The following is a 288,358-nucleotide window of genomic DNA, read 5'->3' on the forward strand; positions in this document are numbered from 1 at the left end:
GTGCACTCATGGGCATGATGAGGGCAGGTGATGGTGCACACATGGGCATGATGAGGGCAGGTGATGGTGCACTCATGGGCATGATGAGGACAGGTGATGGTACATGCATGGGCTTGATGAGGGCAGGTGATGGTGCACACACGGGCATGATGAGGGCAGGTGATGGTGCACACATGGGCATGATGAGGGCAGGTGATGGTGCACTCATGGGCATGATGAGGGAAGGTGACGGTGCACACATGGGCATGATGAGGGCAGGTGATGGTGCACTCATGGGCATGATGAGGGCAGGTGATGGTGCACACATGGGCATGATGAGGGAAGGTGACATTGCACACATGGGCATGATGAGGGCAGGTGATGGTGCACACATGGGCATGATGAGGGCAGGTGATGGTGCACACATGGGCATGATGAGGGCAGGTGACTTTCACACATGGGCATGAGGGCAGGTGATGGTGCACACATGGGCATGATGAGGGCAGGTGATGGTACACACATGGGCATGATGAGGGCAGTTGATGGTGCACCGGCATGATGAGGGCAGGTGACGGTGCACACATGGGCATGATGAGGGCAGGTTATGCTGCACACATGGGCATGATGAGGGCAGGTGATGGTGCACACAAGCATGATGAGGGCAGGTAACGGTGTACACATGGGCATGATGAGGGCAGGTGATGTTGCACACATGGGCATGATGAGTGCAGGTGACGTGCACACATGGGAATGATGAGGGCAGGTGACGGTGCACACATGGGCATGATGAGGGCAGGTGATGGTGCACACATGGGCATGATGAGGGCAGGTGACGGTGCACACATGGGCATGATGAGGGCAGGTGATGGTGTACACATGGGCTTGAAGAGAGCAGGTGATGGTACACACATGGGCATGATGAGGGCAGGTGATGGTCCAAACATGGGCATGATGAGGGCAGGTGATGGTGCACACATGGGCAAGATGAGGGCAGGTGATGGTGCACACATGGGCATGATGAGGGCAGGTGATGGTCCAAACATGGGCATGATGAGGGCAGGTGATGGTGCACACATGGGCATGATGAGGGCAGGTGATGGTCCAAACATGGGCATGATGAGGGCAGGTGATGGTGCACACATGGGCAAGATGAGGGAAGGTGATGGTGCACACATGGGCATGATGAGGGAAGGTGATGGTGCACACATGTGCATGATGAGGGAAGGTGATGGTGCACACAGGCATGATGAGGGCAGGTGACGGTGCACACATGGGCATGATGAGGGCAGGTGATGGTGCAAACATGGGCATGATGAGGGCAGGTGATGGTGCACACATGGGCATGATGAGGGCAGGTGTCGATGCACACCGGCATGATGAGGGCAGGTGATGGTGCACACATGGGCATGATGAGGGCAGGTTATGGTGCACACATGGGCATGATGAGGGCAGGTGATGGTGCACACATGGGAATGATGAGGGCAGGTGATGGTGCACACATGGGCATGATGAGGTCAGGTGATGGTGCACACATGGGCATGATGAGGGCAGGTGATGGTGCACACATGGGCATGAAGAGAGCAGGTGATGGTACACACATGGGCGTGATGAGGGCAGGTAATAGAGCACACATGTGGTCAGGATGAGGGCAGGTGATGGTGCACACATGGGCATGATGAGGGCATGTGATGATCAACACATGGGCATGATGAGGGCAGGTGATGGTGCACACATGGGAATGATGAGGGCAGGTGATGTTGCGTACATGGGAATGATGAGGGCAGGTGATGGTCCACACATGGGCATGATGAGGGCAGGTGATGATCCACACATGGGCATGATGAGGTCAGGTGATGGTGCACACATGGGCATGATGAGGGCAGGTGATTTTTTTTTTACACATGGGCATGATGAGGGCAGGTGATGGTGCACACATGGGCATGATGATGGCAGGTGATGGTGCACACAGGCATGAGGGCAGGTGACGGTGCACACATGGGCATGATGAGGGCAGGTGATGGTGCACACATGGGCATGATGAGGGCAGGTGATGGTGCACACATGGGCATGATGAGGGCAGCTGATGGTGCACACATGGGAATGATGAGGGCAGGTGATGGTGCACTCACGGGCATGATGAGGGCATGTGATGGTCCACACATGGGCATGCTGAGGGCAGGTGATGGTCCACACATGGGCATGATGAGGGTAGGAGACGGTGCACTCATGGGCATGATGAGGTCAGGTGATGGTGCACACATGGGCATGCTGAGGGCAGGTGATGGTGCACACATGAACATGATGAGGGCAGGTAATGGTGCACACATGGGAATGATGAGGGCAGGTGATGGTCCACACATGGGCATGATGAGGGCTGGTGACTGTGCACATACAGGCATGATGAGGTCAGGTGATGGTCCACACATGGGCATGATGAGGTCAGGTGATGGTGCACACATGGGCATGATGAGGTCAGGTGATGGTCCACACATGGGCATGATGAGGGCAGGTGATGGTCCACACATGGGAATGAGGGCAGGTGATGGTCCACACATGGGAATGAGGGAAGGTGATGGTCCACACATGGGCATGATGAGGGAAGGTGATGGTGCACACATGGGCATGATGAGGGAAGGTGATGGTGCACACATGGGCATGATGAGGGCAGGTGATGGTGCACACATGGGAATGATGAGGGCAGGTGATGGTGCACACATGGGCATGATGAGGGCAGGTGACGGTGCACACATGGGCATGATGAGGTCAGGTGACGGTGCACACATGGGCATGATGAGGGCAGGTGATGGTGCACACATGGGCATGATGAGGGCAGGTGATGGTCCACACATGGGCATGATGAGGGCAGGTGACAGTGCACACACATGGGAATGTTGAGGGCAGGTGATGATCCACACATGGGCATGATGAGGTCAGGTGATGGTGCACACCTGGGCATGATGAGGGCAGGTGATGGTTTACACATGGGCATGATGAGGGCAGGTGATGGTGCACTCATGGGCATGATGAGGGCAGGTGATGGTGCACTCATGGGCATGATGAGGGAAGGTGATGGTGCACACATGGGCATGATGAGGGAAGGTGACGGTGCACACATGGGCATGATGAGGGCATTTGATGGTGCACACATGGGCATGATGAGGGCAGGTGATGGTACACACATGGGTGTGATGAGGGCAGGTAATAGAGAACACATGTGGTCAGGATGAGGGCATGTAATGTTGCACACATGGTCATAATGGGCGTGTGTGTAGAGTGGATGGTGTAAAGTGTGGGTAGATGAGTGGGGAGAGATCAGTTGCATAGCGTAGTTTGGGCAGCAGTAAAATTGGTTTGTTGGGCCAGAATGAGGTCAAGTAGCGTGGTGTAAGGGTAGAGTGGGGTGTTGAAGGTTGTGTAGGAGTTGACTGGAATGAAGTAAAGGTAGATCGATAAGTGGTAGAGTGGAGTGTGGAGAGGTTTCTGCATAGAGTAGGGTAGGGTATAGTGTGGTTTGGATAGCAGTGGAGAGAGTGGAGGTGGGTGCAGAGTGAGGTGGGTGGGAATAGAGCAGATTGTATAAGGGTAGAGTGGTGGTAAAGAATGGTGGGTGAGGGTAGAGTGTGGTGAGGTATGTGTGTGTGAGTAGAGTGGAGAGAAAGGAGTAGAGTTGGGTGGATCTGGGTAGAGTGGGGAAGGTGTAGCAACAGAGTCCATGGAATGTTTTGCATTTGAGGAGGATAAAGGTTGTATATTATTTCTCTATTTATTTTGCATGTGTTGCAGTGCACTGAACACTTGGGAATCTAGGCGCTACTCACATTGTGAGACAAAAAGTACAGAGAACGCAGGAAGCAGGAACGAAACACAATCAGGAGGGAGGGGTGTCCTGGTGTCTTTAAGTCTTGGATCGAGGAGCAGGGGGGGGGAGCGTATGTATATGATTGTCTCAGTCTGTTAGCTCAGCGAGCGTTTAGGTGAAAAGCCAGGTTTTTCATTTTTCTGAAGGTCCAGCAGGGGAGCTCCTTTCTCAGGGTGATTGGGATATTGTTCCAGAACTTGGCGGCTATGACTGGAAATCTCAGTCCTCTGTGATCTTTCTGGAGAACGTTGGCACTCTGAGGAGATGTGAGACACCTGAAGGTGTCTTCCTAGGTAGTCCCCGGGGATCTGTCATCCAGGTGGCCAGGACACGGTCATTGCTATTGGATCTAGTTCCTGGGGGTAGACCAGTGAGGAAGGATCACCTGGATGGGGGGTCCTTGGGGAGTGGGACACCGATGGGCGAGACATGGTATCCCCTTCTGTCAACACCTTTTACCCATCCTACCACATAGGATATTCCAAAACACCCCCCCCTTTCCAACAGAAACACACAACACAAAAGACAACAGACTAACACCAGAGCTGATTACCTGACATGTCTCAATACTAGGGTCAGGCAAAGTTAGGCAATTGACCAGAATTACGCACACCTGACAGTCCGTTCCCTTCTCCACAGGGACAAAAGGTGGAGCTCTAGTGCTCCAGTGTATAAGATGAGCAAGTCAGACCGCACGACGTGAGAACTAGCTCAGCATGGCTTTTCAAGAGGAGGCGAAAGACGGCAAATACCGAGAGGGTGACAGTAGTAACCTTGCCCTTTCTTATCAAGGCCCGTGAAACCTCTGCAGATGGAAACATAAGACTGCAAAAAATAGCCAGCATGTGTTGCAGCAGATATCTACTGTATGCAAGACCCTCCTCCGATGATAACCAAGCCGGGGAAGGACACTGGTCTCTATGGTACCAACCTTGACTCCGAGGATAATGATAGGCAAGCGGTTCATCACAGCCAGTGAGTTGAGTGGAGAATCAATAAAGAACCAAACCGTGTCGAATGACAAGTAGCCAATGGCTAATTTGAACTTTGAAACTTAAAGATACGATTGAGGAACGAGGGGCAAAACCAGCAACAGAGAAGTCCGGCACCACATGGGTGCTTAGACAGGAAACTCTGGGTGATTACCGATAGTAGAAAATACCGGTACCAGAAGCCCTTGGGAAGAGGTGAAAAGAGGTCAAAGTGGTCATACAGGCTTCTTATAAAATCTTCTGTACCGTTGAAAGTCTTTGACCTACAGATGATTGAGTAGCGAAGGGAAATAAATCCCACTTGGTGAAATGAGCGCATGAATAGTGTGTTGTAAAGGTTGGCGAGAGTGAACCCGGAAGAGGGAACCCGACAATCAGGAACAAAGCCTGAAGTACTGTTTAAAAAGAAATTAAGACTTGTGAATGTAACAGGTATTGGAAAACCAGGGGAAGTGAATTGTTCTCCTTGTCAAGTGGGTCAGAGCCCTGTCGAGGGAGATCCAGGGGTGAAAAGCTACCACCCAAAGTCAATTGAGAGGGTGACATATGGGTGAAGCCATCATCCAACGTGAACTGTGGAAAATAACTTTTTGTTTGTTTGTTTGTTTGTTGTGGAATACATCAGGCCCTTGAAGGCAAGAGATTTTTTAATGAAGAGACTTCACCATCGAAGAACCTGAAGGCTGGAAAGGAACTGTAGGCTCGTGCTGAGAAGGCCAGAGCATGTGCTGTGCTCCACGCTCCCACCTTGTACCATGCTGAAAGCCTGGGGAAGGGAGAGCCCTGGCAATCACGTCCTGACTTACGATTTTAGAACACTTCTTTCTTTATTGAAATCCTATCCCACACTGATTCTATAATTAGTTGCAATGATTTGTCAATAGGATTTTCTTAGTATAGGCCCCTTTTATTTTACACGACGCCACTAGGACTGCATTATGTTTCCTTTGATGGTCGATGCTTGCTCCCATCTTAGGTTTAGGTTAGGTTTTTTTTCCACCCTGCTTTTATTGTTCAATAAACACCTTTGAACTGTAATAACTTGTGTCTGTCTTTACAGTTGCCACCATTAGTTTCTTAAAGCAAGCAGGGTTTATTTCTCCACCCAGCGTAATAGGTAAGCCCAGCAGTGTTTGTGATGCACCTGTATGCGATGGACAGGGCTTTGAATTGAATCCGTACATGGATCGGGACCCAGTTGATGTCTTTCCTGGCCTTTGTGACATGGTCAAGCTTGGGCAAACTTAGGGCTGCTTGGAGGACATTGTTTTGGATGGTTTGCAGCTTCAGCTTACACAAGTTACGTTCAAAGGTTCCTGAAATGAGAGCGTTAAAGTAATCCAGATTGGCACCGGTGATGGCTCAGACTATGGTGAGGCAGTTGGTTGTGGTACACATGACTTGCTGCCATTCAGTAGTTTTGCGGTGTAGGCACCGGACGAGCAATGGCATTAACCTAATGAGAGAGGTAAAGTGTGGCCTCTAGGTAGATGCCCAGGGTTTTGGCTGCAGAAGATGTTTGCATTCTGTTGCCATCAATGTCGAATGCTTTGTAGGAAGGGTCCATGCCGAGGAGGTGGAGTGAGAGTCTACAATGAGGATCTCAGTTTTGTCGTCGTTGAGACCCTACTGATGGGTTTCCATCCAGTTTTGGACAATGTCATAAACTGAGTTGATGGTTGCAGCTTCAAGGTGGTAGGTGCCCGAGAGGGGAGGAGGATTTGGGTGTCGTCAGCTTAATTCGTCTAGGCTATGATGGGGGCATCCAGATGATCGAAAAGGGGGTTTAATATAAATGTTATGTAGGGCTGCTGAGATGCAGGACCCTTGTAGGACTCCACAGTTTACTGGTGTCAGTGGGGCAGCATGGTCGTCCATATAGACACAGGATAATCGCTTATTTATTTATTTGCATTTTTAAAGTGCTCACACAGCCCACAGGCATCGAGGCGCTGTTACAGGAATTCTTTGTTCTTTATTTGCGCAATTGTTTTTTTTTTTTTGTCTTAGTTGTGTATTTATAACATGCTTAAACAGCCAGAGGTTTCTAAGCACGAACCCGGGGATCGATCCTGTGTTGCTTTGTGTCGTCTTGCTTCCAAGGCACGTTCGTTGCCACTGAGCTATCCTCCCGGGACAATCTCTCTGCTAGAAAGGATCTGATCCAGTCTGTTGCTGCAGGGGAGAAGTCTGCAGGTGGTTGCAGAGTGTCTGGTGGTTGAAGAAGTCAAGTGCTGCTGGTAGGTCAAGCATGAGGAGCTGGGCGAGTTTGCCTGAGTCTTTGATATCATTTAACTGTTTTTTTAGGTCCAGTAAGGCGGTTTGAGTTCCGTGCCTTGGTCGGAAGCCTGATTGGCGGATGCCCGGGATGTGGATGTCCTGGAGGTACTGTTGGCCATGAATATATGCTGTGCGGTCGAGTGTTGTAGAGATGAAGAGTGCGGTGGTGATGGGGCGGTAGTTGGTGGGGATGGTTGGGTCAAGGGAGGTTATTTTTAGTAGCGGGAGGATGCAGGCCTCCTTCAGAGCAGTTGACACATTTTTTGTTTTGCGAAGGAGGAGCTGATGATATTTGTGACGATGGGTGTAAGCGTCTCGGCGCAGTCTTTGTGGATAGGGGCCAGACAGGCATCTCCTTTGCATTGGGAGGGCTTTAGGCCTTTCATTATATTCGTAACTTCCGGTTCTGATACCGGGCGCGGAAGTCAAATTGGGAAATGGGTTGGCTGGTGGGAGGAGTTGGGGGCGTAGAGGTGGCTGAAGGTGTTTTGGAGGGGATGGCCAGTTGCTTGGTGGAGATTTGTGTCTGGAGTGACAATTTCCCTGTGAGGGCTTCTTGTACTATGATGAGGTATGTGGGAGGGGAGATTGGTGACTCAATTTTGCATAAGATCATGAAGATTTTGCGGGTGTCAGATTGTGCTCTGTTTATTCTGGCATTGTTGCTGTTGGCAGTGTGAATCGCTCTTTTGTAGTCTTTGGCTACGGAGGTATACTGGGCGTTAGAAGCTATGTGGGGATATTTTCTCCTTGCCATTTCAGCAGCGCGTTTCTTGGTGCGTTTCTTGGCGCAGAAGGAAAGGAGCTCAGTGATGAACCAGGCATTCTTTTTTAAAGCTTGCTTGGGCTTGTGCTTTTTAAGCAGGGCTTGTGGGTCGAAAGCTAGAACGATGGTGTCATTGTGCAGTTTTACCAGGGACTCATTTGTGTATAGGACCGTTATAAATGCCATATCATATCATATCTGGGTTCGTTTCTGTGTTGGATGGGATTGTGAGGGCTGAGAGGAGGGGTGTGAGGCGGTCCTTGTTCAGGTTTTTGGTGCATTGGGCTATGGTAACGCGGCACAACACAGATGCAAATCCCAATCCCACGGTTAGAAACCACTGGGTGGTATTAAGAGCGATATAAATTAACAATAAAATAAATGAATACAATTGAATGGCAGGGCTGGGCCTCTCGTTGTTGGGGAGGTCGAATGTATTGGTGTGGTAGTCAGACCATGGGCAGGTTGTGGTGGTGAGGCCGGTCAGGTTGCAGTTAAGGTCTGCAATCCAAGCAAGGGTGCGGCCCCGTATGTGGGTGAGTTCAGTAAAGTGGTAGAGTTGGTAGTGGTGTAGGGAAGAGTAGTTGTGCAATAGAGGTGTAGATGGGCAGAGTGAGGAGTACAGTAGTTGGGTGGTGTAGAGCAGTGGTGTAGGGTACAGCTGTGAGGTAGACCAGTTGGATATAGTAGGATGGTGTATTAGTGGTGGTATAGAGCAGTGGGTAGAGTAGTTGGGTGAGGTAGTGAGGTGGGGAGAACTCTGAGATCAAGTAAATTGGGTGGGTAGGATGGAGTGAGGATAGCATACAATTATGAGAAATGGGTGCTGTCGAGTAGTGGAGTGGCATAGAGAAGGTGGGTGAGGGTAAAGTAGTTGGGTGGGAATGGGTGGTGATAGGGACTAGTCGTTGGGGGAAGTTGGTTTTGGGTAGGGACACAGTGGGCACAGTTAGAGTGGAGCAGGGTGGTGTAGGTTAGAAGAGTAGTGTGGTGTACAGTGCAGGTGGAGAGAGCAGGGTAAGTGTAAAGTGGGATGATCCTGGTGGTATGGTCATGGTTGAGTGGGCTGGGAGGTTGGTAAAATGGGTGATTTAGACAGGTAGAGTGGGGAACACATATGGAATGGGGCGAAGAGTAGTGAGGTAGGATGGCGGGGCTAGAGTGGAGGAGTGGTGTAGAGTAGCAGGGTTTGGAAGAAATACGTAGGTTTGGGTTATCGGTGAGGAAGAGAATTTGGGTGGGATAGAGTCATGGGGTGAAAGTGGTGGGGTAGAGGCAGTAGAGTAGGATAGAGGTGTAGTGTGGTGTACATTGGTGGTGGACAGAGCAGGGTAGGTGGTGGGGTAGATTGTTGTTAGATTGGATGGGGCAGTAGTGGAGCTGGTGGGAGAAGAGCATCATTGGTGGGGGTAGAGCTGGTTTGGGGTAGAGAGAGGAATGGTAGTGATGAGAAGGGTAGATGTTGGTACAGTGAGGGGTGAGTAGATTGGGATATGAGTAGAGTGGGGGTTGTGGCACACAGTGGGTTGGAGTAAAGTAGTGGTGATGGTAGAGTGGGCACAGAGGTAGGGTGGAGTGGAGATGTGGGTGGGGCATAGGGGCTGGGTATGTTAGTGAGTACAGGGTAGAACAGCAGGTTGGGCAGAGTAGTGGGGTGAGGCAGAGGAGTGGGGTAGAGTAAATGGTGTAAACAAGGTGAGGGTGGAGTGGATGGTTAGAGGGGTGAGGTGTTAGAGTAGGTGGAGTTAGAGTAAAGGATTGATTGTAGAGTAATGAGGTAGAGTAGTGGTGTTGTGTACTGGTGCGCAGTGGGTAGAGTAGATGAGGTGCGGTATAGTGGTGTGGTAGTGTGGTGCCGTCGGGACAGAGCAAGGTGGGAGGTATGGTAAGGGCGCAGTTAAGTGTCAGGAGGGATACAGTTGCTGTGGGTAGAATTGTTTGGGGGTACAATGGGTGGGTGTGGGTAAGGCGTGGAGCATGCATGGGGGTGGCTGATAGGAAGACAACCTTAAAAACACATTAGAGTGAGCCAGGCGCCTCTGCCAGCACCAGGCCTCGCTGCAGCCTGCTTGAAGCGAGAGGCAGGGAGGTGGGGTCTCGAGGTGGGTAGATGGAAAAAAAAGTATGCATTTGTTGGGGTTTCCCCCCAGACAGGCACGGCTGTGTTTCCGCTTGCAGGCAGGGCCTGCCTCAGGGCAGGGCGGGCCAGAAGTGAAACTAAAAGCTACTTGCTCTGTTTAGGTGCTCGGTTCTGACCAGAATACCCCAAGGTGGACAGATAAGGGTGGCATCTGGGCAACAGAAGAAAGAATTGCCATGAACCTGCCGGATCCTGCAAAACCAGCAAAGCAGGAGGCTCCTAGCAGTGTGCATTCTCCTTAAATAGAAAGCAGTGAAAGCAGGCCAGAGTACTATGTTATTGTGTAGAAGGCGCTACATACCCACAGGCTTCAGAGCGCACAATTGTGCTAATGTGGAGGAACACCAAAGTGCTGGGGTTCGCACATTAGGCGCGCGCCGCCCAAGATGGCTTCCATTTTTTTTTTATTTTATTTTATTTTATTTATAAAGCGCAGAAAACCAGGCCCAGGGGCAACCGGGCACATACTCTTAAACATGTTACAATAAAACAGTAGTTACACAGTAAGTTACAAAATATACATCATATATACATAAACCGAGGGGTACCATTAACAGAATAAAAGCAGACAGAGATGTATATACATGTCCTGTACCACACAGGGAGACTGGACTGAGTAAGGGTCTCATGGATCTTGGGAGAACAGCCATGTGTTAGCATTGTTCTTGAAGGAGTGGAACGATGATTCAGTTCTAATAGGCGTGGGCAGAGTGTTCCAAAGATTGGAAGCTAGGACATGTGTCCATTTTGGCACGTTCATTCTACCAGGCCATGAGCTAATATGACAAGTCTCCATGCCACATTAAACGGTCTTTCTATTACACAGAAGACATTCTTTCAGCATTTTTTAAACTTAATAATCCTAACTCTTTTTTAATTTGTATTTATTGCATTTTGGTTCATAACAAACCTTTAGCAAATTATATCCTTAACATGATCATCTTAAAACTTGTAAAACCTTAATCCTTTATTCTACCTAAAATGGCGTTTATAAATATTACTGTACCTAAAGCCAAATCTACGTTTTACCCACTCAACAAAACCATCCACCCCTCTTCTAGCTCACCTCACGGAATGTCGCCATGGAATTTAGCAACACATTCAATACCATCAGTGGGTGAAATCAGCCACACGCGCGGTGAGAGGCTGGAGCGCTGTTATACTGTAAATCATAGGAGCCCACTGTTGAAGCCAAAACAATTGAAAGACGTGCAGATAAAATAGAATGTATTGTGTGTTCGTTGGAAGTCTGATAGGAACCACAGCGGATGTTTCTTGGTATTCCTGCAGAGTTATTCCTCCTTCTCTAACTCTCTGCAAGCTCTGGACTGAGGATTAGACAACATCAGGTTTAAGAAGGGGGGAAAAAAAGTGCAACCATTGACTCCCAACCCCCTGCTCGCTGCTCAACCCTTCCCTCCTCTAAAACCCGTTTTCTAAACACCTTTTCTTTTATTTTTATCAAAACCTTTTTATTGAAACATCAAAACATGAATTCATCAATAAACAAGTCAGTGGCAAAGTTGATTGATTAAAACAATGCATTGATCAGCCTCCCCCTTGAATCCCTTCCTGCCACTCATAAGGCTTCCTAGAGCTCGGCGTTGTCATTGTTCATACAGCTTCAATTCATTTAATTTGTCACAATGCATTAACGTTTCATTTTAACATCTATATAATTCATAGTATTAAACTGCTTCATGGAGAACTTTTGGGGTATAATCTAGCCGCTTTACATTCTACGATGCATTTAGTTGGAAGGGGGAGAAGAAGAAGAGGAAAAAAAAAGAAAAAAAAACAACAAAGAAAAGGAACATTTTACAGTACCACTTTTCTCATAGTCACCGTTAAATTCATTCAAATCCAGTTCCTATCAAACCCTTCTTCGTTTTTCCCTGTTTCCAAATATTGTCCTCAATGTCCTTTGGGATTTCTGTCCTTGCTCTCCAATCAGTGGATCTTCCCTTTATTCCCAGGATGTTCAGGGTTGAAGAAGGAATTTCATCAGTCTCGGTTGGAAGAACACATGTTCTTTTTCTTCAACGTATTCTAGAAATGGACCCCAGGTGTCCTGAAATTTGTTCAGTCGGTTTTCCATAGTAGCTGTTAGTTTCTCTACTCCCAAAATGTCCCAGACTTGAACCCACCAGTGCGCGATGTGGGGTCCTTCTCGCTCTTTCCAGAATCGGGCGCGCGTGAGGCGTGCTGCCATTAACAGCTGAGTGATTAGCCGCGCTCTGGGACCCGATTGGGGATATAATCCGTCCTCTGGGGTGTCGCCTGTACCATTATTAGTGGATCCAAGGGCAGAAGGATGCCGCAGATATCCTTAATTTTGGACCTGATCTCTAGCCAGAAGGATTGGATGGTCGGGCAATGCCACCACATGTGTCCCAAGTCCCCCTTGGCCCCACATCCGTGCCAGCAGTCATCTGGATACTCTATGTTTATTGCATGCAGCCTCTGTGGCGTGAAGTACCATCTATAACAAATATTAAGAGCACCCTCTGGTAGTTGTACATCTGGAGGACCTGTGGGCCCTTTCCCATATTCTTCACCATGATTCTGGGGTTATCTTTCTCCCTATATCCCTTTCCCATGCTGCCATGTAAGACAATTTTTCTTCTTCAGGGACATGTTCTAGGAGGCGGTAGCAGGTTGCCACCTTGTGTGTTCGCTGCCCTTCCTCCACCGTTAGTTCTAGACCCATAGGCTGCCTGGAAGCCGCTTTCTTCACATTCAGGTTGGTGATTCAGTGTCTAAGTTGTATGTATCTAAACCTCTCCGTCTCCGGGAGGCTAAATTTTTCTTTACATTGGATAAATGTCAAGGGGTCATTATCAACATAAAGCTCCTGTAGCCTCAGGGTCCCCGCTCCCGACCAGTTATGGTAAGATATAGATTGGAGCCCTGTGAAAATTGGGTTCTGCGTGATCGGGGTCAGGGGGCCCAGTCCCGGGGTCAATCCTCTCAGGGTTATCTGCCGGTCCCAGCATCGGAGCGTGGAGCGCATGGTTGGGAGAAGGGGTCCCCGGGAACCCTGTGCCACTCGTGGTAGAAAGGGGAGGTGAGAAAGGGGCGCCCCTGCGAACATCTGTGCAACTAAACACCATTTCTAAATGACTGACAGGTGTGACAGGGTCAGACCCCATCAAAGGGGGGCAGAGAGAGCTCCTTCACAGCCTGAAGCAGGAAGCTTTCTAAAACAAAACTCAAAACAAGCGCTGACCCAGGTATGTGTAGTGGGTGTTGGGGAATCACTGACCCCCAGAAAATAGTCCCCTTTTGCTGGTTATGACCACACTTATGCCACTCATAATGCGCCAATGCCTCCCGGTACAGTTGCTTGCCACAGCTCTCTGTGTTTTCAGAACCGCAACTCCCAGAATTCCCTTGCAGGCAGCTAGGAAAACCAGTAGCGATCCAAACAACCAGAATCCCAGAATGCCAGTAATTCCAGCACACTGGGAACTGGCAACACAGCCAAACTGCCTTTCCACCCGCCAGAGAAGCAGACGACTCACTCTCCAGACGGAAAAACAAACTTTAGCCCACAGCAATGCAGAGCAACACCAAACTGCTTCTAAAACCGTGCACCTGAGGGGCTTTGAGGGGTTCTTAAAGCCTCCCAGATGTGTAGCCCTCGTCCTGGGGAAAAGGCAGGAACTGATTAATGCACGAGATCAACCGAGCGCTGCTACCAATGGCGGGTGGTGGAGGGGTGAGACACTCACTGCATACATAGGCCTGCATTATAAAAGCAGACAGCAGCAAAGTCAGAGCGTGGGTTGTACAGATGAGGTCACAGCTGGTGAGGCAGAGAGGCAGAATCTGAAAAGGAGAGTTATTTGAGTGAGAGTGGCAACAGTGGTGTGTAGTGTTTTGAAGTGCCGGAAGTGGGGAGGGGAGAGCCTAGGTCAGAGTGAGAGAGGAAGATTAAGCACAGCGAGTAGAGGGCTGACTTTGACATCCGTGCAGAGCCTGCCGACGCAGGTTCGAATCCCGGCAGGGCCAAACTTAGCCTTTCATCCTTCCGAGGTCGATAAATGAGCACCACACACCATGGGTAATAATAAGCAGCGCTCAGATACCTGAGGGTTCATAGCGCTATATAAATGCTAAATTATTATTATTATTGTTATTATTAAATAGTGGAGCAATAATAGTAGAGCAGTGACTATAGTAGTTAGTTTGCAAGGGAGTGAGGGTTAGGAGAGAGTGAGGCTAGTACAGAGGGATGTGCAGGTTACCATATCCGTCAGTTTCATGGACAGAGTATAGCAAAGGGGTGAGCAGGGCACCATATCTGTCAGTTTCATCAATAAAGTATAGCAAAGGGGTGAGCAAAGAACCATATCCATCAGTTTCATGAATAGAGCATTCCAAAGGGGTGAACAGAGCACCATATCCATCAGTTTTAGTATAGTGAAGGGGTGAGCGGGGCAACATATCTGTCAGTTTCACGGATAGAGTATAGCAAAGGGGCAAGCAGAGCACCATATCCATCAGTTTCACCAATAGAATATAGCAAAGGGGAGAGCAGGGCAACATATCCGTCAGTTTCATCAATAGAGTATAGTGAAGGGGTGGGTAGGGCACCATATCCCTGAGTTGTATAGTTTCCGGATCAGTGGTAGTAGAGACCTTGGCCATGGGAGTTGAAGTGATAGCAGTGATAGTACAGGCAATAGTTGTGATAGGAGTAGAGCAGGACTTCTCAAAGCAGTGTGGAGAAGGTAGAGGGAAGAGGAGAGAGTGATAGGGAAAAAAAGGTGCTGATATCTAAGAGTTGTGGGGAAGAGAAGTTAGGCAGAGTTGGCAGGACGGAGGAGAGTAGGGGGAGGGGTAGAGAAGTAAGGAGAAAGGAGGTAATAAGATCAGGAGGCACACATACACCACCCTTTAGAACTAACCTTTGTGTTCGTGTAGAAGCTGGTAGGAAGTTATGAGGGGATAGATGGTCAAATCGGTAGTCCCTCAGACAATGGCCAAGTTAGTCAACAGACAGTAAGGGGTTACCGTGCTGTAGTAACTAACCTGGTCTACGAACACCTGGGCTACGGAAGGAATACCAGGGCAGTTGAGGGGCAGCCATAGCAACCCCATCCGACACCCTTTTCCAGCTGGTACACCTCGGGTTGCAACCAATGCCTGTCTGTTCTGCAATACTACTGAAGCTTTAAAGAACCACCCCATGGCTCTACTGTGATGAGACAGAATAGCAAGCCACCAGTTTTTTTAAGTGTAAGACTCTACTTCATTTTTATGCAGGTACAACATATACTAATTGATAACAGAATTAGATTGTTCCCTTACCAAATCAATAATGGAAAACATTAAGCATGGGATCCTCTGAAACCCTAGCGGCAATAGGTCGGATCTGAAGAGGAGTCACAGTGTCCCAGGTGCTGAAAATGAATTGGAGGGAAACTGAAAAGCTGACATCGACCATCCACATTGTAAAAAGAGAGGCTGCCAAGATCATTGTTTAAATAAACTCCCACAACCCTGGGTCGCACCCTCGGCCTTAAAGTGGTGCCAGGGTAACCAGTGTTCAATGCTCTATATCCATCCCACAGACCCACTGCCCAATACCCTCTCTCCGGTGATGGTGCAAAGGCCCCCTTCTTGCTCACCGACACATTACACACCCCGAGTATCCATTCCCTCATGTCAGCCACCCCCACCTCCCAGTAATGAATCCCTGAAGTCAGTTGTGGGCCTCCAAGAACACATGGTGCTTCGAATCGCTCGGTTGTATCAGGTAGAGGCTGAGGTGCACGTCCCATTATAACACTTCGATAGTCGTCAGAGAGGATGAGATGACGATGGGCAGATTAAGGATCCAGCATCACTTCCACTAATGCAAAAACAGACAGACAATCAGAGAAGCAGCAATGCATCACATGATGACCTATGCAATCACAGGAGACACAATCAGAGAAGTGTCAGCATCTCACATGATGAAGAAAGATATCACCAAAGATAGAAGTAGTTATGCATCCCCCAATCAACATGGAACTAGTTATCAATCACTGAACCAAAAGAAAAAAAGAGGGATAATTAGAGGTGCAGCAACATCGTGGAATCATCGAATCAAGGAGAGACAATCATACAATCAGCAAGACATACCATGATGACCAACCCAACCACAGAGAGACGATAAGAAAAGAAGCAAACATACTATCGATGACCAAGCCAACCAAGGAGAGGTGATCAGAAAAAAAGCAAGACAAACCATGATTGCATACACAACCATGGAGAGAAGTTCAGAAAAGAAGCAAGACATCCAAAGATGACCTACACAACCAAGGAGAGATGATCAGAGAAGCAGTAAGACATGCCATGATTAAGTACACAACCACAGAGAGACAATCAGAAAAGAAGCAGGACAGACCATGATTACCAACACAACCAAGAAGAAACAATCGGAAAATAAGCTAGGCATACCACGATGACCTACACAACCAAGGAAAGATGATCCCAAACAAGCAAGACATACCATTATGACCAACACAACCAAGGAGAGAGGATCAAAAAAGAAGCAAGACATACCATGATGACCAACAGAATCAATGAGAGATGATCAGAAAAGAAGCAAGACATACCATTATGACCTACACAACCAGGAAGGGACAATCAGAAAAGAAGCAAGACAAACCATTATGACCAACACAACCAAGGAGAGATGATCACAAAAGAAGCAAGACATACCATGTTGACCTAGGCAACCAAGGGGAGATGATCAGAAAAGAAGCAAGACACACCATGATGGTAATGTTTATTTATAAATGGAAATAGCAATTTTTATTTATAAAACACCTACACACAGGCAAGTGTTTCAAAGACCTACACAACCGAGGAGAGACGATCAGAAAAGAAGCAAGACATACCATTATGACCTACAGAACCAGGAAGACAATCAGGAAAGAAGCAAGACAAACCATTATGACCTACACAACCAAGGAAAGATGATCACAAAAGAAGCAAGACATACCACGATGACCTACACAACCAAGGAAAGATGATACCAAACAAGCAAGACATACCATTATGACTAACACAACCACGGAGAGATGATCACAAAAGGAGAAAGACATCCCAAGATGACCTAGACAACCAAGGAAAGATGATCAGAAAAGAAGCAAGACATACCATGATGGTAATGTTTATTTATAAATGGCAATAGTAATGTTTACTTATAAAGCACCTACACAAAGGCAAGTGTTTAAAAAACCTACACAACCGAGGAGAGACAATCAGAAAAGAAGCAAAACATATCATGATGACCTACACAACCAATGAGAGACGATCAGAGAAGCAGCGAGACATACCATGTGAACATACACAACCAAGGAGAGACGATCACAAAAGAAGCAAGACAAACCGTGTTTACCTACACAACCACAGAGAGACAATCAGAGAAGCAGTAAGACATACCATTGTGACCTATACAATCAAGTAGAGATGATCACAAAAGAAGAAAGACATTTATTTTATTTATTTATTTATTATGCATTTGTAAGGCGCTTATACATCAAGTAAATTGTGTTTCAATGTGCCAACATGGCAACAAGGAGGGAACAAGGGCTTGAAATAAATATATACAATGGAAGATAAATCCAGACCTACTTTGCCTTGTGAGTATTCAGAACACACAAGTGCAGAGAGAGCCGGGGGAAAGAGGGAGTGAGGGTAAGTGCTGGAGTGTCCGCGCTCGTGGTTGAGCAGCAGATGTAAGTACTAAGTATAGTAAGTGCAAGGGAGCGTTGAGCTGCAATCAGTGGGTAAGTGCAGGTCTACAATGGCTTAGGCCAGTGGGTGTTGAGGCAAGGGTTGTGTATAAGCAGAATCTGAGGAAATTGGGTGTGGGAGGCCAGGGTGTTAGGGAGAATTCTCAAGAATGTGCTAATTTCCCTTACCTTTTGAGACCCCCAGCAATGTTGCTGGATTTATAGGATTTGATTTTGTGCCTGGGAAGAGTGTGAACCTTTTACCCCACTCTTTCATGTATTTTGATGTGTGTTTTACTTTTGTGTTCTTTTGTTATGGAGTTTTAAAACAACTCCAGAGGCATCATCCTTTTTCTGTGTGTCACACAGCACCTTCAGTGCAGTGGCACAGGGATGTCTTTCAGACTTCCCAAGGTTTAAATACCTTCTCTGGGACTGACTACTGTCTCTCAGAGCATGTAAAGTTAAATTGACTTTACTAGTCTCTTTACATTTACAGACCCAGCACACACTATCTTCCTATAGAGTGCCGGAGGGGTTGCCTAGCATCCCCTGAGTCAAAACACTCATGTAACAGTCAAATATTACCCTTTCCTATTTTAAATGGCTGGTGGCAGTGGTTTAGATCAAATTACCATGATTATTCCCGACCGCGAACAACGGTAGCTGAAAATCAGGTCAGCCATGTTTTTCAATATGGCACCCAAGACCTATCTGTAAAAACAGACTCTGGTCAACTTTTTTCGCCATTTGTTTTCGGAAAGGTCCTTCTTGCGTTTGTCTCTGTGCGCCAAACCAGGTTTGGTCCCTTTGTTTTTTGGCGGGCTTCACTGCTGAAGCCCTCCTCTGGCGCCTGAGTGTCTGGGGTGGACAGGATGTGAGGGAGGTGCCCGAAACTCCCTGTGCTTAGTCTCCTAGGAGACCTGAATGCACTCTGACATGATTGGCCGGCTGGCTGTCCGGCAAGGACAGCCACCCTGCTGTGTGAATGACAGCCAGGCTGGAATAAATGTGTGAAAACTGTTTAAAAGCAGGTCTCTGGGACTTGGAAAGCAGAGTCAACCACTGGAACGAAAGAACTGAAGACGAGCTGAAGGAAGAGGACTGCTGCAACTCCTGGACGACCGGTGAAGCCCTGCTGCAGGTCTGATTTGCCTGAAACTCCATCGACAGAGAAGCCCTTCAAGGTTAACCTCTTCCCTTGAGTTTGGTGGGAACAGCCAACTCGTAAGCCGCCTGGACACCGTCCCCTCCCGGTCGAATTTTCTGCAGAGTGCTGTGGAAAACCGGATAGCCAGTGGGAAGGATACCAGTTTGTGGTCTTTAAGGCACTCACACCTTAAACCGACGTTTTGCAAAGCTTGTGGCCTCATCCCCAACGTCCTCCTTCTTGTCCCCATGACTGAAGCTCAGGAACAGCGAGATCTGCTCGAACTGCGAGGAACAACTTTTCGGCCACAGTGAAAGTTTGTAAGACTTTCCCAACTTTGAAAACTTGTCCTTCCCTAAACATTCGTCAAACTTTTCGCCTAGCCAAATTCTTCTAAGATCTGTGGCAAAGACTTAACCGTTTACTACCAGAACTGAGCTATCCTATACAAAGACTCTGATCCATTGACTTTGGCCCAGGCCTATGAACTGAATTGCTGGTTGTAGTTTACTGAAACCCTTTGCCCTGCCTATGAAAGTATTTGGGCTGTTGATTCTAATAACATTGTTTTTTTTTACCCCTTTTTAAAAGTTTGTCCTCCACAGCTGCCTCATGTCCATCTAAATTTCCAGTCTATATGTGTGACATCAATAGGTAGCTTGTTTTTGGGACACCTACTTTGACTCTGTACCTAATGGTATGGCAATGTTATGATACAACAGTGCAGAGAGGCAAGGACTCCATGCTAAATTCTATATCTAATCTCATGGTCAAATGGTTATTTATATAGTGCTTTTGGCAAAGCTCTATACATAGAACATATTTATCACTATTATAATCAAACGGAAGTCGGTACTCCTTTATCGACCTTGAAAGGATGAAAGGCTGAGTTGGCCTTGCCGGGGTTCGAACCTGAAACCTTCATATCATGGACAGATTGCAGCAACGAGTGCTCAACCGGCTGAGCTATCTTATTGGCTAACATCTTTGAGAGGTCGGTAAACTTAGTATCCACTGAGGTATAATAATCATAATGCCTAGATGTTTGACGAACCATGTATGAAGCGCTATATAAAGTTAAACACATATCTGGATTATCACAGGGACATGTTTTGCTGAGTTTCTATTTCAATTACAAATGTAATTTTCAATTGTTTGGTTTTGAACAGCGCTTGCACTTCCTGTAGAGTCAGGTTTGGGATGTTTGCATTGTAGTCTTGTAGATGTGAGCGGCTAGGACACCTGTGATTGTTGTAATGGCAATCATTCACCCTTGAACAAAGACTCTGCTGCCACCGACCATTAAGAGTAATTTACCCCTTTGACTGCAAGGTGGAATGGATGTAAACTAGACCGTGCATAGTCATCATTTTACACACAGTTTTTATAATTAGAGCATACATTTAATTGTAAGGGAAAACATGATCTGCCTCTGCATGATTATGCACACAGCACAGAAACTCCTGAAAAATACAATTGTGCAATGCTAGTTTGCTTTCACTGGGAAAGAAAAGCATAATTTGTTACAAAATATTCATTCTCAATTGCAGCTTAGTTTTCCATCTTATACATTTTATAATCCTAAAATGCTAGGAAAATAAATATGCCTAGTGTATATGTTTGCTCCATGAGCAGCAACACAGCAGAAGCTGAATGGAAATAAACCATTCCTTTTTGTCAGTGTACAATTTATTTTTTTGAAAGGCTTTGGAGAAATCCATTCTGTTTCAGAGGTTTTTATCCATGGCTCAAAAGAAGCCTTCTAGTTTCTGTCAAGTAACCTGACCTTTGCACTGCCCTCTGCTCTAAACTTGTGTGTAAATGTACACAGGAAAATAATAAAGCTGTCGTATTTACAAGAATTTCATGCGTAAAAAGGCCTCGTACACACCTTATCTGGAGGCCTGACTGCATATAATTCTGCCTAACACTTCGCAGCTCTCCCCGTGAGTGGTCCGGAGCTTTTTCAAGTAATGGTCGTACGTGAAAGCAGGACTAAGGGGGGCGGCGTAGATGACACCTTACCCAATAGACAGTCCATGGTCCTGCAGGATGATATCTGCACACAAAGCAAACCAAACACACTAAACAAAACAGAGTCAGGTAACACAATCCAACCACATTCCGCGACACGTTCAGCATGGGGCTATGGTATTAATGGAGTAAATGCAGCAGCAGCAGCAGCAATGGAAATGAAAGGCAGTTAAAAATTCTCCCTCTAGACCTCTACGTTCCTCCAGAACCAACTCTGTGTGTGAAGCGTTTCACTAAACAGGGGGCCGTAGGCAGAGCTCTTGCTTCTTCTGGTTCCCTCTTGTGGAATACCCTATCCCTTCCTCTTCATCTTCATCTTGAGTTGGACCTCCTCAAATTACAGAATCTCCTCAAGACTTCCTTTTCACTTCCTCCTTCCATTCCTCCCTCCTGTTAGGCAGAATCACATGCAGTACCCTTGAGGAACACTACATGCAATTAAAACTACAAGTGTCAGTACAATTTCACCTTTGGTACAAGCCTCTACTACACAGTTATGTGGTAGCGATGGCTGAGGTGCCAGACTTATCTCAAGAGTTGAGTGAGCAGTAAATGTGCCTATTCATTAGTAGCCTCTATTTACAATGGTACCTTAATACTTTCTTTAGGCAAACACTCGAAGAGGTTTAAGCGATGTCTGTTTTCAGTGCGTAGAATGTGCCCATATTGGCAGGTTGATGCATCATAGTCTGGCTGGAATCTTTAGGCCCATGTCGAACTGCATTGGAAACAACATATACAGGGGATAATAACCATGTGTCTGACCTACGGCAATTATTCTACTAAAGTTCAAACACGGGTATATTTATTCCTACCTTCAACTTTCTTCTAGGCCCATGTGGCTATATTTCCCGGAAGTATTTTCGGGTTAGCAGGTAGAAGATGCTTCCTATCGCGGGGCGAGTTTGACAAACTCCCTTACTGCAAGCTCCTATTGTTCAAACGTTCTATAATAATTAATTCAAGAAAGAGCCGTGTGTCAGAATGATGGGTATTATCCTACACGTATCTAACTACAAATGCATACAGTAGTGATTCCATGAGGAGGGGACACTTACTTATTTTCCAGCGCGGTTACAGTGTTTCAAAATCCGTGTGCAGATGCGGATGGTTCCTGTTTGGTCACGTGATCTGCCTAATATAACTAACGGCTAGCGTGTTGACATCATTGCGTAGTAATATATGCAGTGGCCGCTGTGAAATAACGTGGCGGCCATTTTAGAGTGTCTAGAAAGACTTGTTTGCACATATGGGTATTTTGATATATTCATGTGTAAATGTCAAAAGAAAGTGGCAGGTTTCATATGCCACTTTGACAAAGTTGATCTAAATAGCATTTACGACGTATTTAGGAATCCAAGTAATATGGGATATTGATACGTGCGAGTCATGTAACTAAATGATCTGCATGTCATGTACCACTGTGATATGATTGGTATGAATTAATGTGTCTCCATCTGTATTCAGTATAGAGCAACACCGACGGTGGAAACATCAATTTTGTTTATTGGATAGAGGAAAAGTGTCTGAATGGTTTCATACTTATAGTTGTGACAACACAAATCATATGAGCCTGTAAAAGCCATATGTCTCATGTAGATGGCTTGCTGACACAACTATTGTGTGAGTCTCAGAATGAGACTATGAGGTGATAGAGATGCTATGACTCACCCGACTTGCTGATGCCCTAGGTGTATAATTAAAGAGGCTCATTTGTGGACAAAGATTCCACTCAATCTACAGGTTTAGACCGCACTTGACTGAGTCTAATTTATGGATCCATTCTGTTCAAGCTTTCACAATTTCAGGTCCCTATCTCCCCCACGGGTGTGTGCATCCACAGTTTGTAACACACACCATGATATAGCATTATGGGAATGTTTCATTTTTGGTAGCGTTCAACTAGTGGTTTGTCTTTGATACAATTTTCTATACAGGACCGATGTTCTCCTAGTCTGGTCCGGATTATTCCTTTGGTTTTGCCAATGTAAACAAGCCCACATGGCAGGTTATACAATAAATGGCCCATTTAGTTGCACAGTTGGTGAAAGATTAAAGTTTCCAAACAACAGTTTTCAAGACGATGGTTTTGACATTTTTGGTGAAGTTACACATGAGACATTTTCCGCATTTATAATGCCCTACAACTGGAGGAAGACTCCAGAGTGTCAATTGTTTAGGTAGGGTAGTGTGCTGTCTGGGTATGTATGTACCAATTTGTCCCCAAGATTTTGTAACCGTTTAAAGGCAAAACGGGGAGGAAGAATAGAAATGGACTCAGTATTGATCATCTTCCAGTTTTTGAGAATGGTCTTTCTCAGATCATTACTGACAGGGGTAAAGGATGTTACACAAGTTATTTTATCCAGTTTGGTACTGTCTTGTTTGGCAAGGCAATCAATCCTTTGGATATTGGCCGCCCTTTTATAGGATATTCTGATGGTATGTGGGGGATATCCTCTTGCTTTTAAATTGCTTTTCAATAGCTCACTATGGGCTACAAAATCTTGTTTCTCAGAGCAATTCCGTCTGATACGTAAGAATTGGACAAAAGGTACATTTTCTTTTAGTGATTGCGGGTAAAAGCTACCAAAGTGGAGCAAGGTATTTTTTATCCACAGCTGCCTCATGTCAGTCTAAATTTCCAGCCTATATGTGTGATATCAATAGGTAGCTTGTTTTTGGGACACCTCCTTTGTCTCTGTATTGTAGACCACATCCCACAAGCATGGAGCCCTTGCCCCTCTGCACTGTTGTATCATAACATTGGCATACCATTAGGTAGTAATAGCTCCAGGAAATGAGGACTTTCATTAAACGAAAGACAATTTTGCTATCGCACCTCCAACCATACAATACAATTCATGCTTGCTTTACTATGTAATTGGCTAGGATTTTGTGTTTTCAATATTTAAATATATTCAGTAGAGATCAAATGGCCAGACCTTAGATAAATAATGAAAGGTGTATTCTGTCACAATGCACAAAGCTGCCGCATAATAATGATTTCCATACAGTTTTTGCACACAATGCGCTGGATGTCACAGTAAGTCAGGTAAATTCCCAAGCTTTTTTTCTCAGGGGATCAGAACTCAAAGGGAATTCATTCAAAGCGAAAAACAGAAGGCGAGTCCGATTACCCATCTTTCCGTTGCCCTAATGTGTCAGCGTGACGCTCACTTACAAACTAGACATATCCCATCTGGCTACTAAGGGACATCATAAACCCGGTACAGGCACAAACTTAGAAAAAATAAATTCACTTTTTAATATTATGGATGAAAACAAGGGCGACAAATGCTCTACATATAACATTACACATTTACACAGTACACAACTTGTTAAAAAACCTTATTTCCATATAACAACCAGAGTACAAATGCACTCATGGCAGAAGGGGATACAAACAACACAGAATGCTTGGTTTGTATATAAATCCCACAGTTAAATCATGAGGGTATTGCAGATAGATGTCGACATGTTTCGGCCGTTTTTTTTTATTTCGGACACTATCTCCAGTGCCTTATATCTCTCTTTTCTTAGGCCATCTTCAGGACACGATTCCTTCAAAAGGTCAACAAAGACTCTATACCCCAGAGTTGATCAGCATGACCACTTTCTACAAGAAATATATAAAACACATACCACATATAAGTTACAGGCCTCATTCATTACAAGGGTTAAAAAAATCAACAAACATCAATAAACATTACGGAATGTGTGTATCAATGCACTCACAATGCCAATATTAAAAACATATTACACAAAACATGAATGTACAAGCGTCACTGAAACAAATAATGTAGCATCAAGGCAACGTAAGCGAGCTGTTCTCAATTTAGCTCCTTCATTTAATTCAGGGCTCAATAGTAGCTAAAGACTCTATGAATACTTCTCTGATCAAATGTATTCCAAACAAAGCCAGATTCATTTCTGTCCTTATAATAAGGAGCTCTCATAAACTCACATATGTCACATTTTACTTGTGGAAAAAGGCTAGGTGAGTCAAAACCCTAGCCCTAGGACCCCAAAATATATAGGGTAAGGGAAAAAAGGGGGGAAAAGGGGGTCGGGAAGGAGGGAGAGACAAGGAACAAGGGAAGAAACATTTCATCAAGCATCTCATTATTTCTGCATGTCACATCATTAACTTGATTCATTCACAGTTTATCTGACACGCAGTGTATCACAAAATAGGATGGATCTCCGTATTTTCCTAATGAAACGCCCGTTTATCATCAAACTAAGGGGCCAGAGCTTCAAACTTTCAAAACAACGTGTATTTCATATCACTCCCCTATCCACATCATGTGGCAACGTGTTTTAACACTTACTTTTATAATATACAGACAAGATATGTATTAGTCCCAACACCGAGGTCTGCCAACTATGACTCAAGACCACATGTATTTTTGCATTTATTAACGCCCATTTAAAAAAAGGAGGCATTCGCCTGTCACTGGTGTACAAGGCTCCTATAAGGAAGAGATAAAATATGTTTCACAGAAAGATTTCTTAGTCGACATGCTCCTAGTCTACATTGGTCTAAGAGAAACTTCTATTAGAAGAGATGTGTTTGACTGGCCACCACGGGGCGCGCGGATGAACACCACCTCCGCGTGAGCTCCAGCACCCATGGTCCCTGAGGCGACCTGAGCCCCCATCTCACGACCCCCCACCAGTTGAGAAGTGCTGAGGAGCTGTATGAGGGCCCCCCTCACCTGGGAGCAAACGTGATCAAAATCGGACCGGTAGAAGCGGAGATACCACCGTGTGAACATCTAGGCCCGAAGGTGGCCCAGCAGCGACAGTGAGACCGCGCCCTCGTGTCACGGCAATCCGGCGGAAGACTTCCTGCGCCCACTAATCGTGTGGGCGGTGCTTGGAAGGCGATTCTCCCAGCCCCCGCTGAATGTCGATGGATGTGCCCCTCGGGTACGGAACGTAGTAATTAAGGAGGGTCCAGCCACTTTAGCGCGCTCGTTCCCCAGGAACACCGTGCCGCCAGAATCCCGAGCAGAAACCCTCGTTCTTGCCGGTCATAGACTGTGGCCCAACCCCAACATCAGGCTACAGGGTGAGGATCCGAGTTAGCAGATGGCACCCTGCCTTGCCGCCTGGAATGACAGCCTTGTATCAGTGTATGAACGCCCCCGGAACTTAATCGCTGGTGACACACTGGAGAGGGTAAGGCCCCCGACTCAGGAGCGTTTGCCTCCTCTCACCCGGACCTAAGCCCCGATCGAGGACCACGAAGATCTATGGCACCACACTACCATCGTGCCTTAGACCCCCAAACCCAGACACTATTAGGCCCCACATTGAATACGCATGAGGAGCGCCCTTGCGCTTGAGTCAACGGCCTGAGGAAGAGGAACCGCGGCCTGGTGATACGCAGAACCCAAGCCGCACTGAAGACCATCCCGACATCACAAGCGAAGCATCCGAATTTGTCCTGTGCTTAGGACGCCACGCGACCCCTCAGAGGGCAAGGCCCTTATCCAGGGGCGTGTGCCTCCTCTGACGGTGGGTTCATCTTATGAACGTGCGGCATAGACTTTCCAGATTCGCATACACCCCATCCTCTCCGACTGTTCGACACATCTCCACCATGTCGCTGGAGGCCTCGGAGGCAGGAGCCGCGGCCACTAGGGGGGACATTGCGGCACTACTAAGTGAGATCAAAAGCATGGGCTCCAACCTTGGTGGCAAAATCGATAAGATCACCCAGAGAATGGACAGCTTCGAAGAAAGATTGGAGGGTGTCGAAAACAATCAGACATCGATCGATACACTCGGATAAAAATGGACATGAGGATATGGAACATTGAGAAAAAAGAAGGAGATGCACCTTAAAATGGACAATTTAGAAAATATGGAAAGAAGGAATAACCTGCGCTTCTTTGGAATCCCCGAATGTGAAGGGGAAACCGAAAAGGATGTCAAGGACACGATCCACGATATCATAAAAATTCTAACGGCCAATGAAGAAATCGATGAGCCCAAAACTGAAAGAATACACCGAGCTTGTGGACCCCCCGGTGGCCCCTGCTCGGTCCTGGCAAAATTTCATAGATACCAGGACAGGATTAGGATTCTTGAGAAGGCCAGATCCGTAGGCCCACTCACGATGGGAGGGGCGCAAATTACGATCTTTCAGGACCTATCTGCACTTACGTTAGCACTTAGACGCCTTTGCAGCCCCCTGACAAAATGGCTCAAGGAACAGGGCATACGATACAGATGGGGCTACCCGTTCTCACTAACTTTTGAACTCGGAAGTAGGAAAATCGTCCTTAGATCAGAGGATGACATAAAAGAATGCATCGCCGACCTTCTGAATACAGGCCCGAAAGACAACGAAAATGGGGATGACGGACGAGACGGAATGCAATGGGAACAACAGGGACCTAGGCGCAAAAGAGTAAAAGGATCCAGAAAATACAGACGCCCCAATAACACACCTCATAACGAAAAGTGAGGATGTTCCTCCTGAATGCCATGACCAGAAGCACTAGTACCCATGGTTGAAGCACAGGACGCTGGTCGTATGGAGACCGAGAGCTGGGATGTCAAGTGCTCGGGGGACGATGGAAGTAGAACACCCCTCTGAAGTAAGAGGGGGTAGGAACCCGAGTGAGACGACCCCGGGAATGCACGTAACGTTATATTGTTATATCTTTGTATGATTATTGTTGTTACCACTGTTGTATTACATGAAGCGAGGGGGAGGGGGGAGTGGGAAGGGGGCTCACCCTTATGTTGCGATGGAAAATTTGAATGGGACCGTGAGGTAACGGTCCCCATTGATGGTCGGACAATGGATGGAACACTGTCACCAAGTCTGTTTCGGACGCCGCCAAAAGCTGCTGATGCAGCACCCTCAGTTCTTAGGCTTCCTTGAGCCTCAACAACTTATGAGCGAAAGGGATGTGGGAATAATGAAAGCACCATTTGGATTCGTTTGCAACACCAACGTTGATATGGGCCTTGAGAAGCGAGCAATTGTCTGGCCAACAGTCTTGAGAGACACCTCAGAGACACTCGAAGATGGGGTCTTTTGATAACCCAAAAAAGAAAGACTCAATCAGAGTGGCATCCATTAATGTAAAAGGGCTGAACTCTCCAACTAAGAGGTCATTAGTAGCAAGGGAATTCCGCAGATCCAACATTGACATAATGCTCGTGCAAGAGCACAAGTTTGCCAAGGGGGAAGAGAGAAGCATCATCGGGAAGCGGGGGGGTCTGGAATTCTGGGGCTCAGGCCCGCTGAGAAAAGGTAGGGTTGGCATCCTGCTCAAGAGGGGCATCCAATTTGAGGTAGAAAAGACATGGTCTGATGTGGCAGGTCGGGCCCTCCTGATCACGGGGAAAATAGCCAGAGTAAAAGTGACTATTGCCACTGTATATGCCCCAAACATTGGTCAGACTGCATTCCTACAGAGAGTAATCCCAAAAATAATGATGGAGGCAACGGGGCACGTAATTCTGGGGGGTGACTTCAACCAATGGGCAGACCCAGGTATTGATTGGAAACCGGGGAATCCAGACACAAGGAGTCAGATTAAAGAGGGACGTACCAACCTTGTCGAGATAATGGACCTGTACAACATGGGGGACATATGGCGAATAATGCATCCCACACAGCTATTATTCCAATAACCTGGTCGGACCACGACATGGTGCAGGCTGACATTTCTTGGGCGGACCTACCCACCATGGGAGGGAAAATGGCGGTGCAATGAAACCCTCCGGAAGGACCCGACGATTTACAGACCCATATTGTTTTAAATTGGTCTTTTTACAACTTGAAGCTTTTAACTTTCAGCTGCTAACATGAGATTGCACAGCGTTCTGAATGAACCATAGCCACATTTATTTTTCTTATATGTGCGTGTGGTCGGGGCTGTGGCGTATTTTGCATAATACAGTGTGTAGAATGAACAAGAAAGAGGCTTTATTTAAAAAAAGCCTGTTGCGTTACCCGCCCGTCTACTAAGTACTACGGTAAGTCCCTCTGACCATGTGGAATACGGTTTCCCAAGGTGGGTGCGTTTGGGGAGTCTCCTGTATGCAAGGTGACACAGTGATTTGCCATGCTAATGTGTTTGGCTCTCGGCTCCTCTTAATGAGTTGCAGCCGTAAACCTGCGCTTCCCCATCCCTGGTAGAATTCTCACGTGACAAGTATTTCAAATAAGCAGCTGTTCGCAGCTATCATGTGACCTGGTTAACCAGCCATGAATTGCAAATTGACGCTGTCCTCTCCCAGACTTGCGGCTTTGTGATGAGGATGTGCGTGTACCTGGCAAGCCTGTGTGACAGTGTTTCTGAATTGCGGGATGATTGTACAGCTTTGCGCCTGCCCGTAGTGTTTTACTGCTCCAATGGAGGGATGTTTTCGGTTTTCTCTAATGATAGCCAGCACACAATTGAACAGGGTCTGAGTAAGCCTTTGATTTTAACTGGGGCTAGAAACATCCCGGTTTGTGCATTGAAGTACTCGGCATCTGAGCAGAGAAATTACGGCTGCGTGACAAGAGTTTGCATTTCTCTGGTAAGCCTGAGGTGTCCCAGCCCCCATAAAATTACGGGAGCATTTTATAGTTATGTTCTGCTCACCCTCGCAGTGTTCTGACGGATAGATGCTCTGCTTTTATGACCCCCTTAGAACCTTTAATGGATCTGTAATCTCCTGATACTGCACACGGGAGATAGCGCCAACACTCGCAGTGTGTGACTGAGTTATCCATTTGAATCAAGGCATTTATCCGTTGTCTTGCACTGGTTTTCCTGCCATCTGAGTGGGGTAAGCATAATCTTTTGATAGGTGCTATCGACCTATTTACATCTACTCTGCACTTGGCTTGTAGAGCACATCTCTTCTAATAGAAGTTTCTCTTAGACCAATGTAGACTAGGAGCATGTCGACTAAGAAATCTTTCTGTGAAACATATTATCTCTTCCTTAAAGGAGCCTTGTACTCCAGTGACAGGCAAATGCCTCCTTTTTCGAAATGGGCGTTAATAATGCAAAAATACACGTGGTCTAGAGTCATAGTTGACACACCTCAGTGTTGGGACGAATACATAACTTGTCTCTATATTATAAAAGTAAGTGTTAAAACACGTTGCCACATGCTGTGGATAGGGGAGTGATATGAAATACACGTTGTTTTGAAAGTTTGAAGCTCTGGCCCCTTAGTTTGACGATAAACAGGTGTTTCATTAGGAAAATATGGAGATCCATCCTATTTTGTGATACACTGCGTGTCAGATAAACTGTGAATTAATCAAGTTTTTCAAAAAATAATTTTTGTAACAATTTTCATTAATTTTAATCAAAGAAAACAAAACAACAATAAAAGCAAACACGCAGTGCATTTTGCAACATAATAATTGCATTCATACTTCACTCTTGGCCACTGTTTCCCCCCTTCATGAGCCTATCTGTTCATCGTTCTCTGTATCCGCCGCATGCGGCGGGGTCTCGCTTCCTGTAGATTCGGTCAAATCTTGTATTGCTCCAAAAAATTCAGCTATTAAAGATTTCCATGCCATCAGGGTCCCTGTATCTTCCTCCCCCCTACAGTGTTCGACTCTTGCCATACCATTGTTTCTGCCTCTGCCCATTTCTGTAACTTCTTCCACCACACCTCCACCCGTGGCCTGTGACAAGTCTTCCATCCCATGGCAATCCTCCGTTTAGTTTTGATGATCTGGGGAACCCTCCCAGCAAGCAGGCCCAAGCTGTGTCTATGATCAACGTGACCCCTTTCTCGGCTAGCTTTTGTGCCACTTCTCCCCAGAAACACTCAATTACTGGGCATGACCAAAACATGTGTGTCATATCAGCTTTCTCCTCGTCACATTTGGGACATGCTTGTCGTCCACCGTTTTCAAACTTGGATATCCTCATAGGCGTCATATATGCTCTGTGCATTATATATAGTTGTATTTGTTTTAGTCTAGCATTCCTTGACACCTTCTTATGGTATCCCAGTGCCTGTTCCCACATCCCATCCTCTATCGGGGTTCCCACCTCCGCCTCCCAATCTAGCCTCAGCTGCGTCAAGTCCTTCCCAACCTTAGACATCACCAACTCATACAGTCTAGAAATCTCATGCCCCCCCATCCGATATATCATATATTGTCTCTATGATGGCATCTGGTTCTTCTTCTAATACAGTTTCAGGCCACGTTTCCCGAATTCTCTGCACAATTCTGTGGTATGTGATGTACTGACCCACATGCAATCCTGTCTGCACCCCGAGGGCCTCAAAATCCAAAATGGCCCCCATCTGCCAGACATCTCCCAACATTACTAGCCCCACCGATTCCCAATGGGTCCTGAGTATCGCTCTTAACTGCATATCTTCCCCTGCCAACGCGACTAGCGGTACCTGCGGGGAGCATGGAAATGGGTTCTCCATCATCCGGCACGCCCGACGCCACATCTGCCACCCGAGCATTATCATCCTGGGGCGCTCTCTCATTTCGGACTTGGGCAACCAGATCATCTCTTTTAAGTGAAATGGGGCACAATCATGTCCAAGTAGCCTAAATTCAGGGGTCGCCTCGTCTGAAAGCCACTGAGCCACATATTGCAGCTGACTTGCTACGTAATACACCTCAAAATTGGGCAGTTTTATCCCCCTTTTTCGTGAAAGTTCTGCAGCTTCCACAGCGCCACTCTGTTCCGGGTACCATGCCAAAAAAAAATCCCTACACATACTGTTAAGTTATGCAAAGAACTTCTTGGGTATCATGTATGGGACATTGTTAAAACAATGCAAAAGCCTAGGCAGGACCACCATTTTTAGCATTGCACCCCGTCCCATCATTGCTAAGGGCAACTTGACCCAAAATTGCATACACTTCTCGATTTTCCTGAGTGCCACCTCAGTGTTCTGCTTGTGCTCCTCCTCCACCATATGGTACACGTCTATCCCAAGATACTGGAAAGAACTAACCTCCCACGGTATTTGTAACACCAGTAACCGCGTCTTGGGGGTACCCTTATAGTCGCCTAGCGGAAACATGCTGGATTTTTGGGGATTCACCGCTATCCCAGACAGTTCTGCATACCTCGCCATCACCTCCAGTATGTACTCGAGATTTTCTTCTGGATATCTTAAGTATAGCAACAAGTCATCTGCGTATAAGGAGATCAGATGTCGTTCTCCCCCCACTTCAATACCTATCGTGTCGTATTGTTGTCTGAGGTATATTGCTAGGGGCTCCAGGGCTAATATATAGAGCATCGGGGACCAAGGGCACCCTGCCTAGTGCCTCTAATCAGTTGCCACCTCTCAGATATTACTGCACCCGTTCTAACTCTGGCCAGTGGCTCACCATATAGCATCTTCACCCACCTCATAACCGGGCCCCATTCCATACTTCTCCAAGGCCGCCAACAACCACGGCCACTTGACCGAGTAGAAAGCTTTGACCGCATCCAAGGACACGATCGCCATTTCGCCCTCAGCCGTACTACCCCATTCAATCACATGTCGGAGTCGCCTATGATTATGAGTTATGTTCCTATTCGGGACATAGCCCGTCTGGTCCGGGTGTATCAGCTTGCTGATCACTCTCTGCAATCTGTTTGCCAGGACAGCTGTCAATATTTTGCTGTCCTGGTTCAACATCGAGAGAGGTCTGTAGAAGCCACAGCTGTGTGCAGGTTTATTAGGCTTGGGGAGCGGAATTATGACCGCCTCTCTGAGTGATTCCGGCAACCGTCCCACCTCAAACGCTTCATTGAGCATTTCTAGCATCGGGGGGAGCACTTCTTCCCTGTATGTCTTATAGAATTCACTCGGGAACCCATCCGCCCCTGGGGTCTTGCAGGTAGGTAAGTGCCTCACCACTTCTTCTTACTCCTCCAGGGTGATCGGTGCATCTACCTCCTCCCTTTCCTCCTCACTTATCATGGGTAGTCCTATATCTTCTAATGTTTCCAGTATTTCTTCTCGGCTGCCCCCCACCTCGTCTGCATACAGCGCTTTGTAATATTCTGCAAACTCCTTGTTGACACCCTCTTGGGTGTCCACTGCGCTACCATCTTCCCTCATTATTGTTCTGATCGGGGGTCTGGGAGCCTCGCTCTTGTATAGCCACGCTAACAGCCGTCCTGTTTTATCTCCTCCCGCATGCTGTCTCTCGATGTACTTCTTATAATTAAGGTTACTGAGCCTCTCCCAGTGTTCCGCACATTTCTGCTGCAGCCCCAATACCCGCTCCATATCTTCGCACCCGCCCTTTAATACTCCCTCCAGTTCCTCTTCCGTCCGTCGTAGGTCAGTTAGAACCCCGCCCTGCAGGCCCTTTGATTTTGCTATTGCAACCCCTCGCATCACTACCTTAAAGGCTTCCCATAATGTACTTGCCGAATCAACACTAACCGTATTCTCCTCAAAGTAATTTGCAATCTCCTCCCTTATATCCTCTCTAAAGACTGGATCCTTGAGCACCTCAGCACGAAGGCACCATGTCGGGATCCGTGCCCTCGGGGGGCGGTACTGCCACGCCAGAACCAATGGCGAGTGACCAGAGAGGACCCTCGCCTTATATTCTACCTGAGTAACCTCCGCCGTCACATCCGACGTGGCAAAGACATAGTCCAGCCTCGTATGTAGCTGTTGAGGGGAAGAGTAATGAGAGTATTGCCGTTCTTGGGGGTATCTACTTCTCCACACGTCCGCCAGATGAAAGTCATCTAGCAGTGTCTGTAGTGCTCTCGCCGCTGGGGGGGGCCTATCAATCTTGCCATCCGATCTGTCTACGTTGAGATTCAGTACACAGTTAAAATCACCACCCCAAATCACTGCATTACCCATACATATGCCGAGGTTGGCACTCAGAGTCCTGAAATATGCCGCTGTGTCCCGATTGGGGGCATATGTATTTACAATGCTCATCTCTTTATTCTCCACCAGTCCTCTCTGCATGACCATCCTCCCACCCGTCTCCGCCACCTCCTGCAATGGTTGGAACGGAACATGCGGCGCCACCCAGATTAGTACTCCCCTGGCATACGCAGAGTATGTCGAGCCCACCACCACCCCTTTCCATTTCTTAACAATCAGCTCCATCGTCTCCCGTGTCAGATGCGTTTCCTGCAACAGCGCGATTATCTATCCTCTGCCTCCTCAAGTATAGCGTGACCTTATTCCTTTTCAAGAAGCTGTTAAGTCCCCTGACATTCCACATAATTATTTTAAGATCCCCCATAGTTCATTACCGTCCCCCTTATCTACCTCCAGCAAATCCCACCTACCTGCGCGACACAGATTCAACCATACAATTTTGCTATATAGGCTCATGTTCAAACTAAAACTCAAACTCCCCAAAACTATATAGATATCAAACACCTCACCTCCCTCCCCTCCCCCCTCCCATCCCTTCCCCAACAACTCCCTTCCCAACTGTTGCCCAGCTCCATCCCTGGATCTCAGGCACCCCCACATCTAGCCCCGTCTAATATGCTCAGAGCTCAGTAGGGTGAAGTCGCCCTAATGGGCACTTAACTATTTATACTAAATGGGGGTGTTAAGACTAGCTCTGCAAGGCTCCTTAACCAAGCACCAATCACAGTGCACACAATATATTATCTATCCTAATCTGGTCTCATCTACTAACAGGCCACATCAGTGACTATAGTCAAGTCCCATAGTCTTAAACCGCTCCCTCTTCCAGTGCTTTCATTACTCATTACTTATCTCGTCCGTCTCCTTCTCTCGTCTGGATGTCGGGCTCCTGGGGGGAACCATGCATGTCAAGCCATCCCATGGCATCCTCCGGAGTGTTAAAAAACAAAGTCTTGTTTCTATGAAAAACTTTCAATTTCGCTGGGTAAAGTAGCATGTACTTATGGCCTGCTTCCCTCAGTCTCCTTTTAACAGCCCCGAAGTTCATCCGGCTCCGCTGCACCATCAGGGTATAGTCCGGGTAGGCTGTTATGTTTGCCTCCCCTCGCTTGATCGTTCCACCTTTGCGGAAGTGTTCCAGTATCCTCTCTCGGTCCCGGTAGTTAAGGATCTTGGCAATAACTGGCCTAGGTGGGTTGCCTGGCGGCAGCCTCCTCGTTAGAGCCCTATGCGCTCGTTCCACAGCGAATCCCTGAGACAGGGCTCCTCCAGGTATCTCCTGCAGAAACATGTTTTCAACAAACTCCGTGGGGTTGTGGCCCTCTGTTTCCTCCGGCAAGCCCACAATGCGGATGTTGTTCCTTCGGATGCGTCCTTCCGCTTCCTCCGCCCTATTCTCCAGGTTGCCCACTCTTTGTACCAAGGCATGCAGTTCCGACTTGTGTGAGGCACAATCTGCTGTATTCGAGCTCGCTTCCTTCTCAAGGCTCTCCATGAGCTCCGCCAGGGACCTTATGTCCTGTCGGAGTAGATTCACTTCTTCCTGCACTTCACCGACCTTAAGGTCCAACGCTGTTTTCAGTTCAGACACCACTATTTCGAGCGTGGCCTCCCAGGCCGCTTTCAAGTCTGCTTTCAAGTCTGCAATCGCAGCCAGGACCTCCTGATTCGTACCCATGGCGGCCATGCCGCCTGCGGGGGGGTGTCTTTGCTCCTGGCGCTTTCCGGGCCCGGCGGTGTCCTGGCAAATTCGTCCAGCGTGGGTTGCTTCACTTTTAGTCGTAGAGGCTTGTTAGACATGACGCTGCAGTCGTATGTTGTGGGTCAGCCCCCCTCTTATGCTCCACAAGTGGGGGGGCACACACTCAGTCCCAATATCTCAGGCCTCACCCAGGCTTGGGGGCATCAGCACATCAAAGCCTCATCTGGCGTCCTCCTTGACATATCTGGGTTAGTCTGCAGTAACCAACAAATCCCCTCACACCCACCCACTGCTCAAACTGGGTGCCCTTTTGTTTCGGATCCACCCGTTCCGTGTCCTCGTCAGTTTATGCACTGCAGAAGGCCAAGCCAGTGTACCGCACTCCTGCCATTGATACAGTGCAGCGGGGTCCTTATATTTCTTTGTGTGTTGGCAGATCTAAAGTCCCATTTGTTATTGCCCCACAGTGTATTCAATGCATCACTATTGCACTGTTAAATCAGCTGACATTTTGCAACGTTCTTTGTCGGAGGCAGAGTCAGCCCGTCTCTGTACCGGCTACACCAGCAATCTGGAGAGTCAACCACTGCAGTTCCAGTCGTGCTAACACCTGTGTTGTATCCAGCTGCCCTGTACTTTCCAAGGGCGCCGTGCAGCCTCCGATCCGTTCTGATGGCCGTGTCCGCCCTCCGCAGCACCCCACGGCAGTACGTGCCCAATCTTTTCGTCAGCACTCTTCTACTGTGTTGCGGCCATAAGGCGTGCCGTGAATGCTCGTGGGTCGCCTGTTGCTCCACATTCCGTGTCGAGCAGACGTCTCTTCCTGGGGTTCCGTCAGCTGCGAGTCGTGGGTCCTTGATCACTTCACCGTCCGTCAGGAAGCAGAGTCCTGTCACTCAATCCGCGCGTCTTGTCGCAGGGGCACGATTCACTATATCTTCTCCCTCCTCCGGCAGCTCCCCGTGGCATCGGGTCTGCAAAATGTTATCCGCCTCGCTGCAGTCCCACTCAGCTGTTCTTTTCGCTCATAGCACTTTCCTTTGTTCTGAAGCGGGCGCCATTTTAGGGATGTCCTCCGGGGTACCTCCACATTTGTTTTTCGTCGCAGCTGCAGTTATGCACCTCAGATCCTCACGACAGTATAAGCATCCCGTTCCTCGCATATTCCCACATCAGAAACTCCGTTTATAGTTTGAGTGCACCAGTCTTAGCGTTTGTGCACAGCAGGATGTTGTAGGATCAGCAGGAGACGCACAGAGACACGTCCTATCCCATGGCTGCTTAGCCACGCCCCCTCATGAATCAAGTTAATGATGTGACATGCAGAAATAATGAGATGCTTGATGAAATGTTTCTTCCCTTGTTCCTTGTCTCTCCCTCCTTCCCGACCCCCCTTTACCCCCTTTTTCCCCTTACCCTATATATTTTGGGGTCCTAGGGCTAGGGTTTTGACTCACCTAGCCTTTTTCCACAAGTAAAATGTGACATATGTGAGTTTATGAGAGCTCCTTATTATAAGGACAGAAATGAATCTGGCTTTGTTTGGAATACATTTGATCAGAGAAGTATTCATAGAGTCTTTAGCTACTATTGAGCCCTGAATTAAATGAAGGAGCTAAATTGAGAACAGCTCGCTTACGTTGCCTTGATGCTACATTATTTGTTTCAGTGACGCTTGTACATTCATGTTTTGTGTAATATGTTTTTAATATTGGCATTGTGAGTGCATTGATACACACATTCCGTAATGTTTATTGATGTTTGTTGATTTTTTGAACCCGTGTAATGCATGAGGCCTGTAACTTATATGTGGTATGTGTTTTATATATTTCTTGTAGAAAGTGGTCATGCTGATCAACTCTGGGGTATAGAGTCTTTGTTGACCTTTTGAAGAAATCGTGTCCTGAAGACGGGCTAAGAAAAGAGAGATTTAAGACACTAGAGATAGTGTCTGAAATAAAAAAACGGCCGAAACATGTCGACATCTATCTGCAATACCCTCATGATTTAACTGTGGGATTTATATACAAACCAAGCATTCTGTGTTGTTTGTACCCCCTTGTGCCATGAGTGCATTTGTACTCTGGTTGTTATATGGAAATAAGGTTTTTTAACAAGTTGTGTACTGTGTAAATGTGTAATGTTATATTTAGTGCATTTGTCGCCCTTGTTTTTATCCATAATATTTTTTTTTTCTAAGTTTGTGCCTGTACCGGGTTTATGATGTCCCTTAGTAGCCGGATATGTCTAGTTTGTAAGTGAGCGTCACGCTGACACATTAGGGCAACGGAAAGATGGGTAATCAGACTTGCCTTCTGTTTTTCGCTGGATATCGCATACATTTTACTCTCTTGCAAAGGAGAAAAGTCATTTTTACTCTCTTAAAATCACATTTACTCTCAAAGTTAAAAAATAGGGAGTAAAATACTCCCACCTCAAAATCTTATCTGGAGCACTGTATGCAGTACCCTTTGTGAACACCACACACAATTAAGACTACAAGTGACAGTACAAAATTCACCTTTGGTACAAGCCTGTACTACACAGTAACGTGGTAGCGATGACTGAGCAGCCAAGCTTATCTCAAGAGCAAGTGAGCAGTATCAATAGTTACACAAAGGACAGCAATTACTATGATTCAAACAAATACTGACTCAAGGTTTCTGAGTAAAAGAATATACATTTAAACATCAGTTGTATAACATTTCGCTAAAATCAAGCAGTTGAAAAAGCACACTCTTAATACACTACACCACACCCAATAGATTATGGACAAGTTAGGCTCAAAATGAAGTGTGAGCAAAATGGCACTCCAGCAATTTAAAAGGGAGGAAAAGACAAAGTTAGGCAGAAATTGAGCAGCACCAACAGGTAAGTAAGCAGGGCAATCTAGAAAGAGGAGCTACAGTGAGGGAATCAAACCACAAAGGCTTAGGGCCAAAGTCAATAGGACAAAAGTATTTTGCTCATGATCACACAGCTCAGGGTAGTTTGCAGTTAAGTCTTTGCCAAGAGTTCTGGACAGAGTTGGTCGGCAGAAATGTTAGTTTAAAGAGTAGAGAAGGACAAGCCCTCGGATTGGCGAAAGGTTTCACACACTTTCACCGCGGCTGAACGAAACGAACAACCGGGTTCGAACAGTACCTTTAAATGGAGAAGCAGCTGTAGCTCAGGCTGACGTTCCTGGCAGGTCCTACAGACTCACGGTTCCTGAAGCGACTGTCGGGCTGATACGAAGTAGGAAGACTAGAGGGTCCTGCACTGCCCAGGGAAGAAACCAGCAACAGAGCAAAGCAACAAATAAAAGGTGCGCTCCTTAAAACCCAAGTAGGGTCCGACCTTCCTGGCTATCCGGTTCACTGTAGCTCGGTACAGCAAATTCGACCAGAGGAGGGAGGCCTGGCTTGGAGTTTGGGTGAACTGGTTTTTCCCACCAGCTCAAGGGTAGAAGATTCCTGGTAGATCTTCACTGTCGTTGGAGTCTGAAGACTTGGACCTGCAGCAGGGCTTCACCGGGTGGTTCAGTCGTGGTAGGGGTCCTCTTCGATTCTTTCGTTCCAGCGGCGACCCTGCCGTTCCAGACCCAGAGACCTGCTTTTTATGCAGTTTTCCCCCATTCACACAGGCTGGCTGTCAATCACACAGCAGGGTGGCTGTCCCAATCAGTTCAGAGTGCGACATGGGTCTCTTAGGAGACCCTGTGCAGGGATTCCTAAACCCCTCCCTCACATCCTGTCGCCCCCTAGACATACAGGTGCCTAAGGAGGGTTTCTGTGTAGAAGCCTGCGAAAAGACGGTGAACAAAGGAACCAAACCTGGTTTGGCGCGCAGAGAAAAACACGAGAAATACTTTTACGAAAAGAAATGGCAACTAAACCCAGCTGGAACTGTGTAAAAACGTATATGGTCTAGTAGGTTTAAGTTCGAGGCTACCAAGATAGCCTAAAACAATAACAAGATTATTTAAGATAACCGCGGTAAGAAAAATAGGGTAGTTACCACTGCCACCAGCTATGTCTTAATGAAAAGGGAGCGAAACATTGCTCCAAGAGAAACAGACAAAAAGGGATACGTATTAACCCTTTCCAGTACTCTATGTAAGATAGTGTGTACTGGGTCTGTGTATTTAAAGAGACTAATAAAGTCAATGGCAACTTTACATGTTCTGGGAGACAGTAGTCAGTCCCAGAAACTGGAGTCTGAGTTGGGAAGTCTAAAAGACAACCCTGTGTCACTGAACTGAAGGTGCTGTGTGACACACAGTAAAAAGATGATGCCTGTGGAGTAGGTGAGGCTCCACAGTCTATGAACACAAGAAAATGTTAAACACACACAGAAAAACACGTGTAAGAGTGGGGAAAAAAGGCTCATGCTCTTACCATGTGAAAATAATGTATCCTAGAAATCCAGCAAAGCTGCTGAGGGACTCAGTAGGTAAGGGAAATTAGCCATTCTGGAGAATTCTCCCTAACACGAAGCATGTGAAGCGTGTCCAGAGAATTACCATCTACCGCATGGGGACTTGTAGTGCCACAGCGGCTGAGTCTGCATCCACATTCAATATTACCCATGCTACTTTGACTGCATCTGCCAACTGCAGGCACCCTGGAATCGGAAGCCCTGCTTCAAACTGCAGGTCAGGAGCTGCCTCAAGCCTAGTGGAGATAGGGGTGGGGGGCCTAAACCATCTACCTCTTCTGCCAGCCCCTCACTTTACCTGGATGACGGCTATGCCCATGAGCCCTCGCTCCCAGAGCGTGCAGCGAAATCTTTTCCCCGTAAAACGTTCAGATTTAGAGTTGATACATCAATACTCCAACTCAAATCTCAAACCAAATTTACTGAATTTTACTCAACGTTAAAGGCTCCCTCTCCTGTACATCTGGAAAGCGACCAAAACCTGGTCCTACGCCCTATTGAGCCGGCTAGACAATGGGAATCCGAGTTGTCGGCATCTGTCTCCTGCCTGTGATATACATTTATTGAGTCTACCTCTTCCTCATTGGAGGACGACACCGGTCATGAAAATTCTTGTTCTCAACCCTTCTTGCCGCCACTGACAGGTCTTCCACTATCTAGCATTGTGTACAGTGCACGTTCTGTGCCTGTCTATCTGGGATGTGAGGCCCCAGCGCCCATCTTGAATAATCTGAATAATTTGAAACCTGGGTCCCAGGCCCTGCGGATTCCACCGTCTGATCATCTGGGAATCAACACTAGTGCTACTTGCCATACTAGCAAACCAGCAGTGCAAAGACAAGCCACTGGCTCTGTTTTCCCCATCTACTACGATCTCCTTGTATGTTGCTACGATAAATTAGGTGACTGTCTCTGCAGTTCTTCACCCACTTCCGCCCTGTTGGATCTTAATCTGTCCTTCCCCCTTGATGACTCACCTGACAACCTTCCAGATGAGAATGCTACCAACGAGGGCTCAATCTTGGGATGACCTGCCTCCTACTTCTCTAACTCTTCCCGGACTAGCAGGCACAGTGACAATAGCTGTGACTCTGCATCCATGTTTGTGACATTGGGAAACCTGCTATCTACTCTTCTTATGCGCTCAGATAAGACCCTGTCCCAATTAAAACAACAGAATCTTGTCATGTCTGTTCATGCTTCCACCCTCAAATCACTGGAATCCACTGTTCGTCTCCAATCTGCTTCAGTGTCAAACACTGGGCAAAGCCTCTCCAGCACCTCTTATCTTTTGTATCGGAAAAACCCAGGTCTCCTACAAGGGCCAATGATCACCAGTCTCAACATTCCATGGCCAAGGTGGCCCCTCAAACCAACAAAGCCAGCTCTGGCCTATCACAGAAAAAAATTGAAAGTTATCTGCCAAGCAATGAAATACACAAATAAAAGACCTATTACAGCAAAGACGGGGGGAGCCTCCACCTCTGTCCACCAAATTGGCCCCCTGACTGGAAAGGCTACCTTGAATCCCTCAGCAGTCATTCCTACTAACTCAATACTTCCTTGGTTTCAAGGGTTAAATCCAAACAGCAATAAGGCCACCCCTTGTGCCCCAGAAGCACACCACCAGGCGAATTCCTGGAGCAGCGCCGATGGTTACATCTAATGACATAGTTAGAATAGTCACTCACCATACTGGCCATTGAGTGAGCAGACACAACTGTGCCGGTCAAACCTTTCTTTGCATCTCACCTTCTCAAATACCTGCTACAGCAGGCTTGCAAGGCAAAGTCTTCTGCTGATGTTTCCAATGTGTCCTCGTCTGCTCTCCCCGCTGTTGGCCATAAGAACAGGGGTCGCGATCCAAATCCCCGGAAGGTGGGGAGTGGAGGGCAGCAAACAACAGCACGATTCTGTCCCTGTGTACAACTTAAAACAACTGTTTTGCGTTCCTGCAACTACCTCTCTGTCTCAAGTGCCCACTGGTCCAGCTGCCAGCTCAGCAATTCCATCTGGGGCCTACCAATGCCTATGCCCCCCCATGCCTAACTCACTCTATAGATTCCGTACCACCCATGGAGAAAGCTGAAAAGGCGCTGGAAACCAGGAGCCTTTTCCCAAGACACCAATCAGACTCAGATTCTGAGCTATTTCTTTCCAGTATCCCTCTACGCTCCATTAATAGCAATGACATCAAGGCCATATTCCAACGCGAGGATGCTGATTGTGTTGCCCCAATTGTTTATTTATTCTCGGACACTGTGATTGACTATGTTACTGACTTTTCTTCACTGTTCTTTAAAGTTGGGTATGAATGTGGTGCCCTGAGTTACAACAAACTATTCCCTCTAAAGTTTGGGGATGGCCTAGCAGGTGGGGTTACACCCATCACAAGGCAACAAAAACAGGAGCTCGCATTATTCAACCCAGTTTTTGCTCCTAGTGCTATGCTACAGCTGACACCTCCCAAGGTCGCCCGCCTTCTGACCTGGGTACAAGGGTGGTTGTCGGTAGCCCTACTATTGAGCATACTCACTGGGAGTGGCTTGCGGAGTTGGCCCGACAGAGAAACCTGAGGCGTCCATAACCACTCCTTCCATCTCATACGTGGGAACACTAGGGGGCACAAACACTTTTATGAAGATGATGGTCTGTTTGGCCATGTTGATTGTTTTAGTTTTATTGCACTGCAGGAGACTAGGCTGGTGGATCCAGTGGTGCTTGATGGGTGGGCGCTAGTTCAAAAATCGATATCAAAAGGAAAATTGGCATGCCGAGGGTGGAATGGTCTTGGGGGCAAAAAACACTGCGGCTAACCAAGATCCCATGCCACTCACACAACATCTTGATCACGCGACTGTCCCTAAATGCCCGGGACACAGGACATTAAACTTGTCAATATCTATGATCCCCCCTATGCTGCCCCTCATAGCGCCGTCATGAAAAAGCTGGTGGGATTGCTTGACCTCGAGACCGACGCCCTCACAGCAATATTGGTTGGGGACTTTAATGTCAGGATTCCCAGTAACCAAGCCTCTGAGGCCAGAGGCACGGATGCGCATCATCCTGGCCCTAGGCATGAGTCTGGACTTGACCATCATTGTCCTAGGGACCCGAGTTGGGTGACCCTACTTTATACACAAGGCTTTGTTATGATGAACGGGGCACGCCCAGCAGGGTGCCCACCACAGTTTACACGGTCTTCTTCCTCCAGTTCTAGTATTATTGACTAGGCATGTGTGGCTAACAGACCATCTATTGTGATCGACATGGACATTCACCAGCATTCGGAGAGTGGTCACTTTCCTGTCACCCTTGAACTTGATTTGGAGTGTCCCATGAATGGCAACCGTAACACTGGTTCATTAACTCTGAATACAGAAATGACTAGAGTGGGATGGAACTCAACCAGATTTGAGGCTGCCCTGGTTACAGCTTGCAGGTTCTTCTCTGACTTCCCTTCAAAAGGGCCAGTTCCTAGTTCTGTGGGTAATGTTTGTTGGGGTCTAGAGAAATTATTACAATAGAAGGGGGTTATCGCCCAGATCTCTGAGTGTGTTACCAGGGTAAACAAGGGGAACAACCGGAAGGCCGTGGGCCCTGCCAAGCTCCATACACATAGCTTTGATAAAGCAATATGTGATAAAAAAAGAGATCTACTCAAGCAGAATTGTGAACGTTATCATGTGTGGCTAAAGATCCAGCTGTGCAGTGCATGCCGAAGGCAGGAGGCAGATTACGGCTAACTACACTAAGTGGCTGGGAGCCCGCAGGTTTTCCCGGGACTGCCAGAAATGGCGCGCTCTGGTGATGACACCAATTGACCACGATGCAAGGAAATTCTGGCAGATAGGCAATGACCAGCGCTCGCCCCCTCATGCCCTTAATGGTGTCATGGAGCATGAATGGATGGCCTACATCTCAGCTACACTGGGGTACCCCAACTCCAGACAGTCCTACATGCAACAGGAGGCCGTTACCTGGAAATTTGTGAAAAGCTCACAGGAGGTTGCAAGGCTCATCAGCGCCAGTAAATCTTCTCGGGCTCCAGGTCCAAATGCCATTTGAAATCCCTTGCTGCAAAGGTTGCCCACCACCTCTTTTAGATGTATTGCTGTCACCCAGGTTCTCCCTCGTTCCTGGCACGACAGTAGTCTAGTCGCAGTCCATAAGAAGGGTCCTACCGTCGACCCTCGTAATTATCGCCAACGGGCATTGTTGGATGTTTAACTCCCAGCTATTTGCTCAGGTCTCACTGTGTGAACTGATGAACTGGGCAGAGGTTGTAAAAATCATCCCCTGGAACCAAACGGGTTTCAGAAATGTCTGCTCGACTTCTGTCACTATCTTAGCCTTCAGCACTATCACCGAGCAAGCCCGGCTGATTCATAAGAGCCCATCTATGCAGCATTAGTAGATCACAGTGCTGCATTCAACACAGTGGACCATGCAAGCCTCTGGGGGAGGCTGGAAAGCTGGGGGATTCCATGATTATGCTGCTACACGCTGACACCCGTGTTAAGGTCCGGTTGGAGAGCAATGGGGGAACATCAGCCTGGATACACACTGATGTAGGCCTGAAAGCAGGTTGCATCCTAGCCCCCCATTCTCTTCAACCTTTACCTTTCTGACATGGGGTTAGCTCTGACCGTCCCTAAGTGCCTGCCGCCGAAGCTCAGCAACATGGTATTGTGGGTGGGATACGCTGACATTGTGCTTTTAGACCTCACGCCAGGTGTCTCAAAAACTCAATTATCAACCTTAACTCCTTCTCATCCCCGAATTCCCTTAGGGTTAACACTATGGAAACCAAGATCTTGGTCTTTGAAATCCCCAGTCGACGTGCAGGCAGAATCTGTTGGAACCTGGATGGCATTCCAATTGAGGTTGTGTCCCAGTACGTCTATCTTGGGATCACCTTTGAAGTCAATCTTGGAGGCGTATCCCATCTGAACGGCCTAAAGTTGCAGTGTGCTAGAACATTTGGGGGCTGTATGCTCTTTTGCCAGAAGGGTAGGAAGTTAGTTAGTGGGAACACTGCTCAAGCTGTACACTGCAAAAAACATTTCCATCTTTTGCTATGTAGCCGAAGTCTGGGTCCTGAGACAGCTGGGGGTTCTCTCCAAGATTGGAACCAAACTGCTCAGACGTCTCCTGATAAATGATTGTTCTGGAGCTTGACCTCTTTCTGATTTGAGAGCGAATTATGCTTAGCAGCTTGATGCTCTACTCGAAGTTCTGCACGCTCAGAGCAACACTCTCATGGGGATCCTTTTCGACATCTTTATCACCATGGTACCCTACATGACACTCTCCACCATGGGTGGGATGCAGCGTCTTGCTGACCAAGTGCTTGGGAGCTCTCGGGAGGCACTTGTGATGCTGGGTTTGGATCACTTTAAACGTACCATGAGGTGTAAATTGGTGAACAACAACCAAGACCAAATGATTGTTAACCTGGCCTCCAAATCAACGGCTGACAGTTTTTTTTTTTCTACATGCTTGATCGGATGGAGACCCCTTCATCCATTAGCAGGTTTGTCGGAAATCACATTGTGTCCGACTAGCTACAATTTAAATTCAATGCTGTTAACACGTATGAGATTGTAGGTATGTGGTCCAATAGCCCAAAGGAGGATAGACTGTCGGTTTTGTGGTGAGGATGTGGTGGAATCGGCACATCATCTTCTCTCCGATTGTAATGCCTTGGTTCAACTGCGCAGTAGGGCTCTTAGAGCATCAGGTTTTGAATCTTCTGGTTCTCCCTTCACTCTATGGGAGTCCTTTATGATTGGCTCACATGAGGGTTTAATTGTTTTCCTTACTAAAATGTGGAGAGGTGTATGGTATTTTATTGTTAGAGAACTGAAAGCTTCACACTGGGTTTCCTTTAAGCTGTTGTTCATCGCATTGTCGCTCATCCAGTTGGCTGGTCACTTCGTATATGTGTAATGGCCCTGCTGTTATGTATTAAAAGTTACTTAACTGTATGATACAATTAAAAAAATAATTTGTAATAGCAAGTTTCAGATAGCGTAGTCCACCGTCTCATACAGCCTTGTGGATGATGCTGAGGCATTTGAATTTAATCCGTGCAGCAACCAGGAGCCAGTGGGGATTTTTTTAGGGCAGGCGAGATGCAGTCCCTGTGCTTGAGGCCAAGGATCCGTATTGCTGCCCTATTCTGGATTAACTGGAGTGGTCGTGGAGAAGAAGAGGGCAGATTTAAGAGAAGGCTGTTGCAGTAGTCAAGCCTAGAGAGAACCAGAGCTCTGGTAAGATTGAGCTTTTGGGAGAAGTGGGAAAAGTGAGATTTCCTTTGAGAAGGAAGAGTTGAAAGTTGGATTTATTGACAATGTCTTGGATGTGAGGGAAGAAGAATAGAGAGGAGTGGAGGATGACTCCAAGATTTCTGGCTTCTGATGAAGGAGAAGGGGGAGAGCCCCTAGAGGATGGGAAGAGTGAGGGGAAGCAAGAGGGAGCAAGGGTCCCAATAGGAAGGATCTCAGCCTTGTTTGTATTGAGGCAGACATCACTGGAAGTGCACCAGGACTGGATGGCAGATGGGCAATCTGAGACGAAGGAAGAAGCCAGGGAGTCAGCAGGAAGTTTGAAGAAGAGTTGAGTGTTGTCTGTGAAGAACTGGAAATAGGGGGTGAAGGAGGAAATGGTGCCAGCCGAACCATGTAAGTGTCAAAGATCCAGGGGGAACATTGAGCCTTGGGGGACACCACAGGTGAAGGAGGTAGGTGAGGAGAAACTGCCCCAAATAACCTGGGATGGAAGATCAGTTAGGAAAAAGGTCAGCCAGTCCAGTGCCTGATCCAAGATGCACAGAGAAAAATCAAGTCATTTCATGAGGAAAGAATGGCTGACTGTGTCAAACGCAGAGGAGAGATCATATAGAATGAGGACATCTGGAGAGTTGGAATCGGGGGATGCAAACAGTTCTTCACAGGTGTTCGTAAGAGCAGTTTCCTTGCCTCTGGATGTTCGCAATCCAGATTGAGGATCGTGGAGACCGCCTACAAGTTCTATAAATGAGGTAAGTTGGGGAAGGCCAATTTCTCCAGGAGTTTCCCAAGGAAGGGGTGATAGAAATAGGGGGGTCGTTTTTTTATTTTATTTTTTTTATTGTAACATTAGTTTTAATACAAAAAGAAAAACTTTAAGTTACAGTTCATCCAACCTTAAATTATAAAACAATATCTTCTGATTAATTCTTTCCAGACTTTACAAGACTTTACACCTATTATAATTGTCCTTTTACTTCCCTAAAATTGAAACTTTACTGCTCATTATTTAACATCAGGGCATCCAGAAAGTTTATTGTGGCGCATATTAACTGAGTATTACCTCCTCCAATCAAATAGCTCCACCATGCATCCATATTACCAGATAGAGGTGCAAATTGAGCTAAATACAAGGAGTGCTGACTTGTAATCGTCACGTATTCGGTGATTAAATGTCTCACAGATTCTACTTCTTGTTTGCAATACCGGCACCATGAGTCATGTACACTCGGGTCTCGTTTCAACATTTGGATATCTTTGGTGTAGTAGAGGTTAAGACGTAACAGAAGGAACATATCTCGATGATACTTAGATAGAAATTGCTTCAAATATTTCGTGAGCACATCAAGTTGGTTCAAGACACTACCCAAATCGAGCGATGTTGCGAATTTCATCCGCTTTTCTTCGTTTGCTATCCAGTTTCCCAACCGCAGTTTCTTTTTCGCTTCTTGCGGTCTTAACAACACTGATTCTAAGGTGACATCCACTTTATCCAAGGCATACATCAGTCTTGCCTTCCACTCATTCAATAAACAAGCTGAGTGGTGCGATGAAACTGTATGCAAGATTTCATAAGGTTTAGCAACTGGATTCAACCGCATTTTTCTTAAGATGGACACAGATTTCCACTGAACAACCCCATAAAGAGATTCAATACATAGCTCATACCGTATTGCAGAGATTGACATGTTTTTTGGCAATCTTAAAACCTTGCGCCAGAATTTACCTTCTAACCTATCCCTCAATTCATGGGAGATGTTCCAACCTGCTTCACTACCGAATGTTATTGCTGGCACCACTTTTTGAAGGTAAAATGATAACACTGGCCCAAGGGTAAATTTTCCAAACTCTACGTGCAATTTTGCTCCCTGCAACGCAAACATCTGCATACGGGCCAACAGATCTTGGGTCCAGTCCCATTCCCGTATTGAGGTATTGAACAGTACCCCTAGATACCGAATGTTCTTTGATACCTCAAGAAGTTCATCTGCTATTCTCCAAGAGAAATTTTTAGATTTCTTTGAGTTGCAATTACCCATCACAATGATCTTTGATTTTTTTTGTGTTGATCCGTAAATCATTATGCATACAATATTCTTGGAAAGCATTAAGCAAACGCTGGAGTCCAATAGGGATAGAGTCTATTAGTACAATGTCATCTGCGTAAATGGTCCAACTTAATTGATTCCCATTTACTAACAGTGGAAACACCCTTTGACCATTTAAGGACAACGACAGGTCTGAGATGAATAACTTGAATAGTTGTGCCGCCAGAGGACAACCTTGTTTCACTCTTCTTTGAGTAAAGATTTCATCAGATAAGTCACCTTGCTCATTTAGCCGTACTCTAATTGAAGTCTTTGTGTGGAGCGCAATCAGCAGAGACAGCAACTCATTAGGGCATTTCCAGTCATATAATTTCCTCCATAGTAGATTACGGTTTATGCTGTCAAACGCCTGACTCAGATCTATGAAGGCGAAGAACAAGCTTCTTTTCTGCATCAAGGAGTCAAGCTTCAGACTGTTCAAGAGGACTAAATTGAGCTCTACACCCACTCCTCTCGTGAATCCTGTTTGACGTACGTCAACCGCTCCCACATCATTGGCCCATGTCGCAAGCAGATCATTGTTTGTCTTGCTTCTGAAGGAAAGATGAAAATACTTTGCCGATTGTGTCCAAAAGGGCAATCGGGCGATAGTTGTTAGGATCGTCCCGATTGCCCTTTTTAAAAATGGGCACCACAACCGCTTTCAGCCAAGCATCAGGTAGCACTTTATCGCCGGCAATTCATTCAAAGAGGATGGCCATGAAATTTGCCCACAAGGCACTGTATGTTTTTAATGTTACATTGGAGACGCCATCAGGACCAACAGCTCGTGATGACTTTAGGGGGGTAGTTAGCTGGAGAGGTTGGATCTGCTGAAGGTTTTTTCAGGAGGGGGCGCACAAGCGAGTGCTCGAGGGACGAGGGTAAGGAGCCAGTGGAAAAATAATGTTTGCAGAAATCAGCAGGAGCAGGGGCAAGAGAGAAAATGTTGTCATTGATGGTTCTGGAGGAGCAATGGGAGTCATGTTTGGAGGAGACTTTCATAGAGCAGACAACTCGGGTAACCTCTTTGGGTGTGACGGAAGAAGGAGGAAAGAATGGAAGGAGGAGGGTGAGAGGCAATAGGAGACAGGAGGTGGGAGAGAGGTTGGGGGAGTCGATAGCAAAGGTGCACAGGATGTCCAGAGTTTTATTGCTGAAGTGTGTGGCCAGTGCATTGCAGGGGACCTGAGAAGGACGAGGGGAGGAGGAGACTGCGGAAGGGTTCAATAGATCCCTGAAAACCATGATGACCTAAACAACCAAGAAAGGACAGTCAGAAAAGAAGACAGACATAACATTATTACCTACACAACCACAGAGAGAATCAGAAGCAGCAAGACATACCACATTGGCCTACACAACCAAAGGGAGAAGAACAGAAAAAGAAGCAAGATGTACAATGATGACCTACACAACCAAGGGGAGATGATCAGAAAAGAAGTAGGACATACAATGATGAACTACACAACCAAAGAGAAAAGATCAATAAAGAGCAACAACATACAATGATGACATACACAACCAAGGAGAGATGATCAGAGAAGCAGCGAGACATACCATGATGACGTACACAACCAAGGTTAGACCATCAGAAAAGAAACAAGACAAACCGTTATGACCGACACAGCCAAGGAGAGATGATCAGAAAGAAGCAAGACAAACCATGATCCCCTACACAAGCACAGAGAGACAATCAGAAAAGATGCAAGATATACCATGATGACCTAAACAACCAAGGAGAGATGAAAACAAAAGAAAGACATACCATTATGACGTACATAGCCATGGAGAGATCATCAGAAAAGAAGCAAGACAAACAATGATCTGCTGCACAACCACAGAGAGACAATCAGAAAAGATGCAAGATATACCATGATGACCTACAAAACCAAGGTTAGACAATCAGATGGAAATTAGACAACATAGATGGAACAATTAGCACTTGCCACAATTAGATGGGATTGTGAAGTTCAGCATGTGCCACACTTAGATGGAAATGTGATTATTAGCATTTGCCACACCTAGATGTAATCATGAACATTAACTGGGGCCGCACCTAGATGGGATCGTGAAGGTCAGCATGTGCCACACTTAGATGGAATTGTGATTACTAGCATATGCCATACCTAGATGGAATTATGAATGTTAGCATTTTCTACACCTAGACGTAATGATTAACATTAGCCGGCGTCGCATCTAGATGGGATAGTGAACATCAGCATGTGCCCCACTTAGATAGAATTTTCATTGTTGCCATATGCCACATCTAGACATAATCCTGAACATTAGTCTGCGTCGCATCTAGATAGGATCATAAATGTCAGCATATGCCACACTTAGGTAGAATTGTGAGTGTTAGCATTTGCCCAATTAACCAATCCACTAACAATTTCACCCCTCTGCATACACTTCTCAAACTCTAACCAAACACAACCACAAGCCTATAACACAACAATCTGCACAAACTTCACTACACTGCAAAAACAAAACAAACCACACATAGAATTGCACAACAGCACACGACGACTACCGACCAGAAAACACCCAAGCCCAGCCAACTGAGTTACCGGATTGAGGCTGCCAACAGCACATCACTGCTCTCTTGTACTTTTCCAGCTTATTCTCAATAACTCACCCCTTCACTTTTTTTTCAGAGCCACCAGAGTGCCAGGGGACCACTTCGGTGGTGATACTGTGTGGTAAAAATATCCTTTAACAATAACAATCACAAAAGAAGCAAGATATACCATGATGACCTACACAAACAAAGAGAGTAGATCAGAAAAGAAGCAAGAAAAACCATGATGACACACATAATCACAGAGAGACAATCAGAATAGATGCAAGATAAACCAAGATGACCTACACAAACAAAGAGAGTAGATCAGAAAAGAAGCAAGAAAAAACATGATGACACACATAATCACAGAGAGACAATCAGAATAGATGCAAGATAAACCAAGATGACCTACACAAACAAAGAGAGTAGATCAGAAAAGAAGCAAGAAAAAACATGATGACACACATAATCACAGAGAGACAATCAGAATAGATGCAAGATAAACCAAGATGGCCTACACAACCAAGGAGAGATGATCACAAAAGAAGAAAGACATATCATATATGGCCTACACAACCAAGGAGGGACGATCAGAAAAGAAGCAAGACATACTATGATGACCTACACACTGAGGGAGAGACAATCAGAGAAGCAGCATAACATGCCATGATTACGTGCAACACCACAGAGAGACAATCAGAAAAGAAGCAGGACAGACCATGATTACCTACACAACCAAGAAGAGACGATCGGAAAAGAAGCAAGACATACCACGATGACCTACACAACCAAGAAAAGAAGATCACAAAAGAAGAAAGACATACCATTATGACCAACACAACCAAGGAGAGATGCGCAGAAAAGAAGCAAGGCATACCATGATTACCTACACAACCAAGGAAAAATGGTCCGAAAAGCAGCAAGTCATTATGTGATGAATTACCCAAGCACAGGAGACACAATCAGATAAGCATCAACCTATCAGATGATAAACCACCCAATGATGGAGAAATGACTAGAGAAGCAGCAGAACATCACCTGATGAATTTCCTGACCACAGGAAACACACGCAGAGAGAAGCAGCAACGCATTAAGAGCCACTAGATCACAGAGAAGGAAACCAGTCACAGAGCTATAGTTATGAGAATCACAGGGTAAACAGCGAGATAATCAGCAATGCAGGAACCCAGCCATGATGAATCACCCAGTCATGCATAGACAATCAGAGAATCAGCACCACCTCACATTATGAATCAACAATACGTTATATAGACATGATAAAAGCAGCAGCACCCGGTAGGATGAACCGGCCAATCACAAGATAGACAGAGAGATACTCATGGAAGCAACAATGCCATCAGCTAAGGAATCACACGGGGGATGGACAGATTCTCTGAGCAGCATAAAAATCTCAGATGATGGGTAAACAAATAACATAACGGATAGATCAATATCGATAAGCGCAGGGTTTCAAGGGATGTTCTGGTTTATTGACCCCAAATTTAGACTCAGGAACCTTTGATGCAGGGAGAAACCTGCTCCACTGTTCAGGCCAGGTCTAAGGTGGACTATCCCAATTGACCAAGCATAGAGATACTAGTTTGTCTTTTCAGCTTCGCTGCAGAGACCGAAGCATAGCTCTGCAGATAGGATTGGCATTTCTCCCAGCAGAGCCAGTTTGGCTCTTCACCCTCATGGTGTATACATTGGGTAAACGTACACTGGGTGATGACGTCATATACGATAGGGCCTCGATAAGAAGAACCGTGATTACATGAGTGAAGCACACAGAGCAACAAGAGACAATATTGATGATATTATTAGTCCTAACTACTCACTGAAGTTAAGCTCTTCCCCCACCTCAATGCCCGACATCTTGGCCATCTTTGTATGTTTTTATAATTTACATCGTTTTTATTCGGATCATGACCAGGTTGCGAAAGGGTACCTTAATGAATGTATACATTACAGAAGATAGTAACATCATGTCCTCCAGGCCTGTGTTGGAATAGGAACAAATGTTGGTGTCAATACAAGCACGTCCCGAAACCCCAGAAGGAGGATTTGCAGGTTATAGGGTCTCCGAGCAAAGCCCTCCCTCCCACTGCACTTCCTTGAAAGCTGGACCAATAGGTGAGCTCCATCTAGGCTTCCCAGCACGTAGACCAATCAAACGATCCCCCTTGGAGTGTGGAGATCCCTTTTATAGGACAATCCAAACAAGCCCCAGAAATGAATCCAGCCATTAAAGCAAAACACAAACCAAGAATCAGTACAAAGAAAGCCATGTAGAAAAGTATAATTTTGGGGAAGACTAGTTTCCCATGGACAGCACAGAAGAAGAGGAAGCCGTTTGAAGTTGACACTATATAGCACCTTGGATCTGATCTCTATTATGCAATCTCCTACTTCCCCACAAATGTGCATTGTCTTGCCAGATAAGATAGAGTTTTAGATGTACTGTTTTGAAGATGATGAAAGCTAGCTGAAACTAGATATGATGTTAGGGCACACATGGAGTTGCTTGGCACCCATTAACAGCCTTGGTGCAGCAAGGATATTCCCTCAGTAGGGCACGGGGGGAATGCCCGTAGCATAGCCGAGACTGAAATAACACAAATACATGTGCAAAAGTATACACAGCAGAACTCCGAGGAAGGAATGTGGATCCTGATGGCACGTAAAGAGTAGAGCCAACAGTTACAGGGGCTGATTCGTGGAATTTGTGCACCGAAAAACAGGGATTTGTGCACCATTCTGCCCGCAAATCCCTGTTTAACAAATGCGGATTTGCGGGCAGAATGGCGCACAAATCCCTGTTTTTCGGTGCACAAATTCCATGAATCAACCCAAAAGGATTTAACAATGTGCTGGGCAGGCAGCTCCATGGACACCCAGTAGCCGAGGGGAGCCCGCCGCAAAGATCTGTACCCAGACTAGCTCCCTCATCACATCTTGCCAGGCATCCTGAACAGGTCATACGCAGGCTGGGGTCTTGAAGAGTTAAGTATAAGAAAACACATGGCACTCTAGTCCTTTGTCTCCCAGGAATTCCTGAAGCAATTGCATGTCACAAACAGACAACCTCTGCAGGTCCAGTTGAGTGCCAATGGCGTCCTGATGCCCCGTCCAGCGACCAGATCCAGAAGCTACTGGATGAATATCAAAGAATGAATACCCTGGGAGTCAGGATCCAGCACAGAAGCACAAAGAATGGGATGTGGCATTAGCTGATCTGACCAAGTAAGCGTGGCTGGGCAAGGACGATAAACAGGCAAGCACCAGACCCTCCAAACCGATCGGTGTTCCAAGAATGAAAACAGTCAACCGTGTTAAAGGAAGCTGAGCGATTAGGCAAAACCAGAAGACAGGCACCTGTGCCTATAAGAAGTCATAGAAGGTCATCCAACACTGGCAAGTATGCCATGTCGATAACATGCCAGGATAGGAGTATCAGTAATGGATTGTAAGGACTTAGGGAAGAGCCAGGGCGACTTATCAATTCACACCTCAGGCCCGCCAAGCAGAACACACATCTTTCAACAAGTGGAGATGCTGGAATATCACCATTAAAGGCTGACTTCAATTGGGCCATCTTTGTGGACAAATCAGATTGCGAGCTGGTATCCAAATGGCTGATTTCAAGGTGGAATGTGTTGTCCAATATTGGGTGGCTAGCACAGGAGATGGATGACATGCCAGATCTATGATATAGAGAAAGCAATCTGTCTGAGGCCAACAGATGCTGGTGTATAGTAGCATTAAAAATACACAATAAATAAATTAAGGTTCTTAGCACGGAATACAATACAGCTGCCGATCAGTGGCGCGTGCCGCTAAGAAGAAGCAGGGCCTCCACAGAGCTCTGTTTAATTACAGAAATACTTTAATGGCTGCACTGCCTTGCATACACCTTGTACCCCATCCCCCTCCCAATTCTACAGCACAATTTACTTCTATTCAGTGTGCTTTCAATAATTTCCCAGAACAAGCTTGTTTGAATCTCTTTCCTGCCGAATCCCTCTATCGCACAAGGACTCCATCACCTTATACCGCATCTGCAGACTCCCTTGACATCTGTAACTTATTATCCTCTGCTAAATTTGCACAGTCTAATAATGCGCTTCTCCGAGATTTTAACGCTCCTGAGTCACAGGCCGAGAACCACACTTGAAGCACGGTTTTCAAAGGTTCCATGCAGACAGGTTCCATGGACCTAAAGCAAATTGTGCTCTCCCCACACACAACATAGGCAACACTTTAGACTTAGGGCCTCAATACATGGAGTGCGGTAAACCATGGTGCTATTAGCACCATGGTTGCAGCCGGTACCATACCGGTACCACCATGGAGGAAAGGGGAAATAGCACCCCATTCCAAGGTTGGCGGGGCGGTAATTCCCCCTTTCTCCATGGCCCTTCCCCATTCACATTTTTGCCCCATATGGTGGGAGCCTCCAACAAGAGCAAACCGTCAACCCTTTTGAACCTTTCCACAGAGCCTCTGGGCATTCATGTTAATGATCTAAATATAGCAATCCGCAAAATAAGCAGATGAAATACAGTTGTACAAGAGAGTAATTAGCCCACAAGACATCATTTGTCTCCCCAGTTACCTAGCAATCATATAGTCCTGGATTTTGGCTTCCTGCCTCAAACTAAACCCATCCAAGACTGAATTTGTTCTCATTGGTAGAGCTGCTAAAAAACAACTTTTCCAACAATGGCTCAATGAAATTCGCCTAGAAAGATTTGATCTACAACTCTCAGATTCAAGAAATTGCTTTGGTTTCACCACTGACAAGAGCCTGTCCTTCCAGAAACACAATGCCAATGAAACATAGTGCCAATGTGAAGGGAGGAGATTTTGAGCCAGGCTCTGAATCTTCACCCTTCGCAAAATCAAACCCTTTATTCCCCTGCATGATTTCCAGACCGTAGAACAGGCCATTGGAGTCTTGCATGCGATGGGGGAAATGCCCCCTGATTGGGCTCCCAGCTGTTCGCTTGGCTCCCCTAAATGCAGTCCACCATGCTGCAGCACGTCTTACTATGGGTGTATGGAAATTTTACTAAATCACCCCATCCTACGCGAACTACATTGGCTTCCACTCCAGGCCAGGTTTGTTCAAGACAGTACGTATTATCAACAAAGCAGTTACAAGTAGCACACCAGCGTACCTGGCGGCTGAGCTCCACATATCTGGAGGCACGCGCTGCTCGCGCTGTAAATCGACCCAACAGGTTTAAATTGCAATTTGTCCACAAAGAAAGGACCTGCAAACAATCCTTCTCTTGTCACGCACCCACCCTCTGGAATTCGATTGCAATGTCAGTTCAGAATGCCCCCACAATTCTACAATTTCGCAAATCTCTCAATAACACTTGAAAAAGGACTACTTCCAATGTACACACAAACATCAACTGACACTACTTTGCCATTGTTAAAAGGTGCCAGCCCAAATGCTGGCTGCCCACACTATGTACTGCGCTGCACTGCTTTCGAGTTAGGTCTATGCTTTAGAATATAAAACAGGAAGTAAAATGTTATCAGTCAATACACTAATAACAGAGGTCCTGACTCCCCAGGCGCTATACGCAGACACATTCTAATAGGATTCAGGCAATTTATTGGCAAGAAAAATGTAATAAAAATTCTAAATAATATTTGGAATCATGTGAAGGAGGGCAGGCTTCAGGAGTTACTGTGTTTCTTTAAGGTTCCACATGCTCCCTGTTTCATATATTAAAAAGACACTTTCTAGCCGCGTCCAGGACGGGGCTACAAAGAACACCACCCAAAGGCTTCTTTGGTGCGCCCACTACTGATGGACCCTAGGTATTACGCTAAGAAGGATAACAATCATTTATAAGAATTTAGCCTGCCGAAGAGACGTAGCGCCTCACTGAGCGATAACGCCAGAGAAATTACTGCAAACTCAATCCTCATGTCCAGCACCATCGAGAAATATACCCGATTTACTCTACCATTCCCACAGCCGTAATCTCCATTGTTAGAGCCCATAGGTATTATGGGTAATTTGGAGGAAATACCGTGGATAGTAACTCTGTTGCAGTAATTCCTCCACTTTCTGGTGATAATGTGCCTCATTACAAATCGCCCGGTATGGATACAATGGTGGCGGTAAACCCGCCGCCACCGTTGTTTCCCTGCTGGGCGATCACAACTCCTGCAGGCGGGAGGTGATGTTCCTGCCAGGTCTGACCTGGCGGGTTTAACACCGCCCGCCTGCAGGCGGACGAGGAAACACCGGCAGCATCCCGAGATGCTGCCGGTGTTTCCATGATCCCCATTCCCACTGAGTCCCATAGGACTCAATGGGAATGGGGATTAACACCATTTCGCCTCCGTGATTCCCGGAAAACCGGGGTTGTAATGCCCCGGTAATTCCAGGAATCACAGAGGCGGAATGGTAATACGAGTCCGGCGGTAACCAGGCGGTTTAACCGCCTCGGTTACCACCGGACTCATAATGAGGGACCTCCGTCCAAGTGCTGGAGGTATCTCCTCCTTATTACCAGCAAACCTGTAGTACGGTAGTGCAGTAAAAGTGACCGCCACTCTATCACCATATGCGCAATTAGCCCATTAGTACATTGTCTACGTCTGAGTCGGACAACTAGTGAAATAAATTGTTGAAGTAATGATATTACATTTCTCACTTTTCATCCATATGCAATAGCCATATGTACAATTGTATGAATCATAAATGGCAACACATTTGTTTTAAAATGCGCAGTTGTAAAGGATACACACGTTAAATGCTGTAGAGGAGACGGACACGGTGTGGCTACGATGATGCAGAATTGCAAATGGCTTATTTATCTTTTCTTGTTTGAGTAAAAGATATGCGAAAAAAAGTATCCTCCTCATCCCAAAAACATTTCAAAATATTCTGGTCAATGTTGACTAACCTGAGAACAGACAGGCTCTTCTCCACTCTGAAAATAAAAAGAAAAGAAAAACATAAAATGTTTGATAAGAGCTAACAGATGAAAGTGGAGGCAGCAATTCACCAAAACAGCCACTAGCACACTCGTGGGGCAGGTGTGGCAGTGAAAGACGCAGTCAGAGGCTGTAATGCTAGCATTTGATCAAACGTAACACTGAGCTCTCATGCTGGCAGTCACCCAATGTCTCTACTGTGGGGACAAGTAGAAATGTCCATGTTCTACCAGCCTATAAAAAACAGTGTGGTTATTTGTTTGGTGTTTGCTTGGCAGTTGTAGTTTGCCCATGTAAGCTACATGGATAAAACATTTATGTTTACCATCTAGTTTATGTGAACTAATTATCAGAGTGTGTGCCATCACAGGGTTTGCTGATTCCAGATGTATCAAGGAGCCTGACCTTTACATCAGCGTGGGCCACAATCTGTACAGGGCCTGAACATCACATCAGCGTGAACTGCTAGCTCTACAGGGCCTGAACTTCACATCAGCATGGGCCACTACCTCTACAGGGCCTGAACATCACATCAGCATCGGCCGCTAGCTCTACAGGGCCTGAACTTCACATCAGCATGGGCCACTACCTCTACAGGGCCTGAACATCACATCAGCATCGGCCGCTACCTCTACAGGGCCTGAACATCACATCAGCATGGGCCACTACCTCTACAGGGCCTGAACTTCACATCAGCATGGGCCGCTACCTCTACAGGGCCTGAACATCACATCAGCGTGAACTGCTAGCTCTACAGGGCCTGAACTTCACATCAGCATGGGCCGCTACCTCTACAGGGCCTGAACATCACATCAGCATGGGCCGCTACCTCTACAGGGCCTGAACATCACATCAGCATGAGCTGCTACCTTTTTTAGGTCTGGAGTTTGCTTCAGCATCTATGATAAATATGATATGATATTCATAACACGCTTAATACCCAGAGGTTTCTAAGTGCCGACCCGGGGTTTGAACCCGTGTTGCTCCATGTCCAGCATGAGCCGCTACATCTACAGGGCCTGCACTTCACATTATCCAGACCCTCATATTGGCTATGGGACCTATTCATATCATAACCTTCCATTAAACAAGGCTTGTGGGTACTCCTGACACATAGGCTTCCCATGTCCTATGCATTACTGCTGTTGTTTCTGAAATGTGGTGAATTAGGTTTTTTCTCCCCTCGCGGGATTCTCAAATTTAGGTGGGCTCTCCACTGTGTACCTAATACGCATTACTGCTGTTGTTTCTGAATTGTGCTAAACTAGGGTTTTTCTCCCCTCGCAGGATTCTCAAACTTAGGTGGGCTCTCCACTGTGTACCAAATACGCATTACTGCTGTTGTTTCTGAAATGTGGTGAACTAGGGTTTTTCTCCCCTCGCAGGATTCTCAAACCTAGGTGGGCTCTCCACTGTGTACCTAATACGCATTACTGCTGTTGTTTCTGAAATGTGGTGAACTAGGGTTTTTCTCCCCTCGTGGGATTCTCAAACTTAGGTGGGCTCTCCACTGTGTACCTAATACGCATTACTGCTGTTGTTTCTGAAATGTGGTGAACTAGGGTTTTTCTCCCCTCGTGGGATTCTCAAACTTAGGTGGGCTCTCCACTGTGTACCTAATACGCATTACTGCTGTTGTTTCTGAATTGTGCTAAACTAGGGTTTTTCTCCCCTCGGAGGATTCTCAAACTTAGGTGGGCTCTCCACTGTGTACCTAATACGCATTACTGTTGTTGTTCTGAACTGTGGTAAACCCGTGCCTGCCGCTCTATTCCTGTCTGCGGGCTCTCGCATCGTCTGTCTTCCCCCCCTCCACTCCCTCCTACTCCATGGTGCTCTCTATCTCGCCTATCTTCTCTAACTGCTTCTCCATCGACTATCCTGTTCTCCTCACTAAATCTGGTAGGAAAACGTTTAAAAAGGACATCCTGGTCTCCAACCCGGGCCTCCCTATCGCTGACACCTATACCAGTGCCTGCTCCAAGGAAACTCTTACTGACATCCTCTTTTTTGTGCCTTCGCCTGACCTATGGACCCTTCATATGGTCTCTGTGCTCTCTCCTTTCTCCTCTTCTCCCATTAATGGTGGCACCCGTTGGGATGTCCTCCTGGCCCCCTTCCACTCCTCTAAGGCCATCATTAATGTCTACACTAATGGGACCGTCTTGGTGCAAGGTCCTCAGGCCAACCTTCACCTCTTTGATAGACGCTTCCCTCGCCTCTTCAACTTCCTCTCCTCTCCTCTCCTGCTGTCCCCCCTCCTCTGTCCTTGGCTACCTTGCCTCTACCCTCCGTCCCTGCCCCCTCTCTTGCTCCTTCTTCACCTCCTCCTTCTACACCTCCGCAGGGCGTACCTCTGATCTGTACCCCCCCCCGGAAGTTCTTCAAGGATGGCAACCTTCTCCACATTGCCACTCTTAACTCTCGCTCTGCCATCAAGCATTCCTCGGATATCTGCCACCTTCTTGAGGAACTGGACCTCGACGTCCTCTGTCTCACTGAGACATGGTTCACAGCCAGCTCTGCCACCAGCTTTGACACACTCCTACCTGACGGTTACAAGATCCTCTCCATGCCCAGGCCCAACCGTGCAGGTGGGGGTGTTGCCCTTATCTTCCCTGAGTGGATTCCTGCCACTGTCACTCCTACGCAGACCTACTCCTCTTTTGAATGTCTTGTCTGCCGACTCTCTCTCTCTCCTAGCCATTCCCTTACTGTGGCTACTATCTATCGGCCACCTGGTCAAATTTCCTCCTTCCTCTCTGAGTGGGCTGACCTCTCCTCCTCACTCCTGTCCTCAACCACTCATCTCCTCTTTCTTGGTGACTTCAACATCCACCTCGATGCCTCCTGTCCCCCCACTGGTCTCTTTCGTGACCTCTGTGACTCTCTCTCACTCTCTATTCTCCCATCTGGGCCTACTCACTCTGCTGGACACACTCTTGATGCTCTGATCTCTTCTGACCTTCCCCTCTCCGTCCCTCTCTCCACTCCTCTCTCCTGGAGTGATCACTTTCTCCTATCCTCCCACCTCACCCTCCCTACCCCACAGGCAAAGCCACCCTCATCATTGCCACTCACCTTCTCGGTCATCCGACCCATGAAACGCGTGTCAGTTGAGGCTTTCGCTGCCACCTTCTCGCCCCCCCCCCCTACGGCTGACTCCCACCCTGACACAGCCCTCTCCATGCTCCACTCTGCTATATCTGTTACTCTTGATATCCTTGCCCCTGTCATGAGAATCCGCCTGAAGCCCAAAGCCAAATGTAACTCCTGGTATGACTCGGATCTCGTCACCCTAAAACGCAAGTGCAGGGTGGCTGAGAGGAAATGGCGTGCTTCATGTTCATCCTCTGATAAACTGGCCTGCCGCCTGCTCCAAAGGCAATACCGTCTCTCTGTTCTCACCAAAAAGAGAGCCCTTATCCAAGCCCGCATCTCTGCGGCATCCAACAACTTGGCTGAACTCTTTAAAATCTGCAAGGAGCTTGCCAACCCTGCTGCAGTCTCTACCTCTCCTGTCCCCTCCCAGGCCCTCTGCACTGCACTGGCCTCTCACTTCATCTCAAAAACTCAGGACATCCTGTCCTCACTCTCCTCCTACCACCTTCCTCCCTCTCTTCCCGACTCTTCCTGTGGCCCTTCTGCAGCCACCCCTCCTCCCTCCTTCTCTGCCTTTCCACTTTTTTCTGCTGACGAGGTTTCCAGACAAGTCCGATCTATGAAAGTCTCGTCTAAACAGGTTCACCCCTGTTCCTCCAAAACTATCAAGAACCACATCGACTCCCTGGCTCCTGCCCTGGCTGACTTTTGCAACCACTCCTTCGCCTCTGGAGTCTTCCCTTCCCCCGTCAAGCACTCCCTTGTGCACCCTCTTCTTAAGAAACCCTCCTCCGACCCCTCCTGCCCGGCTAACTATCGCCCAATCTCCATCATTCCCTTCCTGGGCAAGCTCCTGGAGAAACTGGCCATCTCCCAGCTTAACCTCCATGCCGAAACTGTTGGTAGTCTCCATGACCATCAATCTGGCTTCAGAGCGGCCAGAAGCACGGAAACTGCTCTCCTGAACATCCGTGAGGACCTGCTCTTGAACCTCGACTCCAACACTCCGTGTGTTCTCATTCTGCTCGATCTCTCTTCTGCCTTTGACACTCAACCATGCCATCCTGCTCAACCGTCTCCATGATGACCTGGGTATCACTGGTCAGGCTCTGGCGTGGCTGACCTCTTTCCTTTCAAATCGACCCTCCCAGGTCCAACTTGGGTCCTTCCTCTCTGACATCTTTTTCTCCACCTGTGGTGTTCCTCAGGGATCTAATCTCTCTCCCTGGCTGTTCAACCAGTATCTGGCACTCCTTGCCCACCGCATCGCCGCTCTCTGCCCCTACTTTCAGTGCTATGCGGACGACACCCAGCTCATTTTCAGGCTACCCTCGGCCTCCTCCTTTCCTTCCCTCATCTCTGACTGTCTGTCTGCCATCCAGGAATGGTGTGCCACCAATGACCTCTGCCTTAATGCTAGTAAGACTGAGATTCTACTCATCGGCACACCCACTCCCTCCTTCCCTGTAGCTCTCTGGCCATCCTCGCTTGGCCCTCCTACTGCTCCTACCTGCAAGGCAAAAAACCTCAGGGTCATCTTCGTCTCCACACTCTCCTTCTCCCCTCATATATCTGACGTCTCTAAGAAGTCACACTACCTGCTGCACCTCCTCAGAGGTATTCTTCCCTTCCTCTTCTTCCCCCAGAAGCTCACTGTCTCCCGAGCCCTGGTTCTCTCGAAGCTGGACTACTGTAACAGCCTCTATCTTAATCTGCCTGCCTCCACTCTCCGACTCCTGCAACTCATCCAGAACAGAACTGCGAGACTTGTCCTTGGCCTCAAGCCCAGGGACCGTATCTCTCCAGGACTGAAATCTCTACACTGGCTCCCAGTGGTTGCGAGGATTAAGTTCAAAACCCTCTGCATTGTCCACAAGGCCTTCTGGGTCCTGGGGCCTAAATACCTTCAACTCGCTCTTCCTAAATATCTTCCTTCCCGAGCCCTTCGCTCATCCATCTCCAACTCCCTCAGGGTCAGCCGCTTCTCGAAGCAACGAGTCGGGGGTCGATCTCTCGCCGTGGCAGGGGCCTCCCTCTGGAACAGCCTTCCTGCCTCCCTGAAACTTGAGGAGAACCATCTCCGGTTCCGGAAGCACCTCAAAACCTTCCTCTTTGCTTCTGCTTTCTCTCTCCCTCTCCCCTGCTAAAGTCTCGACATGAATCTGCACCGGATCTGCAACTGGGCCACTCTCACCGACCTCGGTCCTGGTCCCAGCCACTCTCCTGGCAACCCTTGCACTGAGGGACTGTCTCTGTATCCCTACAGCCCCCCTTTTCCCAGCACTTGTCTGCACTTACCTTGCACTTGCCACCAGCTGGCCCTATTTATTTACTTATTCTACTTACTTGTACTGCACTTCCCCCTTCCCCTTGCACTTTTCCCTTCCCCCTACCCCTGCACTTGCGCGGTCTGAATGTCACCTGGCCTAGTAGGATCGTTGTCTGTCTTCCCCTTGTTCCCCCCCCCCTGCCTCGTCGCGCCTTGAAACACTTGTGTATAGGCGCGTTATAAATGCCTTATCATATCATATCATGTCCGAGTATAGAATGGCCTGCCTCACAGGCTGACTGGTTGCTGGTTGACTTTCAGGGAGTTGTATACCTTCCCTTGGTAAAAGGGAGTCTGTCACATACGTTATATAAGGACAGGACCTGAGAATGATGTATCACAGCTCACCAGTGCTGTTAGAGCTCTACTAGTGATCAGAGGAACACGACATGTGTTGCACGAATGTAAACCTTTGAGGGAATGGCCCGGGATGCACATAGATGCCCAGTCAACCCCTAGTCTTCCTTCCTCTCCCAATCCAGTTTCAACACCAAAAACATTAATGAAAAGCCATCAAACCTGGAGAGGGTATCGCCCCGCTTCTAATACTCCAAGCAAGTCTTGCACCAGAAAACCATCAGCGCTTTCTAAACTGTTGCCAACCCCACTCCTTCTCAAAGGGACCGTGACCTGCAAGCCACCCTCGATCAGCACTAAACTCAATCTCTCTGGCAACTAATGAGAGCAATCAAAGAAGACACAAGGACTCAAACGGCCTCACTGTTGTAGCTGCTCAACTGGATGCATATACCGTGTGACACTCAGCACAAGACTGTGCCCATTTAGCAACAGGCTAGCCTAGTGCAAGTGCCATTAAATAAATAAACATATTCTGAAGGATTCCAGTCTTGATTACACAGTGGCCTGATTGGACCGCTTGTGCTATGAGGTCTTAATACATCTCAGAAAAGCATTACGTTATAATAAAAAAATAACTCTTAAATCTCTGATTACTATGAATCATTACTGGGTTGGCATTATGTGCTCTCACAAGGGCTCTATAACATGTTTATCTTGGGTGAAGAACTATTGAAAGATCCATACTTTAAGTACAGTGATTAAAATGATGTCTGTAAGAGGTTTTGCAATTTCTTGAAGCATGAAGTGCCTTCTTACCCAAGGACTCCAGGATATTTTGCTGTAGATCAATTGATTCCTGGCCAAAGCTCTGGAGAATCTTCACCTGCTCCTTAGAATCAAATCTATTTTTAATATCTTTTAGTGTTGAAAATCTAAAACAAATAAATCACAGTTTTTATTAAAGCGCTCAGCTTCTAGGTGGCATTAGTGCCAAACAAAGCGCAATGCCAGCAAAATACATTAGATGCATAGGACCCGATCAGTGACAACATCCATCCACATTGCGATGAAGCAAACCCAGGCGAGATGGCAAAAGTGCACTCATGGTTACAGAATCTTCACTGCAAGAGGGACCATGGCAGAAGGAGGCGCCCAACATGGGGGCAGCCATGGCATAGAGCCACCGAAGGCATAGGAAGTCTATGCGACATCAACATACCCTAGAAATAGGTGGCAACAACAACAAAGCCTCTACTGTATTTGTATTTTAATGGAGATGATAGAAAACCAGCTATCCCATACCTGGGTGCTTTACAATTTGAACATGTTATGGAAGCAGAAGGGAAGAGAAAGTCTGAGTGGGTTCTCAGGGATGAATCAAACAACATGTGATCATTAAGGATACATGGGGAAGGGGAGGTAAGAAACAGCTCAAGGGAGCAGAGGTACGGGGGCATAGAACCTTCCCAGTGAAGGAAAGAGTCCAACAACCAGCTCTGGGGCAGAGTCTGTGGGGTCTAGAATCTGGGGGGTGGGCACAGAACCAGCCCAGCACCTCACACGGTGCTATGGCAGTATCGGGAGGATAGCTCAGGGGCAACGTGCTCGCCTTGGAAGCAAGACGACACAGAGCAACACAGGTTCGATCCCCGGGTCCGCGCTTACAAACCTCTGGGTATTAAGTGCGTTATAAATATCATATCATATCATATCAAAGACAGGGAACATACTACCTGCCCGAAGGGACCTTGGCAATAATACGTTAAATTGCCTACTGCAATGCCCGTCGATGGCACATTTCAGGGCCATCTTCCTACTGTTCCTGGCGGGTGGTGAGGGGATCTGAGCATCACAAACCGGCTAAGAGATTGCACCCTGGAGGACGTCTCCTTGGCAAGGCTGCCCTTAACCACCATTCCCCTAAATGTGGGATGACAGGAGATCAATCTGCACCCTCTTCCTGAATAAATGCTCTGATGATACAGCCTTGCCACATGGAGGAACAGTGACATGCGTGTTATCAGGCCAAGGGTCTGGCAAGGATTATGCATTAGCTCAATGCAGGCCATCGGGGAAGGCATGGTCCAGTGCAGGAGCATTGAACACAGCAGGGCAGTCCAGTGCTGCTCAGGCCGGCCGGGCGGGACGATACAGCCAATCCAAGGTACTGTGGAATGAGGAGTCCATCGCTGAAACACAAGAGACTCTTCAGCCCTTTACATGTTTCACTATGGAAAGAAAATAAGCATCCCACTTTCAGAATATATCTGAAGAGATTCTCTTTCCTAAACGTTAAAGTTTCTGGATGCCTTTCATGATTACTCTAGAACCTAGACACCTTTTGTATCAGATTGGTTTGGGTGTGTATCCTGCTTGCTCAGCACTATGTGCCCTTTGATGCATAGGTTGCCCTCTAAAGATTGAAATAAAGTAAATTGAAACAAAACGCTACATGATGCCACCAATAATAATGTGATTAAGTGTTCTAAGCTGGTCTACCTCCTTCCACACCCTCTGCCAAAAAGATACCCACATGCATCATTCAGCCCCATGTCGCAATGACTGCCAATCTTCCTCTGATAGCTTGCACCTGGAGCGACCGGGGGTCCCACAGGTTGGGCAGGGGATCACCCCACATCAATGTGCATGTGAATGTCAGCTATTGACTAACAGTCTGCACGATGGGACCCTCACTCCGGCAAGCTGACCTAATTGTAGCTTGGAGCACATGTGACCACGCCCTGAATCACAGAAGACGCCAACCTGAAGATGGAGTCCCTGCCTGTACGTTCACCCTGCCAACCCGCTGCCCACACTGCGTATCAGCTTCAGTACGGGTGGCACCAAATTCCAGATGCCAGAGAGAGAGACCAACTGCGTTGGGTTCTTTGCTGATCTTGCACTCAGAAGAACTTTTAGAATGATATATGGAAGGTTATGAATAATCTATGGCTATCAGCATTACTCTGGAATATCGTCAAACCAGTCGTCTTCCAGCTCGCCATGCCATCATAGAAGGGGACAAACCATTCGCAAATAAGACTTGGGCAGGGGTGGTGCTAGGAAAGCTTTCACAATTGTATGTAATTTTCCCTCCATGTGTCAACCCCCAAGCTTTTTGCTGCTGTTTAGACACCATTGACTGACTTTGCCAGAGAAGCACAGCCCTCAGCTGCACTCCTCTGGGCTTTCGCTCACTTTTTATGGGGAAACTGACATGCCCTTAAGACAGTCAATACTGGGAGACTTTGTTTCCCTTAGTCCTTTTCTCATGTTGCAACTTTTGCGCAACATGTAACAAGTGTGCAATGTATTTTACCATACAGCAACCGTGGGTCTATAGTCATTTTCCAAAGGCCCTAGATACTCTCGTTGGACTTTTTATGAACTGTGTGGGTGTGTCAGGGACAGGCACATTCTTTTTAACCATTTCCTGCCATGTTAACCACATTAACCGCGTTTGGTACGAATAGGTAGCCTGGCTCCAAAACGGCCATGCTACGAGGTTCTTTGTCCTGTCCTTTGGCAATCTTGCCCCTTCACCTCCCCCAGGTCAAGTCGACCCGGGTCAGTCCTTATTTGGTCATGCACTTTCCCACAAAACCCAATGCTTTTGCGGGCTTCTGTATGCCTTATGTGTGTGCCTCCAGGATTTGGGCTGGAACGTCTGAGTCCAATACACATCCTGGGTGCCTGAGAGTCTAGAGTGCCCTGAATGACTGGGACCACTGTGGTCCGTGAATGGTCCACGTATGGAGTGGGTGTTTGTGAGCAGATCTCCCATTGAGTCCCCTTCATTTTGGCACAAAGGGAACTTTGGATAAGAGGAGGCCAAAAATGCCCCTACCATGTCGATTTCCTGAGTTCACACTGAACAAAGGATAGGATCCAAGTATCCTGCAACTACGAAGCTGACCCGCTGGAAGGTTTGGCACCCTGAGCCCGCTGTCCTCCTGTGGGACCCCTCTGCATCTGATCATCCAAGAAGGTCTGCGAAGATGCTTCGACCCATTGGAATAGTGGGATCAACTATTCCTGTCACCTTCACCAAAACCTGCAAGTAATTACGCTTTCTCTGAAGTGCCTCTGGGCCAACCAGTGGGCTGACTAGCTTAGGCAGGACCTTTGCTCTGTCTCAGCCGTTGTTTCAAGGAGGCCCTCAAAACTTGGTATACTGCTAGCTCTTTGTCCCCGGCACGCTCACACCATATTTCGTACACTTGGCATTCCCAGGTCTGAGTTGAGACGAGTTCAAGCGGTTACCATGTTGCCCTGCCACGGCAAATACTTTTGCAAATACACTGCATTCGTGACCCTCTTGCCCCTGAATCCTGCTGCAGTAAAACTGGGTCGATTCATCCACGCGGAGCGGAGAAATCGCCACTGTCTCATTTGGGAATCATCGCTGTATCTCAGGAACTGAAAGCCGCAGAGATGTCCTTTTTGCCACGTTCGAACCTGCAACCCGAGAAGACTGAACGTGCGAAGTTTGGGTCCAAGTGCACCTGGGACCGGTGAGTAGTTACAACACTAACTAATTGCCCCAGGTGCCAGGGGCCCCTTTTACGCACGAGTAGCCCCTGGGGTCCCTCTCTATTCCACTGTGACCCCATCCCGCAGTCTGGAACTGCCTCTGCCTTCAAGTGGCGATCCTCCCTGAATAGTGTGACTTGTTCTTCATCGTCTCATCCACCTTCCGGAGCTGCTAGAGACTCCTGAAGAGACCCTATTTCTGCCCATTGGAACAACCATGTGCACTTGAATTGCATGTACTATTGAGCAGAAGTCTCCTCTCTTGTTAGGGCTTCGACTGCCTCTTAGTTAGGTGTGTTATTGATGTTGAAAGAGGTCTAAAGACTATCTGCACTGCCCGTTTTCTTCCCGTCTAGGTTGTCGACATATTTTGTGCATTTAACCCCTTTAGACCCCAATGGTCTTGTATATACATTGTATTGATAGTGTTGTGTTGGTTTACTGTGATTTCTTTGCTATGGTCTATGTTACAAAGGTCTTGTAATAAATGTGTCTATATTTTTAATATACCACCTGTCTGGAGTAATTTGTAAGTGTCCTTGCTCTGTGTGCTCATTGAGGTCCTTCAGTCACCCTCACCCCTCCTGAGACCTAGTCTTGACCGCCTGCCATAGCTACCCTGATTGGTCTGGCTTGTCCACGGTTACCCTGTTCCAAGAAACTAGGCTGGACTTCTGAACCTCTGCCCTTCCAGGTCAGAGTTCCGAAATCCATCCTAACAGGTGGGCCATATGCAAATCGGGCATGGGCAGGGGTGGACCATATGCAAATCAGGCTTGGGCAGGAGTGGGCCATATGTAAATCAGGCGTGGGCAGGGGTGGACCATATGCAAATCAGGCTTGGGTAGGGGTGGACCATATGCAAATCATGCGTAGGCAGGGGTGGGCCATATACACATCATACTTGGGCAGGGGTGGGTCGTATGCACATCAGGCGTGGGCAGGGGTGGACCATATGCAAATCAGGCGTGGGCTGTGTTAGAGAGAATTCTCTGTTTAGGCTAAATTTCCTAACCTAGTGAGTCCCCCAGCAGCTTTGCTGGATTTCTGGAGTTTGTTTTTTTCATCCTGCCAAGAGTGAGACTCTTTTCCTCCCACTCTTGGACATGATTGTGGTTGATTTCTTTGAATGTCAATGTGTTCTATGGGCTATGGGGTCTTTTAATCCATAGGGCCTCATGTGTTTTGCTATGTGTGTTACACCACACCCTCCATGCCGTAACACTGGGGTGTCCTAGAGGATCCCCACCATAGACTCCATACCCTGGGACTGACTACTGTCTCCCGGGCATGTAAAGTCACCGTTGGCTTTACTAGACCTAAATTTACTAACAGAACTAGTACAAACCATCCTATTGTGGACGTACTGGTAGGGGTAATTCGATTACCCCTGGGTCTGTTGTTCGAGGGGGCACTGTCCCGTCCCCCTCGTCGAGTTTTGGCTGGTGGCAGTGGATACTACTTTTTATATTCGACCGCGAATATATTCCTATGGGATTCTTCCCATTGTTGGAGGCTAATACTTTTTCACATTAGTCTCTAACATACCGCCGGTTTATTTGTCTTAAATAAATCCACCGGTTGGTATTTTCTGCCAGAACTCGGTTTTTAAAATGGCGTATGTGTTCGCCTCTGTAACCCCGAACCAAAGGTTGAGCTCTTTGTTCCACTTTTGGCGGGCTTCTGCACAGAAGCCCTCCAGAGTGGTGCCATTCTGTCTGGGTACCACAGGGGGTGTGGGAGGGGGTTTAGGCACCCTTGACTGAGTTGCCTTGCCAACTCCAGTCGCACTCTGGTGTGATTGGCCCGAGTGGTGAGCCGCCCCGCTCACCACTTAGCATGTTTGATGGACAGCTAGGCTGAATGAATGGGGGTTTTCTGCATAAAAGCAGGGCTTTTGGGACTGGAACTTCAGAAGTCGCCACAGGACCTAAGAATCCAACGAGGGTAAAGCTGAGCCGACCTGCAACAATGACACCTCTGGTGGAGCCCTGCTGAACCGACTCACCACTTCCCAACGACAGAGGAGATCTCCCTGCTGGAGAGTCTTCTTCCCCTGACTAGTGGGAACAACCAGTCCCTTGCTTCTCTTCGCTTCCAGGACGTCTAGTGGTCGAATTGCCCGTGCTGAGCACCCAGGCAACCAGATAGCCACTAACCACTGTACCGCGACCAAAAGGTGGTGCCTTGTGATTGAGCACTCCATGGCTGGTCTCTTCCCTGGTGGTGCAACGATCCTCAACTTTCCTCGACAACGAGATCATCTCATCTTCTGGGAAAGCCCCGACTTGCATCCACCACCAGGAACAACTGCCCCCGCTGGAGCTGCCTCTTCACTCTCAAGGTACTGTGTCCGCCTGGCTTCCCTTGAAACGGTTAGCGTGAGGTGTCTTAAATCCTTACCTTTCCATTGGGTCGCCTCCAGACCTTCTTAAACTTTTGTTCTAAACTGGTCCAACCTTTCTGTGACATTTTGCTACAAAGACTTGAAGTGCATTTCCACTGTGATACTTTTGGGACATACAGCCTTGCCTCTCTCCGAGTGGGCCTGGCCTCTGGACTTTGTGATTTACAGTAGACCCTGCCTTGCTCGCCTTGCATTTGTTTCGTAAAAGTGTTGGTACTAAGCTGGTTTCATGCCCTGCCTTTTTCTCTCCCTTTCTAACGAATAGAGTGCCATCTAGGTTAAAGCATTCACCTCTGTCTGCAAATAAGTGGTGCCGTTGGACATAGACTTGTCGAAATATTGTTATGGGATTGAAGTTGTTTGCCATATTAGTGCCAGTGTGTTTTCCATAGATGTGTTTTTAAATAAATAATTATATATCTTTACACCCAAGCTCTGATCAGTGTCTGCTTGTTCTACTGTGTAAATTGCCCTATCCTGTATACTCCAAATATGGCCTAACTCTTCTTGAGGGACGTCTGACTGCTCAGCCACAGCTACCAAGTGAATCTGTGTGGTACAGACTGCTACCAAGTGGGTTTACTGCCAAACACCTGTAGTCCTAAATCTTTTGCAGTGGTCCCAGAGGGAACTGCACAGGTTTCTGCCTAACAGGCAGGGGTGGGCCATATGCAAGTCAGGCTTGGGCAGGGGTGGGCCCTATGCAAATCAGGCTTGGGCAGGGGTGGGCCCTATGCACATCAGACTTGGGCAGGGGTGGGCCCTATGCACATCAGGCTTAGGCCGGGGTGGGCCATATGCACATCAGGGGTGGGCCATATGCAAATCAGGCGTGGGCAGGGGTGGGCCATATGCAAATCAGGCGTGGGCAGGGGTGGGCCATATGCAAATCAGGCTTGGGCAGGGGTGGCCATATGCAAATCAGGCCTGGGCAGGGGTGGCCATATGCAAATCAGGCCTGGGCAGGGGTGGCCATATGCAAATCAGGCCTGGGCAGGGGTGGCCATATGCAAATCAGGCCTGGGCAGGGGTGGCCATATGCAAATCAGGCCTGGGCAGGGGTGGCCATATGCAAATCAGGTGTGGGCAGGGGTGGGCCATATGTAAATCAGGTGTGGGCAGGGGTGGGCCATATGTAAATCAGGTGTGGGCAGGGGTGGGCCATATGTAAATCATGCGTGGGCAGGGGTGGGCCATATGCATATCAGGCTTGGGCAGGGGTGGGCCATATGCATATCAGGCTTGGGCAGGGGTGGGCCATATGCATATCAGGCTTGGGCAGGGGTGGGCCGTATACACATCAGGCTTGGGCAAGGGTGGGTCGTATGCACATCAGGCTTAGGCAGGGGTGGGTTGTATGCAAATCAGGCTTAGGCAGGGGTGGGCCATATGCAAATCAGGCTTAGGCAGGGGTGGGCCATATGCAAATCAGGCATGGGCAGGGGTGGACCATATGCAAATCAGGCTTGGGCAGGGGGGGTGGACCATATGCAAATCAGACTTGGGCAGGGGTGGGCCCTATGCACATCAGGCTTAGGCAGGGGTGGGTCGTATTCACATCAGGCTTAGGCAGGGGTGGGCCATATGCAGGTTTGGGTAGGTGTGAGGAAGGGGTGCAATCCAAAGTTCTAGGTGACATTCTTTCAGGATGATATAACAAGCAACCTCCCACATGCTTTACCCTCCGTGTTCAGCATCACGTGGTAGCTTGGGTCCAGAGACCTAAAAAGCTCAAGACCCATGCCTGGTCATAGACAACCCAATGTGGGGGAACGACAATACACAAGTCATTTGATCATACCTAAATATAAGAGTCTTGCCTGAAATGCTGGGTTACATGCCATATGCAGAAGATTCATCAGCGTCAGACATGTTTCAGTACAAGCAGCTATGACAATTCAAAAGAACAACTTACTCTCTTACCTGGTAACGTTCTTTCAATGGGATGGTCCGATGACGTATTCCATATCTATGACAGTAATCACCACAGCTGTGCTGCTTCGGAAAATCTTTCGGCGTCTGCGTCCTGCGTCAATGACGTTGATACGCCGCCCTCGAGGACCTCCTCCGACGGCCAACGTCACTGGATGTTATAAGTAGGATGCACGACGCCTGTAGCCTCAGTTGTAGTTTTTTCCCAGAACGTGTCGCACCAGCCTTCTGCCAGTCTGACCACAAAAAGCCTTGCGGAAACGTAAGTTGCAATCACATAAGAAATTCTGTAGTGGGGAAGGCAGGGAGGGAGCGATATGGAATACGTCGTCAGACCATCCCATCGAAAGAAAGTTACCAGGTAAGAGAGTAACTTGTTCTTCGAGGGGATTGGGTCCTCCGACGTATTCCCTATCTATGACAGACTCCCAAAGCAGTACCAATGCAAGGAGGTGGGAAAAGAATTTAGAAAACAGAAATTTAGAATGCCCAATCAAATTGCGGAGTAAAGGACCGCCTTGCCAAAGGCCAGATCCTGCCCCGGATGGAATCGAGGGAGTAGTGACGTACAAAAGTATGTACCGTAGCCCAGGTGGCTGCATCACAGATGTTACGAATAGGAACACCCCTCTGTAGGGTAGTAGAGGCAGCCATACCCCTGGTAGAATGGGCCCGTAAGCTGAACGGTGGGTCCTTACCCGACAAGCGGTAACACTCAGAGATAGCCAAAATAATCCAGCGAGACAAAGTCCGTTTCGTCACAGCTTGTCCCAAACGCTTTCCAGCGTATCCAATGAAGAGTTGATCGTCCACTCTGACCCGGGACATGCGTGAAATATAAAAGCTTAACGCTCTCCTAGGATCAAGCCTATGGAGCCTCTCCTCTTCCTTACCAGGATGTGGAGGAAGATAAAACTCAGAAGAACAACCCTTCTGACCTAAATAAAATTCCGACACCACCTTCGGAAGAAAGGAAGGATGAACTCTAAGGACAACCCTGTCCTTGTGAAACAAAGTGAAGGGTGGTTTAACTGAAAGTGCCTGTAACTCACTCACTCTGCGAGCGGAAGTGACCGCAACCAAAAATACAGTTTTAAGAGTTAACAGTCCCAAAGGGCATGAATGCAAAGGCTCAAACGAAGCACCCATCAGAAACTTGAGAACAAGGTTCAAATCCCAACCGGGCACCTGGAAAGGTGACGGAGGGAACACATTAGTGAGCCCTTTCAGAAACTGAGAAATTAAAAGGAATTTTAAAATAAGAACACTCTTCAGACGAGTGCTTAAATATGGACAGTGCCGCCAGGTAACCTTTAACGGTACCCACTTGCAAGCCCCTACGGGCTAAAGAAAGCAAAAAAGACAGAACCATGGGAATGTCACATGCAAAAGGATCCACATTCTTAACCCTGCACCAGTCGCAGAACTTACGCCAACGGCAACGGTACAGGGACTTTGTAGCTGGCCGTCTGGCCGAGAGCAACACCTCCATCACGTCTTCAGGGAGGTCCCAATCCTTATACCTCAACCTTTCAGAAACCAAACGTGAAGGTTGAGGGATCTGACCTCTGGATGGAGAACCTAACCCCCTCCCATGAGAGCAGATCGTCTCGGTAGGGAAGACGACGTGGAGGGCAGATGGACAAGTCAAGAAGGTCCAGGTACCACGTCCTCCGGGCCCAAGCCGGAGCAATGAGGATCATCCGGGAACCAAACCTCCGTAACCTCTGCAGTACTGGCGGGATGACGGGGACTGGAGGAAACGCGTACAGCAGTGGGAATGACCAATCCACCGCGAACGCGTCTCCTAAGGCTCCTTTCGGAGGAAATTCCCGTGAGCAGAACCTCTCGCACTTCCGGTTGACACTGGAGGCGAAGAGATCCACTTGAGGGGTCCCCCCAAAGGGTGAAGATCTCCAGGAGAATCTCCTGAGCCAACTCCCACTCGTGAGAGATTGCGCTCTGCCTGCTCAGACCGTCCGCCGTCTCGTTTTCGTCTCTGGCCAGATGAACTGCCGAGATCAAAATTTCCTGCTGGATGGCCCAGAACCAGAGCTGCATCGCCTCTCTGCACAGAGGGAGAGACCCTGCCCTCCCCCCTTTTGTTGAGGTAGTGCATGGCCACTGTATTGTCCGTCAGAATCAGGACATTCTTCCCCCGCACAGACGGCAGAAAAGCCTTCAGGGCTAGCCTGACGGCCCTCAGCTCCAACAGATTGATATGGAGTCTGGACTCCAACGGAGACCAACGATCGCTGACTCAACTCGTTGGCATGAGCTACCCATCCCGTGAGGAATGCGTCCATCACGATCGTCACCTCCGGCCAGGGTAGCCAAAATGGAGCCCCCTTCATCAGATTGTCTTCGATGGCCCACCAAAGAAGGTCCTGGGCGACCGAGGACCGCACCTGAACAGGGTCCGACATCCTGCCGGAGGACTGACACCACTGGAGCTTGAGTGCCCATTGCAAAGATCTCATCCGCAACCTGGCCTCTGGCACCAGAAGAATGCAGGATTCCATGAGGCCGAGCAACCTCAAGAACTCAAACGCTGGAAGACTCTGGGCATGTTGAAACTTGTGCACCATCTGCAGAATGTGATACGCCCTCACCTGGGGAGGAAAACACTGCCCCAGGGACGTGTCGAGCACTGCTCCGATGTACTGGAGCCTCTGAGTTGGTGTCGAATGGGACTTCTTTAAGTTGAGGGAGAAGCCCAGCTTGTGGAGGGAGTGGCAGGTGACTGACAGATGATCCAGGACTTGCTCGGGAGAGCGCGCCCTGATCAACCAATCGTACTGGTAGGGGTAGACGTGAATCCCCCCTTTCCTGAGGTGCGCTGCCACCACTACCAGGAGCTTGGTGAAGACCCTCGGGCGGAGGTCAATCCGAAAGGCAGGACCCGAAACTGAAAGTGTGAGTCGCCAACCACGAACCTCAGGTTCTTCTTGTGCTTTGGATGTATCAGCAAATGAAAATGAGCGTCCTTGAGGTCGAGAGACACCAACCAGTCCTGAAGTTGAAGGGCCTGGAGGACTTGAGAGAGAGTAGCCATCTTGAACTTGTCCTTCCTGAGGTGTTTGTTCAAACTGCGCAAGTCCATGATGGGTCTCAATCCCCCGTCTTTCTTGGAAATCAAAAAGTAAGGGGAATACCATCCCTTGTTCCTCTCCGCTACAGGCACCATTTTATGTGCCTTTCTCCAGCAGGGATTGAAGTTCCTGCACAAGGAGCGGATCCGCACTCTTCAAAGAGAGATTCCCCGGTGGATTGTCCTGAGGCCTCTGCCGGAAAGGAAGACAGTAGCCTTGGCTTATGATCTCCAGGGTATACAGTTCTTTTGCCGCAGATTTTTTAGTCGCAGGACTTTTCATCGCTGTTTTTTTATCGAAAAAAAATCGTTTTTTTGGGGGGGTTAAAAATTAAATAAATATTTGTGGATGAAAGGGAATAATAAAAATAAAAAAAAAAAAAAAAAAACAGTTTTCTCGATAAAAAAGGGGCGATGAAAAGTCCTGCGTCGAAAAATCCCGCGGCAAAATAACGTAGAACCGATCTCCAGAACCCACACATCTGAAGTAATGGCACGCCACTCTGCAAGATGCTGCACCAGCCTTCCCCCAACCGGCGAACCATGGGACATGGCCTCATGACTGAGCTGAAGCGGCTGCAGCGTTGCCTGAGGGCAAAGAGGCAACAGACCGATCGGCCTTGGCACCTCGAGTACCTTGTTTTCCACCTCTGGCACTCCTACGGTGGCCCCTGTGACTGGCAGCTCCTCTCGCTTTACCAAAGGATGAGGAATAACGAAAGGAACCTCCCCTCCATTGCTGTCCCCTTGGACGAAAAGGCGGAGGTTGTCTAACTGCAGCGCCCAACGACTTTGCTGCAGCTTTTGAGGTCTGCAACATCTCAAGGCTCTCGTCAGCCTTGCTGCCAAAAAGATGTTCCCCGTCAAAGGGCATGTTGAGGAGCCGGGCCTGCACATCGGGAGCAAACCCCGACTTCCGCAACCACGCAAACCTGCGTATCACGGTGCTCGCCGCCATGGACCGGCTGACGCAATCTGCCATGTCCAAACCCGACTGAACAGCCTCACACATGGCATCCTTGCCATTCTGAACCATGGCAAGGAAACCATCCCGTTCGTCCCCTTCGGGAATATGTTCAGCCGCTAAGGAAACACAGTTCCACAGAGTGTGCGTGAAACGTGACAAGGCACATACGGAGTTGGCCGCCTGAAGCGCCATACCCCCTGAAGAAAACACTTTCTTCGCCCAGCCGTCAAAGCACTTGTCGTCCCTATCAGGAGGGATGGTAGGATGCAACGCCTGCTTTGCCAGGGCCGTAGCCGCCTGCACCACCAAACTCTCCGGAGTGGGGTGCTTGGACAAGTAGCAGGGGTCGCTACTGGCTGGGCGGTATTATCGCGGCAAAGACTTGCCCATTGCCGGGAGACTCTCCGGAGCAGTCCAAGCCGCCGCCACCCTCCTCTGTAGAGCCATATGAAACGGCAGTACCGGGTCAGTTGGTGGACCAAGGTCGAGAATATCTGTAAGGTCATCCTGAAGAAACTCCCCCGGGGGAGCAGACCATCCCAAGTACTCGGTGACCCTAGACATAAAACGCCGGTACAAGGAGTCGGCATGAGTGCCAGGCTCAGGCCTACAAAACTCCACCTCCGGAGAGGTGTCAGCCCACTAGCATCGTGCAGGACTGCCTCAGGTCCTCAAATTGGCTATGGCCGGAGAGAATCTCGTCTGGCACTGTATTAGGAACCATGCCATCATCAGAGCCCTCATCCACCTCTGAAATTAACTCAAGATGGCGGTAAGAAGGCACAGAATGTGAGCGAAAGCCATGCTTTACCTTGGCCAGAGCCTTTCTAGGGGGTTCCACCGAGCCTCGGGGTACCCCCATCAACACAGCCTCGAAAGGCGTCGAGGGCATCGAGTGAATCGGCATAGATGTCGAACGCAGCGCTGACACAGGCCTCGAGGCCGGAGCCTCGAGGCCGGAGCCCCGAGCGTGTCCTTCGACAGCCTGGGCGTCGATGGCGTTGACGTCTTCCTCGAAGACAACACAGGTTCACACGGTCTCGAGTGAGTCGAGGACCGGGACCTGGACCGGGCATGACAATTCCCCTTGTCCGAGCGGGACCTTTTACGCAAATCTTGCCGACCACCCGAGCCTGAAGGCGCGCGAGTGGTGTCTCTCGACTGATCACGACCGACCACACTCGGAGGCGTGGACGGACCGGTGCCCTGCGATTCGAGAATCGCTAACATTTTCTTCCCGAAGGAAGCCCATTCCTCCGGCGTCGCCTGCTTGGTAGGGTAAGCGACAGGCGGAGTCCTCGGAAGAGGACGGGGAAGGCGACCGATGACGGTGCTTTCGGGAGTGCCTCAAAGAGGCAGAGGAGTGGCGGGACCGACTCCAGGACAGAGACCCACTGGACTTCCGACGACGACGCAGAGAGTCGCCTCTCGAATCGTCAGTCGAAAGTCCCGCAGACCTCGACTTCCGTGGCTTAGACACCTTACCTACCGATAACTTCTTCTTGCACTCCCGCAAGGCTTTAGACGTGAGCGACTGGCAGTCGACGCAGTCATCCGTGTCATGGGCCTCCCCGAGGCACCAGAGGCAGGCGTCGTGCGAGTCCGTAACCGACATCTTGGACCCACAGTCCCCGCACTTCTTAAATCCTGTACGCGGGGTGGAAGACGAGGTAGACATCCTTCACGAAGAAGAAACTTCACAAAACGAACAAGTTCGAAGAACCGAGAAACAACAGAAACTCCAAAGAGTCGAGGCGCGCCGAGATTCCCGAAGCGAACACGTTCGCTGAAAAAACGGAACTGAGGCTACGGACGTCATGTGCCCTACTTATAACATCCAGTGATATCGGCCGTCGGAGGAGGTCCTCGACGTCATCGACGCAGGACGCAGACGCCGAAAGATTTTCCGAAGCAGCACAGCTGTGGTGATTACTGTCATAGATATGGAATACGTCGGAGGACCCAATCCCCCCGAAACTTCCTTGTATCTTCAGTTTCTTGATTAATGTCACCCCGCTCTCAGGGAGCCTTGTCATCTGTCTTGGTTCTGAAAAGGTGATAGGGCTGAACACCAAAAGTTCTGACATCCCACAGTAAATGTTGGAGGGATCATGTCCTGGTCCTCTGTACAGTATCTGGGAAGATCCCTCACGTCAACCAAAGTAAACTGGTTCTCCATGGTATTAGGAGGTTTAATGGGACCAAGAAGGCCAAGATCCAATCTCTCATTGGGCAAACCAACCCATGCACAAAGAGTATTTAGTCTATACACCAGACTCGCCAGACAAACTAAAGTCTTTTTACCTGATCATGCACGTTGAGCCAGCAAAACTGAGGAACCAATCACTTCAAAGTTGACCTGGCTCCAAAGTGATCTGCCTAGAGTAACTTGGGATGTAACTGCAGCACGACTGGACTATGGATCAGGGCTTCCGCTAGCCTCCAATGGGCACCTGGCTCAAGGAATAGGGTCGCAGTACACAGAATGCAGTCCCTGCACTCCCAGTGGATTCTGTGCTTCTGAGAGGTTTCCCCCCACCCCCATCATCAGGTCCTGCCTGCACAGGCTGCCTCTGACCACAGCAGAATTCCATCTGATCCAGGCCTTCTTCCCTGAATAAATCACGTAGGTCTGGCAGCTTCTTCTGGTCAGATACTCCAGCACTCATGGGGAAGGATCTCAGGCTCCTCTCTTGCCAAAGTAGGCATCAATAACGTGTTTAGGTTGGACTGTTGAGTCACAGGCACACCTTGGCTTCTTCACTTGTGTGGAAGGTCTCTCAGCTGCATGTGTGCTCTGTTAAGCAGGTTGTCCCCTTTTTGACTGTGAAAGGGTGATCACAACCCCAGCCAGTTTTGTGCCCGAAGACACTACAGCCGTGACTACAGCTCATTCCCTAAAAACACATTTAGATGGATTTTGTCCTTTGTACATATATGCAAATTTGTTACCACAATTCCATATATCCAAAACCTTCATGGCACTAGTTGCCCTGATTTCCCCAACTTATCATTCCTTAATTACAAGTGTCTCTGAATCCTCTAGTATAGCAAGCAGTTCCAAACTTTTGCACAAACGACTCTCTTGTAACTGTGCTATCTTTGCTCACACTCATTCAGTTCCGGAATAGCTTCATTTACTTAGTAAGCTGTGTGCGTTATTCTGATCGTTCACCTTGGGCATAAAGTCTGCCAGCTCGGAGGAGGCCAAACAAGACTGAGAGATCAGGTCCAACCACAAACACCTGCCAACTCATTTGGGAGATGGGGATGGTTGTTCGTGGTGACCCAATCTGGTTCAGGCTCCAGTTTCTTCACCTACGCCCGATGAAGCCTGTCTTTGGTTTTCAGCCAGCCCCTCCACCCATCTGAGCATCTACCAAGCCAGTCCTGCCGCTAGATGGGCGCTGCAAGTGCAGGTTAACCAACTCACACAGATCCCTTTTCCCTACCAGGGTTTCTTGCCGAGTATCCAGTTTAGTTTTGGAGCCTACACTTCTCCCGACTCAACAGATCCGTGGGCCAGTTGATGTTGTCACAAGAGGCACTGCAGACATGCTGCTGAAGGAAGGTTGCTGTGACATGTCAATTCCCTCATCACCTGTGAGTTCAGGAGCTCTGTGTTGCTCCTCTTGATGAGGTTCGAGGGCTGTTATAGCAAATCCACTTTTTTCCAGAATGTAGGCTTAAAATCTCTGTGTCCCACTCAGCAGAGTGATCTGGACACTTTCACCACCTGCTCTATCATTTACCTTGGTGCTTTGACCATTAGCCCAGTTTATTTGAGAGTTGTCCGATTATCCCCACAGTGTTGCCAAAGACAGATTCCCATTTCGCTATTTGGTAACTTCAATCATCACAACCTGCAATTACAAACACATAATTTCTGTGGAATGGATAAAAAGACTTGTGGGAACAGTCCATAAACCAAAACTGGTCAAAAGATGTTAACCAGTTATACAGGGACATTAGATATGCAGAGCAAATTACAGTTCTCCTCTGGCCAAGAGGACCATCTGCAACCCCAGGCACGCGTTTCAGCCTTCTTGGGCCTCCTCCTCTATAAGTCACAGTGAGCAAGGGGACTACGTCTGGATTACCCTTGGTTACATAGGGTGGGTTACTGTGAACCCTCCTTCTCCCCAAGTTCAGTTACATCAATGCCAGAGAGAGCTAAGCACATGTTAGCTCTGGACAGCTCCAACCAGTCGCTGTAGTCTTGCACTGTTCACACATAAAAACAAAACGTAACACTATTGAAGAGATTTGGTTGCTAATTAATGGCTGCATGGCATGCCCGGTGGCTCCCTTGCCGTGCAACCCACAAGGTAACACAATAAGCACTGTATATAGAGTTGGATTCAGACAGACTAGGGAAGCAGTGTCCAGGCCATTAACACCTAATCAAGACCCTGGCATTAGTCCCAAGGTAGGGAGGGGGAACTCCATCCATGTTTGGAATGGGAACGTAGCAGAGTTGTCACAGGTCGGACAGACTGGCCTGGCAGAAGCCCTATGGCAGGAGGGGAAACTATGGAGCTGTCTATTCCAAAAGGCTTAGGACATGTGGGTCCAAAGACTACCAGAGTTCATCTACCATACCAAGAGGTCACAATGCCAAGACAAACATCAAACTCCAACTGGGGTCTCTGAGGACCAAAACCCACCCCAAGAATGAAGTGCACAGACACACTAACTCCCTAAGACTGTGGGTGATTATTTTGGCAACTGTGGTGAGGGGTTGGGGGGGCAGGAAGCATGCCTCTAGAACAGGGCCTGGGCTTCTAGACTCAGGGTCATTGGCCGGTCTAGATTAAAGCAGATATTGTGTTTGGCCAATCTTGAAACTGCTGATGACGCTAGAACATTCCTCTTTTGGGCCTACCCTCACTGAGAAGCATTCCCTCATTGTCCACACCTTTCATACTACAGTGAACCTCATAGTACTGGTCTGTTTCCTGTGGCCTCCTTTGTCACACTTTACATACAAATTGTCTCTCAGAAAAAATAAGTTTCAAGCATTGACAAATAGTGCTTCTTTTAGTGTGGAATAAATTCAAGGGAAAGATGGTGGTGTTCTTCTCTGGCAGGAGATCTCTTTGTGAGAAGTGCGGGAGCACTGCACACTCCTAGTCATTTGGTGGTTTTCTCATCCTTAGTTACAATAACTAAATCCATCAGCTCACAGATCTTGGTGAGCTCCAACACTTTCCTCACTAGGCCTGGACGCCCTCGGGCTTTTGGCGCTATACAAATGTTATAACATAACATAACAACAACATAACTAAGCTACATATTTGAAGAGAAGGGAATTGCAAGATTCATACCTGCGGATGGCTCTCTGCAGATCCTAGAGAAAGAGAAATAGGGGTCACATATTTGAAGAGAAGGGAATTGCAAGATTCATACCTGCGGATGGCTCTCTGCAGATCCTAGAGAAAGAGAAATAGGGGTCATGTTACTGGTTATCACAGAGAAGGCCCAGATACTCATGCAAATGCAATCCAATCAATAGCTGGCATGAACAGGTCGACCTTCTTTCTATTCATTGAAAGTGAACAATGCGTTGTCCAATAAGTCACTTAACTATCATTTGAATGTGTTCCTTCTTTGAAAAGTGGAGGTGTGGTTGACCAAGGAGTTCCAGTTCACCAAAGCATGACAATTAGTTCAGTAAGAACCTTGAACTATTTATATAAAACTACACACAATCTTTCCTAAGAGTGACTTCTTTCTGCAAGAAGGAGGCTCTGCCATCTTTGGTCTGGGAGTGTGACATCACATGCAATCTTCTGTCGCCACACTTCACTCAGGGCTCCTCGATTTCAGCCGAGCAGCCCAGTCTATAGATGACAGCAAGGTAAAAACGAAATCTCTGTGCTCTGCCTCCTGGATGGATTTGCCCACACTGTTGCACAATCAGGGTGTGGGACTGCACAGGTGATATGGCATTTATAACACGCCTATACACAAGTGTTTCAAGGCACGAAACAAGTGTTTGGGGATTCTCTGGGCACCCTACACCAAAGAGCAGGAGAGCCTAAGCAGGATGAAAGGCCATGCTGTGTTGTTCCCCATGCCCCATCTGCCATGCCATGCCAGCTATGCCATGCTAGCTGGAAGATGCTTGATCCTCTCCATCTCCATGCACTAATCACATGTGAGTGCGGATCTGATTGGGTTCCTGAAAGAAATGAATGGAGGCCACCAAAGGGACCAGTCATTGGAAAGAGCACTCAAGCCTAATTGGACATTAAACAACAGAAGACGATTGAATGACATCACAATAGACTCTCTAAGGAGTGCACCACTGATTGGCAGGTGCTCCTCTGCCCTCCATGTCGATGGCCAGCACACTCGGAATGCAAACCTGTAGAGTGGAGGGGATGAACGCCACATTCAGGCATGGCCATGAACACCTCTGATGAGGCCCACATTTGGGGAAAGTACTCTGTACCTGAGCTCCTCTCAGATTCCATGGCTCCTTCAGCCTGCACAAAATGTGAGTGCAGAGAGACAAGCAGTCTCTCCTCCTGGGTTTGCAGGCATTTGCGAGTGTTCCCTTACAGAAAGGTAGAGGCACTATTGCTGGTGGCCTGCATATGTGAATTATACATGTATGCTGCCTCCACCTCCCAGATATACTGGAAAAATAGTTATCTTTGCTTTGCCCTCCCGCCTGGGAGCCTTTAGTGAGAATCATGGGTATAGTTCTAGCCATGAGCACGGGCTAATCAACCTGAAATCAGAACTAGTGTGGTTCTGTAAAATGGAAACACTCCTCGGTAAAGACGAGACTTATTTTAAATGCTATTTATATGGTAATGTTAATGTATATGTATACCGCGCACTATCACCACCGGAGTGGTCCTCTGGCGCTTTGGCTGCTCTGAAAGGCAAGGTGGTAGGTAAGTTAGTAGGACATAGCCGGAGAAAAAGCAAGAGAGCTGTGATGTGCTGTTGGCAGCGTCAGTTCGGTTTTCACCTTTCGATGAGCTTAGATGTAATTTCGGTTGGTAGCCTTTGTGTGCTGCTGTGCGAAGCTATGTGTGGTTTGTTTAGTTGTTGGGATGTAGTGAAGTGTGTGCAGCTTGGCATGGTTTGAAGATACGATTGTGGTTAGTTTAGAGTTTGAGAGGTGTATGCAGAGGGTGTGGGGTTGGTTGTAGACATTACTATCTAGGCATGCTGTAAGCTAGATGTTTACATTTCTATCTGGATGTGATGCAAGCAAACATTCCAAACATTCAGTCTTCTGTCCTGATGTGACACAGGCCAATAGTCCCAATTCCACCCAGATTTGACTCAGGCATATAACCACAATTCTGTCTAGATGTCACGCAAGGTAATATTCACATTGCTGCTTAGATGTGACACAGGCTAATATTTACAAATATCTAGATGTGACACAGACTAATGTGAGAAACCAGAAGGTGTCTCAGCCGCTAGTCCATGGGGGTCTCTCTCTCAGGTGGGCAGGGCACGGCCATCACCTTTGGATCCAGACCCTGGGGGTGGACCAGTGCGGGAGATCACCTGGGTGAGGGGTGTTCCGGGAGCAGGAGTGGGACACCTGATGGCGAGATGTGGTATCCCCCCATAACACCTTTAATCCATACTAGGATACCTGGAATTGTAAATGCCCCCCCTCACTGCTCTAAAGGGACACTTTCACACAGACAGCCCGCTCTGGGAGAAAACAGACTCCTACCTGAGCATTGTACCTGACATGCCCCACTACTATGGTCAAAGTCAGGCAATTACTGTGAACAACTCACACCTGACTTCCATTAAGCTTCCAAAAATGGATAAAAGGCAGAGCACGAGAGCACACTCCGAGCGAGGCAGAGCACACAAAAGAACAGTGTTTTCCAGATGGCGGCTGAATGAGGGGAGAAAGGCAGCAAACCGAGAAGGGAGAGCAAGGAGGTAGGCACCCTTGACTTTTCCGGCAAGAAACCATTACTTTCCACAAATCTTCAGATTAAAAAGGCATAAGGCCAGGAAACCAGGCTAAAGAAACCTGCATTGTGTATCAGAGATACCTGGGGTCCTCCAGCATGACTATTTGAATCAGGTAGGAGCAGCAGCCGCCATGGTACCGTCCTTGCCTCCAGGATCAAAGCAGCACCAGAGAAATCAACATAGCCGGTGAGTTGGGGATACCGATGCAAGACCGGTCTGTGTTGAAGTCAAGGTTGCAAGCAACAACATTGTATGAAGAGTGCAAGAGCAAAGAATATTAACGCGTGTGATGAAAGATGCTCGTAAAGCTCAATTAGCTCAATTGCCAATGGAAGTTTGAACTTTAATATGAATCAGAGAAGGTACGAGACAAAGTAACAGTTGTCCGGTGCTGCAGGTGTGCTCAATCGAAGGTCTATGTGTGATGTACCCAGCCAAGAAGTGGCAGAAACAAAAGTAATAAAGTGAAACTAATGGATGAAATGAATCGAAGTGGTCATGCAATGGTTTAAGAAAAATCCATCTCACAATCAAAGTTTTCGAATTTTGATACCAAAAAGAAAGCAAAGAAAGTGAGATTATAAATTGATCTGAGCCCGATTGAAGGAGACCAATTCTGAACTTGTGTTAAAGGGGGTCCGAGCATGACAAGGGAGACCCATGGTGAACAGTAAACCTGAGAACATGTGAATGTGAAAATCCTGATGAGAAAGGAACTTTGGTACTTGTTTGTTACACCAGGCACTCTGCAATAAGAGAATTTTATTGGGAAAGAGACTTTGGAGCAGAAGGCCCAATACCTATTTTTTTTAACTCTCTTCTCGTGGGCGAGAAGCCAGAATGTGCGTGAAGCTCAAACGTGCCACCTGTCCGGTGCTGAAAACGTAGGGATGGGTAGCCAACAGTTCAACTATCCTGAAATATTATTTCTTGAACACTTTTCTTTTACATACATCGTTTTCCCACACCATTTGTATTTAGAAGTAAGGATAGGCAATATGTTTATTAGTATACACCATGGGTGCACAACATACGGCCCGTGGCCCAGTTGCAGCCCGCCATGCCATTTTGCCCGGCCCGCGAGGCACAAAGACTCTCCTAATGGAGTGCGGCAGGCAACTAGCATCGGCCGCCCTCCATTAGGAAAGTCTTTGAAACTCTTCTCTTCTTGGCCGGACAAAACACTGGCCCTCATTGGCTCAGCACACATGCACCACGTCGCTCCTACGAGCCACATAGTGCATAAGTGCTGCACCAATGGAGTGCCAGCACTACGGCTGGCGTGGTCAATAAGGCTTGATGCCGGAAGACATTTCAGCCTTGCCACGCCAGCCGTAGTACCACTCCAGTTACCTCGCCAGCGTTCCAGCTAGCCTGCCTTCCAGCACGTCCGGTAAGTGGTCTGTTTGTTTGTGTTTGTGTGTTGGGTCTGTTCTGCTGTATGTTCGTGCAGTTTATGTTGAGATGCGGGGGTGGGGGGGTGTCGGGTCTGCTTGAATGATTGTTTTTGAGTGCAAGTGCAGTGTATGTTGAGATGCGGGGTGGAGGGGTGTGTGTGGTCTGCTTGAATGGTTGTTTTTGAGTGCAAGTGCAGTGTATGTAGAGATGCGGTGGTGTCGGGTCTGCCTGAATGTTTGTTTTGGAGTGTAAGTGCGGTGTATGTTGAGATGCAGGGTTTGTATGGGTGCATGCTTGAGTTTGTCTGCCGAGTTGGGTGGTGGGGGGTTTGTGTCTGTATGGGTGAATGTTTGAGAGTGTGTGCTTATTTGGGGTTTGGGGTGTTCGGGTGTGTATGGGTGCATGCTTGAGAGTGTGTGTGCTGAGTTAGGGGGTGGGGGGTTTGCATCTGTATGGGTGCATGCTTGTATGCTGAGTTGGGGGGTGGGGAATTTGGGTTTGCATGGGTACATGTTTGAGAGTTTGTGTGCTGATTTTGGGGGGTGGGGTGTTCGGGTCTGTATGGGTGCATGCTTGAGAGTTTGTATGCTGAGTTGGGTGGTGGGGGGTTTGGGTCTGTATGGGTGCATGCTTGAGAGTGTGTGCTGATTTGGGGGGTGGGGGGTTTGGGTCTGTAAGGGTGCATGCTTGAGAGTTTGTGTGCTGAGTTGGGGGTGGGGGTTTGGGTCTGTATGGGTGCATGCTTGAGAGTGTGTGTGCTGAGTTGGGGGTGGGTGGGGTTCAGGTCTGTATGGGTGCATGCTTGAGAGTTTGTATGCTGAGATGGGTGGTGGGGGTTTGGGTCTGTATGGGTGCATGCTTGAGAGTGTGTGATGATTTGGGGGATGGGGGTTCGGGTCTGTATGGGTGCATGCTTGAGAGTGTGTGCTGATTTGGGGGGTGGGGGTTTTGGGTCTGTATGGGTGCATGCTTGAGAGTGTGTATGCTGAGGTGGGGGGGTTCAGATCTGTGTGGGTTCATGTTTCAGAGTTTGTATGCCGAGTAGGGGGGTAATGGTCCGTATGGGTGCATGCTTGAGAGTTTGTGTGCTGAGTTGTGGGTGGGGGGTTTGGGTCTGTATGGGTGCATGCTTGAGTTTGTATGCTGAATTGGGGAGTGGGGGTTTGGGTCTGTATGGGTGCATGCTTGAGTTTGTATGCTGAATTGGGGGGTGGGGGGTTTGGGTCTGTATGGGTGCATGTTTGAGAGTTTGTGTGCTGAGTTGGGGGGTGGGGGGATTGGGTCTGTATGGGTGCATGCTTGAGTTTGTATGCTGAGTTGGGGGGTGGGGGGTTTGGGTCTGGATGGGTGCATGTTTGAGTGTGCTGAGTTGCGGGTGTGGGGGGTTTTGGTCTGTATGGCTGCATGCTTGGGAGTGTGTGCTGAGTTGTGGGGTTTGGGTCTGTATGGGTGCATGCTTGAGAGTTTGTGCTGAGTTGGGGGTTCGGGGTTTGGGTCTGTATGGGTGCATGCTTGAGTGTGTGTGCTAAGTTGGGGGTGTATGGGTGCATGCTTGAGAGTGTGTACGCAGAGATGGTGGGTGAAGGGTTTGGGTGGGGGGTTCGGGTCTGTATGGGTGCATGCTTGAGAGTGTGTGCTGAGTTGGGGGTGATGGGGCCATGGGGCATAGTGTTTGGTTGGGGGTGAGGGACATGGGGGGAGCCATGGGGCATAGTGTTTGGTTGGGGGTGGGAGCCATGGGGCATAGTGTTTGCTTGGGGGGTGGGGCCATGGGGCATAATGTTTGCTTGGGAGTGTGGGGTCATGGGGCATAGTGTTTGCTTTGGGGTGGGAGCCATGGGGCATAGTGTTTGGTTGAGGGTGTGGGACATGGGACATAGTGTTTGGTTGGGTGTGAGGGACATGGGGCATAGTGTTTGGCTGGGGGTGAGGGACATGGGGAATAGTGTTTGCTTGGGGGTGGGAGCCATGGGGCATAGTGTTGCACTCCAAGAGTGAACCCAATAATAAAGTTAAAACAGGCACAGTTAGGAGATGTACATCCTTTGCTTTTTGAGGAAACCTACTCAACGAAGGCCATACTGCTCTTGGGCAACCCAAACAGCAAAGTATATGATATGATTGTGTATATGCGCTATATAAATAAACTATGTGTTTCAAAGCGCTTCAAGGCAAGGAAGGGAACAAGGGAAAATACAATGACATTCTTACAGGCCATGAAGAGTAAGGATGTGAAATTAACTATCGTACTCGGCCTGATGACATTTCAGATAGTGCAAGAGCTAAGACATAGATAAGGAAGGGAGGGGGAGATTGTGAATGGAAACAGACAGGCGACTACCGTACTAGGCCTGGCGACATTTCTGGTAGAGCTGGAGAAAAACCAAGAGGTGAGGGAGAGGGGTGCAGAAAGGTAGGGGGGGAACAAAACAAGCGACTATCATACTAGGCCTGACGACATTTCAGATAGTGCTGGAGGGGAGGCTTGGTGGGGAGGAAAAAACCAGTAAGGGGAGGGAGGAGGAGACAGACAAGGTTGCTATCATACTAGGTCCAGGGACAATTCTGATAGAGTAACTGCATAGAAGAAAGTAAGGGGAGGAGATAGGAAAAGGGAGAAGGGAAAGGAGGAGAGAACAGAGAGTTAGCAGTCAAAAGAGTGGAGAAGCAAGAGAGGAGAGTGAATAAAATTGCAGAAGTCAGTAGTAACACATAATGTTGCAAACCAGAGTACAAGATGAAAATGGGAACAGCATGATTCAGGGCCACCATGAGTACAAAATGAAAAGAAAGTCCAGCATGAGAGTTGAGAAAGGGTGACGCACCGTGAATGAACGAAGTCCATAAAAGTCAAATCCAGCATTGCCCACAAGACGGTGATGGTGAAACCAGAATTTATCAGGACAGACTCCTGCAGAGGTAGGCTGGAGGGGGGCAAAAGGGGAGGGGGAGCATGGTAGAACATTCAAGCAAAACAGGCTACCCCTCTGTGCGAGAATGGTGGGGGCACAAGGGAACATCACAGGGGGGGACCAGAGGGAGTGGGGATGGCCTGTGGGGACAGAGGGAGTAACACATGTTGGTGCATGCTTACCTGCTGTCTGAGCAGGGGGTCAGGCCCTGGGTCCTCCTGGTCCGAACAGGAATTGCCCTTTTATTTGTCTGCCCTACGCTTAGGATGCCCGGGCGAGAGACGCCCTTGATCTAATAGTTAAGAGCAGGAAGGAAGAGGCAGGGCTAAGAAGGTGGTTGGTGCATAGGCCAGGTGACCTAGATCCACTTGCACCTGCCCCCCATCTGCAAAGGAAAAGAGGCTGGATGACTCCTTAAGTAGGGAAAAAGAATGGCAAGCAGGAATGCACCAGGTGGGTGGGGCTTGCTAAGTGGGGAAAAAGAGCTGCAAGCAGGAAGGCACCAGGTGGGTGGGGCTTGCTAAGTGGTGAAAAAGAGAAGCAGGCAGGAAGGCACCAGGTGGGTGGGGCTTAGGCCAGGTGACCTAGATCCACTTGCACCTGCTCCCCTTCTACAAAGGAAAAGAGGCTGGAGGGCTCCTTAAGTAGGGAAAAAGAGCGGCAAGCAGGAAGGCACCAGGTGGGCGGGGCTTGCTAAGTGGTGAAAAAGAGCAGCAAGCAGGAAGGCACCAGGTGGGTGGGGCTTGCTAAGCGGTGAAAAAGAGCGGCAGGCTGGAAGGCACCAAGTGGGCGGGGTTTAGGCCAGGTGGCCTAGATCCACTTGCACCTGCTCCCCATCTCCCCTATAGCAGTCCAAAATAACGGAATGTCCAATAAAGGGTCAATAAAATATATATATAGTTTAATTAAACAGACTATATACAATAACTAAACAGAAATAAATTAGAACAATGGAAATTGTGTAGTACAAAATGTAAGTTTGAAATACAACTAAAGTCTCTACTGGGACTGCGTTATTATTATTATTTGAACCACAATTCTGTCCAGATGTGACACAGGCCAATAACTACAAATCTGTCAAGTTGTCGGGGGCGTGGCTACAAGGCCATGTGAACGGACGTGCTTTTAGTGGGGCTCCTGGTGATCCGACATTTATCCTTGGAAAAAGTGCAGTTGCACTGGACTGGCGAGCATGAAAACATAAGCAACAGCTTATGAAAACAATGTGAACACCCGGTGCTAGTTTTGGAGCCCGCAGGACATTCGGAACGACTGATCGAGGTGCGTGAGGTCTGGAGGAGTTGTGGACCGGAAAAATAAAAAATGGCAACCCCTCCGAGATAACGATGAAGAAATTAGCAGATCGATGAAGCCGCTTACTGTTGGATGGACTCTGGGGCGGGTGGAACCGTGGAAACGTACACCTCGAGGCTTGCCACAGGCGTGCATAGGTGCTCTGAGCTGTCTGGAATCGGGAGAGAAACCCCCGAACACAATGTGAAACAAAGGGACTGCCGGCGCTAGGACCGCGCCAGAGTCGAGTTAAACAAAGAAGACCCCGCGGCCCGAGCAAGACGGGTGCCGCGAAACATCTGGTGGACGAGGGGGAGAGGCAGGCCCCCAACCGAGAGTGGACCGCTGCGAGCCACATATACATAGTACTCCAGTGTTAATTACAGGGTCAACAAAAATTGTCTCCAGTGACAGCTGTGTTCTGCAAATCACACATATAACACATATCTTATTAACCAGAGTGTGAAATCTGGATTGGAAGTAAAAACCGACCTTATAGTTGGCATAACACTGTTAAAACACTGCTATAAACACTAATACAAGCACATGGACTAATCATGTGGAAATCAGAGAAAACACATTAAATCGAATTCACAGTTCATGCCCCTTGGGCTGAGGCAATCCAAAAGACTTCCGTCTGGAGTAGTCTCTTTTGTACATCACCCCCTCTTGGACCTACTTTCACTTGTTCAAGGATCATGCATTTTAGTTGAGCAATCGAATGCCTTGCTTCCTGAAAATGCATTGCCACTGGTGATCTAGGAATTTTTGTTCGGATGTTGGATTTATGTTCCGTCCAACGCAGTTTCGCCTTCCTTATAGTGATCCCCACATAATAGTAGCCACAGGGACACTTGAGAGCGTAGACTACATTGGTTGAATCACAGGTGCATGAATGTTTGAGTGAGATAGGTTTGCCAGTGTGAACATACGGAGTATGTACTGGATTAGGATTGGGAATGTTTATCTTGTTACTCAAGTTAATCGTTATCTGATCATGGATTTGATTCAACATTAGATTGTGAACAGCCCCTCAGCCGGGAGCCTGAAAAATACTCAATGTAATACGAATGGAGGTCAGCGACCCATATAAGACACCAGAGTGCAGAGTTCAGTATAATTCCATCTGATTATCAATCTAAAACAGGAATAACAATCACACTGGATAGCTCCTGGCAGGTTGCCATGTTGCTGTCCGACTTGTGATTTTCGTTATTCAGCAGAAACATAGAGGGAGGTAGGGGCACCAGGCAGCTCCCCGCTGCCTCTTTGCCCCTCCCCCCGCAACCCAAACATTCAAGGAGACTTGCCCCCATACCCGCTCTTTTGTTATGTAAGCTTTAGTTTTTAGGATCGAGTGGAATGAGTCTGATCACCATGCAGTTTATTTGCTGCATGCGATTGTTGTGCCTACCTCAGTATGCCCGCTCAATTATTTGTCGAGGCATCCCCTCGTCTAATCTGAGCTGGAACCCATACAGATTACAAGGGACTGAGAGCGTAACACGTCCCTAGCAACAGAAAAAAAGAGCGCGCACGCGCGACCCGGCGCAATCCGTGTATACAAACCACAAAGGTATTCTTTCCCTTACGTTGTCCTCCTTACCGTGCCACTATTTTTAGCACTGTTTAAGGTTTATAGGTTACCTCAATACCAAGTTTGAGGCTCGGTTCGAGTTAGATCGTACCTGGGACTTTTTGTCCCACACAAAGATGGCGCCCCGCGCGGGGACGCGTCTGCATGCCGCTCCCATGGCAACGCATTTAGCTGGGGAGTGCCGTGCAGCTCGCCCGCGTGAGCTGCTGCTGTTTCACTATGGTGGACGACCCGCTCGTAAGTATTCATGATCTTGATGTTCATTGAACGATAATCACAATGGGTGCATGAGCACAGTGAACAGCCTCCATTTCTTCACTGCACTTTGTACGGACACCACGGTTGACACCCTCCACTAGAGCTACTGACTTTTTCAGTTACCTTAGGTCTTGGTGAATATAGTTTTCACGCTACTTCACATATGACACCTTTGGATTCCGCAGTGTTTTTCGTTTACCATGCTCATAGAAAGCATATATTTACATGCCTGGAGTTAGCCTGAATAGCCTCCACTTCTTCATTGCACGTTGTACGGAAATTACGATTAACGCCCTCCACTAGAGCTACTGACTTTCTCAGGTGGTTGACCTTAAGTCTTGGTGAATATAGAGTTCACGTTACTTTACATTTATAACACCTTGGTTTCCATCGTGTTTTTCGATTACTACGCTCATAGAAAGCATATATTTACATGCCTCGAGTTGATAGTAACCTAGATTCTCTTCCATGCCTCCAGCTACCTAATCCTGGTTTTACAGCCTGACACCACCCTTGCACCTGGCGAGACACTGCTGTCTTGTGACTATGTGAGTAACTACCTTTACAGTTTGAGTATTTGTTCAATATGGTCTCACGCATAGGGTCAAACTTTTACAAGCTGCATTTTTTGTTATTTCAACCACACAGGTGATTATGATTCGATCCTGCTTCTCAAGAAGAGCAGGTTAGTGTTCTCCCATTTATGTGAGTTAAATAATAGAGTCCTCTAAATATGCTTCAGACCTAATTAGTGTATCCTTATACTTTGTAGGAATTGCAACTGAACTCTGATGAAACTAAAACACGTCCTGCCCTGAAGATGGATTTTCACTAATCCGAAACGCGTAGGCACTGATTACCCAATAGGAGTGTCTTTAGGAACCCTGAGCAGAGTTAATGTAACTGCTCAGCAGCGGGGCAACACCAAGGTGGTGATTACCCTGCATATAAATTACCCTACCACTGGTATCCTGTAAATGTATACTACATATGTGTGTTCTTTCCTTGACCAAACAGGTTTTGTTTGAGTATTTTGTCCAGCTCAAATTGAATTTTGTCCTTTGTTTTTTGAACTATTGACCGGTACAAACTTACCTGTGAATGTGATTAGTATTAACACACTCCAATGGAGTTGTATGCTACCAATTAAATTGATTATGTTCTGTTATATTGCCTACTGGGTCTACTTTATATCTGTCCACTCTCAGCTTGATGGTTTCTTGTCTGTAGATTGTCAGATTGACAGAGCCCCAGATATACTGTTAGTCTTTTGAATATTAGACAAAACCAACTATAATTCTGTAACAATTAATTTTATTCCCGTCCCTGTATATCTAACACTCCATACTTGGAGCCTTAAGCATATACAAGGTATAACTTTCACTTGGGACTAGTTCCCACTAGGAGTGCAGCAGAGGGTTACCGACTAGCAACAGTCGGTGTGTGTTTTCTGCCATGGGCATGAACCAGGAGGTCCTAGCTGCAATTGTAGACCTGAAGTTGGCCTGGGAAGCCAAGCTTGAATTGGCTGTAACTGAATTAAAAACAGCACTGGACCGCAAGGTTGGAGAGGTGCAGGAAGAGGTGAACCTTCTCCGGCAGGATGTCAGGTCACTGTCGGAGCGCACTGAGAACCTCGAGAAAGAGGTGAGCCCGAATACAGCAGACTGTGCTTCACACAAATTGGAACTACATGCCCTGGTGCAGCGAGTGGGCAATTTGGAGAATAGGGCGGAGGAAGCGGAAGGACGCGCCCGGAGAAATACCATTCGCATTGTGGGCATGCCGGAAGGAGCAGAGGGCCACAACCCCACGGAGTTTATCGAGTCCATGTTGCTGCAGGAGATACCTGGAGGGGCTTTGTCTCAGGGGTTCGCGGTGGAAAGGGCGCATAGGGCTCTGATGAGGAGGCCGCCGCCGGGTACCCCGCCTAGGCCAGTGATCGCCAAAATCCTTAATTACCGAGATCGGGAAAGGATACTGGAGCACTTCCGCAAAGGTGGCACAATCCAGAGAGGAGCGGCAAGCATAACGGCCTACCCAGACTATACCTTGATGGTGCAGCGAAGTCTAATGAACTTTGGGCGGTTAAGAAGAGATTGAGAGAAGCGGGCCATAAGTATATGTTGCTTTACCCGGTGAAATTGAAAGTCTTCCACAAAAACAGAACTTTATTTTTTTAAACACCGGAGGACGCCATGGGATGGCTTGATATGCAAGGTTGCCCACAGGAGCCGGACATCCAGACGGATGGAGGAGATGAGTAATGCGCAGTGGGGGCACATGAAATGAGTGCGGCATGGAACTATGGGACTCGACTATAGTTAGTAATGTGGCCCGTCGGCCGGTAAAACCAGTTAGGAATAGAAAATAAGACATGAGCACTGCGATTATTGCTTTATAAGGGAGCCTGACAGAGCTAGTCTGTACACCCCCACCTAGAGATTAGTTAGGTCACCAATAGTGTGGTGACACCCTGCTGGGGTCTTGGCCTGGGGTTCCAGGGTAGGCCCAAACGCAGGGGAGCCTGAGATCCTGGGAGGGAGCTGGGAATGTTTCCGGGTGGGGTGAGGAGGGGGGAGGGAAGGGGATGTGTGCAGTGGTTTGTTGTAGTTGAGGAAAGGGAAGCGGGCGGGAAGGAAGGGGAAGTTTGAAGTGTTTGTAGGTTTAGGAAGTTTGAATTGGGGAACGAGCCTAGACAGACTGAGACAGAAGTGGGATCTGGATTGTAATGGTGGGAGGGGAAGGGGAACATTCATAGACCATGGGGGAGCTTAAAATAATCACGTGGAATTTCAGGGGACTTAACAGTTATCTGAAAAGAAATAAGGTGATTTTGTACTTGCGAAGACAAAAGATAGATATAGCACTGTTGCAGGAAACTCACTTGACACGGGAAAAAATTGAAACGATTGCAAAGAAATGAAAAGGGGTTGTGGGGGGCTCAACATACTCTGCTTATGTTAGAGGGGTACTTATCTGGGTGACCGCACGTCCCGTTTTAACTGTTGCAGGAAGTGGCCGAAATGGATGGGAGGATGCTAATATTACGGGGACTATTGGAGAATAAAGGGATCAGTATTATAAATACATATGCCCCCAATCAAAATATGGCAGCGTATTTCAGGACTTTATGTAACAACCTTAGCATGTGCATGGGTAGTGCGGTGGTTTGGGGAGGGGACTTTAATTGTGTATTGAACCCCAGGGTGGATAGGTTGGATGGCAAGTTTGAGAGACCCACTCCAGCGGCAAAAGCACTGCAGACACTGCTAGATGACTTTGGTCTGGCAGATGTATGGAGAACGAAACACCACAAAGAAAGGCAATATTCACATTACTCTGCCCTGCAGCAGCTACATACGAGGCTGGACTATGTCTTTCCCACGGCGGAGGTATTAATGGAGATTACTCAGGCAGAATATAAAGCGAGGGTCCTCTCGGACCACTCGCCTCTGGTTCTCGGGTGGCAATATTGCCCTCCGAGAGCAAGGGTTCCGACATGGCGCCTTCGGGCGGAGGCGCTCAAGGATCCGATGTTCAAGGAGGGTATACGGGAGGAGATTATAAATTATTTTGGAGAAAATACAGGTAGCGTTGACTCGGCGAGCACAATATGGGAAGCCTTCAAGGTAGTGATGAGAGGGGTAGCCATAGCTAAATCAAAAGGCCTGCAAAGGGGGATTGTGGCTGAACTGCAAGACACAGAAAGGGAACTAGAAAGGGCATTGAATAAGGGGGTGGAGATACGGAGTTGATACTTAAATTGCAACAGAAATGTGCGGAACAATGGGAAAGGCTGTGCAACCTTAACTATAAAAAATATATAGAGAGACAGCATGCGGGAGGTGATAAAACAGGAAGGCTTTTGGCATGGTTACATAAGAGTGAAACTCCCAGACCCAGGATCAGGACGATAACTAGGGAGGATGGTACTGTAGCGGACACCCAAGAGGGAGTTAATCAGGAGTTTGCGGATTATTATAAATTACTAGATGGTGATGAGAAGGGAAGTAGTCAAGAAGAGATAATAGGAACATTAGAAGACATAGGACTGCCTAGAATAAGTGCTGAGGAAAGAGAAGAGCTGGATGCACCAATCACTTTGGAAGAATTAGAAGAGGTGGTGAAGCAGCTGCCTACGAATAAGACCCCATTGGCGGACGGATTCCCGATTGAGTTTTACAAAGTTTATATGGCAGAAGTGCTCCCCTCAATGTTGGAAATGCTAAATGAGGCGTTTGAGGTAGGACGGTTGCCGGAGTCACTAAGGGAAGTGGTCATAATACCGCTCCCCAAGCCTAACAAGCCGGGGCATAGCTGTGGCTCTTACAGACCGCTGTCGATGTTGAACCAGGACAGCAAGATATTGACGGCGGTCTTGGCAAGCAGACTGCGGAGAGTCATTGACAAACTTATACACCCCGATCAGACGGGCTATGTCCCGAACAGGAATATAACACATAACCACAGACGACTCCATCGAGTTGTCGAATGGGGTAGTAAGCAAGACGGCGAGATGGCGATTGTATCACTTGATGCGGTTAAGGCTTTTGATTCGGTCAAGTGGCCATGGCTGCTGGCAGCCCTGGAGGGTTACAGAATGGGACCAGGATATGTAAGATGGGCGAAAAGGCTATACAGTGAACCGCTGGCTAGGGTTAGAACAGGGGCAGTGATATCTGAAAGATGGCAACTCAGCAGAGGCACCAGACAGGGATGCCCGTGGTCCCCAGTGCGCTATATACTAGCCCTAGAGCCCCTAGCAATATACCTGAGACAGCAATACGATACTATAGGTATTGAGGTGGGAGGGAAACTACACTTGATCTCCTTATATGCGGATGATTTGCTATTGTACTTGAGGTACCCGGAAGAAAATCTTCAATATATCCTGGAGGTGATGGAGAGATATGCGGGGCTGTCTGGGATAGCGGTGAACCCTCAAAAATCTAGTCTGTTCCCGTTAGGTAGTTATACGGGGAATACTGAAGGGCGATTTCCGGTGTTACAAATACCATGGGCGGTGAGAACCTTTCGGTACCTTGAGATAAATGTGTACCATTCGGTTGAGGAAGAACATAGGCAAAATACTGAGGTAGCCATTGGAAAAATTGAGAAGTGTATGAAATTCTGGGTGAAGCTGCCCCTAGTGATGATGGGACGAGGGGCAATGCTAAATATGGTGGTCCTACCCAGGCTCCTGCATTTTTATGGGAACATTCCATATCTGAGACCCAAGAAGTTTTTCACTAAACTGAACAGCTTGTGTAGGGACTTCCTATGGCATGGTACCAAAAGGGGGGATAAATTGCCTAACTATGAGGTTTATTATGTAGCGAGCCAGCTGCAATACGTTGCTAAACGGCTCTCAGACGAACTGACCCCTGAATACAGGTTGTTTGGTCAGGATTGTGCCCCATTTTATTTAAGAGAAATGATTTGGCTGCCCAAGACGGAAATGAGAGAGCGCCCAAAATGATGAGACTTGGTTGGAAGATGTGGCGTCAGGCGTGCCGGATGATGGGGAACTCACTCCCATGCTCCCCGCAGATACCATTGGCTACACTGGCAGGGGGAGATAAGCAATTGAGAATGACAATAAGGACCCACTGGGAATTGGCGGGGGTGGTAACGATGGGAGATATCTGGCAAGAGGGGACTATTAGGGATTTTGAAGTACTAGGGGAGGAGACGGGATTACATAAGGGCCAATATATCACATATCACAGAATGGTGTAGAAAATTAGGAAAATATGGCCTGAAACAGTGTTGGAAGAAGAACCAGACATTATTATGGATGTAATATATGATATAACAGAAGGGGGACATGAGATTTCTAGACTGTATGAGATGATAATATCAAAGGTCGGGGAAGAATTAAAGCAATTGAGACTAGACTAGGAGGAGGAAGTGGGGGCCTCGATGGAGGATGGGATGTGGGAGCGGGCCCTGGGATACCACAAGAAGGTTTCAAGGAATGCCAGATTGCATCAGATACAACTGTATATTACGCATAGGGCATATATGACACCTCAAAGAATATCTAAGTTTGATAACGCCGGACGACAGGCATGTCCTAAATGTGATGAGGAAAATGCTGACATGGTACACATGTTTTGGTCATGCCCAGTGATTGAGCGTTTCTGGGGTGAAGTAGCACAGAGACTGGTGGAAAAAGGGATGACTATTGTCATAAATACAGCCTGGGCCTGCTTGCTAGGGGGGTTCCCCAGAGCACAGAAACTTAAACATGTAAGTAAATTGAAGGATCTAGCATATGTGCTTGCAAAAATGAGGATTGTCATGGGGTGGAAGACATGCCATAGGCCACGGGTAGAGGTGTGGTGGAAGGAATTGCAGAAATGGGCGGAGGCAGAAACCACGGTATGGCAAGAGGCGAGTAATGTAGGTGGAGAGGAGGAGGTGGGAAGCCTGATGGCATGGAAACTATTAATAGCTGAATTGTTTGGAATAACACAAGATCTGTCTGAATCCACGGAAAGTGAGACCCCACCACGCGAGACGGACACAGAGCATTTGGAATAAATAGGCTTGTAATGGGGGGTGGGATATGGGGAGCAGCTATTAGTATTAAATGATGAATAATTGAACTGTTGATATATGCACTGCATGTTTGGTTTGTATTGTTGTTAGTTTGAATAAATCAATATTTTTTTTTTTTTTTTAAATCTGTCAAGTTGTCAGGCAGGGTAATATTCACATTTCTGCTTAGATGTGACGCAGGTTAACAATTACAAATGTGTCTATGAGTGACACAGGCTAAACTGCAATTCTGTCTAGATGCCACGCAAGGTAATATTGACATTTCTGTCTAGATGCGATGCAGGCCAATAACCACAATTATGTCCAGATGTGAAGCAGGTCAATTACTAGAAATATGTCTAGATGTGACACAGGCTATGATATATGATATGATATGCTATGGCATTTGTAACGTGCCTATACACAAGTGTTTCAAGGCGCGACGAGGCAAGGAAGGGGGCACAGAGGGAGGACAGAGGCAACAATCTTACTAGGCCAAGTGGCATTGAGATTGCGCAAGTGCAGGGGAGGGGGGAGGGTAAATGTGGCAAGGGGAAAGGGTAGGGGGCAGCGCTGTACATGCAATCAAAACAATACCAAGAAGGGCGGTTCAGCAGGTGGCAGGTGCAAGGGGAAGTACAGACAGCAGGTGTCCAAAAGTTCCTGTAGGGAGACTGTATAGTTACAGATACAGACCCAAGTTCAAGGGTTGCCGGAAGGCAGTGTAAATGTGCAACTGGGCGGGCAGGGATCTGGGACCGAAATTAGAGGGTAGCCAGGTTACCAGTGCAGTATCAGACAGGAAATAAGCAGGGAAAAGGAAAAGAGAAGGCTGAAGCAATGATTAAGGGTTATAGGTCAAAGATTCGAATGCAAAGGATCGAATGACAAAAGGGTCGAATCAAAAGGACCTAAAACAAAAGGGTTGATTTTTTTGGGGGGATTTTTTTGTATATTTTTTTTATGGGGGTCCCCACCCAAAACCCCCGTTTTTGTGGTAAAACCCCTTTTTCCAAAACAGAAACCCAAAAAAATATATATTTATAATTTTAAAAAAATTTGACCCTTTTGTTTTAGGTGAAATTGACTCGATCCTATAGCATTCCATCTTTTTGGATTCAAATCTTTGACCGGACACCATGATTAAGGTCCTGAGGTGCTTCCGGAACCGGATATGGTTCTCCTCAAGTTTCAGAGAGGCAGGGAGGCTGTTCCAGAGGGACGCCCCAGCCGAAGAAAGAGATCTACCACCAACTTGTTGCGTGGAGAAGCGACTGTGCGAAGAGCTTGAGTAGGAAGATATTTATAAAGACAGAGTTGGATGTATTGAGGACCCAGGCCCCAGAAGGCCTTGTAGACAATGCAGAAGGTCTTTAAATTAATCCTTGCAGCCACCGGGAGCCAATGCAGAGATTCCAGTGATATAGAGATACGATCCCTGGTCTTAAGGCCAACGAAAAATCTCAGAGTCATTTTCTGGATGAGTTGCAGAGGGCAGAGAGTAGAAGCAGGCAGATTTAGAAAGAGGCTGTTGCAATAGTCCTGCCTAGAGAGAACCAGAGTTCTGGAGACAGTGAGCTTCTGGGGGAAGGAGAGGAAAGGAAGAATACTTCTGAGGAGGTGCAGCTGGTAGTGTGACTTCTAAGAGATGTCAGAGATGTGATGAGAAAAGGAGAGTGTGGAGTTGAAGATGACCCCAATGTTCTTAGCCTTACAGGTGGGAGTAGGAAAAGGGCCAAGGGAGGTCAGCCAGAGAGTGACAGGAAAGGAGGGTGCAGGTGTGCCCATGAGGAGAATCTCAGTCTTACTGGCATTAAGGTAGAGATTGCTGGTGGTACACCACTCCTGAAGAGTGGCAATGCGGTGGGCAAGATGTGCCAGGTATTGATTGAACAGCCAGGGAGAGAGGTCAGACTTCTGGGGAACACCACAGGTAGAGCATGAGATAGATGAATGGAAGGATCCAAGTTTGACCTAGGAGTGTCGATCAGAGAGGAACAAGGTCAGTCAGGCCAGGGACTGATCAGTAATACCCAGGTTATCACAGAGACTATTGAGAAGGATGGCATGGTTGACCGTGTCAAAGGCAGAAGAGAGATCGAGTAAGATGAGGACAGAAGGGAGATTAGAATCAAGGTTAGAGAGCAGGTCTTAACAGATTTTCAGAAGAGCAGTTTCCATGCTTCTGGCTGCTCTGAAGCCAGATTGATGGTCATGGAGACAACAAACAGATCCAGTGTGAAGATTAAGCTGGGGGATGGACAGCTTTTTCAGGAGTTTACCCAGGAAAGGTTTTTGGAATTCGGGCGATAGTTAGCCGGGCAAGAGGGGTTGGCTGAGGTTTTCTTGAGAAGAGGGTGCACAAGAGAGTGCTTTAGGGTGGAAGGGAAGGCTCCAGTGGTGAAGGAGTGGTTGCAGAAGTCAGCCAGGGCAGGAGGGAGGGTGTCAATGTGGTCCTTGATGGTTTAGGAAGAACAGGGAAGAACCTGTTTTGACGAGACTTTCATAGACCAGACTTGGCTAGAAAGTTTGTCAGGGGAGAACAGAGGAAAGGAAGAGAAAGAGGGAAGAAAGGTGGCCACCGGGGGGCCAGAGGTAGAAGAGAGAGTAGATGGAGGAGGAGGAGAGGGCGGCATGGTGGACAGGATGTCCTGGGATTTAGAGATGAAATGAGGATTTATAGATGAAATGAGAAGACAGGGCCGTGCAGAGGGCCTCGGAGGGGACAGGAGAGGTAGAGACTGCAGCAGGAGTGGCCAGCTCCTTGCAGATTTTAAAGAGTTTGACCGAGTTGTTAGATGCTGCAGAGACGTGGGCTTGGATGTGGGCTCTTTCCTTAGCGCAGACAGAGAGCTGGTATTGCCTTTGGCGCAGGCGGCAGGCCAGTTTGTCAGAAGATGCACAAGAAGCTAGCCATTTCCTCTCAGCCACCCTGCACTTGCGTTTAAGGGTGTGAGGTAAAGTCATACCAGGAGTTTCACATTGCTTTGGGCTTCAAGTGGATCCTCATGACACGGCAAGAACTTCAAGAGTATCAGAGATAGAAGAGTGGAGCATGGAAAGTGCTGTGTCAGGATGTGAGTTAGCCAGAGGATGAGGAGGGGGAGGGAAAGACTCAACTGACACACGCTTCATGGGTCAGATGACCGAGAAGCTAGGTGGCATTGCTGGAGTTGGCTTGGCTTGAGGGTAGAGAGGGAGAGATGGGAGGAAAGGAGAAAGTGATCACTCCAGGAGAGAGGAGTATTGAGGGCAATAGAGAGAGGGAGGTCTGAGGAGATCAGAGCATCCAGAGTGTGCCCAGCAGAGTGAGTCGGGCCAGAGGGGAGAATAAAAAATGAAAGAGTCGCAGAGGTTGTGAACGAGTCCAGAGGAGGGACAGAAAGCATCCAGGTGGATGTTAAAGTCTCCAAGAAGGAGGAATTGAGTGGTCCAGGCTGAGAGAGAGGAGGAGAGGTCCACCCACACAGAGAGGAGATCTGATGAGGTGGCCGATAGAAAACCACAGTAAGAGAGTGGCCAGGAGAGAGAGGGAGAGAGAGAGAGAGAGAGACTGCAGAGAAGGCATTCAAAGAGGAGTAGGTCTGCATAGGAATGACAGAGGCAGGGATCCACTTCAGGAAAATCAAGGCTACACCCCCTGTGGAACGGTTGGATAGAATTCTGTCCAGATTTGATGCAAGGCAACATCCACACTTCTGTCTAGATGCGACACAGTCCAATAACCACAATTCTGTCTAGATGTGACACAAGGTAATATTCACATTGCAGTCCAGATGAGATGCAAGCAAATCATTACAAATCTGTCTAGATGTGATGCAGCCCAATAACCACAACCCTGGACACAAGATAACATCCACACTTCTATCCAGATGTGACAGAGACTAATAACCACAAATTTGACCGGAGTAGCCAGTGCAGTTAGAGTACCATCCACATAGATGTGAGGTGTTGCCAACCAACAGTTCTCCTAGACACGATACATGGCTTGCAAAACAATACACAACTCGGTAGGTGTATTAAGTGGGGAGAGTTGCCAACTGGAAATGGGTACATGCAGGCCACAAACTGCTGGGTGGCGGACTGGAAAGGATATGGGAGAGGTCAGCCAGTTTAATGGGGCACAGTGATTCCTGTGCCCCCTGTCGACACCCCACTTACTATGTCTGTCGCTGCTGGTTGACTGCTGCCTGCTTCCTATTTCCCCGGCTGACACCGGCAGACACCATCTGGAGCTGCTTCTTTTGGAGCGGTCCTTTGCCTCAGGGTCCTTAGCCAAGGAGACTACCAGGGCATGGGGCTGCTGTAGGTGCTGGGAATAAATACGGCTGAAAGCCCAATCACAGAGCTTTGGGGAGTGGGGTGGAGGTGGCAACATGGAAGAGGTATTGGGGAGGGGGTCAAAGTGCATGCAGTAGCGTGGAAAGAAAGCAAAGGGATAATACATGATGCCTCGCAGTAGCGAGTTAGGAGCAGCCAATAGGATCATGTGGAGGGGGCTAGGGGAACGGAACTGGCCACTGGTCAAGGAAGCAGGTGCGAAGGGTCAGGAAAAGCACTGGGAGTGCTGGTATTGGAGAACAAAGCACTACAGACAGCAAAAGGGCCTCAATGGGCGTCTGAGTGTGGATGAGGGCCTAATAAATGCTCACCTGCCACACACGAGATAAAATGGTGTGCTGTGGCAGGTGTTCCTGATATATATAACTTGTGGTAGCACGTTAGAAGTACCCAATGGGGTTGGGGTGAGGGGAGTTCTGGGGGACCGGTCTAGCCGCTAGATAAGAAACTAGGTGGGAAGCGGTCACACCTGTGATTGCGGTGATAATGGACAGTGCCAGACTCGCTTTCAAGCTTTTCAAATTCAGGAAGGACGCAAAACCCCACTCTTCAAGGAATTCCTCTTCCACAACACTTAGAACATCACCCTCTGGAGTTCCTCTTGACCTGGCACCTTGGCTGTCTGCTTCCACTCTCTGTATTCCCACTTGTTGCTTCCATATCTGTCACGCAGCCTATGCTCCATCCTTGCACCTCCTTCGTCGAAGCTCCCATCTGCTTTTGTGTTTATCCCGTTGCTGTAAGCGACCCATCGCCATGCGCTGCACCACCTTTCTCTATAAAGCACATAATTGCTTCCCACAACTCAGTGCTAAAAGGTGATTTCTATGTTATTCAATGGAATGTGTGCAGGAGAGTGCAATGATGTTGAAAAAGGAGAGGTTCTAGAGGAACTCTGACGTAGGATTTCTGAGCTCCCTCTGGTGACCGTTGAAGGTTTGTTGGTGCAACTTACCTGTGAAATAAAATCTGGATGGGTTGAACGCACCCATAGTTCACAATGGTTCTAGGTCAAAGTTTGAATGCCAAGGATCGAATGCCCAAAGGGTCGAATCAAAAGTACCGAAAACCAAAGGGTCGAATTGTTTTTTTTTGTTTTTTTTTTTTGGGTGGGGGGTCCCCCCTAAACCCCCTTTTTTGTGGTGAAACCCACTGTTTTTTCCAAAACGGAAACCCAAAAAAAAATATATAACAAAAATAAAAAAAAATATGACCCTTTTGTTTTAGGTCAAATTAACGCTCTCCTTTGGCATTCAATCCTTTTGAATTTGGTACTTTAACTGGACACCGTTCACAATGGGTGGTAAAACAGTGATCACTGATCTGTTCAGGACCTGGTGTGAGATGGCTGTGGTTCTGCACTAAGATTGTACCATCCAAGCAAAGGAAAAGATGACAGTGCTCTAATCCATGGCAACTACATTCATCAACTTCAAGGAGATGCGGCAAGAAGACCACAGTACTGTATGGTCCACAACTCGATGGCCTAGTGAAAGGTTTAATACAGTCATTAAACATGTGGTGCCCTGATTAGGATGCACATCCCTACAGTGGTGTGTAAGTCTGGAAGGATAGTTCAGGGGCAACACGCTTGTCTTGGAAGGAAGCCAATGCAGAGCAAAATAGGTTTGAATCCCGTCCCGCACTTAACGACTGGTCCCCATATGAAGCGCATTATAAAAGATGAATTAATTAAAGTTGTCATAGTTGTGAGACAGTGCAGTTGTGACAGTGTTGCATGTTGATGCTTGCTGCTCGCAGCACCTTGTAGGTGAGTGTGATGCTCTTTGCATCAGTGCTCCAACAGGCTGCTACAGTGGAAGGCAAAGTCCAGTGTGCCTCCAGGCATGTGCCATGTTAAGATGATCACACTGTCCATCTGTGTCCGATGCACTGTATTGAAACTGGTGCTTCCTCACAGGAAATCCTAGGATGGATAGTTCCACATGCATCCCATATGTGTTACATGGCATGCTCTTGAGTGGATCAGGAAACATCGCGTGGTCTATTGTTCAATCCAATGCTGTTCTCCATATGAATAGTATCCGAGTGCGGTGAGGTAAAGATAGAGCAGCAGAAGGAACACTGCTGCAGTTACCCACACATCTGGGTATTTCTATTCCTCAACACAGATGGCCTCACAGCCTCCCAGCCACCAAGGTCTTCTTCGAGGAATTTTATTAGATACAATATAAGGTATTCAGATGTACAAGGTATTTTGAAGGGCTGGGATATACTAGTGGGCATCCCACTCTCATCCTCCCATGGGCTCCCACCTCCTTAGTCCAGAAATACTTAAATACCAGTGTGGTATCTAGTGAGAGATAACCCTACTATCTAAAATCTAATGTGAGGGCCTTGAAGATGTGGCGTTCTCTCTATGGGGTTCTCAGTGGGTTCCCTATCTGATGGACCCCAGATGAGATTGTACAAGATTATCCATATTGTGCCTCCACAGGTACCCAACACCTTTCTCTATTGCACTTGCCTCGTCTCCTTCTCCACTCTATTCTACACTTACCCCTATCCCCTTCTCCTTCTACTCCTCCATCTCTACATGTTACCCTCATCTGCTTCTCCAATGGTCAAACACACCATTCTCTCCCTTCCTCCTCCACTCACCACTTTCTCCCCTTCTCTCTCTCCCTCCTCTGTCCCCTTCTGCTCTCTAACCCTTATACTCCCCTTTCTTCTCAATCTTCACCCAGTTCAGTTCAATTATCCCTGTCACTCAACCCCCACCCTCCCAACCCACCAGGGACAGAACTACCACACCTTTCAGCTTCAAGAAAATCTCTATCCTCGAGACAGAGGAAATCATACTCTCCCTAAAACCCTCGAATTGCAAGGGAGACAGTTGCCCAGCCCAAATCATAAAGGATCCAGCTAGAGACCTACCCCCTTTCATCTCTAAGCTTATTAATGCCTCCTTCAAAATGAACTCAGTGCCTAATAATCTCAAAGAATCGTGGGTCCTTCCTTTGCTAAAAAAACAAACATTAGACCGGACCATCCCGACTAACTATAGACCCATCACTACTGTCCCCTTCTTACTTAAAATTATCGATAGAGTAGCTTACCTTCAAATTCAGGAATATTTGGAAGCTAATCACTTATTAGGATCATGGCAATCCGGCTTCCGCCCTCTTCATGGCACAGAAACAGCCCTACTAGACCTTAAGACCCAAATCGACGAGCTGAAGGATAATGGGAAAACAGCTATGTTACTTCTCCTGGACCTATCGGCAGCCTTTGACCTGGTGGATCACACAGTCTTATGCAACCACCTCAGGTCGGTTGCCCATTTCTCAGGGGATGCCATAACCTGGGTCCAGTCCTTTTTAGCCAACCGCACAATGAGAGTATTTTACCCCTCAGCCTCCGCTGACCCCATACAAATGTCTTGTGGAGTACCTCAGGGATCTTGTATCTCACCCATTATGTATAACATTTTTACTAAGCCCTTGTTTGATAAGTTGGACAGACTGGATGTCACCTACATAAATTATGCAGACGACACCCAGATCCTCATCCCCCTTTCAGGGAACTTTCTCGAGGACACCGCCTTAGTAAATAAGATACAGCCCCTCATTCAGGCATGGATGGCATCCCAAGGCCTCTGCCTGAGAAACGACAAAACCGAGATCCTGATCCTAGGCTCAGAGACGAACCTCAAAAAACATAGCCCTAGTTATGCCTCCTTCAACATTGATAATAACTCCATCAAGGTGATGCCCGTTGTTAAAACTTTGGGCTTTTACCCTGACTCCACACTCACCTTTAAGAAACAAGTTAAGCCTCTTCCATCTACAACAGCCTACATCTGCACACTCATCCGAGCCTGCAGACCATTTCTCTCTGAAACTAGCTGCATTACCTTGGCAATGCTCTTATAATGTCCAGATTGGATTATTGTAATGCCCTGTACGCAGGTGCCAATAAATACATTACGGATAAAATTCAAAGATTGCAAAATAATGCCCGAAGAGCAGCTCTGAATATTCCTAACAGAGAGCATGTCTCTAAATTTAGAAGAGATGTCCACTGGTTCAAAATAAATGACAGGATACTCCTTAAAACAGTCTCACGCACGTCTAAGTGCCTGAACAACTTAGCACCACCATATCTCTCAGAAAGAATAAATAGGAGAATTTCTACTCGCCCTACGAGATCTGCCAATCCCTACACTCTAGAGATCCCCAGATTCAAACGAATCACAGATGGTGGCTCCAGTTTCCCGGTCAAAGCAGCACAATCTTGGAATGCTCTCCCCTCAGACATCAGAATGGAACAACCTTATCCTAAATTTATATGCAATGTACTAAAATGGCTTCAAACAAATGACTCCTAACCTGTTCTGCCCATATCTGGACTTCACCCCTTCCCTGATACCTGTTACGTTCTACCACATTCACTGTTTTTTCTACTTACCACACTAGTCGACTGCAACATGCATTATATATTATGTGACCCTCAGCTTCCACCACTCTACTGTAACCTGGAAGTGGCAATAATTCTATATTTCTTGGATGTATGTACATGTTCCTGACATGCTCTGTAACTAAGCTTTAAGTTTACTTGTCCTGTTGCGCCCAGCTACCTAAGGGTTCGGTGCGCATTACCAAATAAATAAATAAACAAACAAATTCTGTAATTAGTTCCCGAATCACCCCACCCAACACTGATTTACAGCCTCACTCGCACTTTCTGGTATCATTTTCTCTCACTACCACCACCTCACCGTTAACAATCTCCGCCAAAATCTTCTCAACACTCTTCTCTGGTGGCTGTCCTCCACGAGGTCTCCAAGTCCACCTCCTTTCCTCACCCGCACACCCCTCACTGTTTTTCTTTGGCCGGTGTTTCATACTTCTGCTGCCCAGGATCTAGCCTTCCCCTCACCTTGTTTGGTCTGGTGGTGCCCCATATGAACCTAGGGGCCAATCTCTATCTGTACTTTTTTCTGGGATTGGGCGTTCATGCGTTAAGTCTTGATAAACCCCTTTTGTCCATGCCCCCTTGTCCAACTTAGCATTTGAAGTTGGTTCAGGCCCTGGGCATGTTGGCATTTGCTCTAGCATTTTCCTGTGCCACAGTGAGTCAGGTCATTTCTATGCAGCGACTTGGCTTGGACCACCAGTGTCCCCTTTCAGGTGGCCGAGGCATCTGGTGGCTGTGGAGAATGCAGGTGGGGGTAGTTCTGAAATAAACCAGAGATCAGGCCGGCAAATTGGCAAGTAATGGATTGATCGGCCATGGAACAGTATTCCTTCAACAGGGCACATACAGGGGGTATCACGGATGGCCTTCAAACGACGCCAACTCCTGGAGGCAGTTCAAGGGCATAACTAGGGGCCATGCCCTCATTCCTGCCTCCCTCCCTAGCCCAGGCATCCCTGAGACCCAAGATGGTTACTAGAGATCAGTAGCCCCTACTAGCAGCTGACTGGCTGGATATGATGATCTAGCCGTCTCCCGGTGGGAATTCCCAGGTGGATCCCTTCCAGGGGTCCCACAAATGTAACAATGATCGTTGGAATTGGAATAGGTATATCCCAATTGCCTAGACTTCTTTTGTCCTTCCCTCTCATGCCCCTGTATTCCCCACCCTGAGCTTCTCTTTCTACTTCCCTTCCTCCTACCCTCCTCCCTTGTTCATCCTCCCACCGCATCTACACTCTCCCTCTTTTGCCCCTCTGATGGTCTCTCCTCTTGTTCTTACTTCTATTTTCCACTCAAATGTTCACTAATCCTAATTCCCTCTACTCTCCAGTCCAACTCTACAACTTTCCTTTCTGCACTCTACTAATCAGCCCTCTCTACTTTACTAATATACTCTCTTGGGTATTGGTTCTGTCTGTCCCGAGTATGCTGAATCCTGGGGGGGTGGAGGGGGGTAGCGAGTGCTAGCAATGGTGCTGTTCCTGCGACCACTAGGATGTCTAGTTGACGGTTGATGATGGGGTCGTGGATTTCAATAGCATATGCTCCAAGAGAGTTTGCGTTGATGTGTGCATTTGAGATTGGGAGTGGGTGCTGCAAGTGGTGTGGTGTGGTGTCTGGTTTGGGTGTAGGTGTTGGAGTTTGGCACTTTTAGGTGGTTTGGCTGGTGCTTTGGGAGGACCATTGTGTTGGTGAGTATTGGGCATAGAGTCTTTGTTGGTGGGGGTGTAGATAATAGGGGTGGGTGTGATAGCTAGGTGGAGAGATTTGGTTCGAGACCTCAGTCTTTTGTACCTGGTGTTGCCTAAGGTGGGACTGCTATTATTGGTAGCTGATTCAGTAGAGGGGTGTTTTGTAGTTATATGAAACTCAACTTGGTCATTCTACCCCCCCTCTCTTTTCCCCCAGTTGATCAAGTGCTCACTACACGCTCTGGCTTCCTACTGCTCCCTCCAGTCTCACAATCTTGGTGAGGAAGTCCCAATCCCTCCAGAGTGTGGACTATGACACCAGCCAGTATCTGGATAGTGGTCTGCTACTCTTGTGGGTTGTTATGTATTGCCCCTACCAATCTCTGGGCCTCAGTCAACATGGATTTCCACATCTCTAGCACTCGGACCTCAGTTGCAACACAGCTAGGGCCCACTGGTTTCTTAATCTACTTATCAGTACCCCTGCTTGGTTGTTATTCTGCATTGGCCCTCTGTCCCCTTCTTCCTCCCCCTCCTCCTCCTCCTACTCTCTGACCCTTCTCGGTCTCCACCCTTCTCTTTTGGTCCCTCCTAAATTGCTTTTCAATCTTTCAAGCACCATGTAGTCTCCTGGTGTACACCCTACTCTAGGCCAAGCTCCTTTTCATACCAGCGATCATTGTGTGATTGTGCCAATGATGGGTGCAGGGTGACACCTCTACGTGCTTATTACCCTCGACTTCGTATTTGGTGTGTTTTTTAGGGCTTGCCTGAGACCCACGCGGCTGATAGCATAGTACAGATGTGCAAGTGTCACTTGGATCCATGTGCAAGTGTCGCTTGGATCCATGTGCAAGTGTCGCTTGGATCCATGCGCAAGTGTCGCTTGGATCCATGCGCAAGTGTCGCTTGGATCCATGCGCAAGTGTCGCTTGGATCCATGCGCAAGTGTCGCTTGGAGCCATGCGCAAGTGTCGCTTGGAGCCATGCGCAAGGGTCGCTTGGATCCATGTGCAAGGGTCGCTTGGATCCGTGTGCAAGTGTAGTTTGGATCGGTGTGCAAGGGTCGCTTGGATCGGTGTGCAAATGTCACTTGGATCTATGTGCAAGTGTCACTCGGATCCATGTGCAAGTGTTGCTTGGATCTATATGCAAGTGTCGCTTGGATCCATGTACAAGGGTCGCTTGGATCCATGTGCAAGGGTCGCTTGGATCTATGTGCAAGGGTCGCTTGGATCTATGTGCAAGGGTCGCTTGGATCTATGTGCAAGGGTCGCTTGGATCTATGTGCAAGGGTCGCTTGGATCTATGTGCAAGGGTCGCATGGATCTATGTGCAAGTGTCGCTTGGATCTATGTGCAAGTGTCGCTTGGATCCATGTGCGAGTATTGCTTGGACCTGTGTCCTGAAAGACGTCGATTGCTTCTATGTTTCTAATCATTCAACTATTTTGGTGGAACACTTATTTGCAACCTTTCCATCTTGTGTAAATATAGCCAATTAACCTGGTGGTTTCAGGTGCATAATGAATTGCACCTTTTAGCAAATCTACTTGATTAGGAGCTTGTCACAATTCAGATGTTGATATCAGTTTGCCAACCTGGAACGTTCATATGTGCATCCTGAATGCTCTTGGAGGATGCATTAGCCACAGGCCTAGGGACATGCAGAGATCTGCGAGAGGCCATATAGAGACACTAGCAAAAGAAGCTCGAGGGACCTCTAACTCAGAAGGTGCTAGGAGAAGGGGGAGTACTGGAGTTGGATCCTGGTGGAGGACTGCTCAAGAGGACTCAGGTTTTTGGAGGGGTTCTGAGAGACCTGGAATCAGTTGTGGCAAGAACGCTTAATGTCTAGTAATGTGTGTCACCAAGGCGTAATAGACTAGAGACCCCACCTGAGGAGCCAGGAGAGCGCCCAAGAGAGCTGGAAATATGTGACTGACATTTGGAGAGCACAGCACGGAGCTGTGAGGAGTAGAGAAGCCACCAGCATTGCAGAATTCCAGGAGGACCTAGGAAGAAAGCAGCTGGGTGCATAAATACAGGAGTTTGGCTAGACACTGCTGTTCAGACAATTAGTCCAAGTACCAAAGTATTGATGACAACTTGTGAGAACGTATGCTTTGGACAGACTTCTGGCAACTAGTACCAGGAACAAAGTATCCAAAACGGCTGAGGAAAAGAGCTCAGCTACTGAATTCTGGGAATTGCAGTTTCAGTAGCAAATTGTATAATAAAGATTGAGATAGAAGGAATTGTAGACCTATTAGCAATGTGCTTACTAAAGACTGTGGAAAAGAGAGCTTAAAGAGTGAATTCTGGGAATTGTAGGTGTAGGAGTAATGTATTTAGTAAAGCGGGTTAGAGAAGGAGGCCTCAGACCCCATGATCATTTCGTGATTGGAATGACAACTTCGATACGATTATTAAACACATCTTCTGTTGAAAAATAAAATACTGGCACATTGAAATTACCACCGTATAAGTGAACTTCTCTCACCAATACCGTTAAATGTTTTAAAATAAATCATACGAGCGCAGCATGTGATCTGCTGGCACACTGTGCCAAAAGCCATGTTACCATCGGGTTTAACAAATGTTTCTCCGTTTTTCTCTGTCTCGCTCTCTCTTTTTTTTAATGGCGGTTTGAACATGCATATCTATGTGACCAGCTCTGAAAGCGTTCTTTATTTTACAATGCAGTTACCATACACAGGTCAGTCACTGCCACAGGACTGCGGTCTGCAAACGGCCTCCACTGAACCAATGGTCATAGAAGGTGCTGCAGAAAACACATACCGAGGTTTGGAGGCCGGCTGCCTCCGACTGCCGCTTTACAATGTGATGCAAATCATGGCAGGTGTAAGGGCCACAATGTGCTGCTGTAGATGGAAGGGTTCAGCCGCGGGCTGGCGCTGAGCTGAATATGCTGTTTGAATGAGATTCCTGGCTGCATGGGAGACGACCACTTAACATTAAGCTACACTGAATTATATCTAACAGAATGCACCTGCCTTCAGGAAACCTGCTGAATCTCGGCTGTGGGAGTCCGCCATTTATAACCTGGAAACCTACCAGGAAACCTGCTGATTAACCTGTCAAGAGTCTGCTCAGGGACTTCATTTCACCAAAATGCCAGGGGTAGCGGAAGTGACATAACATGACCCTTGACCTCTGATGACATCACAGGAAGTGATGTCATTTGACCCCACTCTGAAATGACATCATGGGAAGCGATAGAAAAATGACCTTTCACCCCTTTAATGATTCTAGCAATTATTGTATAGAATTCCACCAAGACAAATTGTTTGTTATGCCTATTCTTTCTTATTTAGGGTCACTGCTCAAAGTGGTACACTTGTGGAACCCCCTGTCTTTTTTAAGATGCCCCAACATAAATTCCAGCCACTCCAGAAACCAAGAGTCACATGGCACTGGCCACAGCCCAGCAGTTTCGATGTGTAAACAAACATTATTAAAAAATGTTTTTTTGTTAGGGGTAGCAAGGGAGACCCCAAGGGTAGCAAGGGAAACCTCAGGGGTGGCAGTTGCGATCCCTGGCGACCCCCAAATGACGTCCCTGAGTCTGCTTTACACATCCAGGCTGCCTGTAATGCTACCAGCAAAGGCAGAAGGAAAAACAGCTGGGCAATTAAAGGTTCCTGCTTTTTCAGTAAGTAAGGCAGTGGCAGGGAAATGTGTGAGCTAACACTGCTGCAGTGCAGGGACCAAGGGAGTAACAATGCAGCACTGCAAATAGCCCCTGATGCTCACACAACCACACAACACACTATTAAGTGAGCTACAGGCACTGTTGCACCTTTTGGCCGTTTTGTGCCTGCGTTGCATCAGTCCTTCTCTTGACAATTTTGTTTTTTAAGGGTTATTCTTTTTTTATAATGACCATGCTATATGTGTGTCTCTAGGTTTCTTTGTGTATCTGCTGTGTTATGTTGTGTATGTTGTGTATGTTGTGTATGTGACTTTGCGATTCCATGTGCGTGAGTAGTGTCATTTATTTTCTGTTACTTGTTTACACATATTCATGTTTTATAGGGGGGGGACAGGTAGTGGAGGAGGGCAACTCTGCACCAGTGCAGCAAAGAGTCTAGCCGTCCTAGTATGGTAGCGGCAACCGTACCTGGCACTGCTTCTGTGATGGATTGCCATTTGGCAAGGGTGTAGAAGCCCTGACTTTTTAATTTAATAAAATGATGCCAGTAATGTCATCTCAGAAAGGATAATCTGCTAATCAGATTCCTCCTTCATATGCTCGATGCCAAAAGCACAGTGTGTAGCTGGGTCCTGCTGCATCACTCTCCTGATCCGTAGTGCCTGCTCTACCACTGTCACAGAGGTGGTTCAAAGGACACAAGTGTCCATTTGAAAGGTGCAGTGACAACCAAGTCCCAGCATTGCAGGGGCTGCATTTAAGACATATAACTCTGTAGCAACATCCTATACTTATGGGTTAACTCTCCTAGTGGCAGATACATCTTTGATATAAGGCAGACCTGAATTATGGTACAGTGCATGGCATTACCCATAATTATTACAGCCACAGCAATTTGATATCACACATGTCGGCCCTGTGAGCAGAGCTCAGCTGTGAAAGGGTCATGCGTGTTCTCTGCAGAAAGGCTGCCATCACTACTGCTTGCAGGAATTTAGCCTGGGGGGATTGCCTCTCTTTGTTCCTTTATGTGGTCAGGTAACACCCTACCTAGCGATACCGCCACTCCACAGGAAACTTTCATGGGAAAAGGAATCTAAGGGCATACCAATTCACAAAAGGCTAAGCCTAGCACCCGGGTGCCGCAGCCCAAACATGCTTTTGATCCTATTGAGAAGGGAAGGGTTTGGGGGCAGTATAAACAGAGGGAGCTGAGGCCAGCTGAACTAAGGTTGAACCATCAGGTTTCTCTCTGCCTCTTTCTGTCTTTCCTGCCCCCTCATTTACTGTAGTACAAAGCACTTAGGGTGTGATGTCAGAAGGCAAAGTCCACTTGCTCTAAGAACAGGGATTGGACCCCTAAACCAGGCTACCTATAGCCCAGTCACTTATGGGCTTTTGCATTTAAAAGAAGGAGTTTCTCACTTTTTTTTTTTAAAAAAAATTGTTTTTTATTGGTTTTAAACAAAGGAACAAACAGAACGGCATACATATTACACACCTCACCGTTGTAAGCATATGATTGCATGACGAGGACAGTATGGATTACATCAAGTAAACCTTCGCGTCATACGTTACATTGCTTAAGGCAGAGTATGTCCATTGTAACTTAAGGAACATACCCTCCCCCTCCCTTCTCTGATTGAGCACTCATCCGTTGAGTTATTGAAACGTGGGACCTTCGTAGGCGTTTTTATGCACGTTTCCATTGACTGATCGGTCTGGAGCTTCCTATTACTGCATCTTTCTGTTGTCTTCTGTCGAGTTTAACTTTTTCATCAGGACTCCGGAAGTCCTTCCGAGTGGGACTCAGAATCGGTTACGAGGTGTTTATTTTTAAAGTCTGACCATAGGGCTTCACATCGGGCGGCTTTGCCGTGTAGAGAGGCTGTTATAGTCTCCATTAGGTAGATGTTTGTGGCTAGAGTGATCCATTTAATCACCAGGAGGGCCCTGGCCGCTAGCAGCAGGTGGGGAGTCAAGCCCTTCACTCTGGTCCATTGGTCTTCATCTTTTTCCAGGCTGAACAATATGAGATAGGGGTCGGCGTCTCTTTGGATACCTTCTATCTCTTTAATCCATCCCAGGACCTCATTCCAGAATACTTTGATGTGCTGGCACATGTGGTGGGGCTGCCAATAGTTGGCGACTTCTCCGCATTTCCTCCAGCATGTCGGGGTCATTGTCTGGGACATCCTGGAAAGTTTGAGGGGGTCATATTGCCATCTATGTAGCAGTTTGATGGCATGAAGTTTATATTGACTTGATATGGACGTTTTGGAGACAGCTCTGCACATTGTTTCCCATTGGTCAGGGTGTAGTTCTTACCCAAAGTCTTTCTCCCATATCATCCTGAGGGGCTCTGTTGATCCATCACCTGCCGCTATTAGTTCTTGGTATATCGCAGAGATGAGGCCTTTCATCTCAGATTTAGTATCTAAGAGTTTCTCGAACGGGGTAAGATCTTTGTTCAGTTTGTCCCTCCATTCCGCTTTCGACAGGACCCCTTTCAATTGGATGTACTGGAACGTGGATAGGGCGCCTATGCCTAACGCTTCTGTCAGGTCTGAAAGCGTAATGAATGAGTCTCTCTTCTGTAGTTGTCCTACGCTTTCTAAGCCTGCCTCGTACCATGTTTGGAACCTACCCATATTAGGTATGTGGTTGTTTATGCCGGGCGACCACAAGTGACTGAGCGGTGACGGCCAGGTGGTGATTTTGCGCATTTCCTTGCCCGCTTGCCATATACTCCATATGGTGCTCAAGATGGGGAGGCCTTTAATTTTCTATTGCACCCTTTTGTATGGGGTCCATAGCCATTCCGATACCGTGGCGGGGGACAGGTAATGATTGTCCATCTCAACCCATTGGAGGTGTTTATGGTCTCTGAGGTGAGGGATCAGGACACGCAGCTGAGCGGCTTTGTAGTAAGTCCTCAGGTCAGGGAGCCCAACCCCTCCTTTATCTTTGGGGAGTGTTAGCGTGTTATTTGGGATTCTTTCTTACTTCCCCTGCCATATGAATCTCATCATGATCCTTTTGGCTTCAATGAAGAACTCTTTTGGAACCTCAACCGGGAGCATTTGAAAGGGATACAGGAAGCGGGGAAGGCATACCATGCTTCTTTGATTAACTTTTGGACAAACACTTCAGAAGAATTCATTGCACCTCTGTTGGGGGAGTTCTTCTCACCTAAGTCCTCCATCAGTGAGCTGATGACTGAGTGTCCGAGGTAGAGGCAAGCCCTGTCACCTAACCAACCCCAAGGACCACTGGGGGTGAACTGAACTGCTGCTGGTACAAGACCTGCCTCCCTGCCAGCCACAACGTGACCTCACTGTGTTCAGAGACACCTGAAGTTTTTGGACAGACTACCCTGTGTGTGGTAGCCCAAGAACAAGGACTGAAGCATATTTTGGGTCCCTGGATTGGAACTCGCAGCAACCGAGAGTCAGTCCATGCTCCTTGTGTTTTCACCATCAAACCAATTCAAAACAGTGATTTGAGCCTGTTCGACTGCATTGAACCATCAGGACTCTCTGCAGCTGCCTTTGGCACTCACCCACTCCTCGAACTGCTGAAACATGTTCAAACCTGTTCAGTACCGCACCACGTTAGCCACGCATGCTGTTGCCCTGGCTTGAACTTAAAGCTCATCATTGCACCTGTAGGATGATTTAATCGGGTGACATCCAATTCATGGTAGTTTTCCACCAATCCCAAAGCAAGCATGCACATTTTTCTTTTTAAATAGTTCTTTGTATGAACCTGGGACCCCCAATTTAGTAATATTGATTCCTAACAGCCTCCCTCCCCTTTCTCTACAAGAAACACACCAGGTTGCACAGAAGGTGTATGTTTTAATAAAATAGAAATAATTAAATAAATTTCAAAATAAGCAAGTTATGCATCGATGAAATTCCAGCTCGAATGGAGAAACAACATTTAAATATTTAAAGCACACACATCCACAGATGTACATTGATCTATCCTGAGCACACATCCACCATGCGTTGAACAGTGCAAGAGGGCTTGGGATAACATTATCATTTTATAGAAAACCAAATTAAATCATACCATCCCTGCCTATGTAAATCTCTCAACTACATATTAATTCCAAATAAACATTTCCTGCATGTGAATCACTTACAAAATGACCATGTTTATGTTTGCTAAACTGCCTCCCGTGGGGTTTCTATTGCATTAATGTGCAAAAGTGTACTTTTCTCATTTTCAATGGGCAACTTTAAGACAGAAACATTGGATGCGATTTATCACCCTTTCCCAGTTTGATATGGATCAACACCAGTAAGAAGACCCTGCATAATGATGTAACACAGAACAGACTTCAATTGCCTTCTTTTTCTAGGTATGCAGACAATGAGATGTCCTTTTAGCTCACCAAGTACTTCTTCTGTGTTTTATCATGATGCAGAAGAGTCAGGAGAACTCCCAGAATACACACCATAGGACCTATTCAATCAAAGCTAGAATCCCAGAAGTGCATACACGTCTGAAATATTTCCTAACCTCTCAGGATAGACAGTCAATGTAGAGACACCCTCACCCCTCAGTCTTACAAATAAAAGGGGCCAGAATTTAATCACTTCCCCTTTAGAATATATTTACCCTCAGAATAAGATTTCCCTTTGGCATTATACTTAAATAGGATTTTCTTTTGGCGTGCTCACATACAGATGGGCACCCTTTTAGGACTGGTTTAACTGTCTCCCTACCGACCTGGCGGGCATCAGTCGGCATGGTGGTGTCAGCTACCCTCCACAGTGATGTCATCTTGTAGATTTCTATATTAAACAAGTGTAACTTTCTAAAATGGCATATTCTTCACATGCAATCACGTTACTAATCAATTTATCAGATTGCTATCACTCTGGTGAATGAAATTGAGATGTTCATCTCGACACGACATGTGTTGGTTTGGTTATAGATTTTTGCTTTTTACTCACTAGTACGTGTACACAACAATTCTATTTCCAGCTAAGAGGCACATGGCACAAATGCTAGGATACATGAATAACAGGCATGCAATGTTTCTGAGCAAACAATCCACATTCACCTAATATGCATAATCCAATACATTTAATAAAAATGTTTTTACATTCAGCTTTTCACCCTGCATTTTTTAAAAAAATGTACTCTATGTCCATCCCTTCAGAAATGTAAGCAATAATGTAATTGCAAATGTAAAGTTCACATAGGCTTATTTCCAAAATATTACATGGCACCTCTAGTTCCTCTGCTTTGTAGAGATCGCCCCACATTCGCAATGGCATAAAAAATGATAATCAATAATGGGGTACTCAGAATGGACTACAAACCCCAGCTTTATTCAAAACACAGAATTTCCTCCGGGCCAGCATGCAAGCAGCTATCGTAGCTCTCAAAGCTCTCCGCATGGCAATGATTGCAAGTGGGGGTTGTACCATAAATAGGTGAGCAATGACATCCTAATGCAATAGCAATTTACAAAACCGACGGGAAATTGAATTGGCTAATACTTCAGGCTACATGTGGATTATATAGGGGTTAGTTACCTCAATGGTCAATATTTATCTGATGGCTCTTCCTGGATCCACCCCAATATGGATACTATTTTCAGTATATCATTACAGTGACCGATGATTGATTGGCACTGTCTGTCACAGGTGGTGTGGCAAGGGGAGTTCCCATCTGTTGGTATTTAGCTCACCAATCCTGGGCACACTGACAAGACGTCAAGATATGAGAGAGACATAGGGTAGGGGGGAGAGTCCATGGTCTGCACTAATCCCAATTAAACGTACTCACCATCATTCCCAGGCCAAGTGGCCTATCTGTTCCTTTGTATTTGGACTTTATCATCTTCTTTCTGTGAGTGTGCTAGGCAGTTTCAGCAGGTGTCGTATCTGTACTTGGCTCATAATGAATAGCCAGTGTTCTTCTGGTCTGGATCACATGTTCAGCGACAGTGTTCGAGAACACATTTCTCCCTATTTGTTGAGGTTTCAGTTAATTCTAATGTGCCTGTTGAAGTCTGTGTGGCCACTTGAGGAACCCGTCAGTTATTCTCTATGAAGACTTTCGGCTCACTGAACTAGTGCACCTGGACCTCAATGGCGGTTTATGCTTTTATTAACTTAATTACATTAGGTGTCTTTCACTTCAAGTTAATGGGAACTGTTATCTTGTCTCTGTGTTCTGCTCATCTAATACTCCCTTTCTTCATGACCTTGGCGCTTGCTGCAAGGCACTGTCTGGGCTCTGCACATTTCTGAAATCCATGTGTTTTTATAAATTTGCATCTTAGAGTTTGGGGCCTTTGCTAATCCTGAGACCTACATAGGCCTCTGCGTTAGGAAAATGACTGCACTTCTGAGTTTCTCGCCTCCATGCCAACAATCTATATTCATGTTAGATTTGCCTTGTGCATCTGCCATATGTTGGTTTCCCTGCCTGTGTATGCTGCCTCCTTACCCGTCTATATTCTCAACCGCCCTATCCGTGTAGTGTGTCCCTCTCTTGGCATCCAGGAATCCTCCTCCATTCTATGCTATATACAGAACACTACCTGTGCTTTCTGCTATCTAACTGTGATCCCTGTCAAGCAACATAACTAATGCGTCATGGCAGATTCCTGTGCATTGAACATTTAATTATATTGGTTTGTGCAGTCCACTTTAGTTCACATTGTCTCTCACACCCTTAGGTAAATGGGACAGCAGGGCTACCACAGTTTATATCGTCTCTCACCCTTGAAACAGGGAGGGGCAGGAAAAGAAGGTGCTAATGACATATTTATCTGCATCATCACAGCATGGTAATAACCATTGTGTGACCTATACTGTTAGTTTCTTTGAGTTTAGGGCTGGGGCATTTACAACCCAGAAAAGCCTGCTCATCATGGTGCAAGTTCTGCAAAGTTAGGTTGTTGGCAAGGACATTTGTGAACCAGTTCTGCCCCTTGAGTAAATACAGACACTTTCTATCAGACTCCCAGTCTTTGGACGGTGAGACTTTCTTTCCACCTGGAACAGCAAGCTGATGGGCAGTTCAGATTATTCAAGAGGGGCTTGATGCAGAGAGCATATTTATTGTATAAAGTAGTTTTTCATAGACCCTGTAGCAGATATAAGATGTAAATGGGCAGCCTTTTTTGTTATTACCTAGGCAAGTCTCTATGAAACAGGATCCAAGGAACATCATAAGGTTTTATTGTGAGTTTCTAAGGTCAGTTTTTTCACTTTTATCATGACGAAGCAGGCCATCCATGGCCTGTAACTTGTGAGGGGATATAAGGCTATTTGTCAGTTCAGGACGCATTTCATCCAGGTTGGTTTCATTCACAACTGCAGACTTTAACGTCACATTTTCTTTTCCTCTGGCTTTTACATTTCCACAAAACACAGCAACATTATAATGTTCTCTTTGCAGCTAAGCGCCTGTTACAACTTATTTTTGATATCTGTGTATTTCTTTTTTATAAGGTGGAATTTCAGTCCTGTAAAGGGAAATGGACACAATGTAATGCCTTGTATGCGGATTTTCAAATGCTGCGCTTTTCAGCTCCGATTGAACAGTTCTTCCATTTTAATAAAAAGTTGCTGGATACTTTCTGGTAACTGCAAGGATTTGGCTTATCAACTACTTTGGCGTTGAATACGTATTACAGACGGGATACAAACATTGCATTCCCATTCACACATGTCATTTTTCAGATGCTTCACACAGATTGTAGTTCACATGTCTGTTTTTTAACTGGTGAATTTCTTTTGTTTCATACTTTTCCACAGTATAATGTTCCCTGAAAACCCACAGCCTTGGGGTCACCTTGTCGAACCACTACCATCTTTGTTTTTGCCGATCTTCATTGACAGTTAACCAGACCCTGGAGGATCCTTCGAACTGTGACCTTTGAACACTGCACCAAAGCTTCCTCGGCACTAATTGTGCATCCACTCACCATCTTCCCCTCGTCAAACCGGTCATCGAACCAGTCCTGTAGGCCCCCATGATCCACACTTCTTTGAACCTCACCTTAAAACCTCACATGGTCCTGTTCATCCTCTGCTTTGCATCTGCTTCCAATCTAGAACATAACTGCTGTAACCGAACCGATGAACTGCACGTTCAAACTTGTTTCCCTACACACTGCACTAACTGGGTGTGTCACCACCTCGGGTCGAACAACAAGCTCTTTACTGCATATGCTGACTTGAAACCACTGCACACCTCACCAGCATCTTCACTGCCGATGGTCATCGCCAGTCGAACTGACCGTAGTGGATCGAGCCCCAAACCTTGAACCCTGTATGGAACCTCTTGAACCAAACTGTCCAATGCAACTACAACTGGCCCTGGTGGCCCTCATGGTCAGCAGCCCCTCAACAAATTCATTGAAATGATCACATACCATTCATCCAGTCACCAGAATCTTTCTCAGTTATATGAACTGTGGAACGGACACTGGTTGCCCTCATAATCCACCCTTCTTAAAGCATCGCCACGAAAATGCAGCAGGCTGCTGTTCATCCCCTGCTCGACGCCGTTCCCTGTCTAGATCAACATGACCGCTGTATTCAAACCTCTTTGAACCAAACTAACAGCACAGAGAAGCATGTTTCGACACTGTCAAACTGTAAAAACCTGCAAAGAGGAACTATTGACTGCCAACTACTCCCTGTTAGGGGTCAGCAATGCGAGGTGGACAACTGCTTGTGGGTTTATCAAAATAGGCCATTTTATTAAAGTAAACATATGAAAAAAATTGGAATCCTAGCTAGTCTAAAAGCTAAGGGAACATTTTCTAGCATGGGGTAACTGGCCCTCACACTAAACAACAAACACATAAAGACAATATATGGCAATGCAATATGATAAACAATATTAACACAATATCTGGATGGTATAACAGTAGAAGAGACTAAGTGCACATTCAATCAGAAAAAGCAGGACTAAATTTGGGGAACAGTCAAGAGGATTGGAGTTGGCTGGCAGGGGCTCTATCTGCTAAATCATAACGCCAACACCTATCTACGAGTGCCCAATCCAACTCTCCGCCAAAAGGGATAAAGATCATGAGTTGGAACACAAGGGGTTATTTGCATTTACTTGGAAATTCAGCAACACATCTGTCCTCCTATGATCTTTTTTGCTTGCAAGAAACCTGGTTGTGTGATCTACCTCTTTTGGACAGGTTTGAGCTATACTTAAACCCCGCAATAAAGGGCACGATAGGTAGACCGAGTTCGGGTTTATTGTTAGGGGTAAAGCGCACTAGTGGCATAAAAGTGCTCTCTTCTTTAAACAGAAACCCCTGGATCCAACTCACTAGGATTTCATCCATGACTAAACCCCCTTTACTTATTCCGGATTGGCAGTTGCTTATATGCAATATATATTGGGGCCCGACAGCTCGAGAAGGGGACAAATTCATGGAAGTTCTACTGGAAGCCATAGACGACGCGAGGATCGAATGCTCGTCACTCGAAATTCTGCTATGTGGAGACTTTAACATGGAATGCTACGATAAGAAGCAGAGGAAAATAGAGCTCCTGCCTCTGAATGCCTCAAAAATATAACGAGAGGAGTGACCATGGAGAAGGAACTAATAGCCAGGAACATACACATGGTAAACGGGAACTTGGCAGGTGACAAACCGGCCACCCCTACATGGAAACGGGCTGCACAAACAAGCATATTGGACTACATGTTTGCATCAGAAAACCTCTTTGGGAAATTAACATCGTTGGAAGTGATCCCCACGATCCAGAGTGACCATAATATTCTGGAACTCAAATCTGAGGCCTGGGATAAGTTCTCGTTTGCACCAGGTAAACATCTACCAAGCCAGTTTATTGAGTTAAATTCTGGGGGCAATAGACTACGTATGGGAAGAAAAAAGAGACGGCCCTGGCGCTGGATTCCTTAATCAAGGACCAAGGTCCCAATTTGATAGAATATGCTGAAGCATTGAAGATCTTTCGCCCAAAAGTAGTTGCCAAGGAAATCCATCAATGCAAGCGGCACTATTATGACCATCAAGTAGTGACAAGAAAAAAAATTGGTAAGAAAAGCCAGGAGGTTATACTTCAAAACCAGTGCACCAGCTGACCTAGTCATGTATAATAAAGCTAGAAACAACTACAGGAACTGGCTTAAGCAACATAAACATCAAATAATGCAACAAGACAGTGAGAAGATGCTTCATCTACTATGTACCAAAAACATCACTGGTATTTGGAAATTTATTAATGAAATAAACATCCCTTCTGACTCAAAAATGGTGAACCCCATAGCCTCAGAAGTTTGGGAAACTCACTTTCGGAACCTTTATTCTATGGGGAAAATCTGTGGTCCTGCCTCATTCTTACCATCAAATGAGTCTTGGGACTTCAAATTTGGAAAACAAGATATCCTAGACCTCATTAAACACTCCAATTCTTCAAGGGCTGCAGGACCAGATGGACTTACTAACGACATCCTTAAAAGGGACCCGGAAAAATGGGCTTCATTTATGTTGGTTTTGTTCAACGACATAACAAGACTAAAAAAGTTACCTAAATCTTGGACAACGTCCATAATTGTGCCGATTTTTAAGAAGGGAGACAGGTCCGCGCACACGAACTACAGACCGATCGCCCTTTTGGATGTCGTCGGCAAAATATTTGCAGCATTAATCTTGAAACATCTGAGTGATTGGAGTCGGTTGGCAGAACATTTGGACCCTTGGCAATCAGGCTTTCGAAAGGGCATTGGAACATCCCTAAATGTGCTAATCATAAATATAATCAAATGTATGGTTAAGGACAAGAAATACAAGAACATCTACATCGCGTCAATAGACTTGGAACAGGCGTTCGATTCTGTTGACCGCGGAATTCTATGGCAAAAACTGAGGAAATGGGGTTGTCCGAACAACCCGAGAGAACCTCTGGGAGCACTGCACACTGGGACAACCCTCAAAGTGAGGTTGGACAGATAGGGCAACCTTTCAAACAATGTGGAGGCCTTGAATGGTCTGAAACAGGGCTGTCAGTTGGCTCCTGCTGTTTTTTGTCTTTTTATATCCGATATGCAGGAAGCTTTCGAAGCAGTGAGATGTTTCCCCCAAAAAATCGCAGAGACCACCGTGGGAAGGCTTTTGTTTGCGGACGACCTCCTGTTGCTAGACCAGACGGCTGTCGGATTACAGCGGCAACTAAAGGCACTCTAGTTATATATACAAGGAAACGGCTTCCGTATAAATCCGAAAAAAATCAAAGATCTTGAGGCTGGGACCTATCATTGGCATGAAAAATCTAAGGTGGTTCCTGTTATAAAGCTTGGTCCAGGCAGCTTTAGGTTACTTGATAAGTTTACTTCAGTTCTTATGTTACAGTTACAGTTACAGAATTAAGACATAAGCAATAAGGAGAGAGAAAGACACCGGCACCCATCACCCAGGGAGGGAGGGCTCAACTGACACAACCTAGAACACTCACCACAGCATTCTCCCACTCATGCGTCAACATTCCACAGGCACTCAGGTGACATCATAAATCACATGACAAACCACATCAGACTAACCAAGCACATCACAACAGTTCCTATCCGGGGAAGAGGTACCAGTGGTCTCGACAATGGTATACCTTGGAGTAACCTTAAACAACAGCATCCAAGATGGTCCGGGTATCGTCAGGCTTAGAAGTAAAGTTACAAACTTAGCTTCACAAGCATTGTTAATTAAGCGATGATACTGTTCCTTCTCCCTTCGTCCTCTGATAGATTTCTACAAACTGAAAGTTGTGCCTATTCTCACTTACGCGGCGGAGGCGAATTTCTTCAATAATTTAGAGGTTTGGAAACTGTTGGAGAACCTATTCTGGAAAAGAGTATTGGGCTTACCAACATCAATTCCAATGGAAAGTGTGCGTAAAGAACTGGGCCTATCCTCCCTTTACATATCCACGGTCTGGAAATCCTTGACACTCCTTGGCAAATGTCTGCACCCACAGGAAAGAAGCGGATTTGTGGCAATTAATGAAGCAATCAAAAGAAAACTGATTCCGGTTCTAACCAAGTGGCAATTAATCTGCTCAGAAATTCTGAATACCATAGCATTAAAACTAGACAATCTTATGTTAAACCCGCTCATGGTAAAGAGGAAACTCTTGGATTGGGATTGGACAGCCACTCTGGACAGGCTTAGTGTTTTGCCATCAATAACCCAAGGTATGGACAAGCACTACTGCAGAGGTACCGTTCACCCGCATTTGGATAAATTTCCCTCAAATACGGAAAGGCAGCGGTTTCTAAAATTTAGATTAAAACTTTTCCACACAAGAGAAGTCCTAGGGAGAAGAAACAAAAAAAGAGGAAAAACCCAGTTTGCTGTGTCGAGGCTGTGGGCAGGAGGCTGAAACCTTACAGCATCTGGTGATGAACTGCGTTACCTTATCTAAGCACAGAGAGAAATGGTTGGGGTCGCACCTTTTAAATTTAAGTACTTTAACCTTGCAGGATAGGTGGTTAATCCTGAGAAGGGGAGAAAAAGTATCTATGACTTTGGCTTTGTTGAATTTCGTGAGAGAAATGTCTTAAATTCTGGATATTTAGTTATTCTTCCTTAGTCATACTGTTTTCTCCCCTATATATAATTTATGTAATTGTGTTTTTTTTAAATTCTCTTTTCTTACCTCCACTATGCATTTAAAGTTTCCTTTGGTAACTAATTGATGTAATAAAAATAATAATAATAATAAAAAAGTATCCAGACATTGTTTCGAAAACAGTTTTGAATGACAAAAGTTTTTTTAAAAAATGCATCAAAAAATGAATTTTTCTGTAGGTAAAGTTGTTTTTTTTACTAAAATGGGTGTTAAGGGGTAAAATAACAGGGGTTTGGGGACCCCCCCATTACATTATTTTGACAATGTTTTTATTCTAAACTTTGCCATTTGAAACTATGGCATTCAAAACTATCACTAGGAACCATCTGGATGACCTTCTCCAGTCCTGGGTAAGGGCCCTCCCTCAGGATTCAAAGTCAATTCAAATGTTCAGCCAAAAGAAAAGAAAGGTTTTGAACCAGATCTTGATAGTTCCAAGTCCAAAGTAATAGGTCATCAAACAAAGTTCCACTGGTAGCAAATCTATGTTCCTAGAAGAAAGATCCACTTCCAACTTTCAGAAAAGAGATAGCACCAATGGTAATACTGGTCAAGAATATCTGTCTCTTCTTACAGACTGTCTGCCATAGTTCAAAAGATGGCGTAATTTCCCCACTGTTAATAATACATCCTCCCTGATCAACAGGTAGAACCTCTTTATATACAGTCTTAATATTTACATTGGTATATTTGTCAGGATGATTTCTTAGTATTGATGCTTTCACTTCAAGAACCACACTTCTACTGGTGTTACTATGAAAACAGTTACCTCTGTCCTACAATACTTTACTTGTTCAAACCACTGCAAGGTAACATCCAATGACAACTTAATATACCATCACAGCTTCCACAGCTTAGTACTTTGTACGGTTAGATATTGTTAGATAGGTTTCAACAAGATACTTCAACCTCTTCAGTTGGCAAGACACGCTTCTTTTTAACAACTTCCTTAAAAAGGAGCAGCCTCTTTGTCTTGCCCATTGTCTGCCACAATAACAACTTGGTTTGGCCCATGTGACTCCCTTTGCTTTGGTTTCCACAGGTTATGCCTACTTCAGAGTATTCTGTAAACGTAGTTAGTTCCCCTTCCCCAGCTTTACTCACACCTTTCTGCCAGCTCTCAGCCCAAGTAACCACCCAGAAGCCTGAGTCACTCTCTTAGCTTCGGGTAATACTTGTACATTTGTATCCAACTCTTAGAAAGGCTGGTTTCACTATTAACAGGGCGTACCTCTTGGCTCGGGTAGTGCTTGTTCTTCTCCAACAGTTTATGCTGTATACGTTGTTGGTATGGAAGGTATGTCACTCCTAGATACAGTGTAGAATTCAGTCTTTCAGTTGAAAACACAATTAGGCACATGCAACCTCCCTCTAAAGAAGATTTCAAGGTTTAAAGATGAATAGCGGATTGTATTCATTCAAAGGCAAAGGGTAAACTTCAGACTTCCTCTGGTAATAATTAGGCACACACTACCTTTTTTTTTTTTAACTTTGGTTTTATTAGCATTTTCTTATGGTTACAAACATGGATCAATGTGAATATAAAAAAGCAAACAGTCTACTGACCCAATAAACCCTTACCCCTCCCCCCCATCCCTCCACCCCAACACCAACCCCCCCCCCATACCGGCACTCGAACGAGAACTTGGGAGACTCTGAATGTTCTCTTTGTGTCCTGTACATAGGAGATGATGTGATTGGTGACCATTTCTGCCGGCTGAATTGAGGTCGCCATCCCCCGGGCCGTGGGCACGTGGTTTGTTAACCAGACGTCTCTGGCCCTGCCCCGCCTCTCTCGATCAGGGGCATCAGTTGGTGTTAGTGAACGTCCCAACCCCAGGTCTGCTGGACCCCATAGCAATTCGCTAAGAATGAACCAGAATCGTTATTCACCATTGCTGTCAGTTTGGCCATCAAGAACATATTCTTTACTTTCTTCAGCTAGTCCTCCTTGGAGGGGGTCTCCGGGCTCTTCCACTTCTGTGCCAGGGCCACCCTACCCGCCCTCAACATTGTTTCCAGCATCCTTGAATATCTGTATATTTCCGTATCCTCCGAGGCCCAACAGCATAGTCAGAGGGTTTAGTGGGAGAGGGTCGTCTGATACCTCTGCAATCCAGGACCGCACCTTCCTCCAGAAGACTTGGACCTTTGGGCATTGCCACCACATGTGGCTCCTGGTGCCCACCTCGCCGCATCCTCTCGGGCATCTTGGTGTCACCCCGGGGAACATTTTTGACAGTTTCACTGGGTCCCTGTGCCACCCATGCAAAATCTTAAAGTAATGCTCCATGTCTGAGGTAACTAAGTTCCTGTGGAAGGCAATTTTGAATATCCTCGACCAAGCGTTCTCTGAAATAGCTTCCTCCGCCAGGTCATTCCAGAATGAGCGAAAGCTCCTTCTCCCCGGAAGGTTAAAATGTTGTACATTCGGGATACAGCCCCATTCCTTGAGGTCGCCGTGTCCAGGAGCTTCTCGAAGGGGGTCAACTGCCTCCTCATGTTTTGGCCCCATGACTGGTTGCAGAGTATGCCCTTCAGGCGGACGTATTCAAAGATGGAAAGAGACTCCTGTCCAAGAGCGTCCCTCAATTCCTCATATGTTAGAAACTCGCCCTCTCTGAGCATCTGCCCCGCCCATTCCATTCCCATGTCTGACCAGGTCTGGGAGTCCCGGAACTCCCTGGGCCCAGAGGGAGGTCATCGGGGCCGGCCATGAAGTAAGATAAGCAGTCTGTGGGCCCCCTTTCCAGATCTCCCAAAGGACTCCGAGGGTCGGATGGGTTCTCAGGTTTCTCGGAATTGACTTTCGCGGGGCCCACAAGAGGTCCCGAACCTTCAGGGGATGGGTGTCCATGTCCTCTAAGTATGACCATTATGTCCCCATCCCTTCTTTCATGCGTTCCAGGAGGACGCGCAGCTGCGCGGCGCAGAAATAAAGATGAAAATCCGGTAACCCAAACCCTCCCTCCTCCCTCCCTCGGTAGGGTCAGGATCGCCCTCCCGGTCCTCGGGGTCTTCCCTTGCCATATGAAATATCGTACTGCGTTTTGCAGTTCTCTAAAGGTCTGATCGGGGACTCTGGTTGGGAGTGCAATAAAGAGGTACAGAAGCCTTGGCAGGACATTCATCTTTACCGCCATCATCCGGCCATACCACGACAGGATCATCTTGCCCCATCTCCTCAGGTCAGATGTGATCCCTGCCTGGGGTTGTAGTTGGTGGTGGTGAGTTTTGAGAGGTCCCTAGTAAGCAGGACGCCCAGGAATCGTATGGAATCCTTCCCCACCGCAATCCCGTTGTACCTATCCAGGAGGTCAAACTCAGGGTCTTGGGCTCTTATTTGGAGTAGAACCTATTTCGTTGTGTTGATTTTTAGCCCAGAGAAACGCCTGAATATGGCCAACAGGGACAACAAGGGGGAGGGGGCCGAGGAGCTGGGATCTACTATGTAGTCTAAGATGTCGTCCGCAAACAGGGATAGCTTAAATTCTATCTCACCTCTACTAATCCCCCTGATGTCCGGATGTGCTCTGATCGCTATGGCTAGTGCTTCCATCGTAAGGACGTATATCAAGGGGGAGAGAGGGCAGCCCAGTCTTGTTCCACGTGAGAGGGGGAAGGACTTTGACAACTTCCTGTTCACTTGGAACCTTGCTGTGGGGGCTCTATAGAGTGCGGATACCCAGCTCCTAATGTGAGACCTGAAGCCCATTTTCTGGAGGAGTAGTTCCATGTATCTCCATTCAACCCTGTCGAAGGCTTTCTCTGAATCTAAGGAGAGGACACATGCCTCCAGGTCAGATTCTTGGGCGTAGTGAAACAGATCTAACGTTTTGCGAATGTTATCCGACCCCTGCCTTCCTCTTATGAAACCCACCTGATCCCCATGGACCAACTTTGGCATTATCCCTTCCATCCGCCTCCCCACCACCTTGGCCAGGATCTTTACGTCTATGTTTAACAACGATATAGGTCAGTAGTAAGAACACTCTGCGGGGTCCTTGCCCTCCTTAGGCAGCACTGCTATTAAGGCCCCCATCATGGATTCGGGGAGAATGCCCCCCTCCAACACCGAGTTGAAAACCCTCGCTAGGTACGGGGCTAGGGTGGAGCGGAACCTTTTATAGAAATACACTGAAAAACCGTCTTCCCCGGGGAAGTCCCCACCTTCAGACCTGTAATCGCCCTGTCTATTTCCTCCTCGGTGACCGGGCTCTCCAACCACTCCGACATCTCTCTCGTTAGGGCTGGAATTTGGATGGAGCTCAAGAAGTCCTCAATCTGGGCGTCGCCCCCTTCATATTCGGACCCATCTATTTTTCATAGTATTCATAGTATCATAGCCCATTGACCCCTGGGCGTTCATTACCGCCTTCACCATTCTACTTCTCTGGACCTCCCTCAGTTTCCAGGCCAAGATCGTGTCAGCTTTATCCCCTTTGTCATAGTATTTTTGCTTAACCAGCTAGAGGCTCCTTTCTGTTTTGTGTAGGAGGAGGTCCTTCAGCTGGAGCCTGTAGTCCTCCAGGGTGGACCCGTTCAAGGAGCTGATACGGAGGGCCCCCCAGCTGAAGCTGCGCTATTTTTTGTCTCAAGGTGTCCCCCGGGCCTCCCTCTCCCTTTTCTTCTGGGCGCCTATTTTTATGACAACTCCCCTCAGGGTTGCCTTAAAGCAGTCCCACAATGTGTGTGTGCCAACCTCCCCGTTGTCATTTAGCTCAAAAAACTGTGTTATGGCATCTAGCACTTCCTGAGCATGGACCTCATCTTTTAATAGGGCATCGTTACATTTCCAGCGCCCTCCGCGGTCTTTGCGCCATCCCTCCACTAAGGTGACCCGGACCATGTCATGGTCGGACGAGGGGACCGGGTCGACCCTGTGGCCGGAGATATATGGGCAGAGGGTCTTATCCACCAGGACATAATTTTGGAGAACAAGGTGTGAATAGCAGAATAATATGTAAATGCGGGGTCATCCGTCCTGGGGGTCGGGATTGTATCTACCAGGCCCAGCTTGAGGTTAACCCTCCAGAAGGTTTGCGCCATGGCTTCATCTACGGGCCTAAGGCTTTGGGGACCAACACGCTTTCTATCCATGGATGGGTCCAGGACCATGTTGAAGTCACCCCCACTACCACCGTGCCCTGTACGAAAAGTTTAAGCCTGTCCCTCACTTCTTCCCAAAATTGAGCTTGACCCTCGTTCGGGCCGTACACCACCGCCAGAGTTAGGGGGGTGCCCTGTAGAGATCCCTTTACCAACAAGTAGCGGCCCTCGGGCTCCTTCAGTGTGGCCTCCTTTTCGAAGCCTACGTCCCTCACTACTAAGATGGCCACTCCCCTTTTCTTGGTCCTGTGAGATGCACAGAACACCTCTCCATTTCTCCCCCTCCTCATTTTGGGTTCCTTCCCCCGTGCCGAATGTGTCTCCTGCAGGAAGAGCAGGTCCAGTTTTGCCCTCCTGAATTCTCTACAAACCATAGATCTCTTGGTGGAGGGTGTTCAGACCCCGCACATTCAGGGTACCCACTCCCAGGGCCGGCAGATCCTCAGCCATAATCTAGGTGTCCCTCCCACATGGTCATCATCATCACATTGTTGCTCCCTTCCCGCTCCCTTTGTCTCGCTTCCTGATTTCTCTGGTTCCCCTTTCCTCCCTCCCGGGGGGTTCCTAAAACTAACCCCCAACTTGAACAACCCCAACCCACTTTTCCTCCTCCCTACCCGGCGTCCAGCCAGTTAGTTCCGCCATTGCTGGCATTTGGCCGGACCACCAGCCTGCCCTCCTTGGCTAGGTCTTTAGTACAGCGCTCATGTCTTTGAGCCCTCCCCCACCCACTGCCTTGTCCCATCAGTCACCCTCATTATACTTGCTGTTCAACGGGACTTTGCATCCAGTGAAGCCTCAATGACTTCCATTTCCAGTCCGCTGCTGATCGGGGGCGCCCCCCTCCTCAGCCTTCCGAGTCGATACGTTCACCTTCCATTTTAGGCGGCAGAGTGTTCAATTTTTTGAATTGCCACAAACTGGTTTTCCTTCTCCTGGAACCCGACTGGCTGGGACGGCCCCTATAGAGTGCCTCTGGGCCAACTGTGCCCCTCCGGGGGGTAGGTTCCGCCACATAATCCTGGATGGCTCCCTTTATGTCCTCTTCCGTAACCAGAAATGTTCGTTGGCCCATATATTCGAAGGCCAGGGAGAAGGGATACCCCCCCATCTGTAGCGCACCCCCTTCTCCCTCAGTAGTTGCGTTAGGGGGTGGCACATTCTGCGTTTGGCCAGGGTGTAAGCGGAGAGGTCCTGAAAAAAGGTGATCTGGGCGTTGTTGTAGGTGATCACCCCCGCCTTCCTTGCTTCTTCCAGAATCTTATTTTTTTCCGTGTAATAGTGGAACCGGGCCAGGACTGACCTGGGGCTCCCCGCCTTTCCCCCTGCCCTGTGCACCTGGTCAGACATGAGTTCTGTTGTCATCTCCTCTTCAAACAGGAGGGTAATAATGTCTCTCACCACTCAGATTAAGTCTCTCTCCATTTCTCCCTCCGTTTCGGGAATCCCAATAAATCTAAGGTTATTCCTCCTTTCCCTATTTTCATAGTCATCCATCTGCCTGGCTCTTTCCTCGTCCCTCTTCTCCAGAGCCGCAAGTCGCAAATCAGTTTGAACCTCATGGGATGCTGAAGATGACTAGTTGGTTTCCACTTGTAGAAGCCTGTCCTCGACCTTGTCCCCCCCTTTGGTCCATCTTTTCAAATTTCTGAGCGATATCTGATCGCATTTCCCTTATTTCCTGTAGGATAGAGGCAAAGCCCCTTTCCATCGCTGACGTGGACTGCGTTGAGGCCTCTAACTGGGTCATGTCCCCGGTGCGGGTAGGGCCGCTTATATTGCTCTCTGTTTCCTTGTAGCGGAAATCCTGCAGGGCCTCTTGCCAGCTCATACGGTCTTCCAATGTGTCTGCCGCAGTGTCTGCTGCGGACTGGGGGCCATTTAAGGGATCTCCTCCCGGCCCCAGCCTGTGGCAACCTGACTGGGGAGGCTTGGGGGAGTCCTTGGGGAAATGGCACCCTTCTGTAGGGGGGAGCTTCCAGGCGGGCAAACGCCCCACCAGCTCCGGATGGGGGCCGCTCACCTGGGGGTCTCCTCAATGTTTGCGAGGTTTTTCAGGGCGAAGGGGCTGCCCTCTTCGTCCCACTGCCTCCGTCTGATGCCTTCAAATGTCAGGCGGGCATACGCCCTGGGGCTGGACCCAGGGGCCACCACCTGTTGGAGTCTGGCATGGGTGATCACTGTCCTTCCGCGGGCCTTCAGGGTGGGTGCAGGCCGCTGCGACTCTGCAGCCCCTCGGGGGGGTCGCGCTCCCGCCTCAGTGACTGGTGTGCTGTGGTCCAATTCCACTATGGGGCCCTCCGCGGGTCGATGCAGCTGTTGTTGGGCCCGCTCCATAGGGGGGGCTGCGGCTGCTAGGGGGCGGCGGGCGCAGCCCCACTTGGTCTGCGGCATGGTGTGTTGCTGGGGGCCCAAATCCCGTTCCGGGGTCGCTGCCCCAAAGTCGAGGTTGTGTGCTCCCCCTGCAGAGGTGGGTGAAAAAGGCCGGGCTCGCCGTCAAAACTCCCCCACTTCGGCGGGCCGCTCCTCCTCCTTTGGCGCCGAGGCCGACTTTCTCCTTGCCGCACCACCGTCACTGCTCGAACTCCGGCTCTCCGTGGTCCTCGAGCTTCACTCTTTCGGGCAGGGGCGTCACGGGGGGGGGGGGTCACCGGCTCGATTCCGCCAAGTGAGTCTGCCTGGGGGGGTCCGGGGGGGCTCAATCCCCTTAAAAGGCCCAGCCTCGGCGGGAGCACGGCGTTCAGGCAGCCATGACTTGTGCGCCCCCTGGTGGCCACACACTACCTTTTTTTTTAAACTTTATTTTTATTGACAACATACATATAAGGTTGGGTGAGAAAGCCAACCCAGCCAGCAAAAACATCAAAATGAACCAGGTTGTCGGTATTTTTAGTGTTAACTCCCTTCCCCCGTTCCCCCCTCCCGCCCCACCCACACAATAATTCAACATACCAAGTTTTGAGGAATTGCAAACTATAATAACCTTGGGGAGAACACTTGCTTACCACTTGATTATTAAGCGTACCACTTGAGACAGTGGGGTCTGTCAGAGAGTCAACTGATTAGGAAACAGACCGGGTCCCTGGGGGACATGAAGATGGGCACAATATTGAAGCAGCTTAGTATACATTCTACAAACGCATAGAAATACAATCCTCATGGAGAAGAACTGCGGTCCATTCTTGTACAAAGTCCGACAGAGTCGTTCGTTATTGCAGTGAGCTTTTCATATATAAAAATCGACCTAAGTTTACAGAGCCATTCCTCCTTGGACGGAGCAGAGGCGCTTTTCCATTTTTGGGCGAGTGCTAGTCTCCCCGCTCTCCACATGGCCCCGATGACCTTGGGAAATGCATTCAATTCTGTCTCCGGCATGGGAATGCCCAGGAGGATTTCCAACGGTAGTAGGGACGGGCAAAACCCCTCGATATCCTTAATCCAACTGAGTCATTCCGACCAGTAAACCTGTATAACCGGGCATCCCCACCACATGTGAAACTAAGAGCCCCATTGATGACAAACCCTAGGGCAAGAGGGGGACACATCCCTGAACATCTTGGACAACGTGGCCAGGGAGCGGTGCCATGAATGGAAAATTTTGAAGCGGTGTTCCATGGCAGTGGTATATAGAGATCCCGTGAAGATACATTTAAAGATTGCCCTCCAAGTATGGTCATCCAGTGGCATGCCCAGCCTTTCTTCCCATATGTTTTTGAAGGGTTGTCTGCCCTCTAGGTCTGCCGTTATCAAAACGCTATAGAACATAGATAGAGAGCCCTTCTGGGATGTACTTTTGGCCAAGATGTTTTCAAAGGGAGTGAGGGGGCATTTAAATTGGTCGGCCTACCGAGGATGGGTCAAAATCCCCTTTAAGCGTAAGTATTCGAAAACCTAGGGAGGGCTATCTTCCAATGCTTCGATCAATTTGTCGTATTCTATGAAGCCCTCTTCACGAAAAAGCTGAGAGACCCTCTCCAAGCCCATATCTGACCAGGACTGGGTGTCTCGGAAGCCCCTAGAGCCCAGGTCGATGGGGGGGCCCCAGAGCGAAGTCAAAGGGGACGGCCAAGAAGACAATTGTTTATTAACTTTGTTGGGCTTCCAAGCTGCTCACAGGGCCGCCAGGGTAGGGTGTGTTCTGAGCTGAGAGGGGAGAGCTTTAGGGGGAGCCCACAGATGGTCTCTGACTTTTTTCGGGTGGGTGTGAATGTCCTCAATATAGGTCCAATATGTTCCCATGTCGTCCCTCACATGCTCTAGCATCACCCGGAGCTGAGCTGCTTTATAGTAAAGCCTAAAGTCGGGGAAACCGAATCCGCCATGAAGCTTTGGGAGGGTCAGGGTGGAAGTTTTGACTCTCGTCCTTTTACCGTTCCAAATGAATTGGAGGACCCGGGACTGAAGTGCCTCGAAAAAGGCCTCGGGGAATCACCACGGGGAGCGCTGCAAAAAGGTAAAGGAGGCGGGCAAGATATTCATCTTCACCGTGACCATGCGCCCAAGCCAGGAAAGTGTAAGGGGTGCCCACCGTCTGAGGTCGCTGCTATCCTGGGCCAGGATCCCCGGGAAATTGCATTGGTAAAGTTGGTATAAATCTCTGGGGATGGTGGTGCCCAAATACCTAGTGGACTCCCGCTCTATTCTCAGCCCCAGTATGTCGGTGTCACCCCCGATGTCTCGATCCCCCGGACCCATGGGCATGATGCTTGATTTGGACGTGTTTACCTTCAGCCCTGAGAAGGAGCCGAAGTAGTGTACGAGATTGAATAACCGGGGTAGGGAGTCTTGAAGATTTGTTAGGTAACCCAGAATATCGTCTGCAAATAGGGAGAGTTTAAAGTCACAGTCGCCACACCTTATTCCTGTGATTTCCGATCATACCTAACCGCTATGGCCAGGGGCTCCATTGCCAAAGCATACAGAAGGGGTGACGGGGGACATCCCTGTCGGGTGCCCCTGGAAAGGGAGAAAGGTTCCGAAGTGCCTCCGTTGACCAGTACTCTCGCCGAGGGGCCATTATATAATGCTGCGACCCACCCACAAAAGTTATCTCCCAAACCCATCTTTCGGAGAACCCTGCCCATGTAAGGCCACTCGACGCGGTCGAAGGCCTTTTCTGAGTCTAGTGAGAGAAGGTTACCCTCCACCCCCTGTCTTGATGTCTCATGCATGAGATCAAGAGTTTTTCTTATGTTATCTGATCCCTGGCAACCTGGGATGAAGCCCACTTGATCTCCATGCACTAGGTTAGGGAGGAGTTTCGCCAGTCTATTTGCTAGGAGTTTGGCCAATATTTTAAAATCGGTGTTGAGGAGGGATATGGGGCGATATGATTGGCAGAGGGAGGGCTCCTTTCCCTCTTTGGGGAGGACTACGATCAAAGCAGACATCATCGTGGGTGGGAGGGAGCCCTGGTCCAGCGCAGCATTGAACATCTTGGCCGTAAACGGGGCTAGCGTGGACCGATAGGTCTTATAAAACTTAACTGTATAACCATGATCCCCCGGGGAAGTGCCGCTCTTTAATGAATATATGGTGTCTATTATTTCTTGCGGGGATATGGAGTGCTCCAGAGAATCAGCCTTGTCGGGAAGAAGGTCCGGATCGGGAGGGAGTCTAGGAAGCTGTCAACTTCATTCCCATCACCCATATATTCCGAGCAATACAGTTTTTCATAATATCGCCTAAATTGTTCCGCTATCTTGCTATCCCTCACGGTCGAGTCCCCATCCGGAGTGTGGATGGAGTTCACCCTCCTGCTTTTCCTGAGCTCACGAAGCCTCCAGGCCAGTATCTTATCCGCCTTTTCCCCTTTTTCCATATAGTTCTGTTTCAGAAAAGAGAGCTTCCTCTCTGTTTGTCCCACCAGGAGGTCCGCAAACTTAGATCGCAACCTCTGTAGTTCCTCCCATTTCCCGGGAAACATCTGTGTTTTCAACTTCCCCCCGGTTGAATAGCCTCTATCTTTTCCCTTAACAATTTCTCCTCGCGGCCTCTCTCCCTTTTTTTCCCAGACCCTATACCAATAAGGGTGCCTCTAATAGTTGCTTTGAATGCCTCCCATACTCCCATAGTACCAACCTCCCCGTTATCATTGAGGGAGAAATAGTCCTCTATGGCTACTCAGAGGGATTGGCGTACCTCCTTGTCTTGCAGGAGGAGGTTGTTGCACCACCACCAGGATCCAGATGCTGGGGCAGGGGAAAGACCCAACCTAATCTTTAACATATTGTGATCCGTCCAAGGGACAATCTCCACTCCCGAACTCGAGACCTCTCCCTGCAGTGAGGAGTCAACCAAAATGTAATCTATACGAGAGAAAGCAGCATGTGGACTTGAGTAGAAAGTGTAATCGGGATTCCGGCCCCGCTCGGAGGTACACGCGTCACACAAGCCCAGTTCCCCGTTCACTTCCTGGAAGGCCACCGCCAGTTTCTTGTGGAGACGAATGTTAGGGCAGGGATTAGCAGACTTCCTATCCCTCTCGGGGCAGAGAACCATATTGAAATCCCCACCCACCAGTAGGGTGCCCTCAGAAAATGACATTATTATCTCTTTCATTCCCACCCAGAAGGTGTCCTGTGCTTCGTTCGGAGCGTATATGCAAACCAAAGTAAACAACCGGCCCCGCACTTCCCCTTTAACCATGAGATATCGTCCATCCGGATCTGAATTCAAAGCTTTAAACGCAAAATGGGCCCCGGGGGAAACCAATAAAGCTACACCTCGCTTCTTTGCCTGGGAAGACGCCGTGAACATCTGGTCAATGGTTTTGGCCTTGAGCTTAGGTTCCTTACCCCGAACCCAATGAGTTTCTTGTACAAAGAGGAAGTGAAGCCGGAGCCTTGCAAATTCCCTCACCATTAGCGACCTCTTTGTAGGCGAGTTGAGCCTGCATACATTTAATGACCCCACTGTCAAGCATTGGAGCAAACCATCCATTGAAACACAGGTAAAGGCTCATAGCTCCCCTCTTAGAAGTGTTGTTACTCCCACAGTGCTTTCGCACCCCGTTAATGGCTCGAGACAGCCCCAGGGATGCGAAAAAGACCAGAAAACTTAGCGCGCTATAACTGTAACCCGAGAAAACCAACTCCCACGCTTCACCCCCCCGCCCCCCTCCCTCCTGATCGCCTGGCAGTTCTTCATCCTATCGCCAGGCCAGGCCACCATTGTCTCCCTCCTCCGGGCTCATTAATTCTTCATAAACAACAACTCGAGCCCCCCCCCACCCCCAAGTCCATGCAGAATACAAACAGTTACATCCCCCCTCCATTCACAGAGTCAAGTACAGGCTTGTTCATTGAACACCAGGAGCCCCCTCAAATATTCGTAGGTTCCGGGGATGCTGGGGCCACTCTCCTAAATTTCCTATGGCCTCGAACTCTGTGCCTTTCCCTTGGAGCCTTGTTCCCTTTCGGGCCTGTCGGGGCTCGCTCACAATCCTGCTCTCCCATCTCCATATTTGGATTGTCCAAAAGTTCGCCTGACACCCTGTGAATATCGTCCTCCGTGACCAGGGCATACTTATAGCCCTCAAACTCAAAAGAAAGTGAGAATGGGTACCCCCACCTGTATCGGACCCTCCTGGTCTGGAGCATCTTCATCAGCGGGGAGCAAAGGCAGCGTCTTGCGAGGGTGAAGGCTGACAGATCATGGTACACCGAGATCTGGGCCCCCTCACACTCCATTGTGCCTTTCTTGCGAGCCAGTTCGAGAATCTTGCTTTTCTCGTCAAAGTAATGAAAGTGAACGAGAATGGACCTGTGGCCTCTGGAGGATGCGCCCGCTCTATGGGCCCTGTCAATGGTTGGTTTGTTAGTGTTGGCCCCTTCGAAGAGCGATCCTATTACTGCGTTGACAGCTTTAATAATGTCTGCTTGCGTTTCACCTTCGTGCTCCGGGAAACCTAGGAAATGCAGGTTACAGCAGCGTTCCCTATTCTCCAAGTCATCCAGTTTTAGGAAGCATTTCTCTTCCCTCCTTTCGAGCTCCGCCAGGCGCATGTCAAATTGTGTCTCAAAGATGTCGTTCGAAGCTGTATTGTTCTCTAGCGCCTGAACCCTGTCATCAATATTGTCAACTTTCTTATCCAAGGAGACTAGTCGCAGAGCAATATCCGCCCTAAAGCCTCCAATTTCCTCCAGGAGGGCCGCCATGCCCTTGGTGATTGTGCTGGTGTCAGTAGATTCCTGCAGCGTCTGGGCCGCCATCTCAGGGGTTGTCAGGGGGCCAGGGGGCGGGCGGTGGAATTTCTGTAGGGACTCCTTCCAGTTCATAGGCCCCCCCCTCGAGCATCCCTGCCCCGTGGGGGCCACCCCTGAAAGCTTGTGCCCAAAGAGTCCCGCTATCAAGATCCCAGTCGGCACCACAAGGAGCCGGGGGCAATCTCACAGAAGGGGCAAGGGTCGGAGACCCAGCGAGGGTGGTCCGAATCTCCGAAAAGCTCACCCTCGTAGGTGTAGGTCTCTCCCCCACAGGGCTCCCGCCTCACCCTTCACCCTCCAATCCGCGCGTCTTCACTCCTGCCGGAGCAATGGACAAGGCCTCTCGGGGCACTTATGGAGACTCGTCACGTCAGTCCTCTTGGGTGACCCCCGCCAATTTGTCACAGTACCGGCGGCGGGTCCGGCCCCCGGAGGCGTCCCCTCCCGTCAAATGCTTGTTAGCCCAGTGGCTGAGCGCCGGATGGACTAGTCCCAGGGCCCCTATGCCTGCACCCCAATGTGGCCGCCAGTGCAGGCCTCTCCCAATTGGGCCCCGTACGTTCGCTTTGACTGCCTGGGTCCAGCGAGTCTTGGGGGACACCCTGTTGTCAAAAGCCCCTCCGGGGCGTCAATACGTGCAGTGGGCTCTCTCCAACTGCACTCCCGCCTCCTCCTGTGACTTCAGCAACCCCCGAGGAGCCATTCAGGCCTCGCAGGCACCTCCTTACCTCGTCGGCACCGAGTTGTCACACAGCCGGAGGGAGTCTGTGTTCTGCGTGTGCGGGCTGATGAGAGGCCCCGCCTGCCTCCCATGCGCTCCCGACTCCGACACCCGGTACACCCGTTCTCGGCGCGCGACCACACAGGGCGCTGCACACTCCAGCAGGGGCACCCTCTCTCTGCCCTCCTCTCCGTTCTTCAGGCCTCAGGAAGGCCTCCAACTGTGCAGTGACACTACGGCGCCTCCTCAGGTCTCCAATCTCAGCAGTCCGGAGATCCGTCGCGGCTCCCCAAAACGTGCCGGGGAGCCTTAGCTGCCCACGGATGCACACTGCCAATACCGCCGTGTTCGAGGGGGGAGCCACCAGCCGGGGCCGCCCAGCCGATCCACAGGCCACACTCAAGCCCGGGCCCGCAGTAGTTTCGTGCTGAGCCGCGGCGCCGCAGGAAGGAGGGCCTCTATCCCTCTAATCTCAAAGGCTCGTAGCTCCAAGACGGCTCCACATCGGGGGTTCAAATTTGGGCATAAGGTGCCCAGCTCTCTCAGAAGGGTGGGATGATGTTGGCTCCTCACTCCGGGAGTCTCAGGGGGGGCTCAGGTCCCACAAACGATGCCCTTTGGAGGAGACGAGCTGAGATGCGTTAGCATATCTCTGCACCCCCTGGTGGATCACACTACCTCTTTCTGATGTTGTTTTCAGACTTTATAAATTGCAAATCAGGTATTGTCAAGGTTAGGTATGGGAATGGTTTGAATAGTGTTCCCTCTCCGTAATTAAGTAAGAAAACAATCAAATTCTGCAAATCTGGCTTCTCACCTGAGTAATGGGTCTTTCACGGTATACACAAGTGTTACATTTCCATTGTTCACAACATTTCAGAGACAACATAAAGCTTTTTCTCGCATAAAGCCATACATGAGTTAGCAAAGAGCTGGATACTGTTACCGGCAAGGCTTGCGCAAAGTGTTAGAATGCTGTGCTTAACTTATCGGCTTTCTAAACGCTTGCTTCGTGGGTTTCACTGCTTTCCCGACTTCCACTACAACTTCTACTGTTTCAGGATCGCTGGGGACCGCACCCTTTTCCTTACCAGGTGTCTCCAATCCCATCACATAGGTTGGGAGATACTTTTGTTCCCGAGACCCTAAGCTTGCCTCTTGCCTTAGTCTCCTGCACATCCACCGATTGCCGACCACAGTAATCAGGCTCAAATCGGGAAAACTGCCTCTCCTGCACTTCTTCTGCTGCACAGCCTCTGAACGTTCCGATTTGGGGGACCAGGACTCCCTCAGAACTTGCAGATGAAATCTCCTGTTTCCACATTCCGGCATCCCTATTGCTCTCCCACTTCTGCCTTGTTTGCCAGCCTCATGACTTCTGTCTGATTCTACTGCTATAGCCTGTGCTCTTGCTCACGTTTCAGCTCCTTCCACTCCTTCCTTCTGCCTGTACCTGGTGGGGGCCTTTTATGCCTCCCAGGTTTAGTAATAATCTTCAGGTGTGGGCTATTAGCCTCAATTGCCAAACTACTCCAACTGCTATTAGGATTTATTGCATGACTACTACATCTGCATGCCTCTTCATCCCTCTTCCTCGTCTCAGTACCCTTAGGATTCTCGGAGTTGGAGTTTCTTTCAATAAAGTTAGATTTTTCAACTTCTGAATTACTTACAAGGATAGATGTAATTCCCTTAAAGTTCTTAAAAGAGTGGCTATGAGAAGTATAGGGTACAGAGGAAAATGGTTTAGTGAATACATTTCCCTACTCCTTTACATTGTACCCTTGGGATTGAGGTAAGTGTCTAGTTTGGGATACCAAAAAGGACCTTTCTTTTGGTATAGTTTGCTCAGATTTTATAACCTTAGGGTTAACAACCTTAGATCTAATATGAGGTTCAGAGACATTGAAATGACAATAAGCCATTATCTCTTTAGGCTCATCGGGGAGTCTTTTCCTGTCAGAGGAAACATACTGTGCTTCATGCTCCCAGGTGATCCTGCCACAGTACAACACCCCAATGGATGGGATCAGCAAGCTTCTGCCTTCACTTGGTCACCTGGGAGAAGACTTAATGCAGGGTTTCAGTGAGGGATCTGTAGCATTCTTCACATCCCCTTGGTCCACCATTGGTCTCTAGAGACTGGTTAGGCCACATGTAATCCCTTTCTGCACAACATATCCTTTTTACAAGCTTTGTGGTTTTTACATGCATTACACCCCATACTCATGGCCTAGAGGGCTACATCTTTCTATCTGTACATATTATATGATCTTTCCACAGGGGTGCATTTTCTGTAGGGTTTTTCTTTTTAGTAGTTTTGCAGATGGTGTGTTTCATTAAAGTATATATATTTTTTTTTATAGAACCTTGATTGGACTCTCTCTTTATTTTGTACTTTTGCTGTTTGTGTTGCTACCGAATCATATCCACGCCCCTCTTAAGGAGTATAGCCTTCCCTCTGCCCACGTTGTCCCAAAAGGCGAAGGAGGTATATATCTTAACTGGCCCTATTTTACCTTTATGATTTCAATGACTCTTGCTTTGTAGCAGTTTGAGGATGGACTAGGCGCTTGAATCATTTCATTGCAGGGTATGTGTGTATGGCGATGTGCGTATGTTGGTGTGTGTGTGTATGGTGGTGTGTGCGTGTATGGTGGTGTGTACATGGGGTTGTGGGTGTATGGTTGTGTGTGTAGGGCATTTGTGTATATTTAGGCGTGTCTGTAAGGGTCTGTACATGTCTGTACATGCGTTCCTGTGTGTATGTGTGTGCATGTTTATGTGGCCAGTATTAGGGTGTCAGTTTTCTGGTGACCACATCCACGATTGTCTGCAGTGCAATGCGTCTGTTTAAAGTTTAAACTTCCTGGCAAGAAGTAGTTTCAGATTGTATATGCACACCTGAAGTACTATTTTTTAATGTTATTTTAGCAGAAACTGCAAGAGTTCTATATAATACATAATTTCTAATCCACTATGCAGTTTTAGGCTTGCTCACGCTCATTTTGGGAAAACATGTATCCACCAATTCTACCTGTTTTACAGCGCCAAAAAAAAAAATATTTTCTGTGATTGACTACATTCCGAGGCTTAGCACATGGTAATCCTAAGCAGGCAACGGCGTGCAACTCGCTCCAGTCCTGTCAGCATTTTCTGGGCTCATACCCTTCTCGAATGTTAGCCTCCCTCCGTTTGGGCCTTCGTTTCAGAAAATGTCACCTGTTGTATTCATGAGTCTCAATGTCTTTATCTTTCACTGTAGACATCCCTCAGCCGGGTTCACTCTCATTAACACAATGTTCACGGGTGTAGCACACTTCGCCCCGTTTTGCAGGCATCCCTCAGCCGGGTTCACATTTCCTAGTTACACAGATTCCTTTTCTTTATCACAGTGCAGGATTTACTTTCCTTAGCTTTCCTCTTGGTTACGATAGCCTCCCTCCGTCGGGCTCAGACCATCAATTCACTGCAGACATCCCTCGGTCGGGTTCATGCTTGTCATTCTTTTTTTTTAAACTTTCTTTATTGGTTTTTTCCAACAAAACAAACAAACCATGAGACCGAGCACCGGTCGTACTGTGAAAACTGCACCCTTCCCACCCTCTCCTCCCCTCCACCCCCCTCCCGCCCATTGTGTTGAAAAGAGTCATTGTGCCAAAGGTTGTCATCTAGGTGGCGCCGCTGCTGCGGCTTCGACGTTGTGTGTCGGGCTGGTATTTGAGTCCTGCGTTGGTTCCGATTGTTGTGAGTCAGCAGCGTCGGTCGTTGAAAGCAGGTATGTGATGTACGGCCCCCATATGTCCGGAGGGCGTGCGTGTAATGGCATAGCCTTGATAAAGTCAGTTTCTACATCTTGACAAAAAGTTACGTCTTTCAGCCAGTGCTGTAAGTTTGGAGGGGGTGCTCTACCCCATGTGTAGGCGATTCTCCTTCGCGCCAGGATCAGCAGTAGATCTGTCAGCCTTCTAACTGAACTCGGTAGCGATTGAGTCAGGCCTAGTAGCACTGTTTTTGGCTCAGGGACAAGCTCTGTTTCGATTATTGCTGAGATTTTTTCGAGTACTGCACTCCAGAAGGTGGCTACTGGGGGACAAGACCATGCCAGGTGAAGGAAGTCCGCTGTGGTTGCCCCACATCGGTTGCATTCTGCTGAGATGGAGTCCCTTTGGGAATGCAGTTTCGCTGGTGTGTGGTATGTTTGGTGGAGAAAGTTGAAGTGGATCAGTTTGAATCTCGCATTGATCGCTACTCTATGAGTGAGTTTTAGGATGTAGGCCCATTCTTCATCTGGAATCGCGCTGTCTAGTGTTTTTCCCCCCCCATCTCCTTTTGGGTCTTGCTCCGGGTGGGATCACTTCGTCGAATAGGCCTTTGTAGATGTTAGTTACCAGGTGCCCTTCTCCCTGGGCTTGAATTGCGAAGTGGAGTAGTGGCCAGATTGGTGGTTGTTGAGGAAAACTCTGGATTACTGACTGGAGCGAGTGTCGTAGTCTGTAGTATATGAACATGTCGAGGGCTTTGTTGCCTCCTCTTTCTCGAGCTTGTTGTGCCATCATGAAGGTCCCTGCCGGAAAGAGGTCGTCCATGGGGTGCACCTGCAGCTTTTCTGTCCAGAGCAGGAAGACTTTCGGTTGTGATGGGGATTCCAGGAATGTGCTTAACTGGCAGAAGAGGGGAGTATCTGACCGAGATGTCGTTATCCTTGGCCATTTTCCTCCAGATTGAATATGTGGTGGCGACTGGATTCATTCCGGATTGAGTGACTGGGAACTGCCCAAAGATTATGGATCGGAGGAGGTGCGGCGTTGCCAGTGCTCTCTCTATCTGGACATGTGGTATTATGAACTGCATTGCGTACCATTGGCTGAGGTATTGGGCCTGGGCTGCCCAATAGTAGCGTTCTAGGTCTGGGAGGGCCAGTCCACCTTGCCGTGTCGGTAGGGTTAGTGTGAAGCAGGCAACCCTTGCTACCTTGCCGGCCCAGACGAGATCAAGGACCATACTCTTTATGCGTTGAATAAGTTTCTGTGTGAGTAGCAGAGGGATGTTTGAGAAGAGGTACAGAAGTTTTGGTAAAATGATCATCTTTACAATTGATACCCTGCCCCAGAGGTTGAGTGGTAGGGACTTCCACCTCTCGATCTTGGCTTGGAGGATGTCTATGGTGGTTTCGTAATTGTCATGAATGATCTCCTCTCTCAGACGGGACATGTAGATGCCGAGATACCTTACATGTGTGTGTTGCAACTGGAAGCCAAAGTCGTCAGCAAATTCAGTGGTGGCGGCGGTGAGTGGGAAGATGACCGATTTGCTGTCATTGATTTTCAGCCTTGAGAGGCGACCAAACAGTATTACTGCTCTCATTGCTGGGTTTAGGTTTTCATCTGCGTTCTGTAGAAACAGGGCTATGTCGTCTGCGTAAAGTGAGATGCCCATCTTGTGTGGGCCGAAAAAGAGGCCTCTGTGAAGGTGTCGCATACGCATGTCGGAAGCTAGGGGCTCCATTACTAAAGCGAACAGAAGTGCTGAGAGTGGACATCCCTGTCTTGTTCCTCTTCTCAAGTGGACATCGGCAGAGCAGTGGCCGCCTAACGTGATGTTCGAGATTGTTTTTTTGTAGAGTAGGGAGATCATTTGCAAAAAACACTTACCCAGCCCCATCCTTTCCAGAACTGTGAACAGAAAGGGCCATTAGACCAAGTCGAAAGCCTTCTCGGCATCTAATAGTACTGCCACGGCCTGACAGTCCGGTTCTAAGGAATCCATTGCTCCGAACATCCTTCTTATCCCGTATGATGTGTTCCTCCCAGGGACGAAGCCCGCCTGGTCAGCCAGCACCATGGCGGGCATGAGGGGCATCAGCCTCCTGGTTAGGACTTTTGCAAAGATTTTGTTATCCAAATGTATTAGTGAGATTGGCCTGTATGAGCCGCATTCCATTGGATCTTTGCTGAGCTTATGTTGGCCCTGTATAATGTCGGGGTAGCTGGTCATTGATCAGGGCCTCGTCATAGACCTCGAGGAGTAGCGGGGAAAGGAGGTCTGAAAAGTGTTTATAGAATTCGCCAGTCAGGCCATCTGGACCTGGTGCTTTAGAATTGGGTAATTCCTCCTTGATGACTTCGAGGATCTCCTCAATGGTAATGGGGGTGTTTAATGGTTCGCTGAGCTCTGAGTCGACCCAGTAAAGTTCTATTTCATCTAGGTATCGTGTCAGCTCTGTTTGGTCGGTGGAGTAACTCGAGTCGTATAGGTCCTGGTAGAATCTGCGAAAATGTTCAACAATGTCAATTGTCGGTTCTCTCACCGAATCAATCGCTGTGGGTTTTCTATCGGCAGCTATGAGCCTCTTAAGGAGAGCTCTGGGTTGCTGCCACTCACCGTATTGCCGAAATTTGCGGTGTCTGCCTAGAAATTTTATTTCCCTTTCAGCTGCGTCTCTGAACACTTCTAATTCTTTCTTGATAGCTGCTAGCGATTGTGGAGTATTGTTTATCAGGAGAGCGCCTTCAAGGTCTTTGAGTTTTGTTTCACTGGTGTTCAACTCCCTTTGCAATAGTTTTAATATTCCGCATTCATTCGTCATGCAGACCCCTCTGGTGAAACATTTTAGAGTCTCCCACAGAGTCCCGGCTGAGGGCACTGTTCCTAGGTTGGAGTGGAGGAAATGTTCTAGTTCACTTCAGAGTTCTTCCGCAAAGACTGTCTTGCAGCGCTCGTGGCTTGAATCTCCAATGAGGTTGAGGTTTGGTTGCTTGTGTGGTGTTGCAAACTAGAGACATCATGGAGTGGTCTGACAGGGTTCTCGGTAGGATGCGGCAGTCGTCCCATTGTAGGCGGCTATGGCAGGACACAAGGAGATAGTCTATTCTCGAACTGGTTCTGTGAACCCAGGAGTGGAAGGTGAAGTCGCTGGTGTTTGGGTTCTGGTGTCTCCAAATATCAATGAGGTCGTAGGCTTTGCAGATTTCAGTGATTTGTAGGGACGCCTTGGATGGGGTCGCTGTTAGGTTATGCGATTCATCTTTAGCTGGGTCCAGGGTTGTGTTTAGTTTGCCACCCCATATGATCATGGACCGACTGACCGTGGTCAGTTGGGTCATTACCCAGTCGAAGTTATTCGGACCGTCGGTGTTCGGGCCATATGAATTCACTAAGGTGATTTCTTCTCCGTCAATCATTCCTTGTATCATGAGCGACCTGCCTTCTGTGTCCTTTTTTTGAGTGACTAGTTTGAAATTGATTGCCTTGTTGATTATTATGTCCACTCCCCTGGCATAAAACGAGAAAGAGGCAAAGTAGCGGTGACATCCCCAGTATTTGGCCCAGGGGTGTTCGGACGTTGGACGTAGATGTGTTTCTTGGATGAACGCTATGTCGATTTTGTGCCGGCGTACGTATTGAGTCATCTTCCTCACTTTCGCTGGTTGATTCCCACCTTTAATGTTCCATGTAGCTACGGTGAAGGCGCCATGTTTTTAATTCTTTGCTCGTGCGGATCATGGCATTTAGCTACTAACGGGCGGGGGTGGTGGGCCCTGTCGGGTTGATTTTGTTTGTGGTGTGATCTTCTCCTGAATGGAGCATATGTGGTGTCCTGGGTGCTGTACAACTTGTTAACTCCCAATTTGTGTGATTTTCCATCCCATTTCTCGTGAGCAACCCCCAACTGGCTCGTCGTGGATCCCCCTTTTTTTAACTTGTAATTCGAAAACTTGCACATTGCTGTGCTAGGGGCGCATGGATCTTCCCAAGTCACGCGGCCTTGAGGGTGTTTTACCCTCTATTTCGTGTTCCGGCAGCATTGATTGTCGCAGTGCACCGCTTTCTTTTGCTTCAGTCCATCTATGGTAGATTCCTCTGGGCCCTTTCTCTTTGAGCTTGTGCCTGGTTATTCTCTGGTGGTCGACAGCCCGCCCGGTCCAGGTACATATTTGCCTCTTCGGGTGTTTGGAAAAACTGGGTTCTTCCCTGGTGTTGTATTCTCAGTCGGGCTGGGAACTGCATCGAGTATAGTATCTGGTTCATGCGGAGTCTCTGTTTAATGTTTGTGAAAGACCTCCTTTGTACCTGGATGACTGGGGAGAGGTCCGGATAAAAGTGGATGATATCGCCGTCGTGCTGCAGCTCGCCTTTCTCTCTGGCCATTCTGAGTATCGCATCTCTGTCCTTGTAATTGAGTAATTTTGCAATCATTGGACGTGTGGGGGCTCCGGGAGTGGGTCTTAGCGTTGGTATTCTGTGGGCTCTTTCGATGACGAATAGAGGCAAGAGAGTTTCCGGACCGAAGAGGGATTTGCACATTTCTTCAACGTTGTCTTCCATTTTGCCTTGCAGTTGTTTCTCTCTTACTCCTACTATCTGTATGTTGCTTCTTCTGGAGCGTCCTTCGAGATCTTCATTTTTTGCATTGATTATTTTCATTTGGACCTCGAGGGACGACACCTTGTTATTTAAAGATGATACTGCATCGTCCAAAGTGGAGATCTGTTGCTCTGCTTCATCTAAATGCTCATTGTGGGTGTCTAGCAGGTGTTGGACTTGATCGACTTTGAACGAAAGGCCGTCCAGCTTACTATCTAAGTTACTGGTACCAGATTTCAGTTCCAGGAGCAGTGCTCTGATGTCAAGGGACTGGGTATCATCGTTCTCTTAGTTTAGTATACGTGGCAGGGACTCTGATTTGTTGCTGTGTCTTGGGGTTTTTGCCGAGGTTCTGGCTTCGAAGTTCAGTTTGCGCTGTTGTTTGTCGATTTTCCCCATTGCGGGTACGGATGGGCAGCGTCGTTGGTTGCCTGATTGTAGGGTTTGTATGGTGGCCGAGGCGGGGGTTTCTTGTGCCCCTGTGGGGGGTTTTGCAAGATGTTTTGCTCGACTGTAGGGTTGGCCTGTGCCGGACACTGAGCCCGCCATATGCGTTCTAGTTGGCGCCGGGGATGGTAGATTATTGGCCAACCAAGCCAGTCGGGTCCCAGGATAGTTGGTTCGGTTAGGAGACCTATGGCCCCTGCGGTGTGTCACTGAGCTGCCAAAGTGGGGCCTCTTGCTAGATAGCGCCGTGTGGATTGTTGGGCGCAGCCGCAACAGTGTGGCTCTTTGCTTTGAGTGCTCCTCGCTCGAGCTGCCTCCCCCGTAGCATGCGCCGTACCTGGTGAGGCCTCGCCCGGTTTCTCCCGGCCATCGCCACGCCGTCAGGATGTAGCTGCGTAGGTCACCGGCGGGGGACCATGGAGTTGCAAGGGATGTTGCTTCTCGGCCGCCGGGATGGTGCGGGACCGCTCGAGCCCCTTCGGGCCCACACCCTAATCCCCAGAGGTCGACAATAACTTTTATGCTGGGCGGGGGGGCCTGGTGGACCCGGCTTCTGCTGTTGCTGTGGGGATAGAGCCGAGGTGCCCCTTTAGCACCAGCATCCCGGGCGACGGACCGCTCCATTCCCCCGCTTTCAGCGCGGGCTCGTATGGGCTGCGCGACGGCCGCCGAAGCTCTCTCGTGGCCTTCAAGACACCCCAGCCATCCGGGAACGCCGCAAAGCAGGATCTAGGCGCTCAGGGTCTCCGGATTCGGCTTCTGCACGGCTGATTTTCTTCCCTGTACACTGACTGGAGCGTTGGTGGTTGTTTTAGGGAGTTATACTGTTGGAATAAACAGGAATCTAAGAGTGCCAACCCTTCCGTGGCCACCTGACTAAGGGATTCTGGAGGTCTACTTAGGCATATTGTGAGAAACCTGAGGGTATTCTCCAAACTTTGTGGCAAACAAGACCTAAGTGGCCCCCCTCCCATGTCTTGGATGCGTGCTCCTAGTCTAGCAAATGCTGTGGATTCAGAAGACCACTGTAGGAAGGTGGAAAGCTGATTGGTGGCCTGATAGCTGGGCACAGAATTTGAATCAGGGTGCAAAGGTATTTTAAATGATGCTTAATGTAAGTTGCCATCAGCATTATGTAGAATAATTTAAGTGTTATGAGGTCAGTAAAGATAAGAAGGCAGAACTATCACAGCTCACTGAGCCCAAGTCAGTTGTGATGCATAGGGGCCTCTTTAGCCTTGTTCTTTCTGCTACTTCACGTAGGACCCTTCCCCATCGGATTCTCTGGGCAATCAGTATTAACATGCACCACTCACTGTACTCGTTCTATTCTAGGAGGAGGGCTATTTGCCATCCCTCACCTTCTGTATGTCCACATCCGGTTGGTGGCATTTGTCCTCCATCTCTGTAATCAGCATCATGATGGATGTCCGCTTCTCCTCGAGTTGGGTCCCTTTTTCCAGGGTCATCTGTAGAATCTCCTCTCTTTCAGTCTCCAGTCTGGTGAGAAAACGCAGTTTCTCCTCCTCGAGAAACTGCTGCAGCTCCTCAAACTCACGCAGGATTCTCGCTCCCTGTTGCTGAACTTTCACCTTCAATGAGACAGTGACAGCGAACATTGTAAACGTATTACCATCATCATTTCTGGCTGGATGCCACAGTGATGTTTTGGATTTAAATTAACAATGGAGTTTTCATAACACATTAAAAAACATACCCAGCAGCCAACAAAATGCAGACCAACAATGTATTTATCATGAATACACATATCTTGGTTATAAAAAAAAGTCAGCAAGACAGAGCATCAGTGAGGGGGCAATGTGCTCGCCTTGGAAGCAAGACGACACAGAGCACCACAGGTTCGATTCCGGGTCTTCGCTTAGAAACCTCTGGGTATTAAGCATGTTATAAATAACCTATCATATTATCAGCCTGATTCAAGGAAATATTTGCGTGAAAAACACAGATTTGCACGCCTTTCTGCCCGAAAATCCCCATACTTCAAACAGGGATTTTTGGGCAGAAAGAGGCGCAAATCTGCCCAAAATTCCATAAATCAGGCTATATATTTTATCATATCAAATCTAAGGAGGTTTGGGTCTATTTGACCTAATCTCATTTGATCAAATTTATTAGACCTTTTTTTCAGTCTGAAATGCTATCGGGAGACCCCCTCGATTCCCCCCTCCACTTCCCCTCAACCTAACCTAATCTATACCCTTACCCACCCCTATATATATATATATATATATATATATATATATATATATATATATATATATATATATATATATATATATATATATATATATATATATATATATATATATATATATATATATATATATATAGTTTTCTAACATTGAGGAACTTTTTTGAGATATCATAGGCCTGTACCATCGCGACCAAATCGGGGTTGCTTGGTGATTATTAGCCTTTTTAGGGTTTTTGCCTTTTGTGGTTGGTTCTTTGTCGCAAGAGTGTAGGTCACTACGGAGACACTAAGGTCCTCTACTCAGTTTGTAAACTGTAGGAAAAGTTGCATCTGTGCCTGCACTTATTTGCGCCAAGATAAATTACTGGTGTATTTCCTTTTGCTATGAATGACAAATCCAAAAGTTCTGTTGTATTTGATAAAGTTTTTTATTTTGAATTTTCAGCCCCTCTTGGATGACACGTGTTTCGGCGTACAACCTGCGCCTTTTTCAAATCCGGGCTAGTTTCATTAATCAAGACCATGAAAAAAATATAAAAACACAACATTCAGAAACTTTTAAATGAAAACCATGTCAATTTCAAAAACAAAAAAGAAAAGAAAAATCTTGTCAGTGTTTAGTCCCATACCATATATTATTCAAAAACCACATTACACCTTGTGCATTCTAAGGAACCAGACTTTTATAAAAATAGATATATGTGCGCCATTATAACGGAACAAAGGTGGAAGGGAGGGAGGTTAGGAAACTCCTGCTAATTGTATTTCATTTTATTCAAAGTGCTGTTTACGGTATCATTGCTGTCACTAAATGTGATTGCCTACTTTATTACTGCCAGTGGGTTACATGTAAATCATCTCTTACCCTTTAATGTGTCATTACGGTTCACACAAAGAATAATGTTCTTGTTGTAAATGAAGCACTTTTAGTCTTGGGCTCAATCCCACCTGTGCAAACAAGCAAGTGTAAAAGTCAAATTACTTGTTTAAATTTTGCAGCGTGTAGCGTGCATACTACTATAACACATGATATATGCAATTATAAACAGCAATTGTTCACAGTTGCTGGCTTCTGCTTAACCAGGCGCGGTACTGCCTGGGTGCTGACATAACAATTTTAGAATGCATAATTTTAGTAAACACATGCTAAAAAACGTTATATTTGGGACTATGTCCCATTATTTGCAAATGCATTTCAGTTTACTGATAAGAGGTTCTGTTCAGCACAATATAAAACGTGTAAGTATCTTGAAAGGTGGGCTTCCCTCCCATTCCCAGGGCTTACCTGAAAATTCTGATGCTCACGCTACAAGCGTCGGGTTTCCTCTCACTTGGGGCTTTCTGGTTGTTATTAAAACCCCTAACGACCTAAGTCCTTCTTCACTTGCCGTTGTTTTGGAAACGTGGCTGCCATGTTTTGAGATGAATTAACATGTTCCTCTGTATGTTAGGTTAGTATTTCCCCTTTCCAATCCCAGTCATAAATCACCAGTCGATTTTAGTTGGTAGAAAGACTATTAAAATTTCAATGTGAGTAAATGTTTGCCATCATAGGTAATTGCTAAACCCAAAATATTGCTAAAATATTGTGCAGTTAGCAAAACGTTTTTTATAAAAGTAAATTTCGAGTGCAATGCCTCAAAAGTAAGCAGTTGTCACTGTTTGTACCAGAGTGTGAAGGATTGTGGTTAGGGTAGTCATTTCACCTTTTATGTCTATTTTAGAAAATCCTCACCTGAATATATCCTAGTTCTGAAAGGACTAGAGGGCACTTAGAGAATAGGTTCAGAAAAAAGGGGGGAGGGGGGGTTTATAGTTAGTGTAGTTTTAGCATCCTATTGCTCTGCCTGTGTTAGTATTGGTAGTCCATATCCCCCGATTGCCAACAGACGCTTTAAAAGGGGAAATAGAAATATTCTGACTAAACAGGTCCGTTTTCAGATGAACAAGGAACCAGACACCTCACAGAATACAGTCGGAGCAGAGGCAGGAGAGGATCAGGAGAATCTAAGAAACCCAGACGGTCTAGATGCTTATCGGCGACTAACACGAGCAGCAGCACGAGAAGCAGCGAAAACAAAGAAATAAACGATCTAGTGATGAATAGATCAAGCCAATCTTTAACCAAAGATGAAATCAGCTTACTTAACAAAGGTTTATCATTTGCCCCACCGACTTTTTTTGAACCTATTGACGTACACATAGATCTCTTTAAATTTGTTCGAAAACTAAGACTGAAAAAGTTTTTTGCAACGCAAGTAGACAAACAGAAACCAACACCAGAAAGAAGGAACAAAAGTGACATAACCATTGAACTTGGCAACATCCATCTACTGAGATCCCTGCGGGAAGCTAACGACCATCCAATACATCAAACAATGCAGGAGCTAGAGATACAACCAGCAACTTTAACCAATAAGGAACTCAAACCCAAATCAAAATTCCTACCACAACTGTCCCCTGACAACATGGTGGATGCCTTTTACAAATCGGTAACACATGATTTATACCAATTGACAACAAAATCAAAACAAAGAAGTAGGAAGCTTCCCAACAACTTGACCCATCAGGAAAGAACAGCAATATTAAATCTACAACTGAACAAAGATCTGGTTATTAAGGAAGCAGACAAGGGTGGAAATATCATCATAATGAACCGTGAAGACTACATCAAGATGGCTAACAACCATCTAGAGACACCAAACTGGTATGAGAAACTTAACTAATCCAACTTTGAGGATATTACAAGAATTGAAAGGTCAAATAGATGGATGGCACCAACAAGGATTCATTTCAGATGAAGAAAAATCACATCTCTATGTCACCAAACCAGTAATTCCGACTATATACTTTCTCCCAAAAGTACACAAGACCTTTGATATCATCCCAGAAGGCAGGCCAATTGTGAGTGGCATTGGATGGGCAACAGAACCAATGGCAGAATATATTGACAATGTGAGAAGACCAGAAGTATGTAAAATCAAGGTGTATCTGAAAGACACTACTGCTGTCAGAAAAACTTTGGAGGAAATACATTGGAAAGAGACTTACCTGCTAGCAACCTGGGACGTCAAGGCACTCTACACATGGATTGGGCACCAACTAGCACTAGAAGCAATGGATTACACTTTCAAGGACAAATCTGCCTCACACTTTAACTATGCGTGCATGCTTAAAGAAATGCTAATGGCCACTTTGGAGAACAACATCTTTACTTTTGACAATCAATTTTTTCGACAAATCCGTGGGGTTGCCATGGGCGTGAAGTACGCCCCAGCCCTAGCTAATCTAGTAATGGGGATGTCTGAAGATTTGTTTATCTACCAGTTTCAAGAATACAAGGATAAGATAATAAAATGGTCAAGATACATAGATGATGTATGAATTATTTGGAATGGAACACCAGATGAACTTGAATCATTTTTACGTCAAGTAAATGTAAACCAATTTGGTTTGGAATTTACCGGCCAAAACAGCAACTTTGAAATTGACTTCCTGGATTTAAACATTTTTGTATCCTCCAAACGATTACATACAAAAACCTTCAGGGAAAAAACAGAAGTAAACTACACTATTCGCAACAAGTTGCCATCACCAACCAGTCATCCGAAACATTCCAAAAGGAGAATGTATTCGTGCAAAACGGAACTGTACGGATTTATCAACATTTGAGAAAGAATGCAACCTGTTGTCAAATCGTTTCAGCTAGAGGGTAGCCTCAAAAGGCAATTAAAACTGCAAGGAAAAAAGCTCTAAACATGATGAGACCATCAACATTGACTCAAAGAATCAAGGAAACACAACTAGACAATACGATTCAATTCATCACTACGTACTGCGCAAATAATAAAGAAATTAAGAGAGTCCTTAAAAGAAATTGGTATTTACTGAAGCTAGACCCACACGTGGGCAAATGTATCCAGGACCATCCCATGATAGTATATAGAAAAGCTAAAACTTTGAAAATGATCCTAAGCCCATCACTGTTGCCAGAAAAAGAAGAGACGCGACCAACAACCTGGTTACAGCAACCTATGTCGGGGTTCATAAAGTGTGGCATTTGCACCATGTGCAACTATGCAGTACCAAACACAAATATGTTCACAGACAAGAAAGGAGTGAAAACTCGGATTAAAGAACAGATAAACTGTAGATCAAAATACGTGATCTATGCTATGATATGTGTTTGCAATCTGGTTTACATTGGAAGTACCATTCGAGAATTAAGAACAAGAATTAGAGAGCGCATTTCAACAATTGGCAGCCAAGACAAGAACCTTCCACTGTCACATCACTGGCAACACCACCATCAGTTACATTATAAAAAGGACATCAAATTAGTGGGCCTCAAGAAGATCAAAATGGGCAAACGTGGAGGTGACCAAGAATTACGTCTGCGGCAGGAAGAAGCCAGACTGATCTGTCATTTCAAAACTGTTGAACAGGGTCTGAACTCGGACAATGAGATGGTTCACTTCCTATGATATACATGTCACATGTTTCAATCCTCACTTACACTATGAGTGAGAATGCATAATGTGTCTACTGTACTTTTTTAATGAACATAAACACCATTCATCAGAGATACGGATCACCACTACTGGCACGAGTAGGCCAATGTGGTGCCGGATAAGATCAGACCAGAATATATAACTAGAAAGAGGAATAACACAAGCCCATAACGAAATTTGTGTACGAAATAGAAATTCCCAAAATAAATAAACTTTAAAAAATTTAAAAAATGTAAAAAAAATCTGGCATAAGGACTACATTAACCAGAATCCCTCACTCCCTCACAATGTGGCAATCGGGGGATATGGACTACCAATACTAACACAGGCAGAGCAATAGGATGCTAAAACTACACTAACTATAACCCACCCACCCCTTTTTTCTGAACCTATTCTCTAAGTGCCCTCTAGTCCAGTCAGAACTAGGATATATTCAGGTGAGGATTTTCTAAAATAGAAATAAAATGTAAAATGACTACCCTAACCACAATCCTTCACACTCTGGTACAAACAGTCACAACTACTTACTTTTGAGGCATTGCACTCGAAATTTACTTTTATAAAAAACGCTTTGCTAACTGCACAATATTTTAGCAATATTTGGGTTTAGTAATTACCTATGATGGCAAACATTTACTCACATTGAAATTTTAATAGTCTTTCTACCAACTAAAATCGACTGGTGATCTATGACTGGGATTGGAAAGGGGCAATACTAACCTAAGTTACAGAGGAACATGTTAATTCATCCCAAAACATGGCCGCCACGTTTCCAAAACAGCAGCAAGTGAAGAAGGACTTAGGTCCCTAGGGGTTTTAATAACAACCAGAAAGCCCCAAGTGAGAGGAAACCCGACGCTTGTAGCGCGAGCATCAGAATTTTCAGGTAAGCCCTGGGAATGGGAGGGAAGCCCACCTTTCAAGATACTTACACGTTTTATATTGTGCTGAACAGAACCTCTTATCAGTAAACTGAAATGAATTTGCAAATGATGGGACTTAGTCCCAAACATAACGTTTTTTAGCATGTGTTTACCAACATTATGCATTCTAAAATTGTTATGTCAGCACCCAGGTAGTACCGCGCCTGGTTAAACAGAAGCTAGCAACTGTGAACAATTGCTGTTTATAATTGCATATATCATGTGTTATAGTAGTATGCACGCTACACGCTGCAAAATGTAAACAAGTAATTTGACTTTTACACTTGCTTGTTTTCACAGGTGGGATTGAGCCCAAGACTAAAAGTGCTTCATTTACAACAAGAACATTATTCTTTGTGTAAACCGTAATGACACATTAAAGGGTAAGAGATGATTTACATGTAACCCACTGGCAGTAATAAAGTAGGCAATCACATTTAGTGACAGCAATGATACCGTAAACAGCACTTTGAATACGATGAAATACAATTAGCAGGAGTTTCCCAACCTCCCTCCCTTCCACCTTTGTTCCGTTACAATGGCGCACATATATCTATTTTTATAAGAGTCTGGTTCCTTAGAATGCACGAGGTGTAATGTGGTTTTTGAATAATATATGGTATGGGACTAAACACTGACAAGATTTTTCTTTTCTTTTTTGTTTTTGAAATTGACATGGTTTTCATTTAAAAGTTTCTGAATGTTGTGTTTTTATATTTTTTTCATGGTCTTGATTAATGAAACTAGCCCGGATTTGAAAAAGGCGCAGGTTGTACGCCGAAACACGTGTCATCCAAGAGGGGCTGAAAATTCAAAATAAAAAACTTTATCAAATACAACAGAACTTTTGGATTTGTCATTCATAGCAACAGGAAATACACCAGTGATTTATCTTGGCGCAAATAAGTGCAGGCACAGTTGCAACTTTTCATATATATATATATATATATATATATATATATATATATATATATATATATATATATATATATATATATATATATATATATATATATATATATATATATATATATAGGAATTATATTTGACCAAAGAAAGGGTAACAAACATTTGAAAAAATGTTTTAGGTCAATTATTCCAATACCAGATTGAATGCGTGCAAGTCAATCACTATGTGACAGACATGGGGCTAATGACACAGGATGGACTAAGGGACATAGGTGAACCCTTCTAAACATGACCTACAGGACATGCAGGCTAATTTTACATACACGCGTTGGGACACAAGCTAAGGGATGTTCTGTGAATCGTATTTATGTGACTTAAAGGAATATGGTGTCAATCTTCTATAAACAAAAGAAAGGAAGTGGGGTTAATCATATGGAATGACTTGAGGGAAGTAGATGTGTATAGTACACAAAACGTAAGGGAAGTAGACATGTGACCCAAGGTGGTTCAGAAGTCCTATTGGTATTGCTGCCTTTTGGGAAACAGAGTCCAGGGTAAGAACGAGGCAGTGAAAACAGACTGCAATTAATATCAAGGACTCCTGCAAGATTCATTGTAAACCAGGCATGACTACTCACACCACAAAACTCCAACATGTAGGGCAGGGGTCTGCAACCTATGGCTCACTAGATTTGTAGACAACACTTCCCAAGACGCTTCACCATCGGATATGCTGGCTAGAGGCGATGGGTGCTGTAGTCCAAAACATCTGCAGAGCCAAAGTTTTCAGAACCCTGACTCATGGTTACCATGAAAACACTAATGTTGAAATGGCTAAGCTTTCTGAGCTGCATTTCATCCCATTTATTCAGTCAATCATGGGTAGAGGGTAGCCATATATTGACCGCTGCCCTTGCTGTGCTCCTGGAAGCACACTACATTGTTGTTGTCCCATGTAGAGAAGCTGTGCATAGCTAGACAGATTCTCATAAGGCACGTCTATGGTCTGAATAACTACATAATCCCTCTTAAAATGTCATTTTAAGAAAGTTCAGACCTGACAAATTATGAGTCCACCACCAAACGTGTGACTTTTGCTAAACTCCCTGTAAAACAGTAATAGCTTGCATGCATCACTGCAATGAATACATCATCTGCTTAAATGCTGGTTGGGAATCTGTAGAACCTGGAACATTACCGAATCTGCTCTCCCTGATGACGGGGAGAACTTTATCTGGGCCACAGGTGCTGGGAAACTTCCCCATTCCTGGCCCCATGTTCACTACACGATCCTGCTTAACATTCTGTCTTCTGGACAGAAAGTCAGATACGTTCTTTCGCTAATTGAAGTCACCAAACTGCAGCTTGCTTAAAATGGCGAGATTGACCACCATGACAAGACAGAGAAACTTTGTATACAAGTATATGAAATGGATTAAACTGAAATAACACATTTGAAGTGCTGGGCCATGCAGGAGCTGCAGCCTTTGGCCTTCCTCTGCGCTTGCATCACAACCATGGCCAAGCCTTCTTCTGGAAGATTCCATTGGCTCACCAGCACTTGCTCGGTCTCTCATCAGAACCTCGTCTTAATGTGAATTCCATCAAAGATTGAGAGACAACCAGCTTATCCATGGAAAACAAAGATTCTCCTCCGCGGGCCCCATCAAACACAACTTCCAACTTTCCCTCTCTCGCTCAGCTTCGTGAGCTTATCAGGGCAGCCTTCCTTCCTCAGGAACTAATCGAGAACCCCAGAAGACTCATTGCTTATGAACTCCCCTTCACCCACATCTAAATCCTGGGATTCTGGATAGGAGCCTTCTTGGCTGCACTGAACTCTTCTGCAATGACAGCATTGATCATATCATCCACCACTTGGATTATCACACAAAACACATCAGGCCACCCTGATCAATCCACCCGCCATCTACATAATTTCCAACATACAGCGGTTCCTTGTGCTTGTAACCTCCAGACTATATATCCGCTAAATGTGATTGGATACATCGGTGACCAGCTTCTGCAGGTTTTAAATTCTAGGTGCCGACGATTATCCACAAAGGGTGGTGGGAAATAGCACAAAATCTTGCATATAAATATTCATACATACTCAGTCAAGGAGGCAGAGATGTGCTCTGTGCCTCATCAGGAATGCATTGTTCATCACACTCAACAGTAAGACTGACATTTAAGGGAACGCAAAGCCTAACACTGAATCCGCCATTCCTTGGTGTTCCTCCACTCTCACGAGAAGACCACATTAGGTGTGGCTGGTCCTCTTCTTTCTACACCAGGGTAAACCCCATGCTCAAAGCAATGGCACGTTCCTTCTCAGAATGTGCCATCCATGGGGTGATGTCTGCATTCCCCTCATTGCAAACATTACACTGTCACACAGAATGAGCACCGCTCTCCACCATTCCCAGAATTATGTCCTACAAGGCCAAATGTATCACAAACCGCCAACTCTTTGCCTTCTGTCTGATGGAGAAACCCACCTATCCCACTGCTCTGCATTTCACCTGTCACTGGAAACAGGTGTGCTTTCAGTGACAGGTAAAACCTCCTATGCCACTCCCTGTGGTGACAGCCACACTCACCTCAAGCTCTGCAGCTTTAAGCTTTTCCTCTTCTTGGAATCTTGCCATCTCTGCCATCAGATCTAATTTTAGGGTTTTAAGCTGTTGCTCAAACATTTTCTGAAAATCAAAAGAAAAAGAGATGTTTTTCAAAATTGAATTTTCTGTCAAGAGTGTTGTGCTGGAGACAAAGCAAGTTAGAACCCATCCCCCAAGCTGAAATGTCATGGAAAACCGTGCTATAAGAGTCGTCCTTTTGTCAACGTCCCCTACTCTCTCTCCCCAACTGACACAAGTAGTATATAGCTAAGCCATGGTGCATAAATGCAGTCTCAGGACATTCAAGCATTCTGACCACTTTATCTGGACCATCCGACCTTTTGATAGCCTTGGCATTGGTTCTTCTCACTGTGCCCTGCCCTTCATATGCGTGCACGCAAAAGGGACAGAGAACAGCATCAGAATACGTGGGCCTGGCACCCCTGTGATGATCCTGGGACCCCTGTGTTGATCCTGGCAGCAGGAGGGAAGGGCTGGTTCAGAAGGTGAGCATAGGAGTCGGTTATTCTTGGAGGTTGGTATGTACAGGTCAGCAAGGTGTGGACTGCCGGGATTGGGGGTACAAGCCATCGAGCATGCATTGGTCCAAAGCTGCTCCTGAGGCGAGACCTTTTGGCCTAGCCGATATCTTTTTGTTGTGCGCTAGGAGTTTAGGACGGGTGGCTGTGTTCTTAGTGCAGGGCCAACGTTTGTGGGTGATGGGTCATCCAAAACAATTCTGTTTCTGGAGTTGAGTAGACTCATCGGGTGTGGCAGCTGATGGGCTCTGCCAGGACGCAATGCCGTATCAGGCTGAGGGAGATGTAGTGCGATCGTTCGGCTGGTTGGAGGAGCGCAGATACCAGCACCAGCACCTACCCTCTTATTCAGGATACGGGGAACATGGAGCAACTGGTTCAGTGGGGAGCTTTGACTGGTCCAGCCCTCCAAGTTGCTGTGAGGCCTTCGCAGAGAGCTTGAGGAAAGTATACTCCCCTTCGGGGTCTGCTCTTCTGGCACAGAAGATCCATTGCAGATTGCTTGGTGGGATCCTGGTCCACAGCCTTGGGCACTCCCGGTGGGCCACGTGAGTTGTTACGGGGACAGATCTTCCTTCGGTCTTGGATGGCTTCTTCTACGACACCAGCAGGGTCCTCTGGACAGTGCATCTGTCCCAAAGGAAGACCAGGTGAGAGCCCGAAGAACATCTCTTCGGCCTTAAAGGATCCTTGAGGAACAGACAGTATTCTGTTGAAAGGGTGCAAAACTCCTTCTTTTAAGGGCATGAGACCTCAGGTAATTGGTCTAAGGCTTGCCTGTTTTTGGGACGAATCCCTGCTCCTGGCGGGAGTAGACTTTGCCCTCTTAACATTGCACTCAAGTGCTTTTCTCTAGGGGAAGCGGATGAGACAGCAAAGGGAAAGAGACAGTAAGAAAGAAGATGGTGGAAGGATTCTTCCAATGTCCAGAGCACTCCTGCCTATCCTACTCCCACCCCTTGTGTCGCCTATTGACAACAAAAGACCTTTAGTCATGCAGCACCCTGGTGTGAGGCTTCTCCTCCTGAATGGGTGTGCTCCATTGATAACTGGGCACAGGGCTGCCAACAGTGGATGGGCAATCCCTTGGGAGGGTGTTACCGGCTCCCACAAAGAGAATCAAAGAGAGGCTGGGTCCTCTGGGTTTCTGTCATGCTGGGAGGAAGTATCGACCCACCTGATCCTAATGCACATGTCCTTCCACAGCAGAGCTGACCCACAGGAGCCCACAGAGAGAGAGAATAGGGCGAGAGATAAAGAGAAGGTTTGACAGTGGCACTGCGAGGAAGTGGAATGGGACCGGTCTGCAAGAGGCAAGCAGTGGGAGTCAAGGGAGGCCCTTTTCATGCGTTGATATGATTTGGTGTTTAGGTGTTCAAAAGACATGAAAGTCATCAGGAATTGCTAGGTATGGATTCAGGATGGTCTGTGGCTGTCCAAATCATTTTCCTAGATGGATCCCAATGCTTCTTTACCCAAAACCTGTACCAGTTACATGTCTACTACCCTGTTATCACTGTCTTACTGACTCATCCATAAAGTATCCTACAGCATGATGACACCACACACACACACACACACACACACACACACACACACACACACACACACACACACACACACACACACACACACACACACACACACACACACACACACACACACACACACACACACACACACACACACACACACACACACACACACACACACACACACACACACACACACACACACACACACACACACACACACACACACACACACACACACACACACACACACACACACACACACACACACACACACACACACACACACACACACACACACACACACACACCCCCCCTCCCTTTGCGATAACATATTCCCCAAGTGTGTCTAACAATTCCATAGAAGCAGAGCGTCACTCGGGTCTTGGAGTGTTTCCGATTTGCACACATCAACATCACAGGTTTCACGTCTCCCTCTCACACTAACAACACCCTCGCTTTCTCTCTTTCCTTCCAGAGTCACACACAGCGAGGCCAAGACACATGGCACAGAGCGCTATATAATGCCATCTCAGATTACATTACATTACTACTCTGTGTCTTGAAACTTTTCCCGCCCCATGTTGAACTTGGCGACAGGAGCGGCCTCAGTGGGAGGCATCCTGGGAATCCCCCCCTCAGCGCAAGTGTAAGAGGGGCTCACGCTTAACTTCCGCCGCCCATTCCTCATGCAGGTGTCTATTCTTGTTTTGTTTTTAAATGTCTATGTTCCCAATGACTGACTGCCGTTAGGCTGGGCCTTCCTAGCGGGTTATTCTCACTGCACGGTCATCAGACTGTGGGAGACAGTTAAATACAATGAAGCTGTGCGTTCCTCTAGAGCTCTACAGTCTCCTTTTCCTTTCAGATGTAGCGCTTTATATGACCTCTACGGCTACCTGGCAGTAGGTTTTGTTTCATAAACTGTGTCACCTATATTCATTAACACAACATGTTTCCTTCCCTGCCTTTGCCATTGCACTTCATAGCAGAGCTCTGATGCATTTCTAATGCACCAATTCCCCTCTTTTACTGCACTGGGTTTTGAATGTATGCTTTCTCTGTTGTAGGGACAGGAGGGAAATGGACTTCCGTGGGAACAAGGCTCAAGTGGAGCCAGCGCACTGTGTAGAAATTAGGCCTGGTGAACCAGGAACCTACACAGTGCAGGCCTGCAATTTAAACCGTGTAGGCCTAATATAAAAATGGAGTCAAGGGCTATGAGTTTTCTAGTGTCATGCCTCTACTTCTAGGCGCTACCAAACCTCTACATGTCACCTGATGGTGTGGATTACTCCCCCTTATATCGCCTCATACGGGTTTAGTCTCATTTGGAAGTGCCTAGGGGGGGGTGGGATTGGCTCGTTTCCATCCCAGCAGTTTCCAGGTTCAACAATCGGACTTCTGCCAATCATTCCTACCCAATGCATAATACAGGACTTGATGGCAGGCTTGGTAAGTTTGACTGGTATGAACATTCATGTTCATCCCTTGTTTGCCCGTTCAGATTCGTTTGATATAGTTGTTGGCAATGTGGTCGCAGAAAGAATAATATGCTTTCTTAAGCTAATCGGTCACATGATCTCATCATGCCATTTGTGATTTTTCCGTCAACAATAATGCTTAGAATAGACTCCAACTTTTCTATTTCACCAGCCAATAACATTGGACCTTTTAATATAATGATGTATTATTAGTGCATCGTTAAATTCACTTCCGGGACTCACTAAGTGCATCATTTGAGTTGAGCCCTGGGAGCTGCAAAGGCAGAGATTCTGTGTGAGTAACACATGTTTTACGTGGTGTTGAGCATTGGGACCCGGGCATCCAGCAGGTAACAGTGAAAAGTTGCACCCACAACTATGAAGGATAAGGACTATCCGGATCGCCGTTATGGCCAGAGGTGATCGCCACGTTGGCGACACCAGATTCAATGACTAACTTGTTGACATTTCCATAAGGAACTGAACAGGGGACATTGAATCTTTGTTATCTAAAGGTCTTTGCTGGGATTCACTTTCATTCAAGTGGTCGTAACCTAGAAGGATGTGTCTGGTGGGTGGTGCAGGTTGTTGCTGGAGTGTTCCCGGCAACCAGATGTGTTGGACTACAACTCCCAAGAACCCGCACCATAGTTTATGTTGGCAAGTGCTGATGGGATTTGTAGTCCACAACAGCTGGAGAGCCAAAGGTTGCAGACCCATGAGGTAGAGTGATCATGTAGCTCTGCAGATGGTTTTCCCAGCAATAGAACTGTCCCTGTTTTTGGTACTGAGGATGATCGTGAGAACTCTCCTTCTCCACAACCTCACTGGTTCGAACCAGGAGACCTGAATTGCCAAGAGTAGCAACATTTTATGGAGCAGCAGCAGGAGAAAATATGTTTATTTCGGAAATGAATTCCATAAAAAGTATTAAAAAAAACAGTGGTTCTGAAAATGTATTTCATAAATTATATCAGCAGCAAAAATGTATTACGATATATTCCTAATCAATATTTGAATATAATTCAAAGGAAAGCAATCCATTCAAACAATACCGTTTACAGATAAATGTATCAAACTTTGAAATAACCAACGTTGTGTGATCCTGGGCATATCTTCTTCTCTCACGCCTCAGACCCTGTAGTGTCAAAACTGGCATTGCATAAAGCAGTGGCCTACTTTAAAAGGTCACACCGTTTTAAAGCGTTGGCAAAGCCAATAGTTTTGCCTTTCGTGAAGGTATTGCAAAGAAGCTCTGTGAGGGAAAGAGGTGGTAAGGGAAAGAAGGTCTGTGAGAGAAAGAGGTGGTAAGGGAAAGAAGGTCTGTGAACGAAAGAGGTGGTAAGGGAAAGAAGGTCTGTGAGCGAAAGAGGTGGTAAGGGAAAGAAGGTCTGTGAGCGAAAGAGGTGGTAAGGGAAAGAAGGTCTGTGAGCGAAAGGGGTGGTAAGGGAAAGAAGGTCAGAGAGAAAGAGGTGTTAAGGGAAAGAAGGTCTGTGAGCGAAAGAGGTGGTAAGGGAAAGAAGGTCTGTGAGAGAAAGAGGTGGTAAGGGAAAGAAGGTCTGTGAGCGAAAGGGGTGGTAAGGGAAAGAAGGTCTGTGAGCGAAAGAGGTGGTAAGGGAAAGAAGGTCTGTGAGCGAAAGAGGTGGTAAGGGAAAGAAGGTCTGTGAGCGAAAGGGGTGGTAAGGGAAAGAAGGTCAGAGAGAAAGAGGTGTTAAGGGAAAGAAGGTCTGTGAGAGAAAGAGGTGGTAAGGGAAATAATGGTTGTGAGTGAGGTGGTAATGGAAAGAAGGTCTGTGAAGGAAAGAGGTGGTAAGGGAAATAATGGTTGTGAGAGAAAGAAGGATGTTCTGAAATGTGAGGAAAATGTAGTGGTGATGAGCGAGGAAAAGAGTGGAGTCTGCATGGCACTGCCTGGAGATGTATGGACAGTGAGACAGAGGTGTGGTGATAACCATATAACCACTAAAACGTGCTTCATAGCGGTTCAGGGGATTTATGCCCATATTTCAGCAACTGGATCCAACAGAAATCATTGGAAATAGTCCCAAAGGACACGCGGAGAGTGCAGGCCGCTTAACCCAGTGGTATTGCAACTGGTACGATCCCAGAGGCAGCAAGCCTACACATCTTTAATAGGTTTTCTGTAGAGTCTATTTTGGCTTGTTGAGGACTTGCCTTGGGTTTGGTGAATACCTAGTACCACCACTCCGGTTACCTTTGGTTATCTGTACTGGAGTTGGGCATCAGACACTTTTGCAATTGTTGGTCCCTGAGGTTATCAGGCTTCCCCTTCCCCCTTTCGCCCGGTTGGATATCCAGCAAGCGGTTCTCACAAAGCCTGCAGGAGTATCCTGAGGCTCTTTCATCATCTGGGTCGAGGGTTCTTAATCTTTCTCTAGCTCCACTGTTTTTGTCCTCATCTCCTTTATGTTCCTACTATTCCTTCTTCTAGATTCCTCACCTCCCCTCACTCACTTCTCCTCCTTCTCTGGATTCCCTTCTTTTTTCCAACTACCTCCCTCATTTCTCAATTCATCTGTGTCCCTTTCTCGACTTCTTTCTTTTCCTTTATGTCCATCTATCTCAATCTCGCTACTGCTACCTCCATTCACCTATTTATCTGTCCCCCTCCACTAAAACGCTCTTTCTTATGGTGACAAGGAATGAAGAGACTGACCAAGTGGTGCCTTAGTGGTTTCTACAGACTTTTATTCAATATTAAACCAAACCCATCTAGCCCTACCTCTAGGGGATTTCCCAACATAGACTAAGACAACTCTGGTGCTCGTCAGGAAGTCTGTGTGAGTCCAAACAAAAAGGCACTGTCCCATTCACAAATGCTCCTATTCTATCCCCTTCACTACAACAAAGCACCATAAAGTCCAGCTACTTTTTGTAATCCAGGAGAATGCATCCCTTCTCCTGGATGCAAAGCGTGCAAACGCCTCTCAGGTTGTTCAAAGCAAAGATTCCACAAACGTTCTGAGTTCTCCGTGACCCAACAGAAAAGAAACTGTTGCATAAAGTTATCCTGGGGCTAGGAGAATGACTCCCATTATCCATCCCCCACTCGACTACAGCTCACAAAGGTCAGGCTAACCGCCCCATCACTCACCGCCACTCATTCAAAACCTTCCCAGTCAATGAGCCAGAGGCAAACGTTGCAGACTTCCCTGACACAGGGAATATCTCAGACCTCCTGCAGTTATTCAGCAACTCTGCTATGAAACTTGTGGACACTCATGTCCCCCTAAAATCCAACCGGGCTAAGACAAAACCATCCTCCCCATGGTATTCAGAGCCCTAGAGAAACGGTGGTGCAAAAACCCTAACTCGGAAGACCTTGCCAACCTCAAATCTTTCCGCTGCTTACTACTACACCACCATTGCAGCATCCTCTAATAGGAGAAAAGCCTGCTTTGAAGTAGGAAAGCATTGCACCAAACCCTCACCCAACCCTGAGGTGCCAGCAACCCAAGAAAAGTGAAAGAATCAACACATTTTTATTGAAAAAATAGACAAAACCGAGAGACCATCGAATCAGCCTGTCACAGCATTAGCACCACCTGCACCCACACTGCCCATCTGGAGCAAATTCTCTACCCTCTTTCTCCCGAATATTCTAAAAATGATGGCATCCCTCAAACCTACTTCTTATTCCAATGATATAATTCTGGCCTCTGTCATTAAACAATTGACAGGCCTGGCACTTAATGCACTCCTCACCATCATCACTGCCTCCCTCACAGAAGGGGCATTCCTGGACACCCTCAAGACTGGTCTCATATGACCTCTTTTGAAAAAAAAAACCCTAGGTCCATATGACCTGGTGAACTACAGGCCCATTGCGAACATCATGTTTATTGGCAAAACCTCTGAAAAAGTAGTAGCTACACAAGTGTAGCATCGAGACAGCCACCATTCAGTGTAGCATTCAGGTGGTGGATGATGCTCTCCGAATCATGGATAAGGGCGAGTCATGCCTCCACATCCTCTTTGACCTCTCGCCTGTATTAAACACCATCAACCACTGCATCCTTCTCTCCCTCCTTGCCAAAAGCATGGCATTCCCTGGCACTGTCCGAATTGGTTTACCTCTTAACTCTCATGCCAACACCAGGGAGTCCAGATGAACCTGTTGCATTCCATCTGACTCCAGCTCTCTTGTGGCATCCCTGAAGGCTCCACCCTCTCACCAATCATGTATAACCTTTATAGGGAGCCTCTGAGCACTCTCCTCAAAGATCCCAACATATCCATCCACCAATACGCAGACGATACTCAGTTGTACATGAGAGCAAAGAACAAGTTACTCTCTTACCTGGTAACGTTCTTTCGATATGATGGTCCGACGACGTATTATATCTATGACATGTAATCACCACAGCTGTGCTGCTTCGGAAAATCTTCGGCGTCTGCGTCCTGCGTCGATGACGTCGATATGCCACACTCGAGGACCTCCTCCGACGGCCGACCTCACCAGATGTTATAAGTAGGACGCACGATGCCCGTAGCCTCAGTTGTAGTTTTTTCCCCCAGAACGTGTGGCACCAGTCTTCTGCCAGTCTGACACAAAGCCTTTGCGGAAACGTAAGCTGCAATCGCATAATGAATTCTGTAGCGGGGAAGCCAGGGAGGGAGCGATATGGAATACGTCGTCGGACCATCCCATCGAAAGAAAGTTACCAGGTAAGAGAGTAGCTTGTTCTTCGAGGGGATTGGGTCCTCCGCCGTATTACATATCTATGACAGGCTCCCAAAGCAGTACCAATGCAAGGAGTCGGGAAAAGAATTTAGAAAACAAAAATTTAGAATCAAATTGCGGAGTAAAGGACCGCCTTGCCAAAGGCCAGATCCTGCCCCCAGATGGAATCGAGGGACTAGTGACGTACAAAAGTATGTACCGAAGCCCAGGTCACTGCATCACAGATGTTACGAATAGGAACCCCCCTCTGTAGGGCAGTAGAGGCAGCCATACCCCTGGTAGAATGGGCCCGCAAGCCGACCGGTGGGTCTTTACCCGCCAAGCGGTAACACTCAGAGATAGCCAAAATAATCCAGCGAGACAAAGTCTGTTTCGTCACAGCTTGTCCCAAACGCTTTCCAGCGTAACCAATGAAGAGTTGATCGTCCACTCTGACCCGGGAAATGCGTGAAATATAAAAGCTTCTAGGATCAAGCCTATGGGGCCTCTCCTCTTCCTTACCAGGATGTGGAGGAGGATAGAATGCCGGAAGAACAACCTTCTGGCTCAAATGAAATTCCGAAACCACCATCGGAAGAAAGGAAGGACGAACTCTAAGGACAACCCTGTCCTTATGAAACACAGTGAAGGGTGGCTTAACTGAAAGTGCCTGTAACTCACTCACTCTGCGAGCGGAAGTGACCGCAACCAAAAATACAGTTTTAAGAGTTAACAGTCACAAAGGGCATGAATGCAAAGGCTCAAATAGAGCACCCATCAGAAACTTGAGAACAAGGTTCAAATCCCAACCGGGCACCTGGAAAGGTGACGGAGGGAACACATTAGTGAACCCTTTCAGAAACTGAGAAATTAAAGGAATTTTAAAATAGGAACACTCTTCAGACGAGCGCTTAAATATGGACAGCGCCGCCAGGTAACCTTTAACGGTCCCCACTTGCAAGCCCCTGTGGGCCAATGAAAGAAAAAAAAGACAGAACCATGGGAATGTCACATGTAAAAGGATCCACATTGTTAACCCTGCACCAGTCGCAGAACTTCCTCCAACGGCAACGGTACAGGGACTTTGTTGCGGGCCCTCCGGCCGAGAGCAACACCTCCATCACGTCTTCAGGGAGGTCCCAATCCTTATACCTCAAACTTTCAGAAACCAAGCGTGAAGGTTGATGGATCTGACCTCTGGATGGAGAACTTGACCCCCCCTCCCGTGAGAGCAGATCGTCTCGGTAGTGAAGACGACGTGGAGGGCAGATGGACAAGTCGAGAAGGTCCGGGTACCACATCCTCCGGGCCCACGCCGGAGCAATGAGGATCATCCGGGAACTGAACCTCCGTAACCTCCGCAGCACTTGCGGGATGACGGGGACTGGAGTAAACGCGTACAGCAGTGGGAGACCATTCCACCACGAACGCGTCTCCTAAGGCTCCTTTTGGAGGAAATTCCTGTGAGCAGAACCTCTCGCACTTCCGGTTGACACTGGAGGCGAAGAGATCCACTTGAGGGGTCCCCCAAAGGGCAAAGATCTCCAGGAGAATCTCCTGAGCCAACTCCCACTCGTGAGAGATCACGCTCTGCCTGCTCAGAGCATCCGCCGTCTCGTTTTTGTCTCCGGCCAGATGAACTGCCGAAATCGAAACTTCCTGCTGGATTGCCCAGAACCAGAGCTGCATCGCCTCCCTGCACAGAGGAAGTGAACCTGCCCCCCCCTTTTTGTTGAGGAAGTGCATGGCCACCGTGTTGTCAGTCAGCTCCAACAGATTGATATGGAATCTGGACTCCGACGGAGACCAACGACCGCTGACTGTCAACTCGTTGGCATGAGCTCCACATCCCGTGAGGGATGCATCTGTAACGATCGTCACCTCTGGCCAGGGTAGCCAAAATGGAGCCCCCTTCATCAGATTGTCTTTGACGGCCCACCACAGAAGGTCCAGGGCGACCGAGGACGGCACCAGAACAGGTCCAACAACCTGCCGGAGGACTGAGACCACTGGAGCTTGAGTGCCCATTGCAAAGATCTCATCCACAACCTGGCCTCTGGCACCAGAAGAATGCAGGATGCCATGAGGCCGAGCAACCTCAAGAACTCGATTGCTGGGAGACTCTGGGCAAGCAGAAACATGTGCACCATCTGCTGAATGTGATGCGCCCTCACCTGGGGAGGAAAACAATGCCCCAGGGACGTGTCGAGCACAGCTCTGATGTACTGGACCCTCTGAGTTGGTGTCAAATGGGACTTCTTTAAGTTGAGGGAGAAGCCCAGCTTGTGGAGGGAGTGGCAGGTGACTGATAGATGATCCAGGACCTGCTCGAGAGAGCGCCCCCTGATCAACCAATCGTCCAGGCAGGGGTAGACGTGAATCCCCCCTTTCCTCAGGTGTGCTGCCACCACAGCCATGAGCTTGGTGAAGACCCTCGGGGTGGAGGTCAATCCGAACGGCAGGACCCGAAACTGAAAGTGCGAGTCGCCAACCGCGAACCTCAGGTACTTCTTGTGCTTTGGATGTATCGGCACATGAAAATAAGCATCCTTGAGGTCGAGAGACACCAACCAGTCCTGAAGTTGAAGGGCCTGGAGGACTTGAGAGAGAGTAACCATCTTGAACTTTTCCTTCTGGAGGAGTTTGTTCAAACCGCGCAAGTCCATGATGGGTCTCAATCCCTCATCTTTCTTGGAAATCAAAAATAAGGGGAATACCATCCCTTGTTTCTCTCTCTCCGCTACAGGCACCAGTTCTATGGTGCCTTTCTCCAGCAGGGATTGAATTTCCTGCGCAAGGAGCGGATCCGGACTCTTCAAAAAGAGATTCCCCGGTGGATTGTCTTGAGGCCTCTGCTGGAAAGGAAGACAGTAGCCGTGGGTTATGATCTCCAGAACCCACACATCCGAAGTAATGGTGCGCCACTCTGCAAGATGCTGCACCAGCCTTCCCCCAACCGGCGAACCATGGGACATGGCCTCATGACTGAGCTGAAGCGGCTGCGGCGTTGCCTGAGGGCAAAGAGGCAACAGCCCGATCGGCCTTGGCACCTCAAGTACCTTGTTTTCCACCTCTGGCACTCCTACGGTGGCCCCTTTGACTGGCAGCTCCTCTAGCTTTACCAAAACCCTGAGTTCCTCAACCACGCAAAACTGCGTATCACGGTGCTCGCCGCCATGGACCAGCTGACACAATCTGCCATGTCCAAACCCGACTGAACGGCCTCACACATGGCATCTTTGCCATCCTGAACCATGGCAAGGAAACCATCTCGTTCGTCCCCTTCGGGAATATGTTCAGCCGGTAAAGAAACACAGTTCCACAGAGTGTGTGTGAAACATGACAAGACACATACGGAGTTGGCCGCCTGAAGCGCCATACCCCCTGAAGAAAACACTTTCTTCGCCCAGCCGTCAAAACGCTTGTCGTCCCTATCAGGAGGGATGGTAGGATATAACGCCCGCTTTGCCAGGGCCGTAGCCGCCTGCACCACCAACTCTCCGGAGTGCAGTGCTTGGTCAAGTAGCAGGGGTCGCTGCTGGCTGGGCGGTATTTTCGCAGCAAAGACTTGCCCACTGCCGGGAGACTCTCCGGAGCAGTCCAAGCCGCCGCCACCCTCCTCTGTAGAGCCACATGGAATGGCAGTACTGGGTCAGTTGGTGGACCTTGGCCGAGGATATCCGTAAGGTCATCCTGAAGAAAATCCCCTGGGGGAGCAGACCATCCCAAGTACTCGGTGACCCTGGACATAAGGCGAAGGTACGAAGAGTCGACATGAGTGCCAGGCCCAGGACTACAAAACTCCACCTCCGGAGAGGTGTCCAGCCCACTAGCATCGTGCAGGGACTGCCGCAGGTCCTAAATTTGGCTATGGCCCGAGAGAATCTCGTCCGGCATCGTACCCGGAACCAACCTTTGCCAGAGCCTTTCTAGGTGGTTCCACCGAGCCCCGGGAAACCCCCGTGGAAACAGCCTTGAAAGGCATTGAGTGAATCGGCGTCGACGCCGAACATGGCGCCGACAGCATTGATGGCGTTGACACAGTCCTCGAGGCCGGAGCCCCGAGCGTGTCTCTCGACAGCCTGGGTGCCACCAGCGTCGACGTCTTCCTCGAAGACACCACAGGTTAACACGGTCTCGAGCGCGTCGAGGACTGGGACCTGGAATGGGCATGACGAGAACGATTCCCCTTGTCTGAGCGGGACCTCTCCCGCGAATTGTGCCGAACACCCGAGCCCGAAGGCTTGCGAGCAGTGTTTCTTGACCAATCACGACCGACCCCACTCGTAGGGACGGACGGACCAGTGCCCTGCGATTTCAGAATCGCCAACATTTTCTTCCCGAAGGAAGCCCATTCCTCCGGCATCGCATGCTTGGTGGGGTAAGCGACCCCCCGACGGGCAGAGTCCTCGGAAGAGGACGGGGAAGGCGACTGATGACGGCGCTTCTGGGAGTGCCTCAAAGAGGCAGAGGAGTGGCGGGACCGACTCCGGGGCCAAGACCCACTGGACTTCCAACGACAACACAGCAAGTCGCCCCTCAAATTGTCCGTCGAAAGCCCCGCAGACCTCGACTTCCATGGCTTGGACACCTTACCTACCGATAACTTCTTCTTGCGCTTCCGAAAGGCTTTGGACGTGAGCGACTGGCAGTCGACACAGTCATCCGTGTCATGGGCCTCCCGAGGCACCAGAGACAGGCGTTGTGTGGGTCCGTTACCGACATCTTGGACCCACAGTCCCTGCACTTCTTAAAGCCTGGACGTGGTGTGGAAGACGAGGTAGACATCTTCATGAAGAAAGTACTTCACAATACGAACAGGTTTGAAGAACCGAGAAAGAACAGGAACTCAAGAGTCGAGGCGTGCCGAGATCTCCGAAGCGAACACGTTCGCGGAAAAAAACAGAACTGAGGCTACGGGCGTCGTGCTTCCTACTTATAACATCCAGTGACATCGGCTGTCGGTGTATCGACGTCATCAACGCAGGACGCAGACGCCAAAGATTTTCCGAAGCAGCACCGCTGTGGTGAGTACATGTCATAGATATGGAATACGTCGGAGGACCCAATCCCCTCGAATAGCCCATAGCTCTTTCAACAACACCTGGCCAAGGACTAGATGCAATGAACGCACCGACCTCACAGTACTGCGCAACTGTTAAAAGCCGACAGCCCAATTGCCGGCTACCCACACTCTATACAGTGCTCTGCTGCTCTCAAGCTACATCTGCGCTTTAAACAATAAAATAAAAAAAATAAAAAATAAATAATGATCTGTGCTGTGCTGCTGTGGTGCTGCCCTTGCCACTGCATGTGTATCCAGTTTGTTACCTCTGCTGTCCTTTTTAGTATTCACTTGGAGGCCTGGGCATACGGAATCGGCTCCATGCACCTGGACCCAGCATGCCATCCCACACTTCACTCTGGGCATGGTGCGGAACATCACAGCATTGGAGCACCAGCCTGTACCATGTTCAGAGCCATTGGGATGGTGCCTGGGCTGTTCAGAAGTGTCTTCCTTGTGCACTCAACAAGGAAAGGGACATTGGTGTGTTTTGCACCCAACTGCCCTCCAGAAAGATACAGATGATTTTCCGGTGCATGGCTGTCATTTCATGTCAAAATGGTTATGATTGACAGAACGTAGTCTGTCTTCCAAAGCACCACACTCAGAAACTGCTCCTGGGCTGCTTTGGGGAGCACTGTTTCCCCTTGTCCTGACAGGCATTAATAACTGTGTTCGTTCTAGGAAACATTTGTGATGTAGAGCAGTTATTGGTCCCGCACCCTACCATCTAAGTTTGTATCAGAACTCTGGCCCATATTTTGCTAATATGTTATGTCGATTTATACTGTGCACTGCTACCATTTGCATGATCTTCAGGTGCCCAGGTGGCTCTGTAGGAAAGGTGGGTAGGGTTGACTAGTGGGAGAAAATAAGATAGGATTGAATTTGTGTACGTGAAAGGTGCGAGGTTGTGGAGATGAGAAGGGGGGGTTAGTTGGTTTCAGGTGATCTCTGGGTGTCGAGTAGATTTATTGTTGGTTCTTCCTTTTATATTGTCCGGTTTTCTGCTTTGGTCCTGGTGTATGCATTGCAGAGTGGTGCTTCTAAACTAAATCTAAACAAATCAGTACAATTCTGGCTAGGTTTAAAGGCAGTGGACGCCAAATCAGTACAGTTCTATTGTGATTAAATTCAAAAGCAGCGGATTGAATTCTAGTATGGCTAAATTTAAAAGCAGCAGGAATACATCGCAATCAGATTCCGAATCCAAAGGTGAGGCCACAACAAACAACAAGAGCGAGGCAGACACCACTGTATATTGGAGCAAATTAACCTATCACTGACCACAGGAAAGAAAGCCCGCCAGGAGTGCATCCACCCCGGAATACACTGCAAACCCAAATCCAAGACCCTGACAGCCAGGCCACAAACATGCCACAATAAAAGAAGCACAAAGAAACAAGAATGGATGACAGGGAACCCCCTTTCAGAATTTGGAAACACCCCCAATTTTCATCTAGCCACCATAAAATGGACTAAAGACAAGTTAAGAACAATAAATTGAATACATCTCCTGCTACCCCTCCACCTACAACCTTACCTCAAAGGAAAACAATCAACCCACAAATAACCCACAAGCATAGACCCAAACAAACCGAGACCCCAACAGCCTCCCAAACCACACACCACAGCACACAGAACCCAGCAAGACATTTTCAGAAAAAGCTCAACAAAAATCCGAGTTAAGCTAGAATTCCTTACCATCCGAACCCCTTACATAACCAAAGACTGGAAAAAAGACCACACATACAAACAACCCACTACCACGAACCAGAACAAAGAAACCCATCCATCAATCAAACTGAACTCATCAATGAAGGCACAGAGGCCCCCCAACTACACAACCAGCAAATAACAGCCTCAACCAAGAGAGAACACCAGGAGAGAAAAAAAACCTGCCAAATACCACCCGATCGCGACACAGGAAAGGTTATGCAACAATAAGCAAGGAAAAGCTCACACTCTGCATTGCAGACCATACTAAATGTAAGACCCCTGGACAAACACAAAACAGAAATTTAATACCTGCTATCGAGGACGGCACCGACACACTCTTCTTCACAGAAACATGGCTATAGGACAATTACAAAACAATCGCCCATGAAGCCATAACAGACAATTTCAAACTAATACACTCCAACAGAGAAAACAAGAGAGGAGGTGCAATTACATTAGCGCACAAAGACTACATCTGCACCACACCACTCCACTCCACTCCACTCCACTCCACTCCACCAACCGACTTAGAAGACATTCAATCACTCCTTTTCAACAGCCTTCCTGCCTCCCTGAAACTTGAGGAGAACCATCTCCGGTTCCGGAAGCACCTCAAAACCTTCCTCTTTGCCTCCGCCTTCTCTCCCCCTCTCCCCTGCTAATACTACTGAAACTGCACTGACTCTGCAACTAGGCCACTCACCGTTCTTGGTCCTTGCCCAGCCACTGTCCCCTGCACTGCCTCCCTGGCAACCCCTGCCTTGCGGGACTGTGTCCGTCTCCCTACAGCCCCCCTTCCCAGCACTTGTCTGCACTTATCTCGCACTTGCCACCAGCTAGCCCTTGTTATTTATCTTGGATGCTGTATGCTAATAACCCTGTACTGCACTTTCCCCTCTCCCTTCCCCCATGCACTTTTCCCTTCCCCTCTACCCTTGCACTTGCGCGATCTGAAAGACACCTGGCCTAGTAGGATTGTTGTCCGTCTCCCCTTGTTCCCCCCCTGCCTCGCTGCGACTTGAAACACTTTTGTATAGGCGTGTTACAAATGCCATATCATCAAACTCAATGACCAAGCCAACCTACTGTTCCTCCTGATCTACAGACTGCCATCCTGCAACCCCAACTTTGCAACAAAGCTCAATGATGCCATCGCCAGTCTCTCCACTTATCCACTTGATACTTATCTTGATAATTTGATTTTTCTTGGGGACACCAACATCTGGTTCAAAAATAGAAAACAAAACCACAACAAACTCCCTCAGCACACTACTGGAAACCCTGCACTTCAAACAAATAGTAAACGGACCGACCCACTGTGCTGGACACACCTTCGATGCAATTCTCTGCAGAGTCCGACTCTCAATCATGCCCCACCGGTTCCGATCATATGGAGTGATCACCAGTTGATCCTATTCACTGTCAAAAAACCAAACTGCATAATACCTGGAAATGCACTACATACAACTAACAAAAGAAACTGGAAGAGTTTTGTCCCGGAAGCCCCAACAGAACTAATGGAATCAACCAAACCAAACGTATCCCTACTGAATAGAATGACTCCAGACTCAGCCGTAGAAAAAAACTGGGGTTATAGGTGATAGGACCGAAAACAAAGAACCGAAAAGCAAAAGGATCGAATCAAAAGGATCGAAAGTCAAAGGTTCGACATCAGGTAGAAATCATGTAAAAGGTCATTTGATTGAAACAAAAGGATCGAAGATTAAACAACCTAAGATAAGAAAATTCAATCAATAAAGGGTTAAAACAATAGGTCTGAACGAAGAGTAAAGAACCTTGTGTAGAAAGCATATGCACATGTGACAGTTGTCAGTGCGTGAGAGAAAGGGACTAGGAAACACCAGCTGACACAAGAGCAAGAGAGAATAACGTATTACCTATTCATTCAAACCGCGCTGAGACGCGGTTTGAATGAATGACGGGGCTCCTTATATAGGGCTACCAACACCTGGGAGTCTTGGAACGCAGGCTGTTCTGTCTCCCAGGCGTTGGTATGCCCAAAACGAGGCATGGACCGCAGGTTTGTTCGAACCGAGCGCTCTGTGCACTGCGCATGCACAGAGAGTGGGAAACGCCCACCCGCGCATGCGCAGACCAGTGCGCACAGAGAACCCGGAAGCGCTCGAAACCAAGGACAACCCCGGATCCCCCAAACGGAAACGCGGGTACAGCCGCCAGGATGGGGCGTGCCGGTTCAAGTAAGGAGACCCCAAGGCAAGCGGCATAACAGAGTCCTGTAATCCCCAAATATGTAATAGCATGCTGTCATTTCAAAGGTCCCTCTCATGAGGAAACCCAAAGATCCATCTGTGAGGGGTTACCTAGGCAGAAGAAGTTATATACCTTGGAAGATTCTGAATCAAATGTGACTTCCTCTAATGGCCATACCTCTGTCTTGGGTAGAAATCTTAGCCCTAAAGTTAAGTCGCACATCTCTCATATAACATCTCCTAACTTTAGTTACATCCAGTTGAACAATCAAACAGAAATTAGTACACCTAAAAGACTTAAATCCATTATGGACCTCAAGATCCATAATGATTGTGGAACTGGGACGAGGAAGGAAGACCAAGAGTCAATGAGGATCAAAATTGCCACTGAAGAGAATATGTGCTCTAGTTATTTTGAGGCAAGGTACCCGAGTGGGACAGCAGTGGGTGCAGCAGAGGCAGAAGCAGTCATGGAAGACACCGAAGCTGTTAAAACTGCAGGTGAAGCAAGAAGAGACTTCACTCGCCCAAGCTGTGGCTCGAGTGTCGGATCGTGTATGGAATAGAAGGTGTTCAGAAAGGAGAGGAAGCAGCGTGACAGTGTCTGCGAGGAGGATGCAAATTGCCATGCAGCACATGAGGACGACGCTGAAGCAGCAAACAGTAACCAGTGAGCCTCAGAAGAGATACAGAGCAACAGGGCACTTCAAAGCATTGATCGCTCCCGCAATTAAGCCACAGTGAGTCAGAGAGCAAAGTGAAATAAGGAGGAGAAGGCAGAGAGTTAAATGAATGCCTAATCAAACCATCAACACATGATTGGCCATCATACTACTAGACATATCAGCCACCTTTGATACACTCAAACACACTACACTAATCCAGAGACTGGAGGAATACGGCATAAAACACTCTGCACGACAACGGCTAAAATCCTTCCTCACCAATCGAATGGAAAGAGCACACTTCCTGCCATTTACAACCAAAACCAAAAACATGACATGTGGCGTACCACATGGATACAGGTGCTCGACACTCCTGTTCAAGATCTACATGTTCCACCAAAGGAAACTCATTCAAACCCATGGACGGACCACCTACAACTATGCAGACATCTTCAAGATAACCGCAACTCAAGATCCAAACAACACCGTCAACAAATATCTCATGGACATATGCACCTGTATGACCATCAACAACAATCTCAAACTAAACCCAAACAAAACAGAAATAATGATCACACCCGCGAGGATAAGGCCACACACAAACACATAAGCTGATCGGCGGCATCAGCTGTGATAAAAAACCCTCACAAGAACCTCATGTCAACACAATAGCAAAGAAATGCTTCTACCTCATACAATTAGTTAGAGGGATACTCCCCTCCCTACCTCATCTATCCCACACAATCTTGCAATCATCTCCCTGGTACTAGCAAGACTAGACTACACAAACAGCCTCTACCTCAGAATGCCTGAACTCCTCACAAAAGAACTCCAACACATACAAAATACAGTAGCAAGATTACTCCCGAGAATAAACAGAAGACTCCACATCACAACAATGCTGAGAAGCCTACACTGGCTACCAGTAAAAAATGTTTTAACTTCAAAGCCCACAGCATCACGCACAAATCACTACACGGACAAGAAGCTACCAAACAGGAAGAAACCTAATATCAACCATTGATGTCCACATCGAAATGAAGCACTACAATAATGGGAGAATAGGAAAGTCGGAGGAACTGCATTCTCATGTTTGATAGCCAAACTATGGAACTCATTACCAAAGGAAATAAGAATGACAGAAGATCACCTAATCTTCAGAAAACAACAGAAAACCTGTCTATTCAATTCAATGAGACAAGTATAGAAACAGCACTAGCCATAACTCACACCCCGGACCCAAGGCAATCATGGGACAGTACGGATGCAGCAACCAACAATAAAACAACAGAGACTACTAACCACTCCCTGCTCCTTGCTCCTCTCCTGCATACCTCCCACATACTATACACGCCCAAAGGGCCAGTCAATACTACACACAAAACACACAAGCCACACCTCCGCCACAAGAACAAAGAGCCGCGAACAACAAACAACGCAGACACTGGACGAAACCCCTCCGGACACAACAAGCCCAGTGTGCACAGTCCAAGGACACTCAGAACGATGATATGCCCAGACACCAGTTTCTCCTGGTTCTGCAAACATTAACAGAAGTGCAAAACCTCCATCCTATTCTTCTTCATCCCTAACTAACCCACCGTGCCCTTTCTTACAGAGTCACACGAGCACCTGGAGACCATGCAAACATATGAATAAGTGTCATGTAGGAGTATTGAGTATATCGGTGTGTGTGTCATACGAGTGTGTGGCATGTGAATATATGTCGTATGAGTGTATGGCATTGGAGGACAATGTTGTGAGGCCTGTATGTTTGACTGGAATGAGTAAGGGTATGTCCGTCTTGGCCTCTGTGTAAGGACAATTTATAGTCCAATCTACTTTTGTTTGCATAATGGTTTTTCCCAACAAGTTGTGATCCTTGAGGTTGGGTCCTGGATTCTGGATCAGATGAATTCTTACTTGCAGGTACCCACGTTGTTCTGAACCTCCTTCCTTTGTTGTGGGTGGAGTGACTACATTCTGTTCCCTTTTGTATGACACCAGCTTCACTGACGTTTGCTTTACTGAGTCTAATACACACTCTACCCAGGGTGTGGGTGGCTCCTGTGTTTTAAATATCTGTAGTTTTCTGGTAATGATGCAGTACTTTGTAGGCACTGCACTACCCATGTTGGCCCCCCTTTGCTTACTTTGTAGTGTTTGGGTGTTGGACACTGCTTTGCTGGGTCACCTGAAAGCATGGTTGCATTTTCTTGATATTAATGGACTGTGTGTGTGCTCCTTGCTTGTGTGTGTAAAGGTGTACATCCTGCAGGGGACTTACACTTGTGTGGAGTGTGCTTATTGCCTTGTGGTTCCCATGGTGTGTTTACTTGTGCTTTCTGTACCATGGTAAGGTTAATGGACATGTTATGACTGCTTCAGACTGTTGCTGAATAGACTGTTGGATTTGGGAGGCATCCATTTTGACTTTTTATGGTTAGAGTCACCAGACCTCAGTGCCCTTTACTTATTGTGCTTGTGCACAGTGGTGTATGGCAGGGGCTTGGAGTTTTAATCCTTCAGCCTTGTGGAGCACGTGCCGCAATGTGTCTCATGTTGAAGCTCCTTGACCTAGAAGTTGTTTAACCATCTGGTCCGAGTTTACCATGCACTTGCGGAGGTTTATTAGGGACTGTTGGTTTCATGTTGAGCAGTTGGTTTGTATGGTTGATGTTCTTGGGGTTTACATTTCCAATGCATGTTCCTCTCCTTTTCTCTCTCTGAGATCCCTTCTAAATGTACTTCACTTTAGGATGTTTCCATAAGGTGGGAGAGTTGTTGTGATGTGCTTTCTAGCATCCCAGTCTTCCATGCCTGCATGCCTGGGGCAAGGAGAGTTGTGTGAGTGAACTGCTGAGTGTTATATGTGTGCCAGTTAGTGAGAAGATGGCCGAGTGTGACTGTCTGCTGGAGGATGTCCCTTATGCCCTGTACCATCTCTTCAACATATAACTAATAGAATAAAGTCTGTTCCTTTCTTCCTGTGACTCCTGGCTTCCTAAACTGATGTGCTACCTTATAGTAAGGAACTCGCTGAAGACTTCCTTTGAGTGCGAGTTTTGTTTAGAAGATAGAGATTGTAGGCGTCCAATCTTTGCTGCAATGATAGTGGACACTTGTCACACAGTATAGTTGTATGTAAATTATTGGGGTGAGTGTCGCTATGGAACAATATATATATCAAAAGGGCCGTTTCTAAGACGCAACTTGCTTCTACGTGAAGCCGGTGCAGCAAGATCTGGATTAATGAGATGTGTTCACATTCTCTTCTGCCTGATATCATCCAGGCCGGTCCATGTTGGACGGTTCATATAGGTTTATATAGGTTTATTTAGGGAGACAAGCACTGGCCAAGAGGGCATTTCCATAGTACAGTCTAGACAGAACCAGTGCCTGGACTAGATGTCTGTCAAGCAATTTGTCTTGCCAGTAACTTGTAAGTGTGTGTTACTGGGAGCCGGGTCTCTGGCCACCGTCATAGTGGTTGTGCTACCGTGGGGCGGCCAGCCGTCCGCATGGTGCACGCAGGTGCAGCGCGTGATAAAGACATAGACACGTCTTTGGTGGCGAACTGCAACTGCCGAGCGGAGACCGCAAGGCACCTTTAACAGTGCGGGCAACATGTGAAGACACGCAGCCCTGACATGCGCCAGTTGCACGAGCCAATGCTGATGTCACAATATCCCATGCCAAGGGCAAAGACAAACAAATTATTAACATTTAAGATGGCAATGTGTTACAACAACTGCTAACACTCACACTGACCTAGAGTGTCATTTTGAAACACAGATATATACATTCTTGGGTTGGCTCCACTATCTACAAGAGGCTTGGGCGGTTCAGTTCAATTTATTGTTGCGCAAAGGGTGACGTTAACTGCCTTTACCACTTTCAGTTCTGGCCAACATGGATGCCAAGCTGTTCTACAGGGCCTACTTTACACGCATTTCACTTTTGCTGTGTTACTGCATTACCAACATACCTCTTTGGTTAGGCACATATATACATTGGGGTGTGATCAAGTGAGGCTTAAGTATACTTGCCTATCAGTCTTTACTCCCAAGATTCCTTGTCTATGGAGACCCTGGTGTGAGAGATCTGATGCCAAGAGTCACCAGAAGCACCATACATTTGGCAAACTGCCTCCATTAGATCAGTGTGGAATATTGGAGTATTGTTTTTGTGAATGGTTACTCATGGGCACCATCCCACAAAAGAAACACAAATAAACAGATAAAACCATGTGACTCTGACCAGCCAGGTGATCACTAGGTCAAGACAAAACTGATTCCATGGGAAATAAAACAGGAAACACCTTTCTCTTTATATGTCCCTGCCTAATGCACCAACATCCTGGTGGCAATCCAGACCATGCCAACAGTCATGACTTACACTTCAGTAAACGCCAAGGTGACTACTTTGCATTCCCCAACCCATGGCTGCAACAACACGTAGTGTAACTGTCCCACCTTACCTTATATGTTACCTTCAATGACATTGACTGTGCTTAGTTAGGTTTGCGCTAAATGAACCTTGCTTTGCTCTTCCCCTTGGTCTATGCAGGTCTTTCCATTCTCCTCTGAAGATCCATTGAGCTCCTTGACTTCTTCCCCCAGGTCTGCCATCTGTGTCCTTGCTCTCAAGTCTCTGTCTCAAGATTATAGCCGGCTCAAAGGAGAAGCGTGTATGTGGACAGCGCCTTCCCTACTCCCCTTGACTCAGGTGTGGTATGGGCTGCACACAGTTTGATAACTTCCCTGCTTCTGCAGCATTCATTGATCTGGAAGAAAGGTTACCAGTGAGTAATGGACATCAATCAAGAAAAACTATTGCCAGTCAAATCTATTACTGATTTATGGGTATGTACACAAGTCACCAGTGTGCTCTAAAAGTACACCTAACAAACAATACATAACCAATGGGAGGTTATCGGATGTGTTCTACTGCTCTTTAAGCTGAGTTAGAAGTTGGACTGCAGTGCAACTATCTGGATGTGACCAGATGATCACATGATCAGTTATTGCAATATCCAAATCTACCTTTCATTGATGAGACTAAAGGAAGTACTGTAATGATGGTTAGGGTCCCTTTGGGTTCGGGGGGTAGCTCAGGGGCAACACGATTGTCTTGGAAGCAAGACAAGCATAGCAACATAGGTTCAAATTCCGATCTTGCGCTTAGAAACGTCTCCGGTATTAAGCGTGCTATAAAAGAACATTTATATTTATAATAGATTAGCACAAGTCTGCAATGAGTACTATGTGGGGGTTTATTTTCTTAACGTAATGTCATAATTGTGTCAGAGTGCTACGCAATGAGCTGTGTAATGGGAAGTGCAAGAAACCGGAAGGTGTCTCCCTACCTAGTCCCCGGGGATCTGTCATCCAGGTGGCCACGACACGACCATCACTATTGGTTCTAGTTCCTGGGGGTGGACCAGTGAGGGAGGATCATCTGGATGGGGGTCCTCGGGGAGTGGGAGTGTGACACCGATGGGTGAGACACGGTATCCCCCTTCTTTCAACACCTTTTCCCCATCACGTAGGACATTCAAAACCACTGCGCCCCCTCCCTTTTCCGACACAAACACTTTCACACGACACACCAGAGAACAGACTAACACCAGAGCCATTTACCTGACATGTCCCAATACAAGGGTCAAGAAAAGTCAGGCAATTGATCAAAATCACACACACACACACCTGACAGACCTTTCCCTTTCCCCACAGGGATAAAAAGTGGAGCAAGAGAGCACAGTACGAGCAAGGTGACGTACGACCAGACAGCTATCCAGACCTGGCAGTTCAAAAGGAAGAGAAAGGCAGCAAACATCGAGAGGCTGACGAGGAGAGACACAACCTTGCCCTCTTTGACAAAACCCTGTGACCCCTCTGAGGAAAGATTTGTAAGGCTGAGGACAATAGCCCAAGTGTGCTGCAGCAGATGTCAACGATACACAGAGCGTGTCGATGCTGTTAAGCGGGAGCGAGGGAAACTCCTGCTACCGTGGTACCGGCCTTGAATCCAGTTACGAGGAAAGCCAAAGAGTTCATTACAGCCAGTGAGTCGAGGGGAGAGCCGATAAGAACCGGGCTGTGGTGAATGAAAGTCTCAAAGTGGCAAGTTGAACCAAGTTACAAGAACTGTAAAAGTGTTGAGGGGAGATCAGCTGTAGAGGAAACCTGCACCACGTGGGTGCTAACTCGGGATACTCTGGTCGATCCCCGCCTGAGTAAAGCTACAGAAACCAGAAGGCCATCGGTGAGTCGCCAAGATAGGTCAAAGTGGTCATACTGTCATGGTCATGAAGTCAGGGGCACAGGCATGCAGGGGTTGCATGCACAGGAGACCTGGGTGGACACTGTCCTGGTGCCTTTGGTGCCAGGATCATGAACAAAATTAAACAAGAACATCCATTTAACAACAAAAGCTTTTATTATGGACATAGCACTTCTGATGCATTAACCTTGAACATTCCATCCATTAAGCAGGATGCATTAACCTTGAACATTCCGTCCATTAAGCAGCCCCAAGTGTATTCTTGGGTGTGGCTGCTAATGGATTGCCTTCACACATGCTCACTCTCTAGAAGTGGCAGGGTGTGGCTGGTAAGCCGGCCCTAATGGGCGTGCCCACGATCTCAGCTATATAAGCTGCCCCGACCCTCAAGAAAGACGCTTTGCGTTATTCTGCACTTGCAAGCAGCATAACTCTCACCGTCGCCTGAGGTCAGACTTACCTTTGAAGATCCTGCTTCCTGGACATCCTGCTTCCTGCCAGCATACTTACCAACTGGGGGAAGCTGTTCTTACCTGTACATCTCTTTTGCGAACCAAGTATTCATCTTTACACTTTCCGGAACGCCGAAATCTTCATCTTGGCACTGCAGCAAGACACGCTCCATCGTCGACAGCAGCGCCTGCAAGGAAAAACAGAAGAAAGGTTAGACATCGAAAAAACAGTCAGTTTAAGGTTACGCTTCGCCATACTTTGCGCTTTTCCATAAAACATCACTTACCTGCTGTCGAACATAGTGGTAGCATCCATCTTCCATCCGGCCGCGTCTCGCGTCTCACAGCTGCATTGAGGCCGCATTTCCATCTAAGGGAAGAAAACAGAAGAGAGACATTATTGCGGGCATAAATAGGAGCAACATATAAAGACATTAAACAGAACGAACAGCATCACAAGAGCTCAAGAAAGGAGAAACAAGGAGAAACAAAGTCGCAGCTGGACTGGACTAATCCTTATCAGGGATCAGTGAATGAACTAGATCCCATTCAACGCGCCCCTGACAGAAGTAGCAGGATGGAGAGCTTATCTTCCATAATTCACAGATGAGCTTTATGGGCCGGCGTATGCTCACAGAAACCGTACTTTGGGGTGAAGGGTTCGAGAGGTACAACAATCACAGATAGGCGCACTCACACACTCTTATTTTGACACAGGAGCAGAATCACCACGTACCACCGCTCTCAGCTTTTCCACTGAGGGAGAGGCCTGAAGTGGGTGATTCAAGTTCAGGGAGGGCTGCAACCATGCCCCAAAGCCTCGGCAGAGACCAGGTGAGCGTAACAGAATGCAAAGCCTCTAATACTCTCTGCCTGGGCGTTACAGAAACAGATCAATTAGCCCTCTTACTAGGGGAATTACGGGATGAAGTACATGCTTCAAGACAGGAAACCAATGCATTACAGAGGGATCTTATTGTAACTCGAGAAAGAACTGACAAATTGGCAAGACAAATGCTACAAGCACAAGCAGGACAGGTTCCACTTCCTTGAGTGACCAATTTTTCTCATTCTTCCACACCACAACAATCAACACCAGTTCAGGTGGTTCTTCCAGGAGCGGTGCCTCTATCCCCCCCCGAACGCTTCATCTGCGACCCAAACAAGTTTGCTGTATTTATGAACCAATGTCACCTTAATTTCCTGTGCAGACCAGTAGCCTTTCCTAATGACCAAGCCAAAGTGGCGTTTATACTCCGTATTTAGGAGGTAGTGCGGCGGACTGGTCTATACCTTTGGTAAATCAAGATGACCCTTTATTCTGGAACGTTAGGAATTTCCAACATGAGATGGAGAAATTGTTTGCCTGTCATACTCAAGGACAAGCTCTGGACAAAGAGTTGTTGTCACTCAGACAAGGGAGTCAAGATCTGTTAACCTATATTGCAACCTTCAATCATCTCATAGCCCAGACCAACTGGCCAGAAGAGAAGAGGACTAGACTCTTTTACCGAGGGTTACGTGGAGAATTTAAGGATGTGTTGGCGCAAGTGGTCAATCGCCCTGAGAGATGTGCAGACTACATATACCTGAAGGTGCAACTCGATCATAGGATGCAGAATCGGAAAATGGATTGAGCTAGATCAGAGGGACGGTCAGTTTACGTACGACCTCGTGAGAATCAGACTAAAGAACATGAACAGTCTGTGCCAATGCAAATTGGTGGATTATGAAGTCCCCTTACCAAAGCAGAAAGGGAAAAAAGAAGACAACAGCTTTGCTTATATTGTGGACAAGCAGGTCACTTCCTCCGTGACTGCCCGGTAAAACCACCCAAGAAAACGGTTGGAGCAACAGTCAAAACTGATGAAGAAGAACAGAACTTGGGAAACGCCAATGCCCGGCAAGTGTAGGGGTCCGCTTGTCTAGCATGAAAAAGGAATCCGTACAGACATCGCATCTAGTCCTTCTAGTGCTTTTGGTGAACCACAAGCAACCATCAAAAATACATGCCTTGGAGGCATATATTGATTGTGGAGCTGTGTGTAACTACATTGACCAAGATTTGGCTCTCCGAATAGGCTTTCCTCTCTGACAGAAGCAGAAATCGGAAAACGTCACTGCTGTGGATGATTCTCAGCTATCCTCCGGCCCAGAGACATAATACACTGAGAAAGTCAAGCTTCTCTGTCAGGACGGGCATCAAGAGGACATTACTTTCGATCTCATCGGTACTCCTCACTTCCAGATGATATTGGGAATGCCCTGGCTGGAGACCCACAATCCTAGGATCGACTGGCGAAAACGAGTTCTGACATTTACTCATGATTGTGCTGACACATGTTACAAAAAAGATGACAGCAATCTGAAACCGAATAAAGGAATCATGTTGGGCCTCATCAGCTTCTTACTGCTTGAATACCAAGATTACCAGGATGTCTTCAAAAAAGAGCAAGCCAACGTTCTGCCCCCGCACAGACCCTACGATTGTCAAATAGATCTTGTACCCAGAGACCAGATCCCTCGCAGCCGAATTTACGCTCTGACAGAACAGGAAAATCAGCATCTTAGAATTTACCTGGATCAGTACCGGGCGAACGGTTTCATTCACCCGTCCAAGTCACCTGCCTCCTCACCCTTATTCTTCGTGCCTAAAAAGGAGGGGGACTTAAGAACTTGCATAGACTATAGAGCCATCAGATCACAGTAAAAAATCAATATCCTTTACCACTTATATCAAAGCTCCTGCACCAAGTGAACCATGCTCAAATCTACACAAAACTGGATTTAAGAGGAGCATACCATCTTGCAAGAGTAAAAGAGTGGAAAACGGCCTTCCACATGAAGTACGGCCTCTTTGAATACCAGGTCATGCCCTTCGGGCTATGCAATGCCCCTGCGGCATTACAATTCTTTATGAATGGTGTACCCCGTGAACTACTGGGTGTTTGCACTCGTTTACATTGATGACGTTCTTATCTACTCAAATTCAATGGAAGAACATGTAGGCCATGTCCGGGCAGTCTTAGAGAAGCTTTGACAACACCAATTGTATGCCAAGTTGGAAAAATGTTTTTTCTGTGTAACCGAAGTCTAGTTTCTCTGTTTCATGCTCACACCACAAGGCATACATATGGATACAGGAAAGGTGGATGCAATCCTCCAATGGCCCTCACCAACATCCACGAAAGGAGTGCAAAGCGTGCTCGGATTCGCCAACTTTAACCATCGGTTTACACCTGGGTTTTCACAAATTGTACATCCAATTACCTCCTTGTTAAAGAAAAATCAAAAGTTCCATTGGTCGACAGAAGCTGAAGAAGCCTTCCAGAAGTTGAAACTAGCATTCACTACACCAGTCCTTTGACACCCACAACCAAACCTACCTTACATAGTTGAGACAGATGCTTCAAAAATAGCCATGGGAGCAGTTTTGTCACAACAAGACCCCGAAACAGGACAACTACACCCCATCACATTCTGGTCCTGCAAATTTTCAGCCCCCGAGTTGAGCTACGCAATCACAGATAAGCAATTACTGGCGATTAAAGCAGCATTCAAGGCCTGGAGACATTACCTTCTTGGGGCGAGACATATGGTCACTGTCATCACGGACCACCTTAACCTATAATACTTGAAAACCGCCAAAGCACAATCCTCGCATCAACTTTGTTGGGCTCTCTTTTTCGCGGAATATGATTTTATTATCACTTATAGACCTGGAGTACGCAATGGGAAAGCAGACGCTCTCACGCATGAGTGAAGAAAATGAGGCTTTTACAGCATCTGACCCCGTGGCCATAATTCCTGAGGAAATGATTCAAACCAGAATAGCTGCCACCACGTGTGTGGATGACCAAATAACCAGTTTGCAATTCCAGATGGATCAATCAACACAACAGGAATGGCTGTTATAAGGTGGCCAGTACACCATCGAAGACAATCTACCATATTTCCAAGGACAATTATATGTCCAAGACCAACAACTGCAAAAGCAAATCATCACAAATTACCACGATTCATTAGTGGAAAGACACCCAGGAATAGCCAAAACTCTAGCTAAGGTAAAACAAAACCACTGGTGGACAAACTGGCGAAACGATATTGCCCAATTTATTGAAACCTGTGGTGTCTGTGCACAACACAAGTCTCAGAAACAGAACCCCGCTGGCTTAGGCTTACTACATCCCCTAACAGTACCGCCAGCACCTTGGCATACCCTGTCAATGGACTTCATCACAGATCTTCCACCATGCAATGGATACAACACCATATTAGTCATTGTGGATTTATTCTCCAAAATGGCCCATTTCATCCCTCTGAAGGGACTCCCAAATGCGTCAACTCTCGCTTCTGTATTCCTAGAGCAAATTGTTCGATTGCATAAATTTACGTCAATATTAGTATCTGATCGCGGAACTCAATTTGTTTCTGCCTTTTGGAGAAAGTGTTGTACGGTTGCCAAAATTGATCTCTGGTTGTCCACAAGCCATCACCCTCAAACTGATGGGCAAACTGAACGAACCAACCAAACTTTAAAGCAATATCTCAGGTGGATGTTGCAACAGTCCGAGGATTTTTGGAAAAATATACTCTGGATAGCTGAGTATGCATACAACAACTCAGTTCACACAAGCACAGGGCAAACTCCATTCTACCCTGTTCATGGAAGACATCCGAGGACATCAATATTTGATCCACCCGATACCCTGGAAATGCCAGCCATACCAAACTTGCATGAAACCATCACTCAGGTTCTTAAGGAGGCGACAGAGCCTCTGACCAAGGCTAAGGAAAGACAAAAACTGTTTGCTGATCGACATCGGAATGAAGCTCCGCCTACCAGATTGGAGAAAAGGTGTGGTTAGCGTCCAAATATATTCCCATGAAGGGGATAAGAGCTGTCCGCCCAAGATACATGGGCCCCTATACTATAAAGTCTATAATCAATCATGTCGCCATGAAATTGGAGTTACCATTTCACATGAAAATTCACCCCGTATTTCCTGTCTCTCTCCTCAAACCAATGAAATCCAATACACGGCTTCGTTCTCTGCAACAGCCCGAAGTAATAGATGGAGAAGCAGAATATGAAGTCAAATCCATTCTGGACTCCAAGGTGTTTTCGATCAAAATTGTACTACCTAACTGACTGGAAAGGTTACGGACCTCAAGACCCAACTTGGGAACCCAGTGAACATGTCCCTGCTCTGCGTTTAATCAGACAGTTTCATCACAATAATCCCACCAAACCAGGATCGGGAGGAGAACCACCCTTGAGAGGGGCCTTGAGGGGGGAGTGCTGTCATGGTCATGAAGTCAGGGGCACAGGCATGCAGGGGGTGCGTGCACAGGAGACCTGGTTGGACACTGTCCTGGCACCTTTGGCGCCAGTCTCATGAACAAAAGTAAACAAGAACATCCATTTAACACCAAAAAGCTTTTATCATTGACATAGCACTTCAGATGCATTAACCTTGAACATTCCATTCATTAAGCAGGATGCATTAACCTTGAACATTCCGTCCATTAAGCAGCCCCAAGTGTATTCTTGGGTGTGGCTGCTAATGGATTGCCTTTGCACATGCTCACTCTCTAGGAGTGGCAGGGTGTGGCTGGTAAGCCGGCCCTAATGGGCGTGCCCACAATCTCAGCTATATATGCTGTCAAGACAGATGCTTCATGTTATTCTGCACTTGCAAGCAGCGTAACGCTCACCGTCGACTGAGGTCAGACTTACCCTTGAAGATCCTGCTTCCTAGACATCCTGCTTCCTGCTAGCATACTTACCAACTGGGAGAAGCTATTCTTACCTGTACATCTCTTCAGCGAACCAAGTATTCATCTTTACACTTTCCAGATAGCCGAAATCTTCATCTTGGCACTGCAGCACGACATGCTCGATCGTCGACAGCAGCGCCTGCAAGGAAAAACAGAAGACAATGTTAGACATCGAAAAAACAATCAGTTTAAAGTCGCGCTTCGCCATACTTCGCGCTTTTCCTTAAACCATCACTTACCTGCTGTCGAACATTGCGGTAGCATCGATCTTCATCCGGCCGCGTCTCGCGTCTCGCAGGTGCATTGAGCTGCATTTCCATCTAAGGGAAGAAACAGAAGAGAGTCATTATTGCGGGCATAAATAGGAGCAACATATAAAGACATTTTCCACGTCGGAAGCGGCGGTTACGGCCGTGCGGCTTGACGTCTCTGGCTAATCCTAGGTCCTTTCCTCTAATCAGCGTGTCCCCGCAGGTGTGCCGGCTGCGAGTACGAGGGCGAGGGTGAGGATGTTGCGGGTGCCGTCGGGGTTTCTTTTGGACCGACGGCACCAAGAAAATCGCGCCCAGTCTGAAGATCTGGACGTCGGCTCGCAACTGTTGCCGTAACAGATATACAACCCTCAATCGGTAGCTGGTGAGTGTAGGAGGGGCACGGAAGGCACGATATCTGCACCGTGTCCTGTCCTTGCCTTCCCCATTCTTCTACCGCTTAGCGTGGACAGTTCGTGTCAGCTAGAGAGGGGGTGACGGTCTCTCACAGGGGCTCAGTTCCTCCGGGTGCGAGGGGCTGCACACACGCTTGGCTGGCCCTTATCCTGCTGTTGCATGAATTATAATTTGTAAAGAATATTTTCCCCGCAGTAGCAGGGAGTGCCCTAAACACAGAAAATAATATCACCATGGAGTATGGTAGTAAGCCTGCTTTCAGTAAGCCGGCTGTCTTCCCTGCCCATGAAGGGCATGACAATCCTCTAGGAAATAATGGGGAGCACACTAAGACCTCCATTGGTGTCTCACAAGGGGAGATTGGTTCCTCTCCGCTCTCCCTAGATCAATCCATACTTGATCACTGGCCGGATTCCATGGCCAGTATTGCTAAGGAGCTGTTGTTATGCACTAGCCCTTTCGATCTGGGACTCCTAGTGGATGCACTAAGCAAATTGGTTCGGGATCCTAGACCTCTGAGCAAGAATATGGCCTCACAAACAAATGATTCCTCTCGTCTTTGTCTTCGGATACGGACAGGTAACTTGGATAAGGCCTGTCAAATTAATGTTCAAAAAGAGCAATTAGATAAGGCTTCACAATCGGATTATAGCAACAAGGAAACTTCAGTACCACATAAACGTCAGACTAATAAAAAAGCAGCCCCATCGCAAAGCCTAATACCGTTAATTCCATCTTGGAACCGGCCATTGATGCTATTCAGAAGCCAGACCTAGAGGTGCATAAATTCCATCCTCAATTTAAGGCCCTTTCCAAGCCTGGCTCCTCCAAGAACCTCTGTGTTAGAAAATGTCAGATGCCTAAAATAGAAGACATAAACATTCAGGATTTTGTTTCGGACCAGAGAAATGTTATTATTACCAACATCAGCAAGGCCAATGGTCATGAACCCAAAGAAGCTCTGCGTTGCAAAGTCCTAGCCTGGCTTAGACGGAGAACTGGGCCATGTGTGGTCAGATTATCGGATCTCAAAATCCTTCGGAGGATGGACTTGAAGGACTGGAGCACGCATGACAATAAGGAATGTGGTCTAGTGGGGTCGGGGATTAGTTCTCTGCCTGCATTCCTAAAACTGTGTAAATATATTCCAAAGGCATCCTCTAGTTGTAATCTGATTATTTGATTGCCTCCGTGGCTCAAGGAGATTCCCGCTCTTTTCTATTCCTTGCATTGTAGGTTTTCCATATGATTCTAGATACTGAATTTATTGATTTTGTGTTTGTGTAAGTCTTGTTTGTATTATTCGTTTTTTGTTGTATGCGCCCTTAAGCCTGTGGGTACCTGGAGCGCAATATAAATAATAAACATAAACATAAACAGAACGAACAGCATCAAAAGAGCTCAAGAAAGACTTACCAATCATAAGGAGAAGCATAGTCGCAGCTGGACTGTACTAATCCTTATCAGGTATCAGTGAAGAACTAGATCCCATTCGATGCGCCCCTGCCAGAAGTAGCAGGACGGAGAGCTTATCTTCCATAATTCGCAAGGTGAGTTTTATGGGCCGGCGTATGCTCACAGAAACCGTACTTTGGGGTGAAGGGTTCGAGAGGTACAACAATTAGATTGGTGCACTCACGCACTCTTATCTACATGCAGGACCAGTATCACCACGTACCACCGCTCACAGCTTTTCTACTGAGGGAGAGGCCTGAAGTGGGTGATTTAAGTTCAGGGAGGGCTGCAACCGTGCCCCAACGCCTCTGCAGAGGCCAGGTGAGTGTAACACATACAGGAGGTCAAGCAAAATCCCTGTACAGTCGAAAGCCTTTGACCTACGAACTTTGAAGAAAGCAAGAAACAGTGTGTTAACAAAGGTGAACCCGGCCGAGGGAGGTCCACTGGAACCGTTTAAAAATATATTAAGATTTGTGAATGAAGGAAAGGCATAGTGAACCCCGCAGGAGGGAGGCTGAAAGTAAAGAGGGATCAGCGCCCAGAAGAGGGAGACCCAGGGGTGAAGAATCCTCACCCTAAGTAAAACCAGGAGATGAACTTTCATTTTGTTGAAGGAACTTTTGTTTTGTTATTGAATACGTCAGGCCCTCGAAGGCAAGAGACTTTCCAAGGAAACGAGACTTGGCCATCGACGGTCCTGATAGCTGCAAGTAGACTTGCCGACTCATGCTGGGAAAGCTCGAGTGGGTGCTGTGCTCCAAGATCCCATTTTACCCCGTGCTCAAAACGTGGGGAAGGGAGACACAAGCTACCACATCCTGACTTATCTGTGGACACTTCTTTCTTTTCTTGAAAATCATCCCACACCCTTTTTTGTATTAGTTGTAAGGTTTGGAAATAGGTTTCTTAGTATAGGCCCTTTTTATTTGACACAATGCCACTAGGACTGCCTTATTTTCATTTGATGGTCGATGCTTTCTCCCATCTTAGATTTAGGTTTAGCTTAGGCGTTTATCCACCCTGCATTTAAGTTTAATAAAGACCCTTGAACTGTGATCATTTGCATCTGTCTTTACTGTTTCCACCATGGGTTCCTTACAGAAGGGAGAGGGTCATGATTTAGTTATGTCAACTTACAAATGTTTGTTTAGGTAATTAACTATCTGTTTCTACAACCAAATGCTTAACAGAAATGCGTAAGGATCCATATGGTTAGGTGGGATTACTTGTACTTCGTAAGACACACTGAAGCCCACTGGACCCCATGCTCCCTTCATTGGGCTATCTGTCTGCCATGTGGCAAATGCCATCTGCGGGGGTGTACTTGGATGCATTAATATTATTTATTTTTGCGATCCAAAGTAAAAGCTGATTTTTTTTTTTCTACAGGCAGTGCACTCTGTTAAACAAACACACATTCTACAAATGTGTTTAAAGAGCAGGGACAGTGGCTGCCCTGGAGCCTACGTCTGGCTCAGAAAATGTGTGCTATAATCACTGTCTTCATTCTTCATAAAAGGGAAGACATGCATACTTCTACTGTGCACAATGCAAAAGACACGAAGTTGGGCGGCTTCCCTGGCTGTATTACCGCTGGGGCTATTAGCGTTACCGCCAACCCCCCCGACGCTATTAGCGCCAGATCACGGGTTTGGCAGAACGACAAGTCCCCATTCCCCATTGAGCCCAAAGGGAATTTTCGTCGCTACTACTGCCAGCGGTATTAGCGCGGCAGTAATAGCGCCAGAAATCAGCAAAATCGCGGCGGATTTGCCCCCAGTTCAGAGCTGGGAGTAAATCCTGGCAATCCCGTGATTTGGCGTACCCTTAAATGCGGCAGTAATAGCAATACTGCTGCATTTAAGGGTTACCACCAAACTCGTGACGAGGCAGGAAATGTCGAAAGAAAGGCGAACAGTGCAAAGAAAGGCGAAAATTCCAAATTCGAGAGACAAATATTAGATGCAGAATCAAAGATGCACATGAAGAAACTGTATATCAGCTTCTCAGGTTATCGTTCCTTAGCAGCTCCCTGGCCCGAGGGAGATACACTTCTATTCAACAGATATCTACTGGCGCTTTTGTGCAGGTCAGTACCACAGTATAGAGTTTTTAAAAAAGCGTACCACTACTCAGGAAAGTCTACCAAGGCCCACAACCGACTGCCTTCAAAGGGGACGTATTTAAATTCTTAAAGCCTCCACACTAGCAAGTGCCCTTATACCCGCTGGCAGCACACTCCTTACACATTGCAAACTGGGTAAATGCAGGGAGAAGGCGGCATTCTGCAAAAGATAAATGCAGTGTCGCTACTGAAAAGAAGCTTATGAACAACTGTTCAAACAAACAAAGTTGCGGCACTTGCCTTGCACCCACGGGTTCTCAGAAAGAAAGTCATGTTTACTGGGGAAGGTGTCCACATCAGAACTAATACCATATGGTTTCAGCTCATCCCACTTCACTCTGAGTCATAAGGCCCATCTGCAAGACCAAGGCCAGGACACTAGGACCCCCAGGTTCCAGAAGGAGTCTTGTCTTTGGAGGGAATCAGCACCTCACCTTGGGCCATAGGGATGGGTTATGCCCCATTTTCCTACCTTCCCCAAAAACATGTATAGGAAATGGTCTTGAGGGTTTCCTTTACAAATAAATTGGTGTACTTGTTCCCTCTTTGCTGTGCAATTATACGAGCATTCAACGTACTATTTAGTATATATCTTTCCTGTTGCCTGTGCGTTTTCCATTGTAAGAGCGGGTCAATAGTGTTTTTACTCAGGGTTTACGTTTATGTAGACCATGTATGTAGAACGTTCCATGAATATTATGATTATTATTTGGGTACCACACTGGTGGTGTTCAGAGGCTTCTCTGCTGGTCCACAATTCCGGATAGTATCGCCTGCCCAACCCTCATGCTAACAGAATAGAGGCAAGGTAGGCAGTTTATCAACTTCTGCCTGTACAATCATTCTGACTGAAATGCCTCTCGCTGAGTTGTGGCACAGGCTTGGCGTGGGGCAAGGAAGATACTGACCTCTCACTCTCTCTGCACTTCTGGCCAGAAGAGGATTTCATCACAATGAAGATTAATGATTAGCATGCCTCATTTACTTCACTGCCTGCCTTGCGTTGGGGAAAAATGACTGCTGGCGATTCCAGTGTATTGGTGTTGGGGTGGTCAATAAACGTTCCCATGAGAAAGAGGGGTTCTTGTGCATGCCATAATGGTGACACGGGGAACAGCGAAATTGGCACACTCTTGCAATTTGACATGTTTTTAGCATAGTTAATAAGAATGGGATTTGTGTTACGTTGTGTTTAAGTTGATACATTTTAGACTTGCATGCGCGTAGCACAATAAATGTCAAAAATGCTGATGTAAGTATAAACAACGTAGGTATGGTGTGACACGTAGCACCAAGAAACTGGGCAATAAGGAGCTTCATATGCGCACCCAAGAAAGGAGATTTGTAAAAAAGAAACCACTGTGAAGAGGACACAGTAGTGTTGAACATACATACAAAAAAGGTACATACATGGGGATCTTGAGGAATACATGTTTGGGACAGTTTGGGGTGCAATGTGAATATGTAAAATCTGTAAGCCCCAAACTCTCTTACAGTTTTTGTGGGCTCTGAAACCTGGGTTGGTGAGATGAACTCTGTGTAACTGGGAAGCTGGTTTAGAAAGGTTGATGGCTGAGGAAGGACAATGAGCAGCTGCGATAATATCATATGGTCAGTTACGGGCAGGCACTGGGGTTTTTACGACTTGGCACTATTGATGAAAGGAAATGCAATCTTTGTGAGTGCATGGGAGATTCTTATTCATGGTCAAGATAAGTCTGGCCATCTTTTTGTGACTGAGTAATAAACCCGGGGTGAAGCGACACCGAAGGGCAGACTTGACAAATGCTTCATGGGTTTGATTATTTTCTCAGATTGTGTCCGGAGACCCTGTGTGTTGAATTCAGAGTCGTGAAGATTAGAGTGAAACAAGGACGCCAGCAAGTCTGGGTGGGTGACAGTTATCGCCAGTTCAAAAGGAACTTGCTCATTTTCCCCCTCCTCATATTGTTTGAAGTGTTCTCGCTAACCATGTGCATCGCATCTGGGATTAGAACTTCCCAGGTCAGCTGGAATGTAATGAATTATGTTTGTGTTTAAATGTGTAACCATGTGATGATGTCATGACCTACCATGGACAAATCGTAAAAAGGGATGTGCTCTAAATATGAGCTGATGCGAAGATATGTTGAAAGGGGATGGTAGGTAAATAATTGTGTGCAATGAGAATGTGGAAATTAAAAGGGGATTATTGATGTGTAATAATATATGTGGGAGTGTTTTAACTGTTACAAAATGTATATAATGTGAAATGTCTGTGTGACTCAGGGAGACTCTAGTTTGACTCTAGCACCTCCCAGCTATTTCAACAATAAAATTGCTTAACGGACAAATGTGCACCCGATTATTAAGAGGTGGGCTTACTCTGATTTAAGGTGATTGGAGGGCTAGCCCCACATTTTGGCGACCACCAAGGGACCCCAGGCTTTCAAAAACGTTAGGGGTTCCTGTACTGTGAGAATTGTAAGCGTATTCTCACTCCTTATCCCCCTGGATCATCTGCTCAGCTGGCCAGTGGACACCCATCGCTGTTGGATCTAGAACCTGGAGGTGGAAAAGCGAGGGAGGGTCACCTGGGTGGAGAGTCCTTGGGGATTGGGAGTCAGGTATCCAAGGGTGAGACTCAGTATCCCCCTTTTCCTCTAGATGGTAAATCTACCCATACCCCTCCCACTACCTCTTTAGGCTGTGAAACACATCCCATCATTTTCCCACATGTCACATTTACCGGTAATGAGACATGGAATTCCCCTTGCCCAATTATCAATCACCCTTTTCGCTCTCAGCCTCTGTGGGATAGTGTACATCCTATCTTGTTTACCCCAGCCAAATTCCAACATGTAATGGGACGCAGAAGAGATGATCGAGAGTGATGAGGATTGCCCAAAGGAACAACATTGGAAGACAGGGAGGGAGCTAGTACGTTTCACCTCTAGGCAGTCCCATTAATAGATTCAGGCAAGGTCAGTCACTTCACCTTAACCATGCACAACTGTACTCTATTAAACACCACTTCAGAACTGACCAGGAGAGAAGGGGTCCTAAGGTCAGGCAGGTCCCACTAATTGGTCAGGCATGGGAGGCCAAGGTCTCACACCTGGAACCCCTTAACAGGGCCCAGGTGTATAAAAGGTGGGGCATTCAGCAAGGATAAGAGAAACTGTGGGAGAGAACGGAAGGGAGGCTGCATGGCTGAGTCCGGCAGGGGATCCCTTCTCAGTCACAAGCCAGATTTTGAAAGTAAAGCAGAGCTCAGATTTGGAAACGAGTGAGCTGGGGATAATCTTGAGGGGAACGGTATGCCCGGATACTGGCCCAGTGTTTGTATGGGGCTGCAGCGTAGCTAGGGAGCCGTGTCTCAAAGGAGCCGGAGCGAGGCAGCCTGTATCCTGCTGACGGTGTTCAGAAGAGTGCTTATTCCCTTGGGATGTGTGCCAGTCCCAAGGGTGACTGAGGGGCAGGTGGTGAGACCCTAACCTCGACCTTAAGCATCCAGGAGAGACTGATCGCTAGCACCACTCTGCCCATTGAGTTTCATGCAAGTTAGAGGTTGAAACTCGGGAACGTGCTGCTGGCTGGAGCAAGGAGAGGGAAAAGCAAGATGTATAAAGTGGCACAGAAAGGAAAGCGGGAACAAGAGTATTGAAAGAGCGGAAAGGCGTTAAGAAGCAAAGAAAAGGAAAAGACAAGAGAAAAGTGATAGAAGTGGACAAGCGACCCGAAAGCAAGGAAAGGGGGGAAGGGACCCGAAAGTGCAGATAAGGGTGCAAGCCACCCAATTGTAAAAGAAAAGGTGCAAGTGTGCACTGAAAACATTACAAGAATTGTGCAAGAGGTTCAATAAGAAAGGGACAGGTGCAAGAGTGCACGTCAGAAAGAAGGAAGTGTGCAAGAGGCAAAAAGTAAAGGAAGCAGAAGATGGTGCAAGTGTGCACGCCAGAGTCAGAGAAGATGCAGGAGAGACAAAAGGGGGTGCAGGAAGCACCCGAAGATGAAAGGATAAACGGAGTATAAGTAAAGGAAGCAAGAGAGGGGCTACAGATCAGCCAGGTTGTGCTGGGAGGAGCAAAGAGCCTGTCGTTCTCGAAAGTCTCTGAATCTACCACACGAAAGGATTGTATATGAAATAAACTGTATATAGAAAAAAGGAACATCCTGACAAGCTGTACTGTTTGAAACCAGAAGGGCCCGCACTTGGGGAAGGGAACCCTGAGAGGCCTAACAAAGTTGAATAATTGTTTTTGAAACAAAGAGGGATAAAGGAAATGGTCTCTCTTCCTTTTACTAGACCGCTCTACCGCGTTTGATTTAGTGAACCATAACGTGCTATGCAAGCACCTATCTAAAGCCGCCCATTTCTCTCCAGAGGCGACAGCTTGGTACCAATCCTTTCTAGACAATCGCGCCATAAGAGTCTTCTCTCCTTCTGCATCAGCAGAGCCAACACCAATAACTTGTGGAGTCCCGCAAGGATCATGTGTATCGGCCATGAAGTACAATTTTTTTACAAAGCCTCTGTTTGATGACCTAGACAATTTGGGTGTCACCTACACAAACTATGCAGATGACACCCAGATCCTCATTCCTATGTCTGGCGATTACGAGGCAGAGTCTGCCCTGTTGAATGAAATCTATCTCTTCATTCAGTCATGGATTGCCTCGCAGGGTCTCAGTCTGAAAGATGAAAAGACTGAGCTCTTGCATATCGGAGCGACTGCCAAAACTCAACAAACTAAGCAACCAGCTTTGATCATTTAACATCAATGGTACAGGCATTACAGTTGCCAAAGAGGTAAGGATGATGGGCTTCCACCTAGACACAGCTCTTAACCTCAGCTCTTAAGTCAATGCTACAGCTTTGGTGACAGCACACACCTGCAAGCTCATCCACGCATGCAAACCATTCCTTTCCACGCCTCGCTGCGTTACATTAGCACGAGCCTTAGGGCTTTCTAAACTACACTACTGTAATGCACTAGACCTTGGTTCCAACAAGCAAAACATCAACAAACTAAAAATTCTACAGAATAGCACCCTAAGAACTGCACTAGGCATCCCGAGAACGCAACATATCTAAATGACCAGGTGTAACAGCAAGTGCCTGGCAGTTAATGACAGAATACAACTTAAAGCGTTAACCCTTACCCACAAATGCCTAGCCAACGCAGCACCAAAATACCTGGTGAATACATTTACCAGAAATATATCTGCACGGCCAACCAGGACAATCTATTCACATGTATTCACATTGCCTTAAAGTCCCCAGATATGACCTTAAAAAGGTAGGGGGGGAAGTAGCTTTGCTGTCATGGCAGTGCAGCTTTGGAATTCCAAAACAAAAAGTTGGCTCTTAGCTAGGGACCTTTATTTAATCCTGGATCGCTAACCCTCAGAGTTCGACCTTCACCTGTTGTTCCTGCATAGCCTTGTAATTATTTTGTAAATCTTTGACTTTTAACTGTATAATTCCTTTATGCCTTCTTGTTGTGTAATTTGTATATTCTTGTATTCTGTAACAATGTAATATAAAAAGTATCTTATGCAACGTGTAATGCGCCCAGATACCTCCAAGTTTGGAGTGCAATATAAATAAACAAATAAATAAACAAAGACACAAACAAAGAAACACACATAAGCTTGGGGAAGGGAACCCTGAGAAGCCTAAAAGGAACTGTGTTATATTTTGTTTGTTTGAAACTTGGGAGAGTTGATGATTGGGGAAGGGAATCCCAATGAATCAGAGACATTATAAGTTGGTTGAAAGTATTGCAAGAACCCTGTAGAGAATAGTTAACAAATAACTCCTTTCTTTGTGCTAAAACTTTGTTGACATTGATAGAGCCACACCTGGCAAGAAGACCACATGAAACTAACCTTGCTCTATATTTCTTTTTTAGATCACTATTTTTCTTCAAAGAGACTTCCTAGCACATTTTGTCAAAGTGTGAAGGCAAGCATGGGTTTAGACACAGACGGATTTTGGTTTTGGACTTTCAGACCTCGATGGCCCTTAGAAACCTCTGTTGAGGTAACAATCCCTTTAGAGTTGGGGCTAGTTGGATATTACACCAACACCGGTACTGTATTAAGTAAAGGTATTGGAACTCTTACATTTCACTCTGTGTCTCTCTTGATACCATGCCAGCCTCACAGTATGCACAACTCGGCTGCAGTGCTTCTCTGCGGAGGCCAGTCTTCCATGCACGGTAAAAGAAGAGGTGTACAGGTGCCATATTGGTTAGAGGCCTTTCTGCTCCCCAGAAGTGTGGTGTGTGGTCCAGCTGTGCAGGGTGAATTGAAGCAGCACCAATTCGCAGCGCTCTGTGGATCAGTTTCACGTGAGAGCATTTTTGGTGGGTAAAGCAAGAGGGTAATAGGGTAAAAAGAGGGTTTCTTTGCTTTGGGGGTTTGGAAAGGGTAAGGTATGTGTGGAGTTAGATGAGTTGAAAGACTGGGTGTTTTGGACGAGTGAATGAACTGTGTTATGTCTTATGTTTTTGGTATGCAACTTTCACCTAGTTTGTTATTTTAGAGGTGTGAGGTGGTATCCCCACCAGCACATCCATTGTGAGGTTTGCCCAGATACCTTTCAGTTTGCTTGTTTGGTTGGCTGGAGCCCTCACCTAGTGGCATTTTATGGTAAGTCCATCCGTAGATACCTTTCTGGAGTATACCTCTGGCACCCTTTATTTTGAATTGACTGTGCAAAGGGAGACCTCGCCTCACTTTTCTGGGTTAGTCGAAGTAGTGAAGGGAATCTGTCTGTAGTCAGGGAAAGATGGTATTGTACTAGAAAATACTGTACTATTGATGAAGCGCGCGATAACAGCCATGTAGTGGAAAACATTGCGCTCCTTCAATGCTCCAGTGAAGGAGATATAGCAGCGATTTGGGCAGTGATGTGATTTTTGATGATATGCTGTCTTTTGTGTCAGAGTGAGAAGTATAATTAAAGTGACTAGCAAAGTGAGGTGATCGTGGTGAAAGTGAACAAGGTGAGTGATTGTGGGAAGATTAAGAAATTGGGATGAAATGTCATCGGGTTAGGCTACTGTGTTTTAAGTCATTTATTTAGAAGTTAAATTGTTTCAGGTACTTTTGTTTGGAGTATGGCGACTCCGCTGAATCACTTATGTTAGGTACTCCCGGGCTATAAGGTAAAGATTTTAAAATAACAACGAAAATGGCTGCAGGAAACTAAGGGTAAAATGCTCAATTCTTGGCCTACCGAGGGGACCTATGATAAGGCAATGTTGGAAAACCTGTATACTTTCTTAGTCACTAGGCATAAGGGTTCGAATTTACAGAATCAAATAAATATATTATAGTTATGGAGGATGTATGAGAAAGGCCCATAATGTAAAATATTAGAGGAATGGCCAAGAAATGAGGGTGCAGGAATTCCTTCTGCATTGCCGCCATATGGGTGCTCTCCCTTATCACCCACAGAATCCAACCCCAAACCTCCATTTTCTACAGTGGCCACTCCAGTGGTCGCAAGACGGTCACAGGTAACACCTCTATCAGCTAGGATTCCTAAGGGTGGAAATGGAATAACTCCCCGACTGTGTCCCTGATTGCCAGGTTAGCAGAGAAATTAAGGGTGGAGGAGCGAGAGAGAGTGAGACTGGCAACCGGAAGACTAGATGAAGGCCCGAGAATGGGCTACAAAAAAGGGAGACTGCGTTTTTCAGCTAGTATAGAGGATATTTGCTATGAAAAGGTTAGGGGTCAGGCTGGGGTACAACTTCATATGCCAGCAACCTAATACTGTTATGGTAGTTATGTGTCGCATTGGTGTGGGGTAATATGGAGGGACCAACAACCCTACCTTCGTGGTCAAAGTGTAAGACAAAAGGTTTCCCCACAGAATAACTGCGCCACACTGTTTGACAGAGATTTGTTTCTCAAAAGAATCTGTATTGAGTTTTATTCAAAAAAGAAACCGAGAAAATGTTGTGGTGCCCTTCAGTTGATAGAGGATAGGCTGTGGAAAAGCAGAATCGGGAAACATTAGAAGAAGCAGTGAGGCTAGCGGAGGAAGAGGTAGTGTTGTTATGACAGCAGAGAAGTGAAGAGCGGGAAGAAGTGAATAGGCATGTAACGATCGTAGAGTAAGGAAGGTGGAGGCATGGACAAGTTCTTGTTATACTGGATAAGCCAGTTATCAAAGAGGTCAATGTGGACCTTGAGGATGGGCACATGATTTGAGCAAGGAGAACAGGAACTGGCACCCTACAGTAGTGCCAAATATATTTATGTGCCCATAGAATTGGCATGGGATGTGATAACAGGAGAAGGAGACAAGGATGAATGGGAATCGTAGGTTTGTCAGGTAGAACAGGGTGCAGCAGCCCCACCTCCTGCTCTATTAGAGGCACCAGAGATTACACTATGCAGTTTTAGAACACACTGTGGTACTCATTAGCTCTAGTGAGCAACAAGGGAGGGACGCAAAAAGCCCCAGTAAAGGTGGGTGTGACACAATTTGCGTTGCTCCAGAAGGGTCAGCAAATGGCATATTGCATCCCGTAGTCACACATGGATCGGAATAATTTGATGAAGACACTCCATTCGCTCGCTGCAGAGGTGGGGAAGTGGATTTATGCATTATAGAAGCACACTGCCAGAGTCATGTTGGCCCTAGAGGACATGAAAAGCTTATTCATGGCTCTAACGGGGGAACAGTCAGACGAGCTTTGGTGGTGATCAGGGTATCTGGGAGTTCAGTTGAATATGAACACCCATGACAGAGCAACGTTCAACAATTACACGGCATAGGTATGGTGGGCCCTGTGGGTTTAAATTACATTTTGGCTAAAACAATTAAATTGGATGATGATCCTGTCACACATATCCAGTTAATTCACGAGATGTGGAGGGCAGAGACGGGAGAAGTGTGGGATACGAATTTTGCTATTTTTACCATATGCTAAAAAAGGGCCTTCCCAAAGAAGTCTAGCATGATCTGAACAAAGACGTAGGGATGGGGCCAAGGGTTGGCTAGAAATACACTACATATTGTGCATTTTTGTAAGAGGAGGCAAGAGAAGGAGAGCATGGAGCAGGAACAAAAGGCAGAGGACAATCATGTTCAGAAAAAGCTAGAAAACATCTGCTTGGAAGGAGCAGTGATTACCAGCTCAATGGAGGGACAGCGGGACAATGGGTACAACAGAGACATATTGAATCAGGTATGGCACAAGGTTCAATGGATGGGTTTCACAAGGAGGCTGGTTATTTGGCAGGTTCAGAGGAAATGGCCCCCCTCGTTTAACAAAACGCTGGCAAGTAACTATGGCGGGCTGTATGGGATCCAGTGTTGTGGAAGAATGGGACACGTCGCACGGGATTGTCAGAGCAGGCCACAGTATTTCAATGTAGGTGCCCAGAAAATACAACCACCAACCATGCCATATGCTCCAAGTTCTGTGCAATCACAGCTGGCATGGGTTGAACAGAATGCAGTGCCTGGGGCTGCACAGAGCTATGCGTGTCAACCGGCCATGCCAGCACAGGCACCGGTACAGGCATGGGAGAAAAATCCATTACCCAGTGAATGGTCACTCACTACACTGGAGCAAGTGTATTTGGATGGAGTCCTTTTTTCGCTCATGGTGCTAACTTGTACCTGGATTAGGACAGCCCACAGAAATCTCTGATGTGTCCAGTCCTGTCTGTTACTGCAGATCCGGAAGAGGAACCCCGGATAGGTGTAAAAGGTAGGTGACCAAATGTTTTAATTTATGGTCGGTACAAGGGCCATAAAATCTTCCATCAATAAAGGTGAGTTTGCCTTGTCAGGCAAAACAATGGACACACAGGGATTCTCTGGGGCTATCTTCTCAGTTCCTTACACTGAGGATCTAAGTATTAAGGTAAGCACATAAAATATATCTGCTCCCTCGTTGCATTGTGCAGATACAGCTGCATATCTCTTAGGCAGACATATCCTCAGTAAACTGCACCCAACAATTTCTTACATGGAGGAAGTTATAGTATGCTCTATTCTGGGTTTGTATTTGGTAAGAGAAGCAGTCCATTTGCATGCATACCTCAGTGATAGCACGGTATGTGGTGTACCTGTACATCAGAAATCAGACATGGCAGATACTGATTGCATCTGTGTTTCAACCTGCTGAGTCGAAAGAGGTAACACCAGGCACCATTTTCAGGGCTCTCCTAGAAGCAGTAGTTATCAAGAAGGAAAGGTGGTTCTCACAGGCACTGATGAGGAAGGCGCAGAGTGGTGCATAATCTTGGCCATTGATCCATCCTTATCACCAAGGGAATTGTCTGTTGAACAATAGTTCAAAGACGCCAAAGACACAAGAGAGATGGTTTTTGAGATTGGTGTGCCTTGCCAGATAGCGATAGAACAAGGGGAAGTACCACAGACCATGCTCATCGTTAAAAAAACATTGCCATATTGGAAGGAGAATTTGGAGAAGGAACCGGCCCATTTATGGGCGAGCAATCCTCACGATTTGGGGCTGATAAAGAGTGTTGGAGCAGTATGGATAAAATTGAAACCTGGTGCGATACTACACACATCTAGAGAGGCTAACAAAGGGATTTATGAGACCGAATTATGGCATTGTTAAAGGAAGGCATAATACAACCTTCTGTGTCTCCAACATGGCCTGTGAAGAAAGAGAAGGGGTCCAGTTGGAGGATGGTCAAGGATTTGCACCCTCTGAATAACATTGTTGAGGCAGAGTTCCAGGTGGTACTGAATCCTGCCTCCATTCTTTGTAATATACCTACTGGGTCAGCCCACTTCACAGTGATCGGTTTAAAGAATGCATTTTTCTCGGTCCCTTTATACCCCAATTCTCAGTACCTCACAGGGTTTTTTTGTATCATGGTAAGAGATTCGAAAACACAAGGTTGCCCCAGGGGTACTTTGAAACTCCAAATGTTTTCAACAGGGTGGTTCAGATGGATTTGGGGAATTTACATGTGTCCAGTACAGTAATCCAGTACGTGGACAATACTAGTCTGTAGCACTTCAGAAGAGTAGTGTAGAGGAGATTCACCAATACTCCTCAACCTGCTTGCAGAGAATGGGTACAAAGAGGGAAAAGAAAAATTGCAATACTGCCAGACAGAAGTAGTATATTTGGGGCAAGTGATATCACCAACAGGAAGGAAGGTAATGCCAGAGAGAGCCACTGCAGAACAGAATACGCCCCAAACAGTGATGGTGAAACAAATGCAGCACTTATTGAGACTAACTATTGTAGATCATAGATCTTTGGCTACTCTAGTTACACAAGGCCCTTACTGCATGGACTTAAGGGAGCTCAGAAGGTGAAGTCTCCAATAGAATGGTCGGAAGAGATGGTGATCTGCTTTCAGGAACTCAAGGCTACGATCAGTAATGCACCAGTCTTGGCGATCCTGAATTACAAGAAACTATCTCATCTATGTTCTCATTCAAATGGGCAAGTGATGACAGCTGTCCTGGCCCAGCAAACATCACTATAACATAAACCTTTAGCTTACTACAGCGGACTCCCACACCCAGTTATGCATGGAAAATGTCCTTGTGAACAGGCTTCAGCAGCTGCAGCTTTTGTGAGTCATAAATCTGTAACCATTACCATGGGTTGCCCGGTGACATTGTATGTAGATCATGCGTTCTTTGCAATCTTGTAAAAGTCCAAGCCGACATTGACGACCCAGAGAGTATTGGGGTATGTGGTTATCCTATCAATTGCTTCCATACATCCAGCACGGTGTCACCTAGTCAATCCAACAATTGTATCTGAACCAATGAAAGATGAGCGCATGCATCGGTTCGAGACACGTCCGCTGTGTGCATGCACATAGTCAGTAGCGTTTGTCCTTGTCCACGTAGCCTAATGTCGAGTCAGGCACATCATGACTCGACATTAGGCTACGTGGACAAGGACAAACGCTTCTGACTATGCGCATGCGCACAGTGGAAGTGTCTCCAAACGACACATGCGCTACACACACCACAGCCCTATTTTACTATCACTGATACCAGGACTAACACGGACAGAGTATGCACACACGCGACAACATTGGAAACTAAGTTAAGCTCTACCACCCCAGGCCAGGCGCAATTCCTTCCACCAGCAGGCCCTCTGCCTAGGCCACCAAAGCACACAGTAATCAGTGCCTGAACTAAGACCCCACTCTCAAGTACCGCCACCCCTACCCACAGGTACATAGGATCGGAGCACCTCACAGCAATGCCATTCGCACGCCCTTTATTAATTGCTAGTCAGGACACGAACTCCATGAACCAGGCACATGCCAGGGCTCCACATAGCCACACTCCGTTTTAGCCACCATAACCTGCAGCATACATGTACCTAGGAATACACTCCTAGCACCCAAATAATAGCATCACTGGCCAATGAGGTCCATGCCTAGCCGGGGCTCCTTGCTCCCCACAAATTTTAGTGGTCCTACCACAGGCTCAGCTTGTCCTGACAATGGATTAGATGAGCATGCTACTCCCCTTAGAAGATAACTGCACAACCCCAAGGCTAGACGCACAGCCGCAGCAGTATTAGCTACATTCATAGTCAGCAATAGATTAGTCACTGTACTCCTCAACACCTGAGCACACAGATCCAACCCCCTCGTTCCCTGCAGAGACATTACTCACCACAAGGGACCCCCACATGGAGTTGACTACTCTCCATAGATATAATTGCCATGGAAGTTTACTGACTCAAACCAACACAATGAATACCATAGATAGACTCATTTGCTTCTTCGAATTGCAGGGCCTATTGAGGAACCCAGCTGTCATCCACTGGACTGACCGTGTTATTCCCCACAGAACCCCCTCTGGGGCATCCATATGATACCATACCATTAGGTAAGAGGATCCGACTCAACCCATTGCTATTACCAGCCTCATATCTACAACCATCTAACCCCCTTGCTTTTTCTTCTGCTCTCTCCCCCTTTCCTTCCCCAAAATCAATTATGAAATTGTTCACACATTACTATATGTATGATTATGCAAATGCTTCATGTATAAGTTTAATATTTCCCGTGACTGAACCACTGTACATTTTTATTACACCACGTACCTGGCACCGACACACATGCGTTAAGTCACAAATGTCACCTCCACTACAAGCTGTGTTTGCATGTTTGTAACCTTTTAAATATGTATCAGCCTTGATAAAGACCCATGCAGTCGAAACACGTGTTGGCTGACCATGAATGGGACCATGAGCTCACACAAACCAATTGATGACTATTAAAAAATTGCACTTAATACCAATTGCAACCAGTGTGGAAAATCCACTTTTTGGAATAACAAACTAATTGCGAGGTATCCAGGACACCCCCCAGAGATTTATAGGCAAGGTATCTTGTATGTTCTGTGAGGTACATATGGAATTCCTCCCCCAGGATTTTAGAAGAAGAATTAGCATCAGAAATTGTACATTCAGAAGATATCGGAGCATATATTCTTCTACCTCTAACAATTTCATGAGGAGTCAAATGATGATCTCCTCCAGGCTTATTCCACAAAGCAAAGAGAGCAATTGGCAAACAGTACAGCCATGTTTTGCCAAGCGTCAGAGTTAGCTTAGCCAAGTGCTCTTTTAGTAAGCCATTCATTCACCCAGCCGCACCGTTGGGCTGTGACTGGTGGAAAACGGGACGCAGTTTGTGCCGTATTCCTAGAAGGAATTCCTAGAAGGCTTGTTATTTCCCCAATCAAATCATTTGCAAAATGCTGCGCATTGTCAGGGCGAATTTCATCTGGCATTCCCCACCTCAGGAATACATCCCTCACCAGGAATTTAGCAGCTGATTGGGCATTGTTACAGGCCCAGGGAGCAGCCTCAAGCCAACGTGAGAACAAAACATGACTGTTGGAATGTCATGCAAATGCTTACAAATTCAGACACACATTCATACAAATTTGGCACAAACCAATCCTCACTTATCCCTGCTACCATGTGCTCTTTCGATATGTGTGCAGGGTAGTGAAGTTGCTCAAGTGCTACATTCAACAATTTTCTTGGCAGTACCACCTTGCCAGTGCTTTCTTGCTGCCAAATGAAATCAGTTGGTGACAGAGAGCACCCCCTTTTCCTCCAAAGCTCCTTTTCTTTACTGGTGCTTCTCCCTGTAACTCTATTTTCTGTACTACATGGGTTGCATTGAAGCCCTGTGGCAGTGCATCTTTTTGTTTTGTCGCTTTAATCAGTGCCATAAAGGGTCTCTTCTCTTCTTTGCCAGGGAACCGCACATGTGTCCCTTCTGGCAGATATGCTGCTTCTTTTGCTGCTCTCTCTGCTCCGTCATTACCCAAAGAAATGAAATCTTGTCTGTTCCACAGTCCCCAATAGAAACACGGAAATCCTGCTTTCTCACAAAGGTTCAACACAGTTCTTTGAAGGTCCAACGTGATACACTCCAGTGATTTGATGAAGAAAAACAGACAGCGCCTTCTCTTCCTTGTGCAAAAGTCAAATTTTAAATGATCCTTTTCACATGAAGAATAACTTCAGTTCATCAGTATCACCAACAATGTTCTTTGTCACAACGTTTAGCCACACTTGAATAAATATAATTCCTCTACAGCAGTTGTATGCAATTCTCTTGCTAGCACCATAAGCAACACCAATTGTGTTTGGCAGCATCGCTTTACACACTTCATCAACATTGACCTGGTTTACTCCCATGCCAGTCTTACTACCTTAATCACACTTGGTTTATTCCCATGCAAGGCCTACTACTTCAAAGGTTTGCCACTCGGATACACTTCCCTGATCGAACAGCGCTTCACAAACAAGTGGCTCTGTGGTGAGACCAAATTATAATAGCTTGACAACAACTTCACAATGTTCGTCATTTGGCAGCATAACTTTTATCAACTATTCAGGGAAGCCAGGATTCACATTGGTGCTCTTTACTATTCCTCTGCCAATGATGATTCTCTCCTTCTGAATAAGATTGTCCAACCTTATACCTTTTGCCACTCTTGCTCCCTTCCTTAAACTTCTCATTTAAGTCATTGGACCCAGACAAACTAGTAGACCTATATAACTCTATCCATTGCACCTCTCAAATTGCGAAGAGGTAAACCTAAAGCCCACCTTTACTCATGGTTTACCCACCAGTTACAAGCTCTGCCGGCTGAGAAAAGAAAACTGGAAGTCTTGTGAAAAAATTAGCCCTTCAAAGAAAATAAACACATCTTGAACGAAATGTCTACTAAATACAAAGCTGAAATATTATGAACTAAACGTAAAATTTACAAGACAGGATTCACAAAGCCAGTTCTAGTACGAAGGAACTTTTTGTGATCCTGAGGGAAATTGAACCTCATATCCCCTCTGATGATTCCTGTTCAAAGGACAAAGTATGGTGTACTAACATCCAAAATGCTCTGTCCAACGAAATTGCCACTCTCCAAAACAAAATTGCAGCTAAAAGCCTTAACCTCACCAAATCTGATACGTACTACAAACCTCAAAAACACTCTCCTAATCTGAACCAGGAATTTAAATTCTTGCAAGTTACTACCTTAGAGGTTGAAAAGATAATTGCATCGCTTAAACCTTCAAGATGCCAGGGTGATATTTGCCCAGCTCAAATAATCAAAGAAGCTGCCAGAGACCTGGCTCCATTTATCACCAAACTAATAAATGCCTCATTTCGCACCTGCAATGTCCTCACAAACCTAAAGGATGCATGGGTTCTACCGTTGCTAAAGAAATCGTCATTGGACCCATCCATTCCAACCAATTATAGGCCTATCACTACGGTCCTGTTCAACTTAACATAATAGATACAGCTGCATACCTCCAGATTCAGTGGCATCTAGAGACTAATAATCTCCTAGGACTAAGACAATCTGGTTTCAGACCACTTCATGGAACAGAAACGGCCTAGATAGATTTAAAATGCAAATTTGCCAATTCAAAGAGAACAGGCAATGTGCTCTACTACTGCTACTAGGTATTGTACAAAATTATCTACTCCCAAAAGTTCGACCCCCAAATGTTCAAACCCCAATTTTCCATATATATATATATATATATATATATATATATATATATATATATATATATATGGGATAAAGTGAATAAAAAATATATAGGGTAAGGTGGGGGGGGCTGTGGAGGGTCTCCCACCACATATATGTTTGTAGAAAATTGAAGAAAAAAAAACAGACTTTTGGGAGTCAAACTTTTCGGTTCAGTAAAATCACGTAGATCCCTCCTACTAGACCTATCTGCTGCTTCCGATTTGTTGGACCACAAAATCCTTTGTAAACACCTGCCCACTGCTGCGAACTTCTCCTAAGAAGCCTTAGACTGGATTCAATCCTTTCTCAGTAACAGTTCAATGAGAGTCTTTTCTCCATCGGCCACTGCTGATCTGTCCCCCATTACATTTGGAGTACCGCAGGGTTCCTGTGTTTCATTCACCATGTAGAATATATTTACGAAGACTTTGTTTGACGACAAACCTGGATCATCTGGGTGTCATCTACACTTACTATGCAGATGACACCCAGATACTCATACCTCTCTCTGGCAACTACTACCTCTCTCTGGCAACTACAACAAAGACCTTGCCTTAGTCAATAAAAAGTATCTAGTCATTCAGGCATGGATGGCAGCTCATAGCCTATGCCTGGATGATGATAAAACGAAGCTCCTGATCTTAGGAGTCTGATTAACATCAATAAACATGGAGATCAATACTCATCATTCATCATTGATGGTATTGTGATCAAAGTTACTAAGGAGACCAACACGTTAGGTTTTTACTTGGATTCATCCCTAAACATGGGCAAACAAGTTAATGAGACGGCCTCTGCAACAGCGTACACTTGCAAGCTGATTCAGGCTTGCAAACCTTACTTATCTACCAAGAGTTGTATCACACAATCGAGAGCCTTAATCCTCACAAAACTCGATTATTGCAAAGCCCTCTATGCAGGAGCCAACAAACATATCATGAGCAAACTCCAAACATTACAAAAAAATGCACTCAGAACAGCACTAAGCATCTCTAGGAGAGAACATATTTCTGAAGTCAGAAGAAAGCACAAATGGCTCTCGATCAAGGATAGGATTCAATTTAAAATAGTCTCCATTCCCCATAAACGTCCAAATAATGTTGCTCCGCAGTATTTAAGAGAAGAATTCATTTGAAAAAACGTCATTACATTCTACAGGGACTGCTAAGTTCTGCTGCATCATAGCTCCCAGATTCAGCCTGAAAAGGGCTGGTGGTAATAGCTTCGCTGCTCAGGCCTCCCAATATTGGAACTCCCTCCCCCTTCATCTGTGAACCGATCAGACCTTCCAAAGCATCAGGAAAAAACAAAACATTTGTTACTCACTAATGACATCTAACCTCACCTAGTCTTCCGCTACTTTGATGCCATACCTGTTGTGACCTTTGCAATGTACCCGTTTCCTGTGTGCATAATATGATGCCATACCTTGCTTAATATGTTACCTGTTGTACTGCTATATTATACACACAACTTATTTTTGTATGTAACTCGTGCAATGCGCCCAGATACCCAAGGGCGCTTTATAAATCAATAAACAAACAAAGAAACAGAAGGGCAGCCTTCATGCCACTCTTGTTTCCCTAATGCACAAGTGACCAAATACGGCCAAGGGTAGGATCTTATTCTACTTCCTCCTTGGCAGTGGGAATGTGGATTGGTAAAAGTTATGTTATGCTCTTCTCAAGATAGGGGCAACAAGCTTCCCAACCTTTGAACCTTTTATTAGTCCCCTTCTGCCTTTGGCAATATCTGTTAGGCTTTAATTGCCGGGATTTGTTTCACTTGGCCTGGGCATAGAGAGGCTTTTAATAATCTTGCCCCATCGGGTTGCTGGGCCTTCAAAAAACTCACACGCTTAAATGTATAGTCATTTGGTGTTAACAAATACTGCTTTTGTAGTTTTCTAAAAGTTCAGTATTCAAAGTAACTTGCGGAATCACTTTCACTCCCAGCTTGTGAACTCACCTGTTAAGTCTTGTGCGTCTGATCCCCTCGCTGCTTACAGTTGTTCTGCTGCTATGGCTCCTCGTGACCCGGCAGACTGCTTCCCCTGCTCCACCGTTGCAGGCACCACTTGGTTATAGAACTTCCCACGCTCCAGAAGCTCTTTGCTGCACGCCAGCCACCAGAGACAGCCTCCTAGGATGGAAAGCTTCCCTTGCTTTCACTTCCCACTAAGCAGCCTCTGCAAATTAGATCTTTAGAGGGGCATGCTTCCCTCCTGCATGCTTCCTGCTGCGCGACCACTGCCCTTCAATTCTCAGGGGGCATAGACCCTCTTAGGGTCTCCTGCTGAACAATGGTCCTGGCGTCTTCTCCCTCCTCTTGTTTCTGTGTTGGGCCACACTGTTTCTCCCGATTACCCCTGGCATACACCTGAGGGGGCCTTTTTAAGCCTCTCAATCTCCCTCAAGTGTGGGTCATTTGAATGATCAATCTGGCCACTCCTACAACATTGTGCCTCTCTATCCATCTTCTTAATCCCAGTATTTAGGGAATTATGGGACTTGAAGTCTCTTAGGGCAAAGTTAGTTTTTAGAGGAATAACATTATTTGGCGTTAAATGTTTTATTATTCAGAGATTTCCTTTCACTGTAACTTCAGTTGCGCTCCCTCCTTCAGTTTAATGTGAAATGCTCACACCCATTTTGGTATTTCTATGTAATGGGGCCCTTTTGTCCATAATTTTTTTCAGGTACTCTTTCCAAGTCTTCCCTCATATATTGGGTCTCTTTTTTCACCAATTGTGTAATCTCAGGTACAGCTCTTTCATTTACCAGTACCGGACAACGTATGGCCAGTTCAAAGACTCCCTCTTCCTCCTTTTCTTCTGTAGCAAACGGGTTTGTGTCCGATACTCCTATCAATTTTAGTGTGGCATCAATACACAGTATTGTTCACCGTTCCATGTTATCATCATGTGTGCAGCACAGTACGATCATGTCTTTTCTCACTATTGCCTCCTCTAAGTACAGCACTGTATGTGTGCCCGGTGAAATTGCTGAGGGGCATTGTGGTCTGAAAATTACCGCATTTGATAGTCAGAAAACCTTTCCTTTTATCCCTGGGACCCATCCTAGCAGTATCTGGACCCAGTACATAAACACCTCCGTATGTGCGGGTATCCCTTCGATAGTGCTTTGTGCATAGTTGACTTTTATCAGTACTGCCACTGGCTGGATGCATCCCAGGTCTGGTGCACACCATTCCTTTCTCTGAAAAGGAAATCAGTTTGCTTAACTTTAGTAAGAGGAACCCAAAAAAAAAAAAAAAAAAATTAATAAATAAAAAATTGTCCCTGAAAAGCCTTGCAGGTCCAATTTCTTGTTCGATAATGGGAACCCCCCTTCTTTTGTACAGGATCTGGTTGGCCTGATATCTATTAGAAAGGAAAGGTCCATATGCCCTATTTGAAATGCTACCTTGGGCTCCTCTCCGCGGTCCTCAGTTACTGCTAGGACTGGACACACTTGTACTTCCCGTGGGCACCCCTATTGTGAAAATGTATTGGGTGAGGATGTGAATGGGTTTCCACCCACCATTGCGACCCCGGTAAAACTGGGCACCTCATTTTGTCCCAATACGGTCACATTTTCTTGTGCATGTTTCGGCTCAGGTGCCTGCAGTATGTTTACTGTACCCTGCCCTGTTGCCACCCCCCTTGGGCTGGTATCTGTCCCTGCACATGTGCTGCTTGGGTCTGTTCAGGTTGCAACTGCATCTGTTGTTGTGGAATTATTTGCATCTGCTGAGGCTGTGTCGCTACCTGCATGTATGGCTGTTGTCCTCCTTGCTGCCCTGCTTGCTGAACAAAAGGGCACATTCGGGCAAAATGCCCAAAAAGTATGCAAATGAAACACTGTCCTCCAAACCGGGGCTCCATAACCCTATATCTGTATCCCCTTCCCCTTGTAGAATATCCCCTTCCCGACTGATATTGCCCCATGTATGTTTTTACTCCCCCTGCATTTATAAACTAGGGCTGCTGTTGCATCTGTAATGCTTCCACTTGTGGGTTATGCATCGTTTGTGTGGGTCCTCCTTACTGTGGTGCAGCTGGCACTAGAAGCCCCCCCGCCCCTTTTGGGCAGCTGGAACATTCACTGGCCACTATAAACACTACCCCTTCCATGCCTATTTTGGCCAGTTGTTTTCTGAACAAACTTATTCTCAGCTTTTGTCACTTTCTCTACTGTCTTCTTGTCTTTTTCCTGTTTTCATTTACAATAATGCACGATTGTTGCTGTATCTCAGGCTCTCCCTTTGCTTCTATTCCCACTATTTTATCAAGAGAAGTCTGTAAATCTGCGGGGAGCCCCGTACTAGTATGTGATAAAATAATGGTATTTTGTCATCCCATGATTGTTTATTCTCTTGTGTCAACATCTCTGATTTTTTTTGTATGTACTCAGCAGGGTCCTCATTCGGCTTCATTTTGCGAGCCAATAAGAATGCCATATCAGAGGTGTCTGGGTCGAACTATACGCATGCTCAATAATTGTTAAATGATGCTGTGTCATGTATATTTGTGCTCCATTTTTCTCCTCCACGGCCTGGCTGCTGCAAAACCTTGTAATTTTGTTCCCCTACCAAGACCGCCAATAGATTATTTATGTCCCCTATGGCCAGTGGGATTCCTGCTGTCTCCTTCTCAATTACATATATTCACTTGCCGGCCCCTGCCATTAACGGAGGTAAACTGTAAACCAGATTATCCCCATCCATTGTCTGCCAGGGTACGTAATGTACTTCCCGCTTTGTCTTCTGTAGAAGGGACAACTCAGTTTACGCTCCGCATTGAGCTCCCCATTGTGGTCTTTTTGCTACCACCATTTTTGCTTTCCTGCTTCAAAGCCTACTCCCCCAGGGTGCCTATTTCATCGTCTCCTTCATCTTGCCCTACTTTTCTCGTGCTTTCACTACCGACACTTGTTAAGTCGCAAGGGTCGAATTCGTCATCCTCCATATCATTGTCACTACTTTCCTCCCAGGCTGACGCAGTATTTTCTCCCTCCGTTATGTCTTGGTCCTCCTCCTCCCCCTCCTCATCTCGTCCCCAATGGTCTTTATCTCCTTTTCCACTACCTTTTCTGCTTCCCTGACTATAGAAGCAAATTGTTGTTGTGTGTTTTCTTTAATGTCTGCCAAATATTTCCTATCCCTTTTTTTATTTTTCATCCTTCAAATTAGTTTTGGGCCCGGCCCGTCCTTTCTTTGTCCTCTCCATATACGGAGATGCCCGCCTGGGATTTGTATACCCAGCAGCCAGCTTTAATAATGGAAACTATTCAAAGGGAGGGAGTTGGGGCACTCTTCCCTTTCTTCTTGTTTGTTCTATGTTACTGACAGGTATGAACACTGTCTATTATATCATTTTAAAAATGTTCGCTCTCAACCGTGCCTCTGCACATACTATACAGTCCCATTAATATTAAATGTGAAACACAATAACTTCACTTTACTGAAACCACTTCAATTGCTACACCAAGCACTAATGCATCACCTCAATATTCCAACACCCATATAAATAGAACAAATTATGCAACTATACCAATTGCCTGAACTACGCGCAACACTCGTCTAACAAGGTCCTCCACTTACTAAGCAACCATCTGCACTAACGCAGATGTGCCACCACCCACCTACTCCCTGTTGGGAGAGTGGACTTAATATCTATGACTACTATGGGCAATCGCCCTCCACCTCTGAGGGTGCGTCCTGTACACCATCAAAATAATCCCTCCAGCGTGTTCAAGCGCGTGTACACTCACATATCCTTCTTTGGAGATTCTCGCGTCTTCTCGACCCAGGAGTGTTCGTTTAAAGGCCAGCAACCCCTTCCAAGCATGGGGAGCGTTTCAACCAGTCAGACCTTTGTGGTGTCTTCATGGCCTCCTCAGTGTTGTGCTATAAGACTGGTCTGCACATGCTGTCCCGCACTCCTCCGGGAGCACAACTGGAATTCCCCACATCTGGTCAGGAAAGCTAAAGTCCTTCTACTGGCCACCAAAAATAGACAGCGGGTTGCCACAGAACTCACCAAAAAATTACAAAAAGTAATCCAAAAAGGAGTGTACGCCAAGAAAGAAGTAACACAATTTATGTTTGGGCCCAGGCACAGCTCAGAAAGCAGGCTTCAAACATAACTGCATGACAGGTGCTGTTGAAAGTCTGTTCCACAAACTAAAGCCTTTTTATTCAAACAAGTTAATCAGCATCAAAAATATCTTGCAACTTTAGGTTAGTCCTTCATGTGAAGCTAATTGGTAGAGCTACGTCATTCCCCTATGCAGGGACATACATTACCCCACAATAATTGGGTCCTGCAAACCTCGCCACACCACCCTCAACCACCAATGTGACATGACAATCAACCCACAATTCCCACATCATAGTGCCAAAACATTGACACATTTGAAATGGCCATCAGATCTTTATTCATCTGCCTCCGGTCATCTCCATCCATTTCCCATGAGAAAGCAGGTGATCATGACACCAAAAGAGCCTTGAGCCATCGAAAAATGACCATTTTGATGTTGCATTTTAGGAATTCTCCGGACCTCTTCCCGGGAGCACTTGAGCCAATGGGCAATTTGAAACCACCATGGGCCACTTTGAAACTGCCAGTAGACCAGTCTCACAAAATAATTAGTCAAATCATAAGATGATTGTGTGTTTGCTGCCTTTCTCCGGTACCCATGAGCATTGCTTCCTGACCTCTAAAGTATCAGAAGCTGTTCATTTCTTGTCCCATGATCCTGGGAACTTGTAATTTGCAATGTGCTTCCAGCCTCTGCGGCTACTAAGCACATTAATAAGATGATGTGGATTTTTCATTAATACTGTGACATGATCTGATGCCTGTTTACAGTGACTTTATTATGTTTAAAACCATGTATACTTACCTTGAGCCCATGTTAATAACCTACACATGAATTCTTACCGTATATCTGTTTAATTGGATTCTTGGTTCACAATAATTTTGGCCATTCTCCACCCTTACATGGAAGTTAATAATGCATGGCTATAAAAAAAAAGACTTCCCATTTTAGTGGGCCATTTACACCGCTACTAGGTTTGTGCCTTTTTATCAGCATTTTTACCACACCATCATGAACGCAAAGTGGCTCCAGTTCACCCGTTACAAACTATTATTGTTTGCAATCAAAGATGCCTCCGAGGAATTCACAATCAAAGAAGACCTGCGGGCCTTGAGGCTCATTGCCCTGCAATAAAGGTACATCCTCAACCTCCTGACAGCTATGTAGATGAGGTGTGCCAGAAAATTGGGAGTTTGTGGTGCACTTTTATACCTCCTCACAATTAGGCAAATGGAACTTTGACTCAGACAAGTGTCTTATTACGCAAGCTTAGGGTGGTTATGCAGAACGAAGCAGGAACTACAAATGACCCTTGTTTTTTTCTTGGACACCATCTTGGATGAGTTTAGCTGTCAAACACTTAATGCCAATTGTTGTCTTTTTTCTTATGTTTTGTTCCTGTCAGATGATCTCATGATGTGGCTCTACTAGATACTGAAGACAGCTGCCATGATGACTGTGACCCTGTCCAAGGATAGACACACTACCTTTTCATATTACACGAGTTCACAGACTGAAGCGGTGTTGTGTCTTCCACCAAATTGGGATGATTGTGTGGAGTAGCAGGTAGATTGCAGAAATGGTGGGGGGTGAGGGTGAGTTGGGTTTGGTCAACAGAGTCATATGTCCATAGTAAGACGATTTGAGAGATGGTTGGATGGTTGTAGGGTTTTATTTCCCTGAGAAGATGGTTTAAAAAAAAACAATAAGTTACTTTATTAATGTATTAACTAAAGGGGGAATGTTGGGGTGATCGATAAAGGTCCCAATGAGAAAGGGGGATTTGCATTGCATGTACCATACTGGTGACTGGGGGGCGGCGATGTTGAGATTTAGCATGTACCTAGTGTAGTTAATAAGAAAGGGATAAGAGTTATTATTAGTGGACTTTGTGTTTAAGTTGATACATTTTAGATTCAAATGCACACAGTAAGATAATGTCAAATTGGCGTATGCAATATGAAGACAATGTAGGTGTGCCACGTAGCGCCTACAAGTTGGGCAGTAAGGAGCTTGATATGCACATGTGAGAAAGACCATTTGTAATGGAGAAACCACTGTGAAAGGACACAGTAGTCTTGAACACAAATCTACAAACATACATGCATTGGGGTCTTTTGGGGAAATGCGTTTGGTACAGATGTAAATGACAATTCCTTTCAAAGCTAGGGATTGTGCCGGCCTAGAAGCCTGGGGTAGAACTCTGTGTGACGGGGAAAGCCAATTGAGCAAGGTGAAAGGTTGAGGAAAGGCAGCAGGGATAACATTAGATGGTCACATATGGCCAAGCTCAGCTTTTTACAACTTGGTACTATTGTGGAGAGGAGATGCATATTTTTAAGTACATGTCCAGGGAAGTCCGGCCGTCTGGTATTTGGGTATCAGTTTGGGATGGACAAATAAACCCTGTGCAAGGGATGCTTAAGGGCAGATTTGATAATTGGTTTATGGGTTTAGATCAGGTTCTCAGGTTGTGCCCAGAGGCTATGCCTGCTGAATTGGTAGTCATATAGATTAGTGTGAAATAAGGCCACCAGCAAGTCTGGGCGGTTAGGATATTTATCGCCAGTTCAAAAGGGACTTTGTTTGTACATCCCCTCATCATATTGTTTAAGTGTCTTTGCAAAGACCATGTGCATCATATTCGGGGTTAGAGGTCCCCGGCCATCTGGAACTTGTACTGAATCATGTTTGTTGTGTGAATGTGCAACTATGGAATGACGTCACGACCTATCACGCAAAGATCCCTAAAATGGTTGGGCTGTAAATATGAGCAAATGCAAAGATACGTTGAAAGCAGATGGTAGTTAAATACATGTGTCAAATTAATTGCTTATAAGTTTTGACTTATGCAACGAATTTGGCTGACATTTTCATTTTGCAAAACAAAAGTTTGTCACGTCCCCCATTCCCCAACTGGAAAGTTTGTAAAGTTTCTTTGAATAATTAAAATGTTATTAAGATCCTCCTCATCGGCACACCCTCACCATCCATTGCCCTCACTCTCTGGCCGGCCTCCCTTGGCCCTCCTCCTACCCCCACCTGTGAGGCTAAGAACCTGGGGGTCATCTTTGACTCCACACTTTCCTTCTCCGCCCACATCTCTAATGTCTCTAAAAAGTAACACTTCCTACTGCACCTCCACAGAGGTACTCTACCTTTCCTCTCCTTACACCAGAAGCTAATGGGTCTCCCAATCTCTGGTTCTCTCTAGGTTGGACTATTGTAACAGCCTCTTTCTAAATCTACCTGCTCTATTCTCCACCCTCTGCAACTTATCCAGAACAGGACTGCGAGACTTGTCCTTGGCCTCAAGCCCTGGGATCATATCTCTCCAGCTCAGAAATCTCTCCATTGGCTCCCAGTGGATGCAAGGATTAAAATCAAAACCCTCTGCATTGTCCAGAAGGCTTTCTGGGGTCTGGGTCCAAAATACCTTCAGCTATCCCTCCGGAAATGCCTCCCCTCTCGAGCTCTTCGCTCCTCTACCTCCAACTCCCTCAGTGTCAGTTGTTTTTCATAGAAACGAGCTGGGGGTAGATCTCTGTCTTCGGCTGGGGTCTCCCTCTGGAACAGCCTCCCTGCCACTCTTAACCTTGAGGAGAACCATCTCTGGATCTGGAAGCACCTCAAGACCTTCCTTTTTGCTTCTGCCTTCGCCCCCCCTCTCCCCTGCTGATCTTTTGTCTCTTAGTACCGTGCACCTGGCCCCCCTCTATCCTCCGGGTCCAGGTACCTGCTCACCCTGCCACCCTCCCACACTGCCTCTGGGCCACCCCTTGCACTGGGGTCTCTATCTGTACCCATACAGCCCCCCCCCTTTTTCTTCCTGCACTTATCAGACCTACCCTGTCTGCTGCCATAAACCCAGCACTTGCCACTTGCTGCTGCACTACCACTGTTCGATGCGTTTATTTATTTTTTATCTGTTTCTCCTTTGCTCCTCCACCCTCCACTTCTCCCCCTTCCATGCACTTTTCCCCTCCCCCTCTCCCATGCACTTGTGCATTCTCAATGACACTGGGCCTAGTAAGATTGTTGTTTTGTTCTCCCCTGTTCCCCTCCCTTGCTATTCTCTGAAACACTTGTGTACGAGTGAGATAGAAATAAAATATCAATATCAATAGAAAAAACAAATTTAAAAAAAAAGGTCCATGTTTGCTGGACCTCACTGCCAAATCCACTGGACAGATTTGGATCAGGTCTGAAACAATTTGGGCACAAAGCATTGAATTGCGATCCTTTTGTGGTTTGGGGTGATTCGTCCGGTACTTTTATCTCAGTATTTTATGGAGAAGGGTGTGCCCCCCTTCTAAAAAATAGATATCTAGGGTAAAATGCCAAGAAACCAGGTAATGAAACAGGAGCCATCTTTGTTTTTCTCAATGAGAGAGATAGCTGTAGTTAAACCCCAGTTTATAGCCGAGGGCATCGGAAAATGAAACACAGACAAAAGCCATTTGCAGGTTAAAAAAAATAAAAATGCCATCGGGGTAGAAGTGGAGGGGGGAAAGAGGACACCGGGTGACATTTTTGAGTTGTAGGGGGGCTAGGGACCATGTTTGCAACACAAGTCTCAAACAGTTTTCCCATACACTTGGCTATAACCTGGGATATAGCCGTGACAAACCGACATCTCAAAGCAAACTGCCTCACAGAAACACTGGTGTGGAGCTAATCGGAGAGGGAACGCAATGTAAGGAGGCCATCAGGGTAGTGGGGGGATCTGGTACAGATGAGGGTGGCACTTGATGAAGGCCTGGGGGGGCGCAAAAATGCATTTATTGTTTTCAGCCATTTCTCCGATATTTGAGCACATAAAACTACACATAGCTATGGCTATCTGAAGTCCATACACTGGAAATAGGCATCTGGAATTCCCATCCATGAAGTAACCAGACTGACCCTGCATAGCTTCCAAGCGCGAGGAAGGTGCCAGCCCCCTCCGGCCATGTTGCCTTATAAATGAGTGCAAATGCCCTGAGTGGGCTGCCCCTTCGTAACTTTAAAGCTAAGCAGGGTAGGTCCCGGTTACTGCACGGATGGGAGATGGCATTGCTGTGTGTTTTCTCAGTTTTATATATCTCATAATACACTAAAGAACTCACGGTGTCCACATTCTTTTTTTTGAACTGTGAAACTGCCAGTCCTTAAATGTTTTGCAATCTACAGTGCAAGCTGCCACGAGGCCCACATGGAAACAATACATGGAGTATTGCAAATCCAGCTTGCACTTGTGAGGCAGACTTGAATAACCTTTTGTTTTATATTTATGTAAAATATACCCGAATATGTTTTAAAGATCTTCAATGTTCCCAGTGCTCTCAGAGATCATTGTATTGCCTTTTGTTGAACTGCATTCTGGTATGTGTAGTCTCCATTCAAGATGGGGGGGGATAATTCCAAAGTTGTATACTTTTTGCCTAACATAGTTCCACAAGTATTTATATATTTGAGTGACATGATGGTATGTGTAGTTTTCAAGTTATCTTTGTAAAGCAGAGTATTGTTGAAAGCCAGACTTGGGGGCGAGGAGGGGAAATGATGAGAGGGAAAGTATGTCATGAGTATTTGCCCATGATGTGGCAAGAGAGGTTGCAATTCTGGACACAGGTGCAGTTATTCTTCATTGATTGTGGCTGCTTTGCAGGGCACAAGTAAAGGACACATGTGGGTGGGCACCGTACCTTTCATCAGAGGGCCGACACGACCCCTTGGGTTCTTCAAAGGCTGGCACGCTTGCTGAAGTATTTGGCTACCAGGATTTTACTCAGGTTGTCATGTTCCCAGGGCACAAGCACTTGTCTCGTTTCAGGATTTTGTTTTTTTGGCAATATTTCACTACTGACTGCTGGGTTAAAAAGGTGAGCACCTTTTATACTTTACTTTGCCAGTATATTTATTTGAACATTTTCTGTCTAAGGTTATTTTTCTGGAGTTTACTACTTTTTTTAAAAATCCAATGCTATTTTGTCTTGCGCACTTTCTTCTAAGGGGATGGTCAATTGAACTGCATTTGTATCCTTTCACTTCAAGATACATGTTTACTTACTGTGCATATATTCATGGGTGACAGCTTTTGATTTTCGGTATGGTGCAACCGTACCTAGGCATATGTTATCCGTGCAGCCGGCTTGAGAGATATTCCCCTAGTTATGCGTGTGGTGAAACAACAAAAGAATATTTTTGTGTTTAAACTGGAAAAAACTATTGTCTGTGATTGTTTGAAGAGGACACAAGCGAAAACACTGAAACACAGATTCTGAAATGTGTTGAAAACACTGTAAAACACCCCAGAAGTAAAACAAATAAACACTGAAAACAGGAAACACATAATTATACCTGCAGGTATGGCAATTTTATTTTATATTAAAAACGCGTTTTTTGTAATTTTAACATATAGTTAGGTGAGGGATGAGAAATCACTAGCAGCGTTTTAAAATGGACAGTGGGCATGGCCAGACAGTGATTTTAAAAATACAGTGGGTACAGCAACCCGGCCATGACCAAAGACTATGGATAGTGGTCTGGTAGTGTTCCAAAAAGAAAAAAGTGGCCATGGCCAGTGGTGAGGAAATAAACTTTGGAATAACAAAACACTTGAAATTGAATGAAAAAAAAAAACATTAGTTAATGATCAGTTAAGGTAAGAAGCTTTAGTTGGGGAGCAGGTGCAAGTGGATCTAGGTCACCTGGCCTAAACACCACCCACCTTCTTATCCCTGCCTCTTCCGTTCTGCTCTTAACTCTCAGATCAAGGGCATCTCTCACCCGGGCGTCCGAAGCAAAGGGCAGACGAAGAAAAAGGCAATTCCTGTTTAGACCTGCTCTGATCAGGAGGACTAAGGGCCCGAACCCCTGCTCACACAGCAGGTAAGCATTCACCAACATGTATGTTCTCCCTCTGTCCCCACAGGTAATCCCCACCATCATCAGGTAACGCCAATTTCTCTGGTGCTGGGGTGAGGACTGGTAAAGGTTTTATTCTCACTCCGTAGCGCGTGATTACCCACTCCCACCTCCCTTTGTCCTGGTTGCTTCCTTGTTTGTCGGCCCTCCCCCCTCCTACCGAGCTCCCATTGGTTGGCTGGCCCTTTACATCGCCCACCCAAGGTTCCCGCTACCGAGGCAGCCCCCTCGGCCAAGGACCAGAGGCTAAGGACAGCTCCAGTGGTGTCTGCCTGTGTCTGCCGTGGTAGCACCTAGCCTGCAGCCATTGACCTGCAGCGACTGATCTGGTAAGTCGAATCTGGGTGGGTTGTATTGTGCTGTACTCAAATACTTATCCATGTGCGCTCCCTTGCTTCTCTAGCCATGTTGTTCCCTCACATCGTAGGTCCCTGCATCCTGTTCAGTTCCCCCCTACTGCATTTCCCTTCCTTTGTCTTGCATTTTAGCCCTTCCCTCTTCGACCTATTGTGTATTATTCTGATATTGCCTCGTGCTCCACTGTTTTTTCTGGCATTACTTTGCATTGCCTGCATTCTTCTTCTAGGTTCCTGTTGTGTTCTGTGTCTTGTTGACTGTATTGGCTTTTGTTTTTGATCTCTACGGTTCATGACATTGTGTTGCTCTCCACGGTTTGTGGCATCACATTGCAATTGCCTGCATTATTCACTTCTAGGTTCCCTGCTGACCTCTGTGCTTTGCTTTTGGTCCTGTACTGCATCTGCATTCTTTACTTCCAGGCTCCCTGCTGACCTCTGTGCTTTGCTTTTGGTCCTGTACTGCATCTGCATTCTTTACTTCCAGGCTCCCTGCTGACCTCTGTGCTTTGCTTTTGGTCCTGTACTGCATCTGCATTCTTTACTTCCAGGCTCCCTGCTGACCTCTGTGCTTTGCTTTTGGTCCTGTACTGCATCTGCATTCTTTACTTCCAGGCTCACTGCTGACCTCTGTGTGATGCTTTTGGTCCTGTACTGCATCTGCTTTCTTTACTTCCAGGTTCACTGCTGACCTCTGTGCTTTGCTTTTGGTCCTGTACTGCATCTGCATTCTTTACTTCCAGGCTCCCTGCTGACCTCTGTGCTTTGCTTTTGGTCCTGTACTGCATCTGCTTTCTTTACTTCCAGGTTCACTGCTGACCTCTGTGTGATGCTTTTGGTCCTGTACTGCATCTGCTTTCTTTACTTCCAGGTTCCCTGCTGACCTCTGTGCTTTGCTTTTGGTCCTGTACTGCAATTGCATTCTTCACTTCCAGGTTCCCTGCTGACCTCTGTGCTTTGCTTTTGGTCCTGTACTGCATCTGCATTCTTTACTTCCAGGCTCCCTGCTGACCTCTGTGCTTTGCTTTTGGTCCTGTACTGCATCTGCATTCTTTACTTCCAGGCTCACTGCTGACCTCTGTGTGATGCTTTTGGTCCTGTACTGCATCTGCTTTCTTTACTTCCAGGTTCACTGCTGACCTCTGTGCTTTGCTTTTGGTCCTGTACTGCATCTGCATTCTTTACTTCCAGGCTCCCTGCTGACCTCTGTGCTTTGCTTTTGGTCCTGTACTGCATCTGCTTTCTTTACTTCCAGGTTCACTGCTGACCTCTGTGTGATGCTTTTGGTCCTGTACTGCATCTGCTTTCTTTACTTCCAGGTTCCCTGCTGACCTCTGTGCTTTGCTTTTGGTCCTGTACTGCATCTGCATTCTTCACTTCCAGGTTCCCTGCTGACCTCTGTGCTTTGCTTTTGGTCCTGTACTGCATCTGCATTCTTCACTTCCAGGTTCCCTGCTGACCTCTGTGCTTTGCTTTTGGTCCTGTACTGCATCTGCTTTCTTTACTTCTCGGTTCCCTGCTGTGCTTTTTATTTTCTGATGGTTTGCATCAGATTTGTAGATCCATTGTTCTTGTTCTTTGTTGTACCCCCCTCCCTTTCATGTGCCCCCTGTGCCTCTCCCGTCTGCCCCCGTGCGACTTCCTCTTGCCCCATCCCTGCCTGGAATCTCCTCTCCCTATCCCCCTTATTTCCTCCCTGTACCCCGTATGGTGCTATCTGTCTCACCTATCTTTTCCAATGACTATCCTATCCTTCTCACTAAGTCTGGTGAGAAGAAGCTCAAAAGGGATATTGTGGTCTCCCACCGAGGCCTCTCCATCGCTGATACCTATACCAGTGCTTCCCCCAGACAGACCTTTACCAACATACTCTTTGTCATTCCCTCTCAAGGCCTATGGACCCCCATATGGTCTCTGTTATCTATCCATTTTCCTCTTCTACCATTAATGGTGGCACTCGGTGGAAGGCCCCTCTTGCCCCCTTCCACTCCTCTAAGACCATTATTAATGTCTATTTAAATGGCACCGTCTTGGTCCAGGATTCTCAGACCAATTTCCTCCTCTTTAATAGACACTTCCCGCACCTTATCAACTTCCTTTTCTCTCCTGCTATCCAGTCTTACCCTTCTCTGCATCATACTTCCTCTGCCACCTCTTCAGCACCCTCTGCTGCTTCTCTGGCCACCCTGTGACCTCCCTCCTCTGCCCCCCCTCTGGTACTCTCTTCTCCCTCTCCGACTACCCTGCCTTCTCTTCCTTCCTCCTCTGCCCGTCCTCAGGGACCTCCAACACTTCTGAAGGGTGTACCTCTAGCCTGTAACCCTCCCCGGAAGTCCTTCAAATGTGGCAACCTGCTCCACATCGCTACTCTCAACACTCGTTCAGCTGTCATACGCTCCTCGGACATCTGTCGTCTCCTGGAAGAGATTGATTTGGATGTACTTGGTCTCCCCTGGACTTGGTTCAGGGCCAGCTCTGTCACTAGGTTCAACACTCTCCTTCCCGATGGCTACAAGATCCTCTCCAAACCCAGAACCAACCTTCCCAGTGGTGGTTAAATGGAACTCATGACACAAGTGATCACAGTTCAAGGGTGTTTATTGAACAATGAATGCAGGGTGGCAAAATGCCTAACCTAAACGTAAATCTAAGATGGGAGCAAGCGTTGACATTCAAATGAAAAAATAAATAAATAAAAAATAGCTAGTCCTAGTGGTGTTGTGTCTAAATAAAAGGGAAACAGAAGATGTGGATTAACGCATAAAGGTCTGTGCGCTGGTGTTCACTGATTATGTTAATAGTTCAATTAACCTTAAGGAAATGGAAGTGTAAGCTGCATTACCACCTACGCCAACCAATCCACCCTGGCTGGTATTGAAAATCGTATACAAAATGGGAGTTGAGGTGGAGATGCGCTAAACACTATATAAATAAGGAACACTAGTAGTACAGTTGATGCTTTAATTGTAGCAGGAACAGCCAACCACGTGTTTCGACACGCAGGTCGTTTTCAAGGCTGAGTAGTTATATGCAACATTGATATTTCATAACAAAAGCAAAATCCAAAAATTGTTACCATCACATTAGATTAGAGCAAATACAAACCGTATCACATTACATTCGATAATGATTTAAATACAACCAAATAACACCACACATTGTATAATAAAAAATCATTGGCATACCGTAAATCATGGTTGAAGGGTGGAATAAGCAGACGCAAACAGCAGTTGTATTTAAATCATTATCTAATGTAATGTGATACAGAGGTGAAGCCATCACCTGAAGTGATGGCTTCACCTCTGGGTCCCCCTCTTCTGGGTGCTGACCCTTCAGAGCATTTTGGGTGATGGTTTCACCCCTGGATCTCCCTCATTTGGGCTCAGACCCCTCTCGATGGTTAGTCTCTCTCCACCGGGTTCACTATGGCCTTTAACACAATCTTCATCTGTATTGGTTTTTAGGGTTGTGGTCTTTCACCCCTGGGTGCCTCTCTTCTGGGCATAGAACCTTCTCAAATCTCAGTCTCCCTTCACCGGGTTCACTATGGCTTTTCGTTCACTTTCGTGGGATTCACTCCCTTTGTTACGCAATATCTTTCCAAATAGTTCATAGTGGACATCTCTCTACCGGGTTCACGTTTGTCAATACACAGGGACTTTAGACTTTGCCCCCTTTTCGTCAGCATCCCTTTCCCGGTTCACTCTTGCCAAATTCACATTCACAGTTCATGTATTAACGTTTCACGATGCGCGATAGCCTTCCCTTAGCTTTCTTAATCATCTGCCAGTCAAAGACTATTGACGGTACAGAGGATTTGACAAGACCCCTGTATGACCACTTTGACCTATCTTCAGCTCTTCTTAAGGCCTTCTGGTTATGGTTGTCTTTCTACCATCGGGTAATCGCCCAGAGTAATCTGCCTCAGCACCCACGTGGTGCCAGCCTCCACTATTGCTGATTTTTCCCCCTCTTCAGCTTCTCAGATGTTCAATTGAACCGCTGGCTATGTTTCGTTCAACACAGTTCGGGTTCTTATTGATCCTCCTCCTCGACTCACCAGCTGTAATGAACCGCTTTCCTTTTTTTTAATATTGGAGTCAAGGTTAGTACCTCCGAGACCAACGTCCTTTGAGGGCATGGTTATCAGCGGAGGAGGGTATTGCGTACCTTAGACATCTGCTGCAACACACGCTGGCCTTTGTTGATACAGCCCATAAAAGCCTCTGGGACTTTGTCTTCCTGGTCCCTTTCTCTGGTATAATACTGTCTCTCACCTGGGGTTTTTCCCTGAGCATAACCCTGGGTTCCCTTATCCAGGTGATCTTCCTCAGTTGGTCTACCCCTAGGTTTCTACCTTGAGTGAGCTGAGCTGGTTCTTCCTTGGTCACCTGAATAAGGGATTCCTGAGATCTACTGGGGGAAATAACCTCAGGTTTTCCATAGGGTGATTTTCCCAGAGTGGATCCCTGCTTCTGCCATTCCAATGCAGCATTACTCCTCCTTTGAATGCCTGGTCTGCAGCCTTTCCATCTCTCCTGGCCTCTCTCTCACCGTGGCCACTATCTACAGGTCGCCTGGCCAGGTCCCCCTCTTCCTCTCCGAGTGGGATGACCTTTCCTCCTCACTCCTTGCCTCAACCTCTCAACTTCTCCTCCTTTGGAGACTTGAACAACCACCTTGATGCTACCAGCCCTTCTTCAGGACTCTTTTGCAACCTTTGCAATTCTCTCCCTCTCTCTCTCTCTATTCTTCCCCATGGCCCGACTCACTCTGCAGGGCACACCCTGGATATTCTGATCTCCTAAAACCTCCCCTTCTCCAACCCTCTCACCACTCCTCTCACTTGGAGTGATCACTTTCTCCTTTCTTCCCACCTCTCTTCCCTGTGGTTCAAGCAGACTCCAGCACTGCCACCTACCTTCTTGATCATCCAAGCCATGAAACGTGTGTCAGTTGAGGCTTTCACTGCTACTTTCTCTCCTCCTGCCCTTTGGCTGACTCACACCCCAATACAGCCCTCTCTAACCTTCATCTCTCTATCTCTAGCACTCTAGATGTCCTTGCCCCTGTCAAGAGTATCTGCTTGAAGCCCAAATCCAAGTACAACTCTTGGTACAATTCCGACCTTCCAGTCCTTAAACGCGGTGGAGAGGAAGTGAAGGGCATTGAGCGCACCCCCTGACAATCTGGTACAGACTCTCTGTCCTCTTTAAGAAGAGAGCCTTCATCCAAGCCTGCATCTCTGTGGCATCTAACAACTCGGCCGAACTTTTCAAAATCTGCAAGGAGCTGGCCAACCCTGCTGCAGTCTCTACCTCTCCTGTTCCCTCCCAGGCCCTCTGCATGGCCCTGGCCTCTCATTTCCCCACTAAAACTCAGGGCATCCTGTCCACACTCTCTTCCTCTACCTCCACTTCCTCCTCCTCTACCACTCCTGGCCCAGTCTGAAGCCGCCTCTCCTCCTCCTTTCTCCTGTTCACCCCTGAAGATGTTTCTAGACAAGTCCTATCTATGAAAGTCTCGTCAAAGCAGGTTCTCCCCTGCTCATCAAGAACCACATCAACACCCTTGCTCCAACATTGGCCGATTTCTGCAATCACTCTAGCCACTGGAACTTTACCCTCCGACCTTAAGCACCCTCTTGTGCACCCCTTTCTAAAGAATCCTCGGCCGATCCTTCCTCTCAGTCTAACTATCGCCCGATCTCCATCATTCCTTTCCTGGGCAAACTCTTGGAAAAGCTGGCCATCTACCAGCTTAATCTACATATTGAATCTGTTAGTTGCCTCCATGACCACGAGTCTGGCTTCAGAGCTGCCAGAAGCATGGAAACTGCTCTCCTGAACACCCGTGAAGACTTGCTCTGCAATCTTTACTCTAATCTCCCTTCTGTTCTAATTATCCTCGATCTATCCTCTGCTTTTGAAACGGTTAACCATGCCATCCTCCTCAATCGTCTCTGCATCAACCTTGGTATTACTGATCAGGCCCTGGCCTGGTTGACCTTGTTTCTCACCGACCGACCCTCATGTCCAACTGGGGTCTTTCCCCTCTTCGATCATTTTCACCATTTGTGGTGTTCCCTAAGGGTCTAACCTCTCTCCCTGGCCATTCAACCATTACCTGGCACCTCTTTCCCACTGCATAGCTACTTTCTGCTCCAATTTTCAATGTTATGAGGATGACACTCCGCTCTCTTTCAGGCTCCCCTCAGGCACCTTTGCTTCTTCTCCTCTCATACCAGACTGTCTGGCCACAATTCAGTAATGGTGTGCCACCAATGAGCTCCGCTTTAATGCCACTAAGAGTGAGATCCTCCTCATTGGGGCACCCGCTCCCTCCTTTGCTCTCGTCCCGGCCACCCACTCTGGGCCCTCTTCCTGCTCCTTCCTGTGAGGCTAAGAACCTTGGTGTCACATTCAACTCCACCCGCTCCTTCTCTCCTCAAATCTCTGACGTCTCTAAGACATCAAACTATCAGTTGCACCTGCTCAGAGGTGTTCTTCCTCTTTTCACTTTCCCCCAGCAGCTCAGGTCCTCTCTAAGATGGACTAATGCAACAGCCTCTTTCTAAATCTTCCTGCATCTACTCTTCATCCTTTACAACTTATTCAGAACATGACTGAGGCGTATCCCTGGCCTCAAGCCCAGGGATCGTATCTCCCCAGCTCTGAAATCTCTTCACTGACTCCCCATGGCTGCAAGGATCAACTTCAAGGCCCTCTGCATTGTCCACATGGCTTTCTGGGGCCTGGGTCTGCTCTACATCTAACTTTCTCTTTCAAAACATCTTCCTTCTTGAGCTCTCTGCTCATTCACCTCCAACTCTCGGAGGGTCAGCCGCTTCTCCAAGCAGAGAGTTGGGGGCAGATCTATCTTCTCGGCAGGGGCCTCCCTCTGGAACAGCCTCCCTGCCTCTCTCAAACTTGAGCAGAACCACCTCCGGTTCTGGAAGTAACTCAAGACTTTCCTATTTGCTTCCGCTTTCTCTCTTCCTTTCCCCGGCTGCTGCACCCGACTACTCCGTGCACTGGTCACCCTCTGAACTCGGGCCAAGGCTCCTGCATGTCCAGTTGCCCTGGCACTGCCTCCGAGCTCCCCAGCACTTAAGGGTCTGTATTTGCAACCCTACAGTCCCTTCTCTCTGTACTTGTGAGTTGACTGCACTTCCTCCTTCCTCTCCCCACTTGGCACTTCTGCCCTTCCCTCTTCCCCCCACTTGCACGATCTGAATGACACAAGACATAGTAATATTGTTATTTTGTCCTCCCTTTGTTTCCCCCTCCTAGTCTTGTCACGCCTAGAAACACTTGTGTACAGGCGCGTTATGCCACATCATATCATACCTTATCATATTGCAACAAAACCCCTGAAATTCAACACATTGGGAAACTCAGGACCGGCTTAACTCGGCGCATTCCTATTGCAAATCCCAAGAGGACATATTAGACGAGAAGGGATGCCATAGAAAATAGCATTATGGGGATATATTATAGGGGAGATCAACAGGAACAACCGAGTTAAACCGGTATTGAGTTTTCCAATGCGTTCAATTTCAGGTGTTTTATTGCGATAAGTTTCTTATCTTAACTGATCATTAACTAATGTTTTTTCATTGAATATATATGTTTTTGAAAACTCAGATTTCTTTTATTTTCCCCAAAAATAATTTGACAAGTGATCACAACATGGTTTTACCATTAACTATCTATTACTGTTTTTGAGCACCCGTGAGGACGAGTATACTTGTCCTATTTGCACAGACTTGCATAGTAGCCCAGCTGTTAAGAGGTTAAAGGCAAGCCAACTTTTGAAATTCCAAATTTCAAAAATAAAAATGTATTTAAGCCAACCACAATAATTCCACTTTCCCTAAAACGTTTGAAATACTAGATGATCTGGATCATTTTTTTAAGCAAAGTAAGTGTACAATGTTCACAATGCTCATTGATCTTAATTAATGCAAGACAGAAGGGCCTTCAACTACCACAATAAGGAGTTGCACATAGTGCTCCTTGGAGATGTGTGAATTTGCTATGGTTTTGTTCCCAAATTAACGTGTTGTGGCAGGAAATGTACTGAAGAGGGATGGACTATGAGCAGGGGGCAGGAGCAGTGATGGAAGGGGAGCGGTGTGAGAAGCAAGAGGCAGTTCTGTAGAGAGTTTAGACACACGTTATGGAGGCTCCTGTGTCTTATGTTAGAGGGTGGAGAAGGGCACAACAACTGGCGATGAAGCGCCAGCTCATGCTTAATGCCAGTGCTGCTGCGAGCAAGGGGAGCCAAAAAGCATGACCGGGGGTGAGAAGGACCCACCACGATGCTGATGAGGTTAGAGAACGCCACCGCAAGTCGCCGAGAGCAAGGAGGACCTTGTGGACCGCCATAGCAGACCCAGACCAGCACTCCGGGGTGAATAGGACCCAGCGGAGGAGACGAGAGACTCCCACACTGCCAACCGTAAGCCGCCGTCAGCAGCAGGGAGAGGACGGTCCAACGCAGCACATTTGGCCATAAAGGAAGAGGAAGAGACACACGCCAGCAGGAAGAGCAAGCACACCACGTGGGGCTATACAGTGTGATGCACAGCCTGCAACGAGAGCAGACCAAACCTACACTCCAAGCGGGAAAGGTGCAACACGAGGACAAACCACTATACCACCAGGGAACAGTACAACACATGCACAGAACACATTTGCCCACCACACTACGCCACCAGGGACAACTCAATCAATAACGCACATGTCCAACCCACGAACCCACCAGGGAACATTACATCTATGCACAAGACGCATGTGTCACCAGAAGCACTGACCAGGACTACTGCCCGGCAAGGCACCACTGGCCCAGCCGGTGAGTGGCTTTCAACCAGAAAAAGGAGGCGAGGCAATCACCCACTGAAGCTTCCTCCCCTCCAATCCAACAAACATAAGACACCATCCAGCTGGGGACCCACCCCTCCCACAAAGACCCACAACAAACATCATGACCGACGAAGCACGGCTAGCGGCAGCCACAGGCACAGGAGCCCATGCTGCAACTGGAACAGGGCTGGACTCGAGGGTGTCCTTCCTAAGACCACCCAGCCAGTTCCCACTCCAACTCCACCAGGATCAAGGGCAGAGGTGGGAGGAATGGATGGAGGAATTTGAGGACTTTATGAGAGTTACAGGGGACCAAGACTCTCCCAACAATACAGACATATTCGCCAATCTACCCAGGAAAGAGATCAAAGGGATCCTGAAGACAATCCCAACACAAGAAAAGACCACCCATCAGCACCTAATCTCTGCCATCAACAGGAAATTAATAATCCTCCCAAAAGAGCGTATGAGAGGTATATATTCAATCAGTGTACACAACTACCCCACGAAAACAATGGGAGAATTCATACTCCGGATTCAAAAAAAAAAAAGATCACCTGCGGCAGGTTTGCCAATTTTAACGACGATGAAGCAATTAGACTCTTGATAAACGAAGGGTGCACCTCCTCACAATTTGACAAACCCCTCCCGCTACAAGAAATAGTCGATCTAGGAAGAATATACAAAAGGGTGGACATGCAAGCAGCAGCCATGGAAAACCCAAAGAAAAGTAATACCATTGCAGCACTGGCCACTGGACCCCAAGGATACACCCGCTACCCAGGACCGCCAGGCAGACAAGCACTTCCGAGCCCACACTGACAACCCCAAGGAGAGAAGCAATACTACAGGTGCAGATTTGAATACCCCCATAGGAGGCGGTGCCCGGCCATAGGTCAAATGTGTATGAGGTGTGGTCAAGAAAACCACTTCCAGGCAATGTGCAGGGAAAAATCCCAAATGCTCTTCACATACAGACTGACACCGCTACCGGGCTCAACCAGGAGACCTGAGCAAACGAGAGGACCAGGTCCTCGACCGTACCATGACCAAGACATCTCGAGAACATTCCAGGACAGAAATATGCTGTCGAGCCCCGCTCAACCAGGATTCAGAACGGCAAATGAAGACCTCAACATTGATCCGCCAGCACGATACTCCAATGCATCCGACTATGCTCCCTACCCACCGACAGACTACAATCCTGAGCAAGTACCCACCCATGAATATGACAAATGCGAATTCAGCACCGCATTACGTCCATGACCCTAGAAAAACCTGCCGCCAATCGAAGGAGTTCACAAAGCAGATGACCAATGCTACACCCATGACTGATACAATAAAGAGTATGTCAGACTCATCAGCAACACATCGGATGACAGCACAATGCCAAAGGCTGCAGTCCAAATAGGAGGCCTAAGCAACCAGTTTATCGTGAACAATGGAGCGACAGTCAACGTCATGAACGAGGGCACCTATCACACGACAGCAACTGCCTACCGACTATACCCGTCTCAGGCCTGCATATTCCAGTGGGGAGCAGCCCAACCGCTCCAATCCAAAGCCCAATTTTGATGCGACTTGCTTCACAGAGGACAGAGAGTGGCCACCATCATTCATGTCATCCACAGCCCAATGACATTGCCGGACCGCCAGAGCCCTAGCCTTTATTGACATTCAATACAACCCATCCGACATTGTACAAGGCATACCCCCAGGTGCCCAGATCCTAAGCTCCATATCGTACCAAGAGATGGACACTGAAGAACTTAAATACACCTTCCCGAAACTATTTGAAAGGGTGGGCATGCTGAAATACACCGTCAAATCCCTACATATTAATCCGAGGGTGTGCAGTCATTTTTTCGAAAACATAATGTTGAAAGACAATAATGTCGAAAAAAAATATCAAAAAAAAAAGTTGAATCCCTTTTTAATTATATATTTATTTTGGGGTCCGGGAATAAAAACAAAAGGGGTAAAATAAAAATAGGAAAAAAGGGGGGTTGAGGGGAACCCCCCATTTCGAAAAAAAAAAACGTATTAAAAAAGAAATTCGACTTTTTTTTTTATTTCTTTTCGAAAAAATGACTTTTGACATTTTTGTTTTTGAAAAAATGACTATGAACCTAATCCAAGAGTTCTCCCAGTGCGTCAGCAGCCCCGCAGAGTCAGTTTGCACCTATAGGCCCAAGTAACGCACAAACTACAATTCCTCCTCGACAATGATATCAAGAGGGTGGACGGCCCCACACCATGGGTGTCCCCTCTACTAATCGTACCAAAACATAACAGCCGTCTGCGCCTGTGTGTGGACATGCACATTCCAGACACTACAATCCAGAGAGAGAGAGACACCCAGGACCCAACATCGAAGACATGCTAGTGAAACCCAAGCAGGCCACCCGCTTCTCTAAACTAGATTTAAACCAAGGGTACCACCAGCTGGTAATTGACCCCGCCTCCAGACCAATCACCACCTTCACAACACGCAAAGGGCTGTTCTGCTACAAGCGGCTCAACTTCGGAATATCCTCCAATGTGGAAATATTTCAAGAGACTATTCGCAGAGTGATATTCCCAGCGCTCACCACCCTTAAATATAGCGACAATATTCTGTTCTTTGGAATCACACAAGAACTACATGACACAGCACTGAAAGCAGTGTGTGACATTCTCCACAAGGCCGTACCCATCCTAAACAGCCCAAAATGTGCCATCAACAAACAAAGCCTATGATTCTTTGAACACATCTTCTCAGATCAGTGTATCACTGCCGACCCCGACAAAAACAGTGCCATTGTCGGCCTAGACGCCCCCACTGGAGTAGCAGAACTACGATCATTCCTAGGGATAGCTGGCTACTGTGCCTGCTACCTGCTGAACTATGCCACCCTCACAGAACCCCTTCAGAGGCTCCTCAAGAAGGATTACCCGTTCGAATGGTACCCGCACTGCCAAGAAGCATTCGTCACCATTAATGAGGAACTCTCCAACAACCGCCAACTTGCATACTTCGATCCAGAGTGGGAAACTGAACTCACCGTTGATGCCAGCCCTGTTGGCCTGGGCGCCATACCTGCCCAGATGAGCCCAAACAAATACCACAAGTGCAACATAGTTGCATACACCAGCAGCGACTTGTTGCCAACAGAACAGGCCTACTCCAAACCTGAAAGAGAAAGCCTGGCATTAAAGGGCATGTGGAAGGTTTCATCACTTCAGTATTGGCAGAGGATTCGCTCTCATCACAGACCACCAGGCACTACTCTCTCTATTTGGCAACCCCAAAACCAAAATGCCCCCACGCATCCAACGATGGGCATCCAAGATCATCCACAAGCCAGCGGGTGAGGCCAACCTGGTAGACTATCGCTCCAGGCATCCAGAAGGAAAGACGGAGGGCTCCATGAGACAAGAAGCAGAAGATTACATCTCATACCCATCACTCAACGTCCCCCCCCCACCATCATGACTGAGACATTCGCCAAAAGAAGCAGAGTCGACCCCATCATACAGGCAGCAAAATGCCTCACCAATTCAAACAAATGGATACACCTCAAAACAGAACAATTTGTGAACGGGGAAGTGGACAGGATAGAGCTGCACAGAATGACAAAAATACAGAACAAACTTGACACAATCGACCAAGGGTACTGTTACGAGGAAACCCCCAAGTAGTTCCCAAGAGCATGAGGAAACCACTAGTGACCATAGCCCATGAAGGTCATCGGGTGGGCGGGGGTCGCAAATACAAAGAAAATACTGAGAAACCAAGTGTGGTTCCTGTACATGGATGCAATCGTGGAAGACACAGTGACCCACTGCACACCCTACCAAATGAAAGAGGCAAACAGTCACCCATGTCCACTCCAATTGATAGCATTACCGTATGGATCCTGGCAAAGAATAGCCATGGACTTCTATGGCCTGCTTGAAGCAGAAGGACACCTCCCCTCCTTGGAGTAATAGACGAATACACACGATTCCCACTAATAAAACATGGACAATCCACCTCGTTTGAGGCACGTCGTAGCAGTGATTGACAAACTCTTCAGTGAACGGGGGATTCCCAACACTGTAAAGACTGACAATGGGCTGCCATTCCACGGGCAAGACTTTCACAGATTCGCCACTCACCTGGGCTCCCGCCACCAGAGAATCACACCACTGTGGCCACAAGCCCATGGCATGGTGGAGTGGTTCATGGCCAGCATCTAACAAACCCAACAGAAGGCCACCACCGATCAAACATCGCTCTCCCAAGTGATATGTCAAAAGCCGAGGAGTTACAGAAACACACCACCCAAAGCAACAGGAAGGGCGCCCATAGAGCTAATGGTAAAATTCAAACCGCGAACCCGCCGCCCCCAAATGTAAGACTACACACCAGAGAAAGATGTGAAAATTCGAGAAAAAGACGCAGAAAAGAAGAGAAAGGCAAAGGAACGGGTGAAGCGAAAGAGTAGGGTGAAAGAAAAACAGATCCCAGTCAATGAGGTCCTTCTAATAGGACAAAAGACAGCAAAGGAAGACCGATCCAAAATACAGCCCGAAGCCACTCCTAGTCACGGAGGTGAGGGCCCGATGGTCACTGCGACAGGAGACTGGGGTGAGATAACCGAGAATGCCTCCTACTTCTGCAAACTACACCTGGAAGAACCGAAACTGATGGAGGAGAGAGCAAATGAAGACGACAAGGGACCAACAATTGAAGAATCAAGTGACCCACCAGGCATGGAGGAATCCGGGGTCAGTTGTGAATCGCCAGGTCGCCCACTGCGAGTCACACGGAAACCGCTACGCCTCACCGTACAGATGTAAACGACAAACCTCCCTGATAACTAAGAGGGAGGTGTTGTGGCGAGGAATGGACTGAAGTCCCTTTAAGAGGGACGGACTCCTCAGATGTAGACGCAGCACGGTTGGGATGCATGACACAAAAGGGCTGCTTTCACCCAATGCCTGCCTGTGATAATACAGGATTAATGATGCAACATGAGTTAATTTAATGTGCTTTTCTGGGGCAACTGGTGCCGACTGTGCTCACTTATGGGTTAATTTACTTCACACATTGCTTGTACTCCATAGTGAGAGTAACATGTTGGACCATCCAAATGCCCACGCTTACCCAAAGACTCAGCATCAGGGACCACCACGCATGCCCGCTAGACCGTGGCTAGCCATGGTCTGCAATGAGCCAGCATCAGCCATCTTGCCTTGAAATCCCGCCCGCCTGGATGGAAAGGTCCTGGTCCGCCGGTGGCGCTTCTAGGATCTCCTGGTTCATTGCAGACATATGGTCAAGAAGGCGAGAACCCGTGTGAAATAGTGATAGGGCAATAAACTGTGTAAACGGATAAGGAGATTATTACAACGAACGGGGAGACCCTTTGTGGGCAGACGTGGTTTGGGCCAAAATGCAAAACAATAACAGCAACTATGTCCACGCTGCAGACAACTCGATGAGCTGGATATACTCTAATCATGTGACAGATGTAATGGCGCGCTAGAGAAGTCACGAAGAGGAACTCAAATACTTACCAATTATAGCTTCTTATTTCGATATCATACATATCCAACTAAAACACACATTACACATGATATCCGTTGTGAGACAACTATTAAATCAAAACAATGATACTATAAAGCAAAATACAAAAGAGGTAAAGAACAGGGTTTAACCAAAGCCAAATTCCTGAAAAAGTGAACATGCTTACATTAATACTACTCAATCTGAATTACGAGCTGTTACAGGGTACACTTGGCATTACCCTAGAGGTTTGGTCAGGATTCACACATAATCACGCTTGAAAAACTAGTCGCACGACCAGCGCCATGCATTGGATCTCTTGCACTGATGGGCACCAAAGTAATACGGGCATTATTTTAAACCTCCAGTTGCCACTGATTGGGAGCTAATCGGACCCTGATGGAAGGGTCTTTTCCCCTATACTGTGAGGTGCCCGCGTTTAATATTTGTCTCGCAACTTATATCATGTGCAATGTGTGTTTTAGTTGGGTATGTATGATATTAAAATAAGAAGCTATAATTGTTAAGTATTTGAGTTCCTCTTCGTGACTTCTCTAGCGCGCCATTACATCTATCACATGATTAGAATATATGCAACTCATCGAGTTGTCTGCAACGTGGACAGATTTGTTGTTGTTGTAAACGGATAAGGAGTGCAGATACTTGCACTGCACACAGGGGCGGCTAAAGATATGTCAGGGCTTGTGGGTGCTCAGTTGAACATAATGTTTGGGGCACCCATTGCCTGCAGCTGAGTAAAACAATCGGAAGATCCGGCTCAAACCAAATGGAGACAAAGGAATGCAGCAAGGGGGGGATAAATAGCTGCAGTTTATCACAGAACAGGCATTCAGCTGGGAGTTTAAATATGAACATCCCCTGAAAAGATGTCAATGCCTCTTTCTCAGCGAGGGGCTAATATAGACAACACTGGACTAAAAGAGTGCATTGAGAAGAACACTGCTGGGTACTGCAAGAGGCCTGCATCATACATGCCAACATTCTGGACCCCCCAAGTGGGAGTTATGGCAACAGAGACAAAAAAAATGTAATGTTCCCATAGGATTGCATTGGGGTTATAAATAATGTAGGTGAACAGAGAGAAAATTAGCACTATTTATAATTGAAACATCAAGAGTCTCCTGCCTAAATAGGGAGGGTTGTAATGCAGGAGCGCCCTATACCAATGAAAACCGCCTCGCTCCCGTGTGGGAGCGGCATTTAATAACAAAAGGGTTCCTGCCATGCCTTGTCCCTCTACAGCAGCTCGGGGAGACCTTGAAAGACTCCCCCAAGCAAGCGTGGCGGAGGGTAATGGCGCCCTGGGGGGCGTGGCATGTATGCTTAGGGTGCAGTTGGCATGAGGGCACCAGAAAAGTAAGCCTGAAGGTTCTGCCACCAATCGCACATTGAATGTGCTGCATTTAAGAAGTATGCTGCTGTTAAGGCTGCCAACACGGGGACTCGGGACCCATTTCACCTGAAAGTGTTGAAAGGCCCTGACGCAGTGCCCGATTGCATACGGGGCTTTAGGACACAGTACTCTTGTCTCAGTGCTAATTCCCTAGGGCGCTCTTTTCCAAAGGATGAAGCAGGAATAAAGATCTTGACACGTTGATGAATCCAAAGAGAATTCCGGAGTTTAAATGAGATCTACAAGGATGCACACACTTACACCACACACAAAGCGACAGCGTTCTTACTTCAGCAGTTGTATGCCGCGTCGCCCAGCGTCACTGCAGGACCCCCCGCGGCGAAGTATGGGTAACACCTGTCTATTCTCTGCTGCAGGATATCCCCCCGCACTCCCTGCGCCTGCAGGGAGGACGTGCACGCAGGGAGCACGGAAGCGAAACGGCGCAGGCTGCAGGGACTAGGTGCATGACAGGGGGCGGGGCAAGGTCAGGAAGCAGGATACAGAGTAATCCAGGAAACGTGGACTGGATCACCAGCTGCCGGTGCAAAGGCGCCCTGGCTCTCAGGGGCCGTAGTGCAACCTCACAAGCAGACCTCACCGATCTCTGTTCAATCGCGCAGTGCATGCTGGTAATTGTAGGCCGGACCTCGCATGCAAAAGCAAAATGAAAACTACCAAAATATAAAATGGTGTTTGCCCAAATGAACAGCGTGCAACCCTTATGCATTGTGCCACGTCACAGCTATGATTCGTGTACAGCCACCGTGTATTTCCGTTGACTGCTTAGAGACTGCCTGGCGCGTGGCACCGTTGCCTCTGAACTCCGGGCGGTGCTTTTCCGAGTTCCCTGGAAGCCAACATAGCAGACCTTTGCATGCCAACGATATAGATCACCCTGCGGCAGATTTCTGGCAGAATTGGCCTTTGACTGTAGTGGACTACAACTCTCAAAACGTGAAGAAGAGTATTGCATATTCAGCCATGGGTGGGCTGGGAACCAAAAGGGAACATTTGGAAATACCCCACTAAAGAGGCCCAGGATGCAGAGACCTACCGGGAAATCTCCAGAGTTCCATATAGGCCAGTCCACCTCTGCCTAGGATGCAGAGATGTACCGGGAAATCTCCAGAGTTCCCTATAGGCCAGTCCCCCCCCTGGCCAGGTTGCAGGGGCCTACAGGGAAATCTCTAGAGTTCCATAGAGGCCAGTCCAACCCTGCCCAGGATGCAAAAGACTACTGGGAAATCTCCAGAGTTGCATATAGGCCAGTCCAGCCCTTCCCATGATGCAGAGGCCTACCGGGAAATCTCCAGAGTTGCATATAGGCCAGTCCAGACCTTCCCAGGATGCAGAGGGCTACCGGGAAATCTCCAGAGTTGCATATAGGCCAGTCCACCCCTGCCCAGGATGCAAAAGACTACTGGGAAATCTCCAGAGTTGCATATAGGCCAGTCCACCCCTGCCCAGGATGCAGAGATGTACCGGGAAATCTCCAGAGTTCCCTATAGGCCAGTCCCCCCCCTGGCCAGGTTGCAGGGGCCTACAGGGAAATCTCTAGAGTTCCATAGAGGCCAGTCCAACCCTGCCCAGGATGCAAAAGACTACTGGGAAATCTCCAGAGTTGCATATAGGCCAGTCCAGCCCTTCCCATGATGCAGAGGCCTACCGGGAAATCTCCAGCGTTGCATATAGGCCAGTCTACCCCTATATTCCGCAATGGGGGCAGGTAGAAATCAGGGTATGAAGGACTAAGCTCCTGCAGCCCCACTCCCTCCTCCTCTCCCCCCTCCCACCCACAGTGTCCATTATGGTGCCTTCAGTTCAGGGCCCACCCTGCCGATCTGCAATCTCAAAATGATGCCCGTCCTACCTCAGCACTATCAGGGCATCCTTATTGCTGTGGCAATTCCGGATGCGGGTGCGGTCCTTCTTGCCCAGCCTAAACACCACATCCGAAGGCTTCCGATCTTGCAGAATGCGGCTGCGCGCTTGGCGATGGGTTTGCCCCCAGTGAGTGTTGCATGAAGTGTAACACTCGGCCGGACTCACCGCGCGCGGGACAGGCAGGGAGCAGCCTTTCTCCAGGAAACGATGGCGGCGACGTTCCAACTAGGGCTCTTCGCTCCCCAAGCCTGGGTCTGCTACTGGTTCTCCGATTTAGGGAGGCTACACCGGGTGCCCCCCCCCCCCCCTCTTTCGAACTCCCTCCCTTCCTCAGAATAACCAATGGCTTTCTTCATTTTAGAAATTTGCTCAAAACGTTCCTCTTCCCTCACTGAGTTTTTTTTTGGTTATTCATTCCTCTTTTGTGCTCGCTCTTTCTTCTTTCCTAGCGCCAGGATACCTCTGGGTGTTAGCGCGCTATAGAAGCAACCATAACATAACATAAGAAAAGGTGAGCCAGCCCGGCAGCTCCAGAGCTGCCAACACAGCAGGTGCGCAATTCCATGTCTCTAATTGGGCTTTACCTGTTATATTAGGCACTGGGTCTCTAACAAATCAAATTCCGGGCTACCAGGGATCCGGGGGTGTATATCGCTTCCTAAACCATCAATCACCCTTTCCACCCTTTCTCGCAACCTCACCTCACACCCACTCGATCTCCACCGCACCTCAGAATGCTAATGACAGCCAACCTATGCTCCTGAACTAAAGTATCAGCTCCCCTCCACTCAAACGGTTACGCACCCGCCACAGTACCCATCAGACTCCCCAGACTATCATCACGCACTACCTCCTCCCTCCTCCATACACTCTCCCACCACACCACTGCACACCAGCCCATCCTCCAGTCCTAAAATCATCCCCAAACTCTCTAAAATCTCTCAGCTTAAGGTTGCCCTGATCAACACCCGTTCCTTATGTGCCCACGCCTTCCAAATCTATGATCTCATTGAAGACAATCACCTTGACTTCCTTGCATTCACTGAATCCTGGCTCCATCATGCGGCTGGCATGACCTTCTCCTTGACCACCGCCCCTGGTTACACCTGGTGGTGGTGTAGCCCTCATTACCAAATCCACCCTACCCCTCAGAGAGATTTCCACCTCTCCACTGCTAGGCCTGGGCATCTGACTCTCAATCATCAGTCCAATTCTCAGAGCTCCCCCCTATTCAGACATCACTCTACTCATTGCCCCTCACATCAAGCCTGCCATGAAGCTCATTCTACTGGGTGATTTGAACCTAGGCCTCAATGACCCACTTGACTCCACAGCTACTGCCCTCGCTAATTCACTCTCAAAGATGAACTTCGCCCAACAGGTCTCCTCCTCCACCCACACCAAAGGCTGCCTCCTAGACTGGATCATGGCGCTTAATACCAGTCTTTCTGTTACCTCCATCAGCCCTCTACCCTGGTTTCACCATCTGCTGATCGAGTTCCAAGTTTCTCACTCACACTCCTCGACCAACCACACTATACCACCCAACCCTATCCTAGCCCGCAACACCCAAAAGCTCACTGAAGAAACTCTAGCTCCCACATTTTAGCAGCTACTTACATCCCATGACTCCACCGGTGACAATCCGCAGTCCTTATTCACGCACTACAACCCTGCCCTCCTGTTCACATTGGAACTGCATGCCGCCATCAAATCTAAAATCCCCAAATTAGGTAGGCATGCCAACACATGGTACTCTCATGAACTCCTCTCACTCTGCAGGCACACACAAACACGAGAACACAGACAGAGAAAACACCCTACCACAGCTAACCATGAGGCCTTTACAACCCTAGACAAAAGCTACAAAAAGACCCTGCTAGCTACTAAAGCCAACTCTTATAACAGAAGGATTTCTGAGGCTAGTTCCAACACCAAAGAGATATTCACCATTTTAAAGAGCTAGAGAACCCTACCCCCTCCCTGATTTGAAAGACAAATCTTGATGCACAACCCTCCAAGCTGCCCTTTCTAATTAAATCGACAAATTGAGAGAGAAAATTGTTACCAAAAAATATAGCTTGCCACTAAACTTCCATTCACCAGTGCTGCCACACTCCCTCACACACTGAACTATCCACCCTCCATCTTTTTGAATGTTCACTTGTCACCCCGGTGGAAGTTGTAAAACCATCCAGCATCTTAAACCCTCTAGTTGCAAAGGTGACACCTTCCCAGCTCATATTGTCAAACTGTACGCTGAAACTCTGACCCCCACTATATCTGACTTCATCAATGCCTTATGGACCTACTTATACTGTCCCCACCAGCCTCAAACAAGCATGGGTTACATCACTTCTCAAGAAACCCTCTGTGAAAAACCAGAGGGTGTTTCACAACCTAGTCCCCGTGAATCCCGTACACAAGTGGCCAGGTAAAGGCCATCGTGTTTGGATCCCGACCCTGGGGGTGGACAAGTGAGTGAGGATCACCTGGGTAGGGAATTCTTGGGGAGTGGGGGAGAAGCACTCTATGGTAAGACATGGTATTCCCCTTTTTCCACAACACATCTAACCCCTAGCCCTGTTTGTTTTATGGGAAACTACAACTCCCATAAATCCTGCCCATCTTGTTTTGACAAAGGTACTGCACCAAGGATGATGAGAAATGAGGACAGAAGGATTACCTCCCCTGACTTGTATTTGCCCTGCCTCTGTAATGAGGCCAGGCAGAATCAGGCACTTAGTTCTAATAATGTACACCAGACACTTATTAAGGCTCCTTATGAAAATAAAAGGTGGCACGCACAGACACACTTTGAGCGAGGCTGGGTATGAGAAGGAACAGCTCTTCCGAGGCTTATGCGAACAGGGCTGTAGGATCTGGAAGGCCAATGGGCTAATCAGTCATTGAAAGGATCGAAAGAAAGCCAGGCAAGATTTCCAAGCTTTCTGGCAGCCGTGAGTGTTCGAAAGGCAGAGCCATTCAAGCAGAGGAAAGAAACCTTCAAGGTGCCGGGAAACGGCACACGTCCCTCCCAGGTAAACGGCAGAGTTGGGGTAGAGCTGAAGAGGCATTGATAACAGCCTTGTGCTGCGAGGAAAAGATGAAAGACATTCATTTAACACAACTAGTGAGTTATCGAGCACAACAAAAGTCGGGTTGATGTCAAAGGGAAAGTGACTGTGGTTTGAAAGTTGAAGGTTGTGCGTGTGCTGATAGAATGCAGATGAAGAGAGAAATTGTTAAGAGAAAAGAATACAGAATAGCACAGTGGTCCTGTAAGAGCAAGTCGCACATTCGAAGGTTTCTGTGAAATGTTATGAACTTTTGAATTTGAAAGATATTACTAACGGACATCAAAGAAAAGAAAATTAAACAAGAGGAAAGTAAAAACATGCCAACAGGGCAAATGTAAAATATAAAGAACTTTGAAAGAGGCCAAGAAGGCAAGTGAAAGAGAATAAGAACCACAGTACCTGTCATGATGCCTACTCCCAGGCATCTGGACCAAGCCCATCAGCCCCGGAAGCAGGCATCCAGACATTTATTAAAACCTCAGCAGCCCCGGCTAGGGGCTATCTGGGTTCAGTCCTGGCGCCTTAGGCGCCAGGCTAGTAATAGGAATCAGTCCTGGCACCTAAGGCGCCAGGCTCATAGTCATTACTTACCTCATGTAGACCATGCTGCTAGTGAATCCAAGCCAACGTGAGGCCTGGATGTGACTATTTTACTACAGGGACTATTTTCTACTCGGGTGTGGTTCTAGGGACTTCTTACCTGAGACTACTTTTGAGGCTATTTAAACCATGCCCGACCAGCAACACACGCTTAGCGTTATTCAGCATTCTGCAGCGTAACGCTCACCGTGCCTGCAAGCCTGCATCCAGTCTTCTACCACGCGTGCCTCGAATCCGGAGCTCCTAGAAAAAGGGGAAAGAAGGAGAAAGGTTAGATCACAGATATTATTTTAATTCCTTACTTGATTCTGGATCTAGCACGACTCCGAGCCTGAAAGGACATTACTTCAGCATGCGTCGCATCGCCAGCAGCAGCGTCGCGTCATACTCACCAGTCCACAGCATCTTTTGACTTGGCACTGCCTCCATCATTTTCTTCGGCGAACTCCAGTACCTGGGGGAAAACAAAAGGAATAACAAGGTGAGGCTAGAGAGCCGACAAATACAATCACTTTACCAGCAGGCTTACCTGATTACCACCGGAGGCATTACCCTTCAATACGCCACATCTTCTTATGCCGTATCTATAAAGGGAGAGAAAAAAACAAGTTAAACTCACGCAACTTTTACCGGACAGTGTTGGGTAATACACACTCTTACCTGAACGCCATCAGCAGCCTCCAGACAATATTTTTAGCTGCAATTCAACAAGGGGATGCAAGAGTGAACATCGGACACATTGAACTCTCTGAACTTTATAAAGCCCGAAGTCAATATTCCTCCAGAACTCTTCCAGTACCCCAAACCAGTGAAGTAACTGTTATCTACGCGCCCCTGCATGCCACGCAGGATGGAGAGCTCATCATTCAAAAACATAAGGTGAGGATACTAATTGGGAATGTCGGAGGTGACTAGTGGGGAGAACGAGAACAGTGGGGAGGGACCATCACTAAAATCCACGGGTGGCTAAATCCCTTTCTCCACTTGCAGGAGAATACTTCTACGGGTCAAGCAGACGAGATTAGGCGGGCCAGTCCAGACTGTCATCTCTGCACTATGCTTCACGTTGGTGGAGACCGCAGCTGTCCGGGGCCGATCGACGCCCCTGTGGGAACCAGGTGAGCATAACAGTACCAAGGGGCATTGGTGCTGCAAGAGAAGATGTGAAGTGCGAAATATGCCAAGGGGGCAAAAGGTAAAAATATAAGAACTACAAGTACCAAGAAGCATTGGTGGGGAAGAAATACCAAGAGGTATTGGTGTTACACATGAACCTTTGAACAGGCCAAGAGGGCAGACTAACGAGAGCGAGAATTATGAGTACCAAGAAGCATTGGTATCACAAGATGAGTATAGATTGTGAATTGAAGGAAAACTGAAAGAAAGGTTGAAGTGGTCATGCAGAGGTCTATGTAAATTCCTTGAAGTTACAAAAGTCTTCGACAGTGAAAAAGATCAAAGAGAAAACATGGGGAAGGGAACACCCACAAAAAACAATACAGGCTCGAGCCCGGCAGAGGGAAGCCTGTGCAGAACTGTAAGAAATTGTGTGATAAAGTCAAACCAGACAGGCTTGAGCCCGGCAGAAGGAAGCCTGTGGAGAACTGTGAGAAATGATATGAACTCGGTATTGATGACAAGGCTCGTGAGGACAAAGGAAGTGACTGAACTATCAGAAATTGAAAGTCTAAAGATTGAACTGTTGAACTGTACCAGTAAGCCAAAGTGTGCAAGACTGATAGAGCTGTGCGATCCACCCATCCTTTGTTTATTAAGAGACTCCCTAGACCCCGTGGGGTTGTACCTGGGGAAGGGAGTTGGTTCTGCAGCCATGCTGACATTTCTTTTTGACACGCTATTTTTCTTTTTGCATTCCCGTAACACATTTGTTATCTAGAGAAGGAGGGCAAGGTTAGGTTTTCTTACTATAGGCCTTTTTATTTTGACCAGGCTGATTTGGACGTATTTGTTATTGTTTAATGGTCGAGATTACTCACATTTTAGAGTTAGGGCAAGTTAGGAATTCGACCATCACAAGCAGAAACCTGTATCCATTGTGTCTGTGTCTACTGCTCAATACCATGCCTTCCTTACACCTCTTTTGATCCCTCCCTCCCTCCGAATCACCGCCCCATCACCAGTATCCTCCTCAAAATACTGGATTGCGTGCTGTATTCCCAGATCCAACTTTTCCTAGAACAGCAGCACCTGCTCGGGTCGTGACAATCTGGTTTTTGACCGAAACAAAATATAGAAACAGTTCTCCTTAACCTCAAGATCCCATTAGACAGTAGCAGCGATTCAGACAACCTCGCTATCCTGCTTCGCTTCGACCCCTTCGTAGCATTCAGCCTCATCGACCATGAAATCCTTTGACAGCACCTCTCTACAAAGTTCTACTTTTCCACAGAGGCAACCACCCAGATCAAGTCCTTCCTTAGCGAACGCACATCAAGAGTGTTCATTGGTGACACTGCTGCTAACCCCTTTTCAGTGTCCTGCCGATCGCATGCCTTTCCACCACTCTCTATAACACCTACACGAAGCCCCTCTTTGGCCACCTAGACAGCGTTGTCATCACTTACACCAATTCCCCATGAAAAGCACCAAGATCCTCCTTCCTTTGTCATGCAACTAATCCCACCATGCAGACTCTGTCAATCGGCTATTTAGTGTCATCCAGAACTGGATGGCCGCCCACAACATTTGCCTCAACGATGAGAAAACCAAGATTCTCATTCTGGGCTCTCCCCACCAGCTCCAGAACCTGGATACTGCATTCTCCCCCTTCACCATCAACCGCACCAAATTCCCAGTTTCAAAGCATATTAAAACTCTTGATGTCTACCCGGATGCTGTGAAGGCATCAGGAACCAGACAACTGAGGAACGTTTGGGCTACAAACTTTTATTTAAAATCGCAAAGAGGTTGGGTTAAGGCCCATCTTGCCCTATGCCAAGGCGGGATTCCCCAACCTAACTAAAGCTAATGATAGTCTGTGTCAGGAAGTCCAAAGTAAACGTCCCTCTGTGTCCAAAACCTATGCTTCCCCTCACATCTACTTGTTCAAACTGTGTAGGGATGTCGGGATCAACTGAAAAAGTGTTCAAACAAAAGTGCAGAGCTTCTTCCAGCTATAGGTCGGAAAGGGGTTCTGTGAGAAACCCGAGGGGGTACCCACCTCTATTCCCCAAGATCCTCTGTGTAGGCGGCCAGAGAAAGGCCATCACTTTTGGATCCTGACCCTGGGGGGTAGAGAAGCAAGGGAGGATCACCTGGGTTTAGGGTTGTTGGGGAATGGGAATGATGTGTTCTCAGGTGGGACGCAGTATTTCCCCGTTCTATTTCGTGATGTGCCCTTAGTCCCAGAAGCCTTTTTGGGATATTTCTACCCCATTCCCTATGGTCAGAATAATATCAGGAGAAATAACAAACCCTGAAGAACCAGAAGGTGTATGAGAAAGAATAAGGGGCCTGCATGCAAGACATGGTAACCCCCCTTTCCCTATTGACGACCAACCCAACACTTCCACAATCTTTATATGTTATCGTAAATCAGCTAACCTTGTTTCCCCACATGTAACTCCTGACAGTACTGGGATGAAGAAGAGGCAGCCAAGATTAATGAAGACTACACTCTTTTGCCACTCTGGTACTGCCACGAGGGCGATGCCTGCTAACAGCTGTGAAGTTCCGGCATTTCCCTTTGATTGTGGTGTGGCAGGACTAAATGAATGTTCACACGGGCAGCCTGTCAAGGGGCTGCAGCTGTATAAAAGGAGACCAGGCCAGCATTGTGTAGAGTGACAGGAGAAGCAGCAGGGAGGCTGGTGCAAGCAGCAAAGAACCTCAATTGAGAAGCACGCTGAGACGCTGAGGTCTGCAAAGACAGGCATTCTAGGAAGGCGTGGCACAGGAGCCGAGGATCTGGGGAGCAGACTGAATGTTGTGAAGGGAGCCGTCTGGAGAGGCTGTCCCTTTTCCTGGTTTTCGAGATGCTTGTTCTCCTGTATTAGGAGGTTGCCACAGGAGTGTCTGAGGGGTAGGAGGTGGACCCCTGACATGAAAAGCAGAAGGCCATGCGACCCGGATTACTGGGAAAACTGTGAACGTGACCAGTGAGTTTCTAACAATTGAGAGACCCAGTGCACAAGTATTTGAACGTTCTCATACTAAAGGAATACTTTGTATCAGAGTGGTCGCGTGTTTACAGAAACACGTTTTCAAAAGTCTCAGAGTGATGGAAATTCCATTTGAAGCAAATTAAAGGAACATTAAATGGTGGGTTGAATTGAAAGTGAATTATGAGTGCAAAGTGCAACTCATGTCTCTTCAATGATGGGCTGAATGAACATTTTATACATAAGCAGAACCTTTATATTTTGAGTTAAAAAATGAAGGGAACTTTACATTCGGGTAAAACCATTGTATGCTGATTTTTAAATTGAATGAAACTTTAACATTGAACCAAAAAGAGGCATATTGAATATCAAATTGTGTAAAAACTACTTACAGCAGAAATATATATTATAAAGTCAAATTAACTGGAACCTTAAAGTCTAATCCAACTCAGTCAAGGTATTTACATGCAAGCCAAGCATAAAAGGGGGCTCAAGTGTGGCAAGGAACCCTAAGAAGAGACATTACATTTGTGTGATACTGAAACTAAGTCTTGGGGAAGGGAACCCTGAGACTTGGAACCTTTACTGATTTGAAGACAGACTCTCAAGACTATTTTGTTTTCAGACCTGTGTTACTTGGAACTTGGGGAAGGAAACCGCGAGTATTGGTTAAAATGGTATCATCCTGAACTTAAGCGCAGTAATTTTGAGACTTTTGTTGTAGCTGTTTTGTACCTGGGGAAGGGAGCCGAAAGGAAGCTGCGAGCTGAAAGAAGCTCAGAACTTTATGTTGGACCCTGTTTCTCTTGGTTGCTGACACCCCTACACATTGTATAGGTTAGTTGTGAGGGAAAGTATAGGTTTTGGACACAGATTCTTAAGTTGAACTCTTTAACTGAGACTTTCCTTAGTTTCATTTATTTAGGGAAATCCCATTTTTAGCATAGGGCAAGTTAGGCCTTCTACCATCCTGACATTTAAGTAAAAGAACGTATTTGGTTTTGAATTCTGAATCTGTTGTCTCTGTCTTGCTTCATGATGCCTTCACAGTTCTCCCTTGCACTGGATTCCAATTAGTTCACTTTCAATCACAAGGGGTTCCCTTCCCCAAGCTTTCCAGTCCCTCACTGTTTTTACTACAACAGAATTCCCCAGGATGCTTCCCAGCTTTCAGTGTTTCTGGCTCTTTCATCAATATCATAACCTTCAACTCTTTAAGTTCACAATGTACAAGCTTCTCTGTATATTCAACCATAAACCTATAGATGAGTCCAGTGGCGTCTCCTTTAGTGGGGTGTATGCGGTCTAAGCGCAGGTGTCGGACCACACAATCCACCCACTACAGGTCACGCAACCAACACACCTGCATGGCTTCGTTTCCACAGTTGAATCACCACTGCCTCTGCTCTACAGTGGTATTCTTGTAGTCCTTTTCAACACTCGTTTTGCCGCCATTCACTTGTTTTCCTTATGGCTTTTGCCAATGCTTGCTTTTCTTAGTTTGCACAATTCACAGTTATTTATATTCATTACTAATGCTTGCTTTCTTTCATTTCCGCGATTCAGAGTTCCTTTGTATCAGGGAACGCTTTTCTCTGCTTTTCACACATGTGGAATCCACTCATTATTACTTCCCTTTGGTTCGGTATAAAACATTGCAGTTCTTTCATATCCAAAACAACGTAATTGCAATTTCCCCGTTCAATCTCCTGCTGGGAATTTGCACCCAGCTCACAGGCTTTTCAACACTTTCAAATGTATTGCTTTCCTGGCCCTTCCGCGGCCTTTCCAATTGCACCACAGTTTCGTATTCTCAAACCGCTCTGTTCATTAACCTTCACATTTCATAGGCATCAAATTTCTGTTATTTACATTTCTGGACCAGCAATTACATTGCCTTCGCTGTCACTAGCTCACTCGCGAACGGTGTGACCTTCCTTCAGCACGCGGCTCGCACCACAGCATCCCGGAGTCCTTCAGCCTCACTTGACTCACAGGGGACGCTGTCTTCATGTGCCCTTCTCCGCATTGGTTGGGTCATCATGGCTGCTGATATTCCCGGTTTAGCAAACCCCTCTTCCTGGGTCTCTGACAGCTCGGGCTATCAGAGAGGGAGGCCTCTTGACTCGAGGAGGTCGGCAGCCCGACCCTGCTATTGGAGACCTTTTGAGAAGGCCAAACACAATCCGCTGGAATGACTCTGCAGAAACTCAGTGTTTCGGGCACGTGTCTCCATCTGCAAGCACTCCACCAATTCTTTCTCCCTCTTCAGCCTCACCTGAGTGGGCCATTTAAACCACCCTATTAGCTTCAAGTTCAGGCCATTTGCTTTGATTTCACAATGGTTTTAGTACTCAGCATCCCTCTTCGTCGTCCCAGTACCAGAGTGGTGTTTGTGTATGCCTGAGTTAATAAAGAATGAATGTGAGTTTGTATGTGGTCTCTCCCTCATCTCAGTACCATAGTGGTATGCAATAATAGATGATTTTATGACACAATAGGGAAATGTCCCATGAAAGCAAACTGATTATGTTGATACTTGATGAAAGGTAAATGGGAGAAACTGTGTCTCACCCAAGTGTGCCTTATCCCCTCTCCCCAATTCTCCTTCTCCCAGTTGAGCTTTCCCTGCATATCCACACCCAAGGTCAGGATCCAAAAGCAACAGTATTTCCCTGTCCACCTGGGGTAGGATATTTTGGGAAAAGAAGTGAGTGCGCCTTCATATCCCTCACAAGGCGGAACATAACCTGACCAAACATGTCAAGGCTCTGGCGTCCACTACAGTTTACACATGAAAACTCATCACCCTAGTGGGGGCTGTTGCACACGTGTGTGATGGCAGCTTGATCCACTAAGCTCCGATCCACGTCAGATCCCGTGCTGAAATAATCCTGAACAGGGCCACCCACAGACAGGAGATGTGGATGGCATATGTACGAATGGTCGAGCCACATCCGTAGAAAATCTGGGATGAAACCGCAGAACGGCGGCCAAGATATCACAGCAGCAAAATCCGCTGTGAAAGAGAAGAGAAGCGGGCCGCCTACGAGAACCAGTGAGTTACCACTAGAGGGTGCGGGTGAAATCAGGCTTTGGGCCACGAGGGGGAGGTGCCTCGTACTGGCAGCAGGCACCAAATCCTACAAAAGACCCCAGACAAATTAAACAGTGAAACCCTGCGAGCCCCTCTGGACAAGCACAAACATCAAAGGGGCACGACATCTTTCAAAAAGAAGCTGAATGGTCTCACAGATTATCCCTCAACTCGACGCATCGCATACTTTTTATTTTTATTTTTTATTTATTTATTGTGCAATAGCCAATTTGACTTTTAACACATTTCAACGAAAAATAAAACAATATGCAAACCAACAAAAATGTACATATTCTAAATATAAAACAGCAAAACATCTTGAATAAAAAGACAAGACAAAAGAAAAATAAACAGGAATACAAATCACCATTAACAATTCAGTCTAAAACTAACTTCAGTTCCCTTAAACACCTTACAACCTCAGTTGATAAGGCCGACTCATTTCCAGAAGATAGTCTTGCCCAAAACTCCTCGGAATTAATATAAGACTTATCATTAACAAATCTATTAAAGAGACCGGCCCTAATGCTCCAGGTCCCAGAGCAACTAGATAACAAATGCTTGGTAGTCTGGAGATCACTACTAGGGCACCTATCATAAATCGGTACAATCACTCCTTCCTTATCTCTAATAGCTAACAACTCTAAGGTAGGAATTCAATTTAAACGAAACCTCAAGAAAGTAGATCTAAACCGAGGATTTGGGGACTTCTTTAAGTAAGCCGGCACGGTTGAAAGGCGTTTATCTAATAGTGACAGGGAAGCTGATCTTTTTGTTTTTCGCATATCATTGATGGTGTCTATCCAATCAATCAATTTCATTTTTTCTTTCACTTTCAAAGGGTTCTGTAGAAGGAATTCTGCATCGCAGTCACAGCCAGATAGGAGTTCTAAACATTTTTGCCCCAATCTACATAGGAAAACATTGTTCCCTAATTGGTACTCTATAGCGATTTCCTCAAATACGGAATTCTTTGGAGGATCTAAGATTAGTCTGTACAGAGTCATCCACTTCCATTCAAGCCATGATCTAAGTGATGAAAGACCTAGTTCATAGCGCAAACTAACAATTGGAGTACAAACCGGCAGGCCTAAAGTACTTTTCCAGATCCTAGACTCTATTATATACCAATCTATCTCCAAAGCTATAATGCTATAATCAAATCCATAAAGAATTATGGGAACTACCTTCCCTATGTACAATCTTATAAGTGGGAGGATAGAGAATTTGCCGAACTTAGAATTAATTTTTTTCATCTGAGCACATAATTTCACTACTTTTAGATCAATAGATGACATTAAATTACTCTTGGTAGGAAAAGATCTTAATACGGCTCCCAGATATGTTAATTCGGAAACAACCTCTACCGGACACTGATCCAACTTCCAGGCAAAATTCTTAACTATTTTATTTGGTCTCTTGAATAATAGGATCTTAGATAGATTTTGAAGGGTTAATATTAAGTTTATTGCTCCTTGCATAGGATTCTAAGGCGGTTAGCAGACGTTGTAGCCCCACTTGAGGGTAATCCAGGACTACCTATGTCATCTGCATAAGCTAACCAATTTATTTTAGTTTTACTGATATATGGAGATATTAGACCAATATCATGCAACCAATTAGTTAGATCTGCCATAAAGAGAATAGAAAGCAAAGGAGCAAGTAAACAACCTTGTCAAACCCCTCTAGTTATCCTAATTGAATTAGAAAGTAGGCCCAATCTGCCTAATCTAACCCGCATATAGTTGTTAGAATGCAGCTCTCTCAATATAGAAAGTAAACCAGGAGGAATACCCCAAGCATCAAGTTTTTTCCAAAGTAAATTCCTATCAACCAAGTCAAAAGCCTGGGAAAGGTCAATCCAGGCTCCAAAAAGGGTAGGGCCATCCTTGGTAGATGACTTTACAGCTAAACAATTTAGAACTAGCCCATTCAATGAAGTAGATAGACCCTTCCTGAAGCCGGATTGCTGCTTTGGTATAATTCCCTTGGTTTTAGCCCAGGCTTCCAATTCCCCTAGGATGATGCCCGAAAAGATTTTACTATCTGCATCTAACAAAGAGATAGGACGGTAATTAGAGGCCAATGACCTATTACCCTTTTTGTAGATAGGAATAACTATGGAATATTTCCAGGTACCTGGAAAAATCTTCTGTCTAATGACATTATCAAAAAGTATTTTTAGAACTTTCGCCCAGGTGATTGGATCCTTTTTCAGAATTGAATTACTCAAACCATTCGGACCAGATGCTCTAGAGGCTGAAGATTTCTCAATTAATAATTCTAGGTCCATGATATTAAAGACTAGATCCCAATTAGATGTTGGGGCCTTCACCCCACACTCTGGAGCCTCTGAGTCATAAACCATAGTAAAATGATCAAGCCACGCCCCCTCCTGAATTACTGAGTCTTGTTTCTGATGGTTAGCTACCACATTCATTCCCACCATTGACCAGAAATGACACGAATTCCTATGAGAGAGAGCAGAAAGCATTCTCCCAGCATCCTGTTGCACCACCAGATGCTTATGGGCACGAAGCCAATTCCTATAGTTGTTCTTTAACTTAGCTACTTCTGCCCTATAGACTTCCAAACATAAGCCCGAATTCTTTAGGGCAGATCTTTGATACCTTAACTCTAACTTATGGGTTCTGATTTGATCATTAAAAGAATGTTTATGAATCTTATGGGGTTTCTGTGATACAGACACTACTGGAGTCAAATCAGATAAATAATTCATGAAGAGCCCTGGCATGCACAACTCGGATAATTGCAGAGACGATAGATCATTCAACCTGTTTCTCAAGTCCTCATTTAGTAATGGACCCCCTTTTGGAGACTTTCTCATTACATTCCCCGCGTTGTTAATGAGCAGCTCTTGGTCATGGCGGGGGACCTCCAGAGCACTCTCATAACAAAGGGCCACCTTCAACATAGCATGATCATCATTATTACCATCCCCAACATTCAAACTACGACAGCTCTCAAAAATATTTTTCAATGCAAAAAAATAATCAGTCGTAGAGAAGGAGGAGCCTCTATGCCAGGTAGCAGAATTTGGAATATCCCCCCTAATGTTACCATTCAACATAGAAAGGTTCCAATCCTTCATAAACTCTGACCATATTTTGTTTACACTTTCCCGACCTGGGATCCACTGTAGAGATACATTGGGAATTAAGGTCCCCGGCAATGAGAATATCATCTGCCAGGAATCTTAGGGAGCACTACACTAAACCATCAGACAGAGCATGCATAAACTCTGGTAGCGGACAGGCATCATGATTCCAATATAAATTTACAACTATCCAATTTGAACAATCTGAGGAACTTCTTCTTGTCAATCTCACTATTAAGATCCCCTGGTAACCGTTTGCAATCATAACAGAGGATTTAAAAACTTCATTGCTAGAAGCCACTAAAAGACCCCCCCTTGGTCTGCCTGCCCCCGTACCCACAGCAAACTGTTGAAAAATAGAGAAGCCATCTAAACCCATCTTACAAGTTAACCATGTTTCTTGAAAAAGAATTAAATCAAAAGAATCAAAAATATCAGACTTTCTGGGCTCCTCACAAAATGAGGCATAACCTCTAGTATTCCAAGATAGAACATTAATCTCGGTTACCCCTAAAGCTTCGGTTGGGTCATCCCCATTTTAAGAAATACTTGTGAAACAACTTCGGGGAGCATATCCCACATATTCAATTGAGTAACGGCAGGAACTGCTTTAAATGTGGCTCCCCTTACTTGCTCTAGATTCACTGCCTGATGTAAGTGGCCAGAGACAGGTACCGGACAAGATAGAGAGAGCTTCAAGCCCCTCTGGTCCCAGGCCATCTCTTCACTCATAATTATATCTAAACCCAGCCTAGACTTCAAAACTATTGCAGCCGTATTCGTGTCAGGGCTAAACGGAAAACTCACAGCCTCAATATCATTTGATGAAAAATACTTCAAAGCAGGAATTGACTTCTTTTCTGAAAGAATAGCAGATCGATTTAAGGGTGAGTCATTTCTTATAGACGGAATATGCCTTGACAAAAAGATTCTCAAGTCAGGATTCAGCTTATACAAATTATTGTCTGAGTTCTGAAGTCCTGAGGAAGTATTGCCCATCCTTGGAGTAACACCCACACCTTCTGCAATTTCAGGACCTGTAACAGGCGGAAGAACAATCTAGTAAACAATTAGTTGCATCAGTAGTCTTAATTTGAGATTTTTCAGCATTAGCTGACATGACCTTAGAACCCGAACTTATGGTCGTCCTCTCCGATTTTTTCAAAAAGATTGGAGCTATTCTCACCAAAGGAAAAAACGAAGACCGTTTCTATGTATAGCTAGCAAAAAGATTGGAGCAATTTTCTTAGATTTTTCTAGAGAATCAGTTTGACTTCCCACAGTTGATTTCCCAACAGGCCCTAGACTCTCGGACAAGATCTGCGCTTTTTGATCTTTCGAATTAGAGACTTTCTTCCCCTTTTTGAATTCAGGGGACCTTGGTACCAGATCTTTTTTGGATTTATTCAGGATCTTTAACACATCTTTTAGCTTGCGTAGATGCTGATTAGTGTCTGAGGCAATCCTTCTTTTATTCCATTTGGACTGTTTCTTGGGAGGAGAGATGGTATCATCCACCACTATCGCCCTTCTTTTTCTTTTCTTTTTAGATTTTCTATTCAGTTTCTTACAACGTTGAACTCCCAAGTCTGCCTCAGAGGATGAAATATTTATTAGGGAACCCCCCACCGGGGCCAAGAGTTGGATATCCGAGTCCGCCAATGTAGCTAATCTCAGAAACTCTTCCATTACAGAAGTAGAGAGAGGAGTATCATCCAAAATACTCTCGGGTAGAGTGGGGGCAAGGGAAACTGGTGGACAAACCTGATTCTGTTGGTCATAATTATCAACTTTTTCTAGTAGAGTCACGGACACCTTTTTTAAGTCCCCACAAAGGTCAGTCAAGTGATCCATTTTCTGGGCTTGATCCTTTACTTCATTGTGAAGTTCACTCAAGAATCCTCCAAGTGATTCATTAACGGCTGATTTTAGAGCCACCATAGTTATTTCATTTACTTCCAAATCCTTTGTGATCTCTAATAGTATGCCCATGTGTTGGTAAACCTCCGTTTTCAAATTTTCAAAGACCTTAACCAAGGAAGATAGTACAAAATTTAAGGCCGTTATAGTTGGAGGCACAAGCTCGTCAGAGGTGTACTCAACATCACCAACAGATCTCACATGAGCAGAGGAAGCATTTAATAAATCCTGAAGCTTCCTTTGGAGCCTCTCTATACCCAGTTGAGAAACCCCCCCCCCCCACATAGGCGGCCAAGACCACCGCTTCCAGCTCCAACAAGTCATCATCTCTCGGCTCCTCAAATTCATCCTGAGGATGAGTCAAAAGCGCCTCTGGATGAACTATGCCCTCCCCAAGAACCAAGAGAGGAGGCGAGGAATTAGACAGACATGGTTCTAAAGTTGAGGCAAGATGGTTTGCAATCACCTTCTTCATGGTGGTAGTCCTCAAGGTAAAATCCAAATTGTCTTGGAAGAGGGCACAGATAGGGTGATTCAGAGGCGTTGATTCACCCTCCTTTTCCCCCATCTGCAAGGATAAATCCTGAAATCCCGAGCCAGTTGGGGACTGATTGTCCGAAGGGTAAACACTGGGGGGTGGAAGTAAAATGCCCCCTCCTGATTTGTAGGGTTTGAAAAAAGACGCCCTGTCCCTTTACTTCAACTTGCATGGGGGTTTCTCCCCCTTTTCAGCCCGGGCAGTTTGCAAAGAACCACGGGCTATTGGAGGTAGAGTCGCACTCCGAAGATCATACATTTCACTTTTTTATGTGAAAATAATTAGATGTAATTAGTTGAGCACAAAATTGCTCTTCCTTAGACTTGGGTCAAAGGCAAAGAATGGCCCGCAGTCCCATAGTCACACAAAAAAAAAGAGTGAAATAAAGGAAGATGAGGTGGTGTTCAGCACTACCCCAGTGAAAGAGTAACAAAAGGCTGGTAGCAAACAAACCACCAGCCACCAAGCGCAAACACTGGGGGGCACTTATACTAAGAATACAGAGGGGAACTTCATCTGAAAGCTATGGAGTGGCAGCACGCCGGACACTGACCGGACGGACCTTGTAGGGCAATCCACCACAGTCCACCACAGCCCAACACCACCAACACCACAGGAACAATCGTGGGATCAAAGACACCGCACTAACAAAAGCTGACAAGCGCCAAACGCCAAATGCCAAAGGCCAAAGGCCAGCCAGGCAGACACCACAGCAAACGGGCCCAGTAGGAGAGCCAGAAAACACAGTGCAGCTGGTGTCACAAGGGCACTAGGGCACTAGAGCACTTGGCCGCTGCAAGGTGTTCGGGACCCTACTGGGGGCTGGAGGCGTAGGGTTGAAAAAAACACCAAAATAAAAACTCAGCCACCTCTGAGGACCCAGCCAGCAGTTCGGCGGTCCGACAGCAGGGACCACGATGTGATGTTGCAAGCATGAACGGCGCATGTGCGAGCCTCGTTCTGGTCCCGCATGCGCATTAAGAATAAAGAACATCCGTGCGGGCAGTTGCCGCCGGGACGCCGTAAGGCACACACGCATGTCTCGTGTCTCCTTGTGTGGACGCGTGTGAGCGAGTGCATGTGCGGGTCAGCCCGAGGCACGGGCCTGCCCACAACATCTGGCGACGAAGCGGGATCCGAACGGAGCGTTCCGCTGACATAACGATGCATGTACACTGCAGCAACGTTATATCGGAGCACTCCCCGAATCCAACGCGAGCAAAGCGGATCGGTTTCTACGCAGAACACGGGGCAGTAGCGGCCTGAAAAGGTGCTCATGCGCTGCTCACGTTCCACAGAAACTACAGTGAACTAAGTTTGGGAATCCTGACAGTTGTCGACATCCAAGACGACTGTCCCTCAAGCTGTGGTAATTGGACGGGTCCACGGCCACGTTGATCCACACCACGCAGCGGCCTGAGGTACGTCGACTGTCTGCACAAGTCAGGTTTGCGGCCTCTAAACCCTAAGGAGGTGCCAGTGCGACCTGTGAACATGGCGGAGAGTGACGAAGATGCAGGGACAGCGCAGGTGGCGGTAAGGAGGAGACAACAGAGATCGCTGTTACCCATGCAAGAATTCGACACGTCGGGTCCACCCTCAAAATTGGGCCCAAGATGGTTGCTGTGGATAAGAAAATTGGACATGTACTTCACCGCAACAATAGAAACTAATGATGACGCAAAAAGAGCAACTCTACTATACTCCGCAGGTATGGACGTCCTACGCATTTATGTGTCCCTTAACCTGCAAGTAGTCACCTATGATGCGGTCAAGACTGCCTTAAAGAATCATTTTATTCCGCTGTCCAACATGGACTATGAGAGGTTCCTGTTCAATAGTGAAAAACAGCGGGAAGAAGAGTCGCTTGATCAATTCTGCGCTCGCCTAAGACAAATGGCCACGACGTGCAGATGGGACAACGAGGAGTCCATGATTAGAAACCAAGTCATCCAAGGCTGTGGCTCAGGCAAACTCCGCAGACAGGTGTTAAGGGAGCCAGGGTGGATCCTGGACATCGGAAGAATATATGAACTGGCAGAGTCGAGGGGTGCCACAATGGACGCGGCGGTGCGTCCCAGCAGGTCAAAAGAGGCGTTTGCGGTAGGGAGGCAGTCCGCATCAAAGAGTAAGTGGAGTCAGAAACGCCAAGAAGCAAGCCCGACGCATGGAGTGGCGCCCATTTGTCAGTATTGTGGATACGATTTGCCGCACTCCGAAGAATGTCCCGCCAAATCCAGATCCTGTGGCAGATGCAACGGACTCGGACACTATGCCCGGATGTGCCGTGCTCCTGCGCCGGTGGCTACTCAAAAGGGCCCGGCCAGGTTGTTTGGCAGCGGGTCGAGGGGGCAAAAGAGCATTGCGACAGTGGAACAGGATATGCAGAGGCTGAACATGGCTGAGGAGGAAGAAGAGGAGGACGAGGCATTCTTCATTTCGAGCATAGCCACAAGGGAAAGGAAAAAGAGGCAGCCCAAATGCATAGTGGACATCCAGGGGGTCCCTACACAAGTGATGATTGACACAGGAGCCTCGGTATGTGTGCTGGCCTCTGATCACTACCAGTCGATCCCGGGACCACCACCGTTGGATGTCTCGAGGGCAAAGATCTTCACGTTCGGTACCGACACACCACTCCCCATCAAGGGTGTCTTCGTGGCGCCCGTTTCAAAGGGCGGCAAGTCCATAAAAGCACGATTTTTCATCACCGACGTGAGCCCCCACTCCCTGCTTAGCTGTGCAGCGTCGGAGGCACTAGACCTTGTGCATTTTGCATTTGCAGTCTATCAAGTAGACATTGAGAAGCTACTAGCCAGATTCTCAGGCATTTTCGAAGAGCTCCTCCTGTGCGTCTACACATCGACAACACCATCAGGCCCACGGCTCTCAAACATCGAAGGATCCCGTTCCATCTCCGGGAGCAGGTGGAGGAAGAACTCCGCTCACTGGTCCGAATGGACATCATCTAACGGGTGGAAGGCCCAGCGCCCTGGGTCTCACCCATAGTGGTGGCCCCCAAGTCAAAACAGCTGGGAGTGGTGCGCATCTGCGTCGATATGCACCTCCCGAATGCGGCTATCAAAAGGGAGAGACACATTACGCCCACTCTCGATGATATTATAGGAGAACTGCAAGGGGCGAGAGTCTTTTCGAAGTTAGATTTGAGGGCGGGCTATCATCAGCTCGAGCTCCACCCGGACTCACCTTATATCACGACGTTCATGACGCATGATGGCCTCTATCAGTTTAAGCGCCTGAGCTTTGGCATTTCATCTGCTGCAGAAGTATTTCAGAATTCCATCAGGGGAGCGCTCGCAGGACTGAAAGGTGTTTTGAATATGAGCAATGACATTTTGTGTTTGCAGACTCAGAGGCGGAACACATGAAGAGACTGGAGTGCACGCTGAAGAGGCTAGAGGATTTGGGGCTTACCCTACACCGTGAAAAATGTGAGTTTTTCAAAGATAGAATTGGGTTCTTTGGCTTCATCTTTCATGCCAGCCCCGTGTTGCCCGATCCTGCAAAGATCAAGGACATTCGGGAGGCCGCAGCACCCCAGTCCCCAACGGAGGTAAGGAGTTTCTTGGGGATGGTAAACTACTGTGGGCGCTTCATTAAGGGTTTGGCCTCCCTGTCGGAACCCCTCAGAGCGCTGACCAAGAACGATGCTGTCTGGGTGTGGGAATGAAAAGAACAAGAGGCATTTCAAGTCATCAAAAATGCCCTGTCTGACGGAGACACCATGGCGTACTTCGACCCCACCGCTGAGTCCGAGATCGTTGTTGACGCCAGCCCGGTGGGCGTAGGCGCTGTGCTGATGCAAGCGGACAAGAGAGGGGGCATGCGACCCATTGCGTATGCGAGCAAGGCGCTCACAGACACAGAACAGCGCTACTCGCAAATAGAAAGAGAGGCCTTGGCCATACTGTGGGATTGTCGCCATTTTTGTCTCTACATCCTGGGCAAGCCGGTCGTAGTCGTGACCGATCATAAGCCCCTGCTGCCCCACCTGGCGGGTGTGTCATCAAAACCTCCACCCAGAATCGAACGATGGATGCTAGCCCTTATGGAATATGGGGTTCGACTGGTGTACAGACCAGGGACCAATAATCCAGCGGACTATCTGTCGTAACACCCAAACCCAGAGAGCGTAGATAAGACCAAGGAGGTATCTGCTTGTAGAGGGCTTCTCTGTCAGGTCGTGGAAGGTGCGTTGCCGGTGGCGCTGTCCAGACTCACCATAGCGACGGAATCGTCCAAAGATGAAGTGTTCCACATCATCAAAACGGCGGTTCGAAGCGGCGACTGGAGAGAGGTGGTTCAGAACAATGCAAGGCGGCAGGCTGACGCCCAGAAAGACCTTCAGGCGCTGTGGAGGGTGAGGGATGAACTATGCATTTCCGACGACGGACTACTGCTGAGGGGGAGGCAAATTGTGATCCCGCAGGCCCTGAGAAATCGTGTGTTGGAATTAGCTCACATAGGGCACCAAGGGGTGGCCAAGACCAAAGCCCAGCTTCGACCCAAGGTGTGGTTCCCTGACCTTGAGGGAATGGTCGAGCTGTTCATAAAAAGGTGTCTGCCGTGTCAGGCGGCGAATCCTGGGGATAAAGCTCCACCGATCAGCTCAATGGAACGGAGCGAAAAGCCCTGGGGAACCGTCCATGTGGATTTTGGATCGACGGGTCGGGGCATGTACTTTTTAGCGGTGGTAGACCAATGGTCCAGATATCCCGAGGTGGAGATCGTGGAGTCCACCGCCACCGAGTACAGCACCAGGGCCCTGGACAAAATGTTTGCGACCCATGGCTTCCCCGAAATACTATGCTCAGACAATTGTCCCCCGTTCACGGGCAGCCAGTTCGCACAGTATCTCAAAGCGAGGGGCATCCATCACCGGAGAGTATCCCCGTTGTGGCCGCGTGCGAATGGGGAAGCTGAAAGGCTCATACGCACGCTAAACAAGGTGCTGAGAATATCCGCAAGCGGAGGAGAGGACCTCCCGAAGAAGGTTGTGGAATTCCTGCGAGAGTATTGGACCACGCCGCATCAATCGACGGGAGTAGCTCCTGCTAAAGCGCTATTCGGGCGCTGTCCTCGCGGCATGATACCGGAGATAGAAGGAATAATACCCGGGGTCATTGACAATGAAAAAGTGAGGGAGGAGCGGGCAGCCTGCAATCAGAGAGAGAGTGAGACGAGGGGTCTCCAAGACAAGGAAGTGGCTGTAGGTGATTCCGTGCTAGTGCGGAATCGTCACCCGGAAGGCAAACTGTCACTGCCTTATGAACCTCACCCGTGGACAGTCACGCACGTGAAAGGAACCATGGTCACGGCAGCATGCAACCGGGGGACCATCACCCGCAACAGGTCCTTTTTCAAAAAAGTGGACACATCAACGAGGGCCAGCGAACCGGACGAAAGCACCTCCTCCGAAGCAGTTCCCAAAGGTCAGGCAGAGGACGCCCAGAGGGAGGACATTCCACATGCAGATGGTCCCAGCTCGATTCCGCACAGCACCCCTCGGTACCCTGTGCGAGGAAACCGCAGACTGCCGGCTCGCCTCAAGGACTATGTTCTGGACTCGGGAGACTGAGCCGAGGGTACAGTAGCCGGCCAACCCACGTTGGGTTACATGTTTTAAGTTTCCCAGGTATATGGTTCATCCTGGTTGATGTTAGATTGTTTTTTGTTGAAGAAAAAAAGGGATGTGATGTTGCAAGCATGAACGGCGCATGCGTGAGCCTCGTTCTGGTCCGCGCATGCGCATTAAGAATAAAGAACATCCGTGCGGGCAGTTGCCGCCGGGACGCCGTAAGGCACACACGCGTGTCCCGTGTCTCCTTGTGTGGACGCGTGTGAGTGAGTGCATGTGCAGGGCAGCCCGAGGCACGGGCCTGCCCACAACACACGAGTCCAGCCTAGGCCTGGACAAAGGCGAGGACAGGGACCACTAGCCCAACAGCTGCACCACACACCACGCACTGCAGCTGGGAAAACTCACTGTTGACTCGCTCACGACTCACGGCTGACGGCTCCCAGTCGGTTCAGCTCCCGGTTGCCCTAAACCCAACTTGAAATCTTCCGCATCCACTGCTGTCCACTGCTGACTCGAAGAACTCTCAGCTCCACTCTCAGCTCCACTCTCAGCTCAGCTGCAACGTCACGGCTTGCGTACCTCACAGCCTCACAGCTGACTTCACAGCAGACTCGGAGCTGCAGCGTCTCGGCGTCTCGGGACAGCGGGACAGCGTTTCCTGTGGACTTGGACTTAGAGAAAAGCACCCAGGATGATCAAAGATCACAGAGTCACAGAGTCAAGCCGCACTGTCGGTAATCCTAGCGCTTGCAATCACAGCCGCTTCCGACTCTTGCACTCAATCAATATATAGATTGCAGCGTTTGCGTGTCTTTTCCAAAAACAGAAAGCTGTGCAAGGTAGATGTGAATCTATAGGCACTCACCAAACTCGCTGCAGACAACTGTCAGAACTGCACTCACTCGCATCGCATACGGATACGTGCATGACTGGCTGGCAAGGGGGATCTGACGTTGACGGAGCCTTCAGGAGGGAGACACAGTGGCATCACCGCACCTAGGACTGGTGGGGGATGAGTGCTGCCCTGCACCCAACAGGGAATTGGGGGTGCAGTCGGCCTCGCGTGGAAACCCTCTAGCTGGGGCACGGGATCCGTTGGTGCGGCCGGGGGCTGGAGAAAGTGAAAGAGCTCTCTGGGCATTGGCGGCACACGACCGGCTGTGGCCGCTGAAGCAGAGTCTCCTGACCGACACGGACCGGAGACCACAGCGACTCGCCGCAATCAGCCTGCGCCGGTCATCGTTACAGGGGGCTGGCCGGATCAGATCTGACTGCGCCGAATTGACAACAGAGGCGGGTGGGGGAATACCTTCACAAGAACAGCTGGCGGCCTGAGTGACGGGGAAGACAGGCACAGCTATAACGCTTCTTCACTACTCCAGTGGTACGGCGGAATAACCAATTCGGATAGGAATCTCTGAGGTTCAACACCGGCAGACGTTGGGGCCCCCTGGCTGCAGGACTTGGGGAGACAACTCATCCATGCACTGATCCTGTCACTTCGTTATCATTTAACTCTGAGGCCACCGGGCGACGGTAGTGCATAGACACGGTGCGAGGACATAATCGAGGTCAGCAGAACTTTAAAACAATGTCTGGTAACCTGTGAACTGCTCCCCAGTGTACCGCCCCAGACTGAAGGCGACAATGCCTTGCATCGGCCCAAACCGGGGTCGGACCCTCTGACATCCGCAGTGCCCTGCGGCCTCTGTGCCATGGCCGGCCACACCGGGGATTGATTTACCAACGCTGTACACTTAGGTGGGGCCGAGCTGCAGCAAGAACCACAAAGACAATTAGGAAACCGGGTGACGGTCTCCCATACGCCTCAAAGCACCATATATAAGAAGGGACACCATGTTGCTGACCCAACAATCTAGAGGAAGTCTCTGAACATACCAGGCGGCCAGCTCTGGGATGTGGGAGATCACTGTCCATTTTTTGAACTAGGATAAAACCTGAGTACTGATATGAAATATCCCAAGCATAATACACTTTCCATACCCGCGCCAAGGGCAAATGGAGGAGGCACAGACAACGCAGGATACATTTACTTATGACCTCCAACAATGTTCTGCATGCCATTCGACCGCTGTTGCTGACTCCACCTTGGACCAGTCGTGAGCTATAAAGCACGGTGGGCACATCACAACGTACTGAAACTGGGTGAAAGTGAAGCAGTCACCACTGCGGGCCAGGACGAACTGCACCCTACATTCAACGGTTTGCCACAAAGAGGCGCCACCATGCAATGTGCTGAAAGCTTATGTTGCATCCTGGTGTCGCTACCTACTCCACGGCAGGGATAAAATAATACATCTGTCCACACTTAACAGGGTGCAGGTCATAGTATACATTGCTCTGACCCCCAGCGCTGTGCTGGCCTGAACTCGGGACCTGAAGGAGATCGATCCATGTTGTGATGTGCTGTGAATGTCACCACCTCGGCAACGACCTGTTGCACACGGAAGATTACCCTAAGTGCAGCGGTATGAACGTTGAGGTGTCGAGGAGGTACGTGAGGTGGCCCTACACCCCAACGAGCCACTTCCAGCCAAAGGTGGCACAAACCCATAGAAATGCCACTGAAGGGTCAGCCGTATAGGCAGAAATACAAACCGGGGCACCAATACCGCAAACACCCATCTGTGATCTATAATACTTGTGCAGAAGTACACAATACGGCGCGGTAGGGATGACACGACCCCTGCACCCGACAGTACCACCCTCCTAGAAAACTGCTGCATAGGGGCCTAGGTTCCCAGATGGCGATCAGGGAATAATTACCTCCTACTTCCACGCCGGGTTACATCACTACCTGCCCCCTGTTACGTGCTACGACACATGGCCCGGCACAAGAAGAAGAGTGCAGGAGCAAGGAAAACCGGCCCGATGGACTCCTTTACAAACTCCCTGGCCCAAGGGCCTGTGGCGACAACTTCAATTGCCATGGATGCCCATGCGTTGCAGCCCGAGGACTCCAGTTACGATCTCTTGGCGACCCTCGTACAGAATGGATTCCTGTCAGTAAACGTCAAATTAGACGATATATTACCAACAATCGGCTCCCTCAACGCGAGGGTAGACAAGGAAATCAGCCATATCACTGAAGCAGAGTACAGAATCAGCACAAACGAAGATGCGATCACTCAACATAGCTGCGATATAGCAGAACTCAAAGGTGACCTGTCCAAGATGCAAACAAAGTGTAAAGATCTCGAATCCAGATCCAGGAGAAACAACATACGAATTGTCGGGGTCGCAGAATCCTTCGGTAAAGGCGCAATGGACGGAAGTGTGGAAGCTCTCCTGAAATCCCTATTCGGCACATAATCCTTCTCTGAGCACTTCTTGGTCGAAAGAGCCCACCGCACCCTGGCTCTGGTGCCCAGCCACAAACTATATATAATTGCACGTCTCCTCAACTATAGAGACAGAGACACAATTCTCAGACTGTCCAGAGAAAAAGGCACCCTACATTTTGAGGAAAGCAATATACACATCTATCTGGACTTCGCAGCAAACATTCAAGCTCAAAGGCGGTCATATGAGCTAGTAAAACGACAGCTCAGTCTACGCGGAGTCCCTTATGCCCTGATCTTCCCGGCCAAAATGAGGATCCAGCATGGGGGAAGAGCACATTTCTTTGAAACGGCTGCTGTGACCATGGCGTACGTGGAGGCCACCATCCCGCTAACCCCTAGAGAATGCGGACCTGATCAGAACATCAGACCCCGACCAGCCGAGGAGAGACGTGATCCTGCAGACTGAATGCCAAATATCAATATTCTTTGCGTTAATTGAAAAGTTGGAACAGTGGGTGGCCCAGCCCACCACTTGGTAAATATCGATCGAGGGCACCTGGGGACAGCAGCCATATAGCTGCAACATGCACTCCTCAGGCATGTTCCACAAGTTTCTAGGGGAATATCATCGAGTTGGGGGTGATGTTTTGGGAGGGGGGCGGAAGGGGGAAGAGAACTGGCCACGCTCCAAGACGCCCAATGTTGAGGCAAAAATGGTGTGGAGTCTGGGCCCTGTTGAGGGAGTTGATAACAAGAATCAATTGGGGAAAGGGGATGTGCATGGTGTTTCTGCACACTTTTGGGAGTTGAACTTTTAAAAAAAAAATATGGTCATGCTGCTACAGAAGGTGCTCTCTCAGGTGATTCTTGCTCTGCTCCGGCTATGGATCACAAGCCAGATGGCATACAAAATCTAATGGGCGAAGGGCTGAAAATTAAATTCTTATCCTGGAACATACACAGACTCAATAATCCACCAAAATCTAGAAAAGTGGGAAATTATGTTGTCAGACACCGCCTCCATATAATGATGTAGCAGGAAACTCATGCACTAAGAACGTGAATCAAAATTTCCTTAAAAACTTGGGGGGGTCAACAATACTACACGGAGTACTCAACTCAGGCCAGGGGGGTACTCACGTTAATAAATCCATCATTGGGATTTAAATGTTCGGGCAGTAAAATAGACTCACAAGAACGATATGTGGTAGTCTGTGTCGATATAGCGGCACAACCAGTTATTCTGGTGAACACCTAGGGTCCCAACATTGATGACCCAGACTTCTTCATAAAAATACTAGACATACTCAACACATTAGATGAAGCCTCTTTACTGTGGGGAGGGGACTTCAATACGGTCTTGGACATCACCCTGGATGTGTTGTCTAATATTTATATGGCGCCCACAAGGGCGGCCACAGCCTTACACCAGATAATGACACACTTTTCAATGATCGATGCTTGGAGAACACTCCACCCGATTGAAAAGCAGTATTCATATTACTCCTCGGTGAACGACTCTGAGTCACATATTGATTATTGGCTCACGTCCTCCTACCTCGGAACATGCTAACAACCTGTGAAATCTACCCCTGCACACTCCCTGAGCACTCCCTGGTATCATTAGACATAGTAATGTGTGAGGTCCCACCCCCATCTAGGAGATGGAGGATGCCGGCGGCTATCCTAAAAGACCCAAATGTAGCTGAATCTCTCCACACAGTGGAGCGATATGCGACACTTTGGTAGACCTTCAAGGTCTGAGTAAGGGGGATCCTTATGTCCAAGCCCACGGGTCTCTTGAAATCTGTATGGCTGGAATTGACAAAACTGGAGTCACAAAACCGGGAACTGGAACTCAAATACAGCAACTCACATGACACAAGAACCCTTGCTGGTATTAGTGCTGTTTTAAGAGACTTTAATAAATTGGCGGCTAGGGAAATACAGTACATAGCTGCCCCAGCTAGGGCACAGAGATACAGGGAGGGCAATAAAGCAGGCCGGTCACTGGCATATTTGATTAAAGCTGAACGGCAGCATAGCCCTATTGCAGGTATCCAGGGGAGGGATGGCCCAGTAATCACCGGGGAGGAAGGGATCAATCAGGAATTTACTGACTTCTATGCAGAATTATACTCGAACCGAGATACCAAACCCATCTCGGGAACACAAGAGTACATCAATACATTGAAAATACTGGGGTTACCCTATGAAGTTAAACTGACCCTTGAGCAACCAATCACCAGCAAGGAAACAACAGAGGCAATCAAGACCCTGGCATCCGGTAAGGCCCCAGGATCAGATGTTCTGAGTGCAGACTTATACAAAGAATACCACACAGAACTTGCCCCAGTGCTACTAAAGGTATGGGAACAGGCAATGGACTGGGATATACTGCCGGAATCCATGCAAGAGGCCATAATCATTCTATTATTGAAACCCAAACGGCCCCCGCACAACATGTCGTCGTACAGGCCATTATCGCTAATTAACTCTGATGCCAAAATATTCGCTAAAGTCCTAGCGACTAGGCTCCTTCCCACTATGCCCACCTTTGTACATCCAGACCAGTGCGGCTTCATACCACCTCGATCCACGGCCTTAAATCTCTGTAGATTGTTTGGGGTCATGGCACAAATAAATCCTGAAGCTAGGGCCGTATTGGTATCCCTTTTCACCGAGAAGGCATTTGACACTGTCTCTTGGGGATATATGTTTGCAGTAGTGAGGTCCTTTGGGATGGGCCCTTACTTAATTAAATGCATATAACTGCTATTCACGACACCCCGGGCCAGATTTCTCACAAATCATATGATATCTAAGTCCTTTTCATTGGAGAGGGGAACCAGGCAGGGCTGTCCGTTTTCCCCTGTGTTGTTTGCTGAAACGATTGAACCAATGGCAGCATACATACGACAAAATCAAGAGAGCAGGGGCATAAGAATAACGGGTCCAACCCAAGCCATATCATTGTACGCAGATTACACACTTCTATGTGTACGAGACCCTGAAGACAACTTAAACCCCATTATGCGAGACATAAATGAGTTTTCTGAACACTCAGGGTACAGAATAAACAAAACCAAATCCGAGATCTTTCCGTTAACCCCAGCCACACTGTGCCCAGGAGACACATTTGGACTCAAATAGACCACTCAACTCATCCGCTACTTGGGCATACTTGTATCGAGGGGCAGGCAGACGCCATATGCGGATAATTATGAACAACTCTTACACTCACTCAACACTAAATTGCAGGTATGGGCTAGGCTTCCTCTCTCCCTGTATGACCGGATAGCTATTCTGAAAATGGTGGTACTCCCCAAACCTTTCTATCTTTTTGGCAATATACCCATCTGGCCGGGGAGAGCGTTCTTTGTGAAACTCCGCTCCATGGTCACGACGTTTATATGGAATCGAGGTGCTGCCAGGTTGAAGTGGGAAAGGATGGTCTAACCATGCAACATGGGGGGTATTGCGGCTCCATACTTTGAACTTTACTACTTGCTATCACAGGCTCAATTTGCCAGGCACTGGTATGACCCATTGGACACTGCACCGCATATCCAGATAGAGAGTTATGCCGCATCCCCAACTGATCTCCGGTGAAATTTATTCAGCACACACCACAAAGACACATGCCGATTTGACCCGGTCAGTGTTACGGTCCATGCATGGACAGCACTCTACAAAAAATTACAGATAGAGATACCCTGTGATTCGGAGGCCCCACTATGGAAATTCCCCAGCATCTCCCCCTCGTTTGATGAAGCTCTGCAGAAAACGTGGGACCCGAACAAGGAGATAAAAATGCGCAACATGTTCCCTAATGGAAAATATGTGACCCTAGAGGACTTCAAAAACATGGTCGGTGGGGACAACTCAAGGCATTCCAATACCACCGCATGAAAGCAGCGTTCAACGCCAGGTGGACTCTATTTCCCGATGAACCCCCCACACACGCATGCCTGCAGGCCATGACTTCTGGTATTGGTACCGGTATATCCACACTATACAATATGATACAAACAAATTCCACATCTTTGAATAACGTAAGGGCTGCATGGGAGGCGGATATGGACGTAACGATCACGGATGAGAAGTGGTCTAAATATTGCCAATTGACCAAAACTGTATCGTTGAACGCTGGTCTCAGACTGAAACTTTAAACAAATTGCACTATACCCCGGCCAAAATGGCTAAATTTACAGTCAACTACTGTGGGGAATGTCAGAAATGTGGGGAGCAGCAGGCGGGCTTGTTTCATATGTATTGGCCCTGTCCTGTGGTGGTGGAGTTCGGGGGTGAGGGGGAAGTGGCTGACATTGTTGAGGAGATAACTCAGGTTCATGCATCACTCACTCCGCAAAAGTACTTTGGGGATATTGGGAAGGTATCTGAAACCACTAGAAGGCTGTTCAACGTATCTTGTATAATAGCGAAACATTGCTTACTGCAAAACTAGAAAAAGCCCCGCTCAAAAGATAGAACATTTTCTCCGGGAACTGACATTCGTTAACGAATGCGAGGAACTATATGTAATGGCGCTGTCCAAGACCAGTTGCCCCAAGGACATATGGGCTTAATTTAGGATGTACCTGTGTGATATGATATCAGACGATGAAACTTCTCCTGGGCCCACACCATAATTATGGGTAAATTGATTGTGCAATGCTATCGCAAATGTTTTTGTACTTATGTTATGTTCCACTGGAGTGTGCTGTATGTGGCAGTCATGACCATTAATAAACAAAAGTAAAAAAAAAACTCATCACCCTCAGCAGACAATTGCTATCACCGGATAATTGCCCAATTCTTGCTAGAACCATCATAGGCCATAAACTAGACTTCTGTAAGGCTCTACCTACGGGCACATCCACCAAGAACCTCTCCAAACTACAATTACTACAAAATAAGGTGCTCAGAACAGCAAAGAACTGTGATGCTGGAAATGCATCGGAGGGACAGGGCTTCCTTATCCTTGTCCTTTACTGCTTTTTATCGTGTGTTCTGCCGTGTTTTCCGCACAGGAGTTCCTGTGGGACTCCTGGCGGTGCAGCTCTCTCTCCTTTGGTTTGGTGAACGGACCCGTGGGATATCCTTATGGCACCCATGGGTAGGGGTACAACCCTGTGCCCCTAGTGTATGTTTTTGGGCACCTGTGTGTGACCCAGAGAGCAGGGTACGGGCTGGTGGCAGCTCTGTGCTGAAATGACTGATGCCCTGAGCGTCCTCCATTTTGGGATGCCCAGGCCCTGTCATTGGAATCGGTAGATTCCTGATGGAGACAAAATGGCCCCCATGGCCTCTTGCCTTCCATCACCTGTTACCTTGATCTTCCCGAAGTCCTGGGAATCCCTGCCTCTGTCCCTTCCCCCTGACTGGCTGTTGGGTGGAAGTTCCGTATATGGTAGTGTGGAGAAGTGCCGACCACACTGGCTGGAGCCTTCTCAACGACCGTATGTTGTGGGTACGCCTGTGGGTGGGACCTGGGTGAATGGAGTGTGTGACAAATATACATTCTATGTTGTGGCTGTCTAGTATCTGGTGGTTAAGCAGATTAAGATTAAGCAGAGGCTCTCTGCCCATTTTTACTGGCCACGGATGGGAGTAGAGGTGGAGTCCCACCTCAGGACCTGACCAACTTGTCAGTTGTCTGGCAAGACTGGAGGCAGAGTCATCGCCCCACTGCAACCATTGCCAGTGGTGGGCACACCGTTTGAGAGGGTTGGCATCGACATCGTCGGTCCCCTTGACCCTCCCACGTCGGGTGGACATCGCTTCATCCTAGATTTGGTAGATCATGCCACCAGGTACCCCGAGGCTATACCCCTTCGGACGGTTACGGCCAAGGTGGTTGCCAGGGCTCTCCTGGGCATTTTCACCCATGTTGGAATCCCTAAGGAGGTTGTCTCTGATAGAGGATCCAACATCATGTCGAGTTACATGAAAACCATGTGGAAAGAATGTGGGATAACTTACCAATTCTCCACCTCTTACCACCCCAGACCAACGGTTTGGTGGAGAGATTTAACGAAACTCTCAAGGGCATGTTAGGCGCTTTGGAAGAGCCCCTCAGGAAGAAGTGGGATCTTCTCCTGCTATACCTGCTGTTTGCTTACAGAGAGGTACCTCAAGAGGGTGTTGGTTTCAGCCCCTTTGAGTTACTCTTTGGACATTCCGTGAGGGGGCCCCTCGCCTTGATCAGAGAAGGTTGGGAGGCCACCCGCCAGGTCGCGCCAAGCAAGTGGGGGACTATGTGTTAGGCCTCAGACGGAGGATGACACAGATGATGGGTCAGGCAACAGCAAATCTTAAGGCCAGCCAGGAATTGAATAAGTACTGGCCTAACTTTAAAGCATCGCAAGTGGATTGGACACCGGGACAGGAGGTCCTCGTGATGGAGCCTACCAAGCCTCGGGCTTTGGCGGATAAATGGACTGGACCCTTCAGGATAATCTACAAGATGGGCGAGGTCAATTATCTGGTTGACATGGGAGCCTCTGGGGTAGCCCCTCAGATATTCCATGTTAACAGGCTCAAGCCTTTCCACAGGCGAGCCGAAGTCTCATGCCTCTTGCTAGCTTCAGGGCAAGAAGAGGATGAGAGTGAGCCCCTTCCTGATTTGCTGCATAGCAACCCTCGGGATGGCTCAGTGGAGGGAGTGCATCTCTCTCCCGATCTGACGACAGAGCAGCAGTTTAGGGTCATGCCTTTCGGGCTGAAGGACGCCCCGGCCACTTTCCAGAGATTAGTCAACCATGCACTCAGAGGGCTAGAGACCTTTTGTGTGGACTACTTAGATGACATTGCCGTCTACAGTTGCACCTGGGAAAAGCATTTGTCACATCTGGATAAGTGTTGCAGGCGTTAAAAAGGGCTAACCTCACTATCAAGGCCACCAAGTGCCAGATGGCTCAGGGGAAAGTCACCTATCTTGGTCATGAGGTAGGAGGGGGTCAAATCCAAACTCTCCCCAGTAAGGTACAGGATGTACAGGACTGGGAGACTCCCACTACTGAAACCCAGGTGAGAGCCTTTTTGGGCCTCACTGGGTATTATCGCAATTTCATGGCAGACTATGGAACCATAGCTGCACCCCTGACAGCTCTGACTTCACCTAAACAACCGAGGAAGGTTAATTGGACTGAAGACTGTCAGAGGGCCTTTGATGGTTTGAAAGGAAGTCTGTGTAGGGCACCTGTGCTGTGTGCACCTGATTACAGCCAGCCCTTTATTGTTCAAACTGACGCCTGCGACACCGGAATTGGAGCTGTCTTGTCCCAGTTAGATAACAAAGGAAGAGAACATCCGATCATATTCATCAGTAGACAACTCAAGGGTAGAGAACTTAGGTGGGCTACTGTTGAAAAGGAATATTTTAGTATTGTTTGGAGCCTAGGCGTTTTAGACCCTACCTTACCAGGTCTACCTTCAAGGTCCAAACCGATCATAAACCCCTAAAGTGGCTTATGCAGATGAAGGGTGAAAACCCGAAACTGCTCAGGTGGTCCATTAGTCTGCAAGGACTAGACTTTACCATTGAGCACAGACCAGGGAAGAGTCACGATAATGCAGATGGCCTTTCCAGAAGGTATGTTGAGCATCTGGATGAGGGTGCCTATCCCGTGGGAGATTAGGCACCCTAACCTCAGTCTAGGGTGGGGGGATACTGTGATGCTGGAAATGCATCGGGGGGACAGGGCCTCCGTATCCTTGTCCTTTACTGCTTTTTATTGTGTGTTCTGTCGTGTTTTCCATGCAGGAGTTCATGTGGGACTCCTGACGGTGCAGCTCTCTCTCTTTTGGTTTGGTGAACAGACCCATGGGATACCCCTATGTCACCCATGGGTAGGGGTGCAACCCTGTGCCCCTAGTGTATGTTTGGGCACCCACAGAGCAGGGTACAGGCTGGTATCAGCTCTGTGCTGAAATGACTGGTGCCCTGAGCGTCCTCCATTTTCGGATGCCCAGGCCCTGTCATTGGAATCGGTAGATTCCTGATGGAGACAAAATGGTCCCCATGGCCTCTTGCCTTCCATCACCTGTTAACCTGATCTCCCGTCTTGCCTTCCATCACCTGTTAACCTGATCTCCCCGAAGTCCCGGGAAGCCCTGCCTCTGTACCTTCTCCCTGACTGGCTGTTGGGTGGAAGTTCTGTATATGGTAGTGTGGGGAAGTGCCGACCACACTGGCTGGAGCCTTTTCAACGACCGTATGTTGTGGGTACGCTTGTGGGTGGGACCTGGGTGAATGGAGTGTGTGACGAATATACATTCTATGTTCTGGCTGTCTAGTATCTGGTGGTTGACACAATGGTTGAGATAGCCCTGCCCGAAACCGGTATAAATGCAGCTTGGAGTGTTGAATGGCTCGGTACTTGTCCCAATACACATAACTTGTTGTGAGTGTCTGGAGAGAAGTTAATGGCCTGAATGACCTGAATACCTCGTGTGCCTGATTGGGTGCCTGCCTGCATGAATGCCCATAGTCGTGATTGGATGCTTGAGTGTGACCCAGTGGAATGAATGGGAGATCAACCTTATATCAGGGGACCTCTCACTGCTAGGAATCGTGTCCAGAAGCTGAAGTCCACTACGACGAGTAACTGGAGTGAAGCTTAACCTTGAGCCCTGCTGGACGAGAAGAATTGCTGTTGCTCTCCTTCGTAATCGGAAAGCTGCTGTGCTTCAAGAACTGACACAGAGAGGACCTGGTAAGGCGCCCTCTTCCCAAGCTATGAGGGACCATCATGCACAGCTGATCTTTGCCTAAGCTCCCTGGTAGACAGACCTTCGGCAGGCTGCCGACCAGATACGGGGACTGCTGCGGAACTCCAAGGAGAAGCGCCCGGACTGTTGTCCGCCACTATCAACAACCGCCGTCGCCGACTGGAGCCACCGTGCTCCCGTTGCCAAAGAACTTCATTGATACAAGGACGCTCTTGTCCGAATCGTCACCGCCGTGTCCTGCTGGAGAAGGCCTGACCATCAACGTGCCGAGGAGCATCCACCGGTGGGTTTCCGACCACCCAAAGACCACAGAGACGCCGACGACTCGACCCCCTTGCTGGGCCACAGTTCTTCAACTCTTTGCGGTCCAGAACTATCGACACCGAGGTGTCCCGCACGCCTCTTCCTTGCAGGACGTTTACGCTTCCCTGTCAATGAGCACCGCTAGGAACGACGCGGCCACTTCACCGTCGTAGCTCGACCTGTTCTCCTTCGGACGTTCGACACCCGTGACTCCTGCCTGAAAGGGAGGACACTCAAGAAGGGTTGTCGATTTCCCCGACGTGGAACGCTACAACGCCAAGGTACTTTGGGGTTGCAGAACTATTGGGAAGTCTAAGGGTGAACAATATATGGAGTGGGCTTGTATCTTTCTTCTACAGGTTGCCCAGGTGGGGGGATCTCCACACAGAACTGTGTCTAGGTATCGGGCCAGTATTCTGCCTATTGCTCAACCATCTTGCTTTCCTTCCTCTCTCTACTGCTGGTTTCCTCTTTATTTTGATCTGTGTGTCATTCTGACCGTATGCACTTTAATAAGATCTAATAACGTTAGTGGTACCACTTTAGAATTGTACATATTTACCATTGTTGATTTTCGGAGTACAAAGTGAGTAATCGTGATTGTGTATATGACCTTAAATATTAATTATATAAAGACTGTGTTTTCAGTAATACAGTGTGTGGACATTCTTTTGTGGGTGCTCGGGGACTACACTGTACTTTGGAACCAGCCTGCATCACCTCCTGAGAAGCTAGGCCTTGATTGCTCGTCCATTGCTACCACAATAGAGAATCTTGGCTGGGGTCTCTGTGCCTCTCCTCTACCATATAGAGAGCAGAAGTTCAGACCCCCCCTCCGGTCTTTACAAGGGCCTAAGGCTCTGTCACCAGATCTCATCAGCCAGATGTGGCGCCAACTGGCTCCCCATCAAAGCACGCACCGAGTCTAATATCCTGAGAATCACCCACCACTGTATATACAATGATGCTCCCTTCTACTTTATCCCCTGTATCTTCATGAAGCCTGATATGCGCTCTCTGTGAGCTGGAGGTTCTAGTTTCTGTGTCTCCCCATCCATCCTCTGGAACTGCCTCCCCTCCAACATCAAAAACGAACCCTCCTACCGACTCTTCAGGACACGCATGAAAACCTGGATGTCAGCCAGTTCACCTACTGTTGCTAGCCTCAGTACCTTCCGCTGGGATGACTTGGTCTTCTACCTGTGTCAGTACACGAGCTGTGTTACCTCCGGGTCTGGGTGCCACATATGAATAAAATAAATAACAAAATATGGATGTGCACATGTTCTTGAAGCCATGCATAACAACAACCTAGAAATGTGTGTGAAAGTATTCCAGCTTCGCTGCTTTACCAAAGTGTGTCATCTTTAATGAATTATTTAATCTCACTGTTTCTTGCATGCACAAATTGGGCTTTTTAAAAAACAGCCAGCTTTTGTATATAGTCACCCAAACTCAGTCTGTGATTGATAAGCCTCTTTGAGGGGGGTTGCATTTGGATGACATCCTCACATTGACAGGCTCCTAACAGGAGACCCTTATACTGGGTTGGAGTTACTGAGGTGTTTTCGCGTATTGTGCTCCCAAGGCCCAGACGCAGAACAAAATATGGGCGTGTACAGAGAGTTAAAGATGGTGGGAGAACATGGCTGAAGTGGGAGTGTGGGGACAGACAACTAGAAATAAACTCAAATTGAGAATGAGGCAGAAAGAGCGAGCCACACATAGAAAGGGAGACACATGGAGAACTACAGAAATGAAATGGCACACAAAGGGTGAGAGTAATTGAAATGGGTCAGTGGGTCTCGCCCTTGCTCAGGCATATGAACAATTTAAGCCCCGGCCCACTTAAAGCCTTGATTGGTGAGTGTCTTTACCCCTTTGTTTTTCCATTGAAAGCACTGTTCTCCGTAGGATATTAAGGACATGTATGGACCTGAGTGGCAGTGACACACTGCAGTATAGAGCAAGCAGACCTTGGCTGACAACATTTCTCACTGAATCCCATATCAAATAGTGTGTGTTTGTGTCAAGAGGGGTGCAGGAGGAGGGAGCACAAGCTCTTCTTGTGTGTCCAAACGGGAACACTTCATACATGAGGACAGTAGGGCTGGGGCGAAGTCAGTTACATGTCCGGTAGAGCGACACAACCAATCTCCAAATATTTGGAGATCACCAGAATTCCTGAAGGGACACCTTTTGTGAGAAATGGGTGATAAGTTACGTGGCTCTCTGTGGGGAATAGTTAAAGACAATATCTCTCTTGACTGATTAACAGTGCACAGGCTCACAGTGCTGAAGTGGCCTACAAGGACATTAAAAGACTTCCCAACAGGCAGAGGCTTCTAGCAGGCAGATAGGACTGGGGAACATTCATTGTCATGCTAGCCAGAGACTGCCACAGTCCTGCTGACCTTTTTACCAATGTCTTGAGGTAGTGAAAAGACAGCCCAAAAAAGCCCCTAATAACCCAGAGGACCATGGAATCAATCCAAACTGGACTCAAAGGCAAAGTAGAGCACGTGCAAGGCACCTCTGAGCTTTATTATCAGTCAAATAAAGCAGGCACAGCACACAAGCATCCAAATCTTGCAACTCAGGTTGCATCAATTACAAACAATGATTTAAGTTGCATAACCTCATCATAAATTATGTCATCACATTATATTTGTTTACAAATACTTATGGGGGATGGGGATTGGTTAGTCGTGGCAGCTACATATACACTCTATAGGCTGCAAACATCTAATTGGGTTATACTTGTCTGATGGCTCCTCCTGAGACCACCATATGTCCTCTCTATGACAAAGGTTTGATTGGCACATGACTTGATGGGTGGCATAACACCACGGAACCTGATAGGTTACTTTATTAATTTTATTTATTTATTGTTTTCTTTTGAGGCGCTTATACAATAAGAAAACACTGTTTCAAAGCACCCACAGGACAGGGAGGGAAGGAGAGAGGGAAATACATTAAGCATTACAATATCATATTTAAGAGCAGAGGGGGGAGAGGGACGAATGTACTATGCCTTGTGAGTAATTCAGAACGTGCAGTGCAAAAAGTAAGACGGAATAGGGATTAAATGCTGGGGAATTCGAGCACATGGGTGGACCATGGACGAAGTGCTTGAATGTTGAGTGCTAAAAGGACTGGGCCAAGGGAGGTGCAAGTGCGAGTCTCCAGAGTGAAGTGTATACAAATGTAAAGTGCTATACACAGACAGGAGCTGGTAGAAATTGGTGTGGGGGCTCAAGGCCCTGACAATGCATAAAGGCCAAGTACAATGATTCAGCAACTGTGAGATTAGCAGAGGAGAGAGGGAGGAAAGGAGGAGGAAAAGAAAAGAGGAAAGTCTTCAGGAGCTTCTGGAATTTGAAAAGATCCTTCTCAAGGCATAGGGGGAGAGGGAGGCTAGTCCAGAGGACAGAGCCCGTCTGCTAACCAACCTCAGACACTTGGCAAGTCATCAAGACATGAGCCAAACTGGGAGTAGTGGGAGGGAGGTCCAAAAAAAGTTCTGGTCCCTTATTCCTAGTCCATAGCCAGTGTGATCTCTTTGTACATGGCCTTGTGTGACATCTTGTGTCTTTGTGTGCGTGTAGGGAGTATGGCAGGTGTCCTATCTGTATTCACTTCTAATGAATAGACATTGTTTTCACATTATGGGTCACGTGTGATGGGACTGTGTTGGGAATAGATTTATCCTGTATGTATTGAGAATGTAGCTAATATTATTGTAAGTGTTATGTTTTCTGTTGCCACTGGAGACACTCTTGAGTTATCCTTCAAGGATTCTTTTGGCTTACTGTTTGACTACACGTGGCTAACAAAGCTCGGTTGCGCTTTTTATAAACTTGAATTAATCTGGGAGTAGACTGCTTGCATCCCGGCAATTGCATTCTCGTACTTCCTCTCTGCCGTTCCTATCCTCCCTTAGTTCACTGTAACCATGGCTCATTAGCTGCTGTCTGAGCGCTGCATGGATCTGTCTTTCTGTGAATTTAGCATTTTGACTTCTCTGGAAGTCTCAGCGACTTCATTTATTTAAAAGCATGCCACGGCTTCCATTTTGGAGAAGAGGGCTGCCCCCTTATACCTGCTTTACTATGTTATAGAGCAACATGTGTGTGTCTGCTCACCCCTCTTCATGTCTAGTGGATGCTATGTTGATATTCTTCATGTATGAATTCATCTATTACCTATTGTACATGTCCTTCATTGTTAAGGCACTTTTGCTTTGTCACAATGCTAGTTTGATTACCCGTCCCTATGTCCTGCTGAACCTGCCCGGGATAAGGGTGATACGGTTGTCTTAGTGAGTAACGCTTCTCACCTGTCTGGAATTTTTTGTATTGGCATGTGCTCTATTTCAAACCTTTACCATTTTACAAAATTATATAAAAACTACAAAGAACAGAAGAGAACAATTTTCGAAGAATGAAAAGAGCATAAGTAAAATTACGGTATTAAATACCTTACATATATATATATATATTGAGTTTTAAAGAAAGAAAGATCATTGCACCTTAGTAAAAAGATATTCTGGAAAATAATTGTCAATGCAAACGTCATTTCTCAACTTTCTGAGGGCATTTTGGATATCAGAGGCCCTAAATATTTAGTTCTCAGTAATCTAAGTTTGGGGCAATGCAGAGTAAGGTGTTTTAATGTCTCTTATGCGGCTTTGCACAGTCTAGAGACCCCAGTTCCATCAGAGCTACTTTTCCTCAAATTGAGTATTTGATTGGTCGGAAGCATATTCGTCCTAATGCTCGTGAATCCTGCACTGTGCAACACGTGTGTACAGGCCATGTCATATCATGAATAGATTACGATGTTGAGCGCGAGGAAATGTGCAAAAGCATTTAGGGATGACAATCACTCCTTTGACATCTTGATTTAGGTTTTCGTATAACTTATATCAAGCTTTAACGGTTTCTGTTTCTATCCAATCCCAGAGTGATCGTTCTTTTGTTGTTCCTGGATCTGGGTACGATACTAGAGTTTCACATTATGTTAGCCTCATCAAGAATTTTCGAAAGAAGGATAATGCTTTCCATACGACGATTGTGTGGGTTGAAACTAACCCAAGTTGGTGCCTTATGATGTTTATAGGCACACTACTTGGCAAGTTTAAGATTTCTTTCCAGAACAGACCTTCTAACAAGGCCTATTCCTTCCAGGGAAAGCAAACAAAGTTATCTGCACCATCAGAAAGAATTGGGGCCACTTTCTGTCTGTAAAACTTTATTACAGGCAATAGAGGGCCCTATAGTGGGTTCCAGTGAGAGGATGAGGGAGAGGGTGGGGGGAGCACCCTCTGGCTTTGGTTGTTAGCAGTGGGTTCCAGGGAGAGGATGAGGCAGAGGGTGGGGGGAGCCCCCTCTGGCTTTGGTTGTTAGCAGTGGGTTGCAGGGAGGGGATGAGGGAGAGGGTGGGGGGAGCTCCCTCTGGCTTTGGTTGTTAGCAGTGGGTTCCAGGGAGAGGATGAGGGAGAGGGTGGGGGGAGCTCCCTCTGGCTTTGGTTGTTAGCAGTGGGTTGCAGGAAGGGGATGAGGGAGAGGGTGGGGGGAGCTCCCTCTGGCTTTGTTAGCACTGGGCACCAGGGACAGGATGAGGGAGAGGGCGGGGGGAGCTCCCTCTGGCTTTGGTTGTTAGCAGTAGGTTCCAGGGAGAGGATGAGGGAGAGGGTGGGGGGAGCTCCCTCTGGCTTTGGTTGTTAGCAGTGGGTTCCAGGGAGAGGATGAGGCAGAGGGTGGGGGGAGCTCCCTCTGGCTTTGGTTGTTAGCAGTGGGTTGCAGGGAGGGGATGAGGGAGAGGGTGGGGGGAGCTCCCTCTGGCTTTGGTTGTTAGCAGTGGGTTGCAGGGAGGGGATGAGGGAGAGGGTGGGGGGAGCTCCCTCTGGCTTTGGTTGTTTGCAGTGGGTTGCAGGGAGGGGATGAGGGAGAGGGCGGGGGGAGCTCCCTCTGGCTTTGTTAGCACTGGGCACCAGGGACAGGATGAGGGAGAGGGCGGGGGGAGCTCCCTCTGGCTTTGGTTGTTAGCAGTAGGTTCCAGTGAGAGGATGAGGGAGAGGGTGGGGGGAGCTCCCTCTGGCTTTGGTTGTTAGCAGTGGGTTCCAGGGAGAGGATGAGGCAGAGGGTGGGGGGAGCTCCCTCTGGCTTTGGTTGTTAGCAGTGGGTTGCAGGGAGGGGATGAGGGAGAGGGTGGGGGGAGCTCCCTCTGGCTTTGGTTGTTAGCAGTGGGTTCCAGGGAGAGGATGAGGGAGAGGGTGGGGGGAGCTCCCTCTGGCTTTGGTTGTTAGCAGTGGGTTGCAGGGAGGGGATGAGGGAGAGGGCGGGGGGAGCTCCCTCTGGCTTTGTTAGCACTGGGCACCAGGGACAGGATGAGGGAGAGGGCGGGGGGAGCTCCCTCTGGCTTTGGTTGTTAGCAGTAGGTTCCAGGGAGAGGATGAGGGAGAGGGTGGGGGGAGCTCCCTCTGGCTTTGGTTGTTAGCAGTGGGTTCCAGGGAGAGGATGAGGGAGAGGGTGGGGGGAGCTCCCTCTGGCTTTGGTTGTTAGCAGTGGGTTGCAGGGAGGGGATGAGGGAGAGGGTGGGGGGAGCTCCCTCTGGCTTTGGTTGTTTGCAGTGGGTTGCAGGGAGGGGATGAGGGAGAGGGCGGGGGGAGCTCCCTCTGGCTTTGTTAGCACTGGGCACCAGGGACAGGATGAGGGAGAGGGCGGGGGGAGCTCCCTCTGGCTTTGGTTGTTAGCAGTAGGTTCCAGGGAGAGGATGAGGGAGAGGGTGGGGGGAGCTCCCTCTGGCTTTGGTTGTTAGCAGTGGGTTCCAGGGAGAGGATGAGGGAGAGGGTGGGTGGAGCTCCCTCTGGCTTTGGTTGTTAGCAGTGGGTTGCAGGGAGGGGATGAGGGAGAGGGCGGGGGGAGCTCCCTCTGGCTTTGTTAGCACTGGGCACCAGGGACAGGATGAGGGAGAGGGCGGGGGGAGCTCCCTCTGGCTTTGGTTGTTAGCAGTAGGTTCCAGGGAGAGGATGAGGGAGAGGGTGGGGGGAGCTCCCTCTGGCTTTGGTTGTTAGCAGTGGGTTCCAGGGAGAGGATGAGGCAGAGGGTGGGGGGAGCTCCCTCTGGCTTTGGTTGTTAGCAGTGGGTTGCAGGGAGGGGATGAGGGAGAGGGTGGGGGGAGCTCCCTCTGGCTTTGGTTGTTTGCAGTGGGTTCCAGGGACAGGATGAGGGAGAGGGCGGGGGGAGCTCCCTCTGGCTTTGGTTGTTAGCAGTGGGTTGCAGGGAGGGGATGAGGGAGAGGGTGGGGGGAGCTCCCTCTGGCTTTGTTAGCACTGGGCACCAGGGAAAGGATGAGGGAGAGGGTGGGGGGAGCTCCCTCTGGCTTTGTTGGTCAACAGTGGGTTCCAGGGAGGGGATGAGGGAGAGGGTGGGGGGAGCTCCCTCTGGCTTTGGTTGTTAGCAGTGGGTTGCAGGGAGGGGATGAGGGAGAGGGTGGGGGGAGCTCCCTCTGGCTTTGGTTGTTAGCAGTGGGTTCCAGGGAGAGGATGAGGGAGAGGGTGGGGGGAGCTCCCTCTGGCTTTGGTTGTTAGCAGTGGGTTGCAGGGAGGGGATGAGGGAGAGGGCGGGGGGAGCTCCCTCTGGCTTTGTTAGCACTGGGCACCAGGGACAGGATGAGGGAGTGGGCGGGGGAGCTCCCTTGTGGCTTTGTTGGTCAGCAGTGGGTTCCAGGGAGGGGATGAGGGAGAGGGTGGGGGGAGCTCCCTCTGACTTTGGTTGCTAGCAGTGGGTTCCAGGGACAGGATGAGGGAGAGGGTGGGGGGAGCTCCCTCTGGCTTTGTTAGCACTGGGCACCAGGGACAGGATGAGGGAGAGGGCGGGGGAGCTCCCTTCTGGCTTTGTTGGTCAGCAGTGGGTTCCAGGGAGGGGATGAGGGAGAGGGTGGGGGGATCTCCCTCTGACTTTGGTTGTTAGCAGTGGGTCCAGGGAAAGGATGAGGGCGAGGGCGGGGGGAGCTCCCTCTGGCTTTGTTGGTCAGCAGTGGGTTCCAGGGAGGGGATGAGGGAGAGGGCGGGGGGAGCTCCCTCTGGCTTTGTTACCACTGGGCACCAGGGACAGGATGAGGGAGAGGGCGGGGGAGCTCCCTTCTGGCTTTGTTGGTCACCAGTGGGTTCCAGGGAGGGGATGAGGGAGAGGGCGGGGGGAGCTCCCTCTGGCTTTGTTAGCACTGGGCACCAGGGACAGGATGAGGGCGAGGGTGGGGGAGCTCCCTTCTGGCTTTGTTGGTCAGCAGTGGGTTCCAGGGAGGGGATGAGGGAGAGGGCGGGGGGAGCTCCGTTTGGCTTTGTTAGCACTGGGCACCAGGGACAGGATGAGGGCGAGGGTGGGGGGAGCTCCCTCTGGCTTTGGTTGTCAACAGTGGGTTCCAGGGAGGGGATGAGGGAGAGGGCGGGGGGAGCTCCCTCTGGCTTTGTTAGCACTGGGCACCAGGGACAGGATGAGGGCGAGGGTGGGGGGAGCTCCCTCTGGCTTTGTTGGTCAGCAGTGGGTTCCAGGGAGGGGATGAGGGAGAGGGTGGGGGGAGCTCCCTCTGGCTTTGTTGGTCAGCAGTGGGTTCCAGGGAGAGGATGAGGGATAGGGCGGGGGGGAGCTCCCTCTGGCTTTGTTAGCACTGGGCTCCAGAGAAAGGATGAGGACGAGGGGATCTCCCTCTGGCTTTGTTGGTCAGCAGTGGGTTCCAGGGATGGGATGAGGGAGAGAGTGGGGGGAGCTCCCTCTGGCTTTGTTGGTCAGCAGTGGGTTCCAGGGAGAGGATGAGGGAGAGGGTGGGGGGAGCTCCCTCTGGCTTTGTTAGCACTGGGCACCAGGGAAAGGATGAGGGAGAGGGTGGGGGGAGCTCCCTCTGGCTTTGTTGGTCAACAGTGGTTTCCAGGGAGGGGATGAGGGAGAGGGTGGGGGAGCTCCCTCTGGCTTTGTTTGTTAGCAGTGGGTTCCAGGGAGAGGATGAGGGAGAGGGGGGGGGGAGCTCCCTCTGGCTTTGTTTGTTAACCGTGGGTTCCAGGGAGGGGATGAGGGATAGGGCGGGGGGGGAGCTCCCTCTAGCTTTGTTAGCACTGGGCACCAGGGAAAGGATGAGGGCGAGGGGATCTCCCTCTGGCTTTGTTGGTCAGCAGTGGGTTCCAGGGAGGGGATGAGGGAGAGGGTTCGGGTAGCTCCCTCTGGCTTGTTAGCACTGGGCACCAGGGAAAGGATGAGGGAGAGGGTGGGGGGAGCTCCCTCTAGCTTTGTTGGTCAACAGTGGGTTCCAGGGAGAGCTCCCTCTGGCTTTGTTTGTTAGCCGTGGGTTCCAGGGAGGGGATGAGGGAGAGGGTGGGGGGAGCTCCCTCTGGCTTTGTTTGTTAGCCGTGGGTTCCAGGGAGGGGATGAGGGAGAGGGTGGGGGGAGCTCCGTCTAGCTTTGTTGGTCAACAGTGGGTTCCAGGGAGAGCTCCCTCTGGCTTTGTTTGTTAGCAGTGGGTTCCAGGGAGGGGATGAGGGAGAGGGTGGGGGGAGCTCCCTCTTGCTTTGTTTGGTAGCCGTGGGTTCCAGGGAGGGGATGAGGGAGAGGGTGGGGGGAGCTCCCTCTGGCTTTGTTTGTTAGCAGTGGGTTCCAGGGAGGGGATGAGGGAGAGGGTGGGGGGAGCTCCCTCTTGCTTTGTTTGGTAGCCGTGGGTTCCAGGGAGGGGATGAGGGAGAGGGTGGGGGGAGCTCCCTCTGGCTTTGTTTGTTAGCCGTGGGTTCCAGGGAGGGGATGAGGGAGAGGGTGGGGGGAGCTCCCTCTGGCTTTGTTTGTTAGCCGTGGGTTCCAGGGAAGGGATGAGGGAGAGGGTGGGGGGAGCTCCCTTCTGGCTTTGGTTGTTTGCAGTGGACAGATACTATATGATGTGAAAGAGAGCCACTTCCAACATATCTTAAGGTATCTTTCCAGAGAATGTAGGAGTATGTTTCTCTGTTTCTCCTTTCACTGTCTCTCTCTCTCTCCCACACACACAGAAATGACCACCATGTTACTCCAGACTCTGTTCTCTCTATCTCTGTCTCTCTCTCTCCCACACACACAGAAATGACCACCATGTTACTCCAGACTCTGTTCTCTTTCTCTCTCTCTGTCTCTCTCTCTCCCACACACACAGAAATGACCACCATGTTACTCCAGACTCTGTTCTCTCTCTCTCTCTCTGTCTCTCTCTCTCCCACACTCACAGAAATGACCACCATGTTACTCCAGACTCTGTTCTCTTTCTCTCTCTCTCTGTCTCTCTCTCTCCCACACACACAGAAATGACCACCATGTTACTCCAGACTCTGTTCTCTATCTCTGTCTCTCTCTCTCCCACACACACAGAAATGACCACCATGTTACTCCAGACTCTGTTCTCTATCTCTTTCTCTGTCTCTCTCTCTCCCGCACGCACAGAAATGACCACCATGTTACTCCAGACTCTGTTCTCTATCTCTCTCTCTGTCTCTCTCTCTCTCCCACACACACAGAAATGACCACCATGTTACTCCAGACTCTGTTCTCTATCTCTGTCTCTCTCTCTCCCACACGCACAGAAATGACCACCATGTTACTCCAGACTCTGTTCTCTATCTCTCTCTCTGTCTCTCTCTCTCTCCCACACACACAGAAATGACCACCATGTTACTCCAGACTCTGTTCTCTATCTCTGTCTCTCTCTCTCCCACACACACAGAAATGACCACCATGTTACTCCAGACTCTGTTCTCTATCTCTTTCTCTGTCTCTCTCTCTCCCACACGCACAGAAATGACCACCATGTTACTCCAGACTCTGTTCTCTATCTCTCTCTCTGTCTCTCTCTCTCTCCCACACACACAGAAATGACCACCATGTTACTCCAGACTCTGTTCTCTATCTCTGTCTCTCTCTCTCCAACACGCACAGAAATGACCACCATGTTACTCCAGACTCTGTTCTCTATCTCTTTCTCTGTCTCTCTCTCTCCCACACGCACAGAAATGACCACCATGTTACTCCAGACTCTGTTCTCTATCTCTCTCTCTGTCTCTCTCTCTCTCCCACACACACAGAAATGACCACCATGTTACTCCAGACTCTGTTCTCTATCTCTTTCTCTGTCTCTCTCTCTCCCACACGCACAGAAATGACCACCATGTTACTCCAGACTCTGTTCTCTATCTCTTTCTCTGTCTCTCTCTCTCCCACACGCACAGAAATGACCACCATGCTACTCCAGACTCTGTTCTCTATCTCTGTCTCTCTCTCTCCCACACGCACAGAAATGACCACCATGTTACTCCAGACTCTGTTCTCTATCTCTCTCTCTGTCTCTCTCTCTCTCCCACACACACAGAAATGACCACCATGTTACTCCAGACTCTGTTCTCTATCTCTGTCTCTCTCTCTCCCACACACACAGAAATGACCACCATGTTACTCCAGACTCTGTTCTCTTTCTCTCTCTCTGTCTCTCTCTCTCCCACACACACAGAAATGACCACCATGTTACTCCAGACTCTGTTCTCTCTCTCTGTCTCTCTGTCTCTCTCTCTCTCTCCCACACACACAGAAATGACCACCATGTTACTCCAGACTCTGTTCTCTATCTCTCTCTCTGTCTCTCTCTCTCTCCCACACACACAGAAATGACCACCATGTTACTCCAGACTCTGTTCTCTATCTCTGTCTCTCTCTCTCCCACACACACAGAAATGACCACCATGTTACTCCAGACTCTGTTCTCTTTCTCTCTCTCTGTCTCTCTCTCTCCCACACACACAGAAATGACCACCATGTTACTCCAGACTCTGTTCTCTCTCTCTCTCTCTGTCTCTCTCTCTCCCACACTCACAGAAATGACCACCATGTTACTCCAGACTCTGTTCTCTATCTCTCTCTCTGTCTCTCTCTCTCCCACACACACAGAAATGACCACCATGTTACTCCAGACTCTGTTCTCTCTCTCTCTGTCTCTCTCTCTCCCACACACACAGAAATGACCACCATGTTACTCCAGACTCGGTTCTCTATCTCTTTCTCTGTCTCTCTCTCCCACACACACAGAAATGACCACCATGTTACTCCAGACTCTGTTCTCTATCTCTGTCTCTCTCTCTCCCACACACACAGAAATGACCACCATGTTACTCCAGACTCTGTTCTCTATCTCTCTCTCTGTCTCCCTCTCTCTCCCACACACACAGAAATGACCACCATGTTACTCCAGACTCTGTTCTCTTTCTCTCTCTCTGTCTCTCTCTCCCACACACACAGAAATGACCACCATGTTACTCCAGACTCTGTTCTCTATCTCTGTCTCTCTCTCTCCCACACACACAGAAATGACCACCATGTTATTCCAGACTCTGTTCTATATCTCTCTCTCTGTCTCTCTCTCTCCCACACACACAGAAATGACCACGATGTTAATCCAGACTCTGTTCTCTTTCTCTCTCTCTTTCTCTCCCACACACACAGAAATGACCACCATGTTACTCCAGACTCTGTTCTCTATCTCTCTCTCTGTCTCCCTCTCTCTCCCACACACACAGAAATGACCACCATGTTACTCCAGACTCTGTTCTCTTTCTCTCTCTCTGTCTCTCTCTCCCACACACACAGAAATGACCACCATCTTACTCCAGACTCTGTTCTCTTTCTCTCTCTCTGTCTCTCTCTCTCCCACACACTCAGAAATGACCACCATGTTACTCCAGACTCTGTTCTCTATCTCTGTCTCTCTCTCTCCCACACACACAGAAATGACCACCATGTTATTCCAGACTCTGTTCTATATCTCTCTCTCTGTCTCTCTCTCTCCCA

At 47.4% G+C, this 288,358-nt stretch overlaps 1 protein-coding gene across 2 annotated transcripts; it reads right to left on the reverse strand.

The window, feature by feature from the left end:
- Positions 1-10,431: 10,431 nt before the first annotated feature.
- LOC138528683 (E3 ubiquitin-protein ligase TRIM39-like) lies at positions 10,432-239,665 on the reverse strand. 2 transcript variants are annotated; one of them, XM_069640541.1, is made up of 8 exons: positions 239,493-239,665; positions 181,690-181,995; positions 159,273-159,371; positions 149,473-149,703; positions 81,904-81,926; positions 64,381-64,496; positions 57,803-57,829; positions 10,432-15,876 (listed from the first exon to the last, which is right to left on the reverse strand). In XM_069640541.1, the coding sequence occupies exons 2-8, from the start codon at positions 181,711-181,713 to the stop codon at positions 15,854-15,856; spliced, it is 543 nt and encodes a 180-aa protein (XP_069496642.1). In that variant the 5' UTR covers positions 181,714-181,995; positions 239,493-239,665; the 3' UTR covers positions 10,432-15,853. The 2 variants fall into 2 exon arrangements, with proteins under 2 accessions (XP_069496642.1, XP_069496641.1); XM_069640540.1 differs by lacking the exon at positions 10,432-15,876 and adding an exon at positions 24,166-24,552.
- Positions 239,666-288,358: the final 48,693 nt, after the last annotated feature.

The sequence above is a fragment of the Ambystoma mexicanum genome, chromosome 7q (genome assembly GCF_040938575.1).
Source record: "Ambystoma mexicanum isolate Mex_15411 chromosome 7q, UKY_AmexF1_1, whole genome shotgun sequence".
Classification (NCBI taxonomy): domain Eukaryota; kingdom Metazoa; phylum Chordata; class Amphibia; order Caudata; family Ambystomatidae; genus Ambystoma; species Ambystoma mexicanum.

Coding starts and splice junctions, on each gene's coding strand:
- LOC138528683 (XM_069640540.1), bottom strand. CDS start 181,713: ATGTCATTGAAGGTAACATATAAG. Junction 159,372..181,689: donor CATTGAAGGTAACATATAAG/GTAAGGTGGGAC, acceptor TTTGATTTTCAG/AAAATGTTTGAGCAACAGCT. Junction 81,927..149,472: donor CGGATGTGGACATACAGAAG/GTGAGGGATGGC, acceptor CTCTTTCTCTAG/GATCTGCAGAGAGCCATCCG.